The sequence below is a fragment of the Saccopteryx bilineata genome, chromosome X (genome assembly GCF_036850765.1).
Source record: "Saccopteryx bilineata isolate mSacBil1 chromosome X, mSacBil1_pri_phased_curated, whole genome shotgun sequence".
Lineage (NCBI taxonomy): Eukaryota > Metazoa > Chordata > Mammalia > Chiroptera > Emballonuridae > Saccopteryx > Saccopteryx bilineata.
In genome coordinates, this window is record NC_089502.1 from 87,751,336 (window position 1) to 88,039,693 (window position 288,358).

The following is a 288,358-nucleotide window of genomic DNA, read 5'->3' on the forward strand; positions in this document are numbered from 1 at the left end:
GAAACTTGCGTATCTTAGTGTGTCTTCCAATACACCAAGTCCATGAGACTGCACCAGTTTTCCCTTGATTGTTTCTCAGCTCCAAATCTACCCTTCTTTAACTGTTTTTGTGGTAATGGAGGTGTACTTGGTTAATATTTCACCCTTTAAAAAATTAAAAAAAAAATATTTCACCCTTACATATTGCCATGTGTTAATCCTTGTCAGTAGAGAGTGCTGGAGAGGTACTGGAAGTCCGGTGTATCTGGCTTGCTAGCCTGGAGAACACAGCTTTATTTAGTGCTTGGCTCGAGATCAAGAGTCTTCTGTGCTTGTCTGCTGAGTGCCTTAAGTATGTCTTTTGTTTTCTGTATTCTGATGCTTTGACATTCGGTGCCTTGAGGTGAGCAGATATATAGAGATAGTCAATAACTCACCTGTGAGAACTCTTTATAAATGCCAACCAAACAATCCAAGAGTGTGAAAACTGATAAAGGAGGTGGCCTTTATCACTAGCCACCTCCTTTATCAGTTTTCACACTCTAATCTCCTCACTCTGACTACTTCAGGGTGGAGCAGCTAAGGACAACCCATATGCTCAGAGCCTGCTAAAATTACTCAAACCAGCTAATCCTAAACATGTTTGCCCTGCCTTTCCCATCTCTTTGCTCAGAAATCACAATAAATGCTCTTGCCCACAGTTATCTCCCCTCCTTTTGCCTTGTGACTTGGTGCTTTTGAATGTGGATGCCAATGGTATGGCATGTCTTCTCCTCTTGGGATTTGTGAGTGTAACACATTACCTTTTCAGTAAAAATTGCCTCTTTACTTACTAGTCAAACTCTTGTTACTGCGACCCCATTAATGTTCTTCCTATTAGTATTTCCATGTTCAAACAATCATGTCGTTTCTGTCTATTGATTGGACTGTGACTGACAATCTACTAGGACCCATAATAATTTTTAATAACCTTTTTTTCACAGAGTGTTTGAGAGGGGGAGGTTGTGATTTTTACTGATGCTTTGCAATGGAGACCAAGCATCTTATTTCCAGAATGTCACACAAAGCAAAAAGGAGCTGAACAAAAGTATAGAACTTAAATTATAAATAGTCCCAAACTGACTACACACCATTATAAGATGATCATATCACCTGATTCACTGTAGGTTGAGCAGTGGAATGCTGTTATATGGTCTATCTTTGCAAAGGCCTGTGTCCTAGAAGTGAGTTTGAAGAGTTTAGAGAATTATTACCACCATGAGGAAGGACTTAGTCTGTAGCTTTAAGGTTTTTTTACTTCTTTATATCTGTTGGGCAAATTAGTTTATAAAATTTGTGTTCTTTGAGTGTGCTCACTTTTGTGAAAATTGGTGCTGGTCTGTAAAATTGCTAATTACCTTCCTGCTTGGGAAGGGCCATTGTTATGCTAATGTAGCTAGAGGAGGGGTTTTCAATCCAAAAAGTTTTAAAAAGAACAGAAAAGGAGAAGGAGGAAGGAAGGAAGCCATTTTTGCAGAGTGAGAGCAGAGAGAAGGCAGAGTGCTGGAGATTGAGAAGCCATAATGGCAGAGAGGTGGGGAGCTTTGGTGAGCTCCAATGAGACTGGTTGTGGCCTTTGATTCTAGGAAAAACCAGAGAAGATCCTCCTCATTGTGGAACAGGAGAATGTGTCAGTGGCTCTGGGAATCCTATATGTTTGTTTTCTCGCATGCCAGTGCGAGTCTTAAATTAAGGAATGTGTAAAGCCAGTAGCCACGACCACCATCACAGCCACCTGGCCCATGCAGGTTTGCATTTGACTTGGACAATCAGTAATGAACCAATGAAGCCAAGAACTGGTGGGCCATTAGCTTAAATCCTAGCTTGCACCCGGTGGGCAAGTAAAAACACACACTGAACCCCAAAACCCACTCATTCAGTGCTCACAAAGCTACTGACTTATCCAACTTTTCTAGAATCAAAGGTTTCTAGCTCATCGAACTTATTCACCTCTGTTCCCCATCTCCTTCTCTCTGCACAAACTCTGCACAACCTGGCTTCTTCAACATTCCTCCATCTTGGCTGCCTCTCCTCTCCTCCATGTGGCCCTTCTCTGCTCTCCTTTCTCTGTTCTCTCCTCTAATGCTAATCTCAGGAACCGAGAGAGAGCAAGCTCCCGGTCTGCTGCACTTTATAGTATAGAAATCAAAACCTTTAATCCAATATACAAACAAGGAAGTCTGATATCAAGTCACTTATCTGAGGCATAATGGGATTTCTCATGAGAGTATACCAAACCTACATCAAAAAGGGTGGGGCCCTGGCCAGTTGGCTCAGCGGTAGAGCGTCGGCCTGGTGTGCAGGGGACCTGGGTTCGATTCCCGGCCAGGGCACATAGGAGAAGCGCCCATTTGCTTCTCTACCCCCACCCCCTCCTTCCTCTCTGTCTCTCTCTTCCCCTCCTGCAGCCAAGGCTCCATTGGAGCAAAGATGGCCCGGGCGCTGGGGATGGCTCCTTGGCCTCTGCCCCAGGCGCTAGAGTGGCTCTGGTCGCGGCAGAGCGACCCCCCGGAGGGGCAGAGCGTTGCCCCTGGTGGGCATGCCGGGTGGATCCCGTTCGGGCGCATGCGGGAGTCTGTCTGACTGTCTCTCCCCGTTTCCAGCTTCAGAAAAATACAAAAAAAAAAAAAAAAAAAAAAAAAAGGTGGGAAAGGCTTAGTCCTAAAACCAAGCCCCAGGATACAAGGATTCTGCCTGCCCACAGCTCGCTCCCAACATACATTACTATAATCACGCCCATCCCAAGCAAGAAGGGCAACCAATACCATCACCTGGGCGACAGGCTTCTATGTGGGCAGCACCATCTTTAACAAAATGAGCATAATATATTTTATCTGCCCAACAATCCACCCCTATGCTCACTTTACTACCCACAATCTACACCATCCGCATCCCTGTGCAAGGAAATTAGGCACTTTACACAAATTACAACAACATGACAAATCATACAATTTCAACAATTACAAAGGTACATTTCACCAGACTCTGAGTACTTTGCCAAAAGTGCAAAATGTCCTCGGCCTTCTTCCTAGCCATGGGAAAATCTTCCCAGGGCAGGGGAGTACTTCCAGCAAAGCCACCCCCCACCCCCATCAGGGTATTTCACATTGTCCAAAATCCGTAAGTCCATCCAACAAAGGAGCCAGTGCCCACTCCAGTTGAGTCCAGGAATCAGTCCAAGCACATGGGGCCTCAGCCACCCCCCTCATCTCTGCCATCCTGACAGATCTTACACTGTCCCAAAGAGGAGCAGGAGCATGTGGCAATGGCAGTCAGCATTTTCCTCTAAGCTCCAAAGAGCTTGATGGCATTCACCCCTATGTCCCAAAATCACAGACCTATAAGGGGCATAGTAGATACTCCTTGCTGCTGGGCTTTCACCTTCTGGAGACTGAGGATCGCAACTCCAGCCCAATTCTCTTCATCCTCCAAAGAGGAACTGGAAACACCAGCTCCCACCGCCAGGCTCGAGCCCTGGGCCACTGCCACCTTCTGCTCTGCGGGCCTTGCAACCCCAGCTCCGGCCTCAGCCCCAGCCTCCTGCTGCTGCTGGCTCTCCACAACGTCCAGGGCAAGCTGCAACTCACTAACCTGTGATTCCTTTTCCAGTGTCTCCTCCATTTCCAGGCAAATCTCGCAAACCTGGTTGGCCTCCTCCTCCAGCACTTCCTCTAGCTCCAGGGTCAGCATCTTTTTCTCCCACGTTTGCTCCAGCTCCTTCTACTGCTCAGTTTGCAGGTCCCAGGCAGCTTCTTCCACAGAGCTCTCGGTTTCCTCATGCATGGCTGTAAAAGTCAGCCAGCCTACAGTCCCCAAAAGGACAGCCATGGGGAACCATAACAGCAGCCAGTCCTCTACTCTACCACTCAAAGGTGGTGGTGGCTCCATACCGAATTCTGAATCTTGCCGACTACGCCAAATGTAAAGCCAGTAGCCACGGCCACCATCACAGCCACCTGGCCAGTGCAGGTTTGCATTTGCTTTGAACAGTCGGTAATGAAACAATGGAGCCAAGAACTGGTGGGCCATTAGCTTTAATCCTAGCTTGCACCCGGTGGGCAAGTAAAAACACACACTGAGCTCCCAAACCCACTCATTCAGTGCTCACAAAGCTACTGACCTATTCGAGTTTGCTAGAATCAAAGGTTTCTAGCTCACCAGACTTATTCACCTCTGTTCCCCATCTCCTTCTCTCTGAACAAACTGGCTTCTCCTTCAACACTCCACCATCTTGGCTGCTTCTACTGGCCTCCTCCATTTGGCCTCTCTCTGCTCTCCTCTGCTCTCTCTTCTAATTTTAATCTCAGGAACTGAGAGAGAACAAGCTGCTGGTCTGCCGCACTTTATAGTGTAGAAATCAAAACCTTAAATGCAATATACAAACAAGGAAGTCTCTGATACAAAGTCACTTATCTGAAACATAATGGGATTCCTCATGAGAGTGCACCACCCTACATCAAAAAGAGTGGGAAAGGCTTAGTCCTAAAACCAAGCCCCAGGATATAAGGATCCTGCCTGCCCACAGCCTGCCCCCACACACATTAATATAATCACGCCCATCCGAAGCAAGAAAGGCAACCAATACCATCACCTGGGCGATGGGCTTCTACGTGGGCAGCGCCATTTTTAACAAAGCATAATATATTTTATCTGCCCAACAAATGGCCCACCATTTTTTGGCTGCACTGTTTCTTTACAGTCTGCCCAAATTCAATGAGAACCTGCATGTGAATGGCCACGTTGGTGGCGGCCCCTGGCCTTATAATATCCAATATCTAAAATCATTTTTAAAAAAAGAATTTTGGGCAAATTACAAAAAATTCAAACAAGATAAAAAAAAATAAGCAAGTTAATCAGAAAAACTGGAAGACACAGGTAGGAACCATAGACAAGGTAATTGAAATTTGTGCTTCAAGATTCTACACAGTCACCAGAAGTTTGCCACTTATTTATCTCTGAAGTTTTCAGTAGAGAACAGACAACATGATTGATTTCATATTTCATGGTGTACCTTCTGCATCCCAGTCCGATGTTCTATCCACTGCGCCACTGCCTGGTCAGGCTCATGGTGTACCTAAGATAAAAAATTTTTAAAAATGTTCCATGAACAACTATTCTTGGTACTCAAATCAGGGGGACTTTCTCTCATTGTTCAGGGTCTTGTGAAGCTTGAACTGAATGCATTGTATATACTGAAGTGCCATTTCTACTCAGTTGAAAACATGTCATCTACATATGGCTGCCAGTTCCAGTACAATACATGGCACATATTAAGCATTTAATAATGTTTAAGTGAATGAATGTATAAATTTCTATCTATTTCTATTGAAAAGAAAACTGTGATAGTGATAGGTTCTTGTAAAATAATACTATGGCACTGGCAAGAAATTCAAAGAGATCTTGGCAATGTTTATTTATTTATTTATTTTTATTACAGAGACAGATATAGAGTCAGAGAGAGGGATAGATAGGGACAGACAGACAGGAACGGAGAGAGATAAGAAGCATCAATCATCAGTTTTTTGTTGCAACACCTTAGTTGTTCATTGATTGCTTTCTCATATGTGCCTTGATCATGGGGCTACAGCAGACCGAGTAACCCCTTGATCGAGCCAGAGACCTTGGGTTGAAGCTGGTGATCTTTTGCTCAAACCAGAGGATCCCGCACTCAAGCTGGCGACCTCGGGGTCCCGAACCTGGGTCCTCCGCATCCCAGTGGAACGCTCTATCCACTGCACCACCGCCTGGTCAGGCCAATGTTTATTATATATTAAAAAAATTTTTTTTCAATTACAGTTGACATTCAATATTATATTAGTTTCAAGTGTACATCATAGCAGTTAGACATTTATATACTTACAAAATGATGAAAGAAATCTTGGAGTTTAAATTTATTTTTGAAGTTTTACTTCCAAGATCCATTCCAACTCAAAAATTTAGTGTCTTCCCCACTAACGCATTAACATTTGTTGTAGGTTAGAATCCTTAGAGGAAGAGATGCAAGAATGTGCGGACACCTGATGTACAATGTACAAGCCCTTAGTAAAAGGGGTGAGGAAGCAGGAGAAGGCAGAGGAAGGTGCTGACCACCTTGATGGCAACTGGGCTCTGGCTTCAGCTTGATCCCATATAAGGAGCTCTGGAGTGGGATTCACACCTCACCAGTTGTTTCATTTTTGAGATAAGTGGGCAGACTTCTGTTCTGTTCTGGTTATTGGCTGTTAGCTGTCCCCTGGGTGGGGGTGGGTGGGTGAATTTGTGTAACCTTTTAGTAAAGATAGCTCCCATACCTGAGGGCAGTCCTCCACAAAAGGGGTGCCTGAAAGTTCTTAGTATCCAACATTCCCAGCAGCTGGAAGATGGGGACAAAGTTTCCAGAGTGGATACATTCAGAGCCCCAACATCAGCCATGTCAACATTGAAACTACTTTATGTATGTTGGCAAGAGAGAGACAAGTTTCTATAGTTGCCATTAAATAATAGCCTACATTTGCCACAGCAGCCTATAATTAGCTGTATTATCACCACCACCATCATCATCATCCCCTTTTGTAGAGAAGGAAACTGAGCATAGAGAAGTCACTTTCCCAAGGTTACCTAGGTGCTTGGTAGTGGAGCCAATTTCAACCCAAACCACTATAGCTGGGAGACTCTGCTCTGGTGTACTCTACTCTGCTGCCTCATCAAAGTAAAGCATTTTAGGATATCTTTCTTAGATCTAAATAAATATATCTCTACTTTTCAGTGTTTACTGTCTATAAATTTCAGGCCCTAATTATACCAAGCCAATTATCCATGCTATTTCACAGTTGGTTAGAGAAATAGATAAGCCCTATATAATAGCTGATGTTTTAACTTATATTTGAATATGTACATCTTTAGCATTCCAAAACTTCCTAACACTCAAAACAGATTGTTAAAACTCTCCACTGAAGGCCTTGCAAAAGCAGTCCAGCTTTGCCACCAAGCTTTGCTGCCTCCCAGTTCACCTTAGGGCTGCAAAACATCTCTGCCTGAGACTTAACTGCACTGGCACCTGGCTGCCATAGGTGGCAAGCAAATTGCATGGTTTTCTCCCTCTTAGTTGAGCCCTATGGAATAATGGTAAAAATGAAAATAATTCCCCCAAATTCTGCACAATGACTAGATCAATGGAATGTGTAAACATTTCTTCTGGAAACTGGAAGCTGATGTATAAAGTCCTTGCTTGGCAATCATTAAGGTGACCAATCCTCGTTCTTTAGGGAGGACAGTCCTTTGTGAGTTTCATCCTCCCTCGAAAAGTGTCCTCCTACATGTCTTCCTTTTTGATATTGGAAGACTAATCTATAAATGTCCATATTTGATGGATGCAGAGTTGATCCATTGCATGTGATGTGACATACTTTTATTTGACATGACAATTCGTCAAGGATCAGTACAGTGCAGCGAGATGCAATTATGAGACGTATGCACTCTGCACGGGAGACTTTGAGAAAGAGCGCAATATACCTAGTGCACAAATGGCTTTGAGTACTTCTTACTGAAACACAACATGGCACATACAACATTATAGACTCACAATTATTTCTTTCTCAGTGAATCATAGACAGGTAAGCACAATTCACATAAAATTCAATATGAAGGATATTTCTTGTTAGGTATTTCCAATATATTGTTATAAGATGATACATTGACAAAAAAGATTCATTCAATGAACAAGTACTCATTTAGATAATCTAAATGAGTAAATTTTTCTTACAATTATTATTAAAAATGAATAGGCATGTAAGCATAATTACACTATAAAATTGTAAAACCAGTAGCCATGGCCACCATCACAGCTGCCTGGCCCATACAGGTTCGCATAGGATTCAGACAGTTGGTAATGAAACAACGGGGCCAAGAACTGGTGGAACATTATCTTTAATCCTAGCTTGCACCTGGAGGGCAAGAAATACACACACTGAGCTCCAAAACCCACTCATTCAATGCTCACAAAGCTATTGACTTATCCGAGTTTCCTAGAATCAAAGATGTCTACCTAACCAGCCTTATTCACCTCTGTTCTTCATCTCCTTCTCTCTGCCACAAACTTTGCACTAACTGGCTACTCTTTCGGCACTCTGCCATCTTGGCTACTTCTCTTCTCCTTCACATGGCCTTCCTCTGCTCTCCTCTCTAATGCTAATCTCAGGAACCAAGAGAGAGCAAGCTCCAGGTCTGCGGCATTTTATAGTGTAGAAACCAAAACCTTTAATCCAATATACAAACAAGGAAGTCTCTGATACAAAGTCACTTATTTGAGGTATGATGGGATTCCTCATGAGAGTGCACCATAATGCAATCAGTCAAGGGTGTGGGGAAAAGCTTAGTCTTAAAACTAAGCCTTAGGCTATAACGACCCGGCCTGCTTGCAGCTTATTCTCCTCACCCAATACAAACTATAAGCGAGCAAACATATATATCAATTTACAAACTTATTTGACCAACAAAAATATTACGAATGTTTTATTATGCATTTATCATATTATATTGTATTATTGTTGCAGTGAATAAAATGTTTCTTTTATTTATGATATTGTTTTCTTCAATTTATTTTTGTCCTCCTTTTCATTGTAAAAAGTTGGTTACCTTACAATCATGCTATTCCACTGGTGGGGGCTGTGGGTTTTGTTTCTGTTTTCATTTTTTTGATCCATGCAATTCAAAAGTCTGGGAATAACTGGTTTGAACCTATTGTCTTCTTTTCTTCCTCTTTGTGATGGTTAATTATACATATCAACTTGACTACTGGACACATAGTGTTCAGATATCTTGCTAAACATTATTTCTGGGTGTGTCTGTGAGGGTATTTAGAAGATTAGTATTTGAATCACTGAATTAGTATGGGTGGGCCTCATCCAATCCATTTAGGGCCTGAATAGAATAAAAAGGTGGAGGAAGGTGGAAGGCTCTTTCTGCCTGACTGTTGAGCCAAGATATCCATGTTTTACCTTTAGTGCTCTTTGTTCTCAGGCTTTCAGACCCAGACAAGGATCTACCTTCAAAATATGGCACTGGCTTTCCTGAGTCTTTAGTTTACAGTTGGTATATCATGGGACTGCTCAGCTTTCATCAATCAAGTGGGCCAATTTCTTTTTTTCTTTTTACAGAGACAGAGAGAGAGTCAGAGAGAGGGATAGATAGGGACAGACAGATAGGAAAGAAAAGAGATGAGAAGGATCAATCATCAGTTTTTCGTTGCAACACCTTAGTTGTTCATTGATTGCTTTCTTATATGTGCCTTGACCATGGGCCTTAAGCAGACTGAGTGACCCCTTGCTCAAGCCAGCAACCCTGGGTCCAAGCTGGTGAGCTTTGCTCAAACCAGATGAGCCCGCGCTCAAGCTGGCGACCTCGGGGTCTCGAATCTGAGTCTTCCGCATCCCAGTCTGATGCTCTATCCACTGCGCCACCGCCTGGTCAAGGGAGCCAATTTCTTATAATAAATTTCATTACAGTCATACTCTGTATAATGGTGTTTCAGTCAGTAATGGACTGCGCATATGAAGGTAGTTCTATAACATAATGGAGCTAAAAATTTCTTACCAGATAGTGACATCACATGTACTACCATTCATAAAAGTATAACATATACAACTATGTATAGAAAATGATACTTTATAATGATCATAAATAACTATGTTACTGGTTTATGTATTTACTTTGCTATACTTTTTTTGAGAGAGAGAGAGAGACAAACAGACAGGAAAGGAGAGAGATGAGAAGCATCAACTTGTAGTTGTGGCACCTTAGTTGTTTATTGATTGCTTCTTATACATGCTTTGTCCAGGGGGCTCGCACCAACCCAGTGACCCCTTGCTCAAGCCAGCAGGCTTGGGCTCAAGCCAGCAACCTTCGGCTGAAGCCATTGACCATGGGGTCATGCCTATGATCCTACACTCAAGCGGGCAACCCTGTGCTCAAGATGGTGAGCCAGCACTCAAGCCAGAGACCTCGGGATTTTGAACCTGGGTCCTCAGAGTCCAGTTTGATGCTCTGTCCACTGCATCACCTCCTGGTCAGGCTACTGTGTGATACTTTTTGTCATTTTAGAGTGTGCTCTTTCTACTTATAAGAAAAAGGTTGTTGTGAAACAATGTGCCATGTTTTGCCAGCAGCAGCTTCATACATCTCACGTTTCCTGCTTCTCTTGGTTGCATCATTTTCTCTTGAGCTTGATTTAATCTCATGTTCTTCTGTAAAGTAATATGCTGTACAGTTTTGTACTTAGGTTCATAGTCGGCTATATCATCTAGGTTTGTGAAAGTGCATTACATGATGTTTCCACAATGACAAGTTGCCTAGCTACACTCTTATCAAAACCCATCATTGAGAGGCACATGACTATATATAGACAGACAGATAGAGATAGAGATAGAGATGGATAGATTTTGTTTCTCTGGAGAAGTGTAATACACCCTCCCAGTCATTTCTTAACCCTAACCTCCAGCTCCAATTGTCCTCTTTGATTCTTATCAAAGTCCATACCACCTCCATGTTGCTGATTCCAGGGACCACTTCTCTGCTCCATCTTACCAGCTGTCACAGCATCACTTGACAATCTTAACCATTTCTTCCTTTTTCAAACTTTCTACTCTGTTGGCCCTCAAGCCCCCTCTACCTTGCTCTTTTCCTTGTCTCTGGCAATGCCTCAGGCTCCTATCTTTTCACCTGCCTCTTAAATGCTGGTGTCCTAGTATCTCACCAGCATAGGTCTGACAGTTCATTCCTCACCTTGTCTCCTACCACACAGATGAACATGTATTCCCTTAAGTGATGCTTGGGAAGGCAGGGTGGTCAACCCAAAACTCTGAATAGATCCTGATATGGGCCTTGGGCCTTGCAGGGCAGAGTGAGTTGGCGCACATGAGTGTTGAGAGACAATTCTCCATGACTATCTCAGGCTTCTGCATGTTCCAGGACCTGAGTAAATGAACTTATAGCCAAGTTAAGAATGTTGGTATAAGGAGACATTCCCAGGTAGTAAAGCTAGCAGAAGTCTCCTTCCCAGAAGCCAGTTTAGAGTAATAAAGGTAAAGGGATTTGCTTACAATACTGGGAAGTTGCTGTCTTTGAAAGGGAGAATAGGTGGGTCACAAGCAACACTATAGAATATCAGTGTTCCTCTCCTTTGATGTACCCCATTGCGTGTGCAGATACCACCTGGCCCTCTATTGGTCAAACAAATTCATAGAGTTAGACCACATTCAAGAAGAGGAGAACAGAGTCTACCTCTTCATGTGGGTATGCAAGGTCACATTGTAAAAGAGCATGTTAACTTGTGGAGATAGGGGTTCAGGAAACAGACCCCAGATATCACCCTGGCTTCTGCTTTTGCTGGGAATAATAAACTGCCTTTGTTTCTGTCTCAGAGACTTCATGTTTTTTGTCAGTATCAGAGTATAGTGGAAGGTTAAATTTTTAGCTTGCTAGTATGGGAAAATCTTAGACCCTTCAGAGCTGCAGACTGAGTAAGGGGGAATACTTTCTTTACAGGGTGGGAATGGTTTGGGCATAGATTCCCAGCTGAGTGAGGAGTGGGGCTAAGAAGGGGGATTAGTTCTCTGGGCCAGATATGAAGAGCAGTTTTTGGGCATTCTGTTGCCACACCAAACAAAACAAAACAAAAACTAAAAACCACCCTAATATCGAGGAGCTTAATACAACAATTTATTAATTTTCAAAAATCTGAATGATTCTCCAGCTTCAGAGTGATGGCTGGGCCTCTGGAATGGCTGAAAAACCTGGAATAACTTTGCTCACATGGCTGGCTGTTAGTACTAGCTGCTAGCTGAGGGACTAAGCTGGGGATGGTGGCTAGGAGCCTTGGTTCTCATTCACTTGGGCCTCTCTTCATGTGGCTGGTTTGTCTTCCTCACAGTGTGGCAGCTGAGTTCTAAGAAAGAGTATTCCCAAAAGCCAATGTGGAAGATAAAGGTCCTTGAAGGCCTAACCTGGGAAGTGAGATAGGATTTCTTCTGCCACATTCAAAAGAAGTTACAGGGTTAGTCTGCATTCAGAGGGAGAGACATAGAATGAAACTTGTGATGTAGGAGTTCAAGATCACATTGCAAAAGAGAATGTGGGATGGAGGATATTGGAGGCACCTTCTACCACAGAGGGACCATATAGTAGTATTCCTTCCAGTGCAGTGAGCCCTGCCAGCATCAGAATCCAGAACAAAGTCTAAATTTCTTAGTATAGCATTCCAGATACTCCATACCTTGGCCCTGCTAGCTTTTAGTTGACCTCCTCACTTGTCTTGTCTGACTCTATGCTCCAGCAACAATACGTTTCTTGGAGTTCTCTTGCCCATAATAAACCGTTTAACTGACCCCACACCTTGTCCATAATTGTTCTTTCTGCCTGAAACAACTTGACTTTGTCACTTGATCAAAGACTTATTCATTCTTTAAGATTTAGCTATGTGTCTCCTTTCCCTCAGTGATGAGGCTGGGTGTTTCCACAGCCTATATGCTTGCCCCTATCACAGCACTTATCAACCTGTAATGTCATTATTAATTTGTCTGTCTCATATTCTGGTTTCTCTTCAGATTGCAGAATCTTTCACCTTTTGATTTGTTTGTCTCCTTCACTTGACTGTGAACTACTCAGAAAAGGATGCGTCAAATTCTATCTCTTTCCTGAAAGTTCTAAGTTTGCTGAACAGAAATGAAAGTCTGATAGTGTCACAGTGAATTCTTCTTTGGTCTAATCTTCCTTGAATTATATGGTACTTTAAATATGCTTAAAATTCACCATTTCCTTCTAACAAATCTCAAGGTAGCTAGGATGCTTGCAGGCTGTAGCTCCTTATAACAAAGTACTTGACTAAAAGTGGTTTCTTAGTTTACTTAAGAGCTTTCATAAGGTGACCAACTTTTTATAATAAAAAGGACAGACATAAATTGAAAAAAACAATATCGTAAATAAAGGAAACATTTTATTCATTGCAACAATAATACACTATAATATGATAAATGCATAATAAAAATATTTGTAATATTTTATATTATAATTATGCTTACATGCATATTAAATTTAATAATAATTTTAATGAAAAGTACTTATCTAGTAAAACTAAATATCTAAAAAAACCACTAATTTGGAGTGATATTTTGGTGTATTTATCATTTTATAATTAAAAAACTTATTTTATGCAACTATTTAATCAAAATGCATTATTAACAGATATATGGTTTGAGGTTAGATTTCCACTTTAAAACTCAAATTTCGGGAAAATACTTGTAAATAACATTATACGTATTTGGAAATTATTAAATAGATAGTGAATTAATAAAACGTGAATTTTACTTACCTGTCTATGATTGAATAGTCACTGAGAAAGAAATAATCGTGAGTCTACAATGTCGTACATGCCATGTCGTGTTTCAATAAGAAGTACCCAAAGCCATTTGCGCACTGGGTATATTGCTCGTTTTCTCAAAGTCTCCTGTGCGGAGTGCATGCATCTCATAACCGCATCTCGCTGCACTGTACTGATCCTTGACGAATCGTCATGTCAAATACAAGTATGTCACATCACATGCAATGGATCAACTCTGCATCGATCGAATGTGGACATTTACAGATTAGTCTTCCAATATCAAAAAGGAGGACATGTAGGAGGATGCTTTTAGAGGGAGGACAAACTTACATAAGAAGGACTGTCCTCCCTAAAGGAAGATGATTGGTTACCTTTTATAATAAAGCCTTTCATAACAAAATACCAAAGCCTTGGTGGCTTAAACAACAAGCATTTATTTTCTTCCAGCTCTGGAGGTAGGAAGTCCAAGATCACAGTTCTGGCAAGTTTAGTTCCTGATGAGAGCTCTGTTCTTGGCTTCTGTGTCCTCACATGGTTTTTCCTCCATGCTTGGTTGTAGAGAGAGTGAAATCAATCTCTCTGGTATGTCTTCTTATAAAAGCACTAATCCCATCGGACCAAGGGCCTGTCCTAATCAACACCCAAAGGCCTTATCTTTAAATATGTTCAATTGAGGATTAGAGCTTCAATATACTAATTTGAGGAGTGACAGACACAAGCATTCAGTCTATAATAGTGGATTAAACATTTGACTTAATGTTCAGAAGCCAGAACCTACAGGAAGTAGGTCTCCAGTATGTCTAGAGATCTTCCCTGTCTTCCTCGCAGCCCCCCTCATCCTGTTGCCCTTTCACTCCAGGTTGACCTCCTCTTGTAAGATAGTTATCTACTGGCATTCTAGGCATCACATCATGAAGGTTCAGTTTGAAGTTATTAAGTTGGTCAGGCAGGATGGGTCTGGGATGGGAAGTGAGAACTTCATGTTTCCAGGTCTACCTCTTACCAGGGTCATAGGTCTGCTGTCCGTATCTAGGGCAATTATTGGAGAAGGGACTCAGTCATGGTTTCCTACTAAATCAGGGGTGAGTTGATGGGCAGAGGTGGATTTAAGGATGGGCGCACCAGGTGCGCACCCTGGGCCCCGACTTCTGAAGGGCCCTGCAAAACCTCAACTTTACATTTTTTTTCTAATAACACCAAGTTTGGTTTCATATATGCAATTTTAACATTAGTAGTACATAATACTTTTTATTTATTTAATAATATGGTTAACAAGTATTTTTATTTTCCCTGTCACCCTCTCTTTTTTTTTTAAAGGGCCCAATATTTTCTTGTGTGCCCGGGGCCTCAACCGACCTTAATTTTAATCAGCTTCTTTTGACAGAGGATGAAAAGTTAGGTATGTGAACCCTAGCAAAATGAGCAGGTAAATACGTCTAGTCCAGGATCAGATATAGGCTTGATTTTCATATCATTGATTTAACCGAGGTTAAATATTAATCTTAATTTAAACTGTTGGGCAAGATAAAATATATTATGCTCACTTTGTTAAAGATAGTGCTGTCCATGTGGAAGCCGTCGCCCAGGTGATATTAATGCGTGTTGGGGGCTGTCTGTGGGCAGGCAGGATCCTTGTAGCCTGGGGCTTGGTTTTAGGACTAAGCTTTTCCCACCCTTTTTGATGTGGGGTGGTGCAATCCCAACATGCCCCAATAAGTGACTTTGTATTAGAGACTTCCCTATTTTGTATATTGAATTAAAGGTTTTGATTTTTGCACTATAAAGTGGGGCAGTCCGGAAGCTTGCTCTCTTGGTTCCTGAAATTAGCATTAGAGAGGAGAGAGCAGAGAAGAGAGAGCAGAGAAAGGCCACGTGGAGGAGGCCAGGAGAAGCAGCCAAGATAGTGGAGTGCTAAAGGAAAAGCCAGTTTGTGCAGAGTTTGTGCAGGGAGAAGGAAGGAGATGGGGAACAAAGGTGAATAAGTCTGGTGAACTAGAAACCTTTGATTCTAGGAAACTTGGATAAAGTCAGTAGCTTAGCACTGAATGAGTGGGTTTTGGAGCCCAGTGTGTGTTTTTACTTGCCCGCCGAGTGCAAGCTAGGATTAAAGATGATGGCCCACCAGCTTTTGGCTCCATTGCTTCTTTACCAACTGTCTGAATCCAATGCGAACCTGCATGGGCCAGGCGGCTGTGATGGTGGCAGTGCCTACTGGCTTTACATAAACCAAGTACAGAAGTTCCAGGGTGGCATCAAAACGGTTGTTCTACAGATGGTGGGAAGGTGGGTTGTGGGAGGGAGGGAGGTACAGGGTGGGGAGGAATTGCTACAATGTATAGAACTGCTCCTGCTTGGAGATGTCAAGACCAGGGAAGCCCAGGAGCCTCACCCAAAAACAATTCTGGGTAGAAAAATTGAGGAAAAACAAATCATTACTAATCCTTCATTTAACCCGAACTTTTTTTTTTTAACCCTGTATCTCCATAGTAAATCTGGGTAGTTTCCTGAGCAAAGCACTTTTTGCATCATTCCTTTGTAGATTTCAACCCCCAAGTGGCTTGGACCTTGTCCAATTGCCCAAGCCAGACGGCATCTGCCCCCGGGTTCCCGCTTCCTGGGCCTCAGTAAAAATGAGCTTGGGCGGGTGACGGGGGCGACCTGGCGCCCGGCCCTAGCCGCTTGCGCTCCCCACAACCTCCCACCCCCACCCACGTGCGCACGGCCTTGTGGGTAACGCGGGGCCGCCAGGTGACAGCTAATGGCGGCGACTTCCTAAGCCGGCTGGCTGTAAAGAGGGCTCCAGAAGGCGCACAGCGGGATCTTCCGGGCTTCGCTCCGTTCCTGACTGCGGTTTCCCCGCGGTGGCAGCGGTCTCGGTGCGCAATGGACCGGCCGGCTGCGGCAGGAGCGGGGAGCGAGGGCGCCGGGGGCCCGGGCGTGGGCCTGGCGGGAGGCTGGAGGCGCCCTCGGATCGCTGGGGGCCCGGCCGCCGGCTCGCGGCAGCCCAGCGTAGAAACCCTGGACAGGTAAGCGGGGCCGACCCGCCGTGGCCTCCTGCGCCGTAACTCCTAAGTGCCCCTCGTGACCCCAGCCGCCTCCTCAGTGCACGCGGGTAAGAGGCTGGGATGCGGCGTGCCCCTTCTTGGTCCCTTACCTAGTATCTGCAGAGGCCCCAAACCCTTTTCCAACATCCTGGGCCCCTGACCTGGCTCACTTCCGCCTTGAGCGCAAGAGCTCTCCGCAGCCCTGGGGGACTTGGCAGTTGTCAAACCATTTTCAGTGCCATTACCTACTGTGTTTGGGCTGGCCTTGCCCCAGTCACAAATCACTGGGGAGGACATTTCACACGGGCTGTCCTCTTGTAGAGTAGTGACCTTGTCTCCTGTGCTTTGAAGAACAACATATCTCAGCAATGTGATGTTTGGGGTCTTTGATGTTGAGGTTGGGACTGGGGACTGGGAGGCACGGAACCGCCAGTGTCAGAGCTGGTTCACCTGGAGGCAAAGGTACCCTGATTTGAAGAATTGGGATGGGAAATGCCTAAACTGCTCCTGATACATACATAACACACATTCGTTAGAGTTCTCTAAGCTTGGAAGGAACTGGTTGCTTGTTTTCACTAACACAGGAGCCTACTGCTTATTACGTAGTTTCAGAACTAAGATCCATCCATTAGAAGCATAAACTGACCTTGTCTAACTGAAGGGCCACTGTAACGCGCCCAGTGCAAGGGGTGGGTAATCCCACCTCCAGAATATCAAGTATTCTCACATCTTGGCCATTGCACCAACACCAGAGTGCAGTTAGGCAGGAGAGACAGCTCCATCAGGTTCAGATGTTCATTCTTGCTTGGCTTAGTCACACTACTGAGCTGAACTTTTGGGAATTTCCAAAGGCATGAGAACAACTGAAACCCAATGTAATTACAGTGTATTTTAATAAGTTAATCACCCAAGTGGTCGGCTTCACTGAAAACTAATCACAGCTAAAACAGGTCTTGAAATGTCTCAGATTTCACTCACTGTGAATACTTTAATAATGTCTGAGGACTTGGAAAGTCAGAGAATATTTGCTTTATCACCTAATGGAGAAGACCAGCAGTTTAAATAGAATGTGATAAGGGCTAGGGTAGGGTGAATATGGAAGTACTCTGGGTGGGGTATGTGTGGGAATCAGCTGAGAAGCTTTTAAAAGAACTCTGTGGCCAGGCCCTACTCCTGAAGCTTCTGATTGAGGAGGTTTGGTGGTGGTGGTGGTTCTGGGAGGCCCAGGAGTTAGTATTTAAAACCTCACAGCCTCAGTTTTGATCTGCTACATCAGTGGTAGTCAACTTGGTCCCTAGCGCCCACTTGTGGGTGTTCCAGCTTTCATGGTGGGCGGTAGCAGAGCAACCAAAGTATAAATCAGGGGCCCCCAAACTTTTTACACAGGGGGCCAGTTCACTGTCCCTCAGACCGTTGGAGGGCTGGACTATAAAAAAAAACTATGAGAGCCCTGGCTGGTTGGCTCAGTGGTAGAGCGTCGGCCTGGTGTGCAGGGGTCCCGGGTTCGATTCCCGGCCAGGGCACACAGGAGAAGCACCCATCTGCTTCTCTACCCCTCCCCCTCTCCTTCCTCTCTGTCTCTCTCTTCCCCTCCCGCAGCGAGGCTCCATTGGAGCAAAGATGGCCCGGGCGCTGGGGATGGCTCCTTGGCCTCTGCCCCAGGCGCTAGAGTGGCTCTGGTCGTGACAGAGCGACGCCCCGGAGGGGCAGAGCATCGCCCCTGGTGGGCGTGCCGGGTGGATCCTGGTGGGGCGCATGCGGGAGTCTGTCTGACTGTCTCTCCCCGTTTCCAGCTTCGGAAAAAAAAAATACAAAAAATAACAAAAAAAAAACCCCAAAAACCCCAAACTAAGAACAAATCCCTATGCACACTGCACATATCTTATTTTAAAGTAAAAAAACAAAACGGGAACAAATACAATATTTAAAATAAAGAACAAGTAAATTTAAATCAACAAACTGACCAGTATTTCAATGAGAACTATGGACATGCTTTCGGCTAATGAGATGGTCAATGTCCAGTTCCATATTTGTCACTGCTAGCCGTAACAAGTGATATGACACGCTTCTGGAGCCGTGACGCGTACATCCCATGTCACCAGAAGTAATACTGTACGTGAGCAACGCCACGCTTTGTGGCGCCGCCACATACAGTACTCCAGGAGCACACCCGCATCCTGTGCTCCTCTCACTGACCACCAATGAAAGAGGGGCCCCCTCCAGAAGTGCAGCGGGGGCCGGATGCGGCCCACAGGCTGTAGTTTGGGGACCCCTGGTATAAATAAAAGGATAGATTTAACTATAGTAAGTTTTATAAAGATTTATTCTGCCAAACTTAGCGAAAATCTGACATAAAGTACTGGTAAATAATAATTATTATATGCTTTAACTTGCTGTAACTCTGCTTTTTTATTTTTATTTTTTAGCTGTAACTCTGCTTTATAAATTTTATAAAGTAAAGTTACTTCCCTACTTCATAAATCACCATTATTATGGAACTGATGGGCGGTTAGAATATTTTACTACTAACAGAGATACAAAAGTGGGCAGTAGGTATAAAAAGGTTGACTACCCCTGTGCTACATTGTGAATACATGGAGGTGTGGTACTGATTTATTTGTTAGTTGTTGGGGGATTGGCGAGTATGGACAATAAGTGAGGGCCTTCTGAGGAAGCTGACATTTGAACTGAATGGTGAAGAATGAGAAGTTAGCCAGGGGACAGCGTTAGGTGGGCTTTGGGGACATTGGATTGGAATGTGCAGTCAGGCGGGTGGAGATGAGTGTGGGGAACTGGTGAGAGAAAAGATTCGTTGGAAAGCAGTGGCCATATTTTGAAGGGGTTTGTCTGCCTTTTAGGGAATTATACCTTTATCTTCTGGGCCAGTGCTTCTTGGGGCATGGTTCTGTGTAACCTGCCATAGAATCACCTCCAATGCAAGATTCAAATGCAAGTCCTTGACTCTCACCCTAAATCTAGTCTGTCCACCTCTGGGATGGTGTCTGGAATTACCATATTTCCCTATGTATAAGACGTACCCTTTTAAAAAAATTTTGGTGTGCAAAATCTGGGTGCGTCTTATACAGTGGTTGTAGAATTTTTTACTTGCATTTAAGAAGTGTGGCATTACAAATGCCATAGATGGAACTGAGGATGAGGCAATATATGAAGACAGTGATTTGTCATCAGACACAGTTGAGGACAAGCTAATGGATGGGAGTTTTGACAGTGAGGAGGAGTTATATGAATTTTGTGATGAATGAAACTTGAGTTCAATAACTTTATGTAATACTATTTTTTTTCAAATTTCAGGCCCAAAATTAGGGTGCGTCTTATACATGGGGGCATCTTATACATGGGGAAATATGGTATGCATTTTTAACAACCACCTGTTCTACATGTAGGGTGGACCATGTGGTGGTCTCCTTTGCCCAGGTTGGTACTGGTTTACCAGTTGGGCCAATGTAGTTATTAATAGCATTCTCCCTCAACTCACAGTCATGCCTTAGTTTGGACAAGAAATTATATGGTCACTCTAGATGTGGGGACCACAAAAGGATTTTCATCAGATGAGCTACAATGGGGTAGTCAACCTTTTTATAAAAACTGTGCACTTTTGCAGTGCTGGTCAACCTGGTCCCTACCACCCACTAGTGGGTGTTCCAGCTTTCATGGTGGGCCAATCACAGTGCTGTTTGGTTGCTCTGCTACCTTGAAAGCTGGAATACCCGCTAGTGGGTAGTAGGGAACAGGTTGACCAGCACTGCAAAAGTGGGTGGTTTTTATAAAAAGGTTGTCTACCCCTGAATGATGGGACTGACATTTGAGAACAATTACTCTACAGTAGTGAGGTGAATGGATTGGAAGTGGGGAGTCTTATTTAGCAGATTATGAAAATGCTGACTACTCATTCATTTTTTCTGCAAATATTCTTGCCTACTCTGTCAGGCACTGTTTTGGGCTGAGTGTATAGCAGGAACAGACACAAATCCCTGCCCTCAAGGAGCATATGTTTGATGGGAGAAAGACAGAAACAAAATAAAAGACCAAAACAAAACATACAAACAAACAAGTGAAATACGTTCTCTGATAGGAAAAAAGTCAGTTGGAAAAGGGATGGGAAATGTTAAGGGTATGCACTTGGGTAGTGGTTGGAATTTCCTGTAGGGTGCTCACAGAAAGACTTACTGGGAAAGTCACATTTGAGTAATGCCCCCAATGAGGTAAAAGATCCAGTCATACAGATATCTGGGATGATTGTATTCTAGGCAGAGCCCTATGCACCCTGGGGTGAGAGTGAATGAAGTGTTCAAGGGTTAGCAAGGAGACCAGTGTGTCACTAGTGGAGGAGGGTGGAGCTAGGAAGAGAGCAGTAGGGGATGAAGGGCAGAGGAGTCACAGGGGCAAATGGTGGAGAGTCGTGGGGAGCCATTGAATGTCTTGGAGAAGAGGAGTGACATAATCTGATGTAGATTTCAGTAAGATCTCCATGGCTGCTGTGTGGACAACAGAGTGAAAGGGCAAGGAGTTGAAGCAGAGAAACTAGCTGGTAGGAAGCTACTGTAGTCATCCAAGGGACAGAGGGTAGTGGTTTAGACTGGAGCAGTAGGGTAGAGGAAGGAGAAGTAGTCAGGTTCTGGATATAATTTGAAGAAAACCTCCAGGGTAGAGCCAGTAGTGTTTGCTGAAGATTGGTTGTTGGGTAAGATAGAAGAAGAATCCAGGACGATCCCAAAGTTTCTTGCCTGTAGGAAATGGTGTTACTGAGATGGAGAAGCCTCTAAATGAAGCAGTTTCAGGAGACTGGCAGATTCTCAGCTCTGGATATATCAGTTATGAGATGCCAGTTATATGTCCTAGAGGCAGCTGGTTTATATGAGCCTGGACTTCAGAGGTGGTATTTAGGCTGCAGACCCCAGTTTGAGAGTTACAGGCATAGAGATGGGGCTTATGCCAAATTCATGAGGCAGGAGGAGAACACAGAAGAATGATGGGTGTCTGCAAAAGGAAACAGGAATAGGATTTGAGCAAGGTGCATTCACATGATATGAGATGCATGAGTGAAGGGAGTGCTGTGCCTGGGTAATTGGCTGTGCATTTCCCTGATTTAGAAAATGTAGGCAGCCCTGGCCGGTTCGCTCAGTGGTCGAGTGCTGACTTGATGTGTGGAAGTCCTAGGTTTGATCCCCGATCAGGGCACACAAAAGAAGCATCTGCTTCTCCACCCTTCCCCCTCCTTCTTTCTCTCTCTCTTCCCTTTTTGCAGCCATGGTTTGATTGGTTTGAGCGCTTTGGCCCTGGGCACTGGGGATGGCTCTGTGAAGATGCTAAAAGTAGCTTGGTTGTGAGAATGGCCCCAGATGGGTAGAGCATCAGCCCCATACAGGGGTTTCCAGGTGGATCCAAGTTGGGGTACATGTGGGAGTCTGTCTGTCTCTCCTCTCACTTAAAAAAATTTAAAAATAAATAGAAAACATGGGGCTGATGCTGGTTCAGAAATGTTGAGTTGGCAGGGTCTCTGAGACCAATTAGTGGAGACATCTTCTAGTATTATAGGCATCCAGATTCAGAGGGAGAGTCCAGGTTGGAGAAACGAAGCTGGGAGACCCCAAATGGTTGTTGTTACCAGACGTGTGGAGGGAAATTTCAGACTAATAAGAAGAGGTGGGGAAGAAGAGATATGACCTCCCTTCTCAGGTCTTAGGCATGACTATGAGTGTGGAGCCTGGCTCTCTTGCTGTGCTTCAGCCCCCCACACACACCTCCCCTAACTCCTGTGGACTGTGAGGCCCTCTCCTCTCTTCTAAATACTGTACTTCTCTTAATGATGTCAAAGCTGTGGTCCTGCAAGAGGATGTGGCTTGCTCAAGGTCACGGAGCTGTCAGATGACAGAAACAGGACTCGAGCCAGGCCTCCTGTGCACCCACCTGTTAAACCATGCTGTTTGTAACTTTGTTAGCCAGGATGCTTATGATTGCAGGTGACAAAAAACAAATCATGCTAGCTCAAACCAGAAAAGGAACTGTCTTGGTGTACATCACTGCTGCAAATCGGGAAAAATAGCCACGGGTACATTTGGAGCCAGAGTTGCAAATAGTGTTGTCAGGGCTCCCCCCACATTTGTTATCTTTTTCTTGTCTTACTCTTTATCTCTGTGGGTTCCTCAAGGTGGTATGGGTGGGGAGTGACCTCCAAGGGGCTGGGGTGGATCCACACAAACCAGGGTCTAAGAGAAACTCTTTGGATTGGCCCAGCCTAGGTCACTTCCCTATAAATGTGTGCAAGAGGAGCAAAGAGTCTGCCACCTTCCTTCCCCCTTCTCCACAGGGGTCTATGAAGTGTGTTTGTGTATGGGGGGGGTTGCTCCCCACAGTGAAGTGTCTTGATCAGAAGAAAGAGAAAAGGATGCTTGGTAGATGTCAACAAGTCACTCACTGTGGGTAAACGGGTGGGTTTCCTACTGTTAGATTTGCAATCGGGTACGTCCTGACAGATAAAAAGGCCACGTGAAAAGTAAGAAAAGGATGCTATAACTGGGTAATGAAGATGATTTAGACCTTAGAAAGGAGACTAAAATCCCTCTCTTTTCTCTCTCTCTCTCTCTCTTTTTTTTTTTTTAGAAATTGTGGTAAATGAATTCTTGGCATGTCATAGGAATGTATGCACATTCAGAGAATGTTTTTACTTGTATTTTCAGTCCTACAGATAACCACTGAGCTATCTTGGTCAAAGACTGCAATTTATTTATTTTAATTTAATTTAATTTAATTTTCTTATTTTAGAGAGAAAGAGACAGGAAGGGAGAGAGAGGGAGGAGGGATGAGAAGCATCAACTTATAGTTGTGTCACTTCAGTTATTCATTGACTGCTTCTCATATGTGCCTTGACTGGGGGGCTCAAGATGAGCCAAAGACCCCCTTGCTCAAGCCAGCAACCTTGGGCTCAAGCTAGTGACCTTTGGGCTTAAGCTAGTGATGTTGAGATCATGTCAACAATCCCATGCTCAACCCAGTGAACCCACACTCAACCTGACAACCTTGGGATTTCGAACCCAGGACCTCAGCATTCTGGATCAATTCAGAGACTACAATTTAGATCACTAATAGAGAATGCCAAGTATCTTTATTTTACTATTTCGGTTATTTTACATACTGCCTAATCCAGGTTTTTCTGTCCTTCTAATACACGAGTGTGGTTTTAATCAGTGATGAGATTTTTAAAGGTCTGGAACATTCTTTACAGTGAAAGCCATCTGCAAGGTAAACTTTCTTAAGCATCCTTTGTCCTTTTGCTTGATTTCTTTAGTGCTTTGACCAGGTGAGAGGGAAACCTGGCCCCTAAGGGCAATTTTTAATTCCCTCTCTGCCTAGTTTGTTTATGTGGTCCTTGAAGTCAGGAGAGAATGGTCTGACTACTTACTTAGTTAAACACTGGAGCTTCAGTTTTTTCATCTGTAAAATGAGTCATTGTGAACTAGGGGTGAGGATATGTGTGGAAATGTGTTGAACACTTTAGACTCTAAAGTTTAGAGCAACATACAAACGGAAGTGATACATACCTTTTTCTTAACTTTTATTTAGAAAATAAAATTTAACAGAATGACAATGATCAATAAAAGTACATAGGTTTCAGAAAAACATTTCTATAGCATTTAAAGTATTGATTGTATTTTGTACCCATCACCCAAAGTCAAATCATTTTCTGTCATTGTATACTTGTCCCTATTTACTCCCTCCCCCCCACACCCTCTCCCATTCCCCTTCCCCTGGTAACCACTTCAATTTTTTCTAAGTCCATGAGTCTCAGTTTTATATCCTACCTATGTGTGAAATCATACAGTTCTTAGCTTTGTCTGATTTACTTATTTCACTCAGTATAGTGGTTTCAAGGTCCATCCATGTAATAAATGGCACTATGTTATCATTTCTTATGGCTGAGTAGTATTCCATGGTATATATGGACCACATTTTCTTTACCCAATCCTCTATGGAGGGAAACTGGTTGTTTCCATGTCTTGGCCACTGTGAATAAAGCTGTGATGAACATGGAGCTGCATGTGCCTTTATGTACCAATGTTGTCAAGTTTTTTTGGGTAGATACCCAGTAAAGGGATTGCAGGTTCGCGTGGTAGGTTAATTCTTAATTTTATGAGGAACACAATACAGGTGGTCTTTGGGTACAACAGTCTTGACATATGACATTTTGAGGTTACGGTGCTCACTCCCATGAAGAAGAGCTATCTGCTGAGGACCTCATTCAGCTGGAGAAGCTGCTGATTGAAGAGGAAGAGATAGAAACCCCAGAACCCAAGAGATTTAGTACCAAGGGTTTGGAAGAAGATTTTTCTATGCTAGAGGATGGGTTGGGAAAATTTCAGGCTGAGGACCTCAGTGATGACAGATTCAGTAAGGTCTACAGAGCTGTTATGGATGGCTTGCAATGCTACGGGCGGATCTTGGAAGAGAAGAAGTCATCAACCTTTCAGACTAGCCTGGAACAATTTTTTAAGAAGGTAGAGAGAGGCCTGCAACAGGTCCTGTACCCTCTACATCAGCTGCTTCTCGAGATGAAACACTTGTAGTACAGGTAGAATCATCTCCAGCGTCTCTTGCATGTTCCTTAGGCAATCCTGATTCACCTGACCCAGTATCTCCAGTACCTTCTGCAGGTTCTCCTGCCTCTCCAGCTTCTTCCTCTCAAAAGGTTACTCTCTCCCACCTTGCAATGCCCCTTCCAGTGTGCAAGCCAACCACAGGAATAAATGTAAGGTTTTTTTTTTTTTAGCACTCATTTTTTGATACTTTTTCTGTTACTACAGTACAATGTATAGTACAGTATATTTACGTCCTTTTCCTTTTTCTGTGACTTAGTTGTGTTTTTATTATCTAGATTATGATTTTACAACTGTATTAGGATAGGTAAAGTGACTTTAGGCTAGGGTGTGTTTCAGCTTACACCAAAATTCGGGTTACATCACCGTCATAGGAATGGAACTGTGTTGTAACCCAAGGATCCCATGTAATTTGAAGTTAGGTAGTGTAATAACTCCAGCTTCATTCTTTTTCCTCAGTATTGCTTCAGCTATTCAGAGCTTTTCTATGGTTTCTTACGAACTTGGTGATTTTTTGTTCTATTTCTTTAAAAATGACGTTGGGATTTTGATGGTGATTGTATTAAATTTGTATATTGCTTTGGGTAATATGGCCATTTTAACTATATTGATTCTTCTTGTCCATGAACATAGAATATTTTTCCATTTCATTGTGTCTTTTTAAATTTCTTTCAATAATACTTTGTAGTTTTCAGTATATAGGTCCTTCACATCCTTTGTTAAGTTTATTCCTTGTTGTTGTTTTTTTCTTGCAATAGTAAAAGGAATTGTTTTTTTGAGTTCATTTTTCAAAGTTTCATCATTGGCATATAGAGAAGCAATAGACTTTTATATATTGATTTTGTATCTCACAACTTGACTGTATTGGCTTATTGTTTCTAATAATTTTTTGGTGGAGTCCTTGGGGTTTTCTATATACGGGGTCATGTCTTCTACAAAAAGTGATACCTTTACTTTTTCTTTCCCAATATGCATGCCTTTTATTTCTTTGTCTTGCCTGATTGCTCTGGCTAGAACTTCCAGAACTATGCTGAATAAGGGTGGAGAAAGTGGGCAGCCTTCTCTTGCTCCTGATTTTACAGGAAAAGCCTTCAATTTTCCACCATTTATTTTGGTATTAACTGAAGGTTTGTCATATATGGCCTTTATTATGTTGAGATACTTTTCTTCTATTTCGATTTTTTGAGTGTTTTAAACATAACGGGACGTTGTATCTTATTGAATGCCGTTTCTTCATCTATTGATAGGTTCATATGATTTTTTTTCTTTGTTTTGTTGATATGGTGTATTATGTTAATCGTTTTCAGTATGTTGAACCATCCTTATGCTTCTAGAATGAATCCTACTTGATCGAGATGTATCATTTTCTAAATTGTGTTGTTGTATTCAATTTGCTAGTATTTTGTTTAGTATTTTAGCATCTGTATTCATTAGAGATATTGCTCTGTAGTTTTCTTTTTTTGTCCTGTCCTTGCCAGGTTTTGGTATCGGTTATGTTGACCTCATAAAATGTGCTAGAGGGTATTGCTTCATCTTTTTTGGAAGACTTTGAGATGAATAGGTACCAAACCTTTCAATGTTTGGTAGACTTCACTAGTGTAGCCATCTAGTCCTGGACTTTTACTTTTGGTGAGGTTTTTGATAGTTGTTTCTACTTCCTCCCTGCTTATAGGTCTATTTAGGTTTTCCCCTTTTATGTGACTCAGTCTAGAAAGATTGTAAAGTTCTAGGAATTGATTCCTTTCTTCTAGGTTGTTGAATTTGGTGGCAAACAATCTTTCATAATGTTCTACTATGATCTTTTGTATATCTGTGATGTCTGTGTTAATTTCTCCTCTTTCATTTTGGATTTTGTTTATATGAGTCCTTACTCTTTTTTCCTTAGTGAGTCCAGCCAGGTGTTTGTCCATTTTATTAATCTTTTCAAAGAACCACCTCTTTATTGTGTTAATTTTTTCTGCAGTTTTTTGTTCTCTATTTCATTTAGTTCTGTTCTAATTTTTACTATTTTCATTCTTCTGCTGACTTTGTGTTGGCTTTGTTCTCTTTTTTCTAGTTCCTTAAGGTGTAATATTAGGTTGTTTATTTGGAATCTCTCTTGTCTCTTGATATAATCCTGTAACGATATAAACTTCCCTTTTATTATGGTTTTTGCTGCATCCCAGAAATTTTGGCATGTCGTGTTGTCGTTTTTTTTTTTTTTTTTTTGGTATTTTCCTGAAGCTGGAAATGGGGAGGCAGTCAGACAGACTCCCACATGTGCCTGACTGGGATCCACCCAGCACGCCTACCAGGGGGCAATGCTCTGCCCATCCGGGGCGTCACTCTGCTGCAACCAGAGCCATTCTAGTGCCTGAAGCAGAGGCCACAGAGCCATCCTCAGCGCCCGGGCCAACCCTGCTCCAATGGAGCCTTGGCTGCGGGAGGGGAAGAGAGAGACAGAAGGGAAGGAGAGGGGGAGGGGTGGAGAAATAGATGGGCCCTTCTCCTGTGTGCCCTGGCTGGGAATCGAACCCAGAACTCTTGCATGCCAGGCTGACGCTCTACCACTGAGCCAACCGGCCAGGGCCGTGATTTTCATTTGTCTGTAAATATGTTTTGATCTCTGCTTTTATTTATTTTTTTACCCAGTCATTTTTAGAAGTATGTTGTTTAATTTCCACAGCTTTTTGGTTTCTTTACTTCCTATTTGCAAGTGAATTCTAATTTCAAAGCATTATGGTCAGAAAGTATGCTGGTATAATTTCAGTCTTCCTGAATTTGTTCATATTAATTTTGTGGCCCAATATATAGTCTATCCTTCAGGATGTTCCATGTACACTGGAGAAGAATGTCTAATCTGATGTTTTGGGATGAAATGTCCTATAAATCTCTATTATGTCCATTTCATCTAGTGCATCATTTAAGGCTGATATTTATTTACTGATTTTGTTTGGATGATTTATTTAAAGCTGTCAGTGGTGTGAATTTTTTTTTTATTCAGTGAGAGGAGGGGAGGTAGAGACAGACTCCCACATGCACCCCACCTGGGATCCACCCAGCAAGCCCACTAGGGGTTGATTGTCTGCCCATTTGGGGCCCTTGCTCTGCTGCAACCAGAACCATTTTTTAAATTTTATTTTTTATTTTAGTGAAAGGAGGAGAGGCAGAGACAGACTCTCGCATGTGACCTGACCGGGATCTACCCAGCAAGCCCATTAGGGGATGATGCTCTATCTGGGGCTGTTCCTCTGTTGCAAATTGAGCCATTCTTTAGCGCCTGTGGTGGAGGCCATGGAGCCATTCTCAGCGCCCAGGGCCAGCTTGCTCTAACCGAGCCACGGCTGCAGGAGAGAAGGAGAGAGAAAGAGAGAGAGAGAGAGATTCAAGAAGGGGGGAGGGATGGAGAAGCCGATGGGCACTTCTCCTGTGTGCCCTGGTCGGAAATTGAACCTGGAACATTCACACACTGCGCTGATGCTTTGCCACCGAGCCAACTGGTAAGGGTCCCAAGTATTATTTTTTGTCTGTTTCTATTTTTAGATCATTTAGTATAGATATTTTATGTATTTTAGTGGTTCCTGGTTCGGTGTATATACATTAAGAAGTGTTATGTCTTCTTAATACAGTGTCCCCTTTATCATTATGATATATCCATATTGTCTCTGGTTACCTTTGTTGTCTTGAACTCAGCATTGTCAGGTATGAGTATAGCTACATCTGCCTTTTTTTTTTTGGATATTATTTGCTTGAAGAATCATTTTTCAACCTTTCACTCTGAGTCTGCTTTTGTTCGTGTAGCTTAGACTATCTCTTAAAGATAACATATGGTTGGGTTGTGCTTTTCTGTACAATCTGCAACTCTGTACCTCTTTATTGGTGAGTTTAGTCCATTTACACTTAGGCTAATTAGTAGCACTCGAGGATTTCTTATAACCATTTTATGTTTTATTTTCTGATAGCTCTGTGTCTTGTTTGGTTCTTCTCTTTTTTGTTTCAGTTGTTTTTGTTTGGTGGTTATCCATATTTTTTTCCCGTTTCTTTTTTTTTATCCTGTCTGTTTCAGTAGTGGCTTTTTCGTGGGTGTTTACCATTAGGTTATTAACCCTTTGAGTAGTGAGTTTTTTTTATGCTCACTGATCCCCAGGAGTGAGGTTTTTTTTTCAAAAAATGAAATTAGTTCCAGTTACAGTTTTATTAACTTAAAATCATGTTTGTTTGATAACCAATTTATGGAAACAAGAACATACATTTGCCTTTTTTTTTTTTTTTTGGTATTTTTCCGAAGTTGGAAATGGGGAGACAGTCAGACAGACTCCCGGATGCGCCTGACCAGGATCCACCTGGCATGCCCACCAGGGGGCGATGCTTTGCCCATCTGAGGTGTTGCTCTGTTGCAACCAGAGCCATTCTAGTGCCTGAGGCAGAGGCCACGGAGCCATCCTCAGCGCCTGGGCCAACTTTGCTCCAATGGAGCATTGGCTGCGGGAGGGGAAGAGAGAGACAGAGAGGAAGGAGAGGGAGTGGTGGAGAAGCAGATGGGCGCTTCTCCTTTGTGCCCTCGCTGGGAATCGAATCCGGGACTCCTGCACGCCAGGCCGATGCTCTACCACCGAGCCAACCGGCCAGAGCCCATTTGCCTTTTTTTAATGTTGCCTTACAAATTATTAAAATAAAAATTTTTGTACGATTATACTCTGAATGGTCAGGAGACATGAGGATGTACATGAATGTTCGTACTACTCAAAGGGTTAAAAGAAAAATGTTCATATGTACAAGAATCCTTTGTCTTATGAAAGTAAAAGGAAAAATAAATTTCTGTTTTGAGAAGTTACTGTTTTCTTCCAGTTGGTATTGCTGTATTACTAATTTTAGCTCTATAATATTCCTGGGCTGTCCTCTGCTGAAATGTTGCTGTCACAATGATGTAGATGGGGCCGCAGTTGCATTGGTGTAGGGCAGGGGTCTCAAACTCACGGCCCGCCGAACACTTTTGTGCGGCCCGCAGACTAATCCACGGGCTTACTTAATTTTATCCAAAATATTTTGAACTTCGTGGATTAGTCTGCGGGCCGCACAAAATTGTTCGGCGGGCTGTGAGTTTGAGACCCCTGGTGTAGGGGCTTGTGAGGGTTTTACCGATTCTGTTTTCTGGCTTTGGCTTTCTGGCTTTTTGACTCTAGTAATGGTGATCTCAGGCATCAGAGTGCTCCTTCCCAGTCTCAACAGGCCTGGGTACCAGACACGGAGCGCTTTTTTTCTTCAGGGGAGACAGTGGCTTTGGAGAGCTGACTGTTGGCTTTGTCTTTGCCACTCTCCATACTGCAAGGTGAGGGAGGTGGGATCTGGGAGGCTGAGGGGCTGCACTCTGGTTTTCTCTGTCTCTGCTGAGTGCAGGCTGAAGGCAGACCATGGAAACGCTGGCCATGACCCTGCGCTCTGCTGCTACTTTGGTTCAGTATCTTCCCCTCTGCTCATTTATCTCACTACTCCTCCCAGCAGAAGGAGGCCCAGTCATTCCAGGTTTCCCTGTCCGTACCCCTCAGACAAAACCCAGGCATCTGAGCTTCCCTTCTCCCCATAGTCTGTCAGGGAAAAAAAACACCCAGTCTCTCCAGTATGTCTCCTCTTCAGAGCTGACTGTGAATGAATGTGTTTTATCTTCTTCCCTTTTCCACCGGTCCCACCTTAAGTCCGTTTGGTGCACAGATCTTTCAGGCATGCCTTCAAGCCCAGCTGGGGTCCCTTCACTATGTTTTAGTTATTCAATTTGTTGACATTTTAAAGGGAGAGATCAGGAATATCTCTCACATTGCCATTATTATGATGTCATCTCAAGGTGCTATATTTATTACATTGTAATATTCTCATATTGGCTAGCATCTGTGGTGCTGTCCTCTGTTTTGCCCTCCAGGTCAGTGAGTTGGCCACTACTGGTTGTGCCATGTTCTGGTAGAACAATCCTAATGGAGCTAGAGGCAGGCCTTCCACTTTCTGACTGGGCATATCCCCTCTTCAACAATTTTCTCATCTCAGAAACAAGTTTGCTATTCCCTTTTATGTCTTCTTATCTCATTGTGTTTGTGAGGCTCTGATATAATAATGGACAAGAAGAGCCTTTTGTAAGACATCAAAGCCCCTACACAAATCTAAGATAGCATTATTACTAGATACAGGGCACGATTTTTCTATTCTATTCTTTTAAAAATCACATAATCAACTTTTATCCATTAAGAGTCACTTTGGTATACTCAAGATTACATTATTTTCTAGTTTTAAAACAGCAACATGAAATCAATTGTTTGAAAAGCATATACTTTAACATAAATATTTCACTTGAGAATTAATTTTCTGTACATATCATATTAAGAATATCCACTCTATATACAAGGGTTGAGAAAAGTAGGTTTACAGTTGTTCATATGGAAAATAATATAGTAATTGATAATTAATAGTACAAGAATAAACTTTCATATACTCACAACTGTCAACCTACTTTTACCTACTCCTGTAATTTTAAGAGTAAAATTCCATTAAATGATAGGGAATTACTTGCTTAGAATCTTAAATTTAAAAATAAATTGTTGATTCATTTAAAATCAATCTGGAAGCTAATCTTCCTAATGGTTAGTTATTTCAGTTCTTATATTAATATTAAGGTAAAGGAAGAAATACAAATGGCCAACAGATATATGAAAAGATGCTCAGCTTCGTTAGTTATTAGAGAAATGCAAATCAAAACTGCAATGAGATACCACCTCACACCTGTTAGATTAGCTATTATTAACAAGACAGGTAATAGCAAATGTTGGAGAGGCTGTGGAGAAAAAGGAACCCTCATACACTGTTGGTGGGAATGTAAAGTAGTACAACCATTATGGAAGAAAGTATGGTGGTTCCTCAAAAAACTGAAAATAGAACTACCTTATGTCCCAGCAATCCCTCTACTGGGTATATACCCCCAAAACTCAGAAACATTGATACGTAAAGACACATGCAGCCCCATGTTCATTGCAGCATTGTTCACATTGGCCAGGACATGGAAACAACCAAAAAGCCCGTCAATAGATGACTGGATAAAGAAGATTTGGCACATATACACTATGGAATACTACTCAGCCATAAGAAATGATGACATTGGATCATTTACAGCAAAATGGTGGGATCTTGATAACATTATACGAAGTGAAATAAGTAAATCAGAAAAAACCAGGAACTGCATTATTCCATACGTAGGTGGGACATAAAAGTGAAACTAAGAGACATTGATAAGAGTGTGGTGGTTACGGGGGGAGGGGGAAGAGGGAGAGGGAAAGGGGGAGGGGGAGGGGCACAAAGAAAACTAGATAGAAGGTGACAGAGGACAATCTGACTTTGGGTGATGGGTATGCAACATAAGTGAATGACAAGATAACCTGGAGTTGTTATTTTTGAATATATGTATCCTGATTTATTGATGTCGCCCCATTAAAAATAAAATTATTAAAAAAAATAAATAAATAAAACCACAATGAAAAAAAATATTAAGGTAAACAAGTAGTCTAATAAAACTTTGTCCTAAAACATGTGGCATAGTGGTTAGAGTGTCGACTTGGAACTGTGAAATTTCTGGTTCACAACCCTGGAGTTGCCTGGTCAAGGCACATGTGACAAGCAATGAACAATTAAAGTGAATCAACTATGGGTTCATATTTCTTACTCCTCATCCCTGTCTCATCTCTCCCTGTAAAATCAATAAATAAAATCTTTAAAAAATGTACATATATCCCCATTCAGTTTTTCTGAGAGCCTATGTCTTAAAATATCTTAATCACATTATTTCTTTTAGTCCTACAGGGTCGCATGTTGAATGGTGTAAACAGCTTATAGCTGCTACAATTTCTAGTCAGATTTCAGGTTCAATGACATCAGAACATATATCCAGAGATTACAAGGTAAGCAGCATTGAGTCCTTAATAAATTTTCAATATGCTAAGTAGCCAAGAAGCTTTGCAATTTTTATTGATTGATTCTTGTTTGTGCCCTGAATGGGGATGGAACCCACAACCTTGGTATATTAGGATGATGCTCTAACCAACCGAGCTATCCAGTCAGGGCTGGAAGCTTTGCAATTTTACTTTGAGTAAGACTTTGGCCCCTTGTTGCTGGATGACCATTGGGAAAAAGGCTGAAAGGTTCTCTGTTATTAAACCTGAACTTTAGAAGAGAAACTTTACCAGAATCTAGTATATGTGGTCATAATTTTGTAATTGAGAGGTAAAATGGTCTTTATAATCATTTTTAAAATTACTTTCATTTTACAATTTATTATATAATGCATTTTATTATATATTATATTTTTATATTTTATTATAATAAATATCTATATATTTTTGTTAATATTCTGAATTTCAGAAAATGTTGATGTACAGTATTTCCCTAATGTCAATTACAGTAGTACCTTGAGATACGAATTTAATTTGTTCTGTAACCGAGCTTGTAAATCAGTCAACTCGTATATCTAAACTGCCGATACTGGACCCATGTGCCAATGCGCCAACTAGCGGCAGCTTCCCGAATCATGACTCATATCTCAGAATTTTGCTCGGATCTCGAATAAAAATATGGACCAAGTCGCAGATCGTATCTTAAAAAAATTTTTTTGTATGTTGGTCTGTTCGTATCTCAAGGTACCACTGTATACATTTTTTTTCTGTATTTTGGTATTATCTGTGAGTACTCAGCATTAACATGTGATTACAATGTAAAAAATTTGCAAGAATATTGTATGGGCAGCCTGATTTTTTTAGTCCTTATTAAATTAAGAAATATCTTTTTTGTTTAGTTTTAAAGTTGGATTTCCTGCTTATTCTAAAGTTACGAGTGATAAGCTTCTTGTCAACAGAGAGGGGCTGAGATTCTTTTACTCAACACTGATTTCCTAGAATGATTCTGGAACTTAGCAGGTGCTCAATAATATTTGTTGAATCAATTAACAAATAAAAAACTTGAGTGCTCCATCTTTTAGGTTAACGATTAACTTTGTTTTAATGTCAGTAAACTATTAACAGGTACATTAACTGAAACCATGTTTATATTTCAGCAATAATGCTTGCTTGAATTGAGGTTTCAGCTTATTATAGTTATTTTTGCTTGCTAGTAAGAAACAGTTGATTTTTTCACAAGTATATGCAAGTTATATTTAGTATTCTGGACTACCTTCAATCAACAGTCTCTGAAAATCATAGTCCTTACCAAGCATGAAATCTTACAGACAATTTAAGAACTACAGTAAAGATTTTAATTCATTCCTAATAGCTGCTCTTTGTTTAAGGTCACTGGCCTCAGTTCCTCTTTAGCTTATAATGTAGGAAGTGCAGAGGCTGACTCAAGAGGCCATGTAATTGAGATTTGGCTGTCATGTTGTATTTGCTTCATCCAAACTTCATCAAAAGTCAGATGCTTTTGATTACACCTACCGAAGGAAAGCATGGCTATAGATTAGTAGAGATGGGATGATCTGGTCAGCCAGAAGAGTGACAGTATACTCCTTAATAGGTTTCCCTGCTATCTGGTTTTCATTTTACCTATGTAGGAACAGGGCTTTTGGTCCTCAAAACCCAGCTGGGCAATATACCATCTCCAGGTGGGAGAAACATCTGCTACCTCACCGATATGCCTGAGTGGCTGATCACTGAGCAGCTGCTGACCCTACTGATCCTGGTCACCCTATTGCCCCCACTTTAGCTAAGAAACTACCCAGCTTAGTGGAGAGGCTCAAAGACCCATATTAGCAGAGAATAGTTCTCAGACCTTGGAGTGATCTTTTGTATGGACAATTATGAGTTAACTGTAATATTTTCATTTTGTTGAATATTTGTTAGTGCTATACTGGTTCTATAAAAAATTGAATGTTGATTGTGTGCATAGTTTTCTAACTGCTACATTAATAGATCTGTACTTTAGCATGAAGCAACTAAGTTTTTTTTCTGTTTCAATTTTTTGTGTAGCAGAACTGGCTCATGTTGAAATGGTTTAACAGATAGTATTCATAAAAAAATCTTTTATATACTTTGTAAATTGAATTTAAAGTACCTACATCAAATCATAACTAAAGCCTTTGATTAATTATTGTAAAACAGTATGTCTTATAATTGTTGGAATCCATGGGAGTCTGAAAAGACCAGAGTAACAGGCTTTATTGGAAGGAAGAAAGGAACCCTGCCAGGCACTTCTCCAGGGAGAAGTGCACCGATTACAGACCAGGGGCGAATTTTATAAGGTTTGCGAGATCCTGAGGGTGTACCGAGTCAAAATTTCTGGTATGTTCCCTTTTACAGTTTTATGATTTCGGCTTTCTGTAATTCTTCTGCCTCAGGGGCGATTGTCCAGTAAGTAAGGATGAGGTCAGGCAGCCAGGTGGAACAACAAAAGTACAGTTGGAATTTCATATATCTATCATTTCTCAACTCTGTGGTATGATAAAAAAGGAAAAGGGAGGGGAAGGAAAGGGTATGGGGTTCAGGAAGGAGGTTTGTCTCGGACTGGCCATCTTCTGGAGCTACTTCCTGCTATTATCCTATTGGGGGCCTCCTTCATGAACCTCTCCCTGGGGCAGTTGGAGTAGGGGTGTATTTATAGGGTTCCAGATTCTTCTGTTTCACGAGGGCAGGTTTCACAGTTGGTGTGTAGGGTTAGGTAGATTTTTCCATTTTTCTGATCGGCAGAGGTCTGCATGCGGTTCTGTAAGAAGCTAGTGAACAAACGTAAGAGACAGGGTCCAAAAGTTAGAAAAATAAATAGGAGAGTGAGTGGACCAATGAAAGGCAATAGTCAAGACACCCAGTTTCTGTGAAACCACTGATTCTATGTTTACGAATTCACTGGGCTTCAGAGAGAAAAAGAGTAGGAATAAGGGAAGTGGCCAGTTCCCCTGCCCCTAGACCTATTTTTATAGAAATTTTTATAACAACAGGAAGAAGGGATTACCTGTATAGCTCGTTTGGTCCTTAGATTTACGGGTAGTGTATTAGGAACCAGAAGAGGCTCATGGGGTGGGATTAGGTTGATACTTGGAGTGAGATAGATTAGGGTACAGGTTTTTGTCTAATTAGTAGGGAGATACATGTAGGTGTTGGTCCCACACGAGTAGAAAGCCCCTGATTGGGTGAGGCAGGCTGAGAGGTGAATAGAGAATAGAAGGACAAGGGGTCAGTTTTGTTTCTGTTTTTGAGCTTCAGATGGTCAGGGTGGAGGAAAGAGTCGCCCCAATAAGTGGGGAGAGTAGAGGATTGTTAGCTATGGTGACAATTAAACATTCTTTGAAAACCAGTTTTCTGACTGTACAAATTTATTTTTCTCTGTACAAACCTCCTACAACCTGCACAAACCTTCTACAATTTACATAAACCTCAGCTTTCATGCACTTTCTTATCCAGAAATAACTGGCCTTCATAACAACTTTTTCCTTTTTCTTTCAAAAGTATTTCCATACCTTATACCTTTTATTATCAAAACTATACAATTCCTTTCTAGTCAGAACTCTTGATTTAAAAATCTTTAACTTTTAGTGACAATTAAATTGACTTTCTTTTTACTCTAGTTTCCCTTTTCCCAAAATCTGATTAAAAGAGTCCTTAGTTTTTTCATATATTCACCACACGTAGACCAACCAGCTTCTGGTTTGTGGTTGGAGTTAGGCATGCTGTTTTTCTACTTTTAGCAGCAGTGGGAATTGTGAGGATCATAGTGTGTGGACCTGTCTATGTGAAAGTCAGTCCTTGGGTGATGTACTGCTGGAATCACCTCTTGGATAGTCTTTGAACAGTTTGCTGAGTAACCTGTAAATCCTGCAAGTACTTAGGGAAAGGGTGGTTACATTTCTACACTGTGCAGTTAGAGTTTAAGTCCTAGTAACCACTGCTTCTAGCTAGAATTAGCAGCAGGTCCCAGCCTATAATAGGCATGGGGCATTGAGACAAGAGGAATAAAGAAGATGCTATACATTAAATAAAGTAACAAAATCAGACTGTCAATACCCACAGTAGAGATCTTCGAGGGATAAATAAAACTCACATATTCAGGCAAGGCATAATAGATGGCCTTTGTGTTCACAAGAAATGAGATTAACTTATCTGCTACTTGGAAGAGATACCTTAGGCTCGTGAACAATATCCTTGGACCTTCAGTGGCAATTCCCAGCTTGCTTGGCAAGGTCAGGTCACAGGTAGCTGGAGCAGGGCTAGAAGAAACTGAACCCTCCCTCCATGGAGCAAGGGGGCAGCTTACCTTCTCGTGTCCCTCTTTCCACAGAATAGATGTGTGAACTGGTGGGACTGGGAAGCCTGGTAGGCTTCTGTTCAATGACCTTTCTTTCCACGCTGGAACAGGGCCCTGATGGAATCTTATGAAGCCCTTTAGGGTGCTGGAGCCTTTAAGAGCATATGCCAAAAGCTGGTATTTCCTGACTTCTTTTGGGCCTTATTTGCCTTTTCTGTTGCTCCCTTGGCCATTATATACCCTAAAGCCATGCTTAGAAGATCTCACTGAGGGGCTTGACTAAGAGAGCAAAATTGGGAATCCAGTGTCTAAAGAAGCCTATTAGACCAAGGAAAGAAAGGATTTGATATGTGGTGGTAGGTGGTTGGAGACTGTGGAGGGTTTGAATTCAATCTAAGGTGAGACCTCAGGTTGTGGGGGTTAAGGTGATGACCAGATAGACTACGGACTAAGAGTGAAGTTGAGCCTTAGCAGAGAAGACACGATATCTCTTCATAGCAAGGAAATTAAGAAGGATGGCGGTGTGTCTCCTTTAGGTAGGCAGGGAAGGGCTGAAGAAGAGTAGGTTATCTACATATTGTAAGAGAGTACTAGTTTTGAGATTTCATGCTGTTAAATTCTGAGCTAGTGCCTGCCCAAACAGATGTGGACTATTTCCAAACCCCTGGGGTAAGACAGTCCACGTAAGTTGCTGTGCTGCATTAGTGTCCGGGTCAGTCCAGGTAGATGCAAACAGAAAGTAAGAGTCAGGGTGTAGAGGAATGCTAAAGAAGACATCCCTGATGTCTAGGACTGTGAAGTGAGTGGTGTTTGAGGGAATGTGTGATAGTAACTTGTAGAGATTAGGGACTACTGGATGGAGGGGAATTACTGCCTCATTGATTAGATGTAAGGCTTGTATGAGGCAATAAGCCCCTGAAGGTTTTTGAACAGGAAGGATGGGGGTATTGCAGGGAGAGTCAGTGGGGATGAGTAAGCTTGGTTTAAGAGGTGGGTAATTATTAGTTTAAGGCCTTAGAAACAGACACAGTTACACAATAAACAGAGACTACATACAAATTATGAATTAAGGAATTTAAATGAGCATGCTTTACTGTTTCAATTAAAATTATACTAGAGATTTTTTCTGACAAAGAAACAAAACAGATTACACTTCTCAATAGACAACTCTGCTTTTTTAAACTTTTCAAGATGGCAGGGAGTTGTCAGCATAGAGGGGAGGAAGAGAGGAAGCAGACAGATTAACAGTGTGAACAGCTGGATGGAAAGAAGGAGGGTCAGAATCTGCAGGAGGAGGAAGAGAAAGTTAAAGTGCTGGTGGTGGTGCCATGTGGTCAGAGGAGTCAAAAAGATTTAGAACTCTGAAGAGAGGGGAGAAGACGAGGGGGAGAAGGGCATAGCTGTAGCCGAAGACGGTGGGGTGGGAGGATGGGTCAAAAAAGAAAGAGACAGAGCCTCCCATCTGTAAGGAGGGAGAAGGGATTTAAGAACATAATGGAGAAGGGAGGGGCCCCTGGCCAGCAGTGGAGGAGAAAGAGACTGGTATTTGCAAGTGAATGAGAAAAGGATTTTGCGAAGGAAGGGGACTTTCTGGAGGGAAGAGACTCAAGTGAAAGAGATTTGCATAGAGCGTCGGCCTAGCATGCGGAGGACCCGGGTTCGATTCCCGGCCAGGGCACACAGGCGAAGCGCCCATTTGCTTCTCCACCCCTCCGCCATGCTTTCCTCTCTGTCTCTCTCTTCCCCTCCCGCAGCCGAGGCTCCATTGGAGCAAAGATGGCCCGGGCGCTGGGGATGGCTCTGTGGCCTCTGCCTCAGGTGCTAGAGTGGCTCTGGTCGCAACATGGCGACGCCCAGGATGGGCAGAGCATCGCCCCCTGGTGGGCAGAGCGTCGCCCCTGGTGGGCGTGCTGGGTGGATCCCGGTCAGGCGCATGCGGGAGTCTGTCTGACTGTCTCTCCCTGTTTCCAGCTTCAGAAAAATGAAAAAAAAAAAAAAAAAGAAAGAAAGAGATTTACAGAGGTACCAGAGAGGGGTCCCGAGAGAGGAGTTCCCCTGGGCGTCAGGCAGGAGGGAGAGAGAGTTGGGAGTCCGCAGAGAAGGAAAGATTAGGAGCGGAGGTTTTAGATGAGGTTTCTTTGGCCAAAAACGGCCTGCGTGTACAACAAGTGGCACAGGAATCAAGACCGAAGGGAGAAGAAAGCCTGCATGTAAAGAATTTCTGATGCCCTTCCCGTCCAGTGGCAGAAATTGTCAAGATCTTTTAGGATATTGTAACGGTAGTAGAAAGCAACCTAGCTAGGCACCTAGATTTTTGAGTAAGTTCGTAGAAGCAGGCTGCTTGGAGTAGAAACCTTCCAAACTGTGGACCTCAGAGAGTAGAGTGAGTCCCGAAGGAGTAGAGGAGTCCTGAAGGAGTAGTCCCAAAGTAGTAGAGGAGTCTCAAAGGAGTAGAGGAGTAGTCTCTGAGGCCTGAGATTGGGAGGAGCCCGTGTTTCCAGGGGAGTCTGGCTGGACCCAGGTTTGCACTGAGAGGAGCCCACAGTAGAGGAGACTGGTGAGAGAAGGGGGCGTCCCTGCCTTCAGTCACAGTTCCGAGAGGAGAAATTCTCCGTAGAAAGAATCTCAGGCAAGAGATCATCACCCCAAGGCCGAGATCCCGGGACGTAGGAGAGGGGCCTGGCTAGGCACGTCTAGACTTTAGTGGAAGTCCAGTAAAGGAGTAGAGGCAGACCACCTGTAGATATGGGGTCAAAGTCAAAACCATCTGACCAGGAAGGGGTGTTTTTAGAGCGAAATTTGGAGGCCAACCGGGGAAGGGGAGGGAGAAACTCCTTACCTTTCTTGTCTGGCAGGGGTTTAGGACAGGGACAGATTGCCAGTCAATCAACCTACAATTACAGGTCCAAACAGAATCAGGGAGTAAGCCCGGGACGAGCTGCCACTGCCCATTGCTTCCCTGGTTGTAAGTTTGGATGGCAAAGGGGAATCGTCCAGGCAGTTAGTATCCTGTCCCAGGTTTCAGCACCAAATGTTGGAATCCATGGTAGTCCGAAAAGACCAGAGTAACAGGCTTTATTGGAAGGAAGAAAGGAACCCTGCCGGGCACTTCTCTGGGGAGAAGGGTATTGATTTCAGACTAGGGGTGAATTTTATAGGGTTTGGGAGAGCCTGAGGGGATACTGAGTCAAAAGTTCTGGTTTGTTCCCTTTTACGGTTTTACGATTTCAGCTTTCTGTTATTCTTCTGCCTCAGGGGCGATTGTCCAGTAAGTAAGGGTGAGGTCAGGCAGCCAGGTGGAACAACAAAAGTACAGTTGGAATTTCATATATCTATCAATAATTATCTTTGTTAAATAGTTATTTTTATTCTTAACCACAAGGATAGTTTTATATCCTACTTATAAAGTAGTTCTTAAAATCAGAGTAACCAAGATGGGCCTTTGAGACATCTTTGGCCTTGGGAGCCATTAAACGGAATTTCCCCTTAAGGTCCAGATACAGTTCCTTGAGGATTTAATTTGTAGTCATCAGTCAATGATATTTGAATTATCTATTGTACAAATGTCTTATTTGAAGTACACACTCAATTTGGAGGTTGACTTATTATAGGTTAAACTCAAGGTCTATAATTAAATGGAAGCAGAAGTTATATGGAGCAGAGCACTTGTGTCATCATTTGAAATGTTGATTGTCTTCTGAGTTGTAGACTGGTGAGAGTGGTTCCACATCCTCATCTTCATCACCCTTTTATGGTTTTGCAGTAATTTTTGACTTGTCCATTTAATCTTAAAATAACCTACTGAGGTAGCTTTTATTATAGTCATCATTTAACAAATGAAGAAACCAAGCCTCAGAAAGATTACCTGACTTGCTTAGTATCACACAGTCAGAACTGGCATTTGAACTCAAGTTATCTTATTGAAAAGCTAGAGTGAGTTTTAAAATTTGTCCCAGCCCCTTGCCCATTGTTTTTCAAGATGTGGCTGGCCCTTGGGACTTCTCAAAGCAGCATTTGCTGGGGTGCCTGCAAAAATACAGCTTTGCTTGGACCCCATCCTACTCGGTGAATCAGAATCTCGTTTGAGAGCAGGGAACTCAGTGCTTCATATCTTACATACAATGAAATTCAAAAAACTACTTTTCCAAGGTTTATATCTGTTGAAATTGGTGATGGGACCATACATTTCTGGTGCATGTCCATAAATCTAAATAATTAGTAACTCATGTTAGATTTTGGAGAACAATTTTATTATTATAAATTGACCATTCAGAATCAGATCACTCAAAGTGTGGTAAGAGTATCACATGAGATGAGTTTAGATGGTATGTCCATAGACATGTTTTAGGTTATATAATTACTTTATTGAGTATTATAAAAAGTAACATATCAAACTTGTGATTTAATAGATGCTGTTGTTTAGACCTAGGCAAGTATGAGAAAGGAGTGGATTTAAAGTCAATGTAAAGGTAAATACTAATATTAGTACAGGCACTCTATACATATACAGCAAAACAAACTTGTAGAGGTGGTATATGTAATGACAGAATTTTGAGAAAAATTTCCCAGCTGAAAGAATAGTTAGCTATTATGTTAATTTGTAGGTCAACTACATTAATAAAGGTATGCTTTTTTTTTGTTTTTGTTTTTGGTGACAGACACAGAGAGAGAGTGTGAGACAGACAGGAGGGGAGAGAGATGAGAAGCATCAATTTGTTGTGGCACCTTAGTTGTTCACTGATTGCTTTCTCATATGTGCCTTGACTGGGGGGCTACAGCAGACCAAGTGACCCCTTGCTCAAGCCAGCAACCTTGGGTTCAGGCCAGCGATGTTGGGCTTCAAGCCAGTGACAATGGGGTCATGTCTGTGATCCCAGGCTAAGCCAGTGAGTGACCTGTGCTCAAGCTGGTGACCGCGGGTTTCGAACCTGGGTCCTCTACGTCCCTGTCTGATGCTCTGTCCACAACGCCACCACCTGGTCAGACAATAAATGTATGCTTTAATACCAAGTCTTCCTGAGGATTTGCTTGATAATTAAGACTCCTAGAAGAAATATAATAAAATGTTTTGTTTTATTTGATACTCCCCTAGTATTACTCATTGCTTTCATTTTTACTGGGCTAACAGAGTACAGTTCTCGGAATTTGTCAATAAATTAAAGAACAAGATCAGAATGTAATAAGATTTATAGGTTAGATGAAATAATACTGTTACAAATTATACTAAAATGTTTTTAGGAACTATTAGAAGTGACACAGTTGATCAGTGTTCATTGCTGGGAAAATAGAACTAGGCCAGGAAGAGGAAACATGATGGAACAGTACAAGAAGTACCAGTTTGGTCTGTGACCTTGTATAACCTGTCAGTTTCCTTATCTGTAAGGCTAAGAACGTTTAGATTAGATTGTAAGCCTCAATTCCTTTCTTTATAGAACATTCTTCAATTCTGTTTTGTCCAAAAGAATTTAGTTCTGGCTAGCCTTCAGGAAATTAGGACATTGTAATTTTAATATAATTATCCTCATTTCTCTGGTTCCATCCTCATCATTATCTTTATCACCTCCCTGTACTTCTCCTGTTTCTCCTCTTTTCATCCATGCACACATAGTAGCTAGATCTTTTTAAACATTCTGAAGAAAGAGGAGAAGATGGAGAGGGTCCCGTACTAAGTTTAATAATCACAGGTTAGTACAGTGATTAAATCCTGATCTTCAACAAAAATTTCCTGAAGGGCTTTGGAGGGAAGTGGAATGCAGTATATGGGAAAGGCTTCATTATGTTTGAACTAGGTCTTAGTTATATTTTTTAAATTGGGTACTAGTTTTTGAAAGTGGAAGCTTGAGCATGATCTTTCAGAATCTATAGCTGTAATCCATTGTTGATAGCTTGGACTCATGGTCTGTTTTTTAACCAGAGTTTGCAAACTCAAATGCCTGCATAGGATAGTTAACAAGCTAGACAGATATAGAAGGGTGCTGTGGTGAACTGGAGAATACAGCATGTCCCCCTAAAACAATTAAATTAGGGGAAAAACCCTGTTATTACCTGTCTGAGCAATAGGCATCCAATTTCTAACCACTGTAATAGAAAAGTGCTATCCTATCTCCCAGGGTTACATGAGGGGAAGAATTATTGCTTAAAAAATAAAGATTTGGACTTCTGGTTCTAGAAAGATGGAGCAGATATACTTTTTCTTATTATTTACACTAAGAACAACTAGAAACCCTGGGCACTATCTGTAAAATAAACCTAAGAATTCCCTGAAAGCTAGAGAGAAGAAGGCAAACTGGTTAGGGACCTTAGGACCCAAGGAACAGCAGGGTAGTGAAGTTCCTGGGTTTTGTGTTTGCACGTATGTCCCAAACTTACTGTTGAAGAAGCCAGTAACCCACAAATGCCAACAGGCGCAGACAGCAAAAATCTACTCTTTCTAATCAAAGGACCAGAAAAGGGTCAGCCTAGAAAAAAGAAAACTCTTAGACACAAACCACTATACTCCAGCCAAACACCACAGAAAAAGTTACAGCCCCACACCCACCCTCCAACAAGACCAAATGGGAAGCCTGCATTCCACCTTTGCCAGGCTGTCATGAAACTATGCCCACCCTCCCCTTCTGCTGGGGCAGTGTCAGAGAAAGCCAGCTAAAACAGGTTTAAATAAGATCTCATAATACTCAGAATATTCATCTTCTCATTAAAAAGCACTCATCATATCAAGAATCAGAAAGATCTTAAACTAAATGAAAGTAGACAATAAATGCCAAAACTGAGATGACAGAGATGTTAGAATTATGTGAAAAAGCTTTGAAAGAAGCAATCAAAATTGTTTCAATAAGCAATAAGAAATATATTTGAAATAATGAAAACATAGAAAGCCAGACACAAGAAATAGAAAAGTTTCGCCTGACCAGGTGGTGGTGCAGTGGATAGAGTGTTGACCTGGGACACTGAGGACCCAGGTTTGAAATCCCAAGGTCTCTGGCTTGAGTGCGGGCTCACGAGCTTGAGCATGGAGTCACCAGCTTGAGCATGAGATCATAGACATGAAAGTCACTGTCTTGAGCATGGGGTCACTGGCTCAGCTGGAACCCCGGGTCAAGGTAGGCATGAGAAGCAAGCAATGAACAATGAACAGCAAATATGCCGCAACTACGAGTTGATGCTTCTTATCTCTCTTTTTTCCTGTCTATCCCTTTCTCTTTCTCTCTCTCTGTTTCCAAAAAAATAAAAAATAAAAATAAATGAATAAATAAATAAAAATACATAAAATAAAAAAGGAAGAAGAAAAAAGAGAAAAATTTCAACAAAGAAATACGAGATAAAGAACCAAATGGAAAATTTAAAACTGAAAAAATAACTGAAATAAAATACCCTCAATGGATAGGTTCAACAACAGAACAGATAGGACAGAGAAGAGGGAATTACACTAAGAAACAACATGTATGTTTTTATTTATATAACAGTCTTCAAATGATGAAATTATAGAAATGGAGACTAGATAGCTGGCTAACAACTGGCTAAGAAAAGAGAGAGGCAGGGAGATAGTAGATGTGGCTATAAAAGGACAGCATTGAGACATTGGGGTCTTGTAGTGATGAAATTGTTCTGCTCTTTGACTGTGTTAGTGTCAGTATGCTGGTTCTGATATGGTACTATATTTTGTAATATACTACCATCAGGAAAATTAGATGACATGCTACATGGTACATGGAACCTCTATTGTATGTAAAATAAATTTTGATTAATATTGCTAAAAACTCATGATATATCAGAAGTAGGATTTAAGTGAAACATATAGCTATGTTATTATATATCTAAACAAATAAAAGAACAGGTGTGTTGTAATTGCTGAGCACCAGTCCACTTCTGTAAATGTGATGTGAGAGCAGCTGTTATTTTCAAAGGGCTGTGCTGGGCTGGGCTGTATGGAATTCATAGTAGGGGAAAGTGACACCAGAAAATAGAGTACAAGTTGGACTGTGGTGAGCATTAAAAGCACACATAAACAAGAAGTGGTGGAGGAGGGAAGGGCAGAGCACGGCATTCTGGGTATTAAGCCTAAAGGCCTTTATCAGCCTCCTCTGGACAGGTTTAGGTGGGGCTGTTTCCAAATTAAGATCATGAACACTAAAACCAGCCAGCTTGTGTTTGAATTACCAACTCTGCTATTGCTGGTTTATGACTTTGAGTAAGTTACTTCACCTCTTACTGTCTTGGTTTCCTCATTTGTTATATGGGGGTAATAGACTCTCCTTCCCTGGTGGCTGGGAGGGTTGACATAACACCTAAAGCAGTTACCACAGTGCCTGGCATGGAGTGGACCTTGTTGGTATTTGTATTACTGGTACTGGGTGGGTTTGAAAACTTTGTGAAATAACTTTTACACTGTTGGGGACTTAAGGGTGTCATCTATCGCCTTCTGAAGAATTCAGACAGGAGTTGAACAGATTTAGACCATAATAATTGGTCAAAGTTAGCTTGAAGGGCCTGGCTCAAGTGTGAGGCCACATTAGATGCTGAATTAAATACACTCCTAAAAGCAGCCTTGGATAACTTTGGCCTCTTCTTTGGGGCAGGGCCCACACAGGCAAATTCTTTATGGGCCAGAAAGTCCAGGCTGTACCCTCTGGGCAGGCTGGCACACAGATAGTAGAGAGTCCAGAAGGTAAAGGTGAACACATTGGCTTTCTTATGCAAATTTACACAAAGCGAGTAGTCATCTTGAACCCTTGCCTCTCTAGTGAGGAGTGCCCAAAAGGATGACTTGAATGGAACCTGTGGGCAAAGGAAGGGAGGTTTATGCCCAACACACATTTCTATACAAATTAAAATTTGGGGGTTTTTCAGGGGAAAAATTCACTGTTACCCACTCTGCTACTCATACTACACACCTAGAAAACAGTGGCTTGCTAAGCAGAGGTTTGCAGGTACAGAGCAGAAGCAAGGTAAGGGGTAGTGGCATTGATTTCTTCATCCACCCAAAAAGACAGATTCTATGTTTAAAGACTATAGTTTAAATGTGTTATTATAGCAACACCATGTTGAGGCAGTGTAGCAGACCACCTGGGTTTAAATACTTGCTCTGCCATCTCGAACATGGCCAGATTATTTAACTGTTCCTTGGTTTTCTATCAAGACTGGAGCCAATAATAGTTTTTATCTCACAAGGTTGTTCTGAGAATAAAATAACATACAAAGTGCTTAGAAGAGTGGCACCTAAAAATCATATCATGAGTATTTTTTACAAATTATTGAATTTATTGGGGTAATATTTATTAATAAAATTATATAGTTTTAAAGTGTACAATTCTATAATAAATTATCCTTACATTGCATTGTGTTCACTACCCAAGTCAAGTCTCCTTCTGTCACCATTTATTCCCCCTGTTACCTTCTTCTAACTCCTTAGGCAGCTGCTGCTTAAGGAAGACAATAAAATAATTAAAAATCAAAATTTCAGTACACAGAGGCTAGGAAGAGGGAGGTAGTAGTTTGAGAAAACTTATTTTCTCATGTTTTAAAATGGGAGGTAACTGTCTAATGTTTAAAGTTGACAAATCAAGAAGTTGAAGTGTAACCATATTTATGGAGGCAAGCCTCAGAATTAAAGATAGGTCTAATTAAACATGGTTATCACTGAGGAGTGAGGCTCAGGGAGTGGCAACTTTCTATTTTGAGTTTTTATTGCCAAATATGTCACATTTTGAGGTTTTTTTTATTTTTTATTTTTCTGAAGCTGGAAACAGGGAGAGACAGTCAGACAGACTCCCGCATGCGCCCGACCAGGATCCACCCGGCATGCCCACCACGGGCGATGCTCTGCCCACCAGGGGGCAACGCTCTGCCCCTCTGGGGCGTTGCTCTGCCGCGACCAGAGCCACTCTAGCACCTGGGGCAGAGGCCAAGGAGCCATCCCCAGCGCCCAGGCCATCTTTGCTCCAATGGAGCCTTGGCTGCGGGAGGGGAAGAGAGAGACAGAGAGGAAGGAGGGGGGGTGGAGAAGCAAATGGGTGCCTCTCTTATGTGCCCTGGCCGGGAATCGAACCCGGGTCCCCCGCATGCCAGGCCGACGCTCTACTGCTGAGCCAACTGGCCAGGGCCTTGAGTTTTTTATTTACATAAGCATAAGCATTCATTTTATACTAATTTTATTGAGGTGTCAATAACAGACGATAAACTTTGCCTATTTAAAGCACACAATTGAATAAGTTTTGATAGTTATACACTTGTGAAACTGTTACCACATTTAAGATGATGAACATGTTCATTACCTCACTCCCCAAGAAAAAAGCAAGGTTTAAGGTTCTTAGTCTAAATAGTTTATGTGTAGGAACTTATGGACTTAAATCTCTTTTTGCTACAGTATCATGTAATTCAGAAAACCCTTTTTTTACTACAGTGTTTTCATTTAATGATGATTCAACGATGAAGTAAGTCTTTATGTGCTCTTCTCATCTATCCTTAGAAAAACCTATACAACAGCTAAAGAACCTCTGGCCATTTTTAACAAATGATCTGTTTTCCACAGAACATCCAGTGGTTAGGTGATTGAATTTCAGACTTTGGATTGGGGAAAATACAATTCAGGTCTTCCTCAGACCATTACCACTGTCACTTTTCAAAAGTTTCTTTCGTTCTCTGAAATGTTTCTTCTGTTCCCTGAAATGTTTCTTCTGTTCCGGGCTTCCTGAATGCATACGCTGCATGTTCAAGTAGAATTCATAGGCTACTAAAGCAGGAAGAACATTGCTGAAATCAGTGTCCCCATTCAGTAAAGCCTGGCTTCCCCTTTCAGGAGCAGGAGCCCGGGCCTCCCCTTCCCTCCCCTCCCCTCCCCCCCTCCCCTCCCCTCCCCTCCCCTCCCCTCCTCTCCTTTGCCTTCACAGACCAGCTAGGTACCCCTTCCTACCCAGAACTGCCCTTCCCCCAGGCGGTGGGAGCTAGATGTCAAGAGAGACATCGTTCTCTTGATGGGTCAGCCACATCAGGGAGGCTTAATTCTGGAGTTCCTATGCGAATTGGAAATATAATTTCTACAGAAACCAGGTTATGATTTGTGGTTAGCTAGGTTTCCTAACACCATTAACACTCTAGCTGAGCTGTGTGCTCTTGGTCAGATGTGGGAGCTTTGGGAGGTTTTGGGTTTTGTTTTGTTTCTGTGGGCTGTTTTGTGAGCAGAACCATCTTTTAATATCATTTTTTCTATGGAGAAAATGTATTCAGTATTCCAAACAGACACACAAATGAACTTTTAAACACTTCTTGTTCACAATGGCTTGTGATAACACTTAACAGAGAGATTTGTGTTTAAAATAATGTTGTTTGTCTTAGCCTAAGGTCAATAAGTTTCTTCAAACCATAGACTCACCTGAAATAGGACAAATATGTTAAGATTGATTTGATATTGAATGAAACAGAGGAAAAATGTGTTAGGATTGAGCTGGTTGATTTTATGTAAAGCATTGTGATAATTCTTAGGGAATGGGCTGTTGAACTTAATGACATCTTGCACAGGTCTATAGTAACATGTTTGTGATGATGATGTTCTGTATTTTAACTAACAGGTTTTCAGGAGGCCTGATACAAGGGTAAGAATGTTCTGCAGATGGGCCTCCTACTTGTATGTCTCTGTGCTTTATAAATACTTAGTCTATTTAGTGTTCTCTATCTTCTAACTGGTTTTTATGCATCACTCAGATCAATTTGCTGTGCTGTGTCATAGTTTTAAGTGGAAATGTTTTATTTGTTACAATGTTTTTATGTGCAATAAAAGCTAATGTGTGTGAGGGCAGGATGTTAAAATTGTTACCAGTGTGTAATACTGACTTTTGTTGTGTTACTTGAATTCTGACAAAATAGATCTTTGTGGCAGGGGCTTATAAGGCTAGGCCTCTGGAGTCCTCTTTTAACCTTATTTATCATGTATTCATGCTAAAGAATGCAGCAACAACAATAATAACAAAGTGATTAGTTGTTGTCAACCCTATGTAAGTAAGATGTTAAGTCACCTTCATGCCTGCATGCTGAATCCAAAAACCAGAAGTCCTAATCCTAATGATAAGTTAAGCAAAATCAGCCCTGTTTAGTATTTCTTAGAACACAGATGTAACGGTTACATCTAGTGGGTCATAGCTTATATTTTTTCATAACTTTCCTTCCATTTATTTCAGAATATTCATAAAGCAAGACAAAGATTGGTAATGTGCATGCATTTGAGTTTCAGTATCAAATGTTAAAAATTAACCTATTTCCATCAAATGAAAACAATGTGGATTTTGATAGAATAATTTATTGACTTCAGTTTAAAATTTTTAATCTTATTGAAGCCAATGAAGTAGTATAAAAAAAAGCAGATTAAGTCAAATTCTTATGATTCTAGTTGGTCTATCTTTGTTTAATCTTGTTTTCACCATGTTTTCTTTCACACTTGAGAATCATTGCCTTCCCCCAATTCACATTGTTAAATACATTTTAGTGTTTGGCTTTACATTTGCATGAACTTTGAAATGCTGTGTGTTTTTTGTTGTTGTTTAATGACTCATTTTCTGTTTTTTAAAAAATTCATCAAAGAATGATTCCATTTTCTTTGTATTTAAAAATAAAAATTAAAAAAGAAACTGGCTGCATTTAAGAAATTATCCTTCTTTGAAGGGTAGCAGTACCAATTGTGTACTAAATTCAATCTGATATAAAGTATAAAAATGTATTAAGTAACAATGTGGGGTTTTTTTTGTATTTTTCTGAAGCTGGAAATGGGGAGAGACAGTCAGACAGACTCCCGCATGCACCCGAACAGGATCCACCTGGCACGCCCACCAGGGGGCGATGCTCTGCCCCTCCGGGGCGTCGCTCTGCCACGACCAGAGCCACTCTAGCGCCTGGGGCAGAGGCCAAGGAGCCATCCCCAGCGCCTGGGCCATCTTTGCTCCAATGGAGCCTTGGCTGTGGGAGTGGAAGAGAGAGACAGAGAGGAAGGGGGGGGGGGTGGAGAAGCAAATGGGCGCTTCTCCTGTGTGCCCTGGCCGGGAATTGAACCCGGGTTCCCCGCACGCCAGGCCGACGCTCTATCACTGAGCCAACTGGCCAGGGCTTAAGTAACAATGTTATTGACAAAAATAAAGGATGGGAAATAGTATATTTTAAGTCTTTTTTACTTCTTCATTGATTGGCTTTCAAAGAAATATAGTCATTGAAACCAAAGCTTCATCCCTGGCTTGTTCGCTCAGTGGTAGAGAATTGGCCCAGCATGTGGAAGTTCCAGGATTGATTACTGGTCAGGGCACACAGGAGAAGCGACCATCTGTTTCTCCACCCCTCTCTGTTCCCTTCTCTTGCCCCGCCCCTTTCTCTTCCCCTTCTGCAGCCATGGCTCAAATGGATGAAACAAAGTTGGCCCCTGGTGCTGAGGATGGTTCCATGGCCTCTCCTCAGGCACCTAAATAGCTCGGTTGCTGAGTAATGGAGCAGTGGCCTAAAGTGGGCAGAGCATCACCTGGTAGTTGGCTTGCTACGTGTTTCCCAGTTGGGGCGCATGTGGGAGTCTATCTCTCTGCCTCTCCGCCTCTCACTTAATAAAAAAAAAAAAGAAAAAAAAAAAGAAACCAAAGTTTCATGAAGGAAAAATATATATCTATGCTAAATTTTAATAGTTTAGCCTTAGAGACTTGATACAACTTTTAAAAGGGGTTATAATCTTGTCATCTTTAGTATTCATATTCTTTATACTATCTGCTAACTAAACATTCAATTTTTAAAGTTTCAACAACTGATTCTATGAAGAACTTAAATTAAGAACAGTGTACCTTTAAGGCAGCGGTTCTCAACCTGTGGGTCGTGACCCCGGCGGGGGTCCAACAACCAAAACACAGGGGTCGCCTAGAGCCATCGGAAATACATATTTTATTTAAAAATGTATTGTATAATAAATATGTATTTTCCACTGCTTTAAGGAATTGAGAAAAATTTAAATGAAGATATGTGACCCCTTATTGGTTTTTTTGAAGCATGCTGATACACTAATTAGAAATATTTAATATGATATTGATTCACAATTCACAGTAATAATTAGCAATAAGCAATAAGTACCAATAAGCAATATTTTTCTCTCCAGCAAGTGATATATGCATGTACATGTTTGTGGAAATTTTGGTAACCCATTGGAGTTGATCCCTGGACAATGTAATAATTCTTGAGACTTTATGAATGCTTATACTATAAAATACATGTCTATGAATTGCTTTTGTATTTTGACTTGATTTTGCCCATTACGTGGTCACTTTGGTGTGCTTTATTTTTTATGAGCATATTATGTGTCTGATTTGTTCCTTTACTATAAGCTACAGTATGTATTGCTTGATTTTAAAAAGACAGTACATTCTTTGAAATCCATGATGTTTTCTTTTCATTTTTCTACCCCAACACAAATACAGAATAAGATACTCTATTTTAGGTTGAGGATGCTATAGCTGACGTATAGATTTCCTTACCTCCAAGGGGTAAAATGTTGATTTGCAAAGCCATAAAAGGTGTTTTAACTTTTACATGTTTACTGTCTCTTTAAAAAAGAAGTTCTGTCCTTTCACCTGTATGTTTGCATGTGTTTTTCTTTGCTTTTTCTTGTCCATACACCTGGTGCTGTGCAGGAGATTCAGGAAGAACACAATGGCTACCCTTCTGAAGCTGAAGCTGATCAGGTGGCAAGTTCTACATGCTCATCTGTTTGTAGCTACAGATTGTATATTTAGAAGCCATTTCATACTAGATTCTAGATGATAAGCAAATGCTTTTACCAATACAGCCTGCCCTCCTGTCCAAGTTTGATAGATTCTGTTATGACATTATTTGAAAAAATTGGTTTATCCAACATTTTTTCACTCAGAAATTTGTTCATCTGTATTTCTTGCTTTTGCCACATAGGCTTATTGATGAGCTAATGAGCATGACAGGATTCTGAAATGCCTTTACAAAGACTTAGAGGGGACAGATGCATATGATAAATGTGCTCCTTGAGGGTTTTGACTTTGCTTTCTTCAAATGTGCATGGTCCATGGCCTATGTTGGTACCTGATACCTTGTAAGTATTTGTGGATTGAGTCTGTGTAGTTTGTAATCAGAAGAAAAAAATTATTTGAGTATCCTTGAGTGCTTACAGTACTTCTAGACCTTCTGGAGTCTTTTAAAGCAGCAGAACTTTCTCCAAAGCTTATGAAAAAACTCACTATTTGAAAGCGGTAGAAGTGCAGTTCCAAGGAAATGTGGCTACTTCCCGTACTCGGCTGTGCCTTTGCCTGGCCCACCCTCCTTTGGTTACTCTGGAATCACCTTTAAGAGCCTGATTTGAAAACCACTGTTTTGGCATGCAGTTGTTATAGAAACTGCCCACCCAGCAGCATAGATTCAGATGAGGAGAAAAGTTGTGGACAGGCCTGGGATATCCCATACGTTTGAGTCCTCGAGGACAATTTCAGGGAACTGATGGGCTTTCAGCTGGACCTTCAGGGTCACTGGAACATGACGTGGATGGTATCATCAGAGGAAATTCCTCAACTGGGAAATACTTGGAGCAGAGGCATCAAGAAGAATGAGTGTGTTCATGAGATCAACTGTTGTTCACAAGAATCTGTTCTTTGATCATGCTGAACATGGGTTGGATAAATCAAGGGTCAAATCATGTCCTATGAAACTTGGTAGTTGCAATCAAAGCTTAATATAGTACAAGTGTGAGTCCCACTTCTTAATACCAGTTTTATAAAGGGAATCTATTGTACTCTCCAAACAATGAACCTATAAAAACTATTCTCTTAAATTCCTATACTAAAGCTAAGTGTGTTTCCTACATGAAATAAACCTTTTACGGGGAAATCTAAATCAGTGGGATCATTTATTTGTTTTATTCTGAGAGTAGCTTTCTCATCACTTACAAAGCATGCCCCAGGTTGAATTATTATTAGTGAGAGGTTTGTCTCACTGTCTCACCAACACAGTCATGCTTTATAAAATTACACTGATATTTCAAGGCAAATTCAATGTGGCTTTCAGAAGAGAAGAGAAGCATTTGATCTTCAGCCTCTATTTTAAGAGCCTTGCACATTCTCAGAATGGTCCCAATTACCGCTTTCTCCCATCTACAACATTTTGCTAGCTAATTCTGGGTTGAAGACTTTAAAGTATTTGATATGGCTTGATATAAGGCTTAAAAGTGAGCCACGTTTCCCCCTACTTCTTCCAGATACAGTTGTTTAGATCAACTTGCTTTAAGAAATATTTCAAAATTACCTATTCCCATTTTATTCTAAAATATGAGATAAGGAACTTATGACTATATAATATATGACAATATTTAGCCATTAAAATAAGCTTTAACAATAGACTATTTAAAGTAATACAAAATTTGATAGTGATTAAAATATCTTTCTCTCATTGCAACTACATATTATACAATTAGTCTCTAGTTCAAGCAATAGATTAAAGAAGGTGACTTTCAAATTAAGGCTTTTATTAAGGATTTGTGATTTATTTTTAGTGTTTCTAAAACTAGACATTTGAAAGTATAAAAATATTGGTTTATGCATTAGTGTGTAAAATGTATTTTCAAATCAAGTGTGAATCTAAAAAACACTTCCCCATGTCTCCTTTAACAGTTTTCTACATTTCTAAATTTTTTTTACTAAAAGGTGTCATAAAAACCAATCTGGACTAAAAATTCAAATGAAATGAAATTGTTTGGACATAAACTGTATTATTTTAACCATGTTCTTGATTAGGAGGAGGACGGACTGTGTCATTTTGTGCCCTCCCCATAAATATATCCTGACCAACATTTAGCATTGAATTTGCTTTTTGTATTTTTACCTTTCCTTTTTTTATTTAAAAAAATTGATGAAACTACTATGTATAGTGTTTTTAAATTGAGTTCCTTTAATAAGTCATATTGAAATATTCTTATAGTTGTGAAAATACTTATTTTTAATTAAAAATTTTTTTCAGATTTTATTTGTTAATTTTTGGAGAGGAGGGGGAGAGAGAAAGAGAGGGAGAGTGAGAAAGAGGGGGGAGAAGCAGGAAGTATATTCTAGTAGTAGTTGCTTTCTGTATATGCCTTGACCGGGCAAGCCCAGGGATTTGAACTGGTGACCTCAGCATTCCAGATCGATGCTTTATTCACTGTGCCACCACAGGTCAGGCTATTTTGAATTTTTAATAATTTTTATTAGAATTAAAATATTACCAGGTTTTAATGTTTGCTTTACAAAATTATGCTGAAAACTTAGTTTGTCCTGAACTCTAGTGGCCTTCTGAAGTTAACAGGTAATATTTTTTGGAGAAAGCAGCTCCTGGTCAAATAGGTATGGGAAATACAACATACGTTAGCATGCTCTTCCTGATTTGGCATACATTGACATGCTAAAGACTTATCTCACATTTAATAAAAGAAGTTTACCTTGTTTTCTTTAATCCTGCATTTCCCAAACTTTTCAAACAAACAAAGACCTATTCACAACTCTTGGTAATTTAATGCTCTGTGAAACACAATGGAGATTTCTGGGGTTTTGTACACCCTATTATTCTTAACACATTGTGTCAGGGATACCAAAGAGGAAGTAGCCATTTCCGTGGCAGCATCGCAATGGGTAGCAGTACCTTGGAAGAGGCCTTGAGTTCAGGCTCTGGTCCCTGGCTTTGTAGTTCAAGAGTACCATTTTCTCAGCTCCCCTGAGTTCTCTGGCATTACCCAGCCATGCTCATAGGAGAGTGGCTACTGGTGGCAATCTGGACATTTAGAACTGTGAGCATGTACTCACATTTATACCTATCTATCCAAGATATGTTTTTCCTAGTGTCATTTCAGCCAGGAAATGTAATACCTGATTAGCAATTTACGTGGTAAGCATGGAATCAGCACAAAGTGAATTGATTTGGGAAAAACCTGATGAACACAGTGTGCTCCACAGTGTTGATTGAAATACTCTTGTCTACCACATGAGGGTGCACTTTCTCATGGCCTGGATCAGATACACACTGACAAGCTCCTGTGCTTTGCATATACACATCAGGTAGCTGGGCTACAGTACAAAAGCCTACAGCTTTTCTTAGTAATATGACTGCCCTGAGACCTGAGACTTGAGACCTGAGACCCCTGCCTGACTACGTTAGTCTTCAGAGTTTTCCACACTGTCTCATACGCTGGGTTAAGCACCTACATCTGATGTTAATTTTATTTGTTTTAGTTTCATGCTCAGAAGGTAACTTTCTTTTTTCTTTATTTCCAAATTCTGGGACACCTTTGAGCTTTCTATGTAGTGATTACAATATCTATTATGTCAAGCCATTTCTGTATTAATGCTTTCTAACTGTGAACTTTAAATATGTGTAATAATTTGCTAGAATATGTAGCATGGTGTCCTGTGATGCAGAGCTTTGAAATTGTTTTGTAAGGGGAGGGGGTATATATTTTGCATGCTTCTGTTGCTTTGTAATGAGAACACAAAACACCATTATTATTCCCACATTTACAAAAGGAAAGTGAAATTTACTCCTGTTTGACTTTTGCCAGGCTCTGAGGGATGGAAATAAACTGGCACAGATGGAAGAAGCACCACTTTTTCCAGGAGAATCAATTAAGGCCATTGGTAAGTCTAATGCACAATTTGCTTATGGTGATCTGTAAAATCGCATGGCACTTTCCTTGTGAGCACAGGTGACCTAAGTGCTAAAGATCAGCCAGACCAATTTCATTAGGGAACAAATGGACTAGTTCTATTCATTCTTATTAATGTCCTTTTGACCTTACTGATCCCATCCTTGGTTTTGGCATTCTTTCTGTCTTTGGCTTCTGGAACTGCATTCACTCCTGGAGGTCCTCTATGGCCAAGGTCCATGAGTTTAGTATCTATATTTTTTCTTCTATATAACTTATTGTTTCAGATCTTATATTTAGATCTTTGATCCATTTTGAATTAATTTTTGTGCAGAGGAGCAAACTCTAGTCAGGTTTTATTCTTCTAGTCCTGCCTCCATACTGCTTTGGGAATGATCTGTTTAAAATGCAGAGCTAATTATGTCATTCCTCTGTTTCTTAACCTGACAGCAAACTACACAGATTTAGAGTAAATATGAATAGTGTTGACACATTATGTACCTGGAAAACCAGCATCACAGTGAAGTTAATGAACATATCCTTCACCTCCTAGGAGTTTCCTTAGGCCTCTTTATAAACCTTCCCTCCTGTGACTTTTCCCCATTCCCAAACACTATAGGCTTGGTTTTATTAGTTTTTCTAGAAATATAATCATTGAGTATATTTTCTTTCTTGTCTAGGTTCTTGCACTTAACATCATTATGTTGATACTCATTAATATTGTGGCATGGGTCAATAGTCATTCCTTTTTATTGCTGAATACTATTCTATTATATGGTGCACCACAATTTGCTTATCCTTTCATCTATAAATGAACATTTGAGTTTTTTTCCTATTGTTTGACTACCAGTAAAGCTGCTATGAATATTCATGAACAGTTCATCTCTGTCCTGATGTCCTATCATCCTCATGCACTCTTTGATTCAGCCATAGTAACCTCCAACAACTGGCTGCTCTCTCTTTCCTCCTCCCCCAACCTCCTCCTTGCTGCTTCCCTGCTGAGTTAAGCCAATCCTTTTCTGAGTTCTTACCATAATGTGTCCACATGGTTTGATAGCACTTACCAAGCTACAATATAATGATCCTTTTCAATGTATTGTTACTCACAGGTTATGGGCTACTTATGGGTAGGAACTGTGTCTAGTTATAACTGGAACCCCAGCAATAGAAGCTGCTGGGTACATAATGAGTCATAAAAAACTTTAGTAAAAATGTTTGTCTGGATGACAACCTTAGTACCTTTAATTGGTCCACTTGGACTCATCTGTAGCTATGTATGTTCCTGTCATGCCATTGAAATGACACGTTAGGAAGATTGTGAAGGTGTGGCATCTTTGTGATAGGTGTGAGGATCTTAATGCTCATAAGAATCAAATGTGCTCTTGATATCATATTAAATATGGTAATATTGATATTCACAGTAAGAAAATAAAAATCTATATGGATGCTGATAAGGAATTTGAAGCAAAGAAGTCTTTTTCCACCATTGGATGTGGTTCTAGTTTTTATTATCTGAAGCAGTAATTTACTAAATGGTAGCTCAGGGTCTCCAGAATTTAATTAATATGTCTTTGATATGATTAATTGATCACTCAAGGAAAATGTTAACCACCAGGAAGAAATGAGAAAATGTAGCTTATTATGAAGCCCTTCACTTAATACATCATTAAGTACCAAAATAGAATTCTGTTTGGGGAAAAAAAAGGATTTTTATTAGATGACTATCTACATCTTTATTTAAAGTAATAACAAATTAAATATTTCTAGAAAACTAGAATCATATATATTTGGAAACTCATGTTAAGATGTATTGAAGTATAAGTCTATAGTAGTAGTTTCTACTTTGAATTTTTTTTTTTTTTAGTGAAAGATGTCATGTATATCTGCCCATTTATGGGAGCCGTGAGTGGAACACTGACAGTGACGGACTTTAAGATGTACTTCAAAAATGTAGAGAGGGTGAGTTTTTAAAAGTGTGTTTTATTTTTAAAAACACTTCAGGCCTGACCAGGTGGTGGTGCAGTGGATAGAGCATTGGACTGGGACACAGCGGACCTAGGTTTGAAACCCTGAGGTGGCCAGCTTGAGTGTGGGCTCATCTGGTTTGAGCAAGGCTCACCAGATTGAGCCCAAGGTCGTTGGTTTGAGCAAGGGGTCACTTGGTCTGCTGGAGCCCCCTGGTCAAGGCACATATGAGAAAGCAATCAGTGAACAACTAAGGTGCCACAACGAAGAATTGATGCTTTCAGCCCTCTCCCTTCCTGTCTGTTCCTATCTGTCCCTCTTTCTGTCTATCTCTCACACAAATAACAGACAAACAAAACAAAACAAAAAAAACAACTTCAGAAGAAACCTGACCTGTGGTGGTGCAGTGGATAAAGCATCGACCTGGAATGCTGAGGTTGCCAGTTCAAAACCCTGGGCTTGACTGGACAAGGCACATATGGGAGTTGATGCTTCCTGCTCCTTCCCCCTTCTCTCTCTCTCTCTCTCTCTTTCTCTCTCTCAAATGAATAAAGTTGTAAAAAAATAAATTTAAAAATATTAAAAAAATACTTCAGAAGCAAGTAAATAATAAAGAAGAAAGTAAGAAGTACTCTGTAATCTCATCACCCTGAGATAATCAGAAGGTGAGTTTTAAGATGTGTACATTTACAAATATTGTATCTTGGGGAAAAAAAGCTGTTAAAGTAGCATTTATACCTGGAGAGGAACTTTAGTTGTAGTCTCAACATCTACTTCAGAAGACATGTTATAAGTCAGACTTCAGTTCTTAGCTAGAACAAAGAGGAAATGTGAAGTAAACAAACATGTTTTAAAGCCAGTGAAAACTTAAAATATAAAAACTCTCTGTTGTTGATTGACACTAATAGGTATTCATCTTAATTTGTAAATTCAGGACCCACATTTTGTCCTTGATGTTCCCCTGGGAGTGATCAGCAGAGTTGAGAAGATTGGAGCGCAGAGCCATGGGGACAATTCTTGTGGTATAGAGATAGTATGCAAGGTATGGTATCAACACTAGTAAAACTGCAAGAAGCAACCAGCTGGGAACTTTTCTGACACATTTTTCCTGGTCTTTTGACAGAGTAATTTGTACTGTTAGTAATTCAAATGTTTTAGGACAGATAGCTCTTCAAATCTTTATCAACCAATTCGTACCACCATGTAAGTCACTGAAGTAAAACTCTTCTTTTCTCTTGATGTATTCTAATTAGCATGGACCTATACCCAGTGGTGGGAATAAAATAATGTAACAACAGGTTCTCTGCCCTAATGACCGTTTTAAGGATAAAAAAAATGATATACTGAAAGGTACTTTATTATTTCATTCATTTAATACTTAAGAATAATAAAAGAGGTACACAAAAGTAGATTATGTTATAAGAAAGAGATTTAATATTAATGAAAAACTATTAAATAATATCTGACAAAAACAATAAAACTGTTGTTTAAGATATTTCCATTTGCTTCTTGATTGGCATCCTCACTTGCAATTTTTTTCACCTATGGACAGAATGAACATTATTACGGATGTTTAGAATATGCTGTTGTGCAGATGAATGTTAACAAGTAGTAAGGAAAATAAATTTGTGATTTCCACATCGGGCAGCTTCCTAGGTGCCCACCTTAGAAAGAACCCTGATTACAAGTGCCATTTTAACAACCGGTTTGCGAAGCTCAACAAAAAATTAGGTATCGGTTCTGCCAAACCAGTGGCAACCGGCTGAATCCCACCACTGCCTATAACCTATATGCTGATATTATTCATTACAGTTCAGAAAAAGTGAGTGGAAAGCAAAGATCCATATTTTTTTCCAGTTTGTTGTTTTAAGACTAATCTTCAGAACAGTGGATGGTCAGAGACTTCCTAAAGTGCCAACAATGCAGTGACCGTTGAACAATGTGGGGCTTAGGGGCCTGCACTGTTGAAAATCCACATATGATTTTTGTCTTCCCCAGAACTTAAGTACTAATTGCGTACTGTGGACCAGAAGCTTTACTGGTAATAGTTGATTAAGACATATTTTGTGTGTTATATATACTATATGCTGTATTTTTACAGTAACATAAGCTTAGAAAAAGAAAATGTTACTAAGAAAATCATAAGGAAGAAAAACTGCATTTACAATATTTAATGAAAAAAAATCTATGTATAAGTGAACCCACACAGTTCAAACCTGTAGTGTATAAGGGTCAGACTGTACTAATAAATTCTGTGATTATAAACAATTATATTTCTTGGGTATGTTGGAATTTTCACCTGAGCTCTGCTTATTTTTGGTTTTATGCCCTTCCTCCAATGGGTTAATTAGAAATGGATATGATAACTTGAGTGATAATTACTCACTTAAGAAACACCTTAACTGATGTTTTATTGGAAATACAATTTATCAATAACCTAATAATATCTGAAGTATTAGGAAAGAGTTCCTCTATGCAGAATTGTCAAGGTGCCTTTCAAACTTGAGGGTTGGATTCCTGCCCATCTGTTTGCTTTGGTCAAATCTCTGAGGTCAGCTCCCTCTGGTTGGCCCAAGACTTCAGTTGACATCCCTTTTTACAAGAGTGTGGTGGTTACCAGGGGCAGGGGAAGGGAGAAGAGGGAGGGGGTGGGGGGAGGAGAGGAGCACAAAGAAAACCAGATAGAAGGTGATGGAAGACAATTTGACTTTGGGTGATGGGTATACAACATAATCAAATGTCGAAAAAACCTGGAGATGTTTTCTCTGAATCTGTGTACCCTAATTAATATCACCCCATTAAAATTAATAAAATATTTTTTTTAAAAAAGAAATCCCTTTTTAAAAGAAGCCTCTTACTCTTTCCAGTCACAGATCTTTAGGCTCATTTGGCTTGCTTTGGGCACTGCATGGCCATGCTGGCCTTTGATAAATTCCCGGTGTCCTTCTTGGGCCATGATTCTACCTGCGGAACTGTGTAAAGCAGCTGCAGAAGTTCAAGCAGATGGGTGACTTGATTAGTTCTGAAATTTTGAAACAAGTCATTTCTCGACTCAGAGCTCTTCAGTAGCTCCCTATTATCCTTAGGCTAAAGGGAAAACTTACCAAGACCTTGCCGGTCTGGACCTGACTTACGTTCCTCCACAGCTTCATCTCCAGCCACCTTCCCCTCCTTGCTATCCCAATTACTCTGTTACTCACACTCAAAACTGCCCCTGCACACACTCTGGGGTCTTTGCACATGTTCTTTCCTTTGCTTTTCTGTGTTTTCCTTAATGAGCAATCCTAAATAGGAAGTCAGCTCAATCAGCAACCAAGGTGTTTGTGTGTAGCCAGCATAACTTTGAGGGAGGCTACACTAGGAAGTTATGTCACTTCGGCAGGTATCCTGTGGCTGTTTCACTGATGTGTTTATGGCTAAGGTGAGCAGCTGATAATACTTTAACATGGTTTCCAGCCTAATATTATGAGGGCCATGCTCCCAGCCCTCTCAGCTCATGCCTGAGAGCCTTACAAGGTATGGCGTTTGTTTTTTATACAGGTGATAATACAATTCAAAAGATAAAAAACTGTGTGTAGAAAAAAGTCACTCTCCACTCAACATCCAGCTGCTCTGTTACACTCCCTACAGGCACCCACTGTTACCAGTTTCCACTGATGTGGACTATACTTTAGTCTTTGAAAATATTCTGTCCTTTCTTTTTCCCCTTAACATATCTCAGAACCACTTGCTATCAATACATATAATGAGCTATTTCTTGTTTTTAACAGCTCTCGAGTATTCTATTGACATTCATTAGTAACATAGATTTCAGCTAAACATTCTGTAGCATTTGAACTGTTGATTATGCTCTATAGCCATCACCCAAAGTCAAATCCTTTTACATCACCTTATATTTGTCCTTCTTTACACCCACACCCCCTCTGACACATCTCCCTCCTCTGGTAACCACTTCCCTTTTATCTATGTCTATGAGTCTCAGCTTTATATCCCACCTATGTGTGAAATCATACATTTCTTAGCTTTGTCTGATTTACTTACTGTATTTCAATCAGTATAATGTTCTCGAGGTCCATCAATGTTGTCATAAATGGCAGTACTTCATCATTTCTTATGGTTGCGTAGTATTCCATAGTATATATGTACCACATCTTCTTTATCCAGTCTTTTTTCGAGGGACACTTTGGTTATTTCCATGTCTTGGCCACTGTGAATAATGCTGCAATGAACATGGGGTTGTATGTGTCTTTATGTACCAATGTGTTCAAGTTTGGGGGGTATATACACAGCAGAGGGATTGCTGGGTCATATGGTAGTTCTATTCTTAATTTTTTGAGGAACCATCATACTTTCTTCCATAATGGCCTTCCTAACAGCAGTGAATGAGGGTTCCTTTTTCTCTACAGCCTCTCCAACACTTGTTATTACCTGTTTTGTTGATAATAGCTAATCTAACAGGTGTGAGGTAGTATCTCTGTAGTTTTTGATTTGCATTTCTTGAATAGCTAGTGAAGATGAGCATCTCTGCATATTATCTGTTGGCCATTTGTTCTCTTGGGAGAAGTGTCTGTTCAGGTCCTCTCTCCATTTTTTTTTGTATTTTTCTGAAGTTGGAAACGGGGAGGCAGTCAGACTCCCGCATGCGCCCGACCAGGACCCACCCGGCATGCCCACCAGGGGGCGATGCTCTGCTCATCTGGGGCGTTGCACTGTTGCAACCAGAGCCATTCTAGTGCCTAAAGCAGAGGCCACGGAGCTGTCCCCAGCGTCCGGGCCAACTTTGCTCCAGTGGAGCCTCGGCTGCAGGAGGGGAAGAGAGAGACAGAGAGGAAGGAGAGGGGCAGGGGTGGAGAAGCAGATGGGCACTTCTCCTGTGTGCCCTGGCCGGGAATCGAACCTGGGACTCCGAATGCCAGGCTGATGCTCTACCACTGAGCCAATCGGCCAGGGCCCTCTCCCCATTTTTAATTGGATTGTTTTCTTGTTTGTTGCTGAGCTTTGTGAGTTCTTTCTATATTTTGGATATTAACCCCTTATTGGAGCTGTTGTTTGCAAATATCATCCTCATTTAGTTTTGTTGTCAGTTTCTTTTGCTGTACAGAAGCTATTTAGTTTGATATAGGCCCTTTCATTTATTTTTGCCTTTACTTCCCTTGCCTTTGGGGTCAAATTCATAAATTGTTCTCCAAGGCCAAGGTCTATGAGCTTAGTACCTATGTTTTCTTCTGTGTAATTTATTGTTTCAGATCTAATACGTAGGTTTTTGATCCATCTTGAACTAATTTTCTATATGGGGACAAACTGTAGTCAAGTTTCATTCTTTTGCATGTAGCTTTCCAATTTCCCCAGCACCCTTTATTGAATAGGCTTTCTTTCTTTCATTGTGTGTCAAAGATAATTTCATTATCTTTTCATTCTCCTTTGTCAAAGATAATTTGTCTACATAGATGTGGTTTTATTTCTGGGCTCTCGATTCTGTTCCATTGGTATGTATGTATGTTTTTCTGCCAATACCGTGCTGTTTTGATTATTGTGGTTCTATAGTATAATTTGAAGTCAGTTAGTGTGATACCTCTGGCTTCATTCTTTTTCTTCAGGATTGCTTTGGCTATTCGGGGTTTTTTGTGGTTCCATACAAAATTGGTGATATTTTGTTCTATTTTTTAAAAAAATGACATTGAGATTTTGATAAGGATTGCATTAAATTTATATATTGCTTTGGGTAATATGACTATTTTAACTATGTTGATTCCTCCAATCCATGAACATGGACTTGGACTATTTTTTTCATTTCATTGTATCTTTTTCAATTCTTTCAATAATACTTTGCAGTTTTCAGTATATAGGTCCTTCAAACGGTCATAGTCTCTTCATGACAGAGTCCTTGCTATTAGTACTGGCAAGAAACCTCTGTCACATTTTTATTTTATGGAGGGTGCAAGATCTGTAATTGATTTCTTTAGTAATCTAAAGCTCACAATTGATTATGTGGCACCTCTTTAGTAAGTAAGCTCATATGGGATGTCTTTTACATACTAAGCTATTTCTTGGTTGCATCTGATATTTTTTCTCCCAAAACATCCCCTTTGTTCCCATTTCCTCACTTAATTAAAAAAAATTTTGTTGGAGGTGTATTTGTTAATTAGCTTTTAGTTACGGCAAGATGGAGTATAACATGAGAAATGAATAAAAATATTTTATTGATCTCTTTAGCATGATATCTGCCTCATAGGTAGCAAATTGATAAATGTTTTGCAAATTGTTTAACAGGATATGAGAAACTTGCGACTTGCTTATAAACAAGAAGAACAAAGTAAACTGGGAATATTTGAAAACCTCAAGAAACATGCATTTCCTATTTCTAGTGGGCAAGTAAGTATACCAAAAATAAATTTTTTTGTGTGCTTTTGTGAGGATCTCAAATTTCATGTTTAATTATTATTTTTTCCAGAGGTTGCCTTTATCTTTTTTTTCTATTTTGGTATCTAGTATTAGAATATTTAAAATTCATCAATTCTGTGTAATGATTAAGAAAACTGCATATATGTTGCTCCAAAATTTACAAATTAAATAAGAATATTAATACATTTAGTTCATCTTAATATATTCAGCTCATAACTGAATGAAAAGCTTTAATATCGGGTATGTGACATAGCAAAGAAATACTGACATATGCGTGTTGTGGTTTTTGTATCCAGACACTCTTTGCATTCAACTATAAAGAAAAATTTCCTGTTAATGGATGGAAAGTTTATGATCCAATAGCTGAATATAAGAGACAGGTAAAGTATGTTTCTTATCAAACTAAAAGGAATATGTCATCTTTTTTATTTTCTAAAAGGTTAGAAATGTTGTGGAGAAGAAACCTAGCTTGTAGGTTCTTCATGTCTAGGATACCCTGTTCTCCCTGTGCCAAACCTTTGACTATACCACATCCTTTTCCAGAGGCAAGTGGAGTACAAGGACTGGGGTTTAAAAACCAAATTGACCGGAGGGTTTTTATTAGATATTCTGGTAATGAGTTGATTAAATAAGGATCAAAACCAATGGTATAAATTATATTTTATGTAATTTAATGATATGATATATAATTTAATGATATATAATCTGTTATGCGTTTCTCTACCAGAAGCTCTTTAGTGCATTATCAGTTTTAAGATCTTCCAATAAAATTATTCTCATGACATTTAATCTTTATCTCTGCCATATAATTGGTATGGTGATATATATTACTTATTTTATACATTTATAAGACATTTATGTTTCTCTAAAGGACTTTCGTGACTTATTTTAAAAAACAATACTATGTTTATTCTTTATAGAAACATTATAAGAAATGTGTAGGACTGGGATGCTAGTATATAGTTTTCATTTTTTAGTATGTTTGGAAATTCTTATGCTTCATGAGATTTTTTAAATCGGTAGGAAATGGATCATATTAGGTAAATATATATTTAAACTTTTAACTAACACTGAACAAATTGTAAATAGATTTTAGTAGAAAATAAGAAATGGATGTGGTTCATGGTTAGTACTTGTTGGAAGTAACAGTGTGTTTTCCCTCTGTCTGACCCTGCACAGGGCTTGCCAAATGAGAGTTGGAAAATATCCAAAGTAAACAGTAATTATGAGCTCTGTGACACTTACCCTGCCATCATTGTCGTGCCAAGTAGTGTAAAAGATGATGACCTTTCAAAAGTGGCAGCTTTTCGGGTAAAAGGCAGAGTCCCTGTAAGTAATAGATGTCATAGGTATAAATGTATATTATATTAGATCTAGTATGGAAAGAAGATAGAAAATATCTAGTGAACAAAATGGATAGTAGAAAAATAAACCTAGGCCCTAGCTGGATTGCTCAGTGGATAGAATATTGTTCCGGTGTACCAAAGTTGTGGGTTCGATCTCTGGTCAGGGCACAGTGACTGTACAACTGATTGGAGCAAATAAGTGGAGTAATGAGTTGATGCTTATCTCTCTCTCTGTCTCTCTCTCTCTCTCTCAAATCAGTGGAAAAAATTTAAAAAGCCCAGTAACCTGAATGTATCTTTGATTTGCAAGAACTATCTAATTATGTAGACCATTCTGTTTGCTGACTCGGCCTTGTATGACTGCATATTACTAAGTACAAAGGTAACTTGAATTTAACTCTCAAAACAGTAGGGGATAAAAAAGGACAGCAAGAAAGAGTTAGCATACTACTGCTTTAATGATTTATATCACTGGTTTCACTGACTCATCCTAGAAAAAAGACTCTCTTTCTTAGATACTGCATACAAGGCTGCAGCTGCATGGGAGGGACACCATTATGAAAAGAAACAGAGGAGCCAGCATGGGATGGATTTTTAAAATCAGCTTTATTAAGGATTAATTGGTATACAAAAACAGCACATTTTTAATGTGTACAATGTGATGAGTTGGACATATGTATACCCCTGTGATACTGTCCACCTCAACCCAGGAGGAAGTGAACTTATTTTTTATTCATTTGAGAGGAGAGAGAGAGGGAGAAAGAGAGAGTTTCGAACCAGTGACCTCAGTGTTCAGATCAATGCTTTATCCACTGTGCCACCACAGGTCAGGCTGAACTTTTTTTTAAACAGAATTTATTGGGGTGATATTAGTTAACCTGCTTATATAGGTTTCAGGTGCCCAGTTCTACAACACATTTCTGTACACCGTGATGTATGTTCACCACCCCAAGTTAAGTGTTTGTCCATCACTATCCCCCCATACCCTCCTCCACCTTCCCCCACAACTACCAGACTGTTGTCTGTGTCCATGAGTTTTTTATTTTCCTTTTTTTTTGTCTTTTTTGTTCAATTCCTCTACCCCCTCACCCAGTCCCCGCCCCTAGACAGCTGTCAGCCTGCTCTATGTGTATGAGTCTGTGTCTGTTTTGCTTGTTAGTTCATTTTGTTCTTTAGATTCCACAAATGAGTGAAATCATATGCTACTTCTTCTTTCCAGCTGGCTTATTCGAAGCAAACATTTTTGAGCCTGGAGTTTGTAGTCTGGTACAACCTGAATCTCTTGGCCACTGAAGGAAACAGGAGATTTGGGGATATAGCTTTAGATTTTATAACAGACTATATATTCACTTTGTCCTCACCAGCCACATGTGTCATTGTTGAGATACATACTTGTTTTTAAGTTAGGAGACAAATTAAAACTAGTCAATCAAATAGGAAAGGTGCTTGATGTTAGTAATCTTTTAACTTAGTTGCTGTTTTTCTTAGAATCATAGAAGTTTAGATATGGAAGGGGATTTTTAAGCTTATCTAGTCAAACTTCTTTCAACCTGACCCAAACATTGTGCTTCATAGCCACTATCATTGCTGTTGATTGGCCTGACCCCTCATTTTTGAGGAAAATATGCGAAAGAAGCTGTGTTTGAGAAGATAATTGGGTTTTTTTTCTTCTTTTTTTAAGTGTTACATGGTAATTAGAGCACATACTGTTTTAGGAACTGTACTCATATTTGTTACTTACAAACACTAGGTTTTGTCATGGATTCATCCAGAAAGTCAGGCAACAATCACTCGGTGCAGCCAGCCACTAGTGGGTCCCAGTGATAAACGCTGCAAAGAAGATGAAAAATATTTGCAGACAATAATGGATGCTAATGCACAATCTCACAAACTTACTATCTTTGATGCCCGACAAAACAGTGTTGCCGATACCAACAAGGTACATTCTCAACATTGCAGAACCAGTTGGTCTTATGTACTGTCTGTAAATTATTATTCAGTTCAAATAGCCTGTTGACTTCCTCCCTACCTGAAGGTGGAATCTTTCTGAGTAGCCCATAGCTATTCCTCCCTGGGATATAGCCTATGGATGTCTCATGTGGGTTGAGATCTTGTCTCTCTCATTGTTTCTATACAGTCTTGTCTGCTGAATTAATTAAACAAGACCCAAAAAGAGAATTATCACCTTAAGAATCAAGTAAGTATTTTAATGAAATGATCATGAGGCCCTTGGATGTCCCTTTAAACTGTGAAATATGGTGATTGCTTGATTAGTTCATATCTGGTCTGAAGCTCTGTTAGAATGGAGACAACTGTATGAAACTAGGCGAATATATGAGCGAGACACGAATATGTTCTCCCTCAGAGTTTTCAGGAGGAACTAACATTGCCAAAACATTGATCTGTGAGTGAATAAATCTGTGCTGTTTTAAGCCCCACACTTTGTGGTCCTCTGTTACTGTAGCTCTAGGAAGCTTATCCAACACCTTTACATTACTGGAATAAATCTTACTTGTTCATGGTGCACAGTCTCCTTAATATGCTGCTGGATTCAGTTTTCTAGAGGTGTTTTGTAGAGGTTCTTTTCAGTCTAGTCTCCACATCATGGGCAGAGTGATCTCAGTGTAAAGCTTTGGTGTGTGCCCTCAGTTTCTTGAAGCAAGTCAGGGTTTTGAACAAGTGACCTCTGCATGCCAGGTCAATGCTTTATCCACTGCGCCACCACAGGTCAGGCACGAAAGCTTTTTCAGTCATATTTCTTTTACACAAAGTGAACATGGAGGGAAGAAATTTAGTTTTAACCTAATACATTTGAGGCAGCTGTGTGGGAAAGATAAAACTCTGGAGCTCAGAGGGAGGTCACACTGAGTTTGAGATTAGGGCCCAGTTGCCTGGTGGTGGTGGTTGCAGCCTGTGGGAGCACTGGGTGTCTTGAGCAGGGACCAAGCACCAAACACTCAGAAATGTTGTCTGGAGGGCAAGAGAGGGACTCTGTGAAGGAAGTAGGCATCTAAATAGTGGGAAGAGATCCCAAAGAGAGGAGTGTCCAGGAGGAAGACTGGGTTAGGAGGGGGAGTTTTAGTTCTGGCTGCTATAACAAAACACCATAGACTAGGTGGCTTATAAACAACACAGTTCTGGAGGTTGGAAGTGCAAGATCAGGGTACCAGCAGATGCTGTGCAACAGTCAAGGGTGTGGGCAAAAACTTAGTTTTAAAACTAAGCCTTAGGCTATAATAATTGTTAGTGTATAAAAATGCCTCTGATTTCTGAGTATTAATTTTATATCCTGCCACCTTGCTGAATTCATTTATCAGGTTCAGTAGTTTTTTGACTGAGACTTTAGGGTTTTCTCTATACAATATCATATCATCTGCAAATAATGATAGTTTTACTTCTTTTTTTCCAACTAGAATGCCTTTTATTTCTTCTTCTTGTCAAATTGCTGTGGCTAGGACTTCCAGGACTATGTTGAATAAGAGTGGTGAAAGTAGGCATCCCTGCCTTGTTCCTGATCTTAAGGGGATTGCTTTTAAGTTTTGCCCAGTGAGTATGATGTTGGCTGTGGGTTTCTCATAGATAGCTTTAATCATGTTGAGGTATGTTCCCTGTATTCCCACTTTGCTGACAGTTTTGATCGTGAATGGGTGCTGAATTTTATCAAATGCATTTTCTGCAACTATTGAAATTATCATGTTGTTTTTCTCCTTCCTTTTGTTTATGTGATGAATCACATTGATTGATTTGCAAATATTGTTACCAGCCTTGCCTCCCCAGAATAAATCCCACTTGATCATGGTATATGATTTTTTCCATATATTGTTGGATCCAATTTGCTAATATTTTGTTTAGGATTTTTGCATCTATATTCATCAGGGATATTAGCCTATAATTTTCTTTCTTTGTGTTGTCTTTGCCTGGTTTTGGAATCAGAATTATGCTCGCCTCAAAAAAGGAGCTTGGAAGTCTTCCTTCCTCATGAATTTTTTGAAATAGCTTGAGAAGGATAGGAGTTAGTTTTTCTTTGAATATTTGGTAGAATTCACTTGTGAAGTCAAGGCCCAGGACTTTTCTTTGTTGGGAGTTGTTTGATAACTGTTTCTATCTCATTTGTTGTAATCAGTCTGTTTAGGTTTCCTGATTCTTCCAGATTTATTTTTGGAAGATTGTATTTTTCAAGGAATTTGTCCATTTCATCTAGGTTGTCTAGTTTTTTGGCATACAGTTCTTCATAGTATTTTCTTACAATTTTTTGTATTTCTGTTGTGTCACTTGTTATTTCTCCACTCTCATTTCTAATTTTATTTAAGTCCTCTCTTTTTTTCTCGGTAAATCTAGTTAAAGATTCATCTATCTTGTTTACCTTTTCAAAGAATCAGCTCCTAGTTTCATTGATCTTCTGTATTATTTCTTTAGCCTCTATGTCATTTATTTCTGCTCTGATCTTTATTATTTCCTTCCGTCTACTACATTTGGGCTTCACTTGCAGTTCTTTTTCTAGTTCTTTTAGATGCAGGGTCAAGTTGTTTATTTGAGCTTTTTCTAGCTTCTTAAATTATGCTTATAGTGCTATGAACTTCCCTCTCAGTACTGCTTTTGTTGTGTCCCATAAATTTTGAGTTGTTGCATGCTCATTATCATTCATTTCTAGGATTTTTTTTATTTCTTGTTTTATCTTATTCTTAGTCCAGTCGTTATTTAACAACCTGCTACTTAGTTTCCATGTGTTTGAGAATTTTTGAGGTTTTCTGTTGTGATTGATTTCTAGTTTCATGCCATTGTGATCAGAGAAAGTGCTTGATATGATTTCAATCTTCTTAAATTTTTTGAGATAACTTTTGTGCCTAACATGTGGTCTATCCTAGAGAATGTACCATGAGCACTTGAAAAGAATGTATATTCTGCTGCTTTAGGGTGAAAGGTTCTGAAGATATCTTTTAAATTAAGTTGATCTAATGTGTCCTTTAAGTCTGCTGTTTCTTTGTTAATTTTCTGTCTTGAGGATCTATCTACTGATGTTAGTGGGATATTGAAATCCCCTAGTATTATAGTATTGCTGTTGATCTCGCCCTTTATATCCATCAAAGTCTGTTTTATATATTTAGTTGCTCCTATAGTAGGTGTGTAGATATTTATGATGGTTATATCTTCCTGTTGGATTACTCCCTTTATCATTATGTAGTGCCCTTCTTTATCTCTTACTATATACTTTGTTTTAAAGTCCATTTTGTCTGATATAAGTATTGCTACCCCAGCTTTTTTTTCATTTCCATTTGCTTGAAATGTTTTTTTCTATCCTTTTACCTTCAATCTATGTGCATCTTTTGTTTTAAGGTGTGTTTTTTTGTAGACAGCATATGTACGGGTCCTGTTTCTTATCCATGCAGCTACCCAATGTCTTTTGATTGGATCACTTAATCCATTTACATTTAAGGTTATTATTGATATGTAGTTGTTTATTTCCATTTTATTCTTTAAAGCTGTATTTTTCTTTTGCTATATTCTTTTCCCACAACAGGCCCCTTAACATTTCTTGCAGCATTGGTTTGGCTGTAATGAATTTCTTCAGTTTTTTATTTGTCTGGGAAGCTTTTTATCTCTCCTTCAATTTTAAATGATAGCCTTGCTGGATAAAGTAGTCTTGGTTGTAGGTTCTTGTTCTGCATTACTTTGAATATTTCTTGCCATTCCCTTCTGGCCTCAAGTTTTTCTTTTGAGAAGTTGAATGTCATCCTTATGGGGGCTCCTTTGTAGGTGATAGCCTTTTTTTTTCTCTGGCAGCTTTTAATATTTTCTCTTTATCACTTAGGTTTGGTATTTTAATTATGATGCGTCTTGGTGTAGGTTTCTTTAGGTTTCTCTTTAATGGAGTTCTCTGTGTTTCTTGATCTTGTGATAGTTTCTCCTGCATTAATTTAGGGAAGTTTTTAGCTATGATATGATTGTACAAATTCTCAGTTCCTTGTTCTTTCTCTTCTTCTTCAGGAACCCCTATGATGTGGATGTTTTTTCTCTTCTTGTTGTCACAGAACTCTCTAAGAGTTTCCTCAGTCTTTTTGAGTCTCTTTTTTTTCCTTCTCTGCTTCCATGCCTTCATTCAACTTGTCCTCCAACTCGCTGATTCAGTCCTCAGCTCCATCCATCCTGTATTTAATTCCTTCCATTGTGGTCTTCATTTCTGATATTATATTTTTCATCTTCGACTGATTCTTTTTTAATATTTCAATGTCCTTTTTTATACTTGCTATTTCTTTATTTAGGTGTTCATGATGACCATCCATTGTTGTTCTAAGATTCCTAAGCATCCTTACAATCATTATTTTGAACTCTGCATCTAGAAGTTTGGGTATTTCCATATCACTCAGTTCATTTCCTGGAAATTCTCTTGTGGTTTCATTTGGATTGCACTTCTCTGTCTTCTCATTATGTCTGTGTGTTTGGGTCTATTGTTTGTAGAGCTGGTTGAGTCTAGGCTTGGTATTGTCTGCCTCCAGTATTCAATTGTGTTATTTCTAGTTCTTCTTGGGTTGGCATCAGCTATTATTTGTAATCTACTTTGGGATTTGGGCCTCTTTGAAGTCTTGATGTGTTTTTTTTCTTATCAGATGATAGTCTTATTTACTGACCTCAGCAGGGGGCTTATTTGAAACTGTATCCAGGAATGCCGTGGGTGTAACCTGAGACTCTGAAGGCCTGATCTGCCAGTTACTCTCTCTGGGGGCAGGGTGTCTTCTCAGCTGCAGTACAGGGAGGTGTATCTCAGATCTCCATGGAGACCTGAATTACTGCCCCTCCTCCCCACTTCTTCTTTTCAGCTGTGTCTTGCTGCACTGATTGGAGCTGGAGAGATGTCTGGAGATCTGTGACCTGGAAGTACTTTAATCTTTTTTTGTGTGGAAGGATCAGCCCCTTCCCCAGCTATGGCCACCTCCAGCACTGGATGAATTAGCTTCTCAGGTTGTCCCATGCATTCCTCTGCCCCTCACTGTCTGTCTCTCTCTCTCCCCTTTCTTTTTGGAAGACAGGCCCACCCTTTCAACACACCTCATTCCCTGGTTGACAGGCAAGTGGCTGTGAGCAATATTTTATGCTCTTTTCCTTGGAGTGAGAGCCCTCTGGACTCTCAGCCTCACCCCCCCTTTCCTGTAAGTAGGGGAGATTCACACACTTCCTTCCAGGTTTGGTGTGGCTTCTTCTTTGCTCTTTGGTTTTTGAGAGCTGTTCTTGTAGTCCAGAGTTGGTTTTTCATGCTGAGTGTAATCCAGTTTGGTGGTGTGAGCTGGGCATCTGTGCATCTGCCTACTCCGCTGCCATCTTCAGGTCTCTGTTGTTGTTTTATTTGAGAGAGAGAGAGAGAGAAAGAGAAAGAGGAGAGAGAGGAGAAGCATCAAATCATAGTTACATCACTTTAGTTGCTCATTGATTACCTCTCATAAGCACCTTGACTGGGGTTTCATCCAAACCAGTGACCCCTTGCTCAAGCCATTGACCTTTGGGCTCAAGCCAGTGACCTTGGGATTATGCTGATGAACTCACAGTCAAGCTGGTGAGCCTGGGGTTTTGAACTGGGGACCTCTGGGTTCCATATTGACACTCTGTTGTTCACTGCCACCACTATGTGAGGCTGGCATAGTTACAATTTTTTTCCTTTGAAAACACTCTTTTTCTTTTTATTCTTTCAATCTATAGCTGCTCATCTAAGTATTTTGCTTTGTATTTCTTAAATATTGGCCTTCTTCAGGTTCTTGCCCTTTACTTTTCTTCTTACATTATGCGTTGTCCTTGAGCACCATGTGCCAGACCTCTGTCCTCCAATATCATCCACATGCCTGTGACTTCATATTAATATGCACAGCTCAGACCTCTCTTCTGAGCTCCAGTCCTGTGTCTTCCGCAGTCTGAAGTTCTCTCCACTTGTATTTCTCATACGCATTTTGTGCTCACTATACTCAGAGCCAAACATTGTTTCTTTTTCAATAGTCTGTATCCCAGTAAATGATACCACCATCTCTCAGGCTGTTCAGTCCACAATCATGGGCATCACTGTCACCTCCTGTGTTACCCAGTTCTATTGTTGCAATCAGCCTCCATGTCCTGTCTCTTAAATGTCTCAAATCAGGTGCATGTCTCTTCCCTGCTGCCTCCATCATGATTCCTTCTGCCTAATGACCAACTGTCTTTGAGTTGGTCTACCTGCACAGGGTCCAACCTCCTCCAGTACCTTCTATCTCCACGAAGCCAGTGATGATTCCATAGTGTATGTCTGATCCAGAACCTGACCACTCTGGCCTCCTCTCTCCTTATTCTCACCACTTCCCTTACTGTTCTTTGTTGACCTTCTTACCTGCCTCTTGGGCAGCCACAACCTTACCCATCTCTGGTCATCTAAACATGATTACCCCTCCACCTTGTGTGTTTTTGACCTTCCTTTCCACAACAAAGTTTTCTTGACTTGTGTTCTCTTCTCAGTGTAGACATGTCTTCTGCCTACCCTGGCGGCTCTATGCTCTCCTACAGCAAAAGACTTGCCCCTGTTCTGTACGCGCACCTTTCCTTACCCACTTACTCCACTAGATTGTGAGGGCCTTGAGGACCATAGTCTACACTTGTTCATAATTGTTGCTCCAGTATCTAGCTCAGGGTTGAGCATTAGTACCCATTTGGTAAATGGTTGGAGCCTAAATGATGAGTGTTGTCTTTGGGTCCACAGATGCATTTATTGCTTTTATTGATATAAAATTCATGTAACATAAACTTGCCGTTTAAACATTCCAAAGTTTTACAATTCAGTGACTTTCAATATATTCACAATGTTGTGCAATAATTACTCTTGTCTAATTCCAGAATGCTTTTATAGCCCCAAATGGGAAACCTTGTGCCTGTTGGCAGTCACTACCACCCTCTGCCCTCCCCCATACCCTAGCAACCACTAATTTAATTTACTATATAGATTTCCTTGTTTTGTACATTGCATAAAAGTGGAATCATACAATAGTCTTTCGCGCCTGGCATCTCTGACTTAGAATATAATGTTTTCATGTTATAGCATGGAACAATACTTAATTCCTTTGCATAGCTGAAAAATATTTATTCTATAGTTAGATCATAATTTGTTTATCTATTCATCCATTCATGGACATTTGGGTTGTTTTTACCTTTTAGCTATTGTGAATAGTGCTGATGTGATCATTCATGTACAAGTTTTTGTTTAAATACCTGTTTTCAATTCTGTGGAACTAGAATTGCTGTGTCATATGTTGATTCCATATTTAACTTTTTGAAGAACCATCAAAATTGTTTCCAGATACTACACAATTTTAATTCCCACCAGCAATGTATTATTAGGGTTTCAGTTTTTCTACCTTCTCATCACAGATGTGTTTTGAGTGGTTTTTTTTTTTTCTTTTTTATACAGGGACAGAGATAGAGTCAGAGAGAGGGATAGATAGGGACAGACAGGAGCAGAGAGAGATGAGAAGTATCAATCATCAGTTTTTCGTTTTTGACACCTTAGTTGTTCATTGATCGCTTTCTCCTTCAGCAGACCAAGTAACCCCTTGCTCGAGCCAGCAACCTTGGGTCCCAGCTGGTGAGCTTTTTCTCAAGCCAGATGAGCCTGCACTCAAACTGGCGACCTCGGGGTCTTGAGCCTGGTTCCTCTGCATCCTAGTCCGATGCTCTATCCTCTGCACCACCGCCTGATCAGGCTGTGTTTTGAATGTTGATCTGTACAAAATAATGTTAGATCAGATTTTCTTGTGAGATTACCAAGGAGTGAACCATATCTCCCTTTTTGTTACATTTGCATTTTAGTTTACTAAAATTGCTTGAATAAATCTCATTGTTAGGGATTTAAAAAAAAACATTTTATTATACAGAAATTTTGTGGTAGTAAAACTTTTTGTTTTCAGATAGTTGGTAATAACAACTTTTTAAATCTAAATTGCCTTGAGTAAGGTCCCTTTCTTAATGGTTTAAGAATTGATGATACGTGATGGAGGATTGTTAGGAATGAATTGTGTCTCCATTAAAAGTATGTGGTGAAGTTCTGACCCTTGGTACCTGTGAATGTGGCCTTATTTTGAAATAAGGCCTTTGCAAATGTAATCAAGTTGTGATGAGGTCATGTTGGATTAGAGTGGGCCCTGATCCAATCTGACTGGTGTCCTTATAAGAAGAGAAGAGACACAGACATAAGGAAAAATCTATGTGATGATGAGGCAGAGATTTGAGTAAATGTTTCTATAAACTAGGAACACCTGGGACCACCAGAAACTGATAGAGGCAAAGAAGGATCCTCTACAAGAGAGTTCTGAGAGAGCACGGCTCTCCCAATGTCTTGATTTTGGACTTCCCACCTCTAGCATGGTGAGAGAAGACATTTCTATTTTAAGCCACTCAGTTTGTGGGGCTTTGTTCAGTGGCCACAGGAAACTCATACAAAAGATGTAGGAAGTTTATAATAAACAGATGAGTTTGTTGCTTCTTTAAATGGTCTCTGGTAATACTGGAGAGAACAGAAAAGATAACTCAGATGAAATGATGTCTGCCTTTTGTCTTTTACAGGCAAAAGGTGGGGGATATGAAAGTGAAAGTGCTTACCCAAATGTGGAACTTGTATTCTTGGAAATCCATAACATTCATGTGATGAGAGAATCACTACGTAAATTAAAAGAGATCGTGTACCCTTCAATTGATGAGACACGGTGGCTATCCAATGTGGATGGGACACATTGGCTGGAGTATATAAAGGTAAAGAGGGCCAGTCCCTTACATGCTTTCTGGATAAGATTTTTCTGTGTTAGTGCCATAAACCTGTATCCAAGTGATTTCTCAACATTGCAAATAAGCACATCTTTGCTGTGTAACTTGGGCTTCCTTAGTTTCCATGGGCAGCATCCAGACTGTAGTCTTCTTTGGGGGCTTTGGTAATATAATAAAAAGGGATACTGCTTACCTCACATTTGGTTTTTAAAGTAGTTTTTGGCCATTTAATAAAGGATGCTATTTACTGCTGTTGTTTTTCTCAATGAAGCTCCCCCACTCCCATGATAGTTTCTAGTGATTTTCAATTGACTGCATTCTTGTTTGGTTTATTGACTTGAATTTCAAACTTCTCCTCAGAATTATTTTTGCTATAATAGAAGTTAAATGTTGCTTGTTCTAATAATGTGCCTTCTTTTCTGAAGATGCTTCTTGCTGGGGCAGTGAGAATTGCTGATAAAATAGAGTCTGGGAAAACCTCAGTGGTGGTGCATTGCATCGATGGTTGGGACCGAACAGCCCAGCTGACGTCTCTGGCTATGCTGATGCTGGACAGTTATTACCGTACCACTAAAGGATTTGAGACTCTCATAGAAAAGGAGTGGATAAGTTTTGGACATAGGTTTGCACTGGTGAGTTGAGACAGGTTAATGCTCTAGCTGTTTTGCTCTAGCATATGCATGTGTGTATCATAGAACGTGCACACACACACGCACATGTGCATAGATTTTTTGCTCTATCAGACCTCAACTGCCATAATATAATACTATGGACGTCAGCATTGTATGTTCCTGGTAGGACTTTTTTTTTAAAGTGTAGGTATGACTTTTTAAAATAAAAGTTGAGGTAAAATTCATATAACTGAATTAACCATTTAAAGTGTACAGTTCAGTGGCATTTAGTACATTCACAATATTTTATAATCACCACCTCTATTTAGTTCCAAAACATTTTCATCATCCTAAAAGGAAACCCCATACACATTAAGCAGTCACTCCCATCCTTCCCTCCCCCAGCTCCTGACAACCACTAATCTGCTTTCTGTCTCTATGAATTGCCTATTCTAGGTACCTGATGATGTAAGTGTAATTATATAATATTTGTCTTTCTTGATTGTCTTGTTTCACTAAGCATAGAGTTTTCAAGCTTCATCCTTGTTGTAACATGTATCAGTTTAATTCCTTTTTATGGCTAAATAGTCCTTCATTGTATGTATCATGCCACTTTTTGTTTACTCATTTGTTGATAGACACTTGGATTGTTGGCTATTATGAATAGCACTGCTGTGAACATTGCTGTAAAAGTTTATGCCATAAAATGTATCATAGACTGGGTGGCTTAAACAACAGAAATTTCTCTCATAGTTCTGGAGACTGGAAGTTCAAGATCAAGATGGTGATAGATTGGGTTTCTCCTAAGGCCTTTAACCTTAGCTTGTAGATGTCTGCCTTCTCGCTGTGTCCTTACATGGTCTTCTCTCTGTGTGTATCTGTAAATTTATTTATTTATTTTTATATTAAATTTATACATTTATTATTGTAACATCTTGTTGATAGTGTCTTTTTTAAATTTTTTAATTTTAATGTGGTGACATTGATAAATCAGTGTGCATATGTTCAGATAAAACATCTCCAGATTATTTTGACATTTGATTATGTTGTCTACCCCTCACCCAAAGTCAAATTGTCTTCCGTCACCTTCTATCTGGTTTTCTTTGTGCCTCTCACCTCCCGCACCCTCTCTCTCTCCTCCCCCCCCGTTACCATCACATTCTTGTCCATGTCTCTGAGTCTCATTTTTATGTCCCATCTATGTATGCATTCATATAGTTCTTAGTTTTTTCTAATTTACTTATTTCACTCAGTATAATGTTATCAAGGTCCATCCATGTTATTGTAAATGATCCAATGTCATCATTTCTTATGGCTGAGTAGTATTCCATAGTGTATATGTACCAAAGCTTTTTAATCCATTCGTCCACTGACGGATCCTATTTCCAGATCTTCGCTGTTGTGAACAATGCTTCCATAAACATGGGGGTGCATTTCTCCTTTTGGAACAATTCTATGGTGTTCTTAGAGTATATTCCTAAAAGTGGGATAGCTAGGTCAAAAGGCAGTTCGATTTTTAATTTTTTTAATTTTTTTATTTTTTTACAGAGTCAGAGAGTCAGAGAGAGGGATAGATAGGGACAGACAGACCGGAACGGGGAGAGATGAGAAGCATCAATCATTAGTTTTTCGTTGTGACACCTTAGTTGTTCATTGATTGCTTTCTCATATATGCCTTGACTGAGGGGCTACAGCAGACCGAGTAACCCCTTGCTGAAGCCATCGACCTTGGGTCCAAGCTGGTGAGCTTTGCTCAAACCAGATGAGCCTGTGCTCAAGCTGGCGACCTCGGGGTCTTGAACCTGGATCCTCCGCATCCCAGTCCGACACTCTATCCACTGCACCACCACCTGATCAGGCTCGATTTTTAATTTTTTGAGGAATCTCCATACTTGTAAATTTATTTTTATAAGGACACTAGTCAGACTGAATTAGGGCTTACCGTAATGGCCTCATTTAAGTTTAATCACCTATTTAAATCCCTTCTTTAAAGACCTTATTTCCAAAAACAGTCACATTCTGAGATTAGTAGGGGTTAGGACTTTAACATACAAATTTGTAGGGTATACAACTAAGCCCGTTAACAGTCTGCTTTTACTTCTGGGTGTATATCTAGGAGGGGGATTGCTGGGTTATCTGGTAGAATGTTCTTGGGATGCATTTTTTTATGTCCAAATGGCAGCTAATTCTTGGTTTGTCCAGGCTATTGAATTATTGGGAATTCTTTCTGAACCCTGTGTTTAATTGCAATACTGCCAAAACCCCGTTTGGGTTCATTTGTGGAAAGCAGAAGGATGGGTGGTTTAAGGACCTAAGGAGCTCCAGCCTTGAGGATGCTGATTGCACCCACTGTGCCTGCACTCTCATGGAGGAGAAAGAAGGGCAGTTCCATAGCATCCTTTAGGGAGCTGCTGTCAGATCCTTGGACACATGCCTTCACTCTCTGTGTCTTGGTTTCTGTTCTCTGAAATGGAGTATCGTGGGCTGGGGATGAGTTTATATGTAAGGTGTTTAGGACAGTACCTGGCCCATGCAGTGTGGATAAGTTTGGGCTCCTTTATTATTTAAACATGATCATAAACTCCTTTGTCGCTTCTTCCTTCAGTAAAAGTTGTTGTCTGCACTATCACTTTCTTTCCTTCTAGTCTGTCTTTAAACCCATTTCAGCCAGACTTCCTCCTCACAACACCCTCTCCTCAAAACTGCTCTTGTCACAGTCATCAATGACAGCCACGTTGCCAAGTCCTTCTCCTATTTGGCCTGAGTATTTGATGCTGTTGCTTCTTTCCTTCCTTTGGTAATACTTCCCTCACTTGGCTTCTAGGTCTCTACAACCTTTTGAATTTCCTTCTAACTTCTGGTCCTCCCTTTATCCTCAACCTCTTAAATTTGGGCTCCCCCAGGGTTCAGTCCTTGAATCATTTGTATTCTGTATGCTTAATCCCTTAGTGATCTCAGGCAGTCCCATGACCTGAAATACATTTATTGCAAATCTTTCATCTTGCCATTGCCACTGATGCCCCCTTAATTCAACCCTGGTCATTTTCCTTGGGACTACTATGGCAGTCTCTTAACAAGCCTCTCTGTTGTCTGTGTCCTTTCAATTCATCATCCTCACTGTAGCCAGACTGAGCTTTCTAAGAAGCAGATATGATGCTGCTACACCCTAGTGTGAATTGCTCAGAGCCTTCCTGTAGCCTACAGGATTGGAGCAAACTCCTCAGTGCAGCACTCAAAATACTTGGTGATCTAGCCCTAGTCTACTTTTCCAGCCTCACTTTGCCTCTCTTTCTTTGCCTCATCCTCTGAGCCTCAGCTGTGCTCAGCTAATAATGGTACCCCTCGTGCCCCCCACTGCTTCTGATATAATATCCCCCTGGCCAGCCAGTAAGCAGACATCTTCCTGTCCTTCAAAGTTTATCTCAAATGAGACTTCCTCCATGAATGACTTGTGTGACTTTCCCTCCTTGTTCACTCCTCTATCCCATCATAAGATGTCCACTTGCTCCTTTATGGCCCCCCATACCCATTGAAACACTTTACTATTCTTGTTATTTATAGGTCTTTCTCCCATGACTAGACCATAAAGGAATTATTCATCAAGTATGAATACTATGTCTCATCTGTCTTTGTACCTCAGGTCCCTAGCCAAGGACCTGGCCTCAGACGCATGAAAATTCCTGAAATCCCGAAGGCCAGGCAGATGTGTTACACACAACCTAGTTCAGTGAATGTCTTTTCAAAGAAGAATGAATCCTAAATTGTGAACTGTTAGTGTGAAACTGTTCATAAGGTACCTTCCTTAAGTTCTTTTTTCACAGCCATACCGGGTGTTCTGAAAGACTGAAGAGCAGATTCTATGAATTCTTGTATACAAAGGAAATAAGGCAATACATGCAGCTACCATGGAAACCAGTTGAAGTTCTTTAAAAAAATTGAATTGCCATTTGCCTAGCAATTCTGCCTTTGAGTATATACCCCAAAAATGAAAGAAGAAACTTAAACAAACATTTGGTCAGCCATGTTCACAGCAGCAGTATTCAGAGTAGCCCACATGTGGAAGGAACCCAAGTGTCTATCAACAGATAAATGGATAAACAAATATGGTCTATACAAAGAATGTAATGTTATTCAGTCATAAAAAGGAAGGTTTTGACACATGCTACATGGATGAACCTTGAGGACAGACATTATCCTGAGCGAAATAAGCCAGTCACTAAAGGAGAAATAGTATGTGATTCTAATTAGATGAGGTCTTCAGAGCTTTCAAATTCATAGACAGTAGAATGGTGGTTGCCAGGGGCTGGGGGAGGGGAATAGGGAGTTTCTGTTTGATGCAGACATTTTCAGTTTGGGAAGATAAAAAATTTCTGGAGATGGATATATTGATGACTACACTATATGAGTGTTCTAAATGCCACTGAACTGTATACTTAAAATGGTTAGGTTGGTAAATTTTATGTTATATATATTTTACCACAATTAAAAAATTTTAGAAAGAAGGCAATACAGTTTTACTCTGAGATGTTGACATTGACTTGGTCATTTCCTTGTTTCTATGTCTTTCCTGATGGTAATTTCATAGACTCAGTATTTCTCACTGTTAGTGTGTGGTGATTATGTTCTATCTTCACAATGTGTTTTCTTTTTTTGCTTAGTGTATTTGAGTCATCAGATTATTGAAGCTTATCTTAGAATGCTTACTTTTGAGTTGTTTAACTTATTTTCAATATCTTTATCAGTCTTGTTTATGTATTGGAAGTTAGCTTTTACTTTTAATATGAATCTATTAATCTGCTAAAATATCCAAACGTATAAAATACAATTCTCGCTATCAATCATATCTCAAAATTGGAAAAAATAAATAAATACATCATTGGACTCCTAGAGCAAAGACTCTACCTATTACCATTTCAAGAGTGTGATTTTGGGGGTTCTCCAAGTCATGTAGAATTGCTTAAAATTTGTATACTGTTAATTACTATTTTGATTCTCAGACTTCCTGAGATTTCTGAACAATGGAAAACTGTTTCTTTCACTTGTGGAGAAAATGGCAGTCATAATGTGCTTTATGAGCTGCTAATGGATAATCCTATGGTGACACTGTGCACTTGGTATGGTGGCTGAGCCCATCATTTGGACTGAAATATGCTGGCTGTTTGCTTATAACTCTTTATCCCATTTATATTAAACATTATAAAACTATCAACATGCAAAAATATAGTACACTGAAATTTTGTTTCCTACGAGTAATGAAAAGTAAGTCAGTTCAATTATGTGAACATTTTTGAGTGCCTGCTATACACTAGGAATCTGTTAGACCTTGGGACATACAAGTGAGACATGATTCTTGTCACCAAGCAATGTAAAATGACTTTTGAAAGGACTGTGGCATACATTAAAACTTTTAATCTCTTGTTTCTTTTCAGCGAGTGGGCCATGGCAGTGACAACCATGCTGATGCTGACCGGTCACCAATATTTCTTCAGTTTATTGATTGTGTTTGGCAAATGACAAGACAGGTGAGAGATTTCAAATATATTTTGACCTATGTGGTCTGATTCAAGCATATCTTAAAATTGAAGAGTACATAAACTTTCATGTTTATTCAAAATGAAGATCAGTGTATATGTGTAGAATATGACCCCTTCTATTATTTCATTCAGTTCTATTCAAATTCATTAAAAATCTAAGCAGAGCCCTGGCCGGTTGGCTCAGCAGTAGAGCGTCGGCCTAGCGTGCAGAGGACCCGGGTTCGATTCCCGGCCAGGGCACACAGGAGAAGCACCCATATACTTCTCCACCCCTCCGCCGCGCTTTCCTCTCTGTCTCTCTCTTCCCCTCCCGCAGCCAAGGCTCCATTGGAGCAAAGATGGCCCGGGCGCTGGGGATGGCTCTGTGGCCTCTGCCTCAGGCGCTAGAGTGGCTCTGGTCGCAACATGGCGACGCCCAGGATGGGCAGAGCATCGCCCCCTGGTGGGCAGAGCATTGCCCCTGGTGGGCATGCCAGGTGGATCCCGGTCGGGCGCATGCGGGAGTCTGTCTGACTGTCTCTCCCTGTTTCCAGCTTCAGAAAAATGAAAAAAAAAAAATCTAAGCAGAAAATGAGAAACAACCTCTCACCAAAAGTAACTTATTGTGCAAGTGGTTTTTCTCAATCATCTGTTCCTCAGCCTTGCAAACCAAGGCCCTACACCTTAGTCATTTTGCCTCTCTTGCTCCCTTTCTGTCAATGCAAGGAAACACAATCCCCAGCTGTGCTGGAAATGCAAGATCCTGCAAGATATTAGAAATGGGGATGAAACTAAAGACCAGGTGTCTATCAGCGGACAAATGGGTGAACAAGTATGGTATATACCAGTGGTAGTCAACCTGGTCCCTACTGCCCACTAGTGAGTGTTCCAGCTTTCATGGTGGGTGGTAGCAGAGCAACCAAAGTATAAATAAAAAGATAGATTTAACTATAGTAAGTTTCATAAAGATTTATTCTGCCAAACTTAGCGAAAATCTGACATAAAGTACTTGGTAAGTAATTATTATTATATGCTTTAACTTGCTATAACTCTGCTTTATAAATTTTATAAAGTAAAATTACTTCCCTACTTTATAAATCACCATTACTGTGGAACCGGTGGGTGGTTAGAAAATTTTGCTACTAACAGAGATACAAAAATGGGCGGTAGGTATAAAAAGGTTGACTACCCCTGGTATATACATACAATGGAATATTATTCAATCATAAAAAGGAAGCAAATATTGACACATGCTACAACATGAATGAACCTTGAAGACATAAATGATTTTCACATTATGGAAAGGGAATTTAACCAGGGAATCTAGGAATCTCCATACCTTGTTCCAGGCCACAGCCCCTCTAACCTCAAGATCACTGAAGGAAATGACTATTCAAAAACCAATGGCAGATAAGAAGCTGCAGGGTATTTTGTCATCTCCTGGTGCTTAGTATCCAGCCATGCATGGACCACCCTTCCCTAAGCCAGTTGGGCCCTGATGGTTTTAGTTCAAAGCAGACTATGAGGCATGTGCTGCTTTTCCCCTCATTTTCAACATCCAAATGCGAGTTTGGGGATTTACCTTCCTGATGGGAGATTGTGCCATGGAAATAGACCTGGAATCCAGGAGAGAGAGAGCCAGAGCCAAACAAAGAGAGATAGACAGAGATGGAGTGACAGAGAGAACATGGCAGAGAGAGTGGCAGAAGGGTAGAGATAGAAGGATCAGAAGCAGAGAAGGGGGGAGAGAGAGACAGAGGAGCATCAAGAGAGAGAGCGAAATGGAGAAATAGAGGGCAAAGAGATAGAAAGAAAGAAAGAAAGAAGCAAGGAGCCTGGCCAGGTGGTGCCGCAGTGGATAGAGCATCGGACTGGGATGCAGAGGACCCAGGTTCAAAACCCCAACATCACCAGCTTGAGCGTGGGCTCATCTGATTTGAGCAAGGCTCACCAGCTTGAGCCCAAGGTCACTGGCTTGAGCAAGGGGCCCCTTTCTCTCCTGTGACTCCCCGGTCAAGGCACATATGAGAAAGCAATCAATGAACAACTAAGGTGCCACAATAAAGAGTTGATGCTTTTCATCTCCCTTCCTGTCTGGCCGTCCCTATCTGTCCCTCTCTCTGTTTCTCTCTCTGTCACACAAAAAAGTAAAGAAGCAGGGAGAGGGGGCAGAGAGAGGTAGAGAAAGGACCAGGGAGAGAGAGTGGTTGAAAGAGGCAGAGAGAAGCGGTGGGGGGGAATAGGCAGAAGAGGGGAGGCAGAGAGAGACAGACAGAAGAAGAGAGAGGGGCAGAAGTAGAGAAAGGGGTAGAGGGGATAGAGGAAAGTTCAGAGCAAGATGTGAAAAGAGAGGCAGAGGTGGGTGCAGAGCAGGAGCAGCAGCAGGAAGAGGTAGAATGAGAGGTAGATGGGTGGTCAGAGACGGCAGAAGGAGGCAGAGGGAGAGGCAGAGTGGGGTGGCAGAGAGTGGGGTAGGAGAGATAGGTAAGAGTGTAGGGAAAAGGGTAGGGAAAATGGTGGTAGAGGGAGAGTGTAGGCTAAAGGGCAGGGACAGTGAGGGGAGCAGGGGGGCAGAGGTGGAGGGGGGAATAGGAGCAGAGGGGGAGGCAGAGGTAGGTGGGCAGAGGCAGGGAGGGGAGGACGGAGGCAGGGATTGGGAGAAAGAGGTGTGGGGCAGAGCCAGGGGCAGAGGCAGAGGGGGGCATGGGCAGAGACAGAGACAGAAGGAAACGGGGCAGGGGTGGGAATGGGGGTGCAGGCAAGGGCAGAGGCAGGGGTCAGGCATGGAAGCAGAGGAAGATGGGGAGGGAAAGGGTAGAGGCAGAGAAGGGGAGGAGAGGCAGCGGCCAGAGTCAGAGAAAGGCAGGCAGGGATGGGGACAGAGATGGAGAAGTAGTGAGGCAGAGAAGGGGAGGCAGGGGGCAGACAGAGGAGTGGAAGTGGTACAGGTTGGGGGCAGTGGCGGGGGTAGAGGCAGTGGCAGAAGTGGGAGCACTACAGAGGCAGAAAGGAAGGGGAGGAAGAGAGCCTGGGCAGGGGGTAGGGTAGTAATGAGGGGCAGAGAGGTGGGCAGAGTCAAGAGGGTTTGGGCAGAGGCAGATGTCACAGTGGGGGGGTCAGGGAGAGTGGGGGGAAAGCAGTGATAGGGATACAGGCAGGGAGATGTGGGTGAGAGCAGAGAGTGTGGAGAGGCAGAACAGGGGCAGAGAAGGGGAAAGCAGAAGGGTGAGGAATCGGAGGGGACTGGAGGTAGAGAAGAAGCAGAAGGGGCAGAATCAGGGCTAGAGGCAGAGAGAGAGAGATGGGGCAAAACAGAGAGGGGAGTTGGAGCAGAGATGGAGGGGACAGATGGGAGGCAGAGGGGGAGACTCAGAAGGAGGAGGGTCAGAGGAGAGGAGAGAGGGGCAAATACGGGCAGGGGGCACGAAATTATAGAATTTAGCAGGTAAAGAGAGCATGTGTTGCAGTGAGACAGGGTGGCATATAGAGTATGGCAAAAATTTTTCCCAAGTGCCTGCTGCCCAGCTTGGTTGAGTGTGGGGTTGTGTGGAAGGAGAGTGAGAAGATAAGAACCATGTCTGGGCTCTCTCATTCCTATCGGCATGGAGCTCTGGCCTTGGTGGCTTCAGTCATATGATGGGGACCAGTGGGAAAGATTTCTGGCAACCAGCATGATTCTACCAACAGCCATGGAGCTCATTATTGAGCTGCCTGGCTGCCTTATCAGGATCACCCTGGGGCCTTTTCAGAGGACATCTGCCTCCCCCCACCCTGGAAAGTCTGAATTATCATTCCAGTTTTCTCACAGTCAGGCTCAGTTACTGATGGGGCTGTGTGTTAAGTAAGGCCACCACACTGCCTGTGCCCCTCTCTGCACCAGCTAGGGCTCTTCCCTAAGGGCCATTGGAAGACCAGAAGCCCCAACTGCCCACTTACAGTTCACACTGTCAGCCCCTGGAAACATAAAGATTTACCTACTTGGGCCTGTTCCTGGAAACTTTTCTTCCCGTGGGTCTGGGGAGAGACCTAGGTATGTGTAGTTTTTAAAAGTTCCTTCCCCGGCTGGTTCTGATGTGCACATGGCTTAGACCAGTGGTAGTCAACCTGGTCCCTACCACCCACTAGTGGGCGTTCCAGCTTTCATGGTGGGTGGTAGCAGAGCAACCAAAGTATAAATAAAAAGATAGATTTAACTATAGTAAGTTTTTTTTTTTTTTTTTTTTAATGGAGACTAAGAGTGAGTCAGAGAGAGGGGTAGACAGGGACAGACAGACAGGAACGGAGAGAGATGAAAAGCATCAATCAGTTTTTCATTGCACGTTGCAACACCTTAGTTGTTCATTGATTGCTTTCTCATATGTGCCTTGACCACGGGCCTTCAGCAGACCGAGTAACCCCTTGCTGGAGCCAGCGACCTTGGGTTTAAGCTGGTGGGCTTTTGCTCAAACCAGATGAGCCCACGCTCAAGCTGGTGACCTCAGGGTCTTGAACCTGGGTCCTCTGCATCCCAGTCCGACACTCTATTCACTGCACCACCGCCTGGTCAGGCAGTAAGTTGTTTTATAAAAGATTTATTCTGCCAAACTTAGCAAAAATCCAACATACTTGGTAAGTAATTATTATATGCTTTAACTTGCTGTAACTCTGCTTTATAAATTTTATAAAGTAAAGTTACTTCCCTACTTTATTAATCACCATTACTGTGGAACTGGTGGGCAGTTAGAAAATTTTACTACTAACAGAGATACAAAGGTGGGCGGTAGGTATAAAAAGGTTGACTACCCCTGGCTTAGAGGATCAGTAATCTTAGACCATGGCTCCAAGTGCTCAGCGTCCTCTGGGAACTAGAGATGCAAATTTTCAGGCCTGCCCTAGACCTGCTGACATGGGTGAGGGGTACCCAGAACTGTTGTTTCACAAGCTTTCCAGAGGATTCTTCCCTAGACCTGTGTAACTCAAACTTATGGGAGCACAGAAATTCCCTGGGGATTATATTAAAATATATAGATTCTGATCCGTGTGTCTGGGGTGGAGCCTGAGTCTTCATTTTTGACAAGTACCCGGGTCCACAGATCACAGCTGGAGGAGCAAGGGTCTAGAGCAGTGGTCCCCAATCCCCGGGCCACAGACCGGTACCAGTCCGTGGGCCGTTTGGTACTAGTCCGCAGAGAAAGAATAAATAACTTACATTATTTCCGTTTTATTTATATTTGAGTATGAACAATGTTTTATTTTTTTAAATAACCAGATTCCCTCTGTTACATCTGTCTAAGACTCAGTCTTGACGCTTGTCTCAGTCACGTGATACATTTATTTGTCCCACCCTAAAGGCCGGTCCGTGAAAATATTTTCTGACATTAAACCGGTCCATGGCCCAAAAAAGGTTGGGGACCACTGGTCTAGGGAACATAGACATACCTTCAGATATAAGAAAAAATTGAGGGGATGGGTCTGAGCAGCCAAATAAAATCCCTAGAGTCTTAGCGCCTCCCTTAGAACTCACTCTTGGACTAGCTACCCCTAGCTGATTGGGCTCAACAATCCTCTTAAGTGCCAGATCACAGCTGACTGAAAACAGCCGATGTTGAGGTAAGAGGAGTGGTCTCAGAGGTAGGCACCCGGGTGTGAGTGACAAGTAGTAGCAAATACATACTCAGAAGGCTGGCCAGAACTCTCACTATTTTGTGTGCCCTGTACTTCTTGTTGTGCATATCGATGCCGAGCCAGTAAAAAAAAAAAAAAAAAAAAAAAAAAAAAAAAAAAAAAAGAGTGATGGTTACATTCAAGGTAAGACAAGGAGTATGAAATTCTTCCTTGGAAGGAAAGAAGCATCTTAGAAAAAATGCATAGAAAAGTTGAACACAAAAAATAACTCTGAGGCTCCGAAAGGGTAAGCATCATTTTGTGGATGCGAAGTAGCTTATTCCTCCCAAATGTCTAGGTAAGTGTGTGTTTTTAACATCTTCAGTCTGACTACCACTTGTCATGTTGATTAGTGCCTGTTTTCATGTCTAATTTGTATCATTTTTGTACTGTTTATTTCTTTTTAAGTAAGAAAATAAGGGGTTTGGATTAGAAGATTTCATATGGCGTTCACAGCTCTAAGACTTTGTCCATGCAATGTGTATAGTTATTTTTAAATGATATTTTTAATGCATTAGATGCAGAAACATGAATGATCAGCCTTTAGTTATCAATTAAGTCACAAGTGAAGGAGATTTAGCCTGATAGAAAAGATGTATTAATTTAAGAAGATTAGCTTATTTTTAGGTGTGGTCTACTGTGAAATCAAGTAAGCTATAAATAAGTGCACAGTTGTCAGGAATCTCAGAATAAAATGAACTGGTCTCTGCACAAATTAATATAGAAGGAACAAAGGGAAAAAGTAATAGAGGGACTCTTGTAGTGACTCTAGAGAAGAGTCTCAAAGATATTACACAACAGCATGCTTTAGATCAGGGGTCCCCAAACTTTTTACACAGGGAGCCAGTTCACTGTCCCTCAGACCGTTGGAGGGCCGGACTATAAAAAAAAACTATGAATAAATCCTTATGCACACCGCACATATCTTATTTTAAAGTAAAAAAAAAAACAAAAACAAAAAAACAGGAACAAATACAATATTTAAAATAAAGACCAAGTAAATTTAAATCAACAAACTGACCAGTATTTCAATAGGAACTAGGCTCCTCTCACTGACCACCAATGAAAGAGGTGCCCCTTCTGAAGTGCGGCAGGGGCCAGATAAATGGCCTCAGGGGGCCGCATGTGGCCTGCGGGCCATAGTTTGGGGACCCCTGCTTTAGATTCTGCCCTTTTGAGTAGGTTTAATAAGTTGTTGATATTTTTGTCACTCAAGAGGTGCAGAATATGATTATGGATCTCTATGGAGTGTTGGAGACAATACTTTTTAAGTAAATGGTATGGTTTCTAGGATAAAAGGCCAAAACAAACTGAATCAGAGTAATTTCTGTTTACCTATTGCTACTTACTCTAATGAAATGTTTTCTGAGTTGAAATTAATGCCACAATGCCTTATAAATGTGAATAGCAGCTGTTGTTTCTCATTGAGAAGCTTATCTCGGTTTACTAAAATAATAAAATCTAAGCTAAAAAATAAACTTGTCTATCAGTGACCCTGGCTGTCACTCTAGAGATGACAGGATTAGTCATGATAATGTGCAAACATCACTCTGATTGGGGAATAGGTCTTTAAACTGACAAATAAAGACATGTTAGGGCTTTGTTTCAGTAAATGATGAATATTTTACTGTTTTAAAATTAGAATTCTGGCACATGCCTGCTGCTAGGATCATTATCATTTATAGATTGTCTCCTCATGGCTACTAAATACCAGTTACTGGTTAGAACCTCCTGGCAATGGAAAAGTCTTTGTTGGAATTCTCTAAAACTTCATTAAGAATTAGTTAAAACAACAGTTGAGATGATTATGTGATTTTCTTCCTTATGGAAGAAAACTCACCTTAAATGTGGTAAATGTCACTAATTAGTTTTTTGTAACATTAGTGATTTTCAAATGTTAAGGCAGCCTTTCTTTCTGAGATCTGCACCACTTGGTCATGTATTGGTACCCTTTTTATATATTGCCAGGTTTAATTTGCTTATATTTTGGTAAGGATTTGGGGGTACATGTTCAGGGAGTTGTCTCTGTGGGACAGTTTTAAATTATGAGGTGTTTCTTTAATAGATGTAGACTTTCTAATCTCCCTTGAGTCACTTCTGGTGTATGCTGTGCCTGTGATCCACCCTCCCTTCTCCATGGCTCAGAATATGCCTCTAGGCAGAAAGCTGGGACAATAGTTGGGATAGCCTCCTAGTTTCCTTTCTCTAGGGAACCTCAGTCCCATGCCACCTGTTGTCAATTTCTGAAAACAGCTGTTTCATATATTTTTATCCAGCTTTGTAGTTGTTTCTGGAACAAGAGTGAATGTGGGCTTTGTTCTACAATCATGGTGAGAATTGGAAGCTCCATAAGCTTTTTTAGGGTTTGAAGAGTACAATTTTTGTTGCTTCCTGTTCAGCCAATCTATAAGCTTAGACTGAAAACTATAGTTAGTTATATGGGCTCTGTCTTCCATTTTATTTTTAAAAGTATTTTATTAATTGATTTTATAGAGAGAGGAGAGGGAGGGACAGGGAGCAAGAAGTATAGTTGCTTCACTTGAGTTATTCATTGACTGGTTGCTTTTTGTATGTGACTTGACTGGACAAGCCCAGGGTTTTGAACCAGCAACCTTAGTGTTCCAGGTGGATGCTGTATCCACAGTAGCACCACAGGCCAGCCAGCTCTGTCTTCCTTTTAATCTTTGACTGTATTCCAAGTTGAAGTTTAGCTGTCTTTTATAAAACACTGTTTTAGAATTGTACTTTAACCTTATTTCTCTCTCCATTTAAGTTTCCTTCAGCATTTGAATTTAATGAACTATTCTTGATTACAATCTTGGATCACCTTTATAGCTGTCTCTTTGGGACTTTCTTGTGCAACTGTGAACAGCAGCAGTTCAAAGAGGTAAGTGTGTTATGTCCTGTCAATTACTTTCCTAGTTGCTCAGGTGCCTTTCACATTAAGTGCCACTGTAGAAAGGGGAGGACTAAGTGGAAGGGACTTGGGTGTAGCTCTGTTGCTGTCTGTAAATGGAAGGGTTGCACTAGATACCTACCTGGGTTCACCAGCCCTAGTGCAGATGTAGCAGCCACCAAGCCTCTCAGAGTTATATTGAGTCTCTTCTTTCTTTCTTCCTTACTTCAGGATAAAAGAAAGAAATGATTAAAAGTGAGGAAGTGTTGGGGAAAGAGCTTACAGAATATCTTCTGGATAATAGAAGAGGATTGCCATGTCTAGCGAAATGTATTAGAACATTATAGAATTTAGGAGGAAACAGTAGGTCATCAGCACCCGCCTCTCTATTTCTTAGCAGCCTCCTCAATGTTTAGGGCTCCATTGTTCCATGCTATTCCCATCTGGCCTTTCCTCAGGTCAGTGACTACCTTTGCTAAGTCTCTCCTTTTTTAACCCATCTTCTATTCCATTGGAGTAACCTGGCCCCAGTCCTTGGTCCTTGTCTCACCCCATACCCTGTGTTCTCTCTCTAGGTGACTTCATCTGTCTTAGTGCTCCAAGTACCATTCAGCTCCTTCCCAGATCTTTTGCATCTCAGTAAATGGAACCTCTTCCTATTGAGGTGCTAAGGCCAAAAACTGAGTCCATCTTCAATTCCTCTCACACTCTCACCACCTCTGCCACATCCAATCCATTGACAAGTACTGCTGGCCCTGTCCCCAAGTACATTCTTAATCTGGCAACTTCTCACTGCTTTACAGCTACAAGCCTAGTTCAAGTTCCACCATCTCACATTTGGACTAAGGCCCAGGAATGAACTTCGCTCCCTCCATTTCTGATCTCCAGTAGTCCACTCTAACCATAGCAACCAGGGCAGCATTCCCAAACTTTAGTCCCACCATATACTTCTTCCCTACTTAAAATGTCCCCAAAGCTTCCCACTGTGATCAGGATAAAACTCACATTCCTGTGGGCCCAGTGTGATGGAGCTGTTTGATAAAAAGAAAAAAGTAAATAGAGAGTGAATTTTATAGTATAGAAATTATATCTCAAGCCATTAAAAAAAATAGCAACAGACACTGGGGAATAATGTCAGAGTAATGGCAGCATGAGAGATAACCTTGTTTTCTCCCCTTAAAATTTCAACACATTGAGCAAGTATAACATAGTGAAGGAACCTCAGCTGGGCTCCCAGGTGCATCTGAAAGATCCACACACCAAATGGACTAAAGGTGGGATGGGTTGTAAAGGGGGGCAAAAGATAAAACACATTTACAGTTGGCTCTAGAGAGGAGACAAACCAGAGTGATTGGGTTTTTTTTCTCTACCTGACTATGGGGAGGAGGGAAGCTTGCCCTGTCTGGGTTTTTTTCTCAGGGGTGTAGAGAGGGAAACCCAGAGTGACTTGGGTCTGCTTCTGTCAAGAGGAGTGGTAAGAAAGGACAGAGCACCCTTCAGAGATATAGGACCAAAGTGCTGGCAGAGCGTGGGGACACAGCCTATTTTCCCGTGGTCTGCCTGCAGCCTGCACTCAGCAGAGACAGAGAAAACTAAAGTGCAGCTCCCTAGCCTCCGAGATCCTGCCTCCCTCACCTTGCAGTAGGGAGAGTGGCAGAGACAAACCCCACAGCTAGCTCTCCAGAACCACTCTCTTCCCTGAAGAACAGAGGTGCTCCACATCTAGTGCCCTGGTTTGTTGAGAAGTGGCGAGAAGCTCCTGGAGGCATGAGATTGCCACTGCTATAACCATAAAGCCGGAAAGTCAAAGTCATAAAGGTGAAGCTGTAAAGCCCACAACATGCTCCACCCACCAAATCAACTACAGTCCCATCTACATCACTGTGATAGCAACATCTCTGTGGAGGATAGCCTATGAACTTCAGAGCTAAAACTTGGAGTACAGCAACAGCTACTGGAAGAAAACCGTAAACTCTCAAAACCAAAAATTTATTTCTCTTTTTAAATTTTTTATTTTTCCCCCTTTTTTTCTTATTTTTTCTCTTCAAATTTTATTTTCTTTAACTTTTGTATTCTTATATTTTGGAGGTGTTTTGTTTGTGATTTCTTTTGTTTTTGATCATTGTCTTCTGTGGTTATTCTTTTTTACTTATTTTAAATTTTTTATATTTTTTTGTATTTTTAAATTTTTAATTTGCATTTTTTAGTTTATATTTTAAATTTATAGTTCTTAACTGTACCACTCTCAAATGCCATCAAGGAAGAGGAAATCTAATACCATGGTTACACAAGACAAAGAGGTAGTTAAAAAAGAAAATGAAAAATCTCCAGAAAAAAATCTCAATCACATGGAAAATTTGGAGTTAAATGAGAGAGAATTCAAAATTGAAGTTCAGAAAATACTCGACGTGAGTAACCACTTATAGGCAACTTCATGAGCTCACCAAGAAGATTGAAACTCTAAAACCAGGGATGAAGAACTCAATACATGAAGTGAAAACTGAGTAACAAGTTTAGCTAATAGAACAAGCCAGATAGAGAAAGAATCAGTGACATTGAAGACAGGCAACTAGAGATGCTATAGAGAGAAATGACAGAGACTCAGAATTTAAAAACAACTGAGAGAGCTCTACAAGAATTGTCTGACTCCATCAGAAAGATAAATATAAGAATAATGGGTATATCAGAAGAAGAAGAGAGGGTGAAGAGAATGGGGAGCCTATTCAAACAAATAATTGATGAGGATTTCCCAAGAAGCAAACAGAACACTGAGTTATCTCAACCCAAAGAGACCTACTCCAAGACACAGCATAATAAAATTGTCAAAAATCAATGACAAGGAAAAAATCCTCAAGGCAGCTATGGAAAAGAAGAATATAACATGTAAAGGAAAGCCCATTAGGTTTTTATCAGACTTTTCAGCAGATAATCCAAATAATCTGCAAGCCAGAAGTTAGTAGACCGAAACATTCAAAGTACAGGAAGAGAGGAATTACCAGACAAGAATACTATATCCATCAAAGTTATACTTTAGATCTGAAGGAAAAATGAAAACTTTTGCAGACATACAGAAGCTGAGAGAATTTATCACCAGAAAACCCACACTTCAGGAAATACTCAAGGAGGTTATATGACCAGACACAAAGAACAAAACAAATCAGAACTACAAGTAAAACTCCAACAAGGTCACAGAAAGATAAGGGTAATCTGTGACAACCATAACATAAAAGGGGAGAGGATAAAGATCTGCAGTAGCAAAGGAGATGGATTGCAGAAGCACTCATAGGACAAAGGACTCTTGTACATATGAACATTTTTCTCTTAAAAACCTAATGGTAACCCATCATGAAAAAGCAATAATTGAAATACGCAGCTTAAAAAAAGAAGAAACTGGGGAAAGAAATATGGAATACCAGCAAATAAAAACAACCAACAGAAACACAAAAGAGAAGAACCAGACGAGACACAGAGCTACCAGAAAATAAAACATGAAATGTCTATAGAAAATCCTCAAGTGTCAGTAATTACCCTATATGTAAATGGAATGAACTCACCAATTAAGAGGCATAGAGTAGCAGATTGGATCAAAAGGCAAAACCCAACCCTGTGCTGCCTTCAAGAGACACGTCTAAGCTGCAAGTACAAAAGTAGACTCAAAGTGAAAGGTTGGAAAACGATTCTTGTAGCAAATAATATCCAAAGAAATCAGGTGTAGCCATACTTATATCTGAGTGCTGACTTCAAGACAACAAAGGTAACTAGAGACAAAGAAGGACATAATCATAATGATAAAGGAGACATTATCAAGAAGACATAGTACTGTTTAATATATATGTACTGAAACAGGGAGCAGCAAAATATATAAGACATCTACTAAATGATCTAAAGATAGAATAGACAAAAACACAATCATACCTCAAGATTTCAGCACAACAATGATGGCTTTAAATAGACCATTCAAACAGAAAATCAATTAAAAAAACAGCCTTAAATGACACACTAGACTAAATAGACATAAAACACATTTATAGGACATTTCATCCCAACATCATTATAACCCAAAACATGAGGTTATACATTCTTCTCCAATGTGCATGAAACATACTCAAAGTTAGACCATATGTTGGGCCACAAAATTAACATAAAAAATTCAGGAAGATTGAAATTGTACCAAGCATATTTTCTGACCATAAGGCTTGAACTTACAATTCATCTGAGAAAAAGAAGTAAAGAAACCCAGAAAAAGGTAGACTTTAAACAAAATAATTCTAAAAAATGACTGGGTCAAAGAAGAAATAAAAGCAAAAACTTCCCTGAAAATAAAAGTCCAGAACCAGATGGCAACACTAGTGAATTCTATCAAACATTCAGTGAAGATTTGGTACTTATTATTCTCAAAGTCTTCCAAAAAATAAAAGAAGAAACATTACTCCCTGACACATTTTATGAGGCCAACATAACCCAGATACCAAAACCTGGCAAGGACAACACAAAATATAAAAACTGCAAACCAGTATCTAATTAATTTCGATGCCAAAATCCTAAACAAAATACTAGCAAATTGAATATGAGACATTTAAAAAATAATACATCACGATTAAGTGGGATTCATTCCATAGTACAAGGATGGTTCAATATACTGAAATTGATTAACGTAATACAATACATCAACAAAACAAAGAAGAGTCATGATCCTATCAATAGATGCAGAAAATACATTCAATAGGATACATCCCTTTATGTTTAAATGACTTAAAAAATTGGAATAAAAGGAAAGTACCTCAACATAATAGAGGCCATATATGACAAACAATCAGCTAATATCATACTAAATCTTAAAAAAATGAAGGCTTTTTCTCTAAAATCAGGAACAAGAGAAGCATGCCCACCCTCTCCACTCCTATTCAATATAGTTCTGGAAGTTTGAGCCACAGCAGTCAGGCGAGAGAAAGAAAAGGCATGCATATCAGGAAAGAAGAAGTAAAGGTGTCACTTTTTGCAGATGACATGATCTTGTATATAGAAAACCCCAAAGGCTCCATAAATAACTCTTAGAAACAAACCAATTCAGTAGTCACAGGATACAAAATTAAAATACAAAAGTCTGTTGCTTTCCTATATGCCAACAATGAAACTTCAGAAAATGAACTAAAAGAACCAATGCCTTTAAGAATTGCAAGAACAACAACAAAAAAATACCTAGAAATAAACTTAACAAAGGATGTGAAGTACCAATATACTGAAAACTACAAAGTACTTTTGAAAGAAATTTAAAAAGACACAGTGAAATGGAAAAATAGTCCATGTCCATGGATTGGAAGAATCAACATAGTTAAAATGGTCATATTACCTAAAGCAATATGCAAATTTAATGCAATCCCCATTAGAATGCCAATGTCATTTTTTAAAGAAGTAGAACAAAAAATTACCAGGTTTGTATGGAACATAAAAATCCCCAAGTAGCCAAAGAAAGAATGAACCCGGAAGTATCATACTACCTGATTTCAAATTATGTTATAAAGCTATGATAATCAAAACAGCATGGTGTTGGCAGAAAAAGAGACATACAGACCAATGGAACAGAATCAAGAGCTCAGAAATAAAACCACATATATATGGACAAATCATCTTTGACAAAGGAGCCAAAAACACACAATGGAGAAAAGAAAGTCTTTTCAATAAATGATACTGGGAAAATTGGAAAGCCACATGCAAAAGAATAAAACATGACTACAGTTTGTCTCGTTGCACAAAAACTAATTCAAATTGGACCACAGACTTAATTATAAGATCTGAAACAATAAATTACATAGAAGAAAACATAGGTACTAAACTCATGGACCTTGTCCATAGAGAACAATTTATGAATTTGACCACAAAGGCAAGGGAAGTAAAGACAAAAATAAAGGAATGGGACTATGTCAAACTAAAAAAGCTTCTGCACACAAAAAAACCTGACAACAAAGCAAAGAGGCAGCCAACTAAATGGGAGATGATATTTGCAAACAATAGCTCAGATTAGGGGTTAATATCCAAAATATTAGAACTCACAAAACTCAGCAACAAACAAGCAAACAATCCAATTAATAAATGGGGAGAGGACCTGAACAGACATTTCTCCCAAAAATGCTATACAAATGGCCAACAGATGTATGAAAAGATGCTTATCTCCACTAGCTATTAAAGAAATGGAAATCAAAACTAAAATGAGATACCACCTCACATCTGTTACACTGGCTATTATCAACAAGACAGGTAATAATTGTTGGAAAAGCTACTGAGAAAAAGGAACCCTCATTTACTGCTGGTGGAAATGCAAATTAGTACAACTGTTATGAAGAAAGTATGGTGGTTTCTCTAAAAACTAAGAGTAGAACTACCATATGACCCAGTAATCTCTACTGGATATCTACCCCCAAAATTTGAAAACATTGTTATGTAAAGACACATGCATCCCCACATTCATCACAGCATTATTCACAGTGGACCAAATATGGAAACAACCAAAGTGTCCCTCGATAGAGGATGCATAAAGAAGATGTGGTACATATATACAATGGAATAGTATTCAGCCATAATAAATGATGACATAGTGCCATTTTGACAACATTGATGGACCATGAGAACATTATACTGAGTGAAATAAGTAAATGAGAAATAATTTAAGAAACGTATAATTTCACACATAGGTAGAATATAAAACTGAGACTCATGGACATAGATAAAAGTGAAGAGGTTACCAGGGGAAGGGAGAGGTGGGGGAGGGTATGCAGGAACAGAGTAAAGAGGGACAAATATATGGTGACAAAAAAGGATTTGACTTTAGGTGATAGAGATACAACATAGTCAACAGTTTAAATGCCATGGAAACGTTTACCTGAAACCTGTGTTCTCTTATTGGTTAATGTCACCCTGTTAAATCAAATTTTCTAAATTCATTAAGAAAAACAGTAATAGAAGTATGAAGTTCATATATAGAATATATAGAGTAGAATTTATACCCTTATGTACTTACCCTCTTTTATTTTTGCTAAAATGTACTTAAAAAAATACAGATCTCTTGAGATATAATTTACATACCATACATTTCACCCTGTAAAATTGTACAGTTTAGTGTTTTTTAATATATTATGTAACCATCACCATCTTTCATAAATTTGTCAGCACCCTCAAAAGAAGCCCTATACCCATTAGCAATCACTTCCCAACCCCCTGTCCCCTGAAAAATACTAATATATTTTTCATCTCTATGGATTCAACTTTTCTGGACATTTATATAAATGAAATAATAAAATACTTGTTTTGTGATTGGCTGATTTCACTCAGCATGTGTTCAAGGTTCTTCCATACCAAAACGTGTAAGAACTTCCTATTTATGGTGGAATAATTTTGTTTCATATGGAGAGACTACAGTTTTTTCAGTCATCAGCAGATGAATTTTTTTTTAGTTATCCCTTTTGGTTATTATGAATAATGCTGATATGAACAGTCATGTACAAGATTTTGTGTGGACATGTGTTTTTTATATAATTTTTTATTAATTTTAATGGGGTGACATCAATAAATCAGGGTACATATGTTCAAAGAAAACATGTCCAGATTATCTTGTCATTCAATTATGTTGCATACCCATCACCCAAAGTCAGATTGTCCTTCATCACCTTCTGTCTGATTTTCTTTGTGCCCCTCCCCCTTCCCCTCTCCCTCCTTCTCCCCCTCGCCCGTAACCACCACACTCTTGTCCATATCTTTTAGTCTCTTTTTTATGTCACACCTATGTATGGAATCATGCAGTTCTTAGTTTTTTTCTGATTTACTTATTTCACTCCGTATAATGTTATCAAGATCCAACCATTTTGTTGTAAATAATCCCATGTCATCATGTCTTATGGCTGAGTAGTATTCCATAGTGTATATGTGCCACATCTTTTTTATCCACTCATCTATTGAAGGGCTTTATGGTTGTTTCCATGTCTTGGCTACTGTGAACAATGCTGCAGTGAACATGGGGCTATATGTGTCTTTATATGTCAATGTCTCTGAGTTTGGGGGGTATATACCCAGTAAGAGGGATTGCTGGGTCATATAGTAGTTCTATTTTCACTTTTTTGAGGAATCACCATACTTTCTTACATAATGGTTGTAGTACATTGCATTCCGACCAACAGTGAATGAGGGTTCCTTTTTCTCCATAGCCTCTCCAACACTTCCTATTACCTGTCTTGTTAATAATGGCTAATCTAACAGGTGTGAGGTGGTATCTCATTGTAGTTTTGATTTGCATTTCTCTATAGCTAATGAAGATGAGCATCTTTCCATATATCTGTGGCCATTTGTATTTCTTCCTGGGAGAAGTGTCTGTTCATGTTCTCTTCCCATTTTTTTATTAGATTGTTTGTTTGTTTATTGAGTTTTATGAGTTCTTTGCATATTTTGGATATTAGGCCCTTATCTGAGCTGTTGTTTGAAAGTATCATTTCCCATTTAGTTGGCTGTCTATTTGTTTTGTTGTCAGTTTATCTTGCTGTGCAAAAACTTCTTAGTCTGATGTAGTCCCATTCATTTATCTTTGCCTTCACTTCTCTTGCCTTGGAGTCAAAGTCATAAAATGCTCTTTAAAACCAAGGTCCATGAGTTTAGTACCTATTGATATGTTTTCTTCTATAATACTTTATTGTTTCAGGTCTTATATTTAGGTCTTTGATCCACTTTGAATTAATTTTAGTAAAAGAGGACAAACATTAGTCGAGTTTCATTCTTTTGAATGTGGCTTTCCAGTTTTCCCAGCACCATTTGTTGAAGAGGCTTTCTTTTCTCCATTGTGTGTTGTTGGCCCCTTTATTGAAAATTATTTGACCATATATATATGTGGTTTTATTTCTGGACTTTCTATTCGGTTCCATTGGCCTGAGTGTCTATTTTTTTCTGCCAATACCATGATGTTTTGATTGTCGTGGCTCTATAATATAATTTGAAGTCAGGTATTGTAATTCCCCCAGCTTCGTTCTTTTTCCTTATGATTGCTTTGGTTATTTGGGCTTTTTTATAGTTCCACATAAATCTGATGATTTTTGTTCCATTTCTTTAAAAAATGTCATTGGAATTTTAATGGGAATTGCATTAAATTTGTATATTGCCCTGGCCGGTTGGCTCAGCGGTAGAGCGTCGGCCTAGCGTGCGGAGGACCCGGGTTCGATTCCCGGCCAGGGCACACAGGAGAAGCGCCCATTTGCTTCTCCACCCCTCCGCCGCGCTTTCCTCTCTGTCTCTTCCCCTCCCGCAGCCAAGGCTCCATTGGAGCAAAGATGGCCCGGGCGCTGGGGATGGCTCTGTGGCCTCTGCCTCAGGCGCTAGAGTGGCTCTGGTCGCAACATGGCGACACCCAGGATGGGCAGAGCATCGCCACCTGGTGGGCAGAGCGTCGCCCCTGGTGGGTGTGCTGGGTGGATCCCGGTCGGGCGCATGCGGGAGTCTGTCTGACTGTCTCTCCCTGTTTCCAGCTTCAGAAAAATGAAAAAAAAAATAATAAATTTGTATATTGCTTTGGGTAATATGGCCATTTTGATTATATTTATTCTTTCTATCCAAGAACAAGGAATATTTTTCCATCTCAGTATATCTTTTTTGATTTCCCTTAACAATGCTTTGTAGTTTTCATTATATAGGTCCTTTATATTTTTTGTTATGTTTATACCTAGGTATTTTTTGTTGTTGTTGCAATTGTGAAGGGGATTATTTTTTTGAGTTTGTTTTCTAATGTTTTGTTGTTGGCATATAGAAAGGCTATGGACTTTTGTATATTAATTTTGTATCCTGCGACATTACTGTATTGGTTTATTGTTTCTAGTAATCTTTTTGTGGAGTAGTTTTGGTTTTCGATGTGTAGGATCATATCATCTTCAAAAAGTGAAACCTTTACTTTTTCTTTTCCAATATGGATGCCTTTTATTTCTTTATCTTGTCTGCTTGCATGGGCTAGAACTTCTAGCACCATGTTAGAGTGGAGAGAATGGACAACCTTGTTTTGTTCCTGATTTAAGGGTGAAAGTCCTCAGTTTTATGCCATTTAATATGATGTTAGCTGGTGGTTTATCTATTATGGCCTTAATCATGTGGAGATATTTTCCTTCTATACCCATTTTGTTGAGTGTCTTAAACATAAAGTTGTGTTTTATCGAAAGCCTTTTCTGCATCTATTGATAAGATCATCTGGTTTTTGTTCTTTCTTTTGTTGATATGGTGTATTACGTTAACTGTTTTACGTATGTTGAACCATCCTTGGGATTCTGAGATGAATCCCACTTGATCATGATGTATTGTTTTTTTAATATGTTGTTGTATTCAATTTGCTAGAATTTTGTTTAGCATTTTAGCATCTGTATTCATTAGAAATATTGGTCTGTAGTTTTCTTTTTTTTGTGCCATCCTTGCCAGGTTTCGGTATGAGGGTTATGTTGGCCTCATAAAATGTGTTTGTAATTATTGCTTCTTCTTCAATTTTTTGGAAGACTTTCTGTAGAATAGGAACCAAATCTTCTTTGAATGTTTGATGGAATTCACTAGTATAACCATCTGGGCCTGGACTTTTATTTTTTGGGAGGTTTTTAATAAGTTTTTTCTATTTCCTCCCTGCTAATTGGTCTGTTTAGGCTTTCTGCTTTTTCATGACACAGTCTAGGAAGGTTGTATGGTTCTAGGAATTTATCTGTTTCTTCTATTGATAGATTGTTGAATTTGGTGGCATATACTTTTCGTAGTATTCTACAATAATTCTTTGTATATCTATGATGTCTGTGGTGATTTCTCCTCTTTCATTTTGGATTTTGTTTATATGAGTCCTTTCTCTTTTTTTCTTGGTGAGTCTTGCCACACGTTTGTCAATTTCATTGATCTTTTCAAGGAACCAGCTCCTTGTTTTATTAATTTTTTCTATAGTTTTTCTGTTCTCTATTTCATTTATTTCTGCTTTGGTTTTTATTATTTCCTTTCTTTGGCTGGTTTTAGGTTGTCTTTGTTCTTCTTTTTCTAGTTCCTTAAGGTGTGAAGTTAAGTGGTTTACTTGGGCTCTCTCTTGTTTGTTCATATAGGCCTGAAGTGATATGAACTTCCCTCTTTTTACTGCTTTTGCTGCATCCCAGAGATTCTGATATGTTGTATTGTCATTTTCATTTGTCTGTATGTATCTTTTGATCTCTACGCTTAATTCTTTGAACCATTAATTTTTTAAAAGTATGTTGTTTAGTTTCCACATTTTTGTGTGTTTTTTTCTTCTTCTTTGCAGTTGAATTCTAGTTTCAAGACTTTATGATCAGAAAATATGCTTGGTACAATTTCAATTTTTCTGAATTTGCTGATGTTGTTTTTGTGGCCCAACATATGGTCAATTCTTGAGAATGATCCATGTACACTGGAGAAAAATGTATACTCAGTCACTTTGGGATGAAATGTCCTGTAGATGTCTATCATATCCAGGTGCTCTAGTGTTTTGTTTAAGGCCACTATGTCTTTGTTGATTCTCTGTTTGGATGACTGATCTAGAGCCATCAGCGGTGTATTGAGGTCTCCAAGTATGATTGTATTTTTGTCAGTTTTTGTGTTTAGGTCAATAAGTAGCTGTCGTATATATTTTAGTGTTCCTTGGTTTGGTGCATATATATTAAGAATTGTTATGTCTGACCAGGCGGTGGCGCAGTGGGTAGAGTGTCGGACTGAGATGCCGAGGGCCCAAGTTCGAGACCTGGAGGTCGCCAGCTTGAGCGTGGGCTCATCTGGTTTGAGCAAAAGCTCACCAGCTTGGACCCAAGGTCGCTGGCTCAAGCAAGGGGTTACTCGGTTCGCTTAAGGCCCACAGTCAAGGCACATATGAGAAAGCAATCAATGAACAACTAAGGGGTTGCAATGCGCAACAAAAAACTAATGATTGATGCTTCTCATCTCTCCGTTCCTATATGTCTGTCCCTGTCTGTCCCTCTCTTTGACTCTCTCTCTGTCCGTGTAAAAAAAAAAAAAAAAGAATTATGTCTTCTTGATTCAGTGTCCCCTTAATCATTATGAAATGACTATGTTTGTCTCTGATTACTTTTGCTGTCTTCTAATCAGCATTATTAGATATGAGTATTGCTACACCTGCTTTTTTTTGGATGTTATTTGCTTGGAGTATTGTTTTCCAGCTTTTCACTTTGAATTTGTTTTTATCCTTTTTGTTTAGATGTTTTTCTTGTAGGCAACATACAGTTGGATTTTCTTTTTTAATCCATTCTGCTACTCTGTGTCTTTTTATTGAGTTTAATCCATTTATATTTAGTGTAATTATTGACACATCTGGGCTCTCTATTGTAGTTTTATAAATTGCTTTCTGTTAGTTTTGTATCTTGTTTGATCTCTTTTGTTTTTCTATCATTTGTTTTTGTTTGGTTGTAATCCATACTTCTTTCCTCTGTTGCTACCTTTTTTAAGTTGTGCTTCTGTGGTGGGTTTTTTAGGGGTAGTTACCATTATGTAATGAAAAGGATACCTACCATGTTCATTGTAGTACAGTATCTTATGAGTGCTTCTGCATTCCATCATACTTTATTACTGTTAATCTCTGTCCTCTCCTTTTTTTTTTGTTGTCACAGTTTAAATTTGGTTTTATTTTTTTTTATTTTTTGTATTTTTTCGAGGCTAGAAACGGGGAGGCAGTCAGATAGACTCCCACATGCTCCCAACTGGGATCCACCCAGCATGCCCACCAGGGGGGCGATGCTCTGCCCATCTGGGGTGTCGCTCTGCCGCAATCAGAGCCATTCTAGTGTCTGAGGCAGAGGCCACAGAGCCATCCTCAGCGCCTGGGCAAACTTTGCTCCAGTGGAGCCTTGGCTTTGAAGGGGGAAGAGAGAGACAGAGAGAAAGGAGAGGGGGAGGGATGGAGAAGCAGATGGGCGCTTCTCCTGTGTGCCCTGGCTGGGAATCGAACTTCGGACTCCTGCATGCCAGGCTGATGCTCTACCACTGAGTCAACCGACCAGGGCCTATATTTGGTTTTATTGTGTTCTTTTTTTTTTTTTTGTATTTTTCTGAAGCTGGAAATGGGGAGAGACAGTCAGACAGACTCCCGCATGCACCTGACCAGGATCCACCCAGCATGCCCACCAGGGGCGACGCTCTGCCCACCAGGGGGCGATGCTCTGCCCCTCTGGGGTGTCACTCTGCCACGACCAGATCCACTCTAGTGCCTGGGGCAGAGGCCAAGGAGCCATCCCCAGCGCCTGGGCCATCTTTGCTCCAATAGAGCTTTGGCTGCGGGAGGGGAAGAGAGAGACAGAGAGGAAGGGAGGGGGGGTGGAGAAGCAAATGGGCGCTTCTCCTATGTGCCCTGGCTGGGAATCGAACCCGGGTCCCCTGCACGCCAGGCCAACGCTCTACCGCTGAGCCAACCGGCCAGGGCCTTTATTGTGTTATTGGTGGAGCTTTTACTTGTGGTTTGTTTTGTTCTTTGTATCTGGTTGGAAAACCCCCTTTAGTATTTCCTGGAGTGGGGGTTTTCTGATTATAAATTCCCTCATTTTTTCTGTATCTCTGAATGTTTTTATTTCTTCTTTGTATTTGAAGGAGGGCTTTGATGGGTGTAGAATTCTTGGCTGAATGTTCCTCTCTTTCAGAACTTTAAATATTGGGGTCTTCTCTCTTCTAGCTTGTATAGTTTCTGCTGAGAAATCCAATGATAATCTAATAGGCCTTGCTTTATATGTTGTATTCTTCTTTTCCCTGGCTGCCTTGAGAATTTTTTCTTCATCGTTGGTTTGTGCCAATTTCATTATGTTGTGCCTTGGAGTAGGCTTGTTGGGGTTAAGAAAACTTGATGTTCTGTTTGCTTCTTGATTTTGAGACTTTAGTTCTTTCCACAGACTTGGGAAATTTTTGTCTATTATTTGTTTGAATTTGTTCTCCATTCCATTTTCTCTCTGTTCTCCTTCTGATATACCTATTATTTTTATGTTAGTCTTTTTGATGGAGTCAGACAATTCCTGTAGGGCTTTCTCATATTTTTTTAGTCTCTCTCTTCTTCTTCTTGTTGTGCCTCAAGTTGTCTTCTATGTCACTAATCCAATCTTCTCTCTGGCCTATTCTATTAGCTAAGCTTGTTACCTCATTTTTCAATTCATGAATTGAGTTTTTCATCTCTGTTTGATTTGTTTTTATAGTTTCAATTTCCTTGGTAATATATTCTTTGTGTTCATTGAGTTGTTTTCTGAGTTCCCTAAATTGCTTTTCTGTCTTTTCCTGTATATCTCTGAGTATTTTTAGGATTTCTATTTTAAGTTCTTTGTCATTTAGCTGAAAGGTTTCCAATATATTAAATTTTTTCTCCATAGATTTTTCCTTATCTATCTGTGCCTTATCTCTTTCTTTTGTATACATGATATTCTATTTCCTTTTCCTTAATGGCATCTGAGCATGGTTTTGTTAATAGCACTAATGAAAATTAATAAAAATTTTTAAAAAATGAAAAAGAATCATTTTTTCCCTCTTTTCCCTTCCTCCTTGAGAAAATACCGTGATAAACTGTGAATTATAATGTGCTAAATGGAACAAAAACTACCTATAACGGATGGCCTGAGTTGGGGAAAAGTGATAAAGGGGCAAAAAAGGAGGTATGGACCCACAAAATGCAAAAAAGGGAAAAATTTGGATCAAGAATAAAATGATTTGCTTGTAAGTGATGGTTGACTGAGAGATATAATGAGAGGGATAAGAAGGAAACAGAAAAAAGAAAAAAAATTACTATTGTATTAAGTGGAACAAAAACTAGATAGAATGGAGAGCCAGGTTGGGGGGGAATGCTAATGAGTTAAAAAGCGAAGTAAAAAGCACCCAAAATGCCACAAAGGAAAATTTTTTTCCCAAATAAAATAATTTGTTTGTGACTGATAATTGAATGAGAGGAAAAGTAAAGGAGAAAAGAAGAAAGTAATAGACAGGGAGAGAAAAGAAAAATGGAAAAAAGGAAAGAGGAAAAAAGAAAAAAAGAGAGAGTTAAGTGTTTTGTTGTGTAACCCTCATAGAGAGAAAGGAAGAAGAAAAGAAAGAAAATGAGAAATGTAACACTTATGGGTAATGTATTTCAAGAAGAGAAAAGAATAAGACGGGCAGAGAATAAAACTACCAAGGTGGAAGAAAAAAAATAATAAAGACAAGAAGATGAAGGAATCAAAAAAAAAGTGGAAAAAGTTATAGTCTGTGGATTTTTCTTGATTTTGAGAGGTTATCTTCTTCCTTTTTCTTTCCTCTCCTTCTTCCTGGTTGGTGACTCTGTACTCCAGGCTCTGCCCCTGTGGCACACTTAGGTAGAGATTTGCAGTTGATAAGTGTCTATGGTGATGTCATATATTAGGTGTCAGTTTCATTGGTAGTTGGGGCTTGTTAGCATTTGCAGGCTCCAACAATGATAGAGTCCATTTTCCCGGAGCCTCTCTCCTAGTCTCTTCTTCCTGAACTAGCAGCCTGATGATCCAGCTATGAGGTTGCCCTGCCTCTGCCTGGAGAGCAAGAGGCTCAAAGAGCTGGCAAATCCCCACTCTATCCCCACTCAGCGCAGGGCTCTGGGTAAGGCTCTGTCAGTCAGAGTCACCAGTGTAATCAGGCAAGGCTGGGATCAATTGCTCTCATGGTGCCTTTCTATGAGCCTCCAGGCATGTCCAGTATGCCTCAGAACTCTGTGGTACCCCTCTCCCCAGGCTTTTTGCACTTTGTAACCTGTTTTGGCTGGGAAGAAGATGCCCTAGTCGCTGCCTGCAGAACAGGAAGTCTTAAAAGCTTCCAAGTCCCTCTTTTTATCATCTAGCCCTGAGTATGAAAGCTCTGCCAATCGGAGCCACCAGCTTAATCAGGTGGGGGGGGCTTGTTGACTTCTGGTCAGTTTCCCAGGTATATCTAGTTAAATTTGCCTTAGCGTTTGTGGTATTGCTTTCTGCAGGCTTCTTCCTTGTTAAAAAGCCTACAGACTAGCCCAGGCGTCCCCAAACTTTTTACACAGGGGGCCAGTTCACTGTCCCTCAGACCATTGGAGGGCCAGACTATAAAAAAAAAACTATGAACAAATCCCTATGCACACAGCACATATCTTATTTTAAAGTGAAAAAACAAATCAGGAACAAATACAATGTTTAAAATAAAGAACAAGTAAATTTAAATCAACAAACTGACCAATATTTTGATGGGAACTATGGGCCTGCTTTTGGCTAATGAGATGATCAATGTGCTCCTCTCACTGACCACCAATGAAAGAAGTGCCTTTCTGGAAGTGCAGCGGGGGCCGGATAAATGACCTCAGGGGGCCGTTGTTTGGGGACCCCTGGCCTAGCCTAACTTCTGTTGTGTTCTCTGAGGTTTGTTCTGTGGGAATGTATTTTTCACCCTGTATTGGCTGACAGGAAGTTGCCCCCATCCCTACGTGCATAGCAAGAGGCACTAAAAAATGTCACGCTTCTTGTCTTAGATCACTGAACTGAGAGAGATCTTGTCAGTTAGAGCCACGGAAGTCAGTTGGGAGGTGAGGAGACTGGTTTAAACTGATTTCAGGGATTGGATCCTCAGATCTGCTCCAGAGACAGACTGCAAGCTGCTTCCATGCCCCTCCCCCTAGCGCTTTTCTATTTTTTATTCCTGGGATGTTAGCTTGAATGGCTGGGTGAGGCGCCCCGCCCACCCGGAGAAGTTCATGCGAAGTGAAGTATGCTTTTGCATACTCCCCGCTTGCCACTGTTCAGAGTGCAGGGACCACACTGAGACTCTGGTCACAGCCCATACAGAGGCCTCTGACCCTGCCCCTCTGTCCGGGAACATGGACGCCCACTCCTGGGGCACTAGGAGGAACCTCTCACACGTTATTTGTGCTCGCCGACCAGGATATCGGGCTAATGGCAGCTGCTGCTTGCCTGCCTTTGCTGGGGTTCAGTGCAGGCGTTAGCTCACGTGGGCTGAGTCGCCGTGGGCATACTCTTTCCTTGGTTGGATGTCTGTGTCACAGCCTGGCTCCCTCCACGCCCTCAGCCCTCACTCTATCTCAGTTCCAAGTGAAAGCAGCCTTTGCTCAGGTTAGTGAGGAAGGCGGAGTGTTCCTTTTTCCGTCTTATTTCCTACAGGTTTGATTATATATTTACTCAATTTTTCACTCAATCATACCTTTGTGTTCATTGTGTGGGGCTTCCAGATGCTCCAAGGATAGATGTTTCTGTCACTGGTTGAAGAACTTGTTGAAATTTTGGGGAGAGGTATTGGGAGCGCTCCTCATGGCTCCATTTCTCTGACTTCACTGACATGTGTTTTTATATCTTGTGTATATACTTAAGAGTATAGTTTCTGGGTTATATGGTTACTAGATTTTAATCTTTTGAGGAACTCCAGACTGTTTTCCAAAGCATTTGCAACATTTTTTACCAGCAATATCTAGGAGTTCCATTTTCTCCACATCCTTGCATTTATTTTGTCTTTTTGATCCTAGCCATCCCAGTGGGTGTGAAGTGGAATCTCATTGTGGTTTGATTTGCGTTTACCTGATGCCTAGTGATGTTGAGCATCTATCCATGTTCTTATTGGCCATTTGTACATCTTCTATGTGGAAATGTTTATTCAGATCCTTTGCCCTATTTTTTCCCTTAGGTTATCTTTTTTATTATTGAGTTGTAAAAATATCATTTTAAATAAATAAATCCCTTATTAGATACGATTTGCAAAAATTTTCTCCCATTCTGTATGTTTCTTTTCACTTTTGATGGTGTCATTTGAAACAAGTCTTTAATTTTGATAAAATCCACTTTATTTTTTTCTTTTGTTGCTTGTGCTTTTGGTGTCATAGCTAACAAACCATGTGTAACCCAGAGACATGAAGATTTGGGCCTATGGTTTTTTTCTAAGAGTTTTATAATTTTAGCTCTTAAATTTAGGTCTGTGATCCATTTTTGAATTATTATATATGGTGTGTAGTAAGGGTCCGATTTCATTCATTTGCATGTAGTATCCAGTTGTCCATCGCCATTTTTTGAAAATATCATTATCTTTCTCCCATTTTCTTGGCACTCTTATTGAAAACCAGTTGTCTGTAAATGTGAGGGTTTAGGATATTTTTTTCTATTCCACTGATCCATATGTATATCCATCCTATACCCACACTACTTGTATTGATTACATACCAAAACCTATAGATTTGTAGAAGTTTTGAAATCAGGAAATGTGATGCCTCCATATTTGTTCTTTTTCAATTCTGTTTTGGCTATTTGGGATCCCTTGAATTATTTGTGGTGCTTCTCTTAAAAATATATTATAAAATATTAGAAGGTCCTAACTGAATTTTCTGAATCTGGATAGCTTGTAAGGAAGCCAGCTGTCTTGGGAATAGCAGAATGGTAGAAAACACTCTTGGTCTCCCTGTTTTCTTGTTTTTATTTTATCACTGTGCTCAATCCATATTTAATATTTACCTGCCCTACCATGCCTGTGAGTTTGGGTATTTTCACTCAAATGAGCAATGGAAATGATTATGGCATTTTTAAACATGAGCAATGGAAATGGCTATAACATTTTTAAACTGTACTGTAAAATCAGGTGGTGGGTATCTAACTTAATGATATATTTACTTCTCTATATAAACCTTCTCAATTCTGCTACACTGGCCTGTTTTTAACAAGGTAGCCATAGTTTCCCATTGAAAGATTTCTTATCTGTAAATTCTACCCACAGTCCTTAATATTAAGAGCCACAAAAGCAAACTGTAAACTAGAATTAAAAATATATTTGTTATGGATGAGCCCCATCATTCTGTGGTTATTAGAAAGTTCTTGTTTCTGCCTTCACACAGACACAGTTGCCAGATGTTACCTAACTCAGCAATACATTTTTTCAGGATAGTAATCAGTGTGTGTTTTCATGTCATCTCTATCATGAGCTGATGCATGACAGAGGGATGAGTGTGGGGCTTAGTAAATGTTTCTGAATTTTTCACTATTTTAATTTCATTCATCATGCAAGTCCTTTTCTTTATGTAATATGAATTCCTGAGGATATGAAGAAAAGCCAAATTTATTTCAATGTGTCCCTTTTCTGTTTTTCAGGATGTACAAACAAAGACTATATCCTTATGGTCTTATATCAATAGCCAGCTCGATGAATTTTCTAATCCTTTCTTTGTGAATTATGAAAACCATGTCTTATATCCTGTTGCTAGTGTGAGTCATTTGGAATTATGGGTGAACTATTATGTGCGATGGAATCCACGAATGAGACCTCAGGTATCTTTTTATTTTTTATTCTTTTCAAAAGAGTATGTATTGCCTGACCAAGTGGTGGTGCAGTGGATAGAGCATTGGACTGGGGTGCAGAGGACCCAGGTTCGAGACCCCAAGCTCGCCAGCTTGAGTGCAGGCTCCTCTGGTTTGAGCTAAGCTCACCAGCTTGGACCCAAGGTCGCTGGCTCGAGCAAGGGGTTACTTGGTCTACTGAAGGCCCATGGTCAAGGCACATATGAGAAAGCAATCAATGAACAACTAAGGTGTTGCAACGAAAAAAAATGATGATTGATGCTTCTCATCTCTCTCCATTCCTGTCTGTCTGTCCCTATCTATCCCTCTCTCTGTAAAAAAAAAGTATGTATTTCTGTTCAATTAAAGATGGTGTTACAGAAATGGGTGCATACTACGTGTTAGCACATTATTCTGAAGGACCCCTAACCTTGCCTCTCTGCGTTCAACCCTTTGTATTCATGTTCCAGCAGATTCCTTCCACATACCAATCCAGATGCTGTTTGCAGGTTTAGAGTTAAACATCTTAGCACCTTTGTCTTCTACTGCTGATGGTACATAGATGAACTGTATCAGCTACCATATTTTACTCAATCTTTCCAGGAACTTGACTCAGAGATGTTATGAGGGTAGCAGAACCAATTTTGCAGGTTGCCATGTGTGGAGTCAGTGGAGGGATATTTGAAAAATACATCATGGTTTTAGTTTCTAGATTCTGATAGCAAAACAAAGGGACCCTGTGCTGAGTCACAGAGCAGGTGCCCTTTGAAGAAGGGGTAAAGTTTCCCCCTCCCGCCACACTTTTTTCACTCTAACATTTTCTGAGATTGAAAAAAAATATTAGAGAACAGTACAAATCAAGGTGAGGCAGCTGAGCTGTGGTTGCCATTCGTGTTCAGTGGTGAACTTGGGCTGCGGCTAAAGTACTACCAGTTAGGGTTCCCGAGGTGCTCCCCTAAGTGCCTGCTCTACATGGTCCTGCCCACCCTCTGTCTCCTCCACATGGGTGGCCAGGGCATGGTTGGTGCTGGGTGGGGAACAGACTGATGGAGGCAGCCCTTGCCTCCCTGGACAGATAGCTTTCTGCTGAGGTTTTCTTTTCTTTTTTTAAAAAGTAATATATTCTTAGGGTTTCCAACTAGTCACCCTAGAGCGTGTTTCCAGGGCCTTGTTTAATATCATTGCTTCAGTTAGTCACAGACATAAAATTCTGCTTTTCTTCTCTTCCTTCTGCTCAATCCTTTCCTCTCATTCAGTGTCATCCCAGTCTCCACAGGCATGTTTCATTTCTGTCTTAGGCTGCCATAACAAAGTACCACAGGCTGGGCAGCTTAAACAACAGAAATGTATTGTCTCCCATTTCTAGATGCTAGAAGTTCAAGATCAGGTGTCATCAGGGTTGGCTCCTTCCAGTGTCCATGAGGAAAGTACTATTTGCTCCAGGTGTCTCTTAACATTGTCTTCCTTCTATGTTTGGGAATGCTGCCCCAGGTTCTGTCTGACAGGTGCAAACTACTGCCTAAAGAACTCCTTTTCATCTCCTGACCAGCTTCCTTTCTCCCTAACACTACAGCCCAAGCTGCTAATCACTAGCTGCTTCTTTCCTTGTTCCTGGTTCATCCCACTTGTTCATGAAGCTTTAGCTACAAAACCTCTTTCCTCTTCTAGAACCTCTGAGTCACCCCTGCTACCCTTAAGACATGAGGCCTGTTTTCTGGAACACTGTGATCTGGGCCTGCTCAGCCCATTACTTCTTTTCAAGAAGCCCTAAAATCAGACTTTAGTTTCCCCTGCACCTGTGCCTTTGCCAACCCCGCTTCCCAGAGTGATGTACTCCATGCCCACAGGCCAACCCTCAGTCACCCCCCAACTCTGGAAACATTTTTCCTGTCCTCTGTCTCTCGTGGTGCCAATAGCAGATGGTCTGAGAACCTTCCTTAGGAGCCTTCCCTGACCTGAAACTCCCCTCCATTTATTGTATAAGGACCAACTGCTGTTACTGTGTACCATAAATTTATAACGTGGTGCAAGGGGCCACTAGCTACAACAGTGCAGAACAGCAAGGGCAAAAAGCATTTCCACACCGATGTGAGGGAACCTTAGTGCTAGGGGTAGTCAGAGCACATTTTAAAGTGTCAGATGGTTCTGAGTTTAGCGGGTGTTTTGAGTGGCAAAAATGCTAACTTTTTGTTGTTGTTAGTCAGACTTCTTTTATTTATTTTTTGATCTATGTATATATTATTTTGAAATTAAATTTAAAGGGTTTCATTGATCAATAAGAGTACGTAGGCTTCAGGTGAACAGCTCTATAGCATTTGAACTGTTGATTGTGTTGTGTGCCCATCATAAAATATTTTCTTTATTGTAGAACATCTGAAGCTGGAGAGACACACAGTCTTAACTGTTTACCCTATGAAAACAGTATACTTTTAGCCAGCTTCTTTAGTCAATATTCAGTGTTTTAAATTCAAGTTTAAAATTTTATTTGTGGCCATTAAGCCATTAGTAACTCATTTCAGATGTTCCGTGCTTATGCCTGCACTACTGAGCATACATCCGTAGCTTTGTGCATCTGCACAGAGCGCCTGGAGAAGGGCTCCTGGGTATCCCTCAGAGGGCGGCTGGCGGGAGGGGGCCCAGCAGATACCTTGTGTTCTTTGGGACCCTCTTGGCGTGTGTCTCATACATGCTAGCACTCACTGAGTACTGATCCTCGGTGGGCATTTTTTTGAGCAAGTGTGTTTTTGGCTTATTGTCAATAAGATTACATATAAGAAAAGATCCGAAAGGCTGCATGGAGATGTATGATGCCCCTCTTGGGCTCTGGATGTGTGTGAAATTGCGTACTCCTCATGCAGTCTGCTCTATCTGGGGCCACATGCACGTGTGTTAGTAATGGGAGCCTGATTGTAAAGCAGTCCATCATTTGATTGGAACCAAATGATCCTGCAAACAAGAATATGCCAGATAGGCCCTAAGAACAAGTGGCTTTGGCATCAGTACCAAATCAGGTACTCTTTGCTGTCAGACTCGATGTTGCTGACCCCCTTATTCTGACCTGCCAAAGTTGGGAGTTTGTTCTTAGCCTCCTCAGTGCTAGTCACTGAGCCACCCTGCTATGATGAGGACACCTGGCTGCCCTGGTTTTCATCTCCCCCCACTCTCGCTTTCCCTTCCTCTCTTTGCCTCAATCACTCACAACTCCAACCATTTTTTCTGTTTCCCACCTATCTCTCATTTTCCCTCTCATCTTTGTCACCCCTTGTCTTTGTCTTTTTCTCCTTTTCTCTGGTTTGTCTCTGTCTTTTCCTGTCATCTGTCCCTTTCTTATCTGTTCCCCCCTTCTCTCATCTCTGCCCTTATCATCTCTGTCACTCACTCCGTTTACCTCTTCCTTCCAGTCGGGCTGATTGTCATTGGCACCCTGATAGGACAGTTCAGTCTTTGGTGGAGGTAAATGATGAAACAAACTGGCCTGGTGGAAGAGGCATCCAAAACCACCCAGAGCATGTGTTATGTGCTGGTCCCTGTGGGGTGAAGTGAACATGTGTGTGAAAAGGGTAGGAGGATAGCACTCAGGAAGAAGGAACAGCATATGCACAGGTTCTTCCAGTACCTGCAGTGACAGAGGGGAGTAGAAGCAGGACCTGGTGAGAGGTGAGCAGGAGAGGCAGGTTGGGATGTGACCACATAGGGCTTTGAGGCCAAGGTCAGGCTGTTGCCCTCAGGGTGGCAGGAAGAAGCCATTGGAGAGTGTTAAGTGGTTGTGCCTGGTTGCATGGAGAGAGGAGCCAGTGTCCCCAGGGGGCTTCCCTCTGCTGGCACTGCCCTCTCCAGGGCTTCTGCCAGTTCCTGTTCCAATTGATGAAAACAAATACAACATCAAGTTGTAGAAAGTGCTGATTTAACGGTAGTGTTTTTATCCTGTAGAGCTATTTATAATGTTACCAAAATTTGGAGGAAATGGGAGGTTTGTATGCATGGGGGTATACATGCTCTCGGGCAGCTCGGAAGCCAGTTGCATTTTCCAAGTTGAGATAGACTGTCCCTTTTACAGTCAGTGCCTGTGGCCTTACCTGATACATAGGTTGAGGTCTCACCTTAGACCACTTGTGTTCTCTTGGAACCTGGCCAAACTGGCAGGAGAGCACAGTGTGATGAAAGCATCCCCATAGGGTCAGTTGAAGCCCTCACTCCTGGATAGGGAGTCCTTGTAGCTTGGCCTTTGGAGACTCTGGACAAACGGGGGCATCTTGGTTGTGACCTCCTCCTACAGTAAGCAGTGTCTGCATGTTGAAAGGCTGTGTAAGAACACAGTGCCCAAGAGTGGCCCACTAATGCAGCTGTGTCTTGCTTGCCCTCAGATGCCGATTCACCAAAATTTCAAAGAGCTGTTGGCCGTCAGGGTGGAGCTGCAGAAGAGGGTGGAGGACCTGCAGCGGGAGGTGGGCTCTCGAGTGTCGTCCCCATCTGAGCGGGGCTCCTCGCCTTCCCACTCGGTCACACCTGTCCACACCTCAGTCTGATGGGCTCCAGATGCAGCAGTTCCAGTGAATCCAGCATCAAGGCCATCCTCCAGCTCCACTGCTCTCCCTGGTGACTCAGGCAAGGGTCCTGTACCTGTTCCGGCTATAGCTTATGATCTTGTCTTTTAGGATTAAGCCCAGTGCCCTCCACATCTGGATGGTACTTCCAGCCACTGGCCACGTGTATGGCTAGATGACAGCTCCCATGGTTGTCTGTACTTGTTTTCTGAACACCCCATTTCTGTCCTGTTGCAGTTTCTCAGGGTGGTTGTGTCCCACTGACCTTGCGACCTGCCTTTCCATTGCCCAGGCAGACTGGGGAGAAGCCATAGTGAATGGAATGTAGTGCTTAGGTTCAAGAAGGTCTCATACCATTTCTTTCCTTTATTAAAACAATGCCATTCACTTAGAGACCATGTTGCCAGCCACAGGGTTTCTTTTAGCTCCTTTCTACAACTTGAAAACTATTTTAAAATTAACTATTTACAGGGAAAGACAGACCATTGCCCTCTGTTCTAGAGCTCTCTTCTTGCAAGGGAGCCCCTATACCAATTACTGTTGTGTACATACAAGGTATTTTTTTTAAAGAAATATGCATTTATTTTCCTATGTCCTTTTTTATGTTTAGACTAGTTATCCCAGGAGGTATCTGCTAAGTGGATTATGTCAGAAATGATTTTCAAACAAAGCTCATGCCAACTTTTATGTGGTACATTTGAAATGTGATTTTAGTATGGTCATTTAAATGGCAGTGTGTTCTGTCCTCACCTAACTCTGGTACTTGCCTCCTGAGGTGGTGTAGGCCATTGATGGCAATAGCAGCAGTTTCCCTCAGGATAGCTTTGCAGAAGGAGGAACGGGGACTCCAGCAGTTCTGCACAGGCAGCAGCCTCCCCGCAGGCTCCTTCAAGGGATTGTCTGTGGCTCCTGGCCTGTCTCACCTCATGGCCTCCTGCTTCTTTACTGCTGCTGGCCATTTGGGTCAAAGTGAATTTGCTCTTAACCTGTTATCTGCCTGTCTGAAGATCCCTTTAACTCAGTTTATCCATAGGCCTTCATGTCAGTATGTGAAAGCAACCATTGCCATGGCTTCAGTTGCCAAAACCATAGCATGCAGTTCCCTTGGTTTTCTCGTCTCAGAGCCAGCCTTCTGTAGCCAGGTCTTTCCTTCCAGTTTTGCACGTTCACTCACTGACTTGGGACTCTGGGACTCTTATCAGTTTGGGCAGGAGCTAACTTATGATCAACTGGTCTCTATTAGCACTAAAGCTCTCAGCTTCTTTGTGTGGCTTGTCACACATTCTTGCACATTTGTGCCTGCCCCAGCAGGTGACGCCCTCCCCCTGGCCTTCCCACTACTGCCAGTCACTGCAACCCCTAGTGCTGCGGGAACCAAGTTTTCCTTTCTAGTTAGGGGGCCTCAGAAACTCATGGGTCAGACCTGAGTACAATTGCATTGGAATATCTAGTTTGTTTCAAATTATTAGATGCCATGAAGTTTTATATATTGATCTTATTTTTGAAAAGATATTCTTAAAAAATGATTTTTACAGTCAAATTGTTAGACAGTAGATGCTTTTTCAACTTGGAACTTTCTGATTCTTATAGAAAATTATCTGGTATCTGTAAGGTAGCAGAAGTACTTCTTCAAAGTAATTTATCAATTAAAATGAATTATCCATTTTTTTTATCAGCTGGATATTTGTTTCTAAATCATAGTTCAATTGATATTAGCTTCTGATTTATACTCTCAACATATCTGAAAGCTTATTAATGAATGGATAAATCAGATTATTCATCGATACACTGATTTTTTTTCCTAAATGGGGATATTTCCCATTATTTTCCTAGAAATTTTCTTTAACCCTTTGAGTAGTACGAACATTCATGTACATCCTCATGCCTCTTGACCATCCAGGGTACGATCATAACAAAAATTTTTATTTAAAAAATGTGTCAAGCAACATTAAATAAAGGCAAATATATGTTCTTCCTGTTTCCATACATTGGTTATCAAACAAAGATGATTTAAGTTAATAAAACTGTAATTGGAACTAATTTCACTTTTTGTAATAAAACCTCACTCCAGGGGTCAGCGAGCACGAAAAAAACTCACTACTCAAAGGGTTAATAGCCATATGCACTAAGACTGTTTAACATAGGACTGGATGAGGCTTCTGACAGAATCGGAGAAGCAGAGTGGGCATCTTCTTGCCCGGTCCGCTAGCCTGGGGCTGGGGCAGGGCGGGGCCCACACTAGGCTGCCCCATCCTCCACTGCACATTGGGCCCTAGAAACTCCCATTCGATTTGAAAGCAGCTGTACAGATACTTTTCCTTTATACTTTCCTTTATATAGAAATAATTTGAAGTATAGTTTTATTACCTAAGCAATTCTTCTTTTTGTTTGTTTTATTTCAGTGTACTAGGATGTAAAACCTTCACAGTTCATATTTTTTAAAACTGGTACATTATCGTATTTGCCTCATCTGATGCTCTGTATTTCAGCCTGTAATTAAAATAATATGTTTGCTCTGTGGTTTCTTTAACTATTTCGGTAGATTTTTCCCTTGGGGGAAATTTAGTAATAGTAACATTCAATATATGTTATTTTATTATGTGCCAAGCACAGTATATGTAAAGTGCCTTTATATGATTATTCACTTACTAAATTGTAAATTAATTTATCATAAGTCTTCAGTGTTTTGGCCGAAACGGGTAAGTACTGTGACTTAAAAATCTGAAATGCCTCTTGACCTTAACCTTGAGAAAATGTTAAGAACACAGGAAAGGACTGGAGACATCTGACAGCCAGTTGCAACTCTGAGGAGGCAGGGATGCTGTGCCAGGCCATGAGTCCTAGAGCCTAAAATGGGGTGGACTTTTAAGAAGCCTCAGGGTTACCTTCTCAGGTCTATAAGAAATGCTGGACTTCTGGGACACCAGTAAGGGCTTGGATGAAACCACAGTGCCCCCCCTACAGTGGGTCATCCTTCTTAAAAGGGTCTGGGGGTCTCTGTCACTCTCCATGGAGCAGTCACTGTCGCTATAGTCTCTAGCACTTACACCCAGTAGCAAGGCTTGGAGGGCCACTGTGCCAGGCCTGAGCTGGCCGTGCAGAACCTCTGCATTGAAGTCACTCACTGTGTTTGGGTTTGAAGACTTGGTGCTATTTTACTACAAGAACAAAAGTGCCACCCACCTCAGTGTGAAAACCCTCCTGTGTCCACCACATCTTGCTCATGCTGATACGTCTGGCTGTCTTTACAGTTTGTAAGCCAAGCTGCAAGGTCATGGTAAAAAGCACACTTGATCCCAAACAGGCCATTTTACCTGAAGCTGCAATGAGGGGCAGGGTGCAGGGCCCCTCCCTGCTTAGCTCTCTCTGCCTGAAAGCACGGCATAGACCTCGCCTTTTGTTAAAGAAGGCAGAGCAGTAGGCTTGGGAGTCATGAGTCTGGGACCTGCCTCTGCCCTTCCAGCCCCATCCCTAGCCCCACTCCCACCCCCACCCCAGAACATCAGGCATGTTACTCTGCAGCTCCAGGAGTTAGCTCCTTGTACCCTGAGGGGTACTGCCCCCCTAGAAACCCTAACCTACCTCTCACCTTCTAGAGAAATACCTTTGGTTGAGGAGTATGTGGAGGAGGTCAGCTCCATATCATAAATTAAGAAAAAAACAAAACAGCATCACTTAACAAAGGAAATTACTTGAACACCATCACAATGCAGTCATCTCTTAGGTTCCATTTTGTTTATTGCAAAGATGAAACAGTTTACAATTTGCACATAAATACAAGCACATAAAAAGTACTGGGGATTCTGAGATGAGACTCTCTTTCTTCTTCCCCAGAGAACTGGTACTAACTGCCAAACCAAGTGGCCAAGGCAGTGAGTGATCCTGGCTCTGTTCTCTAGGTCTGACCTGGGAAGGTAGCCCACTCCACAAAGCTACCATGTCTCCTCCCTCCGCGTGCTCAGTTATTGTTAACACTGACCCTCCTACCACATTAAGCAGATACAGATTGCCTATTTTCAATCAGCCCTTGTAATTCACTTTATCTCCCCCTATCGCCTGGGAAAGGCTTACACTGGCCAATGCAGCTTTCGGCTAAATCTCACAATTACAAGAGCCCTGTAGGCTCCTACAAGCATCACTACCACCACCAACCCCTCCCCGGGATGAGAGCTCTGAAAATGGGTGGGTGGGTGACCTTCCAGGCATGGCCACTCTGTAGGAGCAGATTTAGGCACTGGGATGTGGACATTTTACAGAAGGCACCCAGGTAGCTAAGGAGGAACGCACTGAAGTTAGTGCTGCTGAGAAGGTGGCTTTATAGAATGTGTTGACTTTTCATCACAGCTGGAGGATTGCAGGCTCTTTGCCATCACAAGCTTTAGGTTAAAGCTAAGGGGGACAACTGTGCGCAGGTGCCTGCCTTCCGGCCTCCCAGTAGAGAAGTACAGTAGTGCCAGTGCCGTGCCAGAGAACACACAGGCCACGTCACTCCTCATCCTATTTTCTGCCATGACTGACTTCTCTGTATATGTCCACTCTTTTGGTGTCAGGGAGAAAAGTGTTTTACTACATGCAAGTGCTGGCCCTGTTGTTCTTTCTTCTTGAAAATGCCTGTGGAGTCTTGGTGCCTAATCATCCTCATGTGATCCCTCCCTGACTCCAGTCCATAGGACACTGGTCTTTCCTGGGTTCTGAGGTCACGCTCTCTAGGTGGCAAAAAGCCATGGAGGCAAAAATCCTTCATAACTGCCTACAGCCCAGTACAGGTTGGGGGTAAGGCCATCAACTCTTGGCATCCTCAGGAGGGACGGGCCTGGGAAGGTAGACAACAGTCTGGCTACTGAGGGCTGGGTGGTACTGGAAACAGGCACACCATACAAGCAGTATCTCCCCTGTTCGATCTTCTGTAGTCTGGGGAAGCCACATTTTCCTTCCTCCATAGTGCTACACAGAAGTATGTCCTCAGCGCTCCATACCCCCTTAAAGACATATATACTCCTGGTCTGTCTGGGATACACCCCCACTCAGAAGTCATTGTAGGGCCCACAGGCCTGTACTGGAAGTGGATCTGAAGGGCAGCATTGAGCCATGCACTACAACTGATTACTACCCCACAGCGAGTATGTTTTTAAAACAAGTGCTAAGATGAACACAGGAGGCATGCTTTACATAACCTACATGATCTCTTCAGATTTCAACTATTTTCTTAAGAAGTTGGAGTTGTCTCATCCCAGCTCAACAAACAAGGGATTCTTGGGGCCTTTCATGCAGGGAAGAGGCACATGAACTTGTATGAATAGGTCCCTACCTTGCTACTGGCCTATATTATGCTTTCAAAAATTATATTTGACACTAAAAACTGATTATCAGTAGACGGTGGCTCTAGACTCTAGCTCAGCTTCTGACAGAAGAGCTCCCAGGGACCAGAGAACATTCCAGGAAGCCAGGTCTGCTCCAGGCCAACGAGACAGCACCCAGCCAGCTGAGCAGACCCCTAGTGCTCACCATCAATAGGCCAGGCAGAATAACTACAAACTTACCAAGTCAGGTGTATGTCAATAAACCAAGCAAACACCCTTTCCCTCCTCGCCCCTCTCCTCCCCCTCAAATATATTTCTAAGCAAACAACAAGCATGCTTCTGGCTTTGATGCTCATTCCTGATGTCTGTGGCTTTTTCTACCAAAATAAGAACACAAACAGTGTGGATGGTGAACACCTCCCTGCCCAGGATAAAACACATTTGTAGTGCATAAATGATTCCTAAAAACTTATCACTTCAGCCTGGAGACCACACCCAGTTCCCTATGGAATCAGATGGGAATTCCTGTCAGCTATGACGTGAGAGTCACAGCTTCTATTTGTATAGAATATTCCTAAACTCAGGGAAGGACTCTCATGGCATGCATTTTTGCACTTAAAGAAATGAAGACTGTCCACATGGAGCAGCTTTCGAAGCCCAGCAGTGAGTGTTAAAGCTGGAACTGAAAAGGACTGAAATGACCCCGCCCCCCAGGTCTTGTGCATATACACAACGTTATCTGGTATTCACTGACTCAGTCCTTGCCAGGGCTCTAAACACCCGGTGCTAGCTGGGCCCCTGACAGCTGTCTGAGGTCACACCAAGGGTGTCCTATTGGCAGAAACTCACCGGTGAGTTGGGAATCACACTACCATGTGGTCAGTCTCTTGGCACCTAAGCGTAAGTGTCTTCTTGCCATATACCTCAGCTTGATCCCCTTCCCCAGCTCTCTAAGGCCTAGGACAGACTGGCTTTGGGGAGTTGAGGATCCAGTCTTCAACACCAAGTCTTTTCAGAATACCTGTGGCAGCGTGGGCACCACACCTTGTGTTCAGGGCATAAAAACCAAACTCACAAACACCTAGAGCTCATCCAGAAAATTTATAACCGAAAAGAAGCCAATGATATCAGAGGACAAGCACAGCAGCTGCGGGTCCAAATGAGACTGGGAGCATGATCCTCAGTGGCAGCCCCGCCACGTGCCTGCTGCTGCGCGGGGCCCTCAGGCCCGGGATGGCTGTGGCGGTTCCGCGGACTGAGGTGGCAGATCTAAGTATTTCACTGGAAAGAGAAGATGCCCGTTAGAAAGGATTCATTTCTATTCTGCACAGAAGGCACAGATACATCCCAAGTCACCCCTGCTGGGGACATCGAATCTGGCTCCCTGTGTGTCCTGTCCAGGGGCTAGGGCAGCTCAGCCACTCCTGATCAACCTCCTCTTTGGTGCTCACTCTGTCCCAGTCAGGGCAACCCTGAGCATTGGAGAGGAGGAAGCTGGACAGACCTTGAGAACAGCTCAGCCTCCATGTCCTCATCTGTAACATGAGAATGCTCCTGATGGGGCTGTTGGAAGGATTATTTTAAATAAAGCTCCTGACAGTACCTGGTTCATAGAACATGCTCACACAATGTTGGCTAATAGTTTTAAAAATGATTATAGTGAATGATACTATATAGAGTCAGCTTTCCTATGTTTTAATCCAGGGCTCTTTAATTCATTCAGTGCATTACTGCCAAGTACCCTTGCTAAGAAAGGGCATGGAGCACCCTGTCCCCCATTACACACCAGGGTTGCTCGTCCCCGCTGCTGCTACCATCTGTTCCAGCCACAAGACACACCATGCTCCCGTCTCCCTGTCTGCACCCACCCCAGCCTCCGCTAAGGAAAACTGCTAGGTCCTTCCCTTCACACAGCCTTTCCTGACCACTCATTTGCATTCTGTGGCTATAGGTGGTATCTATCCTGAGAAATTGGCCACTCCAGGCCACAGCTTCACCTTATGCAGCCTTCATTGCTAATGGGTCTTGTACCCAGAAAGGACTTGATAACAATGGAAGAGGGGAAGAAAAAAGGGGGAAAGAGGGAAGGAGGGAGGGAGGGAAGGGCAGGGAATGGGCTCCAATAATAGGGTCTGTGTTTTAACCAAGTTCCCTTTTGCCTTTGGCAACTTTCACATTGAAAGGTAATGGGTCTAGGTTAAAACGTTCCCCATAGCTCTATCAGAATTTGGGAGTCATCTATTTTCACTGCCGGGAGTACAGGGGTCTGGGGCTCATGCTCAGCTGACTCAGAAGGAGAGCCTGAGCCCCAAAAGGGCACTGAAGTCCTTGGCACAACACCAAAGGGCCCTGGCAGTGGTCCTAGTGTCCCTGGTGGCCAACTGCTCAGGGGCTGAGTGTAGGGACCTCTGGGTACCTGCAGGCCCTTGCTCTGACTGGAAATTTAGAAATAAACACCTCAGTGCTTCAAGCTTCCCCAGCACAATTCTGCTCATGGCCAGTCCCACCAACTAGGAGACATTCAGCAAGGGACATTGACCAAGAATTCTTCACCTTGGGGTTCTTCACATACAACGGCTTCCAGGTTCTCTCCCTTCACATAGTCTGCATTGACACCCTCTGCAAAGGGCAAAGGGCAGAGTTAGTGACTGACACAGAACCAAAGGGGCTCTCACCATGATCAAGCACTCTTGACCAAGTTCTCCATTACAGGTAAAAAAAAGCACAGCTCCCTTAATAGACTCAGACTCTGCACCCTGAATGCCCTTGTCTGGCTGGGAGTGTACTGTCTGCCCAGGATTTATCATCATCATCCTCAGAAATGATGACATGTAGCAAAGGTCCCCGACAGATACCCCATCTCCACAGGGCAGGTGCAACCACGTGTGAGACTATGAGCCAGACAACAGCTCTGCTCAGCAGAGGGGGAACCCAGTGGCAGGGCTCAGTGTCACCCATGGGTCCACATGCTGGCCCAGCAGCCAGAGAGGCAGAGAGGGAGCCAAGCATTGCATGAGTACTTGATGGATGCCAAGCAAGGAGGGGTAGATGGCTGAGTGGGGCTCACTTTGGAGATGCCAGCAAAGCCTCCTGCTAGCATACAGCCTTCCTAGGAATGCCTGCAATGGGGAGGCCAACCACCTCTTCTAGGTAGTAGGAATAGCACTGATCCTTCCCCTGCTTATAGGGCCTAGGGCCCACCTATAGCCACTCTGGTGTAGTTAGTCCCTATTGAAAGAGACTTAGAGACTCTACAAAGCATCCTCTGCATGCCAGCATTCTGGACACTTGAGTGGTGCCATGCTGGATGCAAGGGCCATTATTCAGGACTCAGAGCAGACCCCACCCCTGCTGCTACTTTAAGAGAGTCGAGTCCCTGCCTTATCCTCTGATGAGCAGGATTCTTGAAGTCTCATCAGAGCCTTGGACCTGTGTGCAAATGGGGTCATGGTTATAACCAACCAGCTGAATAAGTAGTTACCAGTCTGTACTCCTGAGCTGCATCCAGGCTCCTTGCCTAGAAAAGTATGCCTGTCCACCTTGATGCTTGCTGGGCTCAAGATACACACCAGATGGACCCAGGAAAAATGCAGGCATGAGTCATTGGCAGGTGTGGCTGGCCCCCACACAGGACAGGACAGGTGATGGAGCTAGGGGAAACCTCCCAGCTGACGGGCAAGGGATGGGAGACCCCTAATCACTGTCCAGCTGCCAGTTTGTTATGCACTGGACTGGCTTTTGTCTGTGGGAAGCCATCTATTTGCTCCTCGGGGATGACCAACAGTGGGAATCTGAGTCCCATACAGGAACCCACCCCCTCCCATATATACCTAAAAACAGTCGCACCCAGCCTAGGGACAGTCTGGTGGCACCCTCCCACACATATCAGGGAAAACTAAAGATGGTTGTGGTAGCAGCCAAGTTGGAGAGTGACAGGGAACAGGATGGAGTGGAGAATGGTGAGAAGGAGCAAAAGCAGTGGGATGGGGAGCAGTGGGGGAACAGCAAGGCATTGAGCAGAAGAGGAAAATGAGAACATTAAAGCACGTTTTGTTACCTTGACCTTCTGCTGCACCTGAAGGCAAGACACAAAGCTTAGGACCCTGGAGCAAGAATTCAGCCACCAGCAACAAGCACACCTGCTTTTGGTGAGATATACTGGCCTATGTCCCTGAGTGCAGAGAAAGAGGAAGCAAATGGTCCCCAAACCTGACCCCCTTTGATGGCACAAAAGGCTGGAAACCTGAGTGCCACGGTAGATACAGGCCCTCCTAGCAGCCAAGCACCACTGCTTGGGGCTTCCTGGTGCACCTGGTACAGAGCGATTTCTGCTCTGCCTTCCCTGACCTCCACACAGTAGTGGCTGAGTCCACTCTGGGCAGAGGCTCAGCAGAAAGGGCAGGAATGGGGGTCCCAACTTCAGCCACCCCACATCCATAGGACTCCTCCTGATTCCAACCTGGCTTAGGTTCCAGGTATACATAGGTGGAGAAAACGCATACCGTTTCCCACATACTGAGGGTCACAGGCGGCCCCCTGAGGCCATTTATCCAGCCCCCGCAGCACTTCCAGAAGGGGCACCTTTTTCATTGGTAGTGAGAGGAGCACTGTATGTGGCGGCCCTCCAACGGTCTGAAGGACAGTGAACTGGCCCCCTGTGTAAAAAGTTTGGGGACCCCTGGTCCAGAGAGTGATGGGGGCCAGCAGTCACAGACATAGAAATAAACCACCAAGCCCAATCCTGCCCGATGATCTCACCAGTCAGCAGGTGGCGCTGTGGCCACACTGGAGGCAGGCATCTAGTCAGGGCACTCAGGCTGAGAAAGTGGGAAGGCTTCCTGGGATGGTAGCCCAGGCCCAAAGAATGAGGGCAGGTAGGTGAAGAGAGGGGACACCCAAAGAGGATGCTAAACACTGCAGGGCACACTCACAGAAGTGATTATGGCTGTAGAAAAAGGTATCTGGGGTCAGAGCTGCAAGGGTGGGGACGGGAATTAAAGGCAAAGGCTGTGGTTGGAGTGGAACCATGAAGTGCTTTGAATGACAAGCTCAGGGGCTATACCATCACCCAGAGAGCAGTGAGGAACACAGGAGGTCCTGGCAGAGCTGGCTCTGTGCATTTTAAGATGTCCCTCTGGCTACTCTGAGCAGGGAGAAGTGTGAGGGACACTGGGGCAGGCAAAAGGCTGACTGAACCATCTAAATGGAGGACTAAGACCTGGCCATGGAAAGGCAGGGGCTGTGGTGATGTGATCCCAGAGCAGGGGACACAAGCTCCAGGATTGGTGAACCACTGATATGGAGGACAGTGACAGGAAGACCCAGGAAGACTGATGGAGTCTGTGAGGAAAGGCTACAGAGACAGGGTGGAGACAAGTTAAAAATTCTAAAGAGAACTTTGGTAATATAGGCAGTGGATACAGAAGAGAGGTCTTCTTCAAATTTGGGGGACACTTCACACTTGGTTCCCTTCTGTGTAAACTGGGGATGATGATAGCTCTTGTGTGAGTGTGTCTGGGTAAGGGATTCAGAACAGTGTAGGTTAAGCAAAGATGATATCATTAACAGATTGAAGGGGAAAAACCTGGCGGCCAAAGATACAGGTGGAGGGGTCACCTATACAGAGGCAAGTGGTTGTGGTGTGAAGCCTGTGGCAGGGAGGGAGGCCTTCCTTTAGACTGAATGGGGGACTGGGGAGAGGCCTGTTGGCTCCCATCTGGGGATCTGTGGGGGCAGTGGGTTTCATGAACCTCCTGGAAGTCACCAATAGCCCTACAAGCCCACCTGCCTTCCTGGCCTATGCTACCCTAACAGCAGGCTCATCTCTGCTGCCTGGTTCAGCAATACCATCACCTCGAGGCTGTCCCCCGAGAGGTCACATCCATGTCCTCCAGCTTTGTTGCCGTATAGCAGGGGTCCCCAAACTACGGCCCGCGGGCCACATGTGGCCCCCTAAGGCCATTTATCCGGCCCCCGCTGCACTTCCGGAAGGGGCACCTCTTTCATTGGTGGTCAGTGAGAGGAGCACATATCACTTGTTACGGCTAGCAGTGACAAATATGGAACCGGATATTGACCATCTCATTAGCCAAAAGCAGGCCCATAGTTCCCATTGAAATACTGGTCAGCTTGTTGATTTAAATTTACTAGTTCTTTATTTTAAATATTGTATTTGTTCCTGTTTTATTTTAACTTTAAAATAAGATATGTGCAGTGTGCATAGGGATTTGTTCATAGTGTTTTTTTTATAGTCCGGCCTCCAACGGTCTGAGGGACAGTGAACTGGCCCCCTGTGTAAAAAGTTTGGGGACCCCTGCCGTATAGCTTTTGGCTATCATCAATATACCCTCTTTTTGGTTTAATTTCCCAAATATCATATAAATTGCTGACTTTATATACCAAGACCTTCATGTTTTCACATTTTATTTGGCTTTCCTGCGCATCTAATTTGTAAAACCTCATGCCTGTTTGTTCTAGGAAATAAATGTGAAAATAATATATATTTCATTTCACATTTCTGTCCCCATAGAGATAGACAGCTACAACCCAGACATCTCTTTTTAGTTTTGGAAACCAACCTCTTATCTCCTCCCTGTTTCTATCTACTAATACCCCTCTGGATTCATAGATTCCCATCTGGAGTAAATTCCTTCAGTAATCCTCTGAGCTTCCATTTCCTCATCCATGAGATGAAGGTGAAAATCATACCTACCCAATTGGGCTGTGGGAATTCTTACTATCAGGGTAATGGTACTATACTTGGGTGAGTGGTAGCCCCCAAAAGATCTGTCCATGTCATCATCCCTGGGACCTGTGAGTGTGACCTTATTTGGAAAAGGGTCTTTGCAGATATGATTAAGGATCTCAAGATCAGATCATCCTAGATTATCAAGGTGGGCCCTACATCTAATGATAAGTATCCTTATCATTAGGCATGTGAAGACAGAGGCAGAGATTGGGGGTGATGTAGACATAGGCCATGGGATACCGAGGGCCGCCAGAACCTGGAAGAGGCAAGGAAAGATCTTTCCCTAGAGCCTCCAGAAGAAATCAAACCTGCTGACACCTTGTTCTTGGACTTCTGGCCTTCAGAACTATAGGAAACTAGATTTCTGTTGTTTTAAGTCATTTAGTTTTTTGCTTTTCAGCTGGGACAAGAGATAGTTCCAAGGACAATCCAGCCTTCATCTCTTCACTCCTTTTGACACCAGGTTTCACATCCAAGCTTCTCAATCCCTGCTGAGTTGACAGTATCTGTGCACCCCCAACAACATTCCCACAGGGCTCCTGACATGTGGTACCTGAAAGCTTCCAAGATAGGATTTCATGTATAACACATTTTATAGTCAGCCACGGCAAAAATGGAAGCATCCTAACTTTCATTAACCTAGCCGTTAAAGGAGGAGGCAAAATCACATGTATTCTCTCTCTTGCATTCCTACTCCTTTAAAACAATTCATTATTCCATATATTTTAAGATTTTCTGGATCATGGGTGATAGGGGAGGAGCAGGGGCACCAAGACAGTTACTTCTTAAGATCTGAAAGGAGGGGAAGAGTTACTAGAATAACTGCTGGATTGCCCAACAGTGCTGCCTGCTGGGCCTTAGTGGTCGCCAGAGACTGCTGCCTTCTGCTCCAGAAGGAAGTGTCAGCATGAGAGGGAGCTGCTAATCTCAGGGCCTCTGAAGGTCCCAAATTCCTCTGTGTGAGATCTGAGGACATACAGAAATCTCAGGGTCCCTCCTGTTCTATGACCAAGCACCACAATGGCCACTAGGCTCTGTCTTCACAGAAATCCAGCTTCTAGAAACTGGAACACTTTTTTTTTTCCATTTTTCTGAAGCTGGAAACAGGGAGAGACAGTCAGACAGACTCCCGCATGCGCCCGACCGGGATCCACCCGGCACGCCCACCAGGGGCGACGCTCTGCCCACCAGGGGGCGATGCTCTGCCCATCCTGGGCATCGCCATGTTGCGACCAGAGCCACTCTAGCGCCTGAGGCAGAGGCCACAGAGCCATCCCCAGCACCCGGGCCATCTTTGCTCCAATGGAGCCTTGGCTGCAGGAGGGGAAGAGAGAGACAGAGAGGAAAGCGCGGCGGAGGGGTGGAGAAGCAAATGGGCGCTTCTCCTGTGTGCCCTGGCCGGGAATCGAACCCGGGTCCTCCGCACGCTAGGCCGACGCTCTACCGCTGAGCCAACCGGCCAGGGCGAAACTGGAACACTTTTAAAGACCAAGGTCAATGTGTCTAGCCCCATCCTCTTTTCTCAGCTGATTTACACTTCAGTTTGGCCATATCTGTCCCCAAGGATTTCCAAAAGTTCAACTCTACTTCCCCAGGAAGTCTTTTCTGGAGTTGCTCTCAGGCGAGCTGTGGAATAGATCTGAATCTCAACTTGCTCATGTTTCTGCCTCTTTCCCTCAAAAGACCTTAACCATTTGTTCACATCCAGAAGTGGGAGGCAATGAAATGACTGTGGGCACAGCACAAGGTAGATCCACTTACGCTGAATGCGGAAGCAAAACTTCTTCTGCTGGTAGGAGATGTAGCTGGAGACAGCACCTATCAGTGCCATGGCCAGGGCACTGGCTACACCAGCAATGGTGCCAGTCTCTGGCGATACTCCTGGGCAAAGGAGAGGGTGGGACAAATGAGAAGATGTGAGGACAAACCAATAACACCACAAGGATTGGCTCAGATAGCTAAATTTGTTCTAATGCCCAGGACCCCCAAGCCAGTGTTGAGTGGCTTACCACTTATAGTGAAAGGGTCCAAATGACACAGTGCCCCCTTGGATTTGCCAAATTTTTCTCATATCCTGTAAGGATTTTTATTTTGAGAAGCTTAAAAGGTAGACATAGAAATGGTACAGTTCTTATTTAACTGAATTCTAATAGGTCTCTGGGTCTCACGCCAGTGAGCTTACCATGGGGCCACCTCCCTGGGGATCCGTATTTTCATGCTTAATTCCTTTAAATGACTTTGCCCCGTTGCTGTTGGCCTCACAGTTTTGTAGTGGAAACACTCAGGGGAAGGTCAGGAAGACCAATTCTGTGATGAGAATGAGCCAACACTATGTCTCCTTGTGGTTTCTAACAGAAACCCTGGTGCTCAAACCTACCAGTTTCAGGGTCGTCACTGCTGCCATACCGGTCATCACCTAGAAAAAGAATGAAAGAACATAGTGTCCACTGTGAGTCTGTGATCCTCAGGCTCTGAGTTAGGAGGGACAACCCCTTCCTGACTCCCTAACCATTCTGATTATCCTCTGCACAGACCCTAAACAGCAAAACCTCTGTGGGTTCCTACCCAATGGAAGCAAGACCTGCTTCCTTGTGCTGGTCACCCATAAAACCCAGGTTTCCAGGTGGAACTTTTTATTTTCAAAATGATAGCAAGTGTGCATCAAGCATTTGTTATATCCCAGCTATTCATGCACAGTAATTCCCCGAATCTCTTTGTAATCCAGTGGGACAGGTTACCTAGCATCCCCATTTTACAAAGGAGAGAGCAGAAGCTTATGGTTTGAGTGCAGGGTTACTGGCTTGAGTGAGAGATCATAGACATGACCCCATGATTGCTGGCTTGAGCAATGGGTCACTCGCTGTGCTCCCTGGTCAATGCACATATGAGAAAGCAATCAATGAACAACTAAGGTGCCACAATGAAGACTTGATGCTTGTTATCTCTCTCCCCTCCTGTCTGTCCCTGTCTGTCCCTCTCTCTGTCTCTCTCTCTGTGTGTCTCTGTCACAAGAAAAAGGTGAAAGAATAGCATAAATATTATTCATACTCCTGCCAGACAGTGAGATTTATGGTTAATATTTCAATTTACTTTCTTCTTGTGCCTAGTGCTTTCTCTGCTTTTCTTCAAATCCATATGTTTCTGTTCATGTAACTTAGGTAGATATGCAGCATCCTTATAATATGCTATAGGATTAAATCATAATTAAGAGTTTATAAGGGCTTCCACTTCCAGCTTGGCATAGACTTGGAGTTGTTCTTGGAAGATACACAAATACAGGCTGACAATCCTTTACTGAGGATTTTGAAATTCAAAAGGTCCTGAAATATCACAGAGATAGAGAAGAGATTATGACCAATGTGAGTTAGGAAGGGTGGAGGGGAGGGATCTGGCTGTGATTATAAAAGGAAAACAGGCAGGATCCTTGTGGTGATAAAGCTGTCCTTTATCTTGAATGTGGTGGTAGTCATAGGAATCTATGCATATGATAAAATTTCATAGAAAACACACACACACACATGCACATACATACTTCCCCAGACAGCAGCTCCCTGACATGCAAGTGGTGCCATTCCAGTACACTGATTAGCCTTGAACACTCTTTTCATGTCACCCTCTTCTTCTCAGGGCATAATACTCATTAATGGAGGGAGATTTTTCAAAAAGCCCAGGGTCCTTAGGGGAAACAGCCCTGAGATAATAGAGACAATGAATTCTAACATTTTTTCTTCACCAACCAAAGAGTGAGGGGGAATGTAGGTCCCTGGATTGTAACAAATGTCCACTCTCTAATAAGGGATGTTGCTAATGAGGGAGGCTGTGGGTGTGTAGAAGCAGTGGGGATATGGGAACTCTGTACATTCTACTCAATTTTGCTGTGAACCCAAAAGTGCTCTAAAAATAAGTTTATTTTTTGAAAAAAGAGTCTAGAAAATGAAGTTTCTTATGTTCCCACCTGTGGCTGAACACTTGGGTTAAATGCATTTTACAAATATCCATGATTATGATCCTATAAATAGAAAACCCCAACACCACCAAAAAATATTAGAAACAAGAAACAAATACAGTAAAGTTGCAGAATACAAAAATCATTACACAAAGTCTACTGCTTTCTTAGACACCAACAATGAAACTTCAGAAAATGAATTGAAAAATAAAAACAATTCCTTTAAAAACTGCAACAAAAAAAATAAAATACCTAAGAATATACTTAACAAAGGATGTGAAGAACCAATACACTGAAAATTACAAAGCATTATTGGAAAGAAATTGAAAAAGACACAATGAAATGGTAAAATAGTCCATGTTCATGGATTGGAAGAATCAACATAGTTAAAATGGTCATATTACTTAAAGCAATATACATATTTAATTCTATTCCCATTAAAATCTCAATGTCACTTTTTAAAAGAAATACAACAACAAAATCAATGAACTTGCACGGAACCATAAAAGATTCTGTATAGCCAAAGCTGTCCTGAGAAAAGTGAATGAGCCTAAAGTATCATACTACTTGACTAAAAATTATACTAAAGAGCCACGATAATCAAAACAATATGTGATTGGCTGAAAAACAGACATATAGACCAATGGAACAGAATTGAGTGCCCAGAAATAAAACCACATATATATGGACAAATACTCTTTGACAAAGAAGCCAAAAACACACAATGGAGAAAAGAAAGCCTCTTCAATAAATGGTACTGGGAAAATTGGAAAGACACATGCAAAAGAATGAAACTTGACTATAGTATGTCCCCATGCTCAAAAATGAATTCAAAGACCTAAATATAAGATCAGAAACAAATTACATAGAAGAAAACATAGATTCTAAACATATGGACTTTGGCCATAAAGAACAATTTATGAATTTGACCCCAAAGGCATGGGAAGTAAAGGCAAAAATAAATGAATGAGAGTATATCAAACTAAAAAACTTCTGTACAGCTAAATAAACCAAAGACAAAACAAACAGGCAGCCAATGAAGTGGCTGTCATATGAAATTCACACAGTTCCTGAAAAAATGTAGCAAATATTAATAGCACAATCAGGATTGTGGGTTAGTATAATAGGGTCAAAACCAGATACACTCATAACTTATACTCATAACCACAACAATTTACCATCACAACAAGTTGCAAACCACAAAATTCTAAAACCACAACTTACCATCAGAGCAGGTTACCATCATGATAGTTACAAACACTATCATAACCATAGTTGCAATCTTAATGTACTACCATAACAGGTTACAACCACAAGTAACAATAACAAATTACAACCATAACTTGTTTTGCCATGTCAAGTCTGGCAAACATTCTCTCCATACTAGGATCAAATCTTATAATAAAAGGTTTGCATCTTTGTTATATTGGAGAATTAAAAATATGAGGCCTTGAGAGAGGTTGTGACTATAAAGGATTAGATGAGGGACTTCCCTTGTGATGCAACAGATCTGCATTCTGCATACTGATTGTGCTAAAAAATTTGTGTTACTAAAATCCACTCCTGCGATAAAATTTGGTAGACCCACATGTGCACATGGGCACACACATGCATACATGTGCACACATACAAGTGCATGTGAAATCTAATGAAATTTGAATAAAGACTATACTTGGCTTAATTACAGTATTATACCAATATCAGCTTTCTAGTTTTGACAATGTACTATGGTTATGTAAGACAGGGGAAACTATAGTAGGTCACAGGTACACAGGAATACTCCTAAACTATTTTTAGTACTTATAGGTCTTAAACTATGTCAAAATAAAAAGACATTTTAAAAGATGCTTGGCTTGCTATGGGTCTCTTTAAAAAATGCTTGTCATAATGATGTTTGCTTCTCGCATCTCAATGGTGACAGGCTTCCCAGGTGGGAAACTCTTCCTAATGAGTCCTGTGATCCTAAGACACTATGCTGCCTTGGCAAATGGTTTTTCCTAGTGTAGAGATGTTAACCCACACAGCACCCTGGCTTAAGGGACATCAGGGGAAATGTACGGCTTTTCCTAATTGGCTTATAAACTCTCCCCCTTGAGTTGCACAGCCTGCATCATTCTAAGTGAACCCCAAGATTGAAGCAAGGATGTCTAGGAACTACCTCTTACTTCCCAGAGGCAAAGAATGGCTTAATCAACCTATTGACCATGCAATCACATTTCAGACAATAATAAAGTGTTTGGACAAATCAATGCTCCTACCTCTACCCTTGTCAGGTTTGTAGTCACCACCTCCTAATATGTCTTCAAGATCCTTGTCTGAAAAACCTGGAGAAAAAAAATATATATTCAATGCCAAAAACATTTTTCAGTGACAAAAAACTTGCTTTAATGTTGCCCAACACCCCAAGAAAATGATCATCACTTAAGAATGTCCTCGATGAACATGGTAGGCAAAATTCTAAAATGATCCCCAAGGTCCCCTCCCACTAGTTTTACACATCCTCTATAATATCTCATTACTTTAAGTGTGAGCAGCATCATGAATAGAATGCTATTGCTCCCATGATTAGATTATACTATATGACAAAAGTGAAGGGATTTAGCAGATGTAATTAAGGTACCAAACAAATACGGCTTTGTGTTCATCAAAAGGGAGATTATCTTGGATCAGCCTGACTTAATCAGATGCGACCTTTAGAACAGGGTTGAGATCTTCCCTGAGCTGAGATAGGAGAAGGAAAGAGTTTTCCTTGCCACTCTATACCCCCACCTCCATCTTTGTACTCTCTTTCTCCTGCTGGTCCTAAAGAGGCAATCAGCCAATAGTTCTACAACTGCAAGGAGATGTACTCAGCCAACTTGGAAGAAAACCAAATTCCATGAGACCCCAAATTTGGTCAACATCTTGACTGCAGTTGTGTGAGGTCTTAAACAGAAAACTCAGCTTAGCTTTTCCTGAACTCCCCAACAACAGAAACAGATAATAAATGGGTGTTGTCTTAACTAAGTTTGGGATAATTTGTTATGCAGCAATAGAAAACTAATATAAAGAAACAAAATAATTAATTTAATTAGATTTCACCCACTGAGAACACATCTTTTATATTCTGCATGATGAAACAAAAGCATTTCTGTTGCACTTTAAAAGTACATACTATAGTTGATTCAGAAAAGCACCTGTGTGAGGATTCCAAGATGGTGATGTTGTAGGTGGAAGTTCCAACTGCCACCTCCCAGGACCAAATTGGATTACAACTTAAGAAAAATCATCTTGAAAAAACCAACTTTGGGCTAAATTAAGAGGAGTCTATAACCAAGGATCACAGAAGAAGCCACACCGAGACTGGTAGGAAGGACAGAGACTCCGAAAGGGCTGCCCCGCTCCCAGGAGCGAGCGGCAGCTGAGGGTCTAGAGCAGGGGTCCCCAAACTATGGCCCGGGCCTCATGTGGCCCCCTGAAGCCATTTTTCCAGCCCCCTGCCGTACTTCTGGAAGGGGCACCTCTTTCATTGGTGGTCAGTGAGAGGAGCACTGTATGTGGCAGCCCTCCAACGGTCTGAGGGACAGCCCCCTGTGTAAAAAGTTTAGGGACTCCTGGTCTAGAGGGACTCTCACTGCAGGAAGGGTCGCCTTGAGAGGTGTGGGTTCTCAGCCCCAGGCCCAGGGCCCCAGCCTAGAGCTTCAGAGCCTAGCAGAGGCACCCATATAGCATTTGGAGGTGAAAATAACCTGTTGTTTGTCTGTGAGAAAAGACTAAGCTCTGAGAGACTGAAGCCCCATCCTAAAGGGCCTGTGCAGAAAATCATCACAGCCATTTATCCAGGGCTCCAGTGGTGGAGAGCTGAGAGGACTAGAGTTGCATGAGGAGACAGTAAAGTTGGAGGCCCAGGGAGAGACACTGTGGGGGATGGCCACTGGAACCCCTGTGCTGAGTCATTCTCCAGTACTGCAGTCGCCATCTTTCTTGGGTGGAGCAGTCCCCTCTGAGCAGCATCACCCTGGGGCAAAGCAACTGCTCCATGCTTGGGAGTCTCTCCTGCCCCATTCATGGAGACAGGGTTGTTCTGGGAAGCCCGGAAACAGGGGGCACATGAGTGACTCAGTTTTCTGGTGTTGAGGCTGGAGCTTTCTCCCACATGCTCTTGAGTCTGAGATTGGTAATTCTACCTCATGAGAGAATCATTAGATACTGTCCAGAGTGCAGGCAGACCACACCTCTGGGTCTCAGAGGCCACACCCACCAGACTCCTGGGGTCACACCCTACTGAGGTCTGTGAAAAAATTCTGGACAGACTGACACTGGTGCTGAGGGGTGGAGCCTACCCACCACCCTTCCTTATCCCTAAATTGCCACAAGCTCTAGACTCTACCAGAGGTTTTTCCAGTGGCTGAGCCCAACAAGCAAGTCAGCAGACAGAGGCTATAGCTGGCGAGACTCAGGGAACTTTGGCCTTTTAAGCGAAACCTTCCCCCAGGACCAGAGTTGATAAAAGCTAGCCCAGGTGTGCAGCTTCATATTTCCATGAGCACTTGGGCCTAGTAGAGGCAGCCACAAACCCTGGATTGCTTGTAGCTCCAAGAAGGTTGCTGAGGGCCAGTTATAGGCAGTGTCTCCCACTAGTCTGTGCCATGTTCCTGCCAGGGAGGACCAGGGCTGGCACATCCAGTGGCAAGCTGTGGAAAGCATCAGTTCAGGACCTAACAACCCTTGCTAGAGTGGTATCCTAAGGAAGGGCTCCTCACACCTGGCCCAGCTGAGGCGAGTTCTGCTCTCTGTGATCAGCACTAGCACAGCAGCTCATGTGCATTGGATAGGGTGGAGTTACACAGTCAGTCAACCTGATTACTGGATATCCTGCCCTACTGAGAAGGGAGAGAGGCTTGGATCATAAACATTTAGAATGTGGGTTTCCTATGGAATATTACTCAGCCACAAGAAATGATGGCACAGTATCATTTATGAAAATATGGGTGGACCTTGATCACTATACTGAGTGAAATACGTAAATCAGAAAAAACTAAGAACTGTATGAATCCATACATAGGTGGGGCACAAAATTGAGACTCATGAACATAGATAAGATTGCAGTGGTTACCAGGGGGAGGGAAAAGAAAGGAGGCAGGGGGTGGGGTACAGGGAAGGGCATGAAGAGAAAAAATATAAGGTGACAGAAGATGATTTGACTTTGGGTGATGAGTATACAACATAATTGATTGTCCAAATGATGTGGAGATAGTCTCCAAATCTATGTACTCTAGTTGACCAGTGTTACCCTGTTAAATTTAATTGAATAAATAAAAATAAATAAATAAGTAAATAAAATAAAATGTGTGTCCCTATTAACCTATTGTTGGATCTGGTCATGGGGCTCAGTGACTTTCTGGGGCAACATAGCCAGCCCTAGGAGAGGACTCTCTCAGTCTTCCTCCCTGAGACCAGGGTCTCACTAGTTGTAAAAACTTCTGCAGAGGGGACAGTTGGCCCCACTCAATCTGAACCTGCTGCTCACCATGTTGGGGAAAAATAAAATTAGAGTATCCAGCAGTGGCTGAGGGAATAGGCTCTGGAGTAGGGCCACATTTCCCATACTGAGCTCCTGACCAAGAGACTTCTGAAGTAGGGGGCTCACTAATGTTGTATTCTCAATCTCAACTGCCCTAACCAAACAAGCTTGCAACCTGTAGAGGTGTTGGTTGGGGGAGGCCAGTCTGAGCCCATACTAGTCTTTCTACTGAAAACTCTGTGGGAAGACCAGGCAGCTACAAGAGGAGGTGGAGAAACTGAAAAGTAGAAGCAAATCTTATGAAGCTTGGGGCACTTACAGAGCTGCTGTAATATCTAAGCAGGAGGAAGCTGATCCTCATACAAAGATTAGACCCTCCCACACTACCCAGGCACTGAAAATGCAGACATAAACAGTGAAAAGAGCAGTAGCTCCAGACAGGTAGTTCATGGCAGGTTACAAACAACAGCTGATGTCAACCCAAGAAGATCTAGGATCAACACAGCTGGTACTTGGTGTGACACCAACCCTAAAATCAGCTAGCTAAACAAGCAGCACACCCAAAGGAGGAGTTTAGCAAGTAACAGACACTGTGGAAAATAAATACACCCAACAGGACAGACATTGCACAGTGTGTAATACACATGATCAAGGTTGACCCATAGAGCCAGCCAGCCTGAACAAATACCCATACCCATGAAAGGACCAACTGCATTCAATATTAACATATAGCAGGAGGGAAAATAGTACCCACAGAAGCATTCCTAGATCAAGGAAAACAGGTGTCCTGAAGGTCAGTACCAATAATCCCATCTTCCATATAAAGACACCACAAAAATTTCAAAGTCAGACAGCACTACCTAATACACAGACCAAATGGGTAAAGAAATATGACCCAAATGAATCAAAAAGAGAAATAACCAGAAAAAGAACTAAACGAAATGGAAGTAACCAAACTACCAGATGCAGAGTTTAAAATAATGATTGTTAGGATGCTTAACAACCTTAGAGCAACAATGGATGGTTATAATGAACACATAAATAAAGAGATAGCAAGCATCAAAAAGGACACTGAAATAATAAAAAAGAGCCAGTCAGAAATGACAAATACAATATCAGAAATGTAGACTGAACTAGAAAGAACAATAGCAAGTTGGATGAAGAAGAGGATCGAATCAGCAATTTAGAGGACAAGATAAACAAAAGCACAGAACAGAGAAGCAAAATCAAAAGGGGCTAAAAAGGACTAGTTGGCTTCACAGGCAAATTTTACCAAACATTCAAAGAAGAACTAACAGCTTTCCTTCTCAAGCTATTTCAAAAAATTCAAGAGGAGGGAAGACTTCCAATTTCCTTTTATGAGGGAAGCATTATCCTCATTTCAAAACCAGCTAAAGACACTACAAAAAACAAAACAAAAAAACTATAGGCAATTAACCCTGATGAACATAGATGCTAAAATTCTCAACAAAATATTGGCAAACCAGATCCAGCAATACATCAAAAAGATCATACATCATGATCAAGAGGGATTTATTCTGGGAGGTAAGGCTAGTACAATATTTGAAAAGAATCCATGTGATTCATCATATAAACAAAAAGAGGATAAAAATCAGTAGATTCAGAAAAAGCATTTAATAAAATCCAGCACCCATTTATCATCAAAATTCTCAGCAAAGTGGTAATACAGGAAACACCTCAATATCATAAAAGTCCATCTATGACAAACCCACAGCCAACATCATATTCAATGGAAAAAAAATAAAAGCAATCCCCTTAAGATCAGGAACAAGGGATGCCGTCTTTCACCACTCTTATTTAACATACTTCTGGAAGTCCTAGCTACAGCAATCAGAGAAGAAGAACAAATAAAAGGCATGCAAATGTGAAAAGAAGAAGTAAAACTATCATCATTTGCTAATGACATGATACTGTGCATAGAAAACCCTATAGTCTCAGTCAGAAAACTCCTGGACCTGATAAATGAATTCAGCAAGGTGGCAGGATATAAAATTAATATTCAGAAATCAGTGAAATTTTTATATACCAACAATAAACTGTCTGAAAGAGAAATTAAGGAAACTATCCTCATCACTATTACAACAAAAAAAGTAAAGTACTTAGTAGTAAATTTATTCAAGGAGGTAAAAGACTTGTACTCAGAAAATTATAAGACATTGAAAAGAGAAAATACAAACTAGTAAAAGCATATACCATGCTCATGGATATGAAGAATAAACATTATTAAAATGTCTATATTACCCAAAGCAATCCATAAATTCAGTGCAATTCCTATTAAAATACCAGTGGAATGCTTCAAATATATAGAACAAATATTCCAAAAATTTATATGAAACAAAAAAGAACACAGATATCCTCAGCAATCTTGAAAATGGAGAGCAAAGTGGGAGGTATCACACTTGCTAATATCAAGTTATACTACAAGGCCATTGTACTCAAAACAGCTTGGTACTGGCAAAATAACAGGCATACAGATCAATGGAACAGAACAGAGAACTCAGAAATAAACCCACACCTTTATGGTCAATTGATATTTGACAAAGGAGGTAAGAGCTTACCATTGTGTAAAGACAGTCTCTTTAATAAATGGTGTTGGGAAAATTGAACATGCAAAAATGAAATTAGGCCACCAACTTACACCATTCACAAAAATAAACTCAAAATGGATAAAAGACTTAAATGTAAGTTGCAAAACCATAAATATCTTGGCAGAAAACATAGTAAACTTTCCAGTATGTCTCTTAGGAATATTTTTGCCAATTTATCTCTACGGGCAAGTGAAATAAAGGACACAATAAAAAAATGGGACTATATCAAACTAAAAAGCTTTTGCACAGCAAAAGGCAATATTAGACAAATAATAGCTGATGCCAACCAAAGAAGACCTAGAAACAACACAAGTGAAAACTGGAGGCAGACAACACCAAGCCTAGACTCAACCAGCTTTACAAACAAAACACCCAAACACACAGACATAAGGAGAAGACAAAAAAGTGCAATCCAAATGAAACCACAAGAGAAACCTTCAGGAGATGAACTGAGTGATATGGAAATAATAAAACTTCCGGATGTGGAGTTTAAAATAATGATTGTAAGGATGCTTAGGGATCTTAGAACAACAATGGATGGTCATCACGAACACCTAAATAAATAGCAAGTATAAAAAAGGATATTGAAATATTAAAAGAGAATCAGTCAGAGATGACAAATACAATATCAGAAATGAAGACCACAATGGAAGGCATTAAAAACAGGATGGATAGAGCTGAGGATCGAATCAGCAAGTTGGAGGACAACTGGAATAAAGGCATGAAAGCAGAGAAGAAAAAATAAATGAGACTCAAAAAGTCTGAGGAAACTCTTAGAGAGCTCTGTGATAACATAAAGAGAAATAACATCTGCATTATAGGGGTTCCTGAAGAAGAAGAGAAAGAACAAGGGATAGAGACTTTGTTCAATCATATCATAGCTGAAAACTTCCCTAAATTAATGCAGGAAACTCTCACAAGTTCAAGAAGCACAGAGAACTCCATTAAAGAGAAAACCAAAGAAATCTACACCAAGACACATCATAATTAAAATACCAAAGCTAAATGATAAAGAGAAAATATTAAAAGCTGCTAGAGAAAAAAAACGCTATCACCTACAAAGGAGCCCCCATAAAGATGACATCAGACTTCTCAACAGAAACACTTGAGGCCAGAAGGGAATGGCGAGAAATATTCAAAGTAATGCAGAACAAGAACCTACAACCAAGACTACTTTAAAAGGCTATCATTTAAAATTGAAGGAGAAATAAAAAAGATTGCCAGACCAAAAAACAAAACAAACAAACAAAAAAACTCAAGGAATTCATTACAACCAAACCAATGCTGCAGGAAATGTTAAGGGGCATGGTATGAACAGATCAAAGTGGGAAAAGAATATAGCAAAAGAGGAATACAGCTTCAAAGAATAAAATGGCAATAAACTACATATCAATAATAACCTTAAATGTAAATGGAGTAAATGATCCAATAAAAAGACACAGGGTAGCTGCGTGGATAAGAAAACAGGACCCGTACATATGCTGTCTACAAGAGACACACCTTAAAACAAAAGATGCACATAGGTTGAAGGTAAAAGGATGGAAAAAAACATTTCATGCAAATGGAAATGAAAAAAAAAGCTGGAGTAGCAATACTTATATCAGACAAAATGGACTTTAAAACAAAGAATATAGTAAGAGATAAAGAAGGGCACTACATAATGATAAAGGGAGCAATCCAACAGGAAGATATAACCATTATAAATATCTACACACCTAATATAGGAGCACCTAAATATATAAAGCAGATTTTGATGGGTATAAAGGGCGAGATCAACAGCAATATTATAATAGTAGGGGATTTTAATACCCCACTAAACATCAATATTATAATAGTAGGGGATTTTAATACCCCACTAACATCACTAGATAGATCTTCTAGATACAAAATTAACAAAAAAACAGCAAACTTAAAGGACACACTAGATCAACTCGATTTAATAGACATCTTCAGAACCTTTCACCCTAAAGCAGCAGAATATACATTGTTTTCAAGTGCTCATGGTACATTCTCTAGACTAGATCACAGATTAGGGCACAAAAGTGGTCACAACAAATTTAAGAAGATTGAAATCATATCAAGCAATTTCTCTGATCACAATGGCATGAAACTAGAAATCAACAACAATAGAAAAGCTCAAAAATTCTCAAGCACATGGAAACTAAATAGCAGGTTGTTTAATGAATGAATTAAGACTGAGATCAAAAGAGAAATTAAAAAAATTCCTAGAAACAAATGATAATGAGCATACAACAACTCAAAATTTATGGGACTCAGCAAAAGCAGTACTGAGAGGGAAGTTCATAGCACTACAGGCACACTTTAAGAAGCTAGAAAAAGCTCAAATAAACAACCCTACATCTAGAAGAACTAGAAAAAGAAAAAGTAAAGCCCAAATGTAGTAGAAGGAAGGAAATAATAAAGATCAGAGCAGAAATAAATGACATAGAGACTAAACAAACAATAAAAAGGATCAATGAAACTAGGAGCTGGTTCTTTGAAAAGGTAAACAAGATTGATGAACCTTTAACTAGACTCACCAAGAAAGAGAGGACTCAAATAAATAAAATTGGAAATGAGAGTGGAGAAATAGCAACTGACACAACAGAAATACAAAGGATTGTAAGAAAATACTATAAAGAACTGTGTGCCAAAAAACTAGACAACCTAGATGAAGTGGACAAATTCTTTGAAACATACAATCTTCCAAAAATCAATCTGGAGGCCCTGGCCAGTTGGCTCAGTGGTAGAGCGTCAGCCTGGCGTGCAGAGGTCCCGGGTTCGATTCCCGGCCAGGGCACACAGGAGAAGCGCCCATCTGCTTCTCCACCCTTCCCCTTCTCCTTCCTCTCTGTCTCTCTCTTCCCCTCCCGCAGCGAGGTTCCATTGGAGCAAAGATGGCCCAGGCGCTGGGGATGGCTCCTTGGCCTCTGCCCCAGGCGCTAGTGTGGCTCTGGTCGCAAAAGAGCAACGCCTTGGAGGGGCAGAGCATAGCCCCCTGGTGGGCAGAGCGTCGTCCCCTGGTGGGCGTGCTGGGTGGATCCCGGTCGGGTGCATGCAGGAGTCTGTCTGACTGTCTCTCCCCATTTCCAGCTTCAGAAAAATACAAAAAAAAAAATCAATCTGGATGAATCAGGAAACCTAAACAGAGCGATTACACCAAATGAGATGGAAACAGTTATCAAAAATCTCCCAACAAAGAAAAGTCCTGGGCCAGTTGGCTTCACAAGTGAATTTTACCAAATATTCAAAGAAGAACCAACTCCTATCCTTCTCAAGATTTTTCAAAAAATTCAAGAGGAAGGAAGACTTCCAAGCTCCTTTTATGAGGCAAGCACCTTGCCTGGTTTTGATTGCAAAACTAGGCAAGGACAACACAAAGAAAGAAAAGGATAGGCCAATATCTCTGATGAATATACATGCTAAAATCCTCAAGAAAATATCAGGAAACCGGATTCAACAATATATGGAAAAAATCATACACCATGATCAAGTGGGATTTATTCTGGGGAGGCAAGGCTGGTACAATATTTGCAAATCAATCAATGTTATTCATCACATAACAAAAGGAAGGAGAAAAACCACATGATAATTTCAATAGATGCAGAAAAAGCATTTGATAAAATCCAGCACCCATTCATGATCAAAACTGTCAGCAAAGTGGGAATATAGGGAACATACCTCAACATGATAAAAAGCCATCTAGGAGAAACCCACAGCCAACATCATACTCAATGGGCAAAAATTAAAAGCAATCACTTTAAGATCAGGAACAAGGCAGGGGTGACCCCTTTCACCACTCTTATTTACCATAGTCCTGGAAGTCCTAGCCACAGCAATCAGACAAGAAGAAGAAATAAAAGGCATTCAAGTTGGAAAAGAAACAGTAAAACTATCATTATTTGCAGATGACATGATATTGTATATAGAAAACCCTAAAGTCTCAGTCAAAAAACTACTGGACCTGATAAATGAACTCAGCAAAGTGGCAGGATATAAAATCAATACTCAGAAATCAGAGGCATTTTTATACGCCAAGAATGAACAGTCAGAAAGAGAAATGAAGGAAACAATTCCCTTCACTATTACAACCAAAAAAATAAAGTACCTAGGAGTACATTTAACCAAGGAGACTAAAGACTTATACTCGGAAAATTATTAAAGATTGGTAAAAGAAATCAAGGAAGATACAAACAAGTGGAAGCATATACCGTGCTCATGGTTAGGAAGAATAAACATCATTAAAATATCTATATTACCCAAAGCAATTTATAAATTCAATGCGATACCAATTAAAATACCAATGACATACTATAAAGATATAAATCACATATTCCAAAAATTTATTTGAACCAAAAGAGAACACGAATAGCCTCAGCAATATTAAAAAAGAAGAATAAAGGGGGAGGTATCACACTTCCTGATATCAAGCTATACTACAAGACCATTGTACTCAAAACAGCCTGGTACTGGCATAGGTACAGGCACATAGATCAGTGGAACAGAACTGAGAACCCAGAAATAAACCCAGAACTCTATGGACAACTGATATTTGACAAAGGAGGTAAGGGCATACAATGGAGTAAAGAGGCTTCTTCAACAAATGGTGCTGGGAAAATTGGACAGCAACCTGCAAAAAAATGAAACCAGACCACCAACTTACACCGTTCAAAAAATAAACTCAAAATGGATAAAAGACTTAAATGTAAGGCGTGAAAACCATAAGCATCTTAGAAGAAAACATAGGCAGTAAGCTCTCTGACATCTCTCGCAGTGATATATTTGCTGATTTATCTCCATGGGCAAGTGAAATAAAAGACAGGATAAACAAATGGGACTATATCAAACTAAGAAGCTTTTGCACAGCGAAAGACAATAAGAACAGAATAAAAAGACAAACTACACAATGGGAGAACATATTTGACAGTACATCTGATAAGGGGTTAATAACCAAAATTTATAAAGAACTTGTAAATCTTAACACCAGAAAGACAAACAATCCATATCCAAAAATGGGCAAAAGAAATGAATAGACACTTCTCCAAAGAGGTCATACAGATGGCCAATAGGCTTATGAAAAAATGCTCAACATCACTAATCATTAGAGAAATGCAAATTAAGACCACAATAAGATATCACCTCACACCAATCAGAATGGTGCTCATGAACAAAACAACACAGAGCAAGTGCTGGCAAGGATGTCTCCTACACTGCTGGTGGGAATGCAGACTAGTGCAGCTTCTGTGGAAAACAGTATGGAGATTCCTCCAAAAATTGAAAATCGAACTTCCTTTTGACCCAGCTATCCCACTTCTGGAATATACCCCAAGAACTCCATAGAACGGTTCCAGAAGGAGAAATGCACCCCTATGTTTATGGCAGCATTGTTCACAATAGCAAATATCTGGAAACAGCCCAAGTGTCCATCAGAGGACAAGTGGATTAAAAAGCTTTGGTACATATATACTATGGAATACTACTCAGCCATAAGAAATGATGACATTGGATCATTTACAACATGGATGGACCTTGATAACATTATAAGGAATGAAATAAGTAAATCAGAAAAAACTAAGAACTATATAAACCCGTATATATATGGGACATAAAAATGAGACTCAGAGACATGGACAACAATGTGATGGTAACAGACGGTGGGGTGGAGGGGTGGGGAGGGGGTGAGGAAGGGGAGGGAGGGTGTAGGGGGAGGGGTGGGGCATGAAGAAAACCAGATAGAAGGTGACGGAAGACAATATGACTTTGGGTGAGTGTTATGTAGCATAATCAAATGTCAAAATAATCTGGAGATGTTTTCTCGGAACATATGTACCCTGAATTATCAATGTCACTGCATTAAAATGAATAAAAATAAGATTTAAAAAATAAAAAAGGCAATATTAACAAAATAAAAAGACAATCCATACAATGGGAGAACATATTCACCAATACGTCTGATAAGGGGCTAATAATCAAAATTTATAAAGAAAGCCTAAAACCCAATACCAGGAAAGTAAACAATCCATTCCAAAAATAGGGAAAGGAACTGAATAGACACTTTTCCAAAGAGGACATACTTATGATCAATAGGCATATGAAAAAATGTTCAGCATCACTAGTCAACAGAGAAATGCAAATTAAAACCACAATGAGATATCACCACACACCTGTCAAAATGGCTCTCATTAACAAATCAACACACAGTAAGTGCTGGCGAGGATGTGGAGAAAAGGGAACTCTCCTGCACTGCTGGTGGAAATGCAGACTTATGCAGCCACTGTGGAAAACAGTATGGAGTATCCTCAAAAAATAAAAAGTGAGACTGCCTTTTGACCCAGCTATCCCACTTTTTGGAATATATCCTAATAATACCAATCATCGATTCAAAAGCACATATGCACCCCCATGGTTAATGCAGTACTGTTTACAATAGGCAAGATCTGGAAATTGCCCAAGTTTTTGTCAGTGGACAAGTGGATTAAAAAGCAGTGGTACATATACACAATGGAATACTATGCAGCATGGAAAAGAAGGAAATCTTACCTTTTGCAGTGGCATGGATGGACCTGGAGATTATTATGCTAAGTTCAATAAGCCAGGCAAGGATAGGAAAAAATTATATGATCTCACATATATGTGGAATCTAATGAACAAAGTGAACTGAGGAATGGAATAGAGGCAGAGGCAGAATCACAGGGAGTAGAGAGACTGCTGTCAGATGGATGAGGGGATGATGTAAGAGAAGGTGAATGGATTATTGAAATTATATATACATAACACAGAGATACAAATAATAGGACAGTAAATCCCAAATGGAAGTTGGGGAGGGAGTTAGCGGGAGAGGGAAATGGGGTGTAATGCGGGACACGGGTGGAGGGTGAGCATGTTATATTGAATGGGACACTTGAATCTATGTTTACAGAATAAATTAAAATGTTTTAAAAATCAACTGTGTGATTTCAGTTCTGACCTGTATTAGCTGTTTTTTGTCATGGAAGGCCACTTTTACCAAAAAGAATGAATGATAGTCAAACTATCATTGTGGTGACTTAAATAGTTGCCTGATATTTTCTTGAAAATGAACAAAATGAGCCTTTCAAAACCACTATGCGTATTTGTTGTCATTGATACAATTTCAAACAAAAATTAAAAAAAATCTATCTATCACTGTGCACTTAATTGCTTCCTCACACTTAAAGACTTTTTCTAATGAGATGGGCAGTAATATTAACAAAATTGAATTTGGGGTATTGAATAATGAAATGTGGTATTATCTGGAAGTTCAAAACACCTCAGGATACAAATATTTTCTAAATGACCAATGAACAATATAGAAAACCAAGGACAGGTAAACGTTCCATTGAAAGTCCTGTGGAGTTTAATTCAGCTATAGGAAGTTCATTGACACAATTTTATATTCCACAGTACACTTAACCTGAAAGAAACAACCACTGGTGAATTTGGGGTATTAAATAATGAAATGTGGTATTATTTGGAAGTTCAAAACACCTCAGGATACAAATATTTTCTAAATGACCAATGTACAATATAGAAAACCAAGGACATTGAAAGTCCTTGGAGTTTAATTCAGCTATAAGAAGTTCATTGACACAATTTCATATTCCACAGTACACTTAACCTGAAAAAAACAACCACTGGCTGAGTTTTTAGTGTCTTATCAAAGAATGTCCATAATGAACTGAAAAGTTTATTACAATATCCCTCCCTTCCCCAGCTGCTTATGATTATGAGGTCAGATTTCCTTCATAAACTTCTAACATCACAACATGTTATAGATCCAGCTGTGAGACTCTAGCTTTCCCACAAAAATAGCCAACACATAAATTTTTTAAAATATACAAAAAAAGTCACTAGATTACATTTTTGTTTTGCCAAGCATAGTTATTTCTCAAAAAATATGCTATTTATATCAACATATATGAGTTCATTGTTCATTTAAAATTAATAAATACTTTTTTTCAGTTTTAAGTTCAAAGTTGATAAATATATATATTTTTTTATTTCCGAAGCTGGAAACTGGGAGAGACAGACAGACTCCCGCATGCGCCCGACCAGGATCCACCCGGCACGCCCACCAGGGGCAACGCTCTGCCCACCAGGGGGCGATGCTCTGCCCCTCCGGGGCATCGCTCTGCCGCAACCAGAGCCACTCTAGCGTCTGGGGCAGAGGCCAAGGAGCCATCCCCAGCGCCCGGGCCATCCTTGCTCCAATGGAGCCCTGGCTGCAGGAGGGGAAGAGAGAGACAGAGAGGAAGGAGGGGGTGGGGGTGGAGAAGCAAATGGGCGCTTCTCCTATGTGCCCTGGCCGGGAATCGAACCCGGGTCCCCCACACGCCAGTCCGATGCTCTACCACTGAGCCAACTGGCCAGGGCCCAAAGTTGATAAATATTGATAGATATGACCCACATAACCAAGAACCCCTAGGCACCTCAATAATTTTGGGAGTCCAAAAAATTTGAGAACACTGTTTTAGGGTTCTCCTGTGCCTTGAAATGCCCTCAAATCTGCCAGGCCAGGTGTGGCTCTGTGATCTTAATAAGCTACAACTCAACCAGGGAATGTCAGTGCTGGCCAGCATTTTCAAAAAGCTACAACTTACCTCCTCCTCCTGCACTTGGTTTTCTTCGGCCATCATCTTGATCATTTCGCTCATCCAAGGCATCAGCCAAGTTAAAATCATTTTCTTCATAAAAGAGAAAGTCAATTGGTTAAATGACAGTTAGCTCATTTGGACACTATCCCAGAGGGAGCTCCATGGGGTCTTTCCTCATTGCCCCCCTTAGAGTGGTTTGTACCTGTAGGCTTTGTTGGAGCTCTGGTTGTTCCTGGCCTCTTAGTTGTGGTGGTGACATGATCCCATCTCTCTAAAAGAGGGAGGGGAGATAACAAAGGGACTACATTTAGTAACAGCCTATACAAGCCACTTCATGGCTCAGGGAAGTGACATGATGATTAGAATACCTTTGTCTTTGTCGTTGAAGCCACTCTCAGGCCTCTGAGAATCATTTAGAGGATGACAAAGAGATGTAGAAGGCTTAAACCTTTAGGAGATGGGTGGTAAGAGAGATGTGGTCCAATAAATGGCTGAGTGATTAGTGGAGCTGGGACTTCAGCTGAGATGTGGAGATGACCACTTGGTCGAATTGCAGAGCTTCAAGCCTTCATTGTCATTCCTATCAAGCTGGCAGCATAACCATAGACACTATTGCCCATGGATGAATAGAGGTATGTTCCCAGTAGAGATGATAGTACCTTATAAACTGACAGTTTATGCCAGAGCATATTTTATATCAGTGTAGCAAATACTGTAAATATAAGGTCTATCAGCTCAACCATATTCCTTTAAAATTATGGTATTTTTTCACATCAATTACTTGGCATGCCATTTACAAGTTTTCCAATTGTTTCTTTTCTTAAGCATCAAGACTATGCTCTGTTAAAACTATTGGAAGTATTAGAAGGAAAGAAAATTTAAGGGAAGGAGAAGGCAGAGATAGTGCTGTATACAGCAAGCATTCAGAAAGAGACAGAAACATTTCTTAGGGGGAAAAAGCCTCATTGAGTGTTATAGATCAATAATACAATCCTTCAACTGCCCAGTTAATTTATAAGGCATTACCTGTCTTTTTTGGATAGGTCTGTGAGTCAAAAAATATAAGTCTGAATCTTCTGGAAAGGAAGCATCAACACACACACACACACACACAACTTTACAGTTCTCATTAGGTATAAAGGGGATATTACATAATGACAAAGGGTTAATCTACTAACAACACATAATCTTAAATACACTATGTATGTACCAAACAAGAAAGTTTAAAAACATATAAACCTAAAACTGAGATAACAGAAAGGAGAAATAAACAAATCTACAGTTATAGTTGAGGACTTCAACACTCCACTCTGAACAACTGAAAGAACTATTAGAATTAAAGTCAGCAAGACTAGAAAAACTAAACAACACAACAACTAATTGGATATCATTTGCATAACGGGGAACCCCACCCAATCACAGCAGAATAAGTAATTGTTAAAGCATCCATGGAATATTCACCAACAGATGTCATTCTGGACAAGAAAACAAACCTCAAAAACTTTAAAAACATTGAAATTATATAGAGTGAAATCCCTGACCACAATTAAATCAAACAAAACAGAACACACATGCACACACAAAAACCTCTAAATAATTGTGAAAAGAAAACAACACACTTCTAAATAAAATGAGGATCAAAGAGAATCTCTCAAAGGAAATTTTAAACTAAATTAAAATAAAACATCAAAATATGTGGGATGCAGCTAAAGTAGTACTAAGTGGGAATTTATAGCAAGAAATGCTTAAAAATTAGAGATGAAGAAATGTCTCAAATCAGTAATACAAGTTCCTATTTCAAGATACTAGGAAATTAAGAACTAGATACTAGAAAAACAAACCCAAAGAAAGCAGAGAGAAGAAAATAATAAATGTAAGAGACTATTCTATATTGAAAATAGGAAGGAATACTGAAAAATTAATGAAACAAATAGCTTGTATTTTGAGTCAATAAAAATTTATACACTTTGTATAATGTCAGAATAATGGTGGTTTGAGAGATACTCTTGATCTCTCCCCTTGAAATTTCAACAAATTCAGCAGCTATAATGCAGGAAAGGAACCCCAGGACTTGAAAGCTTGCCTAAAAAGATCCACAAATAGAATCAATTAAAGGTGGGTAGGGTTGAGAAGGGGGTGGAAGACAAGACACAGTTGCAGTCAGCCCTGGAGAGCAGAGAGGCATGGATTGACTGGGTTTTTAGCTGCTGCGGCTCTGAAAAGGGGGAAAACCTGGATTGACTGGGTATTCCTCTGCTGGGAGGAGTAAAGAGATTAGGGATCAGTGGGGGAGATACTAAACCAAAGCAGTGGTACAACAAATGGACACAGCCAGTGTTTCCATGGTCTGCTGGCAACCTGCACTCTGTGCAGAGACAGAGAAAAAAAATGTGGCCCCCCAACCTCCCAGATCCTGCCTCCTTCACATCATGGGGTATAGAGAGTGGCAGAGACAAACCCCACAGCTAGTTCTCCAGAGCCACCATCTCCCTAAAAAATAGAAGTGCTCTGTGTTTGGTCACCTAGTCCAGTGGTCAGCAAACCATGGCTTGCGAGCCACATGCAGCTCTTTGGCCCCTTTTGTGGCTCTTCCACAAAATACCATGTGCAGGCACTACCTCGATAAGGAATGTGTGTGTGTGTGTGTGTGTGTGTGTGTGTGTGTGTGTGTGTATATATATATATATATATATATATATTTTTTTTTTTTTTTACAGGGACAGAGAGAGAGGGATAGACAGGGACAGTCAGGAACAGAGAGAGATGAGAAGCATCAATCATTAGTTTTTCGTTGTGAGACCTTAGTTGTTCATTGATTGCTTTCTCATATGTGCATTGACTGCGGGCCTTCAGCAGAGTGAGTAACCCCTTGCTCGAGCCAGTGACCTTGGGTCCAAGCTAGTGAGATTTTGCTCAAACCAGATGAGCCCATGCTCAAGCTGGTGACCTCGAGGTCTCGAACCTGGGTCCTCTGCATCCCAGTCTGACACTCTGTCCACTGTGCCACCACCTGGTCAGGCCCTATATAGTTTAACTTTAAAAAATTTGGCTTTCAAAAGAAATTTCAGTTGTTGTACTGTTGATATTTGGCTCTCTTGAGTAATGAGTTTGCCAACCGCTGACTGACCTAGTCTGTTGAGATGTAAAGAGGAGCACCCAGAGGCCTGATATTGCCATTTCAAAAGCCGTAAAAATCTCATAACATGCTACACCCATCATTGCAACTGCTGCCTTGCCTCCATCATTGCTACAGCAACATCTCAGCAGAGGTCAGCAAAGGAATTTCACAGAGGTAAAACTTGTAATACAGTACCACCTACTGGAAGAAAACAGAAAAATGTCTGAAACTAAATTTTCTTCTCTTTTACTTTTGATTATTAGTTTTTGCTCTGACTGTTTTTGGTGATTTTTCTCCTTTTACTTTTCATTATTGTAATATTTTATATTTTGTATTTTAATTTTTCTTTATTTTTAATTTCTTAGTTCTTTTTGTCAGATTTCATAAAAATATCCCTCTAAAATGCCATCAATTAAGAATACTAAAACCAATGCTACACAATAAAGAGATGTAGTTCAGAAAGACAATAAAAAATCTCCAAAAAGAAATCCCAATCAAGTAGAAACTTTGGAGTTAAAGGATAGAGAATCACCTGATCTGTGGTGGTGCAGTGGATAAAGCACCAACCTGGAACACTGAGGTTGCCAGTTCTAAACCCTAGGCTTGCCTGGTCAAGGCACATATGGAAGTTGATGCTTCCTGCTCCTCTCCTCCTTCTCTGTCTGTATATCTATCTATTATCTATCTATCTATCTATCTATCTATCTATCTATCTATCTATCATCTATTATCTACCTATCATTTATCTATCTATCATCTACCTATCTATCTATCTATCATCTTCTCTAAGATGAATAAATAAAATATTTTTAAAAGGATAGAGAATTCAATGTTTAAGTTCTGAAAATACTCAATGAAATGCAAGAAAACAGTGATAGGCAATTTAATTATCTCAAAAAAACCCCAAAATAATGAACAAAATAAGTACTTCACAAAGGAGATAGAAACTTTAAAAACAGAGATGAAGAAACTCAACACATGAACTGAAAAGTGAGCTACAAAGTTTAGCAAACAGAATAGTCCAGATAGAGAAGATAATGAGTGACATAAAAGACAGGCAAATAGAGATGCTACAGAGAGCAAAAGAGATTCATAAATTTTAAAAAATGACATCTCTGTAAGAGTAGTCTGCATCAGAAAGAACAGTAAAAGAATGGGTATATCAGAAGAAGAGAGGGAGAAGGGAATGGAGAGCTTATTCAAATAAATAATTGATGAGAAATTCCCAAGCCTATGAAAAGAGTTAGATTCTCAAATCCAAGAAGCAAACAGAACACTGAGATACCTCAACCCAAACATACCTTCACCAAGGCATATCATAATAAAATTGTCAAAAATCAATGGAAAAGAAAGAATCCTCAAGGCAGCTAGAAAAAAACAACAACATAGTGCCATTTACAACAACACTGATGGACCTGGAGAAAGTTATACTGAGTGAAATAATTAAATCAGATAGATAAAAGTGAAGTGATTGCCAGGGGGGAGAAAGATGTAGAGTACGGGGTGGGGGAAGCCTGTAAAGAGGGACAAATATAAGGTGATGAAAAATGAATTAAATTTGGGTGATGGGTATGCAAGATAATAAACTATTCAAATACTATCTAAATATTTACCTGAAATGTATGTACAGTATGATTATTGATCAATGTCATCCGGTTAAACTTAATTTAATAAAATTTAAAAAATAAATACATTTCATTGTTTGTTTTTTATTGTTAATGTGTAGGAGTCCTTTATATAGTCTGGATTTTAATCTCTTATTGGATATGTGATGTACAAATATATTCTCTTATTCTGTAGGCTGTCTTTTCACTCTCTTGTAGTGTTCTTTGTACTAAGTTTTTTATTTTGATGGCCAATTTATAAGTTTACCTGTGCTTTTGGGGGTCATATCCAAGAAATCTTCACCAAATCCAATACAATGAAGATTTTTCCCTATATTTTCCTAATATGTAGTTGTATAGTGTTAGCTCTTATGTTAAGGTCTTTGATCCATTTGGAATTAATTTTTATATATGGTGTAAGATAAAGTTACAACTTCTTTGGATATTTAGTTTGTTGGTACCATTGTCAAGAACCTATTGACCATATACGTGAGAGTTAATTTCTGGGTTCCTTGTTCAATTTCATTGGTCTGTATGTTTGTTCTTATGCCAGTAGCACAATGTCTTAATTACTGTAGCTTTGTAGTAAGTTTTGAAATCAGAAAGTGTGAATCCTTCAACTCTGTTATTTTTCAAGATTGTTTTGGCTATTTGAGGTCTCTTGTGATTTCATATGAATATTAGGGTGGTTTTTTATATCTGCAAAAAATATTACTAGGATTGGGCCCTGGCAGGTTGGTTCAGTGGTAGAGCGTCGGCCTGGCATGCAGAAGTCCTGGGTTCGATTCCCAGCCAGGGCACAAAGGAGAAGCGCCCATCTGCTTCTCCACCCCTCCCCCTCTCCTTCCTCTCTGTCTCTCTCTTCCCCTCCTGCAGCTAAGGCTCCATTGGAGCAAAGATGGCCCGGGTGCTGGGGATGGCTCTGTGGCCTTTGCCTCAGGCGCTAGAGTGGCTCTGGTCGCGACATAGCAATGCCCAGGATGGGCAGAGCATCACCCCCTGGTGGGCAGAGCGTCGCCCCTGGTGGGCGTGCCGGGTGGATCCCGGTCGGGCGCATGCGGGAGTCTATCTGACTGTCTCTCCCCGTTTCCAGCTTCAGGAAAAAAAAATATTACTAGGATTTTGGTAGAGATTACATTGAACCTTTATGTTGTTTTGGATAGTATTGTCATTTAACAATGTCAGTCTTCCAAAAGACTGAAAGAAGATTGAGTTGGGTTGTAATAGTTTGTGGGATTTGAGAAACTAGTTCATTTCTTTTAAGTTTTTAAATATATGAGCAGAAAGTTGTACATGGCATTTTTGTATTATCCTTTTAATAGCTTCAGAATCTGTAGTTATAGCCCATTTCAGTTCTTATATTGGTATTCTGTCTTCTCTACTTTCATATTTGCTAGTAAGGCTAGAGGTGTATAACTTTTCTTCCTTTTTTTATAATTTTATTTAGAAAGTTAAATATAATGAGGTAACATTGACTAATAAGAGTACATAGGTTAATGGTAAACATTTCTATAGCATTTGAATTGTTGATTATGTTGTGTGCCCATTACCCAAAATCAAATCATTTTCTGTCACTGTATATTTGTCCTTCTTTTCTCCCCACTTCCACCCTCTCCCCCAGGAAACAATTTCACTTTATTTATGTCCATGAATCTCAGTTTTATATCCCACTTATGTGAGAAATCATATAGTTTTTAGCTTTTTCTGATTTACTTATTTCACTTAGTATAATGTCCTCAAGGTCTATCCATTTGTTGTGATTTGCAATATGTCATCATTTCTTATGGTGGAGTAGTAGTCAATTGTATATATGTACCCCATCTTCTTTATCCAATCCTCTATCCAGGGACACTTCAATTGTATCCATGTCTCGGCCACTGTGAGAAACATTGAGATGAACATAGGAGTGCATGTGTCTTTGAATACCAATGTTTTTGAGTTTCTGAGGTAGACAGCCAATTAGGGATTGCCGAATCATATGGTAATTCTATTCTTAAATTTTTGAGTAACTACCATACTTTCTTCCATAACAGCTGTACCAGTTTACATTCCCATCAGAAGTGAAGTAGGGTTCCTTTTTCTCCACAGTCTCTTCAGCATTTACCACCACTCTTATTGAAAATAGCCAATTTAACAGGTGTGAGGTGACATATGATTATAATTTTGATTAGCATTTCTCTGATAGCTAATGAAGATGAGCATCTTTTCATATATCTGTTGGCCATGTGAATGTCTTCTTGGGAGAAGTGTCTGTTAGGGTCCTTTCCCCATGTTTCAATTGAGTTGTTTGCTTGTTGCTGAGATTTGTAGGTTCTTTATATATTGAGAATATTAATCCCTTATCAGAGCTGTGTTTTATAAATATCATTTCCCATTTGGTTGGCTGTCTTTTTGTTTTGTTGTTGGTTTCTTTTGCTGTGAAGAAGCATCTTAGTTTGATATAGTCCCATTCATTTATTTTTACACTTACTTCCCTTGCCCTGGTGTCAAATTCATAAAATGTTCTCTATGGCCAAGATCCATGAGTTTAGTACCTATGTTTTCTTCTATGTAATTTGTTGTGTCTGATCTTTAGTTCTTTGATCTATTTTGAATTAATTTTTGTGCAGGGGGACAAAGTGTACTAAAGTTTCATTCTTTTGCATGTGGCTTTCCAATTTTCCCAGCACCATTTATTGAAGAGGCTTTATTTCTTTATTTTCTTCATTGTGTGTTTTTGGCTCTTTTGTCAAAGACTATTTGCCCATATATATGTGGCTTTACGTTTGGGCTCTCAATTTTGTTCCATTGGTCTGTAAGTCTGTGTTTCTGCCAATACCATGCTGTTTTGATTATGATAGCTATATAGTATAATTTGAAGTCAGGTAGTGTGATAATTTTGGCTCCATGGTTTTTTCTCAGGATTGCTTTGACTATTCAGTCTTTCCTGGTTCCATAAAATAGTGATTTTCTTTTTGTTCTATTTCTTTATAAAAATGACATTGGGATGTTAATGGGAATTACATTAAATTTGTATATTTCTTTGGTTAATATGGCCACTTTAACTATGTTGATTCTTCCAATCCATGAACATGGAACATTTTTCCATTTCATTGTGTTTTTAAAAATTTCTTTCAATAATGCTTTATAGTTTTTAGTATATAGGTCTTTCACATCCTTTGTTAAATTTATTCCTAGGTATGTTTTGTTGTTGTTGCTATTGAAAAAGGAATTTATTTTTCAATTTAATTTCTGAAATGTCATTCTTGGCATATAGGAAAGTTGTAGACTTTTGTATATTGATTTTGTATCTTTTGATTTACTGTATCTGTAATCTGTCTTGTTTCTTGATATAAGCCTGTACTGATATAAACTATCCTCCTATTACTGCTTTTGTTGCATCCCAGAAATTTTGATATGTCGTGTTGCCATTTTCATTTGTCTGTATATATCTTTTGATCTCTACTTATGTTTATTTTTTGTCCCAGTCATTTTTTTAAATTATGTTCTTTAATTTCCAAATTTTTGTGAGTTTCTTTACTTCCTTTTTATGGTTAAATTCTAATTTCAAAGCATTATAGTCAGAAAATATGTTTGGCATAATTTCATTCTTCCTGAATTTGTTGATGTTAGTTTTGTGGCCCAACATATGGTCTATCTTTGAAAATATTCCATGCACATTTTCTGTATGATCTGGCATTTTTGTATAAAATATCCTATAAATATCTATTATGTTCAAGTGGTCCAGTGTGTCATTTAGGGCAGATATTTCTTTATTGATTTTCTGTGTTTGGATGGTATATCTGTCAATGGTGTGTTGAGCCCTCCAAGTATGACTGTGTTTTTGTTTTCTATTTTAGATTAGTTAGTAAATATCATATATATATTGGTGCATTCTGTTTTAGTGGTATATACTAAGAAGTGTTATCTCTTCTTGTTACAATGTCCCCTTTATTATTATAAAATATCCATCTTTGACTCTGGTTACATTTGTTATCTTGAGATCAGCGTTTTTAGATATGAGTATGGCTACACTTGTTTTTCCTTGGATATTTTTTGTTTTGAGAGTCTTTTTCCAACCTTTACTTTGAGTCTACTTTTTTCTTTGCAACTCAGATGTGTTTTTTGAAGGCAGCATATGGTTGAGTTTTACATTTTGATCCAATCTGCTACTCTGTCCCTCTTTCTTGGTGAGTTCAGTCTGTTTACATTTAGGGTAATTATTGATACTTGAGGGTTTTGTATAGCCATTATATGTTTTGTTTTCTGGTAGCTCTGTCTTGTTTGGTTCTTCTCTTTTGTGTTTCTGTCAATTTTTTTCTGTTTGGTGATATTCCATACTTCTTTCTCATTCCCCCCCCCCTTTTTTAAGCTATGTGTTTCAATAGTGGCTTTTTTTGTGTGTGGTTACTATTAGGTTCTTAAAAGAAAAATGTTCACATGTACAAGAAATTTGTCTTAGGAGTGCTTCTGCACTACATCCTGTCTTGCTACTGCAGATCTTCATCCTCTCCCCTTTTATGTTTTTGTTGTCACAGATTATCCTTGTTTTTATTGTTACCTTCTCAGAACTTTTACTTGTAGTTTTGATTTCTTTGTGTCTGCTTGAATAATCCCCTTAAGTATTTCCTGCAGGAGGTTTTTGGATGATAAATTCCCTCAGCTTCTGTATATCTGCAAAAGTTTTTATTTCTCCTTCATATTTGAATGATAACTTTAATAGATATAGTATTTTTGGCTCATAATTCCTCTTTTCCAGTACTTTGAATGTTTGGGTACACTATCTTCTGGCTTGTAGAGTTTATGCTAAAGATTCTGATGATAACCTAATGGGCATTCTTTATAGGTTATGTTCTTCTTTTCCCTAGTTGCCTTCAGGATGCTTTCTTTGTCACTGATTCTTTTTCTCCTAATTAGAACATTAATTTTAATAGGGTGACACTGATCAACAGTACACATAGATTTCAGGTAAACATCCCTACATCATTTAAATAGTCGATTCCCTTCTATATCCATCACCCAAAGTCAAATCATTTTCATTCACCTTATATTTGTCCCTCTTTACACCTTTCTCCCAAACCCCTCCCTAACACCCTCCCTCATCTCTCCCTCCTCCTGGTAACCACTGCATTTTTATCTATGTCCCTGAGTCTCAGATGTGTATCCTAACTATGTGTCAAATCATACAGTTTTTAGCTTTTTCTGTTTTACTTATTTCACTCAGTATAATGTTCTCAAGATCCATTCATGTTGTCGTAAATGACCCTATGTCATCATTTTATATGATTGAGTAGTATTTTATTGTACAGTGGAAACTTCACACATGAGAACTGTAAATCACAAGCAATTTGAGAGATGAGCAGTCACTCGAGGGATTTTTTGCTTTAAGTCATGAGCGGATATTTGAATCACAAGTGTTGGGCAAATAAATTTGTAAAATTCGTGTTTTTTAGTTTGCTCACTTTTTTTGTTAAAAATGGTGCAGGACTGCCACGTGTGTGCTTGCCCTCAGAGCAGGGCAGTTGATTGCAAATTGTGGATTAGCTATCTGTATGGGAAGGGCAATTGTTATGCTAATGTTGGCTGGAGGAAAGGTTTTGGTGCCAGAAAAGTTTTTAAAAAGAGAGAAGGCCTGACCAGCTGCTGGCGCAGTGGATAGAGTGTCGAACTGGGATGCAGAAGAACCCAGGTTCGAGACCCCGAGGTCGCCAGCTTGAGCGCAGGCTCGTCTGGCTTGAGCAAAAAGCTCAACAGCTTGGACCCAAGGTTGCTGGCTCAAGCAAGGGGTTACTTGGTCTGAAGACCCATGGTCAAGGCACATATGAGAAAGCAATCAATGAACAACTAAGGTATTGCAATGAAAAATTGATGATTGATGCTTCTCAACTCTCTCTGTTCCTGTTTGTCCCTATCTATCCCTCTCTCTGACTCTCTCTTTGTGTCTGTAAAAAAAAAAGAGAGAGAAGAAGGAGGAGGAGAAGAAGGCATGATCGCAGAGTGAGAGCAGAAAGTATGCAGAGTGTTAAAGGAGGAGCCAAGATGACAGGGAAAGGAAGAGAAGCCAAGATGGCAGGGTGCTGAAGGAGAAGCCAGTTTATGCAGAGAGGAGAAGGGAGAAGGTGTGCAGATGGGGAACCAGAAGTGACTGAGACTGGTGGGGGCCTTTGATTTTAGGAAAAACTGGAGAAGATTCTCCTGGTTGTGGAACTGGAGAATGTGTAAGTGGCTTTGGGAGCCCTGTGTATATTTGCTCATTGGCTGGTATGAGTCTTGAATAAAGGAATGATCCACTATTTTTTGGCTCCACTGTTTCTTTACTATCTGCCTGAATCTAATGGGAACCTGCATGTGTATGGCCATGATGGAGAGACTACTGACCATACATTTGGCATAGTTTGTGGCAGGATTTGGATCAGATCAGTATGGAGCTGTCATCACCCTTAAGGGGTGGGGTAGATGACTGGTTGTTCTTATGGTTCCCTGTGGTTGTCCTTTCGGGGACCGTGAGTTGGCTGATTTTTAAAGCCCTGCGAACTGAAAGCTCTGTGCAAGAGGCTGCCTGAGGCCTGTAAACCAAGAAGCAGAAGGAGTTGGAAAGACCACGGGAGAAAGAAATGCAGATCCTGGAACTGGAGCAGGAGCTGAAGAAGGAGGCCGACTGGGTTCACAAGTTGCACCTGGAAGTGGAGTAGTCTCTGGAGAAGGAATTACAGGTTTGTGAGTTGGTTTGCCCTGACAGTAGTGGAGAGCCAGCAGCCACAGGAGCCTAAGGTGGAGCTGTGATGGCCGAGTGGCTCTGAGTCGGGGGGAAGGGGGAGCAGGCGTTTCCAGCTCCTCTTCTGAGGATGGGGAAACTGGAGCTGAAGTTGCCATCTGAAGACTCCAGAAGATTAAAGCCCAGCAGCAAAGAGTACCTACTAAGCCCCTGGTAGGTTTGCTATGATTATGGGACATAGGAGTAGATGGCAACATGCTCTCTAGAGCAGAGGTGGAAATGTTGGCTGCCATTGCCACATGCTCCCCCTTGGGGCAGCATCTTAAGAGCTTCCAGGATGGCAGGAATAAAGGGGGAGGCCTGAGGTCCCATGTGCGTGGACTGTCTCTTAGACTGCAATCAGAGGGGGCATCAGCTCCCTCATTGGATGGAAATGTGGCTTTTGGATAATATGAAAGACCCTGATGGAGAGGGCAGCAGGTGTGGTTGAAATTGTATGACTTATGCTGTTGCTGTAATTTGTTTGTGTGATGTTCCTAATTCTTAGCACAGGAATACCTGTGGTGTGAATGGCAAAGTGAGCAAAAGGGGTGGAATGTTGGGAAAATGAGTTTGTAAAATTTGTTTTTTGAGTTTGCTCACTTTTTTTTTAATTTATTTTTTTATTTTTTTCTGAAGCTGGAAACGGGAAGAGACAGTCACACAGACTCCCGCATGCGCCCGACTGGGATCCACTGGGCATGCCCACCACGGGCGATACTCTGCCCACCAGGGGGCGATGCTCTGCCCCTCCAGGGCATCGCTCTGCCGCGACCAGAGCCACTCTAGTGCCTGGGGCAGAGGCCAAGGAGCCATCCCCAGCGCCTGGGCCATCTTTGCTCCAATGGAGCCTTGGCTGTGGGAGGGGAAGAGAGAGACAGAGAGGAAGGAGGAGGGGGTGGAGAAGCAAATGGGCACTTCTCCTATGTGCCCTGGCCGGGAATCGAACCCGGGTCCCCTGCACGCCAGGCCAACGCTCTACCGCTGAGCCAACCGGCCAGGGCCGAGTTTGCTCACTTTTATTGTTAAAAATGGCACTGGGAAGCTGTCTGTGAAATTGCTAATTACCTTCCTACTTGGGAAAGGCCATTGTTATGATAATGTCTCCTCCCCCTCCACCAGTATCTTTGCCTGTCCTTGAAGGTAAATACACTTCATAAACCAGGTTCTTTACATTCTCTCTTATTATGTGTGTGTGTGTGTGTGTTTGTGTGTATGTGTGTGGTTTTGGGGGGCCAGAACAGATTAATTGCATTCCCATTAATTTAAATGGGGAAATTCGATTTGACACATGAGCAAATTGAGTCATAAGCTTGACCAGGAAACTAATTAAACTTGTGTGTCAAAGTACCACTGTATGTATGTGTATGTATGTATATGTATGATATGTATGTGTACACACACACACACACACACACACCACCACCACCACCATTGTTTTTATCCAATGCTGTATCAAGGAACACTTTGATTGTTTCCATGTCTTGGCCACTGTGAACAAAGCTGCAATAAACATAGGGGTGTATGTGTCTTTACATACCAATGTTTTCAAGTTTTGGTGGTAGAATCCCAGCAGAGAAATTGCTGGGCCATATGGTACTTGAATTCTTAATTTTTTGAGGAACCACCATACTTTCTTTCATAATGGTTGTACTAAATTGCACTCCCTCCAGCAGTGAGTGAGGGTTCCTTTTCCTCCACAGACTCTCCAAAGCTTATTGCCTGTCTTGTTGATAATAGCCAATCTAAGAGGTGTGAGGTGGTATCTAATTGCAGTTTTATTTTGCATTTCATGAATAGTGAGATGAGCATTTTTTCATATATCTGTTGGCCGTTTGTATGTTTTCTAGGAAGAAGTATCTGTTTAGGTCCTCTCACCATTTTTTAGTTGGATCACTTGTTTGTTGCTGAGCTTTGTGAGATATTTCCATAATTTGTATATTAATCCCTTATTGGAGCTGTTAATTGCAAATATCATCTCCCATTTTGTCAGCTATTCATTTTATTGACAGTTTCTTTTGCTGTGCAGAAGCTATTTAGTTTTAATAGTCCCATTCATTTACTTTTGCCTTTACTTTTCTTGCCTTTGAGGTCAAATTCATAAATTGTTCTCTATAACCAAGGTCCATGACTTTAGTTTCTATGTATTCTTCTATGTAATTTATTGTTACAGATCTCATATTTAGGTCTTTGATCCATTTTGAACTAATTTTTGTACACGGGGAAAAACTGTAGTCAAGTTTCATTCTTTTGCATGTGGCTTTCTAATTTTCTCAGCAGCATGCATTGAAGAGGCTTTCTTTTCTTCAATTTGTGTGTTTGGCTCCTTTGTCAAAGATGATTTATCCATATATATGTGGTTTTATTTCTGGGCTTTCTATTCTGCTCCATTGATCTATATGTCTGTTTTTCTGCCAGTACCATGCTGTTTCAATTATACTGGCTCTTTAGTATAATTTGAAGTCAGATATTTTAACACCTCCAGCTTCATTCTTTTTTTCTCAGGAGTGTTTGGCTATTCAGGGTTTTTTATGGTTCCATACAAACTTGGTGATTTTTTGTTACATTTCTTGAAAAATGACATTGGAATTTTGACAGGAATAGAATTAAGTATGTATATTGCTTTGGGTAATATGGCCATTTTATATATGTTAATCCTTCCTATACATGAACATGGAATATTTTTCCATTTCATTGTGTCTTTTTCAATTTCCTTTAATACTTCTTTGTAGTTTTCAGTATATAGATCCTTTACATTCTTTGCTTATTCCTCAGTATTTTATTTATTTTGTTGCAATTGTAAAAGGAATTATTTTTTAGTTTATTTTTCAAAGTTTCATTGTTGTCGTATATAAAAGCAATAGACTTCTGTACTTGATTTTCTATACTACGACCTTACTTAATTGGTTTATTGTTTTTATTAGTCTTTCTGTGGAGTGCTTGTGATTTTCTATATACAGAATCATGTCATCTGCAAAAAGTGAAACCTTTACTTTTTCTTTTCCAATCTCAATGCCTTTTATTCCTTTCTTTTGTCTGATTGCTCTGGCTAAAGCTTCAGCATCATGTTGAATAAGAATGGAGTGAGTGGGCAGCCTTGTCTTGTTCCTGAGTTTAGAAAAAAAAAGGCTTTCAGTTTTTCACTATTTAGTATAATATTAGTTGAAGGTTTGCCTTTATTATGTTGAGGTATTTTCCTTCCATACCCATTTTATTGAGTGTTTTAAACATAAAGGGATGTTTTACCTTACTGAATGCCTTCTCTGCATCTATTTATAGTATCATATGATTTTTGCTCTTTGTTTTGTTGATATGGTGTATAACTTTAATCAACTGACATATGTTGAACCATCTTTGTGCTTCTGCAATGAATCCCACTTGACTGTGATGATTATGTTTTCTGTAGTTTTATTTGAGTGCTAGTATTTGGATTAGGATTTTTGAGTCTGTATTCATGAGAGATATTGGTTTGTAGTTTTCTTTTTTTGTAATGTCCTTGCCAGGTTTTGGTATAAAGGTTATGTTGGCCTCATAAATTTTCTTAGGCAGTATTGCTTCTTCTCCTATTTTTTGGAAGACTTAGAGAAGAACTTGGACCAATTCTTCTATGACTGTTTGGTAGAATTCACTAGTGTAGACATCTGTCTGATCCTGGACTTTTATTTTGTGGGAGGTTTTTGATAGTTGTTTCTATTTCCTCCCTGCTTATAGGTCTATTTAAGTTTTACACTTCTTTGTGACTCAGGCTAGGATAATTGTATAGTTCTAGAAATTTATCCATTTCTTCTAGATTGTTGAATTTGGTGGCATATAATTTTTCATAGTATTCTACAATGATCCATTGTATATCTATGATATCTGTGGTAATTTCTCCTCTTTCATTTCAAATTTTATAAGTCCTTCCTCTTTTTTCCTAGTGAGTCTAGCCAGTGGTTTGTTGATTTAATTGATCTTTTCAAAGAACCAGCTCTTTGCTGTAGTGTTTATTTTTAAAGGTTTTCTGTTCTCTATTTCATTTATTTCTACTCTAATTTTTACTATTTCCTTTCTTCTGCTGATTTTGGATTACCTTTGTTCTTCTCTTTCTGTTTCCTTAAGATTTGATGTTAAGGTGTTTACTTGGGATCTCTTTTGTTTCTTTGATATAAGCCTGTAATGATAAAAAACTTCCCTCTTATTACTGTTTTGGCTGTATCTCAGAAATTTTTATTTTGTATTGTCATTTTCATTAGTCTGCATATGTTTTGATCTCTGCTTGTATTTCTTCTCCAACCCAGTAATTTTTTAGAAGTATGTTGTTGAATTTCCACATTTTTTGGGTTTCTTTACTTCTGTTCTTGAAGCAGAATTCTAATTTTAAAGCTTATGGTGAGACACAATACTTGGTATAATTAAATTTTTCCTAAATACTTTTATCACTCAACACATAGTTTATTCTTGAGAATGTCCCATGTAGACTGGAAAAATTGTGTACTCTGAAGTCCTAGGGTGAAATGTTCTGTAAATGTCTATTATGTTTATCTGGTCTAGTGTATCATTTAAGGCTGATACGTCTTTATTGATTTTCTGTTTGGATGATTGATCTATAGTCATCAATGGTGTTTGATATCTTCAAGTACAAATGTATTTTTGTCTGTTTCTATATTTACATTTGTTATTAGATGTCTTGTATATTTTCCTGCTCCTTAGTTTGGTGCATATTTATTAAGAAGTGTTATGTCTTCTTGATACAATGTTCCCTTTATTATTATAAAATGACCATCTTTGACTCTGGTTACCCCTACTGTCTTGAGTTTAGCATTATCTGATATGAGTTTGACTACAACTGCTTTTCTTTGCATATTATTTGCTTAGAGAATTGTTTTCCAACCTTTGACTTAAAACTACTTTTGTCCATGAAGCACAAATGTGTCTCTGGAAGGCAGCATATGGTTGAGTTTTGCCTTTTGATCCAATCTGCTATTCTGTTTCTCTATATTGGTGAGTTCAAACCATTTACATTTAGGGCAATTATTTACACTTGAGGATTTTCTAAAGCCATTTTATGTATCATTTTCTGATAAGTCTGTGTCTTGTGTGGTTCTTCCTTTTGTTTTTCTGTCAGTTGCTTTTGTTTGGTGTTATCCCATGTTTTTTCCCCATTTCTTTTTTTTTAAAGCTACCTTTTTCAGTAGTGGCTTTTTCATGGGTGTCCACCTTTAGGTTATTGAAAGCAAAATTGTCATATTTACAAAAGTCCATTATCCTATGATTGCTTTTTGACTCCATTCTCCTTTGCTACTACTGATATTTATCCTCTACCCTTTTATGTTATTGTTCTGACAGATTATCCTTGTTTTTATTGTGACCTTGTTGGAGCTTTTACTTGTTTTGTTCTTTGTGTCTGGTTAAATAACCTCCTTTATTATTTCCTGCAGAGGGGGTTTTCTGGTGATAAATTCCCTCAGCTTTTGTATGTCTGCAAAATTTTTTTATTTCTCCTTCATATTTAAAAGATAACTTTGATGGATACATTATTCTTGGCTGGAAATTCCTCTCTTTCAGAACTTTGAATGTTTGAGTCCACTCTCTTCTGGCTTGTACAGTTTGTTCTGAAAAGTCTGATGATAACCTAATTGGCCTCCTCTTATATGTTATATTCTTCCTTTCCCTAGCTGCCTTGAGGATTCTTTCTTTGTCATTGATTTGTGAGAATTTCAGTATGATGTGCTTTGGAGTAGGTTTGAGTTGAGGTAACTTGGTGTCTGTTTGCTTCTTGGATTCGAGGCTCTAATTCTTTTCACAGGCTTAGGAAGTTCTCATTAATTGTTTAAATAGGTTCTCTATTCCCCTACCCTCTCTTCTTCTAATATTCCCATTCTTATTTTGCTGTCAGATGGGGTCTGACAGTTCTTGTAGAGCTCTCTCATTTTTTTTTAAATTTGTGAGTTTCTTCTTCTCTCTGTATCAACTCTAGTTGCTTGCCTTCGATGTCACTGATTCCCTCCTCTAACTGGCCTGTTCTGTAAGCCAAACTTGTTACCTCATTTTTCAAATCATGTATTGAGTTCTTCATCTCTGTTTGATTCTACTTTAAAGTTTCAATCTCCTTGGTTAAGTACTGTTTTTGCTCATTAATTTGTTTTCTAAGCTCATTAAATTGCCTATCAGTGTTTTCTCGCAACTCATTGAGTATTCTTAGAAGTTCAGTTTTGAATTTTTTGTCATTTAACTTCAAGGTTTTTATGTAATTGAGTTTTTTTCTGGACATTTTTCATTGTTTACCTGAACTATGTCTCTGTCTTGTGTATCCATGTTTGATTTTTCTTCCTTGATGGCATTTTAGAGTGATATTTTAAGCACTCTAACTAGAAAAAAAAATTTTTCTAGTAGGTGTCACTGTACTACAAGTTTTGGCTCTGTGAAATTCTTAGGCAGAACTCCACTGAGATATTGCTGTTGTAGTGATTTTGGCAGGGCCATAGTCATATTGGTGGGTGGGGCATGTTGTAAGGGCTTTATAGTTGCAGCTTTATGTCTTTGCAGCTTTATGTCTTCTGCAGTGGCCATTTCAGGTTTCCAGGTGTTCTTTCCCAAGTCTCAGCAGACTGAGAGATCATATGCAGAGCACTTCTACCTCTTAGAGGAGAGAGTGGCCCCAGAGAGTTGGCTGTGGGGTCCCACCACTACCAACCTTCATACTACAGGGGGAAGAAGGTAGGATCTGAGAGGCTGGGGTGGTGCACTTTATTCTTCCCTGACACTGCACAGAGCATGGGCCACTGGTAGAGTGCCAGTCAGCCATGTGTGCTTGAGTACTGTGGGTCAAGCACATGCAGTGCCATATGGGTTGAACTCTGTGGGCTAAGCATGCACTGATGGAGCATGCACTGCACTGCGAGAGCCAAGTACCTTATGCTGAGTGCAGAAATGCTGATGGAGCACATGAAGAGAGCTGTGAGAGCCAAGCACTTTGGGCCCTAAATGCACCAATTGAGTGGGCACTGCAGGCTAAGTGTGGGCCCTGCACTGGCTGACTGCAAGCCAAGCGACACAGGTAATTCTTAGTTACCCAGACAATAACCTTGTGGCTGATTGTGCCTGCCTTAGTTCAGCTTCTTCCTCTCTGTCCCTCAGTCTCTCTACCTCTACTGGCTCAAAATAAAACTCAAGCTTCCGTCCCTCAGTCCAGCAAGGAAAAAAAATTCTGTCCTCCACCTTCTCTCCTTTCCAGATTCCTCTATGAAAGTGTTTTAAATTCCGTACCTCTTTTCAACCTATCCCACCTTAAGTCCATTTGTTGCATGGATCTTTTAGGCACAGCTGTAAGCTCAACTGGGCTTACTTCACTACATTATAGTTGTTCAATTTGTTGAAATTTTATGGGGAGAGATCAGAAGTATCTCTCATGCCACCATTTCTCAGATGTCATTTTCAAACTCTGTCATTGATTTTTGACAGTTTTATTATGATGTGCCTTCAAGTAGGTCTGTTTGGGTTGAGGTAACTCAGTGCTCTGTTTGCATCTTGGTTTCGATGCTCTAACTCAGGAGTCCCCAAACTTTTTACACAGGGGGTCAGTTCACTGTCCCTGAGACTGTTGGGGGGCTGGACTATAAAAAGCTATGAAGAAATCCCTATGCACACTGCACATATTTTATTTTAAAGTAAAAAAACAAAATGGGAACAAATACAATATTTAAAATAAAGAACAAGTAAATTTAAATCATCAAACTGACCAGTATTTCAATAGGAACTATGCTCCTCTCACTGACCACCAATGAAAGAGGTACCCCTTCCAGAAGTGCAGCGAGGGCTGGATAAGTGGCCTCAGGGGGCCGGATGTGGCTTGTGGGCTGTAGTTTGGGGACCCCCTGCTATAACTCTTTCCATAGGCTTGGGAAATTTTCATCCATTATTTGCTTGAATACGCTCTCCATTCCCTTCTCCTTCTCTTCTTTTTCTGAAATGTGATTATTCTTACTTGCCCTTTCTAATGGAGTCAGACAATTGTTGTACAGCTCTTTCATTATTTTAAATTTGTGAGTCCCTCTCCTCTTCTCTCTGTAGCATCTCTAGTTGCCTGTCTTTGATGTCACTGATTCTTTCCTCTATCTGGCTTGTCCTATTAGCTAAACTTGGTACCTCAGTTTTTAATTCATGTATTTATTTCTTCATCTCTGCTTTTAAAGTTTCAATCTCCTTGGTGAGCTCATTAAGTTGCCTATTGATGTTTTCTTGTATCAATATTTTCAGTACTTCAATTTTAATTTTTTTATTATTTAACTCCAAGGTTTTCATATGATTAAGATTTTTTTTGTAGATTTTACATTTTCTTTCTGAACTACATCTATGTCTTGTGTAGCCATGGTATTTGATTTCTTCTTCCTGGAATGCATTTGAGAGTGGTACTGTTAAGAACTCTAACAAAAAAAAACAAACAAACAACTAAAAAGTGAAAAATTAAAATAAAAAAAGGTACAATAAAAAAATATAAAAATTAAAAAAAAGACAGGTGGAAAAGAAAAACTACAGAAAACAATGGCCAAAAACAAACCTCCCACAGAAAAATAAGAATAAAAAATATAAAATTAAATAAAATTCAAAAGAGAAGAAATAAAAGAAAAAAGGGATAAAGGAAAAATGAATTTGGTTTTTAGAGATTTTTTTCCAGTAGGTGTCACTGCATTATAAGTTTTAGCTTTGTGAAATTCCTGGGCTGTCCTCTGCTGAGATGTTGCTGTGGAAGTGATGTAGGCACAGCTAGAGTCATATTGGTGAGAGGGGTGTATTGTGAGGGCTTTATGGCTTTGATGTTATAGCTTCAGTTTTCCTGCTTTACAGCTCTAGCAATGGCTATTTCAGGTCTCCAGGAACTCTTCCCCAGATGTCATCAGACCTGCAGACAAGACAGAGCACCTCTGCTCTTCAGGAGTGAGGACTGTTATTCAGGGGAGTGGCTCTGGAGAGCTAGCTCTGAGGTTTGTCTCTGCTACTCTCCATTCCACAAGGTGAAGGAGGCAGAATCTGAGAGAGTGGGGGGCTACACTTTAGTTTTCTCTATCTGTGCCAAGTGTGAGCTGCAGGCAGACTGTGGGAACACTGGCCGTGACCCCTACCTCTAGGTTGCTTTCGTTTATCTCCCCTTCTACTCCTGTCTCACCGATCCTCCTGGCAGAAAGAGGCCTAGTCACTCCAGGATTCCCTCTCCATACTCCTCAGACAAAACCCAGACCACCCAAGCTTCCCTCCTCCCTGTAGTCCAGCAGAGAGGAAAAAAATAGAGCAGTCACTGTGGGTTTGTCTGCTCTGCAGAGCCCACCATGCCTTTTATCTTCTCTACTCCTTTTCAACCCATCCCACCTTTATTCCATTCCTTGCATGGATCTTTCAGATATGCCTGCAAGCCCAGATGGAGTTCCTTCACTGCATTATAGTTGTCCAATTTGTTGAAATTTCAAGTGGAGAGATCAGGAATATCGCTCATGCCACCATTTCTGTGACATCAGAGTCAAATTTTTTTAACTTAAAACACCCCCAAAAGAAATTTCCAGGTTTTGATGATTTCACTGGTGAATTTGAACATTTTAAGGGAAATTAACACCAATTTCACACAATCTTTTCTGGAATATAGAAAATAAATTATTCCCAACTCATGCAGTCAGTATTAACCTAAGAGCAGAAAAAGAGCACATAAGAAAAAAAGAAAACTACAAACCAATATTTCTCATGAGTTAATATATACAATAAAATGCTAGCATACTGAATAGAATGCATAAAAATAATTACATTCCATGAAGAAATGATAGTTATTCTAGTTATATAATGTTGGATCAACATTTAAAAAACAATATAAACCACCATATTATCAGGCTAAAGAAACAAAATCATATAATCACTGACATGAAGAATTCAGTACTTATTGTATTTTTTGCTCCATAAGATGCACCTGACCAGAAGATGCACCTAGGGTTTTAAGGAGGAAAAAAGGGAAAAAAAATATTCTGAACCAAATGGTGTGTTAAAATATTTAATAAAATATACCCCAATAATATTTCAACAATGTAAACTCAACAGGAGTTTTAACAACCATTAGCATTGTTATTAACAAATGAGAAGAGACTTTAATGTTCAAATATTCTTCTAGTTGTCTGGGAAGCCCAGGAACTCATCATCGCTAGTGTCAGAATTTAAGAAGCTCAGTTGCTTATAATCACTGGTATCACTTTCTTCACTAGTTTCATATATGATACCATCTTCAGTGCCATCTAAGGCATTGTTAATGCCACATTTTTTGACTGACCGGACCACAGTTTCATTCTTCACTGACTGCCATGATGTTTTCATCCACTCACAAACTTGAGTGATAGTGGGTCTCTTCATTCATCCAGTTGTTGTCAGATCATGATTACCAGCAGCCATCCATTGGTTCTACTTCTCTCACATAAAGAATTTAAACAGTTTGTTTATGGAAACATCAAGAGGTTGCAACTGGCTGGTAAGATCCCCAGGAATTACAGCTAGATGAGTCTTCACTTCTTTCAAGTTTTTTTTATGTGGTTTCACTAATATGTGCTCTAAACTGGTCAAGCATTAATAGGGTAGCAAGTGACATCAGCACTTCACACAGAGCTCCAGAAGCTGCAGTGCAGCCCTCCACTGCTGCAGCATGCTTCTCACATCTGCCTTGATGTGCCCACACAATGTCGCTTGCCTTCCTTCCTGTGCTGCATGCAACTGTGGAAACTAGAACCAGCAGATCACTCAGATGTTGGGGTTCCACATGCTGCCATGGCGGGTATGATTATGCTCCCACTAGTGCTTTTTCTACATATTTTTACGAGTGCAGAGTCCCACAGCAGCTAAAAAAAACCCCAAAACACTGGCTTCATAAGAGGCAGAAGCATTTCCCCCTCCACTTTTGGGGGGAAAAAGTATGTCTTATGGAACAACAACAAAAAAAAGGTATTTATGGAAAAAAAATGGCACATTAGGAATAGAGGAGAACTACCACAACTTCATAAAGAGCATCTTGAAAAAACATCTATAACTCTCATCAGACTTAATGATGAGAAACTGAATACTCCCTGAGATCAGAAATGGCAAAGAAAGTGTTCTCATTTCTTTTATTTAACATAGTACTGGGAGTTATAGCATTACAACAAGAAAAATATAAAAAAACACACAGATTTAAATGGAAGAAATACATCTGTCCCTATTTGCAGATCACATGATCATCTACATAGAAAATTCCAAGGAACCCAGCAATTCCAATTCTGGGTATTTATCTGAAGAAAATTAAAGTACTAATTTGAAAAGGTAAATGCACCTCAATGTACCTTGAAGCAACTAGAAATCAATTACAATAGAAAAACTGAAAAAGGTTCAAAAACTTGGAGACTAAACAGCATATTATTAAATAATGAATAGGATAACAAGAAGATCAAAGAAGAAATAAAAAATTACCTTGAAACAAATGAAAATGAACATACAACAACTCAAAATTTCTGGGACACAGCAAAAGCAGTCCTGAGAGGGAAATTCATCGCACTGCAGACTTACCTTAAGAAACAAGAAAAAACCCAAATAAACAACCTAACCATATACCTATAAGAACTAGAAAAAGAACAGAAAGTAAAGCCCAGAGGAAATATAAGAAAAGAAATAATAAAGAGCAGAGTGGAAATAAATGAAATAGAGGCTAAAATAACAATACAAAAGATGAATGAAACCAACAGCTGCTTCTTTGAAAAGGCAAACAAGATTGATGAACCTTTAACCAGACTCACCAAGAAAAAAAGAGAGAAGACTCAAATAAATAAAATTAGAAATGACGGTCTAGAAGTAACAACTGACACAGCAGAAATACAAAGGACTGTAAGAAAATACTATGAAGAACTGTATGCCAAAAAATTACACAACCCGGGTGAAATGGACAAATTCCTCAAAACATATAATCTTTCAAAAATCAATCTAGAAGTATCAGAAAACCTAAATAGACCAATTCCTTCAAATGAGATTGAAACAGCCTGACCAGGCAGTTGTGCAGTGAATAAAGTGTCGGACTGGGATGTGGAGGACCCAGGTTCGAGACCCTGAGGTTGCCAGCTTCAGTGTGGGCTCATTTGGTTTGAGCAAGGCTTACCAGCTTGAGCCCAAGATCACTGGCTTGAGCAAGGAGTAACTCGCTCTGCTATAGCCCCCTGGGTCAAGACACATATGAGAAATCAATGAACTAAGGAACTGCAACAAAGAATTGATGTTTCTCACCTCTCTCCCCTCCTGTGTGTCTGTCCGTATCTGTCCCTCTCTCTGACTCTGTCTCTGCCACAAAAAAATATATAAAGTTTTCAACTTATTTAAAAAAAATGAGGTTGAAACAATTATCAAAAAAAATCACAACAAAAAAAAAAGTTCTAGGCCAGATGGTTTCACATGTGAATTTTACCAAATGTTCAAAGATCTAACACCTATCCTTCTTAGCTATTTCAAAAAATTTAAAAGGGAAGACTTCCAAGCTCCTTTATGAGACATGCATAATCCTCATTCCAAAACCAGGCAAAGACACTACAAAGAAAGAAAACTATAGGCCAATATCCCTGATGAAATTAGATGCTAAAATTCTCAACAAAATACTAGCCAGCCGGATCCAGCAATACATGAAAAAAAATCATACATCATGATCAAGTGGGATTTATTATGGGGAGGCAAGGCTGGTACAATATTTGCAAAACAATCGATGTGATTCATCACATAAACAAAAAAAAAGAAGAAATTCACATAATAATATCAATGGATGCAGAAAAAGCATTTGAAAAAACCCAGCACTCATTTATGATCAAAACTCTCAGCAAAGTGGAAATACACAGAACATACCTCAACATAATAAAGGCCATCTATGACAAACCCACAGCCAATATCATACTCTATGGGAAAAAATTAAAAGCAATCCTCTTAAGATGAGGAACAAGGCAGGGGTGCCCCCTTTCACCACTCTTATTCAACATAGTTCTGGAAGCCCTAGCCACAGCAATCAGGTAAGATTAAGAAACAAAAGATATCCAAATTGTAAAAGAAGAAGTAAAACTATCAGTATTTGCTGATGATAAGATACCGTACACAGAAAACCCTAAATTCTCAGTAAAAAAACAACTGGACTTGATAAATGAATTCAGCAAGGTGGCAGGGTATAAAATTAATATTCAGAAGTCAGAGACATTTTTATACATCAATAATGAACTGTCAGAAAGAGAAATTAAGAAAACAATCCCCTTCACTATTGCAACAACAACAAAAAAATAAAGTACCAAGGAGTAAATTTAATCAAGGAGGTTAAAGACTTGTACTCGGAAAATTATAAAACACTGGTAAAAGAAATCAAGGAAGATACAAACAAGCAGAAGCATATACCGTGTTCATGGACAGGAAGAATAAACATCATTAAGATGTCTATATTACCAAAAGCAATTTAAAATTCAATGCAATTCCTATTAAAATACCAATGACATACTTCAAAGATATAGAAGAAATATTCTAAAAATTTATATGGAACCAAAGAAGAACACGAATAGCCTCAGCAATCTTGAAAAAGAAGAATAAAGTAGGTGGTATCACACTTCCTGATATCAAGTTATACTATAAGGCCATTGTATTCAAAACACCTTGGTACTGGCATAAGAACAGGCATATAGATCAATGAAACAGAACAGAGAACGCAGAAATAAACACATGCCTTTATGGTCAATTGATATTTGAAAAAGGAGGGAAAAGCATACAATAAAGTAGAGACAGTCTCTTTAACAAATAGGGTTGGGAAAACTGGAAAGTTACTTGCAAAAATATAGTGAAACTAGACCACCAACTCACACCATACACAAAAATAAACTCAAAATGGATAAAAGATTTATGTGTAAGGTGAAACTATAATCATCTTGAAAGAACACATAGGTAGTTAGCTCTCCAAAATCTCTCACAGCAATATATTTGCTGATTTATCTCCACGGGCAAGTGAAATAAAAGGACAGGATGAAGAAATGGGACTACATCAAGGTAAAAAGCTTTTGAAGAGCTAAAGACACTATGAATAAAATAAAAAGACAAACTACACAATGGGAGAACATATTCGACAATAAGTCTGATAAGGGGTTAATAACCAAAATTTATAAATAACTTATAAAACTCAAGACCAGGAAAGTAAACAACCCAATTTAAAAATGGGCAAAGGAACTGAATAGACACTTCTCCAAAGAGGACATACAGATGGCCAATAGGCATATGAAAAAAACGATCAACATCACTAATCATTAGAGAAATGCAAATTAAAACCACAATGAGATATCACCTCACACCAGTCAGAATGGGGCTCATCAACAAAACAACACAGAATAAGTGCTGGTGAGGATGTGGAGAAAAGGGAACCCTTCTGCACTGCTGGTGGGAATGCAGACTGATGCAGCCACTGGGGAAAACAGTATGGAGATTCCTCAAAAAATGAAAAATAGTAATGTCTTTTGACCCAACTATCATACTTTTAAGAATATATCTTAAGAATACCAAATAACTGATACAAAAGAAGAAATGCACCCCCATGTTTTTTTGCAGCATTGTTTACAATAGCCAAGATTCAGAAACAGCCCTTGTGTCCATCAGTGGATGAGTGGATTAAAAAGCTTTGGTAGGGACGTCAGAGAAATGGTGCCATGAGGAGCGCTCCCAATAGCTCTCTTCAAAATTTCAACAAGTTCTACAACTACAGACAGAAAAAATGATCCCAGGAGCGTCTGTAAGTCCCACACACTGAACAAAAAGGTATGATTGGGTGAAAAGGTGGCTAAATATATAATCAACCCTGTAGGAAATAAAGACAGAGAACGGAACACTCCACCTTCCTCACTGACCTGAGCAAGGACTGCCTTCACTTGGAACTGAGGGAAAGTGAGGGCCGTGGGTGTGGAAAGAGCTGTGCTGCGGCACACACATTCAAGCCTAGGAAAGACTGAGGTAGCCTTCATTACCCCCGATATCCTGATCGGCAAGCGCAAATAGTGTGCGAGTGGTTCCTCCTAGCATCCCAGGCATGGGCACCCACTTTCCTGGACAGAGGGGCAGGGTCAGTGACTTCTGCAGGGGCTGTGAACAGAGTCTCAGTGTGATCCCTGCTTCCCAAGCAACAGCACGTGGGGAGTTCGTGAAAGCGGACTTCCCTGCACCTGGACCTCTCTGGGTGCCAGCCATACAGGCTAACAAAAAACATTCCCGGGGAAGAAAAAAATACGAAAGTGCTAGGGGGAGGGGCATGCAGGCAGCTTGCAGAGAGTCTCGAGCAAATCCGCAGATCCTATCGCTGAAATTAGCTTAACCCACAGTCTGCTCATTGCCCAACTGGCTTATGCCGACAGTAACTCTGGCTCACAAGGTCTTCATTCTCAGGTCAGCGATCTGAGACAAGAGACATGATATTTTTTTAGTGCCTCTTGCTCTGCACGCAGGGATGGGGTCAACTTCCTGCCAGCTGATACAGGGTAAAAAACACATTCCTATGGAACAGACCTCAGAGAACACTGAAGAAGTTGGACAGGCTTGGCTATAGGCTTTTTAACAAGAAAGAAGCCTGCAAAAAGCAATCCCACAGAACGCTCAGGCAAATTTAACTAGATATACCCGGGGAAACTTAGAAAGGAGCCTGAACAGAAGTCAACATGCCCCCTACCTGATTAAGCTGGTGGCTCTGGTTGGCAGAGCTTTCATACTCAGGGCTATGCGCTAAAAGGAGGGACTTGGCAGCTTTTAAGACCTCCTGTTCTGCAGGAGTGACTAGGGCATCTTCCTGCCAGCCAATACAGGTTACAAAGTGCAAAATGCCTGGGGAGAGTGGTACCACAGAGTGCTGAGGCATACTGGAGATTCCTGGAGGCTCATAGAGAGACACCTTGAGAGAACTGGCTTCCAGCCCTGCCTGATTACGCTGGCAGCTCTGAATGACAGAGCCTTACCCACAGCCCTGCACTGAGTGGGGATAGAGTGGGGATTTGCCAGCTCTTTGAGCCTCTTACTGTCCAGGCAGTGGCAGGGGCAACTTCATAGCTGGATCACCAGGCTGCTAATTCCAGATGGAGAGACTAGGAGAGTCTCCAGGAAAACAGACTCTCCTACTGTTGGAGCCTACAAATGCTAACAAGCCCCGACTACCAACAAGACTGAGACCTAGTATATGACATCACCATAGTGACACATCAACTGCAAATCTCTACCTATGCATGACACAGGGGAAGAGCCTGGGGTACAGTGCCACCAACCAGGAAGAGGGAGAAGAAAGAAAAAGGAAGAATATAATTTCTCAAAATCAAGAATAATCCACAGTCTTTTAACTTTTTCCACCGTTTTATGTTTCTTTCATTTTCTTACTTTATTTTTTTTCTTCCACCTTGGTCCTTTTATCCTCTGCTCATCTTATTCTTTTCTCTTCATCTTGAACTACATTACCCATAAGTGTTACATTTCCCATTTTTTTCTTTTCTTTTTTCTTTCTCTCTATGAGGGTTACACTCCAAAACCTTTAACTCTCCCTTTTCCTTTCTTCTTTTTTTTTAATTTTTCTTTTTTCTCCCTCTCTCTTAGTTTCTTCTTTTTCACTTTTCCTCTCATTTGATTGTCACTCACAAAAAAATTGTTTTATTTTCAATTCAATTTTTTTTGTGGCACTTTGTGTGCTTTTTACTTTGCTTTTTAACTCATTAGCATTCCCCTCAACCCTGGCTCTCCATTCTATGTAGTTCTTGTTCCACTTAATACAATAGTATTTTTATCTTTTTCCTATTTCCTTCTTATCTTTTTCACTATATCTCTCATTTGACCATCATTTCCAAGCAAAATATTTAATTCTTTTTTTTAATAAATTTTTATTAATTTTAATGGGGTGACATCAGTAAATCAGTGTACATATGTTAAAAAAAAAAATCTCCAGGTTATCTAGGCATTCAATTATGTTGCATACCCATCACCCAAAGTCAGATTGTCCTCCATCACCTTCTATCTGGTTTTCTTTGTGACTCTCTCACTCCCCCTTCGCCTCTCCCTCACTCTCCTCCCCCGCCCCTGGGTAACCACCACACTCTTGTCCATGTCTCTTAGTCTCGTTTTAATGTCCCACCTATGTGTGGAATCGTGCAGTTCTTAGTTTTTTATAATTTACTTATTTAACTCTGTATAATGTTATCAAGATCCAACCATTTTGCTGTAAATGATCCGATGTCATCATTTCTTATGGTTGAGTAGTATTCCATAGTGTATATGTGCCACATCTTTATATCCACTCTTCTATTGAAGGGCTTTTTCATTGTTTCCATATCTTGGCCACTGTGAACAATGCTGCAGTGAACATGGGCTACATGTGTCTTTATGTATCAATATCTCTGAGTTTTGGGAGTATATACTCAGTAGACAGATTGCTGGGTCATAAGGTATTTCTATTTCAGTTTTTTGAGAACCACCATACTTTCTTCCATAATGGTTGTACTACTTTACATTCCCACCAACAGTGAATGAGGGTTCCTTTTTTTCCACAGCCTCACCAACACTTGCTATTACCTGTCTTGTTGATAATAGCTAATCTAACAGGTGTGAGGTGGTATCTCATTGTAGTTTTGATTTGCATTTCTCTAATAGCTAATGAAAATGAGAATCTTTTCATATATCTGTTGGCCATTTGTATTTCTTCCTGGGAAAAGTGTCTGTTCATGTCCTCTTCCCATTTTTTTATTGGAATATTTATTTTTTTGTTGTTGAGTTTTATGAGTTATTTGTATATTTTAGATATTAGGCTCTTATCTGAGCTGTTGTTTGAAAATAACATTTCCCATATAGTTGGCTGTCTGTTTATTTTGTTGTCAGTTTCTCTTGCTAAGCAAAAAATTCTTAGTCTGATGTAGTACCCATTCATTTCTCTTTGTCTTCACTTCTCTTGCCTTTGGAGTCAAATTCATAAAATGCTCTTTAAAACCAAGGTCCATCAGTTTAGTACCTATGTCTTCTTCTATGTACTTTATTGTTTCAGGTCTTATATTTAGGTCTTTGATCCATTTTGAATTAATTTTAGTACAAGGGGACAAACTGTAGTCGAGTTTCATACTTTTGCATGTGGCTTTCCAGTTTTCCCAGCACCATTTTTTGAAGAGGGTTTCATTTCTCCATTGTGTGTTGTTGGCCCCTTTATAAAAAATTATTTGACCATATATATGTGGTTTTATTTCTGGACTTTCTATTCTGTTCCATTGGTCTGAGTGTCTATTTTTCTGCCAATACCATGCTGTTGTGATTGTCATGACTCTATAATATAATTTGAAGTTAGGTATTGTAATGCTCCCAGCTTCATTCTTTTTCCTTAGGATTGCTTTGGCTATTTGGGGTTTTTTAGAGTTCCATATAAATCTGATTATTTTTGTTCTATTTCTTTATCAAATGTCATTGGAATTTTGATGGGAATTGCATTAAATTTATAAATTGCTTTGGGTAATATGGCCATTTTGATTATATTTATTCTTCCTATCCAACAACAAGAAATATTTCCCCATTTCATTGTATCTTTTTCGATTTTCCTTAACAATGCTTTGTAGTTCTCATTATATAGGTCCTTTACATTCTTTGTTATGTTTATTCCTGGGTGTTTTATTTTTTTTGTTGCAATCATGAAGGGGATTTTTTTTTAGTTCACTTTCTAATGTTTTGTTGTTGGCATATAGAAAGGCTATGGAATTTTGTATAATTTTGTATCCTGAGACTTTACTGTATTCGTTTATTGTTTCTAGTAATCTTTTGTGGAGTCTTTGGGGTTTTTGATGTATAGGATCATATCATCTGCAAAAAGTGAAACCTTTACTTTTTCTTTTCTGATATGGATCCCTTTTATTTCTTTATCTTGTCTGATTGCTTGGGCTAGAACTTCTAGCACAACGTTAAATAAGAACGGAGAGAGTGGACAACCCTGTCTTGTTCCTGATTTAAGTGGGAAAGTCCTCAGTTTTATGCCATTTAATATGTTAGCTGATGGTTTATCATGTTGAGATATTTTCCTTCTATACCCATTTTGTTGAGTGTCTTAAACATAAAGTTGTGTTGTACTTTATTGAATGCCTTTTCTGCATCTATTGATAAGATCATGTGTTTTCTTTTCTTTGTTTGGTTGATACAGTGTACTGTGTTAACCATTTTACGTATGTTGATCCATCCTTGAGATTCTGGGATGAATCCCACTTCATCATGATGTATTCTTTTTTTAATATGTTGTATTTGATTTGCTAGTATTTTGTTTAGCATTTTAGCATCTGTATTCATTAGAGATATTGGTCTGTAGTTTTCTTTTTTGGTGCCGTCCTTGCCAGGTTTTGGTATGAGGGTTACGTTGGCCTCACAAAATGTGTTTATAAGTATTGCTTCTTCTTCAATTTTTTGGAAGACTTTGAGTAGAATAGGAACCAAGTCTTCTTTGAATGTTTGATAGAATTCACTAGTATAGCCGTCTGTGGCTGGATTTTTCTTTTTGGAGAGGTTTTTAATAGTTTTTTTCTATTTCCCCCCTGCTAATTGGTCTGTTTACACTTTCTGCTTCTTCATGACTCCGTCTAGGAAGGTTGTATGGTTCTAGGAATTTATCCATTTCTTCTAGATTGTTAAATTTGGTGGCATATAGTTTTTCATAGTATTCTACAATAATTCTTTGTATAATTATGATGTCTGTGGTGATTTCTCCTCTTTCATTTTGGATTTTGTTTATATGAGTCCTTTCTCTTTTTCTCTTGGTGAGTCTTACCAAGGGTTTGTCAATTTTGTTGATATTTTCAAAGAAGCAGCTCCTTGTTTTATTGATTTTTTTCTATAGTTTTTCTGTTCTCTATTTCGTTTATTTCTGCTGATTTTTATTATCTCCTTTCTTTGGCTGGTTTTGGGTTGTCTTTGTTCTTCTTCTTCTAATTCCTTAAGGTGTGAAGTTAAGTGTATTACTTGGGCTCTCTCTTGTTTGTTCATCTAGACCTGAAGTGATATGAACTTCCCTCTTATTACTGCTTTTGCTGCACCCCAGAAATTCTGGTATGTTGTAGTGTCATTTTCATTTGGCTGTATATATCTTTTGATCTCTGCGCTTAATTCTTCTTTGACCCATTCAGTTTTTAAAAGTGTATTGTTTAGTTTTCACATTTTTGTGTGTTTTTCCCTTTTTTTTTTTTTTTTTTTTTTTGCAGTTGAATTCTAGTTTCTAGGCTTTATGATCAGAAAATATGCTTGGTACAATTTCAATTTTCCTGAATTTCCTGATTTTTTTTTTTTTGTGGCCCAACATATAGTCAATTCTTGAGAATGTTTCATGTACACTAGAGAAAAATGTGTACTCTGTCACTTTGGGATAAAATGTCCTGTAGATGTCTATCATATCCAATTGCTCTAGTGTTTCGTTTAAGGCCAATATATCTTTATTGATTTTCTGTTTGGATGAACGATCTAGAGCCATCAGCGATGTATTGAGGTCTCCAGATATGATTGTATTTTTGTCAGTTTTTGTGTTTAGGTCAATAAGTAGCTGTCTTATATATTTTGGTGCTCCTTGGTTTGGTGCATATATATTAACAATTGTTATGTCTTCTTGATTCAGTGTCCCCTTAAGTCATTATGAAATGACCATTTTTGTCTCTGAGTACTTTTTCTGTCTTGTAGTCAGCATTATTAGATATGAGTATTGCTACCCCTGATTTTTTTTGGATGTGATTTGCTTGGAGTATTGTTTTCCAGGCTTTCACTTTGAATTTGTTTTTATCCTTGTTGCTTAGATGTGTTTCTTGTAGGCAGCATACAGCTGGATTTTCTTTTTAATCCATTCTGCTATTCTGAATCTTTTTTATTGGTGATTTTAATCCATTTACATTTAATGTAATTATTGACACTTGTGGGTTCCCTATTGCCATTTTATAAATTGCTTTCTGTTAGTTTTGTATCTTGTTTGATTCTTCTCTTTTGTTTTTCTATCATTTGTTTTTGTTTGGTTGTAATCCATACTTCTTTCCTCTGTTGCTACCTTTCTTAAGTCATGTTCTTCTGTGGTGGTTTTTTCAGGGGTGGTTACCATTAAGTAATGAAAGGGGTACCTTTTCATTAAAGGTAAAACCTTTTCATTCATGGTGGGTGGTAGCAGAGCAACCAGAAGGCACCGCAATTGGCCCACCATGAAAGCTGGAATGCCCACTAGTGGGCAGAGGGACTAGGTTGACCAGCACTGCAAAAGTGGGCAGTTTTTATAAAAAGGTTCACCATCACGGACCTAAAGTATCAGCAAAGCCAAAATCATTACTGTCAGTGGGCACCAAAACATAAAGGAAATACCCAACTTATTAACAACTGGGTGCTAGATTCTAAAAATGCAAAACAACACCATGAGTTCAGTTGATTAGTGCAATCAAGGGGTTAAGACAGAAAAAAACTTAAATTGGATTCCAACTCCTTCTATAGATGATAATGAAAATACCAACAGGATGGAGCAAGTTACTTTTTTGTGCCTTTGCATTATATTACTATTTTCAACTATTTATATTTCTTCATTGATTACAGATATTAACCCAAGATTCAAAAGCAGCTGCATAGAGTCTATAACCTGGACAATTAAGAAGGAGTTTGCATGGTTCATATATGCAAAAACAAAACAAACAAACAAAAAACCCCCAGAAAACATTTGATGGTTCATATATGAAGACAGAAGGAAAAATCATAAAGCAGCAGTAACTCCCTCTTGGGTAAAGACTATCTTTTAAAATAAAGGTAACTCTACTTCAGGGAACATGGTAGAATGCTCCTAAATACTAGTAACAAGTTCCCAGATGGAAGCAATGACTATATACCCCCAACTCTAAGTTTGCCTTTATATCAGTGAAGATGTCTGAATAGTAAAATGTCCAATCTGGACAAAGGCTAAAACACCTCCAGGAAAGAGTCACAAAGAAGCAATGACTGAAAGATGACACAGTAAAATAAATGCTGCTCCAACAGCTTAAGAAAGTGTTTAAAGGTGGGGAGTTATCATAAAACAAAGACAATTTCATCTTCCCTGATTTTAGAATGTAAAATGGTTGAAAGGGGGTGGAAATCCAAATGTATTTGTGTCTTAAAGTTTTTCCAAGAAGGACTTCTCATAAAAACCACAGATGATATAGTGATTTGGCCAGTTATGTACTCTACTAAGTTAAACCCAGTGTTCAGATGAAGATTGTGATGGGCTTGAAACTATCGGTGACTCAACTGGACACAATACTTCACCAGAAGGAGCTCTGTGGGGTCTTTCCTCATTGCCCTCCTTAGAGTGGCATATTACTTGCAGGGTTTGTTGGAGCTCTGGTCATTCTTGGTTTCTCGATTATGATGGTGACATAGTCTCCTCTCTCTAAAACAGGGAGGTAGACAGGAAGGAAATCATGTTTAATAACAAAATATAGCAGCCTTTTCATGGCTCAAGGAAGTCAAATCATGAGTATAGTACTCATGTCTTGGTCCTTGAGATCCTTCTAAAGCCTCTGAGAATCACTTAGAGAAGGATGACAAATAGATGTAGAAGGTTTAAATGAGGTAAGTTCTGCTCATTTTTCTGCAGAAGAGGGGTGGTAAGGTAGATGTGGTCCTACATATGACCTAGTGATTAGTAAAGCTGGGGCTTCATCCCAGATCTGCTGGAGAGGACCATATTGTTCATTAAATTCCAGAGCTGGAGCAAGACCCTTGAGAGCTGCAAGCCTTGGTTTGCACCACCATCCAGCTGGCAGCATAACCACAGACATGGTGGATGGAGGTATGTTCCTTGTTGAGCATGGGAATGTCTATAAACATAAAGTGGTTATAACACCAAGAAAATATTTTCTATCAGTGTGGTGCCTATGTAAATATTAAGTCTAAAGACTAAATAATATTCCTTTAAAATCTGGTATTCATCCACATCAATCATATGGCATGCCATGCACATGTTTTCCAATAGTTTCTTTTCATAAGCATCAAAACTATGCTGTAACTATTAGAACTATTTTTCAGTAGTAGAGGGAAAGAAAATTTAAGTAACGGGAAAGGCAGAGATGAAACTGGCTTAGACTTATGTATAGCAATCACTCAATAATTACTGATGACTAAGAAAAAAAAACAGCAAAAATAGAAATTGAAAGTAAAAGCCAGAATAACTATATCAGATAAAATAGACTTGAAGATAAACATTGTTAGAAGAGTTAAGGAATGACATTTTATAATGATGAAAGGATAAATCCAACAGGGAGATATACAATTTTAAATGTATATGTATCTAACAACAAAGCTCCAAACTACTTGAGGCAGAAATGACAACATTGAAGGGAAAAATAGACCATCTTACAGTAATAGTTGGAGATTTCAACATCATCATTTCAATCATAGAACAGTTAGATAGAAAACCAAAAATGAAATATAAGGTTTGAGGAACACTAGAACCACCAATAATGGGAAATGCATTCTACTTAAGTACACATGGATAGACATTCTCTTGTATAGACAATATGCTAAGCTACAAAACAAATCTTGATATATTTAAAAAGACTGAAATTATACAGATTGTATTCTCCAACTACAATAGGATGAAAATAATACTCATTAACAAAAGGGTATTTGGAAAATTCACAATTACATGGCAATGAAACAACACACTTCTAATAGCCAATGGGTCAAAGAGGAAATCACAATAGAAATTATAAAACACTTTAAAGTGAATGAAAATGAAAACAAAATATACCAAAATTTATGTGTTCTTGTGGTAGTGCTCAGGGGTTATTTTTAACTGTAAATGTCTACATTAAAAAAAAAGATCTTAAATCAAAAGCCTAATCCTTTCACATTAATAAACTAAAAAAAGAAGAAACTAAACCTAAATGAAGCAGAAGGAAGAAATCATGATAGCAGAAGTGAATCAAACAGAATATAAAATAATAGAAGTAAACAAAATTAAAAAGTTATTTCTTTCAACAATATTGACAACCTGTCAGTAGACTGAGCAAGATAAAAGGAAACACATAAATTACTAAATTCAGGAATGACCGAGAGGATATGATCACCAAATTTACAGAGATAAAAAGGCTTACTAAGGAATACTATGAACAATTATATTACAATACATTAGATAACCCAGATGAAATGGACCAATTCTGATTAATATATAAACTACCAAAACTAAATTTAAAAAAGCCCCCCCAAAACAGAAAATCTAACTTGACCTATAGCAAGTGAAGAGATTGAATTGGTAATTTAAAAACTTTCCAGAAAGAAAACCCTAGAACCAAAAGGCTTCATTGGTAATGTCTACCAATTTTTTATTTTTATTTTACAGTGAGAGAGTCACAGAGAGGGATAGATAGAGACAGACAGGAATAGAGATAGATGAGATACATCAATTATTGGTTTTTCGTTGCAACACTTTAGTTGTCATTGATTGCTTTCTCACATGTACCCTGACCGTGGGGCTGCAGCAGATCAAGTAACCCCTTGCTTGAGCCAGCGACCTTGGGTCCAAGCTGGTGAACTTTACTCAAACCAGATGAGCTTGTGCTCAAGCCAGTAACCTCGAGGTCTCAAATCTGGGTCCTCTGCATCCCAGTCTGACACTCATCCACTGCACCACTGCCTGGTCAGGCTCTACCAAATGTTTAAAGAAATATCAATACCAATTCTTAAACTCTTCCAAAAAAACAGAAACAAATGAAAGACTTACTAACTCATTCTATGAGGCCTTAATACCAAAAGCCAGACAAATCCATAACAAGATAATTACAGACCTATAAACCTTATGAATAGATGCAGAATCCTCAACAAAATACTACCAAACCAAATCCAGCAGTATATTAGGGTTTACACCAGGGGTCTCAAACTCGCGGCCCGCAGGCCGCATGCGGTCCACCGAACAATGTTGTACTGATTTTTTTTTTGTTTTCAACTGCAGTGAGAAAAGTGTTGCGTAACAGTTGCCTTTTGCAGACCTAGTGTGGCCTGCCAAACGGCTGTGATCTTCCTCTGCAGCCCACATGCTGAGTTGAGTTTGAGACCCCTGGTTTACACCATAACCAAGTGGGTTATATTCCAGAAACACAAGGAATAGTTCAACATAAGAAAAGTCAGTTACTGAAATATCAAGTGTTAATAAAACAAAGTGAAATAAAAACATATAATCATCTTAACAGGTGCAGAAAATAATTTTACAAAAGCTAACATCATTTCATTACAAAAATATTCAATTTTTATCTAGAAATTGAAGAAAATTTCCTTAAACTGATAAAGTGCATCTATGAAAAATTCACTGTAAACATCTTTATTTATTTTTTGTGTGACAGAGACAGAGAGAGGGACAGATAGGGACAGACAGACAGGAAGGGAAAAGATGAGAAGCAACAATTCTTTGTTGTGGCACCTTAGTTGATTATTGATTACTTTTTCATATGTGCCTTGACTGGGGGGTACAGCAGACTGAGAGGCCCCTTGCTCAAGCCAGCATCCTTGGGCTTAAGCTGGTAAACCTTGGTCAAACCAGATGAGCCTGTGCTCAAACCGGCAACTTCAGGGTTTCAAACTTGGGTCCTCTTTGTCCCAGTTCAACATTTTATCCATTGCGCCACCACCTGGCCAGGCTGTAAACATCATTCTTAAAGATAGAAAACTGAAAGTTTTTCTCCAAAGACCAATACAAGAAACAAATGTCTGCTCTTACCACTTCTATTCAGTATAGTATTGGAAGTCCTGGCCAGGACAATTTGACAAGACAAAGAAAAAAAAGGTCATTTAGCTTGGGAAAATAGAACTAAATAATATCTAGTCAGAGATGACATGATTTTTTATATAGAAAACCATAAATAATCCAGACCTATGCCCCCCAAAAAAACTATTAGATATAGCAAGTTCAGCAAAGTTGTAGCATATGATTGATATACAAAATATCAATTGTACTCCTATACATTAGCAAAGCTCAATTTGACACATAGGTAGATTATGAAACTGAGACTAATGGACATAGATAAAAGTAAAATAGTACCAGTGTGAGGGGGACAGGAGGGAAGAGAGTAAAGAGGGAAAAATATATGGTGAAGAAAAATGGTTTGACTTTGGATGACTGGCACACAACACAATCAACAGTTACAATGCTATAGAAATATTTCCCCAAAAGCTATGTTCCCCAAAAGCTTATTTATCAATGTCACCCCATTAAATTTAAATTTTAAATAAAAAATGAATTAAATAATTTTAAAATTTAAAGACAAACATAACAAATATTAGCATTTTAGAGATTACATGTAGAAACCATTTTAAGTAAATCATTTAAGAAAATCAAATAGAAAAACAAATGACTTATTCAAATTAACTTTTCCTGAGCTAGATAAAAATAGTTCTCAGAGGCCACTGGTGGCATGTTATACCAGTACAGGCTATGTCTGGAGTTTTGAAAATGATATGTCAGTTATAACATATTGCTTGGTATTCTACACAAAAGAAACAAAGAATCTTAAATATTCAAATTTCCTTTTAAATAATGTAATTCATGATAACCATGTTTTATCTGATCAAGTGAAATAAAGGCCACCTGTTGGTTTCTTTGAGTATGTATTATTCTGAATGTGTGGTGCATATTAATTGCTATTGTTTGCTTTTATTCATTTATTTAATCCACTACTCACGCTTTGCTGAGGAAGCTTCCTTCAGTGCACCCACCCGATCATAATCATTGTCACCAAATCCTAAAAAATAAAAAAATATATCATTTTAACCATCTTTGAATCAAACAAAATAATAGTAAAATACTCTCTTATAATGGTCATGTCTCTTTAGACAGTGTCATGAAGGTAACTCCACAAAATGAAATCAGCTGAAGTCTCACCAAAAATAAAAAATAAAATACATCCTTCAATCCACTAGAACTTTATAGGCTTATCACTATAGAACATAAAATCTTATAAAAATTTTCAAAATATATGTATGACTTTTGCAACAAGAAATACCAGGCCAAATCTCCACTAATAATGGGCTATGTTCTTTCACCTCACCTAGGTTTCAGAGAGGCTTCTTTGCATTTTGTCAATTCAGAGTGCTTCACCATAACCCGACCCCAGCAACCACACCTAGAGTAAATAAATGGTGTACTGCAGAAGCCAAGTTTCTCACTTTTGGAGAGGTAAGTTACAGACAAGAGAAGGCTAAAATGATTCATGTAACAATGAATTAAAGCTGGAGACCTTAGTATGAATCATGTTTAGCTTAAATATATAGCATATATATATGCATACATATGCATGAATATACATAGATGTTTACATATAGAAATATTTATAGGAGAGGCAGAAAGATGGCCATGGAGTAGGTGGACATACCAATTTCCACCTCTCAGAACCAAAGTGGATTACAACTTAATTTTAAGAACCATCATCTGGAAAAACCAACCTTGGACTAAACTAAGAGGACTCTTTAACCAAGGAACACTGAAGAAGCCACACTGAGACTGGTAGGAAAAGAAGAAACACAGAGAGGGCTGCCCAGCTCCTGGGAGCGAATGGCTGCCTGGAGAGACTCGCGTGGCAGAAAGTGAGTTTAGCGGAGAGCATAGGTGGGCCCCAGGAACAAAGCCCCAGCCTGTTCCTAGAAGCCTAGAAGAAGCGTATTTATAGTATTTAGCTGCAAAAAAAGTCAGGATACTGGTTGTGAGAAAGAGACAGATTTCTCAGACCCAGGATTCTTCTTAGAGAGACCACACAAAAAACCTCTTTCACAACCACTTACCTGGGGCTCTGGGAGATGGGGAGAGATGAAAGGACCAGAGTAACAGGAAGAGAGAGTAATCTACGAGGCACAGGGAGAAACATTTTCAGGGATAGCCACCCTAACCCCTGGGATGAGTCACCTCCCAAATCTAAAGTGAATATTTCCCCTGGAACCAGCAATAACAGCAAAGGGGAGAAGGATACCTGCCAAACAAGCTCTACTATGGCACTCAGAGCAGAGTCACTTAGAAGGAGGGAGCCTTCAGGAATACAGTATTGAGTGCTTAGGTCTGAGCTGGCAGCGCCCCACCCACATTGCTGAGGGCTTGCCAGACTGTGGCCAGCAATGGGACACAGAATCATGGTCCTGTCAGCGGGGGCAGAAGCCTGGCTGGCCACTACTGAGGCCCTGCGTGAGCTCAGGAAGGCAAAGTGGAGGGGACGCACAAAAGTGGTCCAGCCCAGCTGAATGCCCTGGAGAACAAGAGTGGTATCACCTGCAATTCTGCCCACAGAGCAAAGGCAAAAGACTGAGAACTACAGAGACCCACAGCTGAGTGTGGGCGAGCATCCCCACCCAGCTCATGGAGCTGGAGCTTGCAACCTGATGCGTGAGTGCAGCTCCACCTGTGGGGGCAAGGTGAAAGCCGGGGAAGAGGAAGAGACCCAAGGCTGAGCACAGGTGCGCAGCCTTGCCATGCCCATGGAGCTGGGCTTGCGGCCCAAAGTGCAAGCACAGCTCCGCCCATGGGGGAGGGGTGAAAGTCCAGGAACAGGAGGAGACACACAGCTGAGCATAGGTGGGCAGCCCTGCCTGCAGTGCCAAGGCTTACAGCCCCAAGTATGGTGCAAGCCCAACCCATGAGGGTGGAGTGAAGGCCGAGGCTTGTAGACCCAGGTACATGAACACAGCCCCTCCCATGGAAAAGAGGAAAGCCACAGCAGGCCTGTGCTGGAGCCCATACCTGAATGCCAGAGGAAGTGGTAGAGGGGGTGGTGGGCTTTGAGACAGTACACACCTAGAGAACACAGAGGCCACACCCATTAGACTCCAGAGGCCAAACCCTTCTTATACACAGAAAAAATGGGAAGGCAGAGAAATGCAATCCAAATGAATCAAGAAAAATCCCCAGAACAGGACTTGAATGAGTTAGATATAACCAAATTACTGGATCCAGAGATTAAAATAAAGATTGTTAGGATGCTCAAATATCTTAGAACAACAATAGATGGAAAAAACAAACACGTAAATAAAGAGATAGCAAGTATAAAAAAGGACATTAAAATAATAAAAAAGAATCAGTCAGAAATGACAAATATAATATCAGAAATGAAGACAACAATGGAAGGAATTTAAAGCAGAATGGCTGAAGCTGAGCATCAAATCAGCAAGTTACAGGACAAGATAAACAAAGGCACGAAAGCAGAGCAGTAAAAAGAAAAGAGACTCAAAAAGACTGAGGAAACTCTAAGAGAGCTCTGTGACAACATGAAGAGAAATAACATCAGTAACATAGGGGTTCCTGAAGAAGAAGAGAAAGAACAAGGGATAGAAACTTTACTCAATCAAATCATAGCTGAAAACTTCCTAAATTGATGCAGTAAAAGGTCACACAAAGTTCAAGAAGCACAGAGAATTCCATTAAAGAGAAACCAAAAAAAACCTACACCAAGGCACATCATAATTAAATTACCAAAGCTAAGAGATAAAGAGAAAATATTAAAAACTACCAGAGAAAAAAAGGCTATCACCTACAAAGGAGCCACCATAAGGATGACATACCAGTTCTCAACAGAAACACTTGAGGCCAGAAGGAAATGGCAAGAAATATTCAAAGTAATGCAGAACAAGAACCTACAACCAAGACTTCTTTATCCAGCAAGGCTATCCTTTAACATTGAAGAAGAAATAAAAAGCTTGCCAGAGAAAGAAAAACTCAAGGAATTCATTACAACCAAACCAGTGCTGCAAGAAATGTGAAAGGGCCTGTAGTAAACAAATCAAAGGAAGAAAAGAATAGAGCAAAAGAGGAATACAGCTTTAAAGAATAAAATGGTAATAAACAACTACATATCAATAACCTTAAATGTAAATGAAATAAATGATCCAGTCAAAAGACAGGTTAACTGCGTGAATAAGAAAACAGAACCCATACATATGTTGTCGACAAGAGATACACCTTAAAACAAAAGATGCAGCCCTGGCCGGTTGGCTCAGCGGTAGAGCGTCGGCCTAGCGTGCGGAGGACCCGGGTTCGATTCCCGGCCAGGGCACACAGGAGAAGCGCCCATTTGCTTCTCCACCCCTCCGCCACGCTTTCCTCTCTGTCTCTCTCGTCCCCTCCTGCAGCCAAGGCTCCATTGGAGCAAAGATGGCCCGGGCGCTGGGGATGGCTCTGTGGCCTCTGCCCCAGGCGCTAGAGTGGCTCTGGTCGCAACATGGCGACGCCCAGGATGGGCAGAGCATCGCCCCCTGGTGGGCAGAGCGTCGCCCCTGGTGGGCGTGCCGGGTGGATCCCGGTCGGGCGCATGCAGGAGTCTGTCTGACTGTCTCTCCCTGTTTCCAGCTTCAGAAAAATGGAAAAAAAAAAACAAAAAACAAAAAAACAAAAAAAACAAAAAAACAAAAACAAAAGATGCACATAGACTGAAGGTAAAAGGATGGAAAAATATATTTCATACAAATGGATATAAAAAGAAGCTGAGGTAGAAATACTTATATCAAACAAAAAGGACTTTAAAACAAAGGCTATAGTAAGAAATAAAGAAGGTCACTACATAATAATAAAGGGAACAATCCAACAGGAAGATATAACCATTATAAATATCTACACACCTAATATAGGAGCACCTCAATATATAAAGCAGACTTTGATGGATATAAAGGGAGATATCAACAGCAATACTATAACAGTAGGGGATTTCAATACCCCACTAACATCACTAGATAGATCAGAGGTCCCCAAACTACAGCTTGCGGGCCACATGCAGCTCCCTGAGGCCATTTATCCGGCTCCCGCCGCACTTCTGGAAAGGGCACCTCTTTCACTGGTGGTCAGTGAGAGGAATATAAATCCCATGGAAATACTGGTCAGTTTGTTGATTTAAATTTACTTGTTCTTTATTTAAATATTGTATTTGTTCCCGTTTTGTTTTTTGCTTTAAAATAAAATATGTGCAGTGTGCATAGGAATTTGTTCATAGTTTTTTTTATAGTCTGGCCCTCCAATGGTCTAAGGGACAGTGAACTGTCCCTGTGTAAAATGTTTAGGGAGCCCTGAGATAGATCCTCATGAAAAAAAATTAACAAAGAAATAGCAGATTTAAAGGACATGCTAGATCAACTGGATTTAATATATAGATATCTTCAGAACCTTACACTCTAATGCAGCAGAATTTACATTCTTATCAAGTGCTCATAATACATTCTCTAGAATAGACCACATGTTAGGGCACAAAAGTGGTCTCAACAAACTTAAGAAGATTGAAATCATATCAAGCATTCTCTCTGATCACAAAGGCATGGAACTAGAAAGCAATCACAACAGAAAAACTGAAAAATACTCAAACACTTGGAAAATAAATAGCATGTTATTAAATAACAAATGGGTTAACAATGAGATCAAAGAAGAAATAAAAAACTTCCTAGGAACAACTGATAATGAGCATACAACAACTCAAAATTTATGGGACACAGCAAAAGCAGTCCTGAGAGGGAAGTTCATAGCATTACAGGCATACAAGTAAAGCCCAGAAGTAGTAAAAGGATGAAAATAATAAAGATCAGAGCGGAAATAAATGACATAATGGCTAAAGAAACAATACTGAGGCTCAATGAGACCAGGAGCTGGTTCTTTGAAAAGGTAAACAAGGTCAATGAACCTTTAACCAGACTCATGAATAAAAAAGAGAGAGGACTCAAATAAATAAAATTAGAAATGAGAGTGGAGAAATAACTGACACAACAGAAATACAAAGGATTTTAAAAAAATACTATGAAGAAATGTATGCCAAAAAACTAGACAACCTAGATGAAATGGATAACTTCCTTGAAAAATATAATCTTTTAAAAATCAATCTGGAAGAATCAGAAAACCTAAACAGGCCGATTACAACAAATGGGATCAAAATAGTTATCAAAAGACTCCCAACACACAAAATGTTATGGGCCTGATGGCTTCACAAGTGAATTCTACCAAATATTCAATGAACAACTAACTCCTATCCTTCTCAAGCTATTTCAAAAAATTCAAGAGGAAGGAAGACTTCCAAGCTCCTTTTATGAGGCGAGCATAATTCTGATTCCAAAACCAGGCAAAGACAACACAAAGAAAGAAAATTATAGGCCAATATCCCTGATGAATTTAGATGCTAAAATCCTCAACAAAATATTAGCCAACAGAATCGAGCAACATATGATAAAACCATACACCACGATCAAGTGGGATTTATTCTGGGAATGTAAGGCTGGTACAGTATTCACAAATCAATCAATGTGATTCATCACATAAACAAAAGGAAGGAGAAAAACCACATGATAATTTCAATAGATGCAGAAAAAGCGTTTGATAAAATCCAGCATCCGTTCATGATGAAAACTCTCAGCAAAGTGGGAACAGGGAACATACCTCAACATGATAAACGCCATCTATGACAAACCCACAGCCAGTATCATACTCAATGGGCAAAAATTAAAAGTAATCCCCTTAAGATCAGAAACAAGGCAGGGGTGACCCCTTTCACCACTCTTATTCAACATACTTCTGGAAGTCCTAGCCACAGCAGTCAGACAAGAAAAAGAAATAAAAGGCATCCAAATTGGAAAAGAAGAAGTAAAGCTATCATTATTTGCAGATATGATATTGTATATAGAAAACCCTAAAGTCTCAGTCAAAAAACTACTGGACCTGATAAATGAATTCAGCAAGGTGGCAGGATATAAAATTAATACTCAGAAATCAGAGGCATTTGTATACACCAACAATGAACAGTCAGAAAGAGAAATTAAGGAAACAATGCCCTTCACTACTGCAACCAAAAAATTAAGTACCTAGGAATAAATTTAAACAAGGTGATTAAAGACTTGTACTCGGAAAATTATAAAACATTGATAAAAGAAATAAAAAAAGATACAAACAAGTGGAAGCATATACCGTGCTCATGGTTAGGAAGAATAAACATCATTAAAATGTCTATATTACCCAAAGCAATGTATAAATTCAATGCAATACCAATTAAAATACCAATGACATACTTCAGAGATATAAAACACATATTCCAGAAATTTATATGGAACCAAAAAAGAACACGGATAACCTCAGCAATCTTGAAAAGGAAGAATAAAGTGGGAGGTATCACACTTCTTGTAACAAGTTATATTACAAGGCCATTGTACTCAAAACAGCTTGATAGTAGCATAAGAACAGGCATATAGATCAATGTAACAGAATAGAGAACTGAGAAATAACCCCACACCTTTACTGACAACTGATATTTGACAAAGGAGGTAAGAGCATATATGGAGTAAAGAAAGTCTCTTTAACAAATGATGTGGGGAAAATTGGACATTTACCTGCAAAAAAATGAAACTAGACCACCAACTTCACGATTCACAAAAATAAACTCAACATGGATAAAATACTTAAATGTAATCTGTGAAAGCATAAACATCTTAGAAGAACACATTGGCAGTAAGCTCTCCGACATCTCTCACAGCAGTGTATTTGCTGATTTATCTCCATGGGCAAGTGAAATAAAGGACAGGATAAACAAATGGGACTATATCAAACTAAAAAGCTTTTGCACAGCTAAAGAGAACAAAACCAGAACAAAAAGACAAACTACACAATGGGAGAACATATTCGATAATACATCTGATAAGGGGTTAATAACCAAAATTTATAAAGAACTTGTAAAACACAACACCAGGAAGATAAACAATCCAATCAAAAAATAAAAGAGCGTGATCAGGTGGTGGCACAGTGGATAGAGTGTTGGACTGGGATGTGGAGGATCCAGGTTCGAGACCCTGAGGTCGCCAGCTTGAGCATGGGCTCATCTGGTTTGAACAAAGCTCACTAGCTTGGACGTAAAGTCGCTGGCTTGAGCAAGGGGTTACTTGATCTGCTGTGGTCCCACAGTCAAGGCACGTATGACAAAACAATCAATGAACAACTAAGGTGACGCAATAAAAAACTGATTATTGATGCTTCTCATCTCTCTCCGTTTCTGTCTGTCAGTCCCTATTTATCCCTTTCTCTGACTCTCTCTGTTTTTGTAAAAAAATAATGGGCAAAAGGAATGAATAGACACTTCTCCAAAGAGGACATACACATGGCCAATAGTCATATGAAAAAAATGCTCAACATCACCTATCATTAGAGAAATGCAAATTAAAACCACAATGAAATATCACCTCACACCAGTCAGAATGGCGCTCATCAACAAAACAACATAGAATAAGTGCTGGCAAGGATGTGGAGAAAAGGGGACCCTCCTGCACTGCTGGTGGGAATGCAGACTGGTGCAGCTACTGTGAAGAACAGTATGATAATTTCTCAAAATTTTTAAAATTGAACTGCCTTTTGACCCAACTGTCCCACTTTTAGGAATATACCCCAAGAACACCATAGCACTGTGTCAAAAGGAGAAATACACCCCCATGTTTTTGGTAGCATTGTGCACAATAGTTAAGATCTGGAAACAGCCCAAGTGTCCATCAGTGGACGAGTTTAAAAGGCAGTGGCACATATATACAATGCAATACTATGGGTCCATGAGAAAGGAAATCTTACGTTTTGTACAACATGGATGAACCTGGAAACTATTATGTTAAGTAAATTAAGCCAGGCAGAGAAAGAAAAATATCATATGACCTTACTCATTTGAGGAATCCAATGAACAATGTGAACTGAGGAATGGAATTGAGACAGAGGAAAGATCAAAGGGACCAGAGGAAAAGAGGACAGAGGGAAGGGGGATGACAGGATGGGTAAAGCTGAGGGTTGGGGTGAGGGCACTGGGGGAGTGGGGCAAGGGAGATGTTATGGGGAATACGGGGGAGGAGGGATGCATTCGGGACAACACTAGAACCTATGTAAACACAATGAATTAAAATCAATAAAAAAAGAAAAAATATTTTTAGATGTGTATATACATGGGTAAGTGTGCAGATATACATTTTCTTGCTCTGTTGCCTGAGATCGTCTAGAAGCAATAACACCACAGTAGTAATAAACATACCTACACTCAGATCTTTATTTCAAAATATTATTCTCCAATAAAAGGAAATAGAGTTTCTTTGAGAAATGGCTGATTCCAGGATTAGTCACAGGAAATATTTAAGATGAGCTCAAATAATTTTATAGTGCTAGGAAATACTTTTAAAAAAATTATATTGATGGATATGTGTTAAAGAACAGCACTAAGTGAAAGAGTTCCTAAAAGCTAGAAATGGAACAATTTATGGAACATAATAAAGTGGTACTGGATTATAACCCAAAGCATTAAAAGAATCCATGTGTCCATGCTAATGTTAATAAATAACAGAATAGATAAAAGAGAGGGAATAGAAAAATTCAAAATAATTTATGTTGCTATTTCTCCCTTAATGAGGTGAAGCATAAATCTCCACCCCATAATTTTTACTACCTTCCAAAGATTACAGTATAAATAATGTCACATTAATGGCAGTGTATCTCCCTCCTTGAAATTTCAACAAACTGAGAAGATTCCAAGATGGCAACAGAATAGGCAGGTGTCCCAACAGCCCTCTCTCAGGACCAAATTTGACTACAACTAAATTTAAAAACCATCATCTAGAAAAACCAACTTTGGACTAAATGAAGAGGAGTACATGATCAAGGATCACAGAAGCCAGATCGAGACTGGTAGGAAGGGGGGAAGTGGGAAAAGAGTTGCCCAGCTCCCAGGAGCAAGAGGTGGCTGAGGGTCTGAAGGGACTCTCTCACTTGTGGCAAGGTTTGCCCTGAGAGTTCTGGGTCCTCAGGCTCAGGCCCGGCACCCCAACCTAGAGAAGCACAGACTAGAAGAGGTGCCTACATAGCATTTTGTGATGAAAAGAGGTGGGGTATCTGTCTGCAAGAGACAGAGCTCTCAGAGATGCACGCTCTGACTTAAAGAACCAATGCAGAAAATCTTGTTTACAGCCATTTACCTGGGGCCCCGTTGGAGGGAAGGTTGAAAGAAGTATAGTTGAATGAGGAGAGTGTGAAATTTGTGGCCTAGGGAGAGACACAATGGGGTATGACCACCAGGACCGCTGAGCTGAGTTATGGTCAAATACTGCAGTCATCATCTTTCTTGGGTGGAGCATTCCCCTCTTTTGACATCCACCTGAGGGAAAGCAACTGCCCCACCCCCAGGAATCCCTCTTGTCCTACCCTATGAATACTGGGCTGTTCAGAGAGGCCAGGAAGCAAGGGGTGCATCAGTGACTCAGGTTTCTAGCTTCAATGCTGGAGATTTCCTCCACACTCTTCTGAGAATATGACTGGTGCTTCAATTTAGGGAAGACCCAATAGAAACTGTCTGGACTGTGGGCAGACCAAAATTTCGGGGCTACAGAGGCCACACCCACTGGGCTCCTGGTGGCCACACGCTACTGAAGTCTTTGGGAAAAGTCAAATCAGACTAACACCTGGGGCCGAGGGGTGGAGCAACACCCACCACCCTTCCTAATCCCTGAATTGCCCAGGCTCTAGACTCTACCAGAGGCTTTTTCAATGGCTGAGCCCAATAAGCATCCAGCAGACAGAGACAGCAGGAGGCAATTGTCAGAAAACCTTGGGCCTTTTGCTGACTATCCCCTAGGCTCAGTGTGGGTAAACACCAGCCTAGGTCTGTAAGTTGGTTTTTCCATGTGAACCTGGGCCCAGCAGAGGCAGCCACAACCTCTGATTAGATTGAAGCTCCAAGAAGGTTGCAGAGGGCTAGTCACCAGCAGAGCCCTGCATTGGTCTGCACTGGTTCCCTCCAGGGAGACCCAGGGCTGGCATATCCAGTGGCCAGCTGTGGAAAGCACCTAAGTAGGACCTACCTATGCTTGCTGGTGGGGTGTCTGAAGGGAGTACTAGTTGGACACTGGGACCCATCTGAGGTGAGTTCCAATTTCTCTAGTCAGCACCGCTGTGTGTACACGGTGGCTTGTACACACATTGGACAGGGTGGAGCTTTATAGTCAGCTGGCCTGAGTCCCAGATATTCTGCCCCACTTACCTAGGTTCCACAGGTAAAAAGGAGATGGGCTTGGGCATGGACATTCAAGATGTGGGTACCCTAGAACCTGTTGCTGGGACCAGTCAAGAGGCTTATCCACTTTTTTTGGGGGGGCACAGTTAACTGCAGGGGAGGACTTTCTCAGACTTCCTCCCTGAGACCAGGGGCTCCCCAGCTGGAATAACATCTGCAGAGGAGAATGATGGCCCCACACAATATGAACCTACTGCTCATCCTGCACAAGAGAAATAAAATTGGAGTATTCAGTAGTGTCTGAGGGAATAGGCTCTGGAATATGGACCACTTTCCCCATACTGAGCTCTTGACCAAGATACTACTGAATTAGGGGGTCCAATTAACATTGTTTTTCCAACCTCAGGTGCAATAACCCAACAAGCTTGCAACATGTAGAGGGCTTGGTGGGGTGAGGTCAGTCTAGGCCCACACTACAATCTTTCTACAGAACACTCTGAGTGAAGAACAGGCAGCTACAAGAGGAGGTGGAGCAGCTGAAATGTGGAGGCAAATCTTACAGAACTTGGGCCCTTTTACAGAGCTACTATCAGCTCTAAGCAGGAGGAAACTGATCCTTATACACAGACTGGCCCCTCCCATACTATCCAGGCACAGAAAATGCAGATACAAACAGTGAACAGAACAGTAGCTCCAGACAGGTAACACATGGCGGGTAATAAACAATTGCTGACATGAACCCATCCCCAAACCCCACCCAAGAGGACCCAGAACCAACACAACCAGTAGTGGGTGGCAGACCATATGGATGCAAGATTCAGCTAGCTACACAAGTGGTATGCCCAAAAGAGGAGTCCATCAGGTACCAGACACTGTGGAGAATATATATATATATATACACATACACACACACACAACAAAACAGACACTGCAAAGCATCTAATGCACATGATCAAGGTTGACCCTTAGAGCCACCCTGTCTAAAGGGATAAACCAACCCAAAAAAGGGTCAAATGCATTCAATATTCACATACTGCAGGAGGGTAAATATAACCCTCAAGATCCATTCCAACACCAAGAAACTCAGGTGGCCTGGAGGTCAATACCACTAAGCCCATACTCCTCACAGAGATGCCACAACAAATTTGAAAGTCACAGCAGAGCTATCTAATACACACATAAAATGGGCAAATAAATATAAACCAAATGAATCAACAAGAGAAATCAACAAAAGATAATTGAATGAAATAGAAGCAACCAAACTACCAGATGGAAAGTTTAAAATAATGGTTATTAGGATGCTCAGGTTTGATACCCCGAGGTCGCCAGCTTGAACAAGGGCTCATCTGGTTTGAGGAAAAGCTCACCAGCTTGAGCTCAAGGTTGCTGGCTCAAGCAAGGGGTTACTCGGTCTGCTGAAGGCCCGCGGTCAAGGCACATATGAAAAGCAATTAATGAACAATTAAGGTATTGCATTGCAATGAAAAACTAATGATTCGGTCGCCAAATCCTTTGAACAGCGTGGAGCCGCCTGAAAGCACGATGTTGGCGAACAGTGTCTGGTGCAGGTCCAGGTCAGACTTGTGGATGGCAAAGACCAGCACCTCATGGAGTCCCTCGCTCTCATCCCCTACCAGGTCCAGCTGCTGAAGAAGCTTGCCCCAAAGGATGTCAAAATCAAGATCTCGGCGCCACAGGAACGGCTGTACTCCACATGGGTCAGTGGCTCCATCCTGGCATCACTGGACACTTTTAAGAAGATGTGGGTCTCAAAGAAAGAGTACGAAGAGGATGGCGCCCGTGCTATTCATCATAAAACCTTCTAGCGCCCAAGGAGGTTAAGGGGCAGTATGTTGGGAGAATGGGAGGAAAGGGGAACCAGAGTTGTTGACCCTTTCTGGTCTGGGCTCATGTACCAGGTGTAGGGTCCTCTGCATGCCCTGAACCCCAGACAGATGGTGCAACAGTGCTTCCTTGCAGCCTTCCCTCAAAACACACATGCAGGCACGCATGCACACACACTTACAATAATGTTTAGCTGCATGGTGGGAGTCTTGAGCTGGAACCTAGGAATTGAGGAGCCCAGCCTTGGGTGGTTCTGGGTGTCCCCTTTGGCAGGATCAGTTAGTACTATGGTTCCTGGCTCTGACCCTTGGAGTTGCTTCCCCAAGCGCCAAGGCCAGATACCCAAACGTCCCATTTCCTCTGACAGGGTCCCTCCAGGCCCAGGGTACCTGGATGCCTGTGTACCTAGCCTTGGGGAGTGGGGGAACGTGGGGTAGCCAGCAGCTCCCCACTGGTGTATCGTCGCTTCTCATGCCACCTCCTCTTCCTGACCTAACAGGGTAGTGCAGAGGGCCAGCCACTCTGAGGCATCATTGCCCTTCCACACTCAGGAGCCTGGCCTTCTGAGTGGACATGTTGGTGCGGGCTGAGTCCTGGGCAGTCTGCTCTCCCCAGGGAGGGGTTCTGACCCAGGGGACCATTTGGAGTCAGGACAGAGTATGCACAGGGTTCAGGCAGCCACAGTCTGTTGCCCTATCCCCTTCAAAGAACTTCACTGACTTGCTCCTTTTCCTTTACCACAATACCCTGGGTGGGGAAGGGTTAAGGTCTTCACTTGTTGAGGGGAAGCCACCTAATCAGGAGTTAGACACAGATGGATGAGGGGGCACAGTTCTGCTCCCACAAAGAAGGTCTTCATCAGCCTGGGCCAGAATCCCCACCTCTCCTCCTGGATCTGTACAATAATTTAACACAGTTGCCTAAAAAAAAACTTTTTAAAAATCATTATAGTAATAATTATGGGGAAAAAAACTAATGATTGATGCTTCTCATCTCTCTGTTCCTATCTGTCTGTCCCTGTCTATCCTTCTCTCTGACTCTCTCTGTCTCTGTAAAAAAAAAAATGGAACTGTCATATGACCCAGCTATCTCACTTTTAGGATTACATACTAAGAATCCCAAAACACCAATTCAAAATAAGATATGCACCCTGTGTTTACTGCAATATTCCTTACAAGAGTCAAGATATAGAAAGTTGCAGTAAAAAAACTACTGGAACTGATAAATGAATTTAGCAAGGCTGCAGGATATAAAATGAATACTCAGAAATCAGGGGCATTTTTATAGACCAACAATGAACTTTCAGAAAGAGAAATTAAGGAAAAAATGCCCTTCACTATTGCAACAACAACAACAAAAAGTACCTAGGAGTAAATTTAACAAAGGAGATTAAAGACTTGTACTCGGAAAATTATAAAACATTGATAAAAGAAATCAAAGAAGATACAAACAAGTGGAAGCATATACCATGTTCATGGATTAGAAGAATAAACATCATTAAAATGTCTATATTACCCAAAGCAATGTATAAATTCAATGCAATACCAATTAAAATACCAATGATATACTTCAAAGATATAGAACACATATTCCAAAAATTTATATGGAACCAGAAAAGACCATGAATAGCCTCAGCAATCTTGAAAAAGAAGAATAAAGTGGGAGGTATCACACTTCCTGTTATCAAGTTATACTACAAGGCCATTGCACTCAAACCAGCCTGGTACTGGCATAAGAACAGGCATATCGATCAATGGAACAGAACAGAGAACCCAGAAAGAAATCCACACCTTTATGGACAATTGATATTTGACAAAGGAGGTAAGAGCATACAATAGAGTAAAAACAGCCTCTTTAATAAATGGTGTTGGGAAAATTGGACAGCTACCTGCAAAAAAATGAAACTAGACCACCAACTTCACCATTCACAAAAATAAACTCAAAATGGATAAAAACTTAAATGTAAGCCGTGAAAGCATAAGCATCTTAGAAGAAAACATAGGCAGTAAGCTCTCCGACATCTCTCACAGCAGTATATTTGCTGATTTATCTCCATGAGCAAGGGAAATAAAAGACAGGATAAACAAATGGGACTATATCAAACTAAAAAGCTTTTGCACAGCTACAGACAATATGAACAGAAAAAAAAAAGACAAACAACACAATAGGAGAACATATTCAACAATACATCTGATAAGGGGTTAATAACCAAAATTTATAAAGAACTTGTAAATCTCAACTCCAGGAATACAAAAAATCCAATCAAAAAATGGGAAAAAGAAATGAATAGACACTTCTCCAAAGAGTACATACAGATGGCCAATAGGCATATGAAAAAATGCTCAACATCACTAATCATTACAGAAATGCAAATTAAAACCACAATGAGATACCACCTCACACCGGTCAGAATGGCGCTCATCAACAAAGCAACACAGAATAAGTGCTGGCAAGGATGTCAATATTCTATTTCTAATCCTGACTGGTCATGACACAGATTTTCACTTTATACTTATTCATAAAAGGCCTTGCACACTTTTCTGTATTTATATTTCACAAAAGAAGGAAAAATAATATACACAGTTTGATACCTATAATATAAAATACATATTTTTGCAGAGAAAATAAGTATTAAAATACCGTATTCCAATATGTTGTTTGCATTTTCGCTGTACTTTTCTACATTTTCCAAGTTTACTACAAAGAGCACATATTACCCTTGTTACATGTAAATACTTGGTATTATCAGATTTTATATAATTTTTAGCCTACTGGAGGGTATGTAATTTCATCTTATTATAGTTTCATTTGCATCCTTTCAGTTATTAATTAGGTTGAGCATCTTTTCATATGCTTGTTGTTCAATTTGATTTCTTGTATGATTTGCCTGGTAAAGACTTTGGCTTACTTTTCTGTTTATTCATTTTCACTGGTTCTCAGAAAACCATAAAACATATTTAAAATGGCAAAATTGCCATCTAAAATTGAAACTAATAAGGATTAACACAAAATAAATGGGATAGCCATCTGTGGAAATATATGCAGAAGAGAACTCTCCAAAGAGATTGGCAATGTGTCTGATCTAACTAGAATGAGCTCAGAGCTCACCAAGGAGCCTAGGTTGTAGTACTAGAGTCAACTAGGGCTGCTACCAATCCACAAAGATGGGCTGTGATCTGATTTACTCCAACATTTCTGTCCTGAGGCAATGAGATGATAACAGAAAACTTTAATGACTCATGAGGAATACTGAAAATAGAATTACCAATAATATATGTCCCTATAGCAGTATGTGTCAACCTAACAAATTAGCACATCCCAAATGCAAATGGTGTCATGGTTGAGAAACTGTTCAACAACCTCTATCCAGGACAAAAAAAGGCAACGCTCATGTAGAAATATTTGGATAGAGGTGCCAAAAGACATTGAGACCCACACTCAGCAAGCACCTCCAAGGGACCTGTGTGCTAGGCATTATGTTCTCTGGTGGAGGCCTGCTCTTCTGTAGAATGCCTGTGCAAATCAGGCTAGATCAAGTTCATAGAACATCAGTGCTAGAAGGACCATCAGAGCCAGCTAGTCCATTCCTTTCATTGGAAAGAACACCTGACAGCTGATGACAGCAGTTTGGCATCAAGAAAAGAGGGCATGGAGAGGTATTAACCAGTACAACAAGTGTGCAGTAATGGTGATTATTTCATAAAGAATCAGAAAAGTCAGATAAATATGAATCATAATGGAGCCAAATCAGTTTAATACTTCCATGTATTAACCATCATCTGAACCTTGAAATTTCAGTGGATTAGTGTGCCAGTTTTAAATTGCCACTAACAATTCGTTGACACTTCCCCATTGTGAGGTGGGCTCTATGTTCTCAACTTGAATCTGGACTATCCTTAAGTAACTCAGCCTATAGAATCCAGTGAAAATTTCCTGACTGGCAGAGGCATACTGGATAGAGCATCGACGTGGGATGCTGAGGTCCCAAGTTTGAAACCTGGAGGTTGCTAGTTTGAGTGTAAGCTCGCCAGCTTGAGTGCAGGATCAACATGATCCCATGGTCACTAGCTTCAGCTCAAGGGTCAATGAATTGAGCAAGGGGTCACTGGCTCTGCGGAAGTCCCTCCCCCCAAGTCAAGGCATGTATGAAAAGCAATCAGTGAACAACTAAAGTGATGCAACTAAAGTTGATGCTTATCATCTCTCTCTCACTTAAAAAAAATGAAAATAATGCTGCATGACTTCTGAGGCTAGGCTAGGTCATATAAAGCCTTGGACTAGGTATATACACCCCACAAGATTGAAAACAGGTGTTCAAACAAAGACGTGTACTCAAATGTTCATAGGTCCAAATGTCTTATCAGCTGATTAACAGACAAGTAAGTTGTGATAGATATCCATGCAACAGAATATTCAAACTTAAGAAGGAATAAAGCACTGATTCATGCTAAGTGGACCTTGAAGGCATCATACTAAGTGAAAGAAGCCAGACACAAAAGGCCACAGATTGTATGATTATATTTATGTGAAATATCTAGAACAGGCAAATTTGTAGAAACAGAATGCAGATTAGTGGTTTCTAGGGGCTGCAGAAAGAGGGAACAGGGTATAGCTGCTTCATGGGTATGGGGTTTCTGTTTAAGGTGATGAAAATATTCTAGAACTATATAGTGGCAATGGTCATGCAACATTGTGAATGTATTTATTTATTTATTTTATGAATAACTTTTTATTTTAATGAGGTGACATCAATAAATCAGGGTACATATATACAAAGAAAACATGTCCAGGTTATCTTATCATTCAATTCTGTTGCATAACCATCACCCCAAGAGAGATTGTCCTCTGTCACCTTCTATCTAGTTTTCTTTGTACCCCTCCCCCTCCCCTACCCCTCTCCCTCCTTCCCTCCCCCCACCCTCCGTAACCACCACACTCTTGTCCATGTCTCTTAGTCTCGTTTTTATGTCCCACCAATGTATGGAATCCTGCAGTTCTTGTTTTTTTCTGATTTACTTATTTCACTCCGTATAATGCTATCAAGATCCCACCATTTTGTTGTAAGTGATCCAATGTCATCATTTCTTATGGCTGAATAGTATACCATGGTGTATATGTGCCACATCTTCTTTATCTAGTCTTCTATTTTTTTTTTACGGTGATTAAAGCCTTTAAGCAAACTCTTGGCCAATACAGCAAGAATCCATAAAAGAGCAGTGTCCTTAACATGTTCACCAAGTCCAAGTTGGCCCCAACACCATGCCATATCCCTGAAAATTGCAACCCAACCCCAGTTCAGTCTGTTAGGAGCTGTCACAAGAAGCAGGAGTCCAGGAAAAGTCCACATCCAGGAAAAGTCTGCATGGCACTGGAATTGTTGTCACCATTCTTTACTTTGCAGCTCACATCCAAGTCCCAATGACCACTGCTTCTAGCTGGTAATGATTCAGGTACACTGGAAAAACAATCTGCAGCATATGTGGAGATGGAGCTTCTGTTCTCCTCTGCCTGGAGAGATGAGACCAGGTTGCTTTTCCCTGGAGCTTTGTGACTGTGGCTTGGTAAAGAGAACCTTGGGATACCCTAAGCTGGGTGGCAAAGGTAGATTCATAATAGAAGTTGGCAAAAGGGGGAAAGAGAGCTCTAAATTAGGAGTAGGTCCTAGCCTGAAATATGAGTGGGGCATTGAGGTAGGAGGAATAAAGGAAACACTATATATTAAACAAAGCAACAGAAAGTAGGACTATCAACACCCACAACAGAGATCTTCAAGGGAAGAATAAAAAACCTGACTATTCAGGCAAGACATAGTTAAGTGGCCCTTGTGCAAATGAGATCAGTTTACCTGCTTCTTGGAAGAAATACCCTAGGCTCGTCCACAGTGTCGTAGATGGGGCTGACAGCCCTGGGCACCTTCAGCCTTCAGTGGCAAACCCCAGCATTCTGGGCAAGGTTAGGTCCTAGGTGGCTGGAGCAGGGCTAGAAGAGACTGAACCCTCCCTTAGAGGAGCGAGGGGGAAGCCTACCTTCCAGTGTCCCTGTTTCCTCACAGCAGAGGCATGTAAGTCTGGCAGGCTTTAGCTCAATGGCCTTCCTTTCCACTACTGAAGCAGGACCCAGATGGCATCCTATGAGACCCCTTTGGGGCATTGGAGCCTTTAAGGGCGCATCCTAAAAGCTGGTAGTTCCCCTGATCTCTATTGGGCTTTTTCTGCCTCTAGGTATCTTAAAAGCCATGCTCAGAAGATCTTGCTGAGGGGTTTGAGGATCCCCATCCGCCTATATAAATCTTTTCCATATATCTGGAGCTATTTGGAAAAAGACAAAACAGTGTTATTAGCTGGATCAAATAAAGAAGGTAGTAGTTTGCAGGTGAAAAAGATTTGTTGTCTCCTGTTCATCAGCATTCAAAAGAAATTTAAATTTTTTTAAATTGACCTTAAAATATTTACTGGGTACACTTTAATAATATCTTAACTTTAAAGATTGTAAGAATGACAAAATATAGTAAATGCTTTTGCTCCATATGCAGGAGCATTTTCAGTTTAACCAGTTTAGGAAATCCAATAATAGAACAATGCATACAGACAATGAGCTATAACATGCTTAGCAGCCTTTCCTGTTCTGACAGAGGTTACTATAAATCCAGAATATGTATCCACTGTAACGTGGTCATAGGACTGTTTGCCAAATGAAGGTATATGAGTGACATCCATTTGCCAAAGTTGTCCTGGTAGGGGTCCTTGAGGGTTAACTCCAAATGAAGGGGCAGATTATAGTATAGGACCCCTTGGACAGGATTTCCCAATCTGCCATGCTGCTTCCTGAGAAAGTTGAAACTGTTTACATAGGGCTGCAGCATTCTGGTGATGAATAGTATGAGACTGAATTGCTCGATCTGTCATGGTTGCTCCAAATAATTTTCTTTTGGGTAGCTTGATCAACAAGGGCATTCCTAGGCCCTGGCCGGTTGGCTCAGTGGTAGAGCATCAGCCTGGTTTGCAGGATACTGGGTTCGATTCCCGGCCAGAGCACACAGAAGTGCCCATCTGCCTCTCCACCTCTCCCCCTCTCCTTCCTCTCTGTCTCTCTCTTCCCCTCCCGCAGCTAAGGCTCCACCGGATCAAAGCCACCCTGGGCACTAAGGATGGCCCCATGGCCTCTGCCTCAGGTGCTAGAATGGCTCTGGTAGCAACAGAGCAACACCCCAGATGGGCAGAGCATTCTCCCCTGGTAGGCGTGCCAGGTGGATCCCGGTCGGGCGCATGCGGGAGTCTGCCTGACTCCCTCCCCATTTCCAACTTCAGAAAAATACAAAAAAAAAAAAAGGGCATTCCCTTGTTCTAAAGCTCCAGGGAGCATGGAGTGAGCTTGAGTATGTCCTATGAAATATAGAGCTCTATGTTGACATACAAGTCTTTGAAGAAGGAGGAACTGCTGAAATAGTTCATCAGCATTTGTCCCTAAGATAGCAGTCTTTATAGTGGAAACACCATAAGTAAATACTTGCTGTCTGTATATAGATTAAAGGGGGAATATGAAAAATGCTGAAAAGCCATGATAATGGCATATCATTCTAGACTTTGAGCTGGTTTTAAGTTGACAGTTTCAGTATAAAGTTGTCCATTGATTTACAAGAGCGATTTGCCATTTAGTGGAAGTTTCCCAGAGCCATTGTTGTTAATCCTTTGAAAAAAGGAACAACAATAATTTTGAGGCTCAAAACCTATAAGCTGTAAGGGTCGCCTATGTCCCTTGATAATCCAGGAGGCAACAAGATCAAAATATGGAAGTGTATTCCATGGGCTATTAGATGGTTCAATGTGCCCAAGCTGTAGCTGCTCTTATACCCATTGAGCAGCTGCCCTAAGTTTCTCCTGAGAAAGGGGCCATTGGTCTACCCATACAGGATTATCTGATTTCCATGTAATTGGGTCTGCACAATGCATTATTGAGGTAGCAGGAGCTACCAAGGCCCCTATGCTAAATTTTGATATCCTAATCCACACCTTCTGGTATTGGCTGCCACTTCTATGGGGGTGAGAATTCCTCACTGTTCTTTCCCTAGACCCTTGGTGGGCAAAAATCCCCAATCAAGCATCTGAGTACTGACTAAACCATTAGGACTGACAAGCAACACTCCCATATTTTTCAAAACATCTCTACCTCACAAATTAATATCATAAAATGTACTGAGTTGCCATAAAATGGTTAAAATGGTAAATTTTATGGGTTTTAGCACAACTTTTATTAAAAGTTAAATAAAAACATGGTTTCCACATTGTCTATTGGAATACTCATGCTTAGAGCCCTATGGGAGGGATGAGGAAGTTTGAACATCATACTGTGAGGATGCCCATAACACAAGGCAGAGGCCATGTGTCAATAGTCCCAGCTGAGCCCATCCTTAATGACATGTGAATGAAAAGCCTCCAGATGATTCTAGCCCCCAGCCACATGAGTCTTCTTAGCTAAGGTCCTAGACATTGTGGAACCATGAAACAGACCAGTAATGAAACGTCCCTGCTGTGTACCTCTAAATTCTCAACCTACAGAATCTATGAGCATAATTAAACAGTTGTTTTAAGCTACTTAGTTTAGTGTGGTCAATCACATAACAACAGATGACAGGAACAACTTTCAACATGGGAGGAAATGGGGTGAGGGTATTCTAGGCAGACAGCATTGCAGCAACAATGTAATCCTGGTGCCTCTTTTATGACACATGGAACAGTTATTATTTAAAAGTTACTTCAAGGTCTGTCTGGACTGGAAGTTCACTGAGGACAGGTTCAAGCATTATTTTGCTCTGTCGTGTCCTGTTTGGCCCACATTGGCCCACACTGTTCCTGGCTCGATAGCTGCTCATTCATGCATTAGCAAATACATACAGAGCATTGGGCCTACTGATGACATGGGCCACATCAATGACTTCCTTTCCCCTGTCTTCCAGTTGGTTAAGACTATAGTGTCTCAGGACCTTTTTCACAGCACCTCAGGCCAAAAGAAATACCTAACAGTTCCATTTATTAAGTAGTTTGTTCCAACCAATTTAATAGAAGTAGTCTACATAGTGTCTGACAGATATCACCGCATTTTCCTGAAAAATTAAAAAGATCTGTGACACCATCATGAGTTTGTGGTCACTGTGAGTATGTACAGTGTCCCAGGGCTCCTGCGTGCCTATTTTGGGACCCATGGGCTTAGTCATTGGGTAGTAGAAGCAAAAGATTGGATAATCAGAATACTTGCACTGCTGATTCTCCTGGCTCGAACCCTCCAGGATGCTGCAGCTTCCTCCACAAAAGGCCCAGCCTTCTCCTACCCTCTCCTACAACCCTAGCTACTCTGGTTTTGAGGAACTGTCCCTCCTCTTGCCCCTTGAAGTCCAGAGTGGAAAACACTCCACGTATTTCTTCATCACTCAAGGGGCTTCACCATCCCTTGCTGGTCTACCTCAATCATGCCCAAACCTTGTAAATAGCCTTTTGATTAGATATTCAGTTACTATGTTTGAACATGTCATCCATTTCCTGATGAGTTCCTGACTCTGTGAAGTATTGTTCTAGATACTGGTAACAAAGCAGAGAAAAACAAAGTCCCTGCCCTCATGAAACCCAAAGTCAAGTGCTGGACAGAATAAGTAAAGAAGCAGGTAGACAGATATCAGCAGATAAGGGCACAGGCTGGTGATGGAAAGGTATCTGAAGTGCAGTTTCAAGTACAATGGTCAGGGATGGCCTCTCCAAGGTGGGGCATTTGGGAAGAAGTGAGAGTGAGGACACTCACCTACCTGGAGGGAGAACTAGCCAGAGGAGAAGGCAAATATGAAGGTCCCAAGGTGGAGGAATACTTTGCACACTGGAAGAGTGGAAAGCTAGTCCTGGGCAAGAGTAGAAGCTGAGGTCAGAGCACAAGTAGAGGCCCTATTCTGTTTGGACTTGTAGGCCACAGTAAGGGTTTGGGTTTTATTTTCATCACAATTGTAGCCCACTGGAGGGTTCCAAGCAGAGGACACGATGTGACTTAGGTCTCTAAAAACTGCCTGGCTGCTGTGTGGAGACAACTGTAGGAGCAGGAATGAATACAGACACTACCTGCCCCAACAGTTGGAGGACACTACCAGGACTCCAATGAGAGAGGATGGTGGTCCAGCCAAGGGAGGCAGCCAGAGGGGAGGTACAAAAAGGTGGGAGTCTGGGTGACTCTAAGGGTGCTCACATGTGGTCTGGTGACAGACCAAAGGTAGAACATGAAGAAAAGCCAGTCCTGGAGGAGTGGCCAGAGCCACCAGCAGAATGGGGTTTCCAGTTACTTAGGTGGTAGGAGAGGGTTTAGAAGGAGGAAGCAGAACCTCAGGTTTGCATAGGGTACTTTCAAGGTGTCTATTAGCATGGGTAATGATCAAAATAATTTAACATATTGCACAGAGCACGAATCCTTTGATTACTGGTTTATGGGGAGGTCCAGGGACCCTGGAGTAAGGGCCAAGATTCAGTTGATGGGTGGGGAGATGTTGTAGTAATATAAGGTTATAGTAATTAAATATATAAAAATATAAAAATATGGAAGATATATAAAAGTAATTAAATATTTAAAATAATTATTAAAATTAAATAATGTTATGCCATTTGGATAGGAATGAATATAGTGGCTTGGTGCCATAACTCTGTAATGTGATAAACAGACTCTGACTTTCAAGCAGAGCCCAGTTAGTATGTGTGTGAACTTATACCTAGATAAGAAGTGGCTTGGTAAATTACATTAACTTACAAAGTTAATGTAAATAAGAAAATCTTAAAAAGTGGTTTGATGTAAACATTTCAGTAGATTGACATAGAGGGGATTCCCTGCGAGGAACTCCCAAAAAGGTGGTTTGAGGTGATAATCCTGATTGAAACCTGTTAGAAGGCATTGGCCAGAAAAGGTACTAAAGCTGAGGGGCACCATGCTGCAGTAATCACCCAGACTCCAACGTTGATGTGGGCTGTCTCTACGCCGCTCTGAGCTCTGACCAAGGACAGCCGAGAGGAGCATGCCAATGGGCCCCCTTAAGCTGTACCCAGGCATGCCAAAAGGATTTTGTGAGTAATAAATTGCCTGTGTAATTATTGCGACTAATTTGTGTGTCGGTCGTGTCTTGCCTCTGGTGGCACTTAACAGTAGCATCCTCATAGCCGTCTCAAGAATAGTCTCAAAGACACTGCCAGCCCTGCTGATAAGCAGGAGTGTCCCACTGCCCAGGGAAGTTGAATCTGGGATGCCTGATTGACATAGAGCTTGGGCTCTACTGGGACAGGAGAACAACTGAACCTGAAGGATTTCAGAAACCTATCCACCAGCAGAGCATGAGACAACCATATGGAGATGTTATGTTGAATTTAGGTGCCTGGAGGTCAAGAGAGAGCAGGACTGGGAATAGAACCTGAAAAGTCACAAGAATTTAAGGCCATGAGGCTGGTGAAAGCACCAGGAAGCAAGTGCAGGGAAAGAAGCCTACCAAGGACTACCACCGGTCCTGAGGTCAGGGAGGTGAGTAAGAATGGCAAGGAATGGATAATAAAGTGTGGTTTCCCAGAAGCCAAGGGGTGAAAGTGCTTCCAGGGGAAGGATATGATCAGAGGAGGCAGATGACCTGATTTAGCAACACAGAAGACATAACTGACTTTGGCCAGGAGCAGTTTCAGAAGAGAGGTAGGAAACAAAGTATTGAAGGGAATTAATGGGAGCCCCAAACTATAACCCTATATGCTATATTAAGATGACCAACTTTTTTACAATGAAAAGGACAAAAATAAATTGAAGAAAACAATATCATAAGTAAAAGAAACATTTTATTCATTGCAACAATATACTATAAATATGATAAATGCATAATAAAAACATTTTTAATATTTTATATTGTAATTATGCTTACATGCCTATTAATTTTTAATAGTAGTTTTAAGAAAAAAGTACTCATTTAGATACAAATACGTCACATCATATGCAATGGATCAAGTCTGCATGGATCAAATACGAACACTTACAGATTAGTCTTCCAATATCAAAAAGGAGGACATGTAGGAGGATACTTTTCGAGGGAGGACAGAACTTACAAAAGAAGGACTGTCTTCCCTAAAGGAGGACGATTGGTCACCTTATATATTGTATTTCACAAGTAAAAAGTGAAAACATGGCTTTTGTTGGTTTCTTTTTTTTTTTTTTTTTTTTTTGTATTTTTCTGAAGCTGGAAACGGGGAGAGACAGTCAGACAGACTCCCGCATGCGCTGGACCGGGATCCACTCGCCACGCCCACCAGGGGGCGATGCTCTGCCCACCAGGGGGCGATGCTCTGCCACGACCAGACACTTTAGTGCCTGGGGCAGAGGCCAAGGAGCCATCCCCAGTGCCCGGGCCATCTTTGCTCCAATGGAGCCTCGGCTGTGGGAGAGGAAGAGAGAGACAGAGAGGAAGGAGAGGGGGAGGGGTGAAGAAGCAGATGGGCGCTTCTCCTGTGTGCCCTGGCCGGGAATCGAACCCGGGACTTCTGCACGCCAGGCCGACACTCTACCACTGAGCCAACTGGCCAGGGCTGTTGGTTTCTTTTTAGGCATTACTTTGGATTCTTGCCCTCCTCCCCTTTTATTTATTTATTTTTTTGAGCGGGATGACAGAGACAAATGAATGAACAGTGAAACAGGGATCACTCTTGTAAGAGAGTGCAGAACTCCGGAGGAAGCCAAAGGGGTACATAAGCGACTCAATTAGAGTTGCTCCTGGGGCAGCACCTCCTGAGCCCATTCAGACTCTGAGCCCAGCTCATTTGGTGATTACTTTGGTTCTGGTCAAGCAAGCACCACTGTGAACATCAGTCCTTGGATTCTCATTAGAACCAAAGAAGCAGATAAGCCCCTTTTGCATTCTAGATCCCTCTGGGCAGTTTAACTCTGCTAATACCTTATCACAAATTCCATTTGCATCAGCAATTAGTTGGCTACTCTACTGAATAAGCCTGTGAGGCCAACAAAGCACAGATAAGACCACTGTTGACAGAAAATGACAGAGCCACACAGGAATGGAGGTCCTGTGTTAATTCCATCCCAGGATAGCTGAGGCATCAACAAAAATTTAAAAAGAACGTCAAAACGAGCCCTTTCTGTGCCTTGGCACTGTTTTGGTCATAATGACTTTTGCACTGCAACTATACTTCCTGCTGAGGGTATTATTATCTTTAATTCAGAAAATAGTCCTAAATAGAATAATCCCAAATAGAACCACTTCATGATGATAGACAAATGTCTAGCCTCTCCTTTAAACGGATGTTCACTGAGCAGAGGCACTTCTCTCTGTAGGGGTCAACTATAGCAGTCTTCAACTCTAGTTTTGAAGTTGCAAAACTCTCTGACATCTTGGGAGAAGACCTAGGTAGAAAACGAATAAAAACAGAGCTCAAAATTGCTTGAAGCATAAGTAGAGATCCAGGCCATTCATTCCTGCTCTGGTCCTCTCCCTACCACCTGCCTCCAGAGAGCAGTGGTCTGGCAGCACACTCCTCCTCAGCAAAGGGGCAGCTGTGGCCAAGGAGAAATAAGAAACCCTTTGTCCACTGGTCACAGACTGCACCTGCTTCATGAGAAGCCACCAGGACAGGGGAGAGTGGAAAGGCCTCTTGGGTAACTGCTGGTGGGCCCCACTGTAGGTGGCCTCCACAATGGGGCACACTCAAAGAGGTTCACGGTCTGATCTCCTTGTGAAGTAGTTTAAAGTCAAAGTCCAGCTAAAGAAATCCAGCTGCCTTCCAGGATCCTCAGAGGAAGACCCTTCTAAATGGGCATTGATGCACCAAAATCATCACTGCCACCCAATTTTATGCACATTTATTTTAAAATCCTGAACTCGGTGCATATTGTCAATTGATTTAAATGTGAAAAATTAAAACAATATAAAGAAACCTCACAATCTAGTTTTTCCAAAGAATGAAGAGGACTCTAATATCTACTGCCCAGCTTCTCTATTAGTTTCCTCTTGCTGCTACAACAAATTACAACAAATTTAGAGGTTTAAAACAACAAATTTTTATCTTACAGTTTTGGAGATCAGAAGTCCAACATGGTCTCACTGGGCTAAATTCAAGGTGTGGGCAGGGCTACATTCCTTCTGGAAGCACTAAGAGCCTATTTTCTTGACTTTTCCAACTTCTACGGGCTGTATGTGCTTCCCTTGGCTCGAGGCCTCTTCCCTTTTCAGAGCTGAATCTTGCTCGCATTGCATGGCTGTGATCCTGACTCCACTACCTCCCTCTTCCATATTTAAAGGACCCTGTCCTTTAATTGGCCAGGATAACCCAGGATAATTTTATTTTAAGGAAAGCTGATGAACTATCTTAATTCCATCTGCTGCCTTTTTTCACCCTTTACCATCTAACCTAACATAGTTATATTACAGGTTCCAGAGAAAAGGGCATGGACATCACTGGGGATCATTTTTTTGTGTGTGTATTTTTCTGAAGCTGGAAACGGGGAGAGACAGTCAGACAGACTCCCGCATGCGCCCGACTGGGATCCACCCGGCACGCCCACCAGGGGCGACGCTCTACCGACCAGGGGGCGATGCTCTGCCCCTCCGGGGCATCGCTCTGTTGCGACCAGAGCCACTCTAGCGCCTGGGGCAGAGGCCAAGGAGCCATCCCCAGCGCCCGGGCCATCTTTGCTCCAATGGAGCCTTGGCTGCGGGAGGGGAAGAGAGAGACAGAGAGGAAGGAGGGGGGGAGTGGAGAAGCAAATGGGCGCTTCTCCTATGTGCCCTGGCCGGGAATCGAACCCGGGTCCCCCACATGCCAGGCCGACGCTCTACCGCTGAGCCAACTGGCCAGGGCCCGGGGATCATTTTTATGATTAGTCCCACTGCCTCCATTTGCAACCTGCATGAAAGATTTTTCCGCCAATTTGTAAGATGTGTAGGGGGACTTTAAGATTTTACATATAAACCAAGATTGGCTAGTCAGTGGACTTGTGAACAAGCCTCAAGAAGTGCCAAGTCTGGGTTAGGGGCCAGGGACCCCTGCAACCAGGCCACCCTAAGCACACCAAGAACAGCAAAGGAATACATGCCAGAATACATGCCATGGGGCAAAGTAGGAGTGGACACACACCAGGGAAAGCACCAACAGCAGGTAGGGGAAGAACCCAGAACAGGAAAGTCAGTGCACCTGGAAGGTATTTTTCTGAACTCACAAGAACAAAAACTATCTCCTCTCCATTCTCTCCTTTGGGCAGCAAAACAGCCTCATCGTTTTCATCATCATCTCTACTGGAGGCAGCTTCAGGCCCTTCCTCAGTGCCGGCTGGTGCTGATTCTTGGGTGATTTCTGTGTTGTTTTTAAAAACACATGTTTTAGTTACCTGCTGTCCAAAATGATGAAGGGGATAGGAAAAACCAAAACAGATGAGATTTAAAGGCAAAGGGTCCCCAGACTGTTTCAGTCCATGCAACAACTGTCCAGGGTATATAATGGCAACCCTGAACCATTCACACCAACCGGCATTACACAACCCAATCTACCACCTCGGAGCTCTGAAGAGACAGCGGATACCTAACTTAGCACCTATTTTGTTTGTTCCCGTTGACACAGCTGCTCTGAAACTGTAACTGCCCATACACTTAGAGAAAGATCATCAATGCAAAACCCTTATTTATCACTGTATTTTACACAAAAGATCCAGAAAACTGGGCCCCTATTTTGAAGCAAATGTGGTCTTTTTTTCCTAGTTCAGCTTTCTTAATTAAAATTGAAAAAGTCATCAGGTGACATCTTTATCTGGATGGGATCCTGGCTCTTTCAAGCCATTTGACCAGGGGCCCCTCAACTGGAAGGTGGGGATAATACCTAACCAGCAAAGTTGATGGAGCAATTAAATACAATAAATGTGAAGTGCCTGGCACACAGCAAGCACTGAGCTTATGGTAGCTGGTGATGGGGCTGCAGATCTGACAGTGGCACATTCCTGATCCCCTACTGAAACCTTAGTGAGCTGTTAACCATTATACAAACAAGCAAACTGACCAAGGTTCAGAGAACTTACTCAAGACCAGGGGTCCCCAAACTACAGCCTGCGGGCCGCATGAGGCCCCCTGAGGCCATTTATCCAGCCCCCTCCGCACTTCCGGAAGGGACACCTCTTTCATTGGTGATCAGTGAGAGGAGCATGTTGACTATCTCATTAGCCAAAAGCAAGTCCATAGTTCCCATTGAAATACTGGTCAGTTTGTTGATTTAAATTTCCTTGTTCTTTATTTTAAATATTGTATTTGTTCCCGTTTTGTTTTTTACTTTAAAATAAGATATGTGCAGTGTGCATAGGGATTTGTTCATAGTTTTTTTTTTATAGTCCGGCCCTCCAACGGTCTGAGAGACAGTGAACTGGCCCCCTGTGTAAAAAGTTTGGGGACCCCTGCTCAAGACCATTCAGCCAGTAAACAGTAGAAGAAGGACAGCCTCCAGGAGTAAGGGCATATATAATATATGTCTAGTGCTTGAAATCAAGGACTATGGAATCAGGCCTCGGATCAAATCTTAGCTTTGCCACCTGAGACAAGCTACTTCACCCTTTTATGCCTCCATTTACTCATCTGTAAAATGGTTTCTTTGGTGTGCAATTTCCTCCACCACCTCCTAAATTATCTAGTGTAATGCGTGATGGTGAAAAACTGAGACATGATCGTTCATATTCCCCACCTTCTCAATGTGTATACCATGTTGAAGACTTTCAGAAGATAGCCTTGGAAGACGTATCTTTTTTTGTGCTTTCACATCCAAATTTTCCACATCATTAGATGCAAATCAATTAAACGATTATACTTTTCTCCACAAATGCATCATAGTCAAAATTAAAATTTTAACCTCAAAAGGAAAAATAAAACAGAAAATTCCACAACCCAGTACCTTGTTTTATTTTTCATCATAGCACTAACAATATACTCAATAGTTTTATTCAGAGTTGAGGTCTGAGAATGCCTCAGCATATTGCATATTACAGATTCCAAAGAAATAGCCCAGAGGATTGCCTGCAAAAGACATGAGATTATTCGAATTTACCAACCTATCTGCTGGCGATGTCTCTATAACACAGGCTTTCCCAATACAGGGTTAGAGTACTGAAAACAAGCAAACTGCATATCAAATCACACTTGCAGAGTGGACACACTCATGCACAAGCTGTGTGATATCAAAACAGCAGCTGTTTATGAGCCCAGCTTACATCTGAATACAGCTTCTTTTTTGGCCAAGGAGCTAGCCAGGCTCTGAGGACCCACAATACAATTATAAATGGCCTTCATTATATTCCCACGGGGTGTGAGGGGGAGCTGGAGCTTGGGAATGGGCCCATGTTCTTATATACCACATACACAGATTGTCATAGTTGTACTTGTTTTCGCCCACCAACAGGATATCAACCCCATGAGGACACAGTCTCAATTCTGTTTACTGCCGAACCACCAGTGTCTAGAACAGAGCCTGGCACCTCTGTAGAATGTTGTACTAACTCCAGGAGGATTGCTCACATGAGAAACATTTCTGCATCTTTTGCAAAACTGCCTTGGCTAGCACTGTGTACTATTTTCCAGCGCTCCTTATACATAACATAAATCTCACTAGAAGTCAGTACTAGGACAAAGTTTTATTTTTGCTGATCTACTTTGTTTTTCATTAGCTGAATTTGCCTTTGTTGTCAGAAAGCTCGGAGCACAATCCTGTGCTCAACTGCATTGTTTTCCTTAAGCCTCTTTTTTTGATGTAGAGATGGGAAATAAATAAAAAGATTCTGCCGGTACAAGTGGGAGACCCTATTTTTTAACCACAGATTGTATTCTAATAAGATGTTTCTTAAACTTGAATGCAGAGGCGGGAGCCCAAGATGCTGCACTCCCAACATGTCCCAGGTGATGCTGTGCAGGCCTTGGCCCACACTTTGAGTAGCTGGGATCTAAGAAACTTGCTCCCTTGATTCGGCAGAATTTCTCTCCTCATCCTTGGCAAAATACCACCGACGTTTCAAAAACTGGGGTGGTCAACAGAAGAAGCACCTGGGGAGCTGGTCAGACCAACACGTCGCGTCCCTGCAGGGAGCCTGATAAAGGGGGTAGGAATGTGCCCAAGAAGCTCGCCAGGTGCTTCTATCGCAAGTGGCCTAGAAACACATTTTGAGAAGGCCCGCTGGAGGTAATGACTGCACTCTTCAAGGTTTCCCAAAGGCAATCTCCTGGGGATAGCTGCTGTCACCGGTGGTGACACCCTGTTCAGATTTTTAAGGGGGTACTATCCCGCTGTTTCTGGCCCTGCACCAGGAGGGGTCCCAGTCCATCCTCTCCGACCACGTGGATCCCCTGCACCACAACCCCAATGCCCTACAACTGTCTCTGGCGCAGGCCCATGGGGCGGGCATCAAGCCGCCCTAGAACAACGGGGCCGCCAGGGCGCCCAGCTGGGGGAGTCTCCGCGCACGTCCCGCTTGCCTTACCTCTCTGGACCAGAGTGGCTAAGGAAAAAGCAAGGCAGTTGAGGACTGCCGAGCGCCAGGCCACCATTGCTGGTAGCGAACGGAGAAGATCCAGGGGAGCACAGTTTGTGCGAGAGCGCCAGAAGAGTAAATCCCGATGGAGTGGGGAAAGAGGAGGAGCAGCAGGAGGAGGAGTCCTGCAAGGACTGCAGGACCGCTTGCAGGACCGCCCAAAGTCGGCGCTAGCGGCGCACCCGGGTAGGACGGAAAGGGGAGCACGTAAGCGCTGACGCCAGGGGCGGGCCTGACTTGTATAAGGTGAGGTGGAACGGTTATGCGCCAGCACCGCGAGGGACTGGGTGAGCCTGAAGCCTCCGGGCGGGGCTAGCACGCGAGGGGCGGCCCGATGACACGCGAGGGGCGGGGCCCGATGACACCCAGGGTGTGGGACCGGCTGGTTTGTGTCTGGGGCCAGCACTTGCGCGCGATCCGCAGGCCCCTTTTCCCCCGGGTCTGGAGATAGAAGTCTCAGAGGTGGACCCTGCGGGTCCGGAACAGTAAGTCAGCAGTGGCGGAAGAGCTGGAGGTGCAGGAGGTGACTGTGTGGTGATTTCCACCCAGTGCTCCAGATTCTCCGGCCATAGCTGGATATAGGGCGGCGCACGTCCCCATTGTGGCCTGTCAGCGGGTGACCCTTGGAAAGAGCGCTTCCGCTTCTGACCTTGGTGTCATCAGCGTAAAAGGCCTTTCCCTAGAGGCCCCTCCAGTTGTGGCTCCAGGACAGCACCTGCGTTCTTGCCTCAATCACCGTGGCCAAGCTTGGTTTTCAGAACCGCTGGCTGCCTGCCCATTCGCCAATTTCTGCAGGAAAACTAAAGAAAAGGGCCATTTTCGTCGGTGGCCGCGGTTGATAAACAGCGACACATCTCAAAGAAATGAGCCCGAGGCCGGGGCGCCTGGGCAGGCCCGGTGATGCGTGGCAGTCTAAGTAGGGGTTCGACACAGGGTTAACTCTCTTGAAAGTCTGACAAATACGCTGAAAGCGCAAGGTCTTATATGCTTTCTGACAGACAAACGCGCTGCAGTCTTTCTCCATGAATCCCCGCAAACGGAGTCCATCTCCTGGACCTTATGCAATTAGATTCTGACACTGCCCTGAAAAGCAAAATGCCAATTGCAAACTTTGAAGTGAACGCTCTCAAGAAGAACTAACTCCAGCTGTAGCCTGCTTTGAAGGACAAAGAGAAAGCACCGCTGCTCTCTGGAGCAGCAGAGTGGGCTTGGAACCTCTCCTTACCATTATTGGACAGGACCTGCCTGCCTTGGGCCACATCTTCCTTAAAGGGCAGCTACTACCATCTCCCCTCAGTGTACCTTTGCAGGATCCTTGTGCCCCACCAGACCCACTTCTCCAGAGACCTCCCCTCATTAATGCCTCCCACGACCTTCTGAGCCCGTCGTGGGGAGCAAGAGTCTCCTTGAGATGTAGTTTGTAATTCCTATCCATTGCTCTGAATCCTGGAGCTAGAAAATCAAAACATATAAGGAGTTAGTGGCTGTTTGGATTTTCAGGACAGTACTTATTTATTATGTGACTCTAGCCAGAGAATGAACAGAAATAGCTAGTAGTTATTAAACACACACTATATACATGGCATATTCCAAGCATTTTACCCTTATTTTTTTATTCCTAATGACTTCATGTCAATAATTATCACCTCAATAATTTATGAGGGAAAATGAGAAAATGGAAGTTCCTTGAGGTTGGGGAGTTAATCAGCTCCAGTCCCACAATGGCAAAGGGCACAAGGGGACCACTAGGAATCCCGGTGGGTGAATGGATAAGAACATGTACTTTAGAGCCAAGCAGGGTTCAAATCCTGGTTGGACTCAATAAGGTTGTGCTAAGAATTAATTGACATGGTGGAAAGTGGGTGGCCTATACTAAGGAGGTTAGGAAAATGCAGCCTCTGAGTTGAGGCCATCTCAGTTAACATGCCCTGTACAGTCACATCTGCTGGGAGCTATAACTGCAGACGCCTAAATCTCACAAGCAGAACACTGACCATGGTGTAATACACAGTAAAACTATCTTATAGCTCAGGAGTACTTGACATAATTTGGTCCCCTGGCCAAATCTAGCCCACCTGTCGTCTTTTTGTATAGCCTGCAAACTAAGAGTGGTTTTGCATTAAAAAAATTTTTTTAATATTAAACTTTTTTTATTGATTTTAATTTGTTGTGTTTACATAGTTAGAAGTGTACACTCGAATATATCTCCCTCCCTCCACCTCCTTGTTCTCCTTGATACCCCTTTTGCCCCCTCCCCCCACAGCCTTCCCTACTTCCCTCCATGTTTTACTATCCTGCCCTCTATCACTCTGTGTTATGTGTACTTTCACTAATGTCCTTCTTTTCTTTGGTCCCTTCCTCTCATCCCCTTTCCTCTGCCTGCTTTCCCTCTGGATTCTTTGACCCCTTCTCTGCCTCTCTTTCATTCCTCAGTTCACGTTGTTCATTGGATTCCTCATATTAGTGAAGTCATATAATATTTTCTTTCTCTGCCTGGCTTATTTCACTTAGCATAATAGACTCCAGGTCCATCCATGCTGTCTCAAAGGGTAAAATTTCCTTCTTTTTCATGGCCACATAGTATTCCATTGTGCATATGTACCACCCCTTTTTAATCCACTCATCCACTGATGGCCACTTGGGCTGATTCCAGATCTTAACTATAAACGTGGGGGTGCATTTCTTCTTTTGAATCAGTGATTTGTTATTCATAGGATATATTCCTAGAAGTGGGATAGCTGGGTCAAAAGGCAGTTCAATTTCTAATTTTTTGAGGAATCTCCGTATTGTTTTCTACAGTGGCTGCACCAGTCTGCATTCCCACCAGCAGTGCAGAAGGGTTCCCTTTTCTTCACACCATTGCCAGCACTTGTTATGTGTTGTTTTGTTAACGAGAGCCATTCTGAAAGGTGTGAGGTGGTATCTATTGTGGTTTTAATTTGTATTTCTCTAATGATTAGTGATGTTGAACATTTTTTCATATGCCCATTGGCCATCTGTATGTCCTCTTTGGAAAAGTGTCTATTCAGTTTTTTTGCCCAATTTATTTTTATTGATTTAAATTTATTGTGTTTACATAAATTCAAGTGTCAAACCGAACACATCCCCCCCACCCTCATGTTCCCCTCAACATCCCCCTTGACCCCCTCCCCTAATGTCTTCCCCCCTTCCCTCCAGGATTTACTTTTCTGCTCTCTATAACTCTGTGTTATATATATATATATATATATATATATATATATATATATATATATATATATATATATATTTTTTTTTTTTTTTTTTTTTTTTTTTTTTTTTTCACCAATCTCTTTCCTTTCTCTGATCCCATCCTCTTATCCCCTTTCCCTCTGTCCGCTTTCTCTCTGGTCCCTTTGATCCCGCCTTTTCTTTTGCACGATATTTGATTGGATTGTTTACTGATATTGAGTTTTACAATTTCTTTGTATATTTTGGTTATTCATCCCTTATTAGACGTGTTAGTGAATATGTTCTCCCATTATGTGGGTTGTCTTTTTATTTTGTTTATGTTCTCTTTTGCTGTGCAAAAGGTTTTTACTTTGATATAGTCCCATTTGTTCATCCTGTCCTTTATTTCACTTGCCCATGGAATTAAATCAGCAAATATATTGCTGCGAGAGATGTCAGAGAGCTTATTGCTTATGTGTTTGTTCAAGATGATCATGGTTTCACGACTTACATTCAAGTCTTTTATCCATTTTGAGTTTACTTTTGTGAATGGTGTAAGTTGGTGGTCTAGTTTCATTTTTTTGGAAGTAGCTGTCCAATTATCCCAACACCATTTGTTGAAGAGACTGTCTTTACTCCATTGTAAGCTCGTACCTCCTTTGTCAAATATCAATTGACCATACAGGTGTGGGTTTATTTCTGGGTTCTCTGTTCTGTTCCATTGATCTGTATGCCTGTTCTTATGCCAGTACCAAGCTGTTTTGAGTACAATGGCCTTGTAGTATAACTTGATATCAGGAAGTATGATACCTCCCACTTTATTCTTCTTTTTCAAGATTGCTGAGGCTGTTTGTGGGTTGTTGTTGTTTGTTTTGTTTTCTGGTTTTGGTTCCAAATAAATTTTTGGATATTAGTTCTATATATTTGAAGTATGTCACTGGTATTTTAATAGGAATTGCACTAATTTATAAATTGCTTTGGGTAATATAGACATTGTAATGATGTTTATTCTTCCAATCCATGAACACAGTATATGCTTCCACTTGTTTGTATCTTCCTTGGTTTCTTTTATCAATGTTTTATAATTTTCCCAGTACAAGGCTTTAACCTCCCTGGTTAAATTTACTCCTAAGTACTTTATTTTATTTGTTGTAAGAGGGAAGGGGATTGTTTTCTTAATTTCTCTTTCAGACCATTCATTGTTGGTGTATAAAAATGCCTCTGATTTCTGAATATCAATTTTATATCCTGCCACCTTGCTGAATTCATTTATCGGGTTCAGTAGTTTTTTGACTGAGACTTTAGGGCAGGGGTCCCCAAACTTTTTACACAGGGGGCCAGTTCATTGTCCCTCGCACCATTGGAGGGCCAGACTATAAAAAAAACTATGTACAAATCCCTATGCACACTGCACACATCTTATTTTAAAGTAAAAAAACAAAACAGAAACAAATACAATATTTAAAATAAAGAACAAGTAAATTTAAATCAACAAACTGACCAGTATTTCAATGGGAACTATGCTCCTCTCACTGACCACCAATGAAAGAGGTGCCCCTTCCGGAAGTGTAGCAGGGGCAGATAAATGGTCTCAGGGGGGCACATGCGGCCCGCGGGCCGTAGTTTGGTGACCCCTGCTTTAGGGTTTTCTATGTACAGTATCATATCATCAGCAAATGATGATAGTTTTACTTCTTCTTTTCCAATTTGAATGCCTTTTATTTCTTCTTCTTTTCTGATTGCTGTGGCTAGGATTTTCCAGAACTATGTTGAATAAGAATGGTGAAAGTGGCCCTGGCCGGTTGGCTTAGTGGTAGAGCATTGGCCTGGCGTGCGGAAGTCCCGGGTTTGACTCCTGGCCAGGGCACACAGGAGAAGCGCCCATCTGCTTCTCCACCCCTCCCCCTCTCCTTCCTCTCTGTCTCTCTCTTCCCCTCCTGCAGCCAAAGCTCCATTGGAGCAAAGATGGCCCGGGCACTGGGGATAGCTCCATGGCCTCTGCCTCAGGCACTAGACTGGCTCTGGTCGCAACAGAGTGACACTGGATGGGCAGAGCATCGCCCCCTGGTGGGCGTGCTGGGTGGATCTCGGTAGGGCGCATGCGGGAGTCTGACTGCCTCCCCGTTTCCAGCTTCAGAAAAATACAAAAAAAAAAAAAAGAATGGTGAAAGGGGGCACCCTTCCTTGTTCCTGATCTTAAGGGGATTGGTTTTAATTTGTGCCCATTAATTATGATGTTGATTGTGGGTTTGTCATAGATGGCCTTTGTGATGTTGAGGTATGTTCCCTGTATTCTCACTTTGTTGAGAGTTTTGATCATAAATGGGTGCTGGATTTTATCAAATGCTTTTTCTGCATCTACTGATATTGTCATGTGATTTTCCCCCTTCCTTTTGTTTATATTATGAATCACATTAATTGATTTGCAAATATTGTACCAGCCTTGCCTCTCCAGAATAACTCCCACTTGATCATGATGTATGACTTTTTTCATGTATTGCTGGATCTGGTTTGCTAATATTTTGTTGAGAATTTTAGCTCTAAATTCATCAGAGATATTGGCCTATAATGTTCTTTCTTTGTATTGTCTTTGCCTGGTTTTGGAATGAGGAATAACTTGCCTCCTAGAAGGAGCTTGGAAGTCTTTCCTCCTCTTGAATTTTTTGAAATAGCTTGAGAAGGATAGGAGTTAGTACTTCTTTGAATATTTGGTAGAATTCGCCTCTGAAGCCATCTGGCCCAAGGCTTTTATTTGTTGGAAGTTTTTTTATAACTGTTTCAATCTCATTTTTTTGTAATTGGTGTGTATATTTTCTGATTCTTTCATATTGATTTTTGAAAGATTATATGTTTCAAGGAATTTGTTCATTTCACCTAGGTTGTCTAATTTTGGGTCATATAGTTCTTCATAGTATTTTTATACAATCCTTTGTATTTCTGCTGTGTCAGTTGTTACTTCTCCACTCTCATTTCTCATGTTATTTATTTGAGTTCTCTCACTTTTTTTCTTGGTGAGTCTGGTTAAAGGTTCATCAATGTTGTTTACTTTTCCGACAAACAAGCTCTAGGTTTCATTGATCCCTTGTATTGTTTTTTTAGCCTCTATGTCATTTATTTCCACTCTGATCTTTATTATTTCTTTCCTTCTACTTCCTCTGCTCATCATTTATTTTTCTTTTCTAGTTACTTTAGAAGCAAAGTTAAGTTGTTTATTTCAGCTTTTTCTTGCTTCATAAGGTATGCCTATGAACTTCCCTCTCAGGACTGCTTTTGCTGTGTTCCATAAATTTTGAGTTGGTGTATATTCATTTTCATTTGTGTAAAGGAAACTTTTTATTTCTTCCTTGATCTCAATGTTAACCCATTCGTTATTTAATAACATGCTATTTAGCCTTCAAGTGTTTGAATGTTTTTCAGTTTTTCTATTGTAGTTGATTTCTAATTTTATGCCATTGTGATCAGAGAAGATACGTGATGTGATTTCAATCTTTTTAAATTTATTGAGACTCAGTTTTTGCCCTAACATGTAGCCTATCTTAGAGAATCTAACATGGGCGCTTGACAAGAATGTATATTTTGCTGATTTGGGGTAAAAGGTGATCAAGATATTTATTAAATCCAGTTGATCTAGTGTGTCACTTAAGGCTGCTGTTTCTTTGTTAATTTTCTCTTTGGAGGATCTATCCATTGATGTTAGTAGGGTATTAAATTCCCCTACTATTGTAGTATTTCTGTTGATCTTGCCCTTTATATCCATCAAAATCTTTTTTATATATTTAGGTGCTCCTATATTAGGCACATAGATATTTACAATGGTTATATCCTCCTGTTGAATTGCTCCTTTTATCATTATGTAGTGATCTTCTTTATCCCTTACTATATATAGCCTTTGTTTAAAGTCTGTTTTCTCAGATAAAAATATTGCTATCCCAGGTTTTTTTGTTTTTTCATTTCCATTTGCATGAAATATTTTTTTCTATCACTTTACTTTCAGTCTATGTGTATCTTTTGTTTTCAGGTGGGTCCCTTGTAGACATCATATGCACGAGTCCTGTTTTCTTATCCATGCAGCTACGCTATGTCTTTTGATTGGAGTATTTAACTATTTACATTTAAGGTTATTATTGATATGTAGTTGTTTATTGCCATTTTTTTCTTTAAATCTATATTCCTCTTTTACTGGAAATTTCCCCCCTTTGTTCTGTTTACATCAGGCTCCTTAACATTTATTTCAACACAGATTGGGTTATAATGAATTTCTTGAGTGTTTTGTTTTGTTTTTTTGTTTTTTTTGGGGTTTTTTTGTTGTTGTTTTTTTGTTGTTGTTGTTGTTTTATCTGGGATGCTTTTTATTTTCCTTCAGTTTTAAACAATAGCCTTGCTGGATAAAGAAGTCTTTGTTGTAGGCTCTTCTTTTGTATTACTTTGTATATTTCTTGCCATTCCCTTCTGGCCTCAAGTATTTCTGTTGAAAAGTTGGATGTCATCTGTATGGGGGTTTTTTGTAGGTGACTGACTGATTTTGTCTTGTAGCTTTTAGTATTCTTTCTTTATCTCTTAGCTTTGTATTTTAATTATGATGTGTCTTGGCGTAGGTCTCTTTGGATATCTCTTTGATGGGATTCTCTGTGTTTCTTGAACTTGTGTGACTTTTTCATTCATCAATTTAGGGAAGTTTTCAGCTATGATTTCTTTAGTCATGTTCTCTATCCTTTGTTCTTTCTCTTCTCCTTTAGGAACCCCTTTTATGCAGATGTTATTTCTCTTCATGTTGTCACAGAATTCTCTTAGAGTTTCCTCAGACTTTTTGATCCTCTTTTCTTCTTGCTGATCTGCTTCTGTGCTTTTGCTTATCTTATCCTCTAAATCACTGTTTCGATCCTCTGTCATCCAGCCTATCAATTCCTTCTAGTGTAGTCTTCATTTCTGATATTGTGTTTGTCATTTCTGTCCAATTTTTTATGATTTTAGTATCCTTTTTGATGCTTCTTATCTCTTTTTTTAGGTGGTCATTATTTCCATCTATTGTTGCTCTAAGATTACTGAGCATCCTAAAAATCATTATTCTAAACTCTGCATCTGGTGCCTTGGTTATTTCCATCTCATTTAGTTCTTTTTCTGGGGATTTCTTATGTTGATTCATTTGAATTGCATTTCTCTGTATTCCTGTTGTGTCTCTGTATAGACTGCTCCTTTGGATGTTTTGTTTGTGTAGCTAGCTGAGTATAGGGTAGGTGTTGTCTGCCTCCAGCTTTCAGTTGTATTGTTTCTAGATTTTCATGAGCTGGCCTCAGTTGTTATTTGTAATCTGCTGTGGGGTACTTATCTGCTGCTACTGCTCTTTTTGCTATTTGTGTCAGCATTTTCTATGTCTTAGCTGGTTCAGGTGTGAGTAGCCTTTCCTTAAGATACCACTCTAACTAGGGTTGTTAGGTCCTGATCTGTTACTCACCATATCTGGCCCATGGATGAACCAACCCTGGACCTCCCTGGCTGTAACCTGGTGCAGACCAGTTAGAATCACTGCTTATGACTGGCCCTTAGCAACCTTTTTGGAGCTACAGATGATTCAGAATTCGTGGCTGCCTCTGCTGGGCCCTAATACCATTGTAAATATCAGTTGCACTCCTACTCTGGCTTTTATCTACTCTTGGTCAGTGTGTATAACCTTTCTATTCCTGAAATATGGTCTTTCCGCTGGCCCCCCACTGCCGCCACCTCCTCTGGCAATTGGGCTCTGGCACTGCTGGGTGCATGGGCTTGCAGGCCCCATGTCAGGCTGCCCTGCAAGTGCAGGGGCCTCCTCTCCTTGCCAAGCTCCAACCTCTACCGCCACCATGCGGGCTGCCTCACTGGGCTCTGCCCCCAGCTTCCGGGCAGGCCTAGCATGTGGCCACTGTGGCAGCCAGGCCCTCCCGCCCTTGAGAGGGTACTCAGCACTTTGAGGGTGGTGGTGTAGCCCAGACATCAGCACTCAAAACCTGTGTCCCTGCCTGACCAGGCAGTGGTGCAGTGGATAAAGCGTCTGACTGGGATGCAAAAGGACCCAGGTTCGAGACCCCGAGGTTGCCAGCTTGAGCGTGGGCTCCTCTGGTTTGAGCAAAAAGCTCACCAGCTTGGACCCAAGGTCACTGGCTCGAGCAGGGGGTTACTTGGTCTGCTGAAGGCCCGCAGTCATGGCACATATGAGAAAGCAATCAATGAACAACTATGGTGTCGCAACGAAAAACCGATGATTGATGCTTCTCATCTCTCTCCATTCCTGTCTGTCTGTCCCTGTCTATCCCTCTATCTGACTCTCTCTCTGTCTCTATAAAAAAAAAACCACCCTGTGTCCCTGATGTACCCCCTGCTTCTAAGCGTCTCTTTGAACTGACTGGAGCAGGAGACTTGTAGTGGGCAGAGTAATTGCTTCCTTTTGCTGGCTTGATTCTCCCAGGAAAAATGGTCACTTTTGGTTTGAGGAGTGACCCAGTATAAGGGTCAGGGTGGCTGTCCCCCACAGTCTCTCCTTGTGTCCCCAAGACTACACTCTCCTCTCACTGCTACAATCCTCTCAGTGCTCCCTGCTCCCATAGCCCCAGGTAAGTGGCTGTGAACAAGGTTTTCTGCAGGGTCCCTTTAAGGTGGAGCCTGGGTCTGAGCATTGTCTTTCCCTCTCACAAATAGTAACCTGGCTCTTCTTTCAGCTAAATCAGTGTTTCCCAACCTTTTTTGTGCCATGCCCCACCTTAACCTTTCTAAAATTTTTATGTCCCCCCCTATGTAACATACATAATTTTTAACATTAAAAAATTGATTTGTTCACTTAATAAACATAAATGATAAGTTCTAGGAAGAAATCACTATGAAATTGTTAACAAAACACAGTAAGTAAAATTTCAAAACATATAATGAAAAACAGAAATTTAAATTCCAAATAATTTTAATACAGATTTTTCTATATTAATTTATTATTTTAATTTAGTGTGATCCTTGCACTTGATGCTTGCTGCACAGAGATTTTATATTAGGTTCCAATTTGGTTAGCTTTAGTCTCAAGTCTCCACATTGTGTTATATTCAGCCGATTTTTTTTTTTTTACCAGTAAATCATTTACAGCACTAAATCCACATTCAGCTAAAAATGAAGATGGAAACGGTAGCAATAGTTTTCTTGCACATTTGGTTGAATTTGGGTATTTGATTTCTGTTTCTTCACAAAGCCATACCATCGCTCCTTTGATATTAAATAAAGCTTTAACTCATCATTTTGCAATTCTGCGAGTTCTTCTTGATACTGCATATTTGATATATCAGACAAATCCACTAACATTGACTGCATCATCCATGTTGGGAAATCAATTTGTTTTAAATCAGAAAATCTTTCTTTTCAATCAGCTGATAGAATATTCAAATGATTGACAATAACAAGTAAAGCGGTATCAGTTACTTCACATTTTTGGAGCCAATGAAACTGTTTAAAGTTTTTGTTGTTAATATGTTTCTGACATAACTCAATATTGGTAATGAAACCAAATATCTTTGCTTTTGCATCGACAAGAGTTTTATTTGTTCCTTGAAGTTGTTTATTTAATATATTTAGTTTTTCAAAGATATCAGCTAAATAACTCACAAATGCTTTACATCTATTGTTAACAGATACTTCATTTCAGGTTTGTCGCTTAAAAAATCACTAAGAGTATCAAACAGTTCCATAAATCTTTTCAAACAGTTTCCTTTAGATAGCCATCTTACTTCAGTATGAAGTAAAAGTCTCACATGGTCTTCATTTTGTTCTTCACAAAATAGCTTGAAAAGACACTCACATTTGGCACTAGCTTTAATAGCATTAACACACTTTATTACTGTATGTAATACTTCATTCAGAACAGGCGAGATGTTTTTAGCTACCAAGTTTTCCCTATGAATAACACAATGCACAAGAATCATTTCTGGATTCGCATCTTTCATCAATTTTAAGCAGCCATTTTTCTTGCCCATCATATTGGGAGCACCATTTGCAGCACAAGACGTTATATTTTTCATTGGTATATCATTGACATCTAAGTAGTTTTTTAGCTTATTATATATATCTTTGGAGGTAGTGGTGCTTTCTAATCTTTTACAGAACAACATTTCTTCAGCAAAATGTCCTTTATCAATATATCTTACGTAAGTTATCAATACTGCCTCACTGTCTCTCAAAGTTGATTCATCCATTTGCAAGGAGAATTTTCTTGTTTTCAGCTTTTCAATAAGTTGTTTTTCAATATCCTCACTCATTTCGTCTATTCTTCTGCTAACAGAATTGTTACTGAGTGGCATAGCTTTTACATCTTTGTCATCTTTTTCAAGAACTGTTTTAAGAAATGCTGATATCGACGGTTTTATAAAATTCTCTCCTATAGTGTGATTTTCTCCAGTTTTATTGATGAATAAAGAAATTTGATAACTAGCCTCAAGAACACAATTATTAGTTGAAGTATGAGCAGTAAATAGAGACTTTAATGTTGTTCTTTTTTCAAAAATTTTCTTTAAAGTTTTAAAGTAACTCAAATCTGAATTAATATGAGCACTATGTTTCGCCTTCAAATGTGCCTCAAGACCACCTCGTTTCATTGATTCGTTGGTCAAGCATTGCTGGCATAAAAGACAAAAAGGAATCCGCTCATCGTGAACAGTGGGTATGAACCCAAATTTTAATTATTCCTCTGAATATTGACGAGTTTTTTTCTTGCTTGCACCACTCATTTTACTATGGGCTATAATAAAAATAAGATCAATTAAAAACTAATATTAAAATATGTGTTAAAATATATTCAGTGTGACATAGAGTAAACGTATACTAAAAATTCATATTTATTTAAATGTATATAACACATTTACTACACTACCACCGCAAATCAAAAGGTATCTATATTTTTTCCACTTGAAAAAATTTTCTGGAAAGTTATGCTTCTAAAATTAAAATTGTCGTGCATGCACTATTATAGCTCCAATAATATTTATAAAATATTATTGCTTTCTAGCCCTGATGCAAGAAGTACTTAATAAAGAGTTTGATATTGATAAAAATTAAATCAAATACTTACCAATTATATCTATACAATATATATATGTATATTTATTAAATCGAGCTTTTACAACAGTTTTGACTGACACTTATTTCAAATTAACACCAACTGAATGATGTGAAACACTACAGAAGTTGTGATGGGCCAATTAGGTGAGAATAACTGCGTTGTTTAGCGAGTTTTTAAAATGTCCGGGGTTCCTGCAGCAGACGGCATGCTCTGCGGTGAACCCAGGACGAAGTTTACTTGACGACGCCAATCACCCAGTTGATATTTTGGTCTCGTCAAACGAAATTATACTTAATAATTATTTACCGCAATTATTTAAGAATTGCATTTTTTGTGAAATTTGGCACTGATATCTAGCATTGCATTTAAATGGCCCAGGGCAAAAGAGTTAAAGTCATGTCGAGTCCATTTTCAAATTGCCCCCCTTAACTATCGAATTGCCCCCCTGTGGGGCGTGGGCCCCACATTGGGAAACACTGAGCTAAATACTGTCCATATGCCTCCTCTAGTGTCTGTGGCTCCAGGCTGTAGTTCCGGTCCTGGGGCTGAGGACCCACAACTCTCTAGGCAACCCAATCCACTGTGAGAGACCCTCCGGGCCACCTCTCGCTCCTGGGAGTGGGGCAGCCCTTTCTGCACCTTTACCTTCCCTACCAGCTCAGTGTGGTTTCTTCCATGATGCTTGGTTATAGATTCCTCTTAGTTTAGTCCAAAGTTGGTTTTTAAAGGATTGTTCCTAAGTTAAATTGTAATCCACTTTGGTTCTGGGAGGTGGGAGTCATAATGTCTGCCTACTCCATTGCCATTTTCCTGATTCCCTCCTACCTCTTAAGCAAACTAGTTTGTAGGCTCCTGCACAGTAGGGGTGAGAAACGGAGCAACTCCCCTCCTACTGCATACCCCACTGTGTGGGCCAAATAAAGACAAAGACTCCTTGCATATCAATGGGAATTCAAGCAGCTAGCAAATGGGAGGGAACGCACCACAGGCAATAGCTGTTCCCCAAATGCCTGACATCAGACATCAACAGGTCTTTACTAGTTCCTGCAAAATAAAAAAAAGAGGTTGTTGTTCCCAGATTTTCCCTCATAAATCTAGAGTACTGTTCTTTATTCTATAAAATCATGGGCTTTTTTGGTATACAAAAGTCCTTTATTTCATGAAAGGATGGTAGTGTTTTTTTTTAATGTGCTTGCTTTGCAAAGTAGAATGTTGGTGACCCCACCTGTCCTTAAAAAGAAAGAGAATGAGAGAGAAAGAGAGAGAGAAGAAAGGGAGAAATTAAAGAAAAAAAGAAAGGAAAGAAAGGTAGGAAGGAAGAAAAGAAGAAAAAAAAGAAAGAAAAATGAAAGAAAGAAAAATAAGAACGAAAGGAAGGAAAGAAAAGAAAGAAAAAGTAATCTACTTGCCAGTGAAATTCACAAGTCTGGGAATCACTGCAATATTTAGGCCACTCAGTGTCCTGAAAGATAGAATTTTTTTGGAATTTACCCCAGATGTAAACAGAAAATAGATTCTAAAACAATGTTCCCTTTTATATTTTTTTGAATGGTAAGCAAGTTATCCTTCAGTCTCATTCACCTCTCCACAGAGTTCTTATTCTTTCCTCTCTTGAATTTTATCATAAGGCAAGGTCAAGCAGATCTTTTAATGCTATGTTAATGGACAAAGATTTGATCCTGAGAACAAATGGAGGCCACTAAAGGGTTTTAAGCATTAAGAAGCAGAGTGACAGGGAAAGTGAGGGGCAGGGAAAGTGGTACAGAAGAATGGCTACTGCCATCATCTAGGAAGGAGAGGCTGGGATATGTGGAGCTGAAGACAAAGATTTAGGTTCAGAGTGTAAGGTATTTTCCCTGCCAAGGAAGAAAGAAGGGCCTGATTCCTCACGTGACCTTCCCCCATTGCCCACCCACCTCACATTCTGACCTTTTATGTTAGATAGGGGCGCTACTGTTCATCTGGCCACTTCCTGTTGGTTAGGGGTGTCGTGGGGAAGGGAGGTCAGAAGGTGATGTCTCTGAGGGGAGTCGTGTATATGGGTGTAGGAACATCTGGTTGATCATGACTCAAGAAACCTCGTGGATGTGGCCCTGTAAGAATCTAAAAAAAGAGGAGCAAATATGAGCAATATGTTGATAATTAGAAGAGGATATAGGATAGGGGCAGCCCAGGTGAGGATGGGTGGCGGTCACCAGGAGTTAAGTGGGTTGTAGGAGGAGAGATTCTTGCTCAGTTTCTCTTGTAGACAGTAGAGGACATTGATGTTTCCTTCCATCAGGCCAGTCTCATTGAACAGCATTGCTTCCTGCTTTAACTCACTCTGGTGGCAGGTTCCTGGTGGGAAGGAAAAGAGCAACAAGAGGATCTGCAGGGCCCAAACTTTTGGTGAGCCAGAGACTGGTGGGGCCCAGTAGTTCTGACTGCCAGCAGTCCTGCATGGGAGCAAGCTTGAGGCAAGAAACATGGTACCAAGGTGTTTGCCCTAGGAGCTTGGCTGCAGTAGGAGTAGTCAATATTACCATATGTAGTTCCATCCACCTGGACTGTAGGGAGCCGGGATGGAGCTCCCTCAGATGAACCCTGTCTCCTGCCTGAATGGGGACCACTGGGTGTGCTTCATCTGGACCACCTCTGGGAGGAAGGGTCCAGTTCGCATGTTCCCTGAGAAGATGGTGGAGTAAAGACAGAAAGGGGAGGTAGATTGCAAGAGGAGGGGTGTTTGTCTAAGAGAGCAAAATTGGGAATTCAGTGTCAAAAGAAGCCTATTAGATCGAGGAGAAAAAGAATCTGAAGGAGTGCAAAAAAGGGGATTCCATCCAAACTGCATATCAGGAGTGGTGTGCAAAGGAGAAAAGAAGGGGTCCCATCCACTCCCATAACCAAGACCTGTGAGAGAACTAGAGGTCCAGAGTGTGATGGCAAAACAGAGAAGGTGGCCCCCATTTCCACAAGAAATGAGATGGACTTACCCGGTACCTGTAGCATTACCCAGGGCTCAGCAAAGGTTATGGGGGTCTCCAAATTCGGGCTGTGTCAGTCTCCAAGAGGCCTAGGAGTTTGAGCAGTGGACCTGCCTGGCTGGCTTGGCGTCCCATTTGGGTGGGTTGCCCTCCATATGGAGGTGCCAAGGAAGAGCCTGTTGCCCAAAAGAAGCAATTGCTCCACCAGTGACCAGACTGCTTTCAGTTAGGGCAGAGCTTAGTGAGTGGCCTCAGGCAGGGGCACTGCCAGGCCCAGTGACCCTCTTTGCCACATTTAAAGCAAGCTTCTGGTGGGGTTCCCCTTTGTAGCCTGGTCTTGGGTCAGGCACCTCCTATACCTTGTCCCTGTTGATCTGCCGGCCTCAGGGCTGCCACAAGAGCCTGGATTTGGAGCATCACCTTTTGCTGCATGCGGGCCTGGCGAGTAGCCTTGGCCTTTTTCTACTAGCTGCGACCATGAAAAACTTTAAATGTAGAGTGACATCAGAGAAATGGCACCAGGAGGAGTGCTCCCAATACCTCTCCCTGAAACTTCAACAAATTCAACAACTAGAGACAGAGAAACAATCTCAGGAGCATCTGAAATACACATACATCAAACAAAGATATGATTGGGCAAAAAGGTGGCTGAACATATAACCCATTCTGAAGGAAATAAGATGGAGAACGGAGTATTTCACTTTCCTCACTGACCTGAGCAAGGGCTGCTTTTACTTGGAACTGAGAGTCAGCAAGGTCTTGGGGTGCAGAAAAAGCTGGGCTAGGGCAGAGACGTTCAAGCTGAGGAGAGAGTGTGCCTGCAGCTCAGCCCACGTGGAGCTAACACCAGTGGCAGACCCCAGCAGAGGTGGGCAAGCAGTTGCCTCATTTACTCCTGGTATCCTGGTTGGCGAGCATGGGTAGTATGCGAGTGGATCCACCTGGTGCTTCGGACGTGGGTACCTGCATTCCCGGATGTAGGGTTTGAGTCAGAGACTGTAAGTAGTCACCCTCTATGTGGGCTGTGACCAGAGTTTCTGAGTAATCCTGGCTTCCCAAACAACAGCTCATGGAAAGTGCACAAAAGCCAGCTTCCCTACACCCGGACCTGTCTGGGTATGGCACCTCTGCCAGCCATACAGGCTAACAAAGCACACTCCTGGGAAAGAGAACTGCGAAAGTGGTGGGGGGAAGGGTGCACATGCAGCTTGCAGACAGGCTCTGGAGAGAAGACCTGCAGAGTGCTGAGGAATACTAGACATGCCCAGAAGCTCATAGACAGACACCTAAAAGGCAATTGGCTTCCTGCCCTGCCTGATTATGCTGGTGGGTCTGGCTGGTAGACTTACCCAGAACCCTGCATTGAATAGGGATAGTGGGGTGATTTTGCAGCTCTTAGAGCCTCTGGCTCTCCAGGCAGTGTCTGGGGCAACTTCACAGCTGGGCCTCAGGCTGCTAGTTCAGGAAGGAGTGATTTTGGGAGAGGCTCTGGGAAAACGGACTCTTTCATTGTTGGAGCCTGCAAATGCTAACAAACCCAGCCTACCAGTGGGACTGAGGCCTAGTTTATGTCATCACCATAGCGACACAACAGCAAATCTCTTCCTAAGAGTGCCACAGGGGCAGAACCTGGGGTACACTGCCACCAGGCAAAAAGAGAGAGATGATAACTTCTCACATCCAGGAAAAATCCAAAGTCTTTAAAACTTTATTCATTTTTTTCTTGTACTTATTATATATTTTCTTTCCTTCCACCTTGGTCATTTTATCTTCTTTTCATTTTATTCTTTTCTTTTCATTTTGAATGTTATTACCCATAGGTATTACATTTTCCATTCTTTTCTTTTTTCTTTCTTTTTTCTATGAGTGTTACATTCCAAAAAAAACTTAACTCATTTTTTTCTTTCTCTCTTTTTGTTTCTTCTTTTCTCTTTTACTTTTTCTCTCATTTGAATCTCACCCACAAACAAATTATTTTATTCTGGATTCAAATTTTTTCTTTGTGGCATTTTGTGTGCTTTTTACTTTGCTTTTTATTTCTTTAACATTTCCCCCAACTCTTGCTCTCCATTCTATAGTTTTTGTGCTACTTTATAAAATAAAATTTTCATTTTTCAGTGTATTTTTTTCTTTTCTCTTACACTATTTCTCTCATTCAACCATCATTTACAAACAAATTATTCTATTCTTGATCCAAATTTTTTCCTTGTGGCATTTTGTGGGTTCTTGCCTCATTTTTTGCCTTTTTGTCACTCTCCTCAACCCAGGCCCTCCATTCTACATATTTTTGTTCCACTTAGCACAATAGAATTTTCAGTTTTTCACTGCATTTTCTCAAAATTTTTTTATCAACTCTTATTAGTGTTATTAACAATACCACTCTCAAATGCCATTAAAGAAAAAGAAATTGAATATCATGGATATAAATGACAGTGATGTAGTTCAGATAGATGAGGAAAATTCTATAGAAAAAAATTTCAATAGCTTAGAAACCTTGGAGTTAAATGACAGAGAATTTAAAATTGAAGTCCCAAAATACTCAGGGATATACAAGAAAGCACAGAAAGGCAATTTAGGGAGCACAAAAACTAATTCAATGAACAGAATATTTCACCAAGGAAATTGAAACTATGAAAACAAATCAGAGATGAAAAACTCAATTCATGAACTGAAAAATGAGGTAAGAAGCTTAGCTGATAGAACAGGCCAGATAGAGGAGAGAATTGATGACATAGAAAACAGGCTACTAGAGGTACTATAAAAAGAAGATGAGAGAGACTCATGAATTGAAAACAAAAGAAATAGCCCTACAGGAATTGTCTGACTCTATCAGGAAGAGCAACATAAGAATAGTGAATATATCAGAAGGTGAAGAAAGAGAATATGGAATGGAGAACCTATTCAAAAAATAATAGATAAAAATTCCCCAAGCCCATGGAAAGAACTAGAGCCTTGAATTCAAGAAGCAAACATAACACCGAGTTATTTTAACCCTAAAAAACCTACTCCAAGGCACATCATAATGAAATTGGCACAAACCAATGACAAAGAAAAAATTCTCAAGACAGCCAGAAGAAAAAAGAATACAACATATAAAGGAAGGCCCATTAGATTATCAACAGATATCTAAGCAGAAACTCTACAAGCTGGAAGAGAGTGGATCCCAATATTTAAAGTTCTGAAAGAGAGGAACTTCCAGCCAAGAATACTGTACCCATCAAAGCTATCCTTCAAATACAAACGAGAAATAAAAACATTCACAGATACAGAAAAGATGAGGGAATTTATCATCAGAAAACCTCCACTCCAGGAAATACTAAAGAGGGTTTTCCAACCAGATACAAAGAACAAAACAAAAGAAAACCACAAGTAAAAGCTCCATCAAGAACACAATAAAACCAAATTTAAACTGTGACAACAAAAACAAAAAAAAGGGGGGAGAGGACAGAGATTGACAGTAGCAAAGGACAAGGGAATGCAGAAGCACTCATAAGATAGTGTACTACAAAGGACATGGTAGGTTCCCTTTTCATTACTTAATGATAACTACCCCTGAAAAAAACACCACAGAAACACATGACTTGAAAAGAGAAGTAACAGAGAAAAGAAGTATGGATTACAACCAAACAAAAACAAATGATAGAAAAACAAAAGAGAGGAACCAAACAAGATACAAAACTATCAGAAAGCAACATATAAAATTGCAATAGGAAACCCTCAAATGTAAATAAGTACACTAAACATAAATGGATTGAACTCACCAATAAAAAGAAACAGAGTAGCAGAATGGATTAAAAAAGAAAATCCAACTGTATGCTGCCTACAAGAAACACATCTAAACTACAAGGATAAAACAAATTCAAAGTGAAATGTTGGAAAACAATACTGTAAGCAAATAACATCCGAAAAAAAGCAGGTTTAGCAATACTCATATCTAACAATGCTGACTACAAGAAAGCAAAGATAGGAGAGACAAGATGGCACTGGAGTAGGCGGACGTACCAGCATCTACCTCCCAGAACCAAAGTGGATTACAAACTAATTTTATGAACTATCAGCTGGAAAAACCAACTTTGGACTAAACTAAAAGGACTCTTCAACCAAGGAACGCTGAAGAAGCCACACAGAGACTGGTAGGAAAAGCGGAAACGCAGAAATGCGGGGAGGGTTGCCCAGCTTCTCGGAACGAACGGCAGCAGGGAGAGACTCACGTGGCGGGAAGTGAGTTTAGCAGAGGGGAAAGGGTCCTGAGCCCCAGGAACAAAGCCCCAGCCTGCAGCCCCAGAGCCCAGAAGAAGTGTAAGGACAGTATTTAGCTGGAAACAAGTCAGGATACTGTTTGTGAGAGATTCTGATTTCTCAGACCCAGGATCCTTCTTAAAGGGACCACGCAGAACATCTCTCTCACAAACACTCACCCGGGGCTCCTGGGGACGGAGGGAGAGGGGAGAGAACCACAGTAACAGGAAGAGAGTGCAATCTAGGAGGCATAGGGAGAAACATTTTGGGAGATAGCCACCCTAACCCCTGGGACGAGTCACTCCCCAAAGCTGAAGTGAATATTTCCCCTGGAAACAGCAATACCAGCAAAGGGAAGCAGGAGAGCAGCCAAACAAGCTCCCCCACAGCATTCAGAGCAGAGTCACATAGAGGGAGGGAGCTTTCAGATCTACACTAGTGAGTCTTAGGGTCCGAGCTGCAACGCCCCCACCCACGCAGCTGAGGGCGCGCCGGAGGGCGGGCGGCAGCGGGAGACAAAAGCGCGGATCTGCTGGCAGGGTTGGAAGCCGGCTGGCCACCACTGGGCTCAGGTGTGAGCTCAATCTTGCCTGGCTAGGGAAAAGGGGGTGTGCAAAAGCCGCCAAGCTCAGCTGCCGGCAGCCTGTAATCCAGCCTCCGGGAGAAGGGCGGGAAACCCCAAAAGAGTAGAAACCAGCCCCAGAGCAAGGGCAGAGGAGCACATTCCTGCCCCACTCGTGCAACCCAGGCTTGCAGTCTGACGTGGTAGCTGGCTCCTCCCACGGGGGTGGAGACAAAAGCCCAGAAGAGGCGGAGTTCTGCTATGGAGCTGAGCTTGGGCATGCAGCCCTGCCTGGTGGTAGAGCCAAGGCTTGCAGCTGTTCCTTGAGTGGGATCATCCTGCAAAGGCAGGGCAAAAGCTTGGGAACAGGTGGAGACCTGCAGCTGAGCAAAGGTGCTCGCCAGTACCATCAGGACCGAGCATAAGGTCACACATGGGGGCGGGGCAAAGGCCAAGGCCACTAACCCTTGTGCACCCGAGCACGTGATCACAGCAACTCCCGTGAAGAGAAAATGCAGAGGCAGAGAAATACAACACAAATAAACCAAGAAAAATCCCCAGAAAAGGACTTAAGTGAATCAGATATAATCAAATTACCAGATGCAGACTTTAAAATAACGATTGTTAGGATGCTCAAAGATATTAGAACCTCCATAGATGGCCATTACGAAAACCTAAACAAAGAGATAACAAATATAAAAAAGGACATTGAAATAATAAAAAAGAATCAGACAGAAATGACAAATACAATATCTGAAATAAAGAATACAATGGAAGGAATTAAAAGCAGGATGGATGAAGCAGAGAATCGAATCAGTGAGTTAGAGGACACAATAAATAAAAGCATGGAAGCAGAGCAGAAAAACGAAAAGAGACTCAAAAAGTCTGAGGAAACTCTAAGAGAGCTCTGTGACAACATGAAGAGAAATAACATCCGCATCATAGGGGTTCCTGAAGAAGAAGAGAAAGAACAAGGGATAGAGACTTTGTTCAAACATACTATAGTGGAAAACTTCCCCCAATTAAGGCAGGAAAACGTTTCACATGTTCAGGAAGCACAGAGAACTCAATTAAGGAGAAACCCAAAGAAACCAACACCAAGACACATCATAATTAAATTACCAAAGCTAAATGATAAAGAGAAAATACTAAAAGCTGCTAGAGAAAAAAAGACTATCACCTACAAAGGAGCCCCCATAAGGATGACTTCTGACTTCTCAACAGAAACACTTGAGGCCAGAAGGGAATGGCAAGAAATATTCAAAGTAATACAGAATAAGAACCTACAACCAAGACTACTTTATCCAGCAAGGCTATCATTTAAAATTAAAGGAGAAATAAAAAGCTTTACAGACAAAAAAAAAAACTCAAGGATTTCACTGCAACCAAACCAAGGCTGCAAGAAATGCTAAGGGACCTGTTGTAAACAGATCAAAGGAAAAAATATATATAGCAACAGAGAAAAACAGTTTTAAAAAAATGGCAATAAACAATTACATATCAGTAATAACCTTAAATGTTAATGGATTAAATGACCCGATCAAGAGACATAGGGTAGCTGCGTGGATAAGAAAACAAGACCCATACATATGCTGGCTACAAGAGACACACCTTAAATCAAAAGATGCACACAGACTGAAGATAAAAGGATGGAAAAAATATTTCATGCAAATGGAAATGAAAAAAAAGCTGGGGTAGCAATACTTATATCAGACAAAGTGGACTTTAGAACAAAGACCATAGTTAGAGATAAAGAAGGTCACTACATAATGATAAAGGGAGCAATCCAAAAGGAACATATAACCATTATAAATATCTACGCACCTAATATAGGAGCACCTAAATATATAAAGCAGACTTTGATAGACTTAAAGGGCGAGATCAACAGCAATACTATAATAGTAGGAGATTTCAATACCCCATTAACATCATTAGATAGATCCTCAAGAAAGAAAATTAACAAAGAAACAGCAGACTTAAAGGACATATTAGATCAACTCGATTTAATAGATATCTTCAGAACCTTTCACCCTAAAAGAGCAGAATATACATTCCTTTCAAGCGCTCATGGTACATTCTCTAGAATAGACCACATGTTAGGGCACAAAAACGGGCTCAAAAAATTTAAGAAGTTGAAATCATATCGAACACTTTCTCTGATCACAATGGCATTAAACTAGAAATCAACCACAATAGAAAAATTGAAAACCATTCAAACACTTGGAAACTAAATAGCACGTTATTAAACAATGAATGGGTTAACATTGAGATCAAAGAAGAAATTAAAAAATTCCTAGAAACAAACGATAATGAGCATACATTAACTCAAAATTTATGGGACACAGCAAAAGCAGTCCTGAGAGGGAAGTTTATAGCATTACAGGCATACCTCAAGAAGCTAGAAAAAGCTCAAATAAACATCTTAACCCTGCATCTAAAAGAACTAGAAAAAGAACAGCAAGTAAAGCCCAGAGCTAGTAGAAGGAAGGAAATAATAAAGATCAGAGCAGAAATAAATGACATAGAGGCTAAAGAAACAATACAGAGGATCAATGAAACCAGGAGCTGGTTCTTTGAAAAGGTAAACAAGATCAATGAACCTTTAAGTAGACTCACCAAGAAAAAAAGAGAGAGGACTCAAATAAATAAAATTAGAAATGAGAGTGGAGAAATAACAACTGACACAACAGAAATACAAAATATTGTAAGAAAATACTATGAAGAACTGTACGCCAAAAAACTAGACAACCTAGATGAAATGGACAAATTCCTTGAATCATATAATCTTCCAAAAATCAATCTGGAAGAATCAGAAAACCTAAACAGACCAATTACAAAAAATGAGATTGAAACAGCTATCAAAAAACTCCCAAAAAAGAAAAGTCCTGGGCCTGATGGCTTCACAAGTGAATTCTACCAAATATTCAAAGAAGAACTAACTCCTATCCTTCTCAAGCTATTTCAAAAATTTCAAGAGAAAGGAAGACTTCCAAACTCCTTTTATGAGGCGAGCATAATTCTGATTCTAAAACCAGGCAAAGACAACACAAAAAAAGAAAATTATAGGACAATATCCCTGATGAACTTAGATGCAAAAATCCTCAACAAAATATTAGCAAACCGGATCCAGCAATATATGGAAAAAATCATACACCATGATCAAGTAGGATTTATTCTTGGGAGGCAAGGCTGGTACAATATTCGCAAATCAATCAATGTGATTCATCACATAAACAAAAGAAAGGAGAAAAACCACATGATAATTTCAATAGATGCAGAAAAAGCATTTGATAAAGTTCAGCACCCATTCATGTTCAAAACTCTCAGCAAAGTGGGAATACAGGGAACATACCTCAACATGATAAAGGCCATCTATGACAAACCCACAGCCAACATCATACTGAATGGGCAAAAATTAAAAGCAATCCCCTTAAGATCAGGAACAAGGCAGGGGTGCCCCCTTTCACCACTCTTATTCAACATAGTTCTGGAAGTCCTCGCCACAGCAATCAGACAAGAAAAAGAAATAAAAGGCATCCAAATTGGAAAAGAAGAAGTAAAACTATCATTATTTGCAGATGACATGATATTGTATATAGAAAACCCTAAAGTCTCAGGCAAAAAACTACTAGACGTGATCAAAGAATTTGGCAAGGTGGCAGGATATAAAATCAATACTCAGAAATCAGAGGCATTTTTATACACTAATAATGAATTGTCAGAAAGAGAAATCAGGGAATCAATCCCCTTTACCATTGCAACCAAAAAAATAAAGTACCTAGGAATAAATCTAACCAAGGAGATTAAAGACTTGTACTCGGAAAATTATAAAACATTGATAAAAGAAATCAGGGAAGATACGAATAAGTGGAGGCATATACCGTGCTCATGGTTAGGAAGAATAAACATCATTAAAATGTCTATATTACCCAAAGCAATTTATAAATTCAATGCAATACCAATGAAAATACCAATGACTTACTTCAAAGACATAGAACACATATTCCAAAAACTTATATGGAACCAAAAAAGAACACGAATTGCCTCAGCAATCCTGAAAAGGAATAAAAAAGCAGGAGGTATCACACTTCCAGATATCAAGTTATATTATAAGGCCATTGTACTCAAAACAGCATGGTACTGGCATAAGAACAGGCACATAGATCAATGGAACAGAACAGAGAACTCAGAAATAAACCCACAGCTCTATGGACAACTGATATTTGACAAAGGAGGTAAGACAATACAATGGAGTAAAGACAGCCTCTTCAACAAATGGTGTTGGGAAAACTGGACAGCTACCTGCAAAAAAATGAAACTAGACCACCAACTTAAACCACTCACAAAAATAAACTCAAAATGGATTAAAGACTTGAATGTAAGCCGTGAAACCATAAGCATCTTAGAAGAAAACATAGGCAGTAAGCTCTCTGACATCTCTCGCAGCAATATATTTGCTGATTTGTCTCCACAGGCAAGTGAAATAAAAGAGAGGATAAACAAATGGGGCTTTATCAAACTAAAAAGCTTCTGCACAGCTAAAGACAATAAAAACAGAAGAAAAAGACAAACTACACAATGGGAGAATATATTTGACATAGCGTCTGACAAGGGGTTAATAACCAAAACTTATAAAGAACTTGTAAAACTTAATACCAGGAAGACAAACAATCCAATCCAAAAATGGGCAAAAGAAATGAGTAGACACTTCTCCAAAGAGGACACACAGATGGCCAATAGGCATATGAAAAAATGTTCAACATCACTAATGATTAGAGAAATGCAAATTAAAACCACAATGAGATATCACCTCACACCAGTCAGGATGGCGCTCATCAATAAAACAACACAGAATAAATGCTGGCGAGGATGTGGAGAAAAGGGAACCCTCCTGCACTGCTGGTGGGAATGCAGACTGGTGCAGCCACTGTGGAAAACAGTATGGAGATTCCTCAAGAAATTAAAAATCGAACTGCCTTTTGACCCAGCTATACCACTGTTAGGAATATACCCTAAGAACACCATAGCACTGTTTGAAAAGAAGAAATGCACCCCCATGTTTATGGCAGCATTGTTCACAATAGCAAAGATTTGGAAACAGCCCAAGTGTCCATCAGAGGACGAGTGGATTAAAAAGCTTTGGTATATATATACTATGAAATACTACTCAGCCATAAGAAATGATGACATAGGATCTTTTACAACAACATGGATGGGCTTTGATAACATTATACTGAGTGAAAGAAGTAAATCAGAAAAAACTAAGAATTATATGTTTCCATACATAGGTGGGACATAAAGATGAGACTTAGAGACATCAACAACATTGTTGGGGTTAGAGGGTGGGGGAAGGAGAAGGAGGGGGTTGGGGGAGGGGAGGGGCACAAAGATCATGGCTTTTCAGCATTTGCCATATTCCCCCCTCAATCTATAGACAGACAGCAAATATTTACGTATGGTGTTCCCACTATAAAGACTGCTGTCTTAGGGACAAATGCTGATAAACTATTTCAGCAGTTCCTCCTTCTTCAAAGACTTATGTCAACATAGAGCTCCATGTTTCATAGGACATACTCAAACTCACTCCATGCTCCCTGGAGCTTTAGCACAAGGGAATGCCCCCGCCCTTTTTTTAGTATTTTTTCTTTTATTTATTTATTTTTTGTATATTTCTGAGGATTGGGATGGCGAGGCAGTCGAACAGACTCCTGCATGCGCTTGACTGGGATCCACCTGGCATGCCTACCGGGGGGAATGCTCTGCCCATCTGGGATGTTGCTCTGTTACAATCAGAGCCATTCTAGCGACTGGGGCGGAGGCCATTGGGCCATCCTTAGTGCCCAGGGTGGATTTGCACCGGTGGAGCCTTGGCTGCGGGTGGGAGGAGAGAGACGAAGAGGAAGGAGAGGAGGAGGGGTGGAGAGGTGTATGGGCGCTTCTCCTGTGTGCTCTGGCCAGGAATCGAACCCGGGAATCCTGCACACCAGGCCAATGACTCCGACAGGTCTACCATATCATGCTTTTTACTTAAAAAAAAAAATTTACATTTCTTTTGAATGCTGATGAACGGGAGACACCAAATCTTTTGCGCCTGCAAACTACTACCTTCTTTATTAGATCTAGCTAATAACACTGTTCTGTCTTTTTTCCAAATAGCTCCAGATATATGGAAAAGATTTATATAGGCGGATGGGGATCCTCAAACCCCTCAGCGAGATCTTCTGAGCATGGCTTTTAAGATACCTAGAGGCAGAAAAAGCCCAATAGAGATCAGGGGAACTACCAGCTTTTAGGATACACCCTTAAAGGCTCCAACACCCCAAAGGGGTCTCATAGGATGCCATCTGGATCCTGCTTCAATAGTGGAAAGGAAGGTCATTGAGCTCAAGCCTGCCAGGCTTACACGCCTCTGCTGTGAGGAAACAGGGACACTGGAAGGTGGGCTTCCCCCTCGTTCCTCTAAGGGAGGGTTCAATCTCTTCCAGCCCTGCTCCAGCCACCTATGACCTAACCTTGTCCAAAAGGCTGGGGTTTGCCACTGAAGACTGAAGGTTCCCAGGGCCGTCGGCCCCATCTACGACACTGTGGACGAGCCTAGGGTATTTCTTCCAAGAAGCAGGTAAACTGATCTCATTCGCACAAGGGCCACTTAAATATGTTTTGCCTGAACAGTCAGGTTTTTTATTCTTTCCTCAAAGATCTCTGTTGTGGGTGTTGATAGTCCTATTTTCTGCTGCTTTGCTTAATACATAGTGTTTCCTTTATCCCTCCTACCTCAATGCCCCACTCATATTTCAGGCTGGGACCTACTCCTAATTTAGAGCTCTCTTTCCTCCTTTTGCCAACTTGTATTATGAATTTACCTTTGCCACCTAGCTTAGTGTATCCCAAGGTTCTCTTTACCAGGCCACAGTCGCAGAGCTCCAGGGAAAAGCAATCTGGTTTCAACTCTCCAGGCAGAGGAGAACAGAAGCTCCATATCCACACATGCTGCAAATGGCTTTTTCCAGTCTGCCTGAATCATTACCAGCTAGAAGCAGCAGTCATTGGGACTTGGACATGAGCTGCAAAGTATAGAATGGTGACAACAATTCCAGTGCCATGTGGACTTTTCCTGTGGGGAAATTTCCTGGACTCCTGCTCCCTGTGACAGCTCCTAACAGACTGAACTGTGGTTGGGTTGCATTTTTCAGGGATTTGGCATGGTGATGGGGCCAACTTGGACTTGGGGAACATGTTAAGGACACTACTCTTTTAGGGATTCTTGCTGTATTGGCCAAGAGTTTGCTTAAAGGCTTTTAATCACTGTAAAAAAAATAGAGAACTGGATGAAGAAGATGGGGCACATATACACCATGGTATATTATTCAGCTAGGAGAAATGGTGACATCGGATCACTTATAGAGGAATGGTGGAGTCTTGGTAGCATTGTGTGGGGTGAAATAAGCGAATCAGAAAAAACAGGAACTGCAGGATTCCATACATTGGTGGGACATAAAAGCGAGACTAAGAGGCATGGACAGGACTGTGGTGGCTATGGGGGTGGGGGGAGGAAAGGAGGGAAAGGAAGATGGGGAGGGGTACAGAGAGAACTGGATGGAGGGTGGTGGAGAATGATCTCTCTTCAGGTGATGGGTATGCAACAGAACTAAATGACAAGATAACCTGGAAATGTTTTCTTTGAATGTATGTACCCTGACATATTGATGTCACCCCATTAAAATAAAAATTTATTTATTAAAAAAAATAGAAAGCAAAGATAATCAGAGACAAAAACAGTCATTTCATAATGATAAAGGGGACATTGAATCAAGAAGACATTTCTTAATGTATATGTACCAAACAAAGGAGCACCAAAATATATAAGACAGCTACTGACTGACCTAAAAAGAAAATTTGACAAAAATTCAATCATACTTGAAGACCGTAATACACCGCTGACAGCTCTAGATCGTTCATCCAAACAGAAAATCAATAAAGAAATACTGGCCTTAAATGAAACACAAGAACAAATGGATATGATAGATATCTATAGGACATTTCATCCCAAAGTGCCAGAGTATACATTTTTCTTTAGTGTACATGGAACATTCTGAAGAATGGGCCACAAAAATAACATCAACAAATTTAGAAAGATTGAAATTATTCCAAGTGTATTTTCTGATCATAAAGCCTTCAAACTAGAATTCAACTGCAAAAAAGAGGTAAAAAAACCCCACAAAAATATAGAAACTAAACAACATACTTTTAAAAAATGAATGGGTCAAAGAAGAAATAGATGCAGAAATCAAAAGATACATACAGTCAAACAAAAATAAAAATACAACACATTAGAATCTCTGGGATGCAGCAAAAGCAGTAATAAGAGGGAAGTTCATATCACTACAGGCCTATATGAACAAACAAGAGAGAGCCCAAGTAAAACACTTAACTTCACATCTTAAGGAAGTAGAAAAAGAAGAACAAAGACAACCCAAAACCAGCCGAAGAAAGGAAATAATAAAATCATAGCAGAAATAAACTAAACAGAAAACAGTAAAACTATAGAAAAGATTAATAAAACAAGGAGCTGGTTCTTTGAAAAGATCAACAAAATTGACAAACCCTTGGCAAAACTCACCAAGGAAAAAAGAGAAAGGACTCTTATAGACAAAATCCAAAATGAAAGAGGAGAAATTACCACAGGTATCATAGATATACAAAGAGTTATTGTAGAATACTATGAAAAACTGTATGCCACCAAATTTAACAATATGGAAGAAATGGATAAATTTCTAGAACAATACAATCTTCCCAGAATGAGTCATAAAAAACAGAAAGCCTAAGCAGACCCATAAGCAGGGATTAAATAGAAACAACTATTAAAAACCTCCCCAAAAATAAAAGTCCAGAGTCAGACAGCTATACTAGTGAATTCCATAAAACATTCAAATATTTGGTTACTATTCTACTCAAAGTCTTCCAAAAAATTGAAGAAGGAGCAATACTGCCAAACACATTTTATGAGGCCAACATAACCGTCATACCAAAACCTGAAAAGGATGGTACAAAAAAGAAAACTACAGACCAATATCTCTAATGAATACAGATGCTAAAATACTAAACAAAATACTAGCAAATTGAATACAACAACATATTAAAAAAATAATACATCACGATCAAGTGGAATTCATACCAGAATCTCAAGGATGATTCAACATAAGCAAAACGGTTAACGTAATACACCATATCAACAAAACAAAGAACAAAAACCACATAATCTTATCAATAGATGCAGAAAAAACATTTGATAAAATACAACACAACTTTATGTTTAAGACACTCAACAAAATGGGTATAGAAGGAAAATATCTTAACATGATAAAGGCCATATATGATAAACCATCAGCTAACATCATATTAAATGGCATAAAACTGAAGACTTTCCCCCTTAAATCAGGAACAAGACAGGTTTGTCTACTCTCTCCACTCTTATTTAACGTGGTGCTAGAAGTTCTAGCCCGAGCAATCAGACAAGATAAAGAAGTAAAATGCATCCATATCAGAAAAGAAGTAAAGGTATCACTTTTTGCAGATGATATGATCGATAACCCCAAAGACTCCACAAAAAGATTACTAGAAACAATAAACCAATACAGTAAGGTCACAGGATACAAAATTAATATACAAAAGTCCACAGCCTTTCTATTTGCCAACAACGAAATATTAGAAAACAAATTTCAAAAAATAATCCCCTTCACAATTGCAACAACAAAAAAATACCTAGGAATAAATGTAACAAAGAATGTAAAGGACCTATGTAATGAAAACTACAAAGCATTGTTAAGGGAAATCGTAAAAGATACAATGAAATGGAAAATCATTCCTTGTTCTTGGATAGGAATAATAAATATAATCAACATAGCCATATTAGGTAAAGCAATATACAAACTCACCATGAAAAAATGAGAGAAGACTCAAGGAAATAAAAATAAAAATATAAGTGGAGACATAACAACTGATTGCACAGAAATACAAAGGATTGTAAGAAAATACTATGAATATCTATATTTTAAAAACCTGGACAACCTAGGTGAAATGAAGAAATTACTTGAAACTTATAATCTTCCGAAATCAATCTGGAAGAATCAGAAAACATAAACTGGCCGATAACAATAATTGAAATTGAAACAGTGATCAAAAAACTCCCAAAAAACAAGTCTTGGACCAAATGGCTTCACAGGTGAATTTTACTAAATATTCAAAAAAGAATTAACACATTTTTCTCAAGCTATTTCAAAAAGTTCACAGGGAGGGAAGACGTTCAAACTCCTTTCAGGAGGTGAACATAATCCTCATTCCAAAACCAGGCAAAGACACTACAAGGAAAGAAAACTATAGGCCAATATCCCTCACGGACCTAGATTGTAAAATTCTCAACAAAATATTTGGAACCCGAATTCAACAATACATTAAAGAAATCATACATCATGAACAAGTGGGTTTTATTCTAAGGAGGCAAGGCTAGTACAATATTCATAAATTAGAACTACCATTTGACTCAGCAATCTTTCTTCTGGGTGTTTACCCTCAAACTCAAAACACTGGTACTTAAAGACACATGCACCCCATGTTCATTTCATCATTATTCACAGTGGCCAAGAGATGGAAACGAAGTGTCCCTTGATAGTGGATTGGATAAAGAAGATGTGGTACATATATACCACATCTGTAATTCTACTCAGCCATAAGAAATGATGACATTGCCATTTACAACAACATGGATGGACCTTGAGAACAGTATTCTGAGTGAAATAAGTAAATCAGGAAAAGCTAAGGGGTATATGATTTCACACATAGGTGGTATATAAAAATGAGAATCATGGACATAGATAAAAGTGAAGTGGTTACTAGGGGGAGTGGAATATGGGGGAGGGTGGGAGGAAGGGATTTAAAAGGGACAAATATGATCTGACATATTTGTCAGAAGCAAATGATCTGACATTTGGTGATGGGTATACAATATAATCAACAGTTTAAAGGCTATAGAAACTTTAACCTCAAACCTATATTCTCTAATTGATAATGTCACCCTGTTAAATTTAATTTTCTAAATAAAATTTAAAAAATATTAGTAAGTTAATGCTTGTAAATAACAAGGATTAATTACAATTGATGCTGCCTTTCCTAGAGCCATTTCTTTAAAAAAATTTTATTAATTTTTAATTTATTGTGTTTATATGGACTCAAGTGTTTCACTGAATATAACTCCCTCACTCCCACCCCTGTGTCCCTTTTTATACCCCCTTTGCCCCACTCCAGCTTACTCCCTCCCCACTTCCCTCTAGGATTTGCTGTCCTGTTAGCTATATCTCTGTGTTATGTATATATAGTTTCACTAATCCCTTTACCTCCTCTAATCCTATCCCCTTATCCCCCTTCCCTTTGAGAGCTGTCCCTCTGCTCCCTGTGACCCCACCTATGCCTCTATTCTGTTTCTGTTTCCTTTGTTCATTAGATTCCACATATATGTGAGATCATATAATATTTTTCTTTCTCTGCCTGACTTATTTCACTTAGCATAATAGTCTCCAGGTCTATCTATGCTGTCACAAAAGGTAAGATTTTCTTCTTCATGACTGCACAGAATTCCATTGTGTATATGTACCACCACTTTTTTTTTCATTTTGGTCATAATCTGAAATATTTCTTTTTTTTTTAATTTAATGCAGTGACATTGATAAATCAGGGTACATATGTAGAGAGAAAATATCTCTAAATTATTTTGACATTTGATTGTGCTGTATACCCCTCCCCCAAAGTTAAATCGTCTTCTGTCACCTTCTATCTGGTTTTCTTTGTGCCCCTCCCCTCCCCTAACCCCTCTCTCCTTCTTCACCCCATCCCCCCTCCCCCAACCCCCCGCCCCTGTTGCCATCACATTCTTGTTCATGTCTCTGAGTCTCATTTTTATGTCCCTTCTATGTATGGATTCACCTTAGTTTTTTTTCTGATTTATTTCACTCCGTATAATGTTGTCAAGGTACATCCATGGTATTGTAAATGATCCGATGTCATCATTTCTTATGGCTGAGTAGTATTCCATAGTGTATATGTACCAAAGCTTTTTAATCCACTCGTCCTCTGACGGACACTTGGGCTTTTTCCAGATCTTCGCTATTGTGAACAATGCTGCCACAAACATGCGGGTGCATTTCTCCTTTTCAAGCCGTTCTATGGTGTCCTTGGGGTATATTCCTAAAGGTGGGATAGCTGGGTCAAACGGCAGTTCGATTTTCAGTTTTTTGAGGAATCTCCATACTGTTTTCCACAGAGGCTGCACCAGTCTGCATTCCCACCAGCAGTGCAGGAGGGTTCCCTTTTCTCCACATCCTCGCCAGCACTTATTCTGTGTACCACCACTTTTTAATTCACTCGTCCACTGACTGACACTTGTAGTGTTTCCAGATCTTGGCTATTGTAAACAATGCTGCAATAAACATGGGGTGCATAGCTTCTTTTGAATCAGTGATTTGGTATTCTTAGGATATATCCCTAAAAGTGGTATAGCTGGGTCAAAAGGCAGCTCCATTTTTAATTTTTTGAGGAAACCCCATACAGTTCTCCACAGTGGCTGCAGAAGTCTGCATTCCCACCAGCAGTGCAGGAGGGTTCAGTTTTCTCCACACTCTTGTCAGCACTTATTGTGTGTTGACTTGTTAATGAGCACCATTCTACAGGTGTGAGGTTGTATCTTATTGTAGTTTTAAATTGCATTTCTCTGATGATTAGTGATGTTGAACATTTTTTTTATATGCCTATTGGACATCTGTATGTCCTCTCTGGAGAAGTGTCTATTTCTTATGCCCACATTTTAATTGGATTGTTTACCATCCTGGTGTTGAGTTTTAGTTCTTTATAAATTTTATTTATTAGTCCCTTATCAAATGTATTGGCAAATATGTTCTCGCATTGTGTGGATTGTCTTTTTATTATGTGCATGGTGTCTTTTGCCATGCAAAAGCTTTTTAGTTTGATATAGTTCAATTTGTGCATCCTGTCCTTTATTTCATTTGCCTGTGGAGAAAAATCTGCAAAAGTATTGCTACGAGAGATATCTGAGAGTTTATGGCCTATGTTTTCTTCCAAGATGGTTATGGTTTCACGACTTACATTTAAGTCTTTTATCCATTTTGAGTTTATTTTTGTGAATGGTGTAAGTTGGTGGTCTAGTTTCATTTTTTTGTAGGTAGATGTCTAATTTTGCCAACACCATTTCTTAAAGAGACTGTCTTTACTCCATTGTATGCTCTTACTTCCTTTGTCAAATATCAATTTAATATAAAGGCGTGGGTTTATTTCTGGGTTCTCTGTTCTGTTCCATTGATCTGTATGCCTGTTCTTATGTCAGTGCCAAGCTGTTTTGAGTACAATGGTCTTTTAGTATAACTTGATATCAGCAAGTGTGATACCACCCTCTTTAATTTTTCTTTTTCATGATTGCTGGGCTATTCGTGTTTTGTTTTATTCCATATAAATTTTTGGAGTATTTTTTCTATACACCAGTATTTTTTTAAAGTACACCAGTGGTATTTGGATAAGAATTGCATTGAATTTTAAGATTGCTTAGTACAATATAGACATTTTAATGATGTTTATTCTTCCTATCCATAAACATAGTATATGCTTCTACTTGTTTGTATCTTCCTTGATTTCTTTTTTCAATGTTTTATAATTTTCTGAGTACAATTCCTTTACCTCCTTGGTTAAATTTACTCCTAGGTACATTATTTTTTTTGTTGGAATAGTTAAAATATTTTTTTGTTTAATTTCTCTTTCAGACAGTTTATTGCTCGTGTATGAAAATGCTTTTGATATCTGAATATTAATTTTATATCTTGCCACCTTGTCAAATTCATTTATCAGGTATAGTAGTTTTCTGACTGAGACTTTAGGGTTTTCTATGTACAGTATCATGTCATAATTAAATAATGATAGTTTTACTCTTCTTTTTGAATTTGGGTGAATTTTATTTCTTCTTCTTTTCTAATTGCTGTGGCTAGGACTTCCAGAACTATTAATATGTTTAATTAAAGTGGTGAAAGGGGCACACCTGCCTTGCTCCAGATCTTAAGGGGATTGCTTTGAATTTTTGCCCATTGTATATGGTGTTAACTGGGTTTTTCAAAGGTGTCCTGTAGCATGTTGAAGTATGTTCTCTGTATTCCCACTTTGCTGAGAGTTTTGATCATAAATGAATGCTGGATTAAATCAAATGCATTTTCTGCATCTATTGATATTATCATGTGATTTTTTCCTTATTTTTGTTTTTGTGATGAATTACATTTATTGATTTGTGAATATTGTACCAGCCTTGCCTCTTTAGAATAAATCTCACTTGGTCATGATGTATGATTTTTTTCATGTGTTGCTGGATTTGGTTTGCTAATATTTTGTTGAGAATTTTAGCATGAAAGTTTATCAGGGATATTGACCTGTTGCTTTCTTTCTTTGTAGTGTCTTTACTTGGTTTTAGAATGAGGATTATGCTTGCCTCATTAAAGGAACTTGGAAGTCTCCCTCCTCTTGAATTTTTTTAAATTGCTTGAGAAGGATAAGTGTTAGTTCTTTGAATATTTGGTAAAACTCACCTGTGAATACATCCGTTCCAGGACTTTTGGTTGCTGGGAGATTTTTGATAACTTTTTCAATTTCTTTTGCTGTAATAGGTCTGTTTAGGTTTTCTGATTTTTCCAGATTGAGTTTTGGAAAATTATATTTTTCTAAGAATTTATCCCTTTTGCTTAGATTTTTTAATTTTTTGGCATACAGATCTTCATAGTATTTTCTTATTATTCTTTGTATTTCTGTGGTGTCACTTGTTCATTCTCCACTTTTATTTCTAATTACATTTATTTGATTTCTCTTTTTTTTTTTTTCTTGATGCGTCTGGTTAAAGGTTCATAAATCTTGTTCACCTTTTCAAAAAACCAGCTCTTGGTTTCAGTTGATTTTCTGTATTTTTTTTTTAGTCTCTGTCATTTATTTTCACTCTGATCTTTACTATTTCCTCCTTTCTACTTCCTCCAGGCTTCATTTGTTGTTCTTTTTCTAGTTCTTTTAGATGTAGAGTTAAACTGTTTATTTGAGCTTTTTTTTGCTTCTTGTGGTATGCCTGTAATGCTATGAACTTCCTTCTCAGGATTGCTTTTGCTGTGTCCCATTAATTTTGAGTTGTTATGTGTTCATTTTCATTTGTTTCAAGGAAATTTTTTGTTTCTTCCTTTATCTCATTTTTAACACATTCATTTTTTTTGTTTGTTGTTGTTTATTTTACAGAGACAGAGAGAGAGTCAGAGAGAGGGATAGATAGGGACAGACAGACAGGAACAGAGAGAGATGAGAAGCATCAATCATCAGTTTTTTGTTGTGACACCTTAGTTGTTCATTGATTGCTTTCTCATACGTGCCTTGACCACAGGCCTTCAGCAGATGGAGTAACCCCTTGCTCGAGCCAGCGACCTTGTGTCCAAGCTGGTGAGTTTTTGCTCAAACCTGATGAGCCCGCGCTCAAACTGGTGACCTTGGGGTCTCAAACCTGGGTCTTCCGCATCCCGGTTCGACGCTCTATCCACTGCACCACCGCCTGGTCAGGCAACACATTCATTTTTTAATAACATGCTATTTAGCCTCCATGTGTTTGAAAGTTTTTCAGTTTTTCTATTGTACTTGATTTCTAATTTCATGCCATTGTGATCAGAGAAGATTCTTAGTATGATTTCAACCTTCTTAAATTTATTGAGACTCGTTTTTTGCTCTAACATGTGGCCTATGTTAGAGAATGTAACATGAGCACTTGAAAAGAATGTATATTCTGCTGATTTGGGGTCAAAGGTGAACGAGATATTTATTAAATCCAGTTGATCTAGTGTGTCATTTAAGGCCTCTGTTTCTTTGTTAATTTTCTGTCTGGAGGATCAATCCATTGATGTTAGTGGGATATTAAAATTTCCTACTGTTATAGTATTGCTGTTGATCTCACCCTTTTGTCCATAAAAATCTTCTTTATATATTTAGGTGCTCTTATATTAGGCACATAGATATTTACAATGGTTATATCCTCCTGCTGGATTGCTCCCTTTATCATTATGTAGTCATATTCTTTATTCCTTACTATAGCCTTTGTTTTAAAGTCTATTTTTTTCAGATATAAGTATTGCTACCCCATCTTTTCTTTCATTTCTGTTTGCGTGAAATACTTTTTTTCGTCTCCTCACTTTAATCTATGTGTATCTTTTGTTCTGAGGTGAGTCTCTTATAGACAACATATGTATGGGTCTTGTTTTCTTTTCCACACAGCTACCGTATGTCTTTTGATTGGAGCATTTAATCCATTTACATTTAAGGTTATTATTGACATATAGTTGTTTGTTGCCATTTTATTTTTTAAATCTACAATCCTTTTTCTCTCAATTTTTTTCTTTGCTCTTTTTATAGCAGGCCCCTTATCATTTCCTGCAGTACTTGTTTGGTTGTAATGAATTCCTTGAGTTTAGTTTTGTCTGGGAAGCTTTTTATTTCTCCTTCAATTTTAAAAAATAGCCTTGCTGGATACATATGTCTTGGTTGTAGGTTCTTGCTTTGCATCTCTCTGAATATTTCTTGCCAATCCCTTTTGGCCTCAAGTGTTTCTGCTCAGAAGGCAGATATCATCTTTAAGGGGGCTCCTCTGTAGGTAATTAACTGATTTTTTCTTGTAGCTTTTAGTATTCTTTCTTTGTCTTTTATCTTTGATAATTTATTATGTGTCTTACTGTAGGCCTTTTTGGGTTCCTCTTTAATGGAACTCTGTATTTAGGTGCTCATTATGTCCATCCACTGTTGCTCTAAGATCCTTGAGCATCCTAAAAAATCATTGTTTTAAACTCTGCATCTGGTATTTCAGTTACTTCCATCTTATTCAGTTCTTTTTCTGGATATTTCTCTTATTGATTCATTTGGGTAGCATTTCTCTGTTTGCCCATTTTGTCTGTGTATTTGGTAGTGCTGTCTGACCTTGAAATTTTTGTATGGTCTTTATGAAGAAGATGGGCTTGGTGGTGTTGTCATCCAGGCCACTTGTATTCTTTGTTTTTAGGAATGCTTCTTGAGGTTACTGTTTTCCCTCTTGTTGTATGTGAGTATTAGATGCAGTTAGTCCTTTCATGAGTACAGTTACCCTTCAGGCACTGGCTCTAAGGGTCAACCATGGTTATGTGTTTTACGCACTGTGCAATGTGTGTCCTCTTGGGTTTATTTATTCTCCATAGTGTGTGGTGCCTGCTAGAGTCCAACTTTGGATGTGCTTCTTGTATAAGTAGTTGAGTCTAGAGTTGGTGCTGTCTGGCACCCACTGCCAGTTATATTGGCTTTATTTCTTCATGGGTTGGTGTCAGCTGTTGTTTGTAACCTGCTGTGGGCTACCAGTCTGCAGCTACTGCACTTTTTGCTGTTTGTGTCTATGTTATCTCTGTCTGGGTACTGTGGGAGGAGCCAGCTTTTGTTAAGGATCAGCTTCCTCCTGCTTAGAGATAACAACAGCTACATAGAAGCCCCAAACTCTGTAAGATTTATCTTCACTTTTCAGCTTCTCCTCATCCCCTTGCAGCTGCCTGGTCTTCCCACAGTCTTCTTTAGTAATATTGTAATGTAGGCTCAGATTGGCCTTACCCCACCCCTCTACAGGTTGCATGCTTGGTGTGTTAGGTCAGCTGAGGTTGTGAATACAATGATTGTGGGACTTCCTACTTTATGGGGTTTCTTGGTCAGGAGCTCAGTAAAGGGAATGTGGCCCCTACTCCAGAGCTTAATCCCTCAGCCACTGCTGGATATTCAAATTTTATTTCTTCCCAATAAAGTGAGCAGCAGGTTCATACTGAGTGTGGCCAACAATCCCCTGTGCAGAAGTTCTTTCAGGTGTTGAGACCTCAGTCTCAGGGAGGAAGACTGAGAGAGTCCTCTCCTGGGGCTGACTGTGCCCCTCCCAAAGGTAGCTAAACCCCTCAACCAGCTCCAACAATAAACTCACAGGGACTCACACTTTAAATGTCCATGCTCCGAGCCTCTTTCCCTTCCCTCTGTAGAATCTAGCCTAGTGGGACAGAATATCTAGCTCCCAGGCCAGCTGATTGTGAAGCTCCACTCTATCCAATGCACATCAGCTGCTGTCCCAGTGCTGATCACAGAGAGTGAAACTCCCCTCAGCTGGGCCGGGTGTGAGGAGCCTTTCCTTAGGGTACCACTCTAGTAATGGCTGTTAGGTCCTGAACCAATGCTTTCCACAGCTGGCCCCTAGATGTGCCAGCCCTGGGCCTTCCAACCAGGAAGGCAGTGCAGACCAGAGGTTGACACTGCCCGTGTCTGCTATTCAGCAACCTTCTTGGATCTACAAGAAATACAGAGTTTGTGGCTGCCTCTGCTGGGCTCAGGTGTACATGGAAATAACAAGCTGCACTCCTAGGCTGACTTTTACCCACTCTGGTCCTTCAGGAAAGTCTGCTCAAATGGCCAAGTTTCCCTGAGTCTTGCCTCCTGCAGCCTGTCTCCTGGCTGCTTGTTGGGCTCACCAGCTGAAAAAACCTGTGCTAGAGTCTAGAACCTTAGCCAATTCAGCAATTAGGAAGGGTGGTGGGTGTGGCTCTGGCCCTTGGTCCCAAGTGTCAGTCTGTCCAGCCTTTTTTTGCAAACCTCAGTAGTGTGTGGCCCCAATAGTCTGGTGGTTGGGTCCTTTGAGACCAGAGGTGTGGCCTGCCTGCCCACAGTTTCAACTGAGTCTCTTTTGAGGTGGAAGCACAAGTCACAGACTTGGGAGAGTGTGTGTGTGTGGGGAGCCCTGGTATCAACAGCAGAAAACTTAGTCACTAATGCACCCTTTGCTTCTTGGCCTCTCAGAATGGTCCATTACCAAGACTGGGGTATGAGAGACTCCCAAGGATGGAGTAGCTGCTTTTCCCCAGGCTGATGCCACTCAGAGGGGATTGCCCCCCACAAGAAAGATGGCGACTATAGTACTGGAGAATGATTCAGCACAGGGGTTTTGTTGGCCATCCCCCACAGTGTCTCTCCCTGGACCTCCAAATTACACTTTCCTCCCGCAACTCCAGTCCTCTCAGGTCTCCCATGCCAGAGCTCCGGGTAAGTGGCTGTGAATGAGGTTTTCTGCGTGTGCCCTTTTAAACAGAGTCTGTGTCTGAGAGGTGTGTCTCTTTCTTGTGGACAGAACCCCGGCTCTTTTCACAGTTAAGTGCTGTCTGGGCACCTCTTCTAGGCTCTGAGACTCTAGGCTGGGGCTCCAGAGCTGGGGCTGAGGACCCACACCTTTTAGGGCTATCCACCCTGCCGTGAGAGTCTCTCTGGGCCACCGCTCTCTCCTGGGAGCGGGAGAGCCCTTTCCGCGTCTCTGCCCTTCCTAACAGTCTTGGTGTGGCTTCTTTGGTGATCCTTGGATGATCCTTGACTCTTCTTAGTTTAGTCCAAAGTTGGTTTTTCAAGATAATTGTTCTTAAATTAAGCTGTAATTCAATTTGGTTCTGGGAGGTGGCAGTTGGAACGTCTACCTACTCCATTGCCATCTTTCTTTATTTTCTCCTAGTGCCATTTGTTATGGGCTCTTTTGAAGTGCAATCAAAATTACCCTTATTAGAAGATTTGTGCACATTTTCAGTTTGTCTTGCCTATCTGGTCAGAAAGAAATAGAGAAGTTTGGAGAGTGTTCCAACACTAATCCTGCAGTGCCCCATGATGATCCTATCCTGTGTGCAATGTTCCATTTGCAGTCCACAAATCACGTGCTATTCATGGGGACAAAACAGAACGAACCATCCCAAATCATTTAACTTGCTTGACAGTCTTTAAATCCCACTCCCCCCTTTAGACGCCTAAGCTCAAGGCCTATTTTAAAGGGCAAATATTGTAAAAATGAAGAAATTGTCACAGATTGTACTTGAATAGAATTCAACGATGTTGAACTACCCTGACCTGTAGCTGGCATGTCTTCAAAGAGATTCACTTGAACGGATTTAGGTTGAGGAACAGTCGATAACAAAATAGCTATTTGTGCATTACATGTGGACACATTCTCACCCTATAAGGTGTCTATGGAGCAGTATTTTCGTAGGTTGATTTTAAATTTTGGTCTAAGAGGTCTGAAGGCAAATATTTTCTGGTCTAAAGTGATGATTAGAATGACAAAAAACAACGTCAACTCTAGATCAACCTGTTAATCACCTCCTATATACATCTGAAATCTGTTTGGGTGGTTATTTCATGACTCAGGAGGAGAACTTAAATGCAAGCTGTATATTTTATAACACAGTAACAGACCCAGTAGCAGTTTGGTGAGGGGAGAGAAGGGGGAATATTAGCTAAAAAGGAGATGTTTTCAACTGCCTATGGTTTTGTTTTCTAGGCTGTTTATATCCTCAGCATAGAAATACAGAGTTAATGCATTGAATTTTACTGCAATTTGCATCTTGGTAAACTTAGTGTTATCATATGACACAGCCATTTCACTCCTACGTCCACACAAAAGTTGTGCACGAATGTCTATAGCAGCATTATTTATAATAGCTAAAGTGGAAATAATCCAAGTGTCTATCAATTGAAAAACAGAGAAACAAAATGTGGTCTCTCCATACAATGAAATATTATTCACTCATAAAAAGAAATGACGTATTGATACATGCCACAACATGGATAAACATTGAACACATTATGCTAAGTGAAAGAAACCCGGCACAAAACATTGTATTACATGATTCTGCTTGTATTAAATATAGACATTTAATATAAAATAGGCAAATCTGTGGAGACAGAAAGCACATTCTGAGTTGTCAGGGGATGAGGAATGGCTGCTTTAATGAGTGAAAGATTTTTTTTTGAAATGATTAAGATATTCTAAAATTGACAATGATGATTTTCTCTAGAAATGTGCTGAAAGCCATTCTATGTACAATCTAAAAGCATTAAAGTGTTAATTTAAAAAATTTATTGTGACAAAATATATAATATAAAATTTACCTTTTAGTCATTCTAAGTGTATAATCAGTGGTATTAAGTACATTCACATTGTTATACAACCACCATCACTATTCATCTCTACAACTTTTTCATATTCCCAAACTGAAACTCCATAGCCATTAAATAAAAACTACTAATTACCACCGTACCCCCCAAGCTTTGGTTAATCTCTGTTACTTTTTGTATCTATGAATTTCATTATTTTAGGTTCCTCTTGTAAATGGAATAATATAATATTTGTTCTTTTGTGTCTGGCTTCTTTCACTGAGCATAATAATTTCAAGGTTCATCATGTTGTAGCATGCCAGAGTTTTAAAAATGGCAAATTTTATCTTTTATGGATTTTATCTCAATAAAAATTGCATCCTCAGAGATAAAAGTAGTCCATAGAGGCAGATGTAAAGGCTCCTGGTAATAAAAGGAGGTGTTGGTGGACATGGGGCTGACCCATATACAGGGCTTGGTCATGGGATGGCTTGAAGCTAAGTAGAAACCATGAAAGTTGATCTTACTGTCAGTGATGGGGAGCCACTAAAGAATTTATCAGGTGTGATATGGAAAGGCATGGGTTTTAGAAAATTCACTGAGAGACAATGAGGGAGCAGGATGTTCATTAGGGAGGCCAGTTGGCAGGCTGGCATGCCATTATGCCCTTAAAAGTAGTTTAGGTGTTGTTAGTAGGATTTTCCTTGGGGGAATAGATGGACCCTTCTTTGCTGTGTCTGTAAGAGACTAAATTATATATATGAAGGCTGGAAAGTGTCATGATACACCAACAAAGAAAAGCAAGTGGCCTACAAACAAGAATCAGGAAATGTGAATCTATAGTCAGCTGTAGAACTACCAGGAGGCTTTACCCCCTTCCACCTGGGAGCACGGGAATTGGTGTCATTGTAACCCAGACCAGCATAAAGAGAACTTCTTGAGGAATCCTAGAATCTTTTTTTTTTAATATTAATATTTTTAATTAAATTTAATGCAGTGACATTGATAAATCAGGGTACATATGTTGAGAGAAAATATCTCTAGATTATTTTGACATTTGATTGTGCTGTATACCCCTCCCGCAAAGTTAAATTGTCTTCTGTCACCTTCTATCTGGTTTTCTTTGTGCCCCTCCCCTCCCCTAACCCCTCTCTCCTTCTTCACCCCCTCCCCCCTCCCCCAACCCCCCCGCCCCTGTTGCCATCACATTCTTATTCATGTCTCTGAGTCTCATTTTTATGTCCCTTCTATGTATGGATTCATCTCAGTTTTTTTTCTGATTTACTTATTTCACTCCGTATAATGTTATCAAGGTCCATCCATGTTATTGTAAATGATCCGATGTCATCATTTCTTATGGCTGAGTAGTATTCCATAGTATATATGTACCAAGGTTTTTTAATCCACTCGTCCTCTGACGGACACTGGGCTGTTTCCAGATCTTCGCTATTGTGAACAATGCTGCCACAAACATGCGGGTGCATTTCTCCTTTTCGAGCCGTTCTATGGTGTCCTTGGGGTATATTCCTAAAAGTGGGATAGCTGGGTCAAAAGGCGGTTCGATTTTCAGTTTTTTGAGGAATCTCCATACTGTTTTCCACAGTGGCTGCACCAGTCTGCATTCCCACCAGCAGTGCAGGAGGGTTCCCTTTTCTCCACATCCTCGCCAGCACTTATTCTGTGTTGTTTTGTTGATAAGCGCCATTCTGACTGGTGTAAGGTGATATCTCATTGTGGTTTTAATTTGCATTTCTCTAATCATTAGTGATGTTGAGCATTTTTTCATATGCCTATTGGCCATCTGTATGTCCTCTTTGGAGAAGTGTCTATTCATCTCTTTTGCCCATTTTTGGGTTGGGTTGTTTGTCTTCCTGGTGTTGAGTTTTACAAGTTCTTTATAAATTTTGGTTATTAACCCCTTATCAGACGTATTGTCAAATATGTTCTCCCATTGTGTAGTTTGTCTTTTTATTCTGTTCTTGTTGTCTTTAGCTGTGCAAAAGCTTTTTAGTTTGATATAGTCCCATTTGTTTATCCTGTCTTTTATTTCACTTCCCCGTGGAGATAAATCAGCAAATATATTGCTCCGAGAGATGTTGGAGAGCTTACTGCCTATGTTTTCTTCTAAGATGCTTATGGTTTCACGGCCTACATTCAAGTCTTTTATCCATTTTGAGTTTATTTTTGTGAGTGGTGTAAGCTGGTGATCTAGTTTCATTTTTTTGCAGGTAGCTGTCCAATTTTCCCAACACCATTTGTTAAAGAGGCTGTCTTTACTCCATTGTATTTCCTTACCTCCTTTGTCAAATATCAGTTGTCCATAGAACTGTGGGTTTATTTCTGGGTTCTCTGTTCTATTCCATTGATCTATATGCCTGTTCTTATGCCAGTACCAGGCTGTTTTGAGTACAATGGCCTTGTAGTATAACTTGATATCAGGAAGTGTGATACCTCCCACTTTATTCTTCTTTTTTAAGATTGCTGAGGCTATTCGTGTCCTTTTTTGGTTCCATATAAATTTTTGGAATATGTGTTCTATATCTTTGAAGTATGTCATTGGTATTTTAATTGGTATTGCATTGAATTTATAAATTGCTTTGGGTAATATAGACATTTTAATGATGTTTATTCTTCCTAACCATGAGCACGGTATATGCTTCCACTTGTTAGTATCTTTCTTGATTTCTTTTATCAATGTTTTGTAATTTTCCGAGTACAAGTCTTTAGTCTCCTTGGTTAAGTTTACTCCTAGGTACTTTATTTTTTTGGTTGTAATTGTGAAGGGGATTGTTTCCTTAATTTCTCTTTCTGACTGTTCATTGTTGGTGTATAAAAATGCTTCTGATTTCTGAGTATTGATTTTATATCCTGCCACTTTGCTGAATTTATTTATCAGGTCCAGTAGTTTTTTGACTGTGACTTTAGGGTTTTCTATATACAATATCATATCATCTGCAAATAATGATAGTTTTAATTCTTCTTTTCCAACTTGAATGCCTTTTATTTCTTCTTCTTGTCTGATTGCTGTGGCTAGGACTTCCAGGACTATGTTAAATAAGAGTGGTGAAAGGGGGCACCCCTGCCTTGTTCCTGATCTTAAGGGTATTGCTTTTAATTTTTGCCCATTGAGTATGATGTTGGCTGTGGGTTTCTCATAGATGGCTTTTATCATGTTGAGGTATGTTCCCTGTATTCCCACTTTGCTGACAGTTTTGATCATGAATGGGTGCTGGATTTTATCAAATGCTTTTTCTGCATCTATTGAAATTATCATATGGTTTTTCTCCTTTTTGTTTATGTGATGAATCACACTGATTGATTTACGAATATTGTACCAGCCTTGCCTCCCCAGAATAAATCCCACTTGATCATGGTGTATGATTTTTTCCATATATTGTTGGATCCGGTTTGCTAATATTTTGTTGAGGATTTTAGCATCTATATTCATCAGAGATATTGGCCTATAATTTTCTTTCTTTGTGTGGTCTTTGCCTGTTTTTGGAATCAGAATTATGCTCGCCTCATAAAAGGAGTTTGGAAGTCTTCCTTCCTCTTGAATTTTTTGAAATAGTTTGAGAAGGATAGGAGTTAGTTCTTCTTTGAATATTTGGTAGAATTCCGTTGTGAAGCCATCGGGCCCCGGACTTTTCTTTGTTGGGAGTTTTTTGATAACTGTTTCGATCTCCTTTGGTGTAATTGGTCTGTTTAAGTTTTCTGATTCTTCCAGATTGATTTTTGGAAGATTGTACGTTTCAAGGAATTTGTCCATTTCATCTAGGTTGTCTAGTTTTTTGGCTTACAGTTCTTCATAGTATTTTCTTACAATATTTTGTATTTCTGTTGTGTCAGTTGTTATTTCTCCTCTCTCATTTCTAATTTTATTTATTTGAGTCCTCTCTCTCTTTTTCTTGGTGAGTCTACTTAAAGGTGCATCAATCTTGTTTACCTTTTCAAAGAACCAGCTCCTAGTTTCATTGATCCTCTGTATTGTTTCTTTAGCCTCTATGTCATTTATTTCTGCTCTGATCTTTATTATTTCCTTCCTTCTACTACATTTGGGCTTTACTTGCTGTTCTTTTTCTAATTCTTTTAGATGCAGGGTTAAGTTGGTTATTTGAGCTTTTTCTAGCTTCTGAAAGTGTGCCTGTAGTGCTATGAACTTCCCTCTCAGCACTGCTTTCGCTGTGTCCCATAAATTTTGAGTTGTTGTATGCTCATTGTCATTCGTTTCTAGGAATTTCTTTATTTCTTCTTTGATCTCATTCTTAATCCATTCATTATTTAACACCCTGATATTTAGTTTCCATGTGTTTGAGAATTTTTGAGTTTTTCTGCTGTGATTCATTTCTAGTTTCATGCCATTGTAATCGGAGAAAGTGCTTGATATGATTTCAGTCTTCTTAAATTTGTTGAGAGCACTTTTGTGCCCTAACATGTGGTCTATCCTAGAGAATGTACCATGAGCACTTGAAAAGAATGTATATTCTGCTGCTTTAGGGTGAAAGGTTCTGAAGATATCTATTAAATCGAGTTCATCTAGTGTTTCCAATAAGTCTGCTGTTTCTTTGTTAATTTTCTTTCTTGAGGATCTATCTAGTGATGTTAGTGGGGTATTGAAATCCCCTACTATTATAGTATTGCTGTTGATCTCGCCCTTTACATCCATCAAAGTCTGTTTTATATATTTGGGTGCTCCTATATTAGGTGCATAGATATTTATAATAGTTATATCTTCCTGTTGGATTACTCCCTTTATCATTATGTAGTGGCCTTCTTTATCTCTTACTATATCCTTTGTTTTAAAGTCCAATTTGTCTGATATAAGTATTGCTACCCCAGCTTTTTTTTCATTTCCATTTGCATGAAACATTTTTTTCCATCCTTTTACCTTCAATCTGTGTGTGTCTTTTGTTCTAAGGTGTGTCTCTTGTAGACAACATATGTATGGTTCCTGTTTTCTTATCCACGCAGCTACCCTATGTCTTTTGATTGGATCATTTAATCCATTTACATTTAAGGTTATTATTGATATGTAGTTGTTTATTGCCATTTTCTTCTTTAAAGGTGTATTCCTTTTCTTTTTTTTTTTTTCTGTATTCTTTTCCCACTTTATCTGTTTACACCAGGCCCCTTAATATTTCCTGCAGCATTGGTTTGGTTGTAATGAATTCCTTGAGTTGTTTTTTGTCTGGGAAGCTTTTTATTTCTCCTTCAATTTTAAACGATAGCCTTGCTGGATAAAGTAGTCTTGGTTGTAGGTTCTTGTTCTGCATTACTTTGAATATTTCTTGCCATTCCCTTCTGGCCTCAAGTGTTTCTGTTGAGAAGTCAGATGTCATCCTTATGGGGGCTCCTTTGTAGGTGATAACTTTTTTTTCTCTTGCAGCTTTTAATATTTTCTCTTTATTGCTTAGCTTTGGTATTTTAATTATGATGTGTCTTGGTGTAGGTTTCTTTGGGTTTCTCTTTAATGGAGTTCTCTGTGCTTCTTGGATTTGTGAGAGTTTCTCTTGCATTAATTTAGGGAAGTTTTCAGCTATGATATGATTGAACTAAGTCTCTATCCCTTGTTCTTTTTCTTCTTCAGGAACCCCTATGATGCGGATGTTATTTCTCTTCATGTTGTCACAGAGCTCTCTAAGAGTTTCCTCTGACTTTTTGAGTCTTTTTTCTGTTTTCTTCTCTGCTTTCATGCCTTCATTCCAGTTGTCTTCTAACTCGCTGATTCGATCCTCTGCTCTATCTATCCTGTTTTTAATTCCTTCTATTGTGGTCTTTATTTCTGATATTGTATTTGTCGTCTCCAACTGATTCTTTTTTATACTTGCTATTTCTTTATTTAGGTTTTCAAACTCCCCCTCCATTGTTGTTCTAAGATCCCTAAGCATCCTTACAATCATTATTTTGAACTCCGCATCTGGAAGTTTGATTATTTCCATATCACTCAGTTCATCTCTCGAAAGTGTCTCTTGTGGTTTCATTTGGATTGCACTCCTTTGTTTTCTCATCTTCTTCTTCTTCTTTTTTTTATTTGTAGAGTTGATTGAGTCTAGGCTTGGTGTTGTCTGCCTCCAGTTTTCAGTTGTGTTATTTTTAGGTCTTCGTGGGTTGGTATCAGCTATTATTTGTAATCCACTTTCGGATTTGGGCAGCTTTGAAGTCTTGATTTGTTTGTTTTCTTAACAGGTGATAGTCTTGTTAACTGATCTCAGCAGGGGGCTTCCTTGAAACTGTATCCAGGAATGCTGTGGGTGTAACCTGAGACGCTGAAGGTCTCTTCCTCCAACTAATCTCACTGGGGGCAGGTTTTTTTCTCTCAGCTTCAGTAGGGGGAGGTGTATCTCAGATCTCCATGGAGACCTGAGTTACTGCCCCTACTCCCCACTTCTTGTTTTCAGCTGTGTCTTCTTGTGCTGATTGGAGCTGGATAGATATCCGGAGATCTCTGATCCGGAAGCACTTCAGCTCTGTTTTGTGAAAGGTTCAGTCCCTCCCCCAGCTATGGCCGCCTCCAGCACGAATGAGTCAGCTTTTTTATTTTGTTTCTTGCATACCTTAGCCCCTCACAGTCTGTCCCTCTCCCTGTCTTTTCCACTTGGGAGATAAGCTGGTCTTTTCAACCCACCTTGCTCCCTGGTCGCCAGGTAAGTGGCTGTGAGCAGTAGTTTCTGCTCTTTTTCCTCTGTGAAATCCTCTCTGGGCTCTCAGCCTCACCCCCCTCCTTCCCTTCCTGTAAGCAGAGGAGATTCAGGCACTCCTTACCAGGATTATTGTGGCTTCCTCTTTGCTCCTTGGTTTTTGAGAGCTGTTCTTGCAGTTCAGTGTTGGTTTTTCATGCTGATTTTTTCTAAATTGATTTGTATTCCAGTTTGGTGTTGAGAGCTGGGTGTCTGTGCATCTGCCTACTCCGCTGCCATCTTCTCTCTCCCTAGAATCTTTTTCATTGTCATTTAAGGGAGAAAATTTGAACTGATCAATGTAAGTTTCAAACCCACAGGTAGGCCTGACCAGGTGGTGGTGCAGTGGATAGAGCATCTAGAGCATCGAACTGAGACTCAGAGGACCCAGGTTCAAAACCCCGAGGTCGCAGGCTTGAGTGTGGGCTCATCTGGTTTGAGCACAGCTCACCACCTTGAACCCAAGGTCACTGACTTGAGCAAGGACTCACTTGGTCTGCTGTAGCCCCCTGGTCAAGGCACATATGAGAAAGTAATCAATGAAAAACTAAGGTGCCTCAATGAAGAATTAATGCTTCTCATCTCTCCCCCTTCCTGTCTCTCTCTCTCTCTCTCTCTCTCTCTCTCTCTCTGTCACACACACACACACACACACACACACACAACCCCGCAGGGAGATGTTTTTCACATCTATTCCTGTGGGAGGCAGAAAAATGACCTACAAAAATATCTGAATCTAATTATGAGAACCCATAAATGTTACCTTATACAGCAATAGAGATTTAGCAGATGTGATTTAGTTAAGGATCCTGAGATTAGAAGATTATCTTGGATTATCCAGATAGACTCTAAATATAATCACAAATGTCCTCATAAGAAGGAGACAGAAGATCATTGCCCACAGAGGAAATATGAACACTAAAGTAAGATGCTCTGCTACTGGCTTTCTCCCCCCCTCCACTTTGGGAGTATTTATTTCTAGGCCTTTTTAAAAAAATTAATATTAATTGGGTGACATTGATAAATCAGAGTACATATGTTCAGAGAAAACATCTCTAGGTTGTTTTGACATTTGATTATGCTGCATTCCCATCACCCAAAGTCCAGTTATCTTTCATTACTTTCTAACTGGTTTTCTTTGTGTTCCTCCCCTCCCCCAAATCCCTCTCTCTCCTCCCCCCTAACTGCAACCCTCACAATCTTGTACATGTCTCTGAGTCTCATTTTTATGTCCCACCTATGTATGGAATCATATACTTCTTAGTTTTTTCTGATTTACTTATTTCGCTCAGTATAATATTATCAAGGTCCATCCATGATGTTGTAAATGATCCGATGTCATCATTTCTTATGGCTGAGTAGTATTCTTAATATATATGTACCAAAGCTTTTTAATCCACTTGTCCTTTGACGAACACTTGGGCTGTTTCCAGATCTTCACTATTGTGACAATGCTGCCATAAACATGGGGGTGCATTTCTTCTTTTGAAACAGTGCTATGGTGTTCTTGGAGTATATTCCTAAAAGTGGTATAGCTGGGTCAAAAGGCAGTTTGATTTTTAATTTTTTGAGGAATCTCCATGCTGTTTTCCACAATGGTTGCACCAGTCTGCATTCCCACCAGCAGTGCAGGAGGGTTCCTTTTTCTCCACATACTTGCTAGCACTTACTCTTTGTTGTTTTGTTGATGAACGCCATTCTGAATGGTGTGAGATGATATCTCATTGTAGTTTTAATTTGCATTTCTCTAATGGTTAGTGATGTTGAGCATTTTTTCATATGCCTATTGGCCATCTTATATCCTCTTTGGAGAAGTGTCTATTCATTCCTTTCACCCATTTTTGATTGGATTGTATGTCTTCCTGGTGTTGATTTTTAAAAGTTCTTTATAAATTTTGGTTATTAACCCCTTATCAGACGTATTGTAAAATATATTCTCCCATTGTGTAGTTTGTCTTTTTATTCTGTTCTTATTGTCTTTAGCTGTGCAAAAGCTTTTAAGTTTGATATAGTCCCATTTGTTTATCCTGTCTTTTATTTCACTTGCCCGGGGGGATAAATCGGCAAATATATTACTGCGAGAGATATCAGAGACTTTACTGCCTATGTTTTCCACTAAGATGCTTATGGTTTTACGACTTACATTTAAGTCTTTTATCCATTTTGAGTTTATTTTTGTGAATGGTGTAAGTTGGTGGTCTAGTTTCATTTTCTTCCAGGTAGCTGTCCAATTTTCTCAACACCATTTGTTGAAGAGGCTGTCTTTACTCCAATATATGCTCTTACCTCCTTTGTCAAATATCAGTTTTCCATGAAAGTCTGGGTTTATTTCTGGGTTCTCAGTTCTGCTCCAGTGATCTATATGCCTGTTCTTATGCCAGTACCATGCTGTTTTGAGTACAATGGCCTTATAATATAACTTGATATCCGGAACTGTGATACCTCCCACTTTATTCTTCCTTTTCAAGATTGCTGAGGCTATTCGTGTTCTCTTTTGGTTCCATATAAATTTTTGGAATATGTGTTCTATATCTTTGAATTATGTCATTGGTATTTTAATTGGTATTGCATTGAATTTATAAATTGCTTTGGGTAATATAGACATTTTAATGATGTTTATTCTTCCTAAACATGAGCATGGTATATGCTTCCACCTGTTTGTATCTTCCCTGATTTCTTTTATCAATGTTTTATAATTTTCTGAGTACAAGTCTTTAATCTCCCTGGTTAAATTTATACCTAGGTAATTTATTTTTTTGGTTGCAATGGTAAAGGGGATTGCTTCCTTAATTTCTCTTTCTGACAGTTCATTGTTAGTGTATAAAAATGCCTCAGATTCCTGAGTATTAATTTTATATCCTGCCACCTTGCTGAATTCATTTATCAGGTCCAGTAGTTTTTTGACTGAGACTTTAGGGTTTTCTATATACAATATCATATCATCTGCAAATAATGATAGTTTTACTTCTTCTTTTCCAATTTAGATGCCTTTAATTTATTTTCCTTGTCTGATTGCTTTGCCTAGGACTTCCAAATCTATGTTGAATAAGAGTAGTGAAAGGGAGCACCCCAGCTTTGTTCCTGTTCTTAAGGGGATTGATTTTAATTTTTCCCCATTTTGTATGATGTGGCTGTGGGTTAGTCTTAGATGGCCTTTATCATGTTGAGGTATGTTTCCTGTATTCCCACTTTGTTGAGAGTTTTGATCATGAATGGGTAGAGGATTTTCTCAAATGCTTTTTCTGCATCTATTGAAATTATCATGTAGTTTTTCTCCTTCCTTTTGTTTATGTGATGAATCACATTGATTGATTTTTGAATATTGTACCAGCCTTGCCTCCCCAGAATAAATCCCACTTGATCATGTTGTATGATTTTTTTCATATATTGCTGGATCTGGTTTGCTAATATTTTGTTGAGGATTTTAGCATGTAAATACATCAGGGATATTGGCTTATAATTTTTTTCCTTGTGTTGTCTTTGCCTGGTTTTGGAATCAGAATTATGTTCACCTCATAAAAGGAGCTTGGAAGTGTTCCTTCCTCTTGGAATTTTTTGAAATAGCTTGAGAAGAAAGGGAGTTAGTTCTTCTTTGAATATTTGGTAGAATTCACTTGTGAAGCCATCAGGCCCAGGACTTTTCTTTTGGAGGAGTTTTTTAATAACTGTTTCAATCTTATTTGTTATAATTTGTCTGTTTAGGTTTTCTAATTCTTCCTGATTAATTTTTGGAAGATTATATGTTTCAAGGAATTTGTCCATTTCATCTAGGTTGTCTAGTTTTTTGGCATACAGTTCTTCATAGTATTTTCTTACAATATTTTTTTTCTGTTCTGTCATTTGTTATTTCTGTACTCTCGTTTCTAACTTTATTTATTTGAGTGCTCTCTTTTTATTTCTTGGTGAATCTGGTTAAAGGTTCATCGATCTTGTTTACCTTTTCAAAGAACCAGCTCCTGGTTTCATTGATCCTCTGTGTTGTTTCTTTAGCCTCTATGTCATTTATTTCTACTGTCATATTTATTATTTCCTTCCTTCTACTACCTCTGGGCTTTACTTGCTGTTCTTTTTCTAGTTCTTTTAGATTCAGGGTCAAGTTGTTTATTTGAGCTTTTTGTAGCTTTTTAGGTATGCCTGTAATGCTATGAACTTCTCTCTCAGGACTGCTTTTGCTGTGTCCCATAAATTTTGAATTGATGTATGCTCATTATCATTCATTTCTAGGAATTTTTTTATTTCTTCTTTGATCTCATTGTTAACCCATTTGTTATTTAATTACATGCTATTTAGTTTCCAAGTGTTTGAGTATTTTTCAGTTTTTCTGTTGTGGTTGATTTCTAGTTTCATGCCATTGTGATCAGAGAAAGTGCTAGATATGCTTTCAATCTTGTAAAATTTGTTGAGACCGCTTTTGTACACTTACATGTGGTCTATTCTAGAGAATCTACCATAAGAACTTGAAAAGAATGTATATTCTGCTCCTTTACGGTTAAAGGTTCTGAAGATATCTATTAAATCCAGTTGATCTAGTTTGTCCTTTAAATCTGCTGTTTCTTTCTTAATTTTGTTTCTTGAGGATCTATTTAGTGATTTTAGTGGGTTATTGAAATCCCCTACTATTATAGTATTGCTGTTTGATCTCACCCTTTAAATCCATCAAAGTCTGCTTTATATATTTAAGTGCTCCTATTTTAGGTGCATAGATATTTATAACAGTTATATCTTCCTGTTGGATTGCTCCCTTTATCATTATGTAGTGACCTTTTTTTATCTCTTACTATAGCCTTTGTTTTAAAGTCTATTTTGTCTGATATAAGTATTGCTACCCCAGCTTTTTTTTCATTTCCATTTGCATGAAATTTTTTTCCATTCTTTTATCTTCAGTCTGTGTGCATCTTTTGTTTTAAGGTGTGTCTCTTGTAGACAGCATATGTATCGATTCTGTTTTCCTATCCACACAGCTACCCTATATCTTTTATCGGATCATTTAATCAATTTACATTTAAAGTAATTATTGATATGTAGTTGTTTATTGTCATTTTATTCTTTAAAACTGTATTCTTCTTTTGCTATTTCTTTTTCTGCTTTGATCTGTTTACAAGAGGCCCCTTAGCATTTCTTGCAGCATTGGTTTGGTTGTAGTGAATTCCTTGAGATTTTTTTTTGTCTGGAAAGCTTTTAATTTCTCCTTCAATTTTAAACAATAGTCTTGCTGGAAAAGTTGTCTTGGTTGTAGGTTCTTGTTCTGCATTACTTTGAATATTTCTTGCCATTCCCCTCTGGTTTCAAGTGTTTCTGTTGAGAAGTCGAAAGTCATCCTTATGGGGGCTCCTTTGTAGGTGATAGTCTTTTTTTCTCTAGCACCTTTAATATTTTCTCTTTATCACTTAGCTTTGCTATTTTAATTATGATGTGTCTTGGTGTAGATTTCTTTGGATTTCTCTTTAATGGAGTTCTCTGTGCTTCTTGAACTTGTGAGATGTTTTTCTGCCTTAATTGAGGGAAGTTTTCAACTGATATGTTTGAACAAAATCTCTATCCCTTGTTCTTTCTCTTCTTCTTCAGGAACCCCTATGATGCAGATGTTGTTTCTCTTCATGTTGTCACAGAGCTCTCTTAGAGTTTCCTCAGACTTTTTGAGTCTCTTTTCTTTTTTCTGCTCTGCTTCATTTTTTTTCCCCCCTAACTCGCTGATTCGATTCTCAGCTTCATCAATCCTGCTTTTAATTCCTTTCATTGTGTTCTTCATTTCTGATATTGTATTTGTTATTTCTGACTGATTCTTTTTTATTATTTCAATGTCCTTTTTTATATTTGCTATATCTTTATTTAGGTGTTTGTTATAACCATCTATTGTTGTTCTAATATCTTTGAGCATCCTAACAATCGTTATTTTAAACTCTCCATCTGGTAATTTGGTTATATCTGACTCATTCAGGTCCTTTTCTGGGGATTTCTCTTGATTCATTTGTGTTGCATTTCTCTGCCTTCTCAGTTTTTCTATGTAAAAGAAGGTTTTGGCCACTGGAGTCCACTGGGTGTGGTCTCGGTGTTCCCTAGGTGTGGTCTGTCTGTAAGCCCACTACCCCCTCTGCTGTTGCTGCCTAGGGCATTCAGGTATGGGTGTTGCCAGTGCCTGCCCACTGGGGCTGTTGCTGTGGTTTCCAACTCTCCTTCACGGGAGTGGCTGTGATCATGTGTTCAGGTGTACAAGCCTCTGTGGCCTTGGCCTTAGCCCCGCCCCCACAGGTGGCATTATGCTCGGCCCTGAGGGCAGGTGTGAGCACCTTTGCTCAGCTGCAGGTCTCCACTTGATTCCAGGCTTTTGCTCCACCCCTGCAGGAGGGGCCTGCTCACTGGACAGCTACATGCCTTGGCTCCATAGGCCAGGTGGTACTGCATTCCCATGCTCAGTAATGGGACTTTGCCTGTTCTGGGCTTTTGGCTCCACCCCTGTGGGAGGAGCCAGCTCCCAAGTCAGGTCACAAGGCTTGTTTCCACGGGTGGGGCAAAGCTGTGCTCCTGCGCCCTTGCTCAAGGGCAGGTCTCTGCCCCTTCTGGGGCTCCTGCTCTTTCCCCTTAGGCTGAATTTCAGGTGGCCTGCAGCTGGGCTTGACCGCTTTTGCATATCCCCTCCTCCCCAGCCAGGAAAGTTTGAGCTCACACCTGGGCCTCAGTGGTGGCCAGCTGGCTTCCGCCCTTACCAATGGAACCACACTTCCACGTCCCACTGCCTCCCACCCTCGGGTGAACCCTCAACCATGTGGGTGGTGGCGCTGTAGCTCAGACCCTAAGACTCACTAATGTAGTCCTGAAAGCTCCCTCCTTCTAAGCAACTCTGCTCTGAGTGCCATGGGAGAGCTTGTTTGGCTGGTGTCCTGCTTTCCTTTGCTGATATTGGCTGCTTCCAGGGGAAATATTCACTTCAGATTTGGGGAGTGACTTGTCCCAGGGGTTAGGGTGGCTGTCTCTCAAAATGTTTCTCTCTGTGCCTCCTAGATTACACTATCTTCCTGCTACTCCAGTCCTCTACTCTCTCCCTGTCTCCTGGACCCCTGGGTGAGTGGTTGTGAGAGAGATTTTCTGCGCAGTCCCTGTAAGAAGAATCTTGGGTCTGCAAAATCAGTCTCTTTCTCACAAATAGTATCCTGACTTGTTTCCAGCTAAATATTGTCCATACACCTCTTCTAGGCTCTGGGGCTCCAGGCTGGGACTTTGTTCCTGGGACTCAGGACCCTCCCCTCTCTGATAAACTCACTTTCTGCCACGAGAGTCTCTCCCGACTGCTGTTTGCTCCAGGGAGCTGGGTAGCCTTCTCTGCATTTCTGCTTTTCCTACCAGTCTCAATGTGGCTTCTTCAATGTTTCTTGATGGAAGAGTCCTCTTAGTTTAGTCCAAAGTTGGTTTTTCCAGATGATGGTTCTTAACATTAGTTTGTAATCCACTTTGGTTCTGGGAGGTGGAAGTTGGTACGTCCGCCTACTCCATCACCATCTTGTCTTCTGGTAATGGTGCTGGCTTTGAAGATGGAAACAGGACCCATAAACCAAGAAAAGCAAGGAATGAAGTTCTAGATACTGGAAAAAGCAAGCAAGCAGCTTCTCCCCTAAAGCCTCCTGAGGGAGGATATCCCAGCCAATGTGTTGGATTCACCCAGTGAAACTGGTTGTGGACCTCTGACTTACAGAAATGTAAGAGAATAAATATATGTTGTTTGAAGCCACCAAGGTAATTTGTTACAGCAGCCAAAGGAAATAAATACAACTCCCCTGATGTGATATGCTTTGAAAAGTTACTGTTGTCACGAAAGTTTGTGCTCAAGAGCATCACATTTAGTGTGCATTTGATACTTACCAAGGACAGCCCAGACTGGCCTGACTCAGTTTCTTTATATGTAATGCCCTGGATGATATGAAACTTGTTGGAATATTAAATGGAATAACAGGAGGCATGGGGGTAGGCCACACTCTTCAGTCTTAGCAACCTAGCTTCCCAGTGCACAAGATCCTACTCTCTTAGCCTGAGGTTGTGGGTAGAGCCATTCCTGCCCAACTCTGCCCAGGCATCTGACAATGCCATCTGCCCTACTGTCAGGGCAGAATGTGATCAAAAGGAATATTAGTCTTTCATTATCTTAACAAACTTTTTCTTTAGTGTCTACTCCAAGAAATAAACTCTTGGCTTTTCTAGAAACCATTAGACTTTCTACTTTGTGCCCTCACCTGTATTTGGTTCAAAGTCTGACCTATTCGCTAAATGTTCACCAAGGGCCATGCTTCCTCTGAAGTCCGTAAAGAAGGGTCTGTCTCAGATCTCTCTCCTTGCTTCTGGCAGCTGCCCTCAATCTTTCTTGTTCCTTGGCTTGTAGATGCATCACTACAATCTCTGCCTCTGTTTTCACATGTCTTTCTCACAGGGATACCAGTTGTTGGATTTAAAGTTCACCATAATCCAGTATAGACTCATCCTAACTTGATTACATCTGCAAAAACCCTGTTTCCCAATAAGATTACATTCACGTATACCAGGGATTAGGACTCCAACATATCTTTTGGGGAGACATGATTCAACTCATAATAACTTCCAAACAGTCTTGGCACTATCTTGCTGTTTTGAGGCAAAGTTGACTTTTTCTTCTATTCAATGTTCACTGTGTTTCTCTTTTTTTAAAAAAAATAATTTTATTTTTAATGGGGCGACATCAATAAATCAGGATACATATATTCAAAGATAACAACTCCAGGTTGTCTTGTCGTTCAATTATGTTGCATACCCATCACCCAAAGTCAGATTGTCCCCTGTCAACTTCTATCTAGTTTTCTTTGTGCCCCTCCCCCTCCCCCTTTCCCTCTCCCTCTCCCCCCTCCCCCCGTAACCACCACACTCTTATCAATGTCTCTTAGTTTCACTTTTATGTTTCACCTACGTATGAAATAATGCAGTTCCTGTTTTTTTTTTCTGATTTACTTATTTCACTTCGTATAATGTTATCAAGATCCCACCATTTTGCCGTAAATGATCTGATGTCATCATTTCTTATGGCTGAGTAGTATTCCGTAGTATATATGTGCCACATCTTCTTTATCCAGTCATCTATTGATGAGCATTTTGGTTGTTTCCATGTCCTGGCCACTGTGAACAATGCTGCAATGAACATGAGGCTGCATGTGTCTTTACGTATCAATGTTTCTGAGTATTTGGGCTATATACCCAGTAGAGGGATTGCTGGGTCATAAGGTAATTCTATTTTCAGTTTTTTGAGGAACCACCATACTTTCTTCCATAATGGTTGTACTACTTTACATTCCCACCAACAGTGTATGAGGGTTCCTTTTTCTCCACAGCCTCTCCAACATTTGCTATTACCTGTCTTGCTAACAATAGCTAATCGAACAGGTGTGAGGTGGTATCTCATTGAAGTTTTGATTTGCATTTCTCTAATAACTAATGAAGATGAGCATCTTTTCATATATCTGTTGGCCATTTGTATTTCTTCCTGGGAGAAGTGTCTGTTCATGTCCTCTTCCCATTTTTTTATTGGATTGTTTGTTTGTTTGTTTGTTTGTTTGTTGTTGAGTTTTATGAGTTCTTTGTATATTTTGGATATTAGGCCCTTATATGAGCTGTTGTTTGAAAATATCATTTCCCACTTAGTTGGCTGTCTGTTTATTTTGTTATCAGTTTCTCTTGCTGAGCAAAAACTTCTTAGTCTGATGTAGTCCCATTCATTAATTTTTGCCTTCATTTCTCTTGCCTTTGGAGTCAAATTCATAAAATGCTCTTTAAAACCCAGGTCCATGAGTTGAGTACCTATGTCTTCTTCTATGTACTTAATTGTTTCAGGTCTTATGTTTAGATCTTTGATCCATTTTGAGTTAATTTTAGTACATGGGGATAGACTGTAGTGCATTTTCATTCTTTTGCATGTGGCTTTCCAGTTTTCCCAGCACTGTTTACTGAAGAGGCTTTCTTTTCTCCATTGTGTGTTGTTGGCCCCTTTATCAAAAATTATTTGACTATATATATGTGGTTTTATTTCTGGGTTTTCTATTCTGTTCCATTGGTCTGAGTGTCTATTTTTCTGCCAATACCATGCTGTTTTGATTGTCGTGGCCTTATAATATAGTTTGAAGTCAAGTATTGTAATACCTGCCCCCAGCTTCATTCTTTTTCTTTAGGATTGCTTTGGCTATTTGGGGTTTTTTATAGTTCCATATAAATCTGATGATTTTTTGCTCCATTTCTTTAAAAAATGTCATTGGAATTTTGATGGGAATTGCATTAAATGTGTATATTGCTTTGGGTAATATGGCCATCTTGATTATATTTATTCTTCCTAACCAAGAACAAGGAATATTCTTCCATCTCATTATATCTTTTTCAATTTCCCTTAACAATGGTATATAGTTTTCATTATATAAGTCCTTTACATTCTTTGTTATGTTTATTCCTAAGTATTTTATTTTTTTGTTGCAACCGTGAAGGGGATTATTCTTTTGAGTTCGTTCTCAAATGTTTCATTGTTGGCATATACAAAGGCTATTGACTTCTGTTTGTTAATTTTGTATCCTGCGACCTTACTGTATTGGCTTATTGTTTCTAGTAGTCTTTTTGTGGATTCTTTGGGGTTTTCGATGTATAGGATCATATCATCTGCAAAAAGTGATATCTTTACTTCTTCTTTTCTGATATGGATGCCTTTTATTTCTTTGTCTTGTCTGATTGCTCTGGCTAGAACCTCTAGTACCACATTAAATAAGAGTGGAGAGAGTGGACAACCCTGTCTTGTTCCTGATTTAAGGGGAAAGCCTTCAGTTTAGTGCCATTTAATATGATGTTAGCTGATGGTTTATCATATATGGCCTTTATCATGTTGAGATATTTTCCTTCTATACCCATTTTGTTGAGAGTCTTAAACAGAAAATTGTGTTGTATTTTATCGGAAGCCTTTTCTGTATCTATTGATAAGATCATGTGGTTTTTGTTCTTTGTTTTGTTGATATGGTGTATTACGTTAACCGTTTTATGTATGTTAAACCATCCTTGAGATTCTGGGATGAATCCCACTTGATCATGATGTATTATTTTTTTAATATGTTGTTGTATTCGATTTGCTAGTATTTTGTTTAGTATTTTAGCATCTGTATTCATTAGAGATGTTGGTCTGTAGTTTTCTTTTTTTGTGCCATCCTTGCCTGGTTTTGGTAGGAGGGTTATGTTGGCCTCATAAAATGTGTTTGGAAGTATTGCTTCTTCTTCAATTTTTTGGAAGACTTTGAGTAGAATAGAAACCAAGTCTTCTTTGAATGTTTGATAAAATTCGCTGGTATAGCCGTCAGGCCATGGATTTTTATTTTGGGGGAGATTTTTAATGTTTTTTTCTATTTCTTCTCTACTAATAGGTCTGTTTAAGCTTTCTTCTGCTTCCTGACTCAGTCTAGGAAGGTTGTATTGTTCTAGGTATTTATCCATTTCTTCTAGGTTGTTGAATTTAGTGGCATAAAGTTTTTCATAGTATTCTACAATAATTCTTTATATATCTACGGTGTTCGTGGCGATTCCTCCTCTTTCATTTTGGATTTTGTTTATATGAGTTCTTTCTCTTTTTTCCTTGGTAAGTCTTGCCAAGGGTTTGTCAATTTTGTTGATCTTTTCAAAGAACCAGCTCCTTGTTCTATTAATTTTTTCTATAGTTTTTCTGTTCTCTAATTCATTTATTTCTGCTCTGATTTTTATTATCTCCTTTCTTTGGCTGGTTTTGGGTTGTCTTTGTTCTTCTTTTTCTAGTTCCTTAAGGTGTGAAGTTAAGTGGTTCACTTGGGCTCTCTCTTGTTTGTTCATATATGCCTGAAGTGATATGAACTTCCCTCTTATCACTGCTTTTGCTGCATCCCATAGATTCTGATATGTCGTATTGTCATTTTCATTAGTCTGTATATATCTTTTGATCTCTGCACTTATTTCTTCTTTGACCCATTCATTTTTTAAAAGTATGTTGTTTAGTTTCCACATTTCTGTTGGATTTTTTTTCTCTTTTTTGTACTTGAATTCTAGTTTCAAGGTTTTATGATTAGAAAATATACTTGATACAACTTCGATTTTTCTGAATTTGCTGATGTTGTTTTTGTGGCCCAACATATGGTCAATTCTTGAGAATGATCCATGTACACTGGAGAAAAATGTATACTCAGTCACTTTGGGATGAAATGTCCTGTAGATGTCTATCATATCCAGGTGCTCTAGTGTTTTGTTTAAGGCCACTATATCTTTGTTGATTCTCTGTTTGGATGACCAATCTAGAGCCGTCAGTGGTGTATTGAGGTCTCCAAGTATGATTGTATTTTTGTCTGTTTTTGTTTTAAGGTCAATAAGTAGCTGTCTTATATATTTTGGTGCTCCTTGGTTTGGTGCATATATATTAAGAATTGTTATGTCTTCTTGATTCAGTGTCCCCTTAGCCATTATGAAATGGTTATTTTTGTCTCTGAGTACTTTTGCTTTCTTGTAGTCAGCATTATCAGATATGGGTATTGCTACACCTGCTTTTTTTTTTGGATGTTATTTACTTGGAGTATTGTTTTCCAGCCTTTCACTTTGAATTTGTTTTTATCCTTGTTACTTAGATGAGTTTCCTGTAGGCAGCATACAGTTGGATTTTCTTTTTTAATCCATTCTGCTACTCTGTGCCTTTTTATTGGTAAGTTTAATCCGTTTACATTTAGTGTAATTATTGACACTTGTGAGTTTCCTATTGCCATTTTATATATTGCTTTCTGTTAGTTTTGTGTCTTGTTTATCCTTCTCCTTCATTTTTCTATCTTTTGTTTTTATTTGGTTGTATTCCATACATCTTTCCTCTGTTGCTATCTTTTTTATCTCATGTGCTTCTGTGGTGGTTTTTTCAATGGTGGTTACCATTAAGTAATAAAAAGGGTTCATACCCTGTTCATTGTAGTGCACTATTTTGTGAGTACTTTTGCACTCCATCGCCTTTTGCTACTGTTAATCTCCATCCTCTCCCCCCCTTTCTTTTTGTTTTTTCACAGTTTAAATTTGGTTTTATTGTGTTCTTCTTGGAGCTTTTACTTGTATCTTTGTTTTTTTGTTGTTCTTTGTATCTGATTGGAGAACGTCCTTTAGTGATTCCTGGAGTGGGGGTTTTCTGTTGATGAATTCCCTCATCTTTTCTGTATCTGTGAATGTTTTTATTTCTCCTTAAAATATTTAAAGGCTAGCTTTGATGGTTATAGTATTCATGGCTGAAAGTTCCTCTCTTTCAGGACTTTAAATATTGGGGTCCACTCTCTTCTAACTTGTAGAGTTTCTGCTGAGAAATCTGATGATAATCTAATGGACCTTCCTGTATATGGTGTATTCTTCTTTTCCCTGGCTGCCTTGAGAATTTTTTCTTTGCCATTGGTTTGTGCCAATTTCATTATGATGTGCCTTGGAGTAGGTTTGTTGGGGTTAAGAAAACTTGGAGTTCTGTTTGCTTCTTGAATTTGAGGCTTTAGTTCTTTCCACAGGCTTGGGAAGTTCTCATCTATTATTTGTTTGAGTATGTTCTCCATTCCATTTTCTCTCTGTTCTCCCTCTGATATACCTATTATTCTTATGTTATTCTTTTTGATGGAGTCACATAATTCTTGTAGGGCTATCGCTTTTTTTTTAATTTTTGAGTCTCTTTCTTCTTCTCTCTGTTGTGCCTCAAGTTGCTTGTCTTCTATTTCACTAATTCTCTCTTCTATCTGGCCTGTTCTATTAGCTATGCTTGTTACTTCGTTTTTCAGCTCGTGAATTGAGTTTTTCATCTCTGTTTGATTTGTTTTTATAGTTTCAATTACCTTGCAAATATATTCTTTGTGTTCGTTGAGTTGTTTTCTGAGCTCCCTAAATTGCCTTTCTGTGTTTTCTTGTATATCTTGGAGGATTTTTAGGATTTCTATCTTAAATTCCCAGTCATTTAGCTCCAAGGTTTCCAATGTATTAAATTTTTTCTCCATAGATTTTTCCTCATCTAGCTGTGTTACCTCTCTTTCTTTTGTATCCATGATATTCGATTTTCTCTTCCTTAATGGCATCTGAGGGTGGTTTTGTTGATAGTATTAATGAGATTTAATAAAGAATAAAAAGTTAAAAAAATTGAAAAGAGTTTTTTTTTAAATTAATAATGAAATAAAGAAAAATAAAATAAAAAAGAAATTAAAAAAAGGAAATTATTCCCCCCCTCCTTTTTTCCTCTCCTCTCCTCTCCCCTCTTTCTTGAGAAAATCTTTGGTGAACTGTGAATTATATTGTACTAAATAGAACAAACAGTGCCTGTAATGGAGGGCCTGAATTGGGGAGAAGTAATAAAGGGGCAACAAAAAAGGGGGTATGGACCCACAAAAAGTATATAAGAAAAAAATTGGGTCAAGAATAAAATGATTTGCTTTTAGGTGTTGGTTGACTAAGAGCTATGATGAGAGTAATAAGAGGGAATCAGGAAAATGGGGAGACAAATTGAAAAATTACTATTGTATTTAGTGGAACAAGAACTAGATAAAATGGAGAGCCAGGGATGGGAGCACTGCTAGTGTATTAAAAAGGTGAAGTAGGAGACAAGATGGCGCTGGAGTAGGCAGACGTACCAGCATCTACCTCCCAGAACCAAAGTGGATTACAAACTAATTTTATGAACTATCAGCTGGAAAAACCAACTTTGGACTAAACTAAAAGGACTCCTCAACCCAGGAACGCTGAAGAAGCCACACAGAGACTGGTAGGAAAAGCGGAAACGCGGACAGGGCTGCCCAGCTTCTCGGAGAGAACGGCAGCAGGGAGAGACTCACGTGGCGGGAAGTGAGTTTAGCAGAGGGGAAAGGGTTCTGAGCCCCAGGAACAAAGTCCCAGCCTGCAGCCCCAGAGCCCAGAAGAAGCGTAAGGACAGTATTTAGCTGGAAACAAGTCAGGATACAGTTTGTGAGAGAGTCTGATTTCTCAGACCCAGGATCCTTCTTAAAGGGACCACGCAGAACATCTCTCTGATAACCACCCACCTGGGGCTCCTGGGGAAGGGGGGAGAGGGGAGAGAACCACAGTAACAGGAAGAGAGTGCAATCTAGGAGGCATAGGAAGAAGCATTTTGGGAGATAGCCACCCTAACCCCTGGGACGAGTCACTCCCCAAAGCTGAAGTGAATATTTCCCCTGGAAACAGCAATACCAGCAAAGGGAAGCAGGAGAGCAGCCAAACAAGCTCCCCCGCAGCCTTCAGAGCAGAGTCGCATAGAAGGAGGGAGCTTTCGGGTCTACAGTAGTGAGTCTTAGGGTCCGAGCTGCAACACCCCCACCCCCGCGGCTGAGGGTGTGCTGGAGGGCGGGCGGCAGCAGGAGACAAAAGCGCGGATCTGCTGGCAGGGTTGGAAGCTGGCTGGCCACCACTGGGCTCAGGTGTGAGATCAATCTTGCCCGGCTAGGGAGAAGGGGGCGTGCAAAAGCGGCCAAGCTCAGCTGTCGGCAGCCTGTAATCCAGCCTCCAGGAAAAGGGCGGAAACCCCGAAAGAGTAGAAACCAGACCCAGAGCAAGGGCAGAGGAGCACATCCCTGCCCCGCCCATGCACCCCACGCTTGCTGTCTGACTTGGTAGACATCTCATCCCGCGGGGGTGGAGCCAAAAGCCAAGAAGAGGCGGAGTTCTGCTACGGAGCTGAACTTGGGCAAGCAGCCCTGCCTGGTAGTAGAGCCAAGGCTAGCAGCTGTTCCTTGAGTGGGATCATCCTGCAAAGGCAGGGCGAAAGCTCGGAAACAGGCAGAGACCCACAGCTGAGCAAAGGTGCTCGCCAGTGCCCTCAGGACCCAGCATAACGTCACACACGGGGGCGGGGCAAAGGCCAAGGCCACCAACCCTTGTGCACCCGAGCACGTGGTCACAGCCACTCACGTGAAGAGAAAATGCGGAGGCAGAGAAATACAACACTAATAAACCAAGAGAAATCCCCAGAAAAGGACCTAAGTGAATCAGATATAATCAAATTACCAGATGCAGACTTTAAAATACCGATTGTTAGGATGCTCAAAGATATTAGAACCACCATAGATGGCCATTACAAAAACCTAAATAAAGAGATAACAAATATAAAAAAGGACATTGAAATAATAAAAAAGAATCAGACAGAAATGACAAATACAATATCTGAAGTAAAGAATACAATGGAAGGAATTAAAAGCAGGATGGATGAAGCAGAGAATCGAATCAGTGAGTTAGAGGACACAATAAATAAAGGCATGGAAACAGAGCAGAAAAAAAAAAAGAGACTCAAAAAACCTGAGGAAACTCTCAGAGAGCTCTGTGACAACATGAAGAGAAATAACATCCGCATCATAGGGGTTCCTGAAGAAGAAGAGAAAGAACAAGGGATAGAGACTTTGTTCAAACATACTATAGTGGAAAACTTCCCCCAATTAAGGCAGGAAAACGTTTCACATGTTCAGGAAGCACAGATAACTCCATTAAGGAGAAACCCAAAGAAACCAACACCAAGACACATCATAATTAAATTACCAAAGCTAAATGATAAAGAGAAAATACTAAAAGCTGCTAGAGAAAAAAAGACTATCACTTACAAAGGAGCCCCCATAAGGATGACTTCTGACTTCTCAACAGAAACACTTGAGGCCAGAAGGGAATGGCAAGAAATATTCAAAGTAATGCAGAACAAGAACCTACAACCAAGACTACTTTATCCAGCAACGCTATCATTTAAAATTGAAGGAGAAATAAAAAGCTTTACAGACAAAAAAATCTCAAGGATTTCACTGCAACCAAACCAAGGTTGCAAGAAATGCTAAGGGACCTGTTGTAAACAGATCAAAGGAAAAAATATATATAGCAAGAGAGAAAAACAGTTTTAAAGAAAAAAAAATGGCAATAAACAATTTCATATCAGTAATAACCTTAAATGTTAATGGATTAAATGATCCAATCAAGAGACATAGGGTAGCTGTGTGGATAAGAAAACAGGACCCATACATATGCTATCTACAAGAGACACACCTTAAATCAAAAGATGCACACAGACTGAAGATAAAAGGATGGAAAAAAATATTTCACGCAAATGGAAATGAAAAAAAAGCTGGGGTAGCAATACTTATATCAGACAAAATGGACTTTAGAACAAAGACCATAGTTAGAGATAAAGAAGGTCACTACATAATGATAAAGGGAGCAATCCAAAAGGAACATATAACCATTATAAATATCTACGCACCTAATATAGGAGCACCTAAATATATAAAGCAGACTTTGATAGACTTAAAGGGCGAGATCAACAGCAATACTATAATAGTAGGAGACTTCAATACCCCATTAACATCATTAGATAGATCCTCAAGAAAGAAAATTAACAAAGAAACAGCAGACTTAAAAGACATATTAGATCAACTCGATTTAATAGATATCTTCAGAACCTTTCACCCTAAAAGAGCAGAATATACATTCTTTTCAAAAACTCATGGTACATTCTCTAGAATAGACAACATGTTAGGGCACAAAAGCGGGCTCAACAAATTTAAGAAGTTGAAATCATATTGAGCACTTTCTCTGATCACAATGGCATTAAACTAGAAATCAACCACAATAGAAAAATTGAAAAACATTCAAACACTTGGAAACTAAATAGCACGTTATTAAACAATGAATGGGTTAACATTGAGATCAAAGAAGAAATTAAAAAATTCCTAGAAACAAACGATAATGAGCATACATCAACTCAAAATTTATGGGACACAGCAAAAGCAGTCCTGAGAGGGAAGTTTATAGCATTACAGGCATACCTCAAGAAGCTAGAAAAAGCTCAAATAAACAACTTAACCCTACATCTAAAAGAACTAGAAAAAGAACAGCAAGTAAAGCCCAGAGCTAGTAGAAGGAAGGAAATAATAAAGATCAGAGCAGAAATAAATGACATAGAGGCTAAAGAAACAATACAGAGGATCAATGAAACCAGGAGCTGGTTCTTTGAAAAGGTAAACAAGATCAATGAACCTTTAAGTAGACTCACCAAGAAAAAAAGAGAGAGGACTCAAATAAATAAAATTAGATACGAGAGTAGAGAAATAACAACTGACACAACAGAAATACAAAATATTGTAAGAAAATACTATGAAGAACTGTATGCCAAAAAACTAGACAACCTAGATGAAATGGACAAATTCCTTGAATCATATAATCTTCCAAAAATTAATCTGGAAGAATCAGAATACCTAAACAGACCAATTACAACAAATGAGATTGAAACAGCTATCAAAAATCTCCCCAAAAAGAAAAGTCCTGGGCCTGATGGCTTCACAAGTGAATTCTACCAAATATTCAAAGAAGAACTAACTCCTATCCTTCTCAAGCTATTTCAAAAAATTCAAGAGGAAGGAAGACTTCCAAACTCCTTTTATGAGGCAAGCATAATTCTGATTCCAAAACCAGGCAAAGACAACACAAAAAAAGAAAATTATAGGCCAATATCCCTGATGAACTTAGATGCAAAAATCCTCAATAAAATATTAGCAAACCGGATCCAGCAATATATGGAAAAAATCATACACCATGATCAAGTAGGATTTATTCTTGGGAGGCAAGGCTGGTACAATATTCGCAAATCAGTCAATGTGATTCATCACATAAACAAAAGAAAGGAGAAAAACCACATGATAATTTCAATAGATGCAGAAAAAGCATTTGATAAAGTCCAGCACCCATTCATGATCAAAACTCTCAGCAAAGTGGGAATACAGGGAACATACCTCAACATGATAAAGGCCATCTATGACAAACCCACAGCCAATATCATACTCAATGGGCAAAAATTAAAAGCAATCCCCTTAAGATCAGGAACAAGGCAGGGGTGCCCCCTTTCACCACTCTTATTCAACATAGTTCTGGAAGTCCTCGCCACAGCAATCAGACTAGAAAAAGAAATAAAAAGCATCCAAATTGGAAAAGAAGAAGTAAAACTATCATTATTTGCAGATGACATAATATTGTATATAGAAAACCCTAAAGTCTCAGTCAAAAAACTACTAGACCTGATCAAAGAATTTGGCAAGGTGGCAGGATATAAAATCAATACTCAGAAATCAGAGGCATTTTTATACACTAATAATGAACTGTCAGAAAGAGAAATCAGGGAATCAATCCCCTTTACCATTGCAACCAAAAAAATAAAGTACCTAGGAATAAATCTAACCAAGGAGATTAAAGACTTGTACTCGAAAAATTATAAAACATTGATAAAAGAAATCAGGGAAGATACGAATAAGTGGAGGCATATACCGTGCTCATGGTTAGGAAGAATAAACATCATTAAAATGTCTATATTACTCAAAGCAATTTATAAATTCAATGCAATACCAATGAAAATACCAATGACTTACTTCAAAGACATAGAACACATATTCCAAAAATTTATATGGAACCAAAAAAGAACACGAATAGCCTCAGCAATCCTGAAAAGGAAGAAAAAAGCGGGAGGTATCACACTTCCAGATATCAAGTTATATTATAAGGCCATTGTACTCAAAACAGCATGGTACTTGCATAAGAACAGGCACATAGATCAATGGAACAGAACAGAGAACTCAGAAATAAACCCACAGCTCTATGGACAACTGATATTTGACAAAGGAGGTAAGACAATACAATGGAGTAAAGACAGCCTCTTCAACAAATGGTGTTGGGAAAACTGGACAGCTACCTGCAAAAAAATGAAACTAGACCACCAACTTACACCATTCACAAAAATAAACTCAAAATGGATAAAAGACTTAAATGTAAGCCGTGAAACCATAAGCATCTTAGAAGAAAACATAGGCAGTAAGCTCTCTGACATCTCTCGCAGCAATATATTTGCTGATTTGTCTCCACAGGCAAGTGAAATAAAAGACAGGATAAACAAATGGGACTTTATTAAACTAAAAAGCTTCTGCACAGCTAAAGACAATAAGAACAGAATAAAAAGACAAACTACACAATGGGAGAATATATTTGACATAGCGTCTGACAAGGGGTTAATAACCAAAATTTATAAAGAACTTGTAAAACTTAATACCAGGAAGACAAACAATTCAATCCAAAAATGGGCAAAAGAAATGAATAGACACTTCTCCAAAGAGGACACACAGATGGCCAATAGGCATATGAAAAAATGTTCAACATCACTAATGATTAGAGAAATGCAAATTAAAACCACAATGAGATATCACCTCACACCAGTCAGAATGGCGCTCATCAATAAAGCAACACAGAATAAGTGCTGGCGAGGCTGTGGAGAAAAGGGAACCCTCCTGCACTTCTGGTGGGAATGCAGACTGGTGCAGCCACTGTGGAAAACAGTATGGAGATTCCTCAAGAAATTAAAAATCGAACTGCCTTTTGACCCAGCTATACCACTGTTAGGAATATACCCCAAGAACACCATAGCACTGTTTGAAAAGAAGAAATGCACCCCCATGTTTATGGCAGCATTGTTTACAATAGCAAAGATTTGGAAACAACCCAAGTGTCCATCAGAGGACGAGTGGATTAAAAATCTTTGGTATATATATACTATGGAATACTACTCAGCCATAAGAAATGATGACATAGGATCTTTTACAACAACATGGATGGGCCTTGATAACATTATACTGAGTGAAAGAAGTAAATCAGAAAAAACTAAGAACTATATGTTTCCATACATAGGTGGGACATAAAGATGAGACTCAGAGACATGAACAACAGTGTTGGGGTTACAGGGTGGGGGGAGGAGAGGGAGAGGGTTGGGGGAGGGGAGGGGCACAAAGATCATGGCTTTTCAGCATTTGCCATATTCCCCCCTCAATCTATAGACAGACAGCAAATATTTACATATGGTGTTCCCACTATAAAGACTGCTGTCTTAGGGACAAATGCTGATAAACTATTTCAGCAGTTCCTCCTTCTTCAAAGACTTATATGTAAACATAGAGCTCCATGTTTCATAGGACATACTCAAGCTCACTCCATGCTCCCTGGAGCTTTAGCACAAGGGAAGGCCCCCCTTTTTAAAAATATTTTTCTTTTATTTATTTACTTTTTGTATATTTCTGAGGATGGGGATGGGGAGGCAGTCAGACAGACTCCTGCATGCGCCTGACTGGGATCCACCTGGCATGCCTACTGGGGGGAATGCTCTGCCCATCTGGGATGTTGCTCTGTTACAACCGGAGCCATTCTGGCGACTGGGGCGGAGGCCATGGGGCCATCCTTAGTGCCCAGGGTGGATTTGCTCCGGTGGAACCGTGGCTGCGGGCAGGAGGAGAGGGACGAAGAGGAGGGAGAGGGGGAGGAGTGGAGAGGTAGATGGGCGCTTCTCCTGTGTGCTCTGGCCAGGAATCGAACCCGGGAATCCTGCACACCAGGCTAATGACTCTGACGGGTCTACCATATCATGCTTTTTACTTAAAAAAAAATACATTTCGTTTGAATGCTGATGAACGGGAGACACCAAATCTTTTTCGCCTGCAAACTACTACCTTCTTTATTAGATCTAGCTAATAACACTGTTCTGTCTCTTTTCCAAATAGCTCCAGATATATGGAAAAGATTTATATAGGCGGATGGGGATCCTCAAACCCCTCAGCGAGATCTTCTGAGAATGGCTTTTAAGATACCTAGGGCTAGAAAAAGCCCAATAGAGATCAGGGGAACTACCAGCTTTTAGGATAAACCCTTAAAGGCTCCAACACCCCAAAGGGGTCTCATAGGATGCCATCTGGGTCCTGCTTCAATAGTGGAAAGGAAGGTCATTGAGCTCAAGCCTGCCAGGCTTACACACCTCTGCTGTGAGGAAACAGGGACACTGGAAGGTAGGCTTCTCCCTCGCTCCCCTAAGGGAGGGTTCAGTCTCTTCCAGCCCTGCTCCAGCCACCTATGACCTAACCTTGCCCAGAAAGCTGGGGTTTGCCACTGAAGGCTGAAGGTGCCCAGGGACGTCGGCCCCATCTACGACACTGTGGATGAGCCTAGGGTATTTCTTCCAAGAAGCAGGTAAACTGATCTCATTCACACAAGGGCCACTTAACTATGTGTTGCCTGAATAGTCAGGTTTTTTATTCTTCCCCAAAAATCTCTGTTGTGTGTGTTGAGAGTCCTATTTTCTGCTGCTTTGCTTAATATATAGTGTTTCCTTTATCCCTCCTACCTCAGTGCCCCACTCATATTTCAGGCTGGGACCTACTCCTAATTTAGAGCTCTCTTTCCTCCTTTTGCCAACTTGTATTATGAATTTACCTTTGCCACCCAGCTTAGTGTATCCCAAGGTTCTCTTTACCAGGCCACAGTCACAGAGCTCCAGGGAAAAGCAACCTGGTCTCAACTCTCCAGGCAGAGGAGAACAGAAGCTCCATATCCACGCATGCTGCAAATGGCTTTTTCCAGTCTACCTGAATCATTACCAGCTAGAAGCAGCAGTCATTGGGACTTGGACATGAGCTGCAAAGTATAGAATGGTGACAACAATTCCAGTGCCATGCGGACTTTTCATGTGGGGAAATTTCCTGGACTCCTGCTCCCTGTGACAGCTCCTAACAGACTGAACTGTGGTTGGGTTGCATTTTTCAGGGATTTGGCATGGTGATGGGGCCAACTTGGACTTGGGGAACATGTTAAGGACACTACTCTTTTAGGGATTCTTGCTGTATTGGCCAAGAGTTTGCTTAAAGGCTTTTAATCACTGTAAAGAAATAGAGAACTGGACGAAGAAGATGGGGCACATATACACCATGGTATATTATTCAGCTAGGAGAAATGGTTACATCGGATCTCTTATAGAGGAATGGTGGAGTCTTAGTAGCATTGTGCAGGGTGAAATAAGCGAATCAGAAAAAAAAACAGGAACTGCAGGATTCCATACATTGGTGGGACATAAAAGCGAGACTAAGAGGCATGGACGGGAGTGTGGTGGTTACGGGGGGTTGGGGGAGGGAAGGAGGGAGAGGGGGAGGGGGAGGGGTACAGAGAGAACTGGATGGAGGGTGGTGGAGGACGATCTCTCTTCGGGTGATGGGTATGCAACAGAACTAAATGACAAGATAACCTGGAAATGTTTTCTTTGAATGTATGTACCCTGATTTATTGATGTCACCCCATTAAAATAAAAATTTATTTATAAATTAAAAAAAAGGTGAAGTAAAAACCCCCCAAAATGCCACAAACATAAGTTTGAGTCCCAGATAAGATATTGTTTGTTATTGAGGTTTGAATGAGAGGAGATGTAAAGGAGAAAGGAAGAGACTAATATAGAGGGAGAAAAGAAAGAGTGAGAGAGAGAGAGAGAGAAAGAGGGAATGACTAAACGAAGAAAAAAATAGGAGAGAGAGAGAGAGAGTTAAGGGTTTTGGAGTGCAACTCTCATAGAGAGAAAGGAAGAGGAAATAAAAGATAATGGGAGATGTAACACTTATGGGTAGTGTAGTTCAAGAAGAGGATAGAGTAAGACTGGCAGAGAGTGAAACGACCAAATTGGAGGAGGAAAAAAAATATATCAAGAATGAAGATAAGCCTGACCAGGCGGTGGCGCAGTGGATAGAGCATTGGACTGGGATGCAGAGGACCCAGGTTTGAGACCCCGAGGTCGCCAGCTTGAGCATGGGCTCATCTGGTTTGAACAAAAGCCCACCAGCTTGAACCCAAGGTCACTGGCTCCAGCAAGAGGTTACTCGGTCTGCTGAAGGCCCGCGGTCAAGGCGCATATGAGAAAGCAATCAATGAACAACTAAGATGTTACAACACGCAACAACAACAAAAATCAACGAATGATTGATGCTTCTCATCTTTCTCCATTCCTGTCTGTCCCTGTCTATCCCTCTCTCTGACTCACTGTCTCTGTAAAATATAAATAAATAAATAATGTTTAAAAAAAAGAATGAAGATAAGAGAAACAAATGAACAAATATAATAAAATGGGATAGGTTATAAAGTCTGCGGATTATTCTTGATTTTTAGAGGTTATCTTCTTGCTTTTTCTTTTCTCTCCCTCTTCCTGGTCGGTGACTCTGTACCCCAGGTTCTGCCCCTTTGGCATGCTCAGGTAGAGGTTTGCAGTTGATAAGTCTCTATGGCAATGTCATGTATTGTGCTTTAGTCTCGTTGGCAGTCGAGACCCATTAGCATTTATAGGCTCCGCCAGTGAGAGAGTCCGTGTTCCTGGAGCCTTTCTCTTAGTCTTTCCTTCCTCAATTAGTAGCCTGATAATCCAG

The 288,358-nt window shown here is 40.3% G+C and overlaps 2 protein-coding genes and 1 long non-coding RNA gene across 9 annotated transcripts; 1 reads left to right on the top strand and 2 right to left on the bottom strand.

Moving 5' to 3' along the window:
* Positions 1–16,101: 16,101 nt before the first annotated feature.
* On the top strand, positions 16,102–115,955 carry MTMR1 (myotubularin related protein 1). 6 transcript variants are annotated; one of them, XM_066248918.1, is made up of 18 exons: positions 16,102–16,395; positions 32,833–32,938; positions 48,827–48,850; positions 49,433–49,459; positions 51,905–51,955; positions 55,816–55,891; positions 57,764–57,858; positions 58,799–58,906; positions 64,135–64,236; positions 64,563–64,646; positions 65,446–65,595; positions 67,363–67,551; positions 76,179–76,364; positions 76,802–77,008; positions 82,417–82,509; positions 90,917–91,030; positions 110,128–110,304; positions 114,678–115,955. In XM_066248918.1, exons 1-18 carry the CDS (start codon positions 16,253–16,255, stop codon positions 114,837–114,839), a joined length of 2,094 nt encoding a protein of 697 aa, XP_066105015.1. In that variant the 5' UTR covers positions 16,102–16,252; the 3' UTR covers positions 114,840–115,955. The 6 variants fall into 6 exon arrangements, with proteins under 6 accessions (XP_066105015.1, XP_066105020.1, XP_066105016.1 ...); XM_066248923.1 differs by lacking the exon at positions 110,128–110,304; XM_066248919.1 differs by lacking the exon at positions 51,905–51,955.
* A 5,284-nt stretch (positions 115,956–121,239) lies between these two features.
* CD99L2 (CD99 molecule like 2) lies at positions 121,240–216,577 on the bottom strand. 2 transcript variants are annotated; one of them, XM_066249447.1, is made up of 10 exons: positions 216,345–216,577; positions 185,712–185,771; positions 147,778–147,846; positions 147,582–147,665; positions 133,110–133,175; positions 129,283–129,321; positions 128,667–128,786; positions 124,215–124,232; positions 122,711–122,776; positions 121,240–121,438 (listed from the first exon to the last, which is right to left on the bottom strand). In XM_066249447.1, exons 1-10 carry the CDS (start codon positions 216,409–216,411, stop codon positions 121,380–121,382), a joined length of 648 nt encoding a protein of 215 aa, XP_066105544.1. In that variant the 5' UTR covers positions 216,412–216,577; the 3' UTR covers positions 121,240–121,379. The 2 variants fall into 2 exon arrangements, with proteins under 2 accessions (XP_066105544.1, XP_066105545.1); XM_066249448.1 differs by lacking the exon at positions 124,215–124,232 and having other exon boundaries at positions 216,345–216,572.
* Positions 210,024–213,187, bottom strand: LOC136317135 (uncharacterized). Its single transcript, XR_010727841.1, has 2 exons — positions 213,060–213,187; positions 210,024–211,247 (listed from the first exon to the last, which is right to left on the bottom strand). It is a non-coding gene; the product is annotated as an uncharacterized lncRNA (long non-coding RNA).
* Positions 216,578–288,358: the final 71,781 nt, after the last annotated feature.

Bases quoted from the DNA above. Each gene is read 5' to 3' on its own strand.
- MTMR1 (XM_066248918.1), top strand. From the start codon at position 16,253: ATGGACCGGCCGGCTGCGGCAGGAGCGGGGAGCGAGGGCGCCGGGGGC. The intron at 16,396-32,832 runs GTAAGCGGGGCC...TATTTCTTTTAG, and splicing joins AGCGTAGAAACCCTGGACAG to TCCTACAGGGTCGCATGTTG. The intron at 58,907-64,134 runs GTATGGTATCAA...ATTGTTTAACAG, and splicing joins GTATAGAGATAGTATGCAAG to GATATGAGAAACTTGCGACT.
- CD99L2 (XM_066249447.1), bottom strand. From the start codon at position 216,411: ATGGTGGCCTGGCGCTCGGCAGTCCTCAACTGCCTTGCTTTTTCCTTA. The intron at 185,772-216,344 runs GTAAGGCAAGCG...TTTATTTTTTAG, and splicing joins AGCCACTCTGGTCCAGAGAG to GATTTGGTGACAATGATTAT. The intron at 121,439-122,710 runs GTGAAGAATTCT...TTCTCTTTCCAG, and splicing joins TGTATGTGAAGAACCCCAAG to TGAAATACTTAGATCTGCCA.